Raw genomic sequence first — 277,401 nt, 5'->3', positions numbered from 1 at the left:
AGTTATATGATATAAAATAGATATTAGAAACTGAATGTTATAGTTGTATAATGTATAAATTAAATATTAAATGAGATTTGAATGGATAACAACTATAAGATATAAATGTGATACACTCTATTTGGTAATCACAGGGTAAACCTTGCTTTTTAATGCCTGGAAGGGGAGGGAATTGTATTTTTTCTTTTCCCTTTCGGGGCGATGATGGGAAAAGAATATATGAAATTGTAAGCAGGACAAACAAAAGTACAAATATAATGACTAGAAAGATATAGAAATTTAGAAAAAGATATGTAACTGAATTAGAAAGGAATGAGATAATCAGAAATAAGGTTAAGGAAAGTAAGGGAAGGGAAAAATTATTGATAAAATGATAAAATAGTGACAAGATATGAAATAGAATATAAAGATGAATATGTAATTGAGATTATGTCTGCGTGGAAATGTGATAACCTGGAATCATGCTGCTCTCAAAAAAGATACTTTATTTGTATTATGTTTTGTGAAAATCCAAATAAAACTTTTACAAAAACAAAAAACAAAATGGGCCACATGGGGACTCCTGGGAGGGGTGAGGTGAGGTGGGCAGGGCCAGCCAGGGGTGGAATTTACCAGTTCACCAAACCAGTAATTAAAAATGATAAAATTAGCTACTGGTTCACCTGCATCAGGGAGAACCAGTAGCAGCCCACCCCTGCTTGTTTGTACAAATAATTTTAAATCCAGAGGAAAAGGACTTTAACCTTAATATCAAAGAGTGTTTTACAATAATATTTCTTCATTTACAATATCTCTCTAAGACTATAATGCAGACTTAACAGCTACCAAACCTGTAGGTGCCTTTAGCTTCTGGTAGAACATTCCATTGTAATTAAGCAAAATGGCTGATTTATGCTGGTGACCTCTCAAGGCCCTATGGAGGAAGAAAAGGATTACACTTCTTCAAGATTAATTACCCTATTTGTTTTCTCAATGTTTAATATTTTAAAAAAATAGAAAAGTCCAATAGCAAAGGCAAATAATTGTATGAACTGAAGAGAAATTCAGATTGGGAAAATGCTTAAGATAACATAAGAATGCTTTAGGAATTTATATTTAAAAAGTCAGAAAGAAAAAAGATGTTGAGTGTGACACAGTCTGTAACAGGTGCTGAATTTGTTTTGGTTAGTTGGATGTGGGATATTGGTTTCTTGATGACTTGTATCCTGTTTGTCAATGGCATAATCTATAAAATGCATTAGGTAAACTGGATCAACCTGAATGATAATGAAGTTAAAACCAATAACATTTTTACTGATTACAGTTAAATACTGGTATTACTAAAAAGTCTGGATCCAATTAAAAGGCAACCGGTAGCATCTTTCCAATCCATCTGTTGGTATACTGTTGGCATAGCTGCTGTCACTGCATTTTGGAGAATGGCAAATTCATTTTCTCCTTATGTATTCTAGTAACCCGCTTCTGCTGTTATATTGCTAAAGAGATTTTTTTTTCTGGTATTTCACTGTAGAACCTGCACCAACATCAAACGGGGACCTTATTCCTGTATTCTGTTCTGAAAGGTGAATCTGTTTAGGCTTAAACAGTTCATTCTTTTTACAGTATAAGTCTGCCATCAGGATGATGATTTGAAGCACTCCAGGTTTTTGTTGATATACTTCCCTTTTAATATCAGACTTGCCTGTGACCTTCTAATATTATAAATAAAAAATACCATCATTTTAGAAGATTCTTAAAGTGAATGTAAAAATTGATCCATAGTTTTTTCTTTTAGGCTTAATGGATAAAGAATAAAAGGTTAAACTTTGCTGTTGTTGATAATAGTAAAAATGCTTTATGTACAAAAATATAAACTTACTCTAATTCATCTAATGTAAGAATGGCTAGAAAGACTGATGAAACTAGCAGAGATGGTTAATCAAGGAAAAGAATACATCCAACTTTGTTTCTACTTGGAAAGCACTTCTGGATTTTGGTGCGTGAGAATGGCTAGGAGACAAATTAAAATGTAAAGCTGAAAAGTTGAGGCTGCAATGTGATTTTATTCTATTATGCTAAAAGGAGTCAGAATTCAATATTTTTCTTTCTTTTTTCCTTCTTGTCCTAAACTTCTTTTCCCACCCTTTCTCTTCCCAATTTACACACACATTTTATACTTCGATAAAATATACTCATAATAAAATACTCTTAATAAAATTATTAAGAAACAACAGCTTTAGCCAGATTTGAAAGTACCAACATTTTAGAAGAATGAAATCCATTGAGTGGACTTGTATCAGCTCTAAATATAATTATATATTTCACTGCCTCAATAGGACCCAGTCTAAACCAATCTTCATATTTTTGGAATTGAAGGCTCTTTTAAATTAATATATATATATATATATATCCATTTTTTAAAAAACCAGAAGGACCTTTTCCCCCCAGGCTCACATGGAACCTTGAAAAGTCAGACTGTTTTAATGAACAACAGAGAGGTCCTCTGCTTTCTTGCCACGTCAGCTCTCAAAAACATATTTGAGGTCATTTTCGGAAGGAGCACAGCCATATCTTGTGTTGCTACAATTTTTGTGCTAATGTCTTTTCAGTCATATTCAAGATTATGGAGATTAAATGATGATCTAAATGGTACCATTTTAAACCTCAGTATATGCTGCTTCAATAACCTATTAAATAACTGGTGATAAAGAAAAGGAAGAACATTCAGTGTTATGTCCTTAATTATTTGTGTTTAGTAAGAGTATCAGTCTATTTTAAAAACCAAAATCAGTAACAGCAGCATGTCTGACTGATGGAAAAAATGAGGTTGTTATATAAGGAGGTGCTATCTCTTGTTTTCCCATAGCAGAGGTGTGCTTTAATTCCTGACATCCAGTAACAGCAGCATCTTAATATAAAATTATCTTGTACTTACTCCCCGCCCCCCAATAATAGGTCTTGTTGCGTTCAACAGACTGACCTGCAGTCTTCACTCCGGTCTGCGCTTCTGGTGGGAGCGCGGAGCGTGGAGCGCTCCCATTGGTCGATGCCGTTTGACAGCCGGCTATAAAAGGAGCTGTCAAATGGCATCAGCTGTTGCCACCAGCTGACTGCATGTTAGCCCAGCAGCTGCGGCAACCCTTTATTCTTTGAAATAAAGTTACTTGACATTCACTCCGTGTCTGCCTCAGCTCATTACCCACTGCTCCACAACACCGGCGACGAGGGCGGGATACAAATAAGAGGCAGCTGGACAAGAACCGCTGAGCTCAGTCACTTTCAAAAAGAGCCGAAGTCACTACGAGCTGACTGTCACAGCCACAGACGCTATTCACGAGCATGAAATTCAACTTCCCCGCTGAGGAGACAGGCACCGCCAATGCGAGATGACTTCGAACCCTGCCTTTCCGCCTTTTAGACCAATGGCTGAGACTTGGGAGTCCTACAGGAACCGCTTTGACTGCTTTCTGGACGCTATAGACCTCGCTGATGCTACAGCCCAAAGGAAAAAGTCCTATTTCTTAAGTTTTTGTGGAGCCACAGTATTTGACACCGCCACGGCGTTGGTAGCTCCACATTCTGTCAGGGCTATCCCATGGGAGGAATTACAGGAGATCCTTTCCAGTCACTATTCCCCTAAGCCATCCCAAATTGCCAGAAGGCATACATTCAAGAGACGAATTCAGGCTGAGGGAGAAACTATCAGTGAATACGTGGCTGCCTTACGGTCAGCTGCCTTGCATTGTGGATTTAGAGACTATCTGGAGGATATGCTTTTAAACCAAATAGTCTGTGGAGTCAGGGATCTAAGGCTACAAAGGCAACTATTAGCCAAACGGGACTTAACCCTGGCAGTAGCCATTGAAAAATCACAGGCTGCTGAGCTATCTGCTCTGTCAGCAGCAGAAATCCAGGGAAACCCAATTAGACAGAGTAGCTCAGCAATCCATTATGACGAGGTTTCTCTAGAAGAAGGCTCTGAGAAAGCTAATGATATAAATTGCCTCAGGCAGCAGAAACCCCTTCAAGAGAAAACGAGGCCAAAACCCAACCTACCCCCCCTCCCCGGCAGCAGGCCATCTGCCTAAGCTGTGGAGGAAACCACCTCAGGGCATCCTGCAAGTTCAGGAATGCCATTTGCTTGAATTGCCAAAGGAAGGGTCATTTAGCCAGGGTCTGCCAAGCAGGGGAAACTTTTGCACAGAGGCCTCAGACAACCCCCATCTTTCAAAGGCAAATTGAAGACTGTTATACCTGTTACCACTCCAACCAGACAAACAAAGGCTCTAACAAAATCAGTATTTTTGTTTCCTTAGAAGGTAAACCCTGCAAGATGGAAGTTGACACAGGCTCTGCACTATCCATCATTTCCTGGGAGACCCTAAAAAGGCTACTTCCAAGACTGACAAAGAAGAAGCTCCTCGACTGCCACCTGACTCTGTGCGACTACCAAGGCAGAACCATCCCAGTCCTCAGAAAAGGCAAGTTTTTTATTCAATTCAAAAACTTTAAAGGTTACTTGCCTTTAGTTGTAGTGGATGGTGCCCTCCCTAGCCTATTAGGATTAGACTGGTTCCCTGCTCTTGGCGTCCACATGACAGGCATCCACTCTATTTCAAATACTGAAGTGGATACCTTATTCAAGGACTATGCTGATGTATTCAGCGAGGGGCTGGGGTGTTACTCAGGAACCCCAATATCATTCAATTTAGATCCTCAGGCAGTACCAATCCACTTGAAGCCCCATAGGGTACCCTTTGCAATCCGCCCCAAGTTGGATATGGAACTGGACAAATTAATCAAACAAGGGGTATTGGAGCCTGTGGACTTTGCAAAATAGGAGACCCCCATAGTTACTCCACTAAAGAAAGACGGTAGCGTGAGAATCTGTGCTGATTACAAGACGTCCCTGCAAGACGTATCTGCAAATCAGCACATATCCAGTCCCTGTTATCCAGCACCTTGTGCGTTCTTTTGAGCCTGGAACCATTTTTGCTAAACTAGACATGTCACACGCCTATCAACAGTTCCCTGTAGATGACCAAGCTGCAGAACTGCAGACTATAGTAACCCACAGGGGCACTTTTAAATGCAGGCGCCTCCAGTTTGGCATAAGCGTAGCTCCTGGGATTTTCTAATCTTTAATGGAGAGGCTACTCCAAGGACTCCCAGGCATAGTCCCCTATTTTGATGATATTCTAATTTCAGCCATAGACAAACCCCAACTACTACAAAGAGTCAGAGCAGTCCTTGATTGTTTCAGACAGCATGGCTTCAAGTTAAAAAAAGACAAGTGCACCATTGCCACTAAACAAGTAGAATTTTTGGGTTATAGAATTGACGCCTCTGGTATACACCCAACTGAGTCCAAAGTCAGGGCTATCCACAAGGCACCCACACCTTCCAACAAGACTGAACTCCAGGCCTCAAGGCTTCTCAACTTCTATGCTGCATTCCTACCTCACAAAGCTTCCACTGCAGAGCCTCTACACAGACTTTTGGACAAACAATCCCCCTGGTATTGGGGACCTAGGGAAGCCCATGCCTTCCACGCAGTCAAATCGTTACTCACATCCAACGCGGTACTAATACACTTCAATCAATAGCTGCCTTTAGTTCTAGCTGCAGACGCTTCTCCTTTTGGCATAGGGTCTGTTTTGAGTCATAGACTGCCAAATGGTTCTGAGGCACCCATTGCCTTTTTCTCCAGAACCTTTTCTTCAGCCGAGCGCAATTACAGCCAGATTGACAAGGAGGCTTTGGCTGCAGTTGCTTCTGTCAAAAAATTTCATGAGTTCCTCTATGGACCATTTTGAATTGATCACGGATCACAAGCTTCTCTTAGGCCTTTTGTCTGGTGAAAAGCAAACCCCTCAGATTTTGTCTCCAAGAACGACCAGGTGGATTCTATTTCTGGCTGCCTATTCCTACACGCTGGTTCATCGTCCTGGAAAATACCTTTGCCACGCTGAAGCTCTCAGCCGTTGCCCTCTGCCTGTTCCTGTTGAAGATCCTGAACCAATTAATGCTGTTTTCGAGATCAACGATCTTGCATCGGATAACAGCCCCCAGTTCACCTCCTGTGAGTTTGAGGTTTATTTAGCCAACCTGGGGATCAGGCATGCCCTTACAGCTCCTTTTCATCCTGCTAGTAATGGCATGGCTGAAAGGGCAGTCAGGTCAGTTAAGGAGGCCCTGGAGAGGTTTGGCCCAATTGACTGGCACTCCAAGCTTTCTAGATACCTGTTAACCCAACACACAACCTCCTGTGCCACTACCAACAAATCCCCGGCCAAGCTCCTTATGAGCAGATGCCTGAGAACCATCCTGGATAGGCTCCATCCTCATTATGCCCCAGTCACCCCTCTGGGATCTGATAGCCGGACCAGGGAGTTTGCCCTGCATGACCAGGTCTATGCACGTAATTACACAGGCCACCCCTTATGGGTCCCAGGGCAAATCGTGGCAGTAACTGGGCCTAAGTCCTACAGGGTCTTGCTGCAAGATGGTCATACCTGGCACCGGCACATCAACCAGCTGAGAAGGCGCTGGAGCGTGGCTACCAATGACCCTCGTTGCCCACCGAGCGAAACGGACCCACCAACGCCTGCTGAGGTTTCCCCAGGGCACTTTGAGCGAGTAAACCTACCTGGACTGCTGCCTGTCCCTCTGCCAGAGTCATCCGATAATGAGGCTCCAGTTCCTTCGAGTTCCAAAGCAACCCAGGAAGCGGAGGACTTCTCCCCTATGACAGCTCCACCAGGTCTAAGGTGATCTGGCTGCCTGCGCAGGCGCCCGGCCTACTTGAGAGACTATGCATGCTCCTTGCTAGGGGAAAGGAGTGTTGCGTTCAACAGACTGACCCGCAGTCTTCACTCCGGTTCACGCTTCTGGTGGGAGCGCGGACCGCTCCCATTGGTCGACGCTGTTTGACAGCCGGCTATAAAAGGAGCTGTCAAACGGCATCAGCTGTTGCCACCAGCTGACTGCCTGTTAGCCCGGCAGCCGTGGCAACCCCTTATTCTTTGAAATAAAGTTACTTGATGTTCGCTCCGTGTCTGCCTCAGCTCATTACCCGCCGCTCCACAACAGGTCTCTTTGGAACTCCGAAGATTACCTGCGACAGAATTATAAATGAATTTGTACAGTATGTAAGAGGGGGGCGCAATTTGGTTGTAAATCTGCTTCTTAATAAGGACTCTGTTCAGGCGATATCCTACCTATAAGACTTCGCATGTGAGCAGTCCTTTTCTTCTCTAAGTCACACAGTGATGTCATTGACTTACTGGCTATTCATAGAGATAGTGTGATTGTATGAAACAGAGTGGACAATAATTAACCCAGTATGAGAATTAGTTTTTAACTAGTTTTAGAGCTTTACTGAATATTTGTAGGAAACTTATTGGATGATTTAAAAACTCATAAAGAATAATGAGACCTCCTTAGTCTGCTGCTTTCCAGATGATCTTTGGATACATTGGTTAGAAATTCTCATGATTACAGTTCAACAAATAACATTTTAGCTCTACCAACATCAAAGGCAACAAAAATAATCAGACATGATATTTATCTTGCTTAATTGGTGCTTTATCTTTTTGCATACAGTGTGTGTCTGCATTTTGATATAATTAACCGTTTAAACAGAAACAGAAAAGTCAGACTTTATAATGGTTTATTAGGTTAAGATCCTCAGTGCTTCTGTTCTTCATCCAGAAATAGAAACTGAAGTAAATTTACTACTTATGACCACAGAGCAGCATGATATCTCTTCATTCCAAACTTCAAACTGCTGATCCACCCAGCAGGAGAGAGATTCATTTTAAATTAAATTCCACATGCTGAGAACCAGACTTCAAAAGCAATGAAGCAAAATTGTTGCTTTGACACTGCAGGTTCTAGAAAAGTCTGCACTAAAGGTCTTTGGTTCCTTCTATTTTCTATGAAAATTATTTTTTCCTCTTAGAGAAATTTAAAAAAAGAGGTATTGGAGATCTTTGAAAAGGGATCTGTTGAAAACCAACAATGCTTGTCTTTCTACTATTCAACAGAAGACAAAATAAGGGATAGATAGAGCTTAGAGACATAAGGGATATATAAAGCTTAGCAAAACAACCCACTTTTAAAAAAGTAAGCAGCTGTTATGCAGGGTCCAACTACCTTAGTGTGTGGGGAACTGTGGATTATACTATGGAATGAAGGACATATGATCTGCCTCAACATGCCTCCATTAGCTGTAATTAATTTTGTTGCTATAGAACTGCCTACTCTTCCTGCTACCTCTATGCTTATAATTAGATGAGGAACACTCATTTTTCAAGAGTTTACTAGGAAAAGCTATTAGCTTCATGCGGGCAATTGGCTGGTACTGTCTATGCTTCTTAAGCTTTTTATAGAATCTGGAGGGGAAGGGCAGGGAGACCAAGGGCAAATTACTCCTGAAGCTATTATAGAAAAAAATGGAATCATATAAACAACAACAACAAAAATATGGGTCTTGCATTTGGACACATGTTTCTAAGAGTCAAAGTATTGTATGCTTTAGAGAAGGTTGCTATTTCCATTTGGTTATTTCAGATGTTTACAATGAAAACCAAACCAACGTGGGAAAATGTGGGATAATCATACCACATCTTTATACTATAAAATCATATAAGTACCATTCATATATTCATTCACTCATATCATATTGTTCTGTCAAGAGGACACTCAAAGCAGTGTACACTTAAAAAGAGCATAATTAAAATCTGATCAAGCTTGAGCTCCATTATATTCATTAATCTGTATTTTAGTGGTTTTAATCTGTATCTGAAATTCAATTTGCACTGCTTTTCACTTACTGTATATTTGTTTCTCCTGTAAACATCCTCAAAGAATATGATGAACATATGCACTCTGCTTTCTTGATGTGCACATATGCCTAATTATGTGCATGTCCTTCAGTTGTTGTTTGAAGTTAACAATTTCTTATTAATTTAGGATTACTATACCATTAATGTGAGCATACTGAAAATAAGAAATTCTGAGTTATATTTCTTAATTTTTAGCCCAGTAATAAATAACACAAAAATGTTTTGCTTGCAAGTATATTACATTTGAGAATACTAATATTATTACCAGCATAAGAAAATTTTATTTTTCTTAAATTGTTGTGAAGGAGTATAAAAAGAAAAATGAAGCTGCAATTCCATCATGGAAGATACTAAATGTAAATTATGCATAAATAATGATTCTTCCTCAATAATAGGAGATATGGATCTCAGAAGGCAGATTAAAGTAGCTATATAAAAGTTAGTGATGGAAGAAAGGGAGGATCTGAATATTCATTTGTGATCATATGGAAGATCATTAATTCCAATGTTGGATTAACCTTTACTAAGTGAACTGCAAAATATGTATAGCTTCCTAAATAGGAATATGAATAAGACAGAGAAGGAGAAACATATGTTAGATCTTCTTCTTAGAATAGAGAAGGTTATTTTCTTAATATGCCCTTTCAGTTTATTCTGTAACAGTTGCTGCAGCGTGAACCCAACCTCTTAGATGGGTTTGATATCATAAAGCCACATTTAGGAATTTTAGGCATTGATAGTAACACATTAATATTTTGTGCCAACATGTATCATCATTGAATACAGTCACCTTCCCATTAGCATTTTAAATTTACTACAACGCACTTCAAATATATATGCATTGATTTTTTAAAAATAACTTTTCTGATAACTTGCATTATGGCCATTGGGTGGTCAATGGAAATTGAACAAACAAGCAAACAAACAAATAATGCAAGGCTGTATTGTATTTGTGCAACTGTATACTGTAATAATACAATGTATAATATTTTATACTGTATCATAACTTTCCAAAAAATAATGAAATACACAAATTAGTCAGTGTATAAATATTCAGACTGACTTTCTTCAACCATTCTGCATGAATTTAAAATATACTTAAAAGTCTGATGTAATATAAAACTTTTATACTGAAAACTGTCCAAGTCACTGTTAATACTTGATTTTTGGTACAGGAAAAAGCATAGATTGATAACTTTGAGTCATTGTTTTATTCTTGTATATTATAAAATCTGCACAATTGACAACTGGTGGACATGATTATAGAGGAAATCAATAGGCACTTTATCATCTGTGAGTAATTCCTTCAACTTTAATCCTGTATATCCACAATCAAGTTACGTATACTTTATTCTGTGTAAATGTTTGCAAAAATGCTTTATCAACTATTTCTTCCTGGGTCTCTGGTTGCCTAGTTGTGATTTGATTACATTTAACATTGACAAATGCCAGTGATACATTCCTTCAGAAAAGAAATATGAAGCAGTTTGCCCATCTTTTAAATGAATGTGCTATAATCCTTCTGATTCAAAAAGCTCAAAATTTGTGTTACTCTACTTTCCTTTTTTTCATCTGGCCCACCGGGAGAAATGAAGGGATTTAATCTGATCTGCACTCTTAATTTAGTTCTCTATGCCTTTTTAAAAGGCAACAAGACTCCCTATTGGACAATGTTGGGCTTCAAACTTTCAGATTTCCTGGCACCTCCAGAGGCCAGGCAGCCTGCATTTTGATTGGTACAGATTGGTGGGGGCTGGTTCCTATCAATTGTAAATCACCAATTGTAAATCAACTCAGTTTAAGATCAATCAGTAATCAGACTATTTATTTGCCTATAAAGACAGGAGCCCAGAAATCCCTCTAAGTTGCTTGTTGTCCACATAGCAGACCATTTTACCTCTAAAGATGCCAGCCAGGATGGTCAATGACACATCAAAAATTGGTTATCAATGCAGCCCAACAGATCCCAGTTGTGAAAGCCTATACCAGCCTCTGTTACTTCCTTCAGTAAATTATATTGGCTTAATTGGTATGACCACCCTGATTTCTTCTTTGTTTAAACTACTTTTTTTTTTTTTGCCTTAAATGATAAATGCTCATTTTCAATTTGCAAAAACACTTCCCTGCAGTTTTTCTTAAATCTCTGTGCTGAAATTGCGAACTTTTGCTGCCATCATGCAGAAAAACACAATTCTTTTAAAAAAGGGAGTCAGGGTGTTTTTGCCTTTTCTTTTTATCGAACACATTGTTGAACTGTCTGAAACATTTAACACCAAGAGATGTGCTATTCCAAGAACCATTAATCTCTGCCAGGGATAAATGCTGTATTAACAGGAGGCTATAGAATGTGGTCTTGCACTGGGTTACCCATTAATTTGGAGAAATGTATCTGGTTTCTATATCTGTTCATATCAAAACACTTTCCACTGAATTCTAGTTTCCAAATTATAGGAAATAATTATATGGCCTTATTCCCACCTTGTGAAATGAATGCTTCTCGGGGCACTACGCTTTATGTAGTGATTCAGACAAATTGTGAAAAGTTCAGAGCAGGGCAGCAACCATGATCAAAGGAAAAGAAAAAGTCTTATGAAGAGAAACAGAAATAATAAGAAATATTTAGCTTTGAGAAGACAGAGATGAGATGATAATATAATAACACCCTTCAAACATTAAAAGATGTAACACTTGAAGAAGGTCAAATAAGACACGAAATAATGAGTTTAAGTTAGAGGAAGGCAGATTCCAGTTGAATGCTGAGAAAAATGTCAAATTATTATGAGCAATGAAGCTGATACTTCTTTATGGGCTGGTGTGAAGTTACTTGCAGACTACATCTCACTACTAGCGATAACCCAACGACTTCAGTCATGCCAGGGAAAGTTGTTGGTTGTCCCAATTTCTAGGAGGTTGGGGAAGCCAAAACCCAGAAGGTTTTTTTTTTGTTGGACAATGGAGTCAGTCCTCTAGAATGGCCTCCCATTGGATGTTTGTCTATCTCTAATATCGTCTGCTTGGAGGGTTTTTGGCTTTCTTCTCCTATTTGCACAGATGAAAAATGGAACATCTGAAAATAAATCTGTTATGTTTTATACTACTCTTTTCTAAAAGTTCAGTTAGTCGGACTGGTTAAGTAACAGGACTTAAGTAAATTGCCACCAAAGTTGGCCTACTTTAACTATAATAAATTCATAGTCAACAATTTGCTGCCTTTTCATGACACCCAAAGTCAACGGCCTGAGGCAGTGCCTCACTCTGTCTAATGGCAGGGTCGGCCTTGACATTTCCTCATTAATCCTCTTTTTATCTTCCTTCCCCAGCCATAGGGCCTCCTGGCCTTTCATGCTTCTGTTTTTTCTGTAAAAGGAAGCCTCTAAGCCACAATCCTCTCTCTCCTTTAAAACCTTCACTTTCCTAACAGTTGCACTTTCAGAACTTGCTGTTTCCCAGATGTTGCCTGTGTGCTGAAGGGAATAACTGTTCTCCTAATTCATTGCCAGCATATTTATGGCCTAGTGACGCCACTGCAGTTTGTGTCATTCTTGATCACAGTTAGCGCCTGACATTGCATTAGTTTTTGTGCAGGGAGTCAAGGTAATTTAATTGAATTGGGAAATAGGAGCAAGAAGAACATCACTCGACCCCATTCTCTCTCTCCTTTTTTCTCCTTGCTCACAGCCTCCTGAGGAAATGTTAGAGAATGCAAAGCTTTAAGCAGGAGCCTGCTTTACATATGTTACTAATTGGAAATTAGTAAACAATGAAATAAAAATTCGGTGATTGTGTTGTTTCTCTTCAGTAAACAATTTTGTCATCTTTCTGCGCTCTGCTGCTGTGTATGTATGCATATAAGAGATATAAGACCAGTGGGACTTGTGCCATTCTGCAGCTGTTGTATTATACCACAGTGATTTTCTTCAGCACAAGACATTATCCTAAACCAGGAATCACTAGTGGACCAGAAAGCTTTTCAGTTGGCATTTGAATAAATTAGTATTAGATCATTCATTCAATGTGATAAATTAGCATTCAAATTAGCAATGTTCCAAATTCATTGGATCAGCCACTCAGCCATCAGAAGAAAAGATAACTAAGAAGTATCTTCCATGAATCCATTTATGCGATCTTTGTTTCATATATATAGGATTTGCAACATCCAGGGTTTTTTGGCCAATCCAGCCAACGACTGCTAGTCTAGTTACAAAGAGAAACTTACTTGTCTTTATAAATTGTTCCTACTGCTAAGTATCACATCCTTCAACAATTTACATAAGCTCTATTCCCCCCCCCCCCCGGCATAATTGCAATTCTGCTTCAGGAGCTCTGTATCATTACCCGCTCAGCTAATCTGTACAAAATCTGAAATCAGATTGTAAATTCTTATCTGAATTCTGGCTTCCTGTTGGACCAAGAGATGGGGATCTAGAACCCTGATTATGCTTCAGAGTGCTGGGTGGAGCTGTGTTGTGCTAAGTTATATCTGAATACAAATGAGATGAGGACAAAGTATTGCACAGATTTTCTAGAACATTTGAAATCACCACTTAATCATATCCTTTGGATTCAGTTAGTGCTTTTTAATGGTCTGCTTATTTCAGGTCAGAGATGAAGTATAATAATGGCTGTCAAACCCAGCATACCTTACCACAATACAATATGTAACAATGCTTTCTATTGTGGACCATAAAAGGAAGTCATCAGTCGTTGTTCCACTTGATATTTCCGCAGGACTCTAATGAAATAGAGTCTCCGTTAAGCCTTCCTAACTACCTGGATTATGTTATTTTTCCAGCTGAAATCTTGGCTAAGGTGGACTCCCAGAAATTTTAAAAAGGAGACCCTCTCCACACAGCCCCCTTGATGTAGAACGGGGCAGGTTCTTCTCTCTGCTTCTGGAAGTCTAACACCCTCTTCTTGGTCTTGCTGGTGTTTAGATGCAAGTTGTTTTCTGAGCACCATGTGGATAACTCCTGGACTTCTTCCCTGTATGCTAATTCATCTCCTCCTGTAATAAGACCCAGTACGGAGGTATCATCTGCAAACTCTATTGTCACATTAGATGGATCAGAAGATATGCAGTCGTATGTGTGCAATGAGTACAGGTAGGGTCTGAGCACACAGCCCTGAGGAGAGCCAGTGCTGAGCTTCAGGGAGAAGAATGTGAAAGACCCAGCTCTCACTGTTTGTGGCCGGTCCATCATAAAGTCTTTAATCCAACCACAGGTGAGAAGGGAAATTCAAGTCAGTCAACTTTTTGGTGAGGATGTCTGGCTAAATGGTGTTAAAAGCTGAGCTGTAATCTATGAAAAGCATTCTGACATAGTTCCCAGGTTTCTCTCAAAACAGAATATAGGGCAATAGCAATGGCATCACCTGTCAACCTATTTTCTCTATAGGCGAACTGATATTGGTTGAAGTTTGATGGAAGTCATGACCTAAGGTGTTGAAGAACCAGTCTCTTGAAGTACTTCATCACTATAGATGTTAGTGCAATGTGTCTATAGTCATTCAGGCTGTTTATTGCTGTTTTCTTCAAGACTGGAATGATCGTGTTTGCTTTCAGACATGATGGCACACTGCTTGTTTGCAGGGAGATGTTAAAAATCCTTGTTAAGACCTCTGATAGTTGTTCAGCACAGGTTTTAACCACTATCCCCAGCACCCCATCTGGACTGCAGCTTTATTGGAATTCACGGCCTTCAATACAGTTCTCACTTGATGTTCATGTAAGGTGAGTAGCTGGGAGTTGGAGGACAGGCGGGCTGGGGCTATGGGGTCAGGTCTCTTGACCTCATAACAGGCAAAGAAGGTGTTCAACTCATCTGCCAATGAGGCATCAGAGTTGACTATCTTCATCATAGTGCCCTTATAGTTGGTTAGATGCTGCAGTCCCTGCCACTTTTGCCTCAGGTTGTTGTCTGCTAGATGGTTCTCCACCTTTTGTTTATATTTTTGTTTAGCTACCTTGATGCCTCTTCATTTGCCCTGGCCTCATTGTATTTATCTCTGTCACTTGCCTTAAAGGTGGAATTCCGGGCTCTCAGAAGTGTCCGTACTTCTGCTGACATCCAGGGTTTGCAATTCCCATAGACTCTGATGCATTGTCCACTGTTACATTATCTGTGCAAATTTTGATATATGAGAGCACGGTGTCAGTGAATTCCTGCAACTCCAAATGTTCAAACATACTCCATTCAGTAGTCTCAAAGCAGTCTTGCAACTGACAGAATACTCCCTCCAGACAGATTTTAACAGTTTTCCTGACTGGCCTCATCCTTTTCCTAAGGGGGATATACTGTGGGCACAAGAGCAGAGAGAGGTGGTCAGGCGTACCCAGATGGGAGAGGGGGATTGCTCTATATGCCTGTCTTAAGTTTGAATACATATGGGCTAAAATGTTCTTACCTCCGGTGGTACACTGCACATACTGTACAATCTTAGGAAGAACAGACTGTAGACAAACTTGATTAAAATACCCAGCCATGACAAAAGTGCTGCTTCCTTTAGATGGCATCATGTAACTTAGAGAGTGCTGTGCTAACATTTGCATCAGGTGGAATATAGACAGCAATGATAAATATAATGGAAATCTCTCTAGGTAAATAAAATGGCCGACAAATGAACTAAATAAAAATGAACTAGAGGCCAAAGAAAAATGGGGACAAGAACAGCTTTTATTTCAAATTTGCTTTTCACTTAAAAAGCTATTATTTGTCAGCAATTTAATCACTTTTTGTAAACTTATTTAGCTTTGTAATACCTGCAGATATCCGCATAGGCCTTAATTGCTAACACAGGTTTGTCGGCTTTTCTGTATGAAAGGGTTCAAGGGAAAGATCAGATGTATACAAGCATTGTGGCCACAGGTTTCTTCATGTTTTCCTTTGAATACAATTTCTTGATTCATTTTCTCAGTGTGTAAACTTTTTTTTAAAAAAATGCTTAATTTCCATTGTGAATTTAAAATAAAATTAAACATATTCCTTGGCTACGTGTATATATGCCTTTGAATAGTTCCTAGGAACTTTTACATTATTAATCAGTTAGTTAACATAATCAGTGCCAGTGAATGCTCCCTGTTTACTTTCAGCTTGCCCTCTCAGAGTTGGTAGGGTATAGTTTTCTCCTTAATAATTCCTTGATTAGAGTGTTGTTTTCTACTTGATTGTTTGTCTGGTATTAATTCCTGCTTATCTGGTGTAGGCTGCTGAACAGAATGTGCTCTATTAATAGTCTTTTTATTGTCTTTTTCATAGTTTTTAATTATCTTTTTTGAATGGTATACACATGTAGTTAATTTATAGTTGTCTACTGATGATTGATTTGTCTGAATGCCAACCTTACAGAAATTCCCTGCCATTTTTGGAAAGACCGCCCCACAAAGATCTAACACAACACTGAACACACGTATTTTTATTTTGGACTCTCAATTGTTTGTGACAGAAACAGCCTTAATGTATAATTTGGTGTCTTAGTCAATACTTGATTTAGGAGATCTTAAATCCTTGATTTCATTCATATATACGAGATCAATAGCTCATTAATGTGAGGAATTAAAATAATGATAAACCAAGAACATAGATTTTCTTCAGAGAAACAAAGATTTATGTCCCTACCACAAGCTGCGTGTGAGTAAACATTAATGGTGCCTGGCTCATATGAACCTTTCAGGTTGCCTTTATTTATCAGAGATAAATGACTGATGTCCATTTTTTTCTTTCTCTTTAGTTTTTTTAAAGAGTAAATTAGATTCCCAATTAATTTAGAATTTATTTAATAAAGAATTATTCTACTTTAGGGAAAACATACACCTGTATATAAAGCTTAAGCTTCTTATGGAAAAGCAAGGCAGGGTTTCTTCAGTCACAAGCTAAAATTATTGAATTTGGTTCATGTGAAGGAACAACGTACAATGTACTGTACATTCAGCTGATAATGTGTATCATCTTAAGATAGAATAGAATAGAATAGAATAGAATAGAATAGAATAGAATAGAATAGAATAGAATAGAATTCTTTATTGGCCAAGTGTGGTTGGATACACAAGGAATTTGTCTTGGTGTAAATACTCTCAGTATACATAAAAGAAAAGATACATTCTTCAAGAGTCGAAAAGTGAATCTACAGTATAGTTTGAGGTTTAGACAGTTATTTATATTTAGTTTTGAATAGATTCTTCACAAAATCTGCTGGTTTAATTTACACTTCATCTTTACTAATTACAGGTAGTCCTTGACATACAACGGTTTATTTCAGGATGTTCAAAGTTACAATGGCACTGAAAAAAGTGACTTATAACTGATCACGGAAAATGTCTTCGGACGACACTGGCTTCTGCAGCCAAGAAACAGAGATCAGTGCTGCACCGTAGAATGGGACTGTCTCAACAGGGAAATCTTTACCATTAATTTACTAAGTGTACATAGAGAACTTGAAAGTAAAGTATGTGTAGATTTAAGAATGTAAGAATGTTGAGATTCTACTGTTGACACTCAGTAGCTTCTCCATGTTTATTCTGGATATGATATGATAGAAGCTCCCAGCTACTATTTTGAAAATAGTGAACTGTGTTGTTATCCTCCCTAAAAAAAAATCTCCTCAGATCAGATTCTAGTTTACAAGCCAACTATACTGAAATATTATCCCCCTGTTCATTTTAAGCAGAAAATGAAAGCATTATTCATAATTAAGTCTCTTTCAATTAAAATTCCTTTAATCATTGCTTGATGTAGTGTGTAGATATATTTGTGCCAATAGACTATTTATTTAGAATAGTTTTCCATGGCACGGAGACTTATAATAAATTTCCATATTTTATGAAATTCATATGAACCCTTAGTCCATTTATAGCTTTTAAAAATCAAAACTCTAATCTAATCTCTGTGCTGATAATTCCAATAAATACATAAATAAATCCTGAAATGTACTTAAAACTTCTTTGTAATGGATTGAAGGCAACATAGCCAGTGAAATCCGTAACAATTTGCTGTTCTGAAAGTTCTCAATATTAAAAAGCAATTAAAAATTAATTCTAAAGTGATTAAGAAATGAGGATTGGCTGAACATCTGACTCACTTAACAACTGGGTTACTAACTTATCAACTGCAGTGATTCACTTAACAACTTGGCAAAAAAGGTCGTAAAATGGGGCAAAACTCACTTGACAAATATCTCTCTTAATGGAAATTTGGGGCTCAATTGTGGTCATAAGTCAAGGACTACCTCTAATTCCTTGATTTCCAGCTGCTCAATTCATTAGCTGACTGCAAACATTTTGCTCTTGCAGTTTACTCATGAGGAGCAGCTGTCCAAAGAGTGTCTCGTAATCCTTTTTCCTGAGAAATTTCATGGGTCTGAATACTGTATCCGACTGCTGATTTCAGCCCTAATGTCATCCCTCTGTTTTCAGGGACAACTTCATTTTGCCATGTCTTCATCAGAGATCTCTGAGCAGCTTGAAGTTATTGTTGTGCCATTGTTGAGAACAAGTATCCTGTAATCATTTTGATATATTTTGAAGTTATAGGACACATACTCCATATATGTAGCAAAGATGAATTATGGCCATCTTTTTAGGGCAAGATATACAGCAGCTGCTTTTAAAGTCAGCAGCAACCATGTTATAAATAGCAACTTCTCAGAATGCTTCACTTTCAATTTCTGAGTATTATTCAACTTTGACTAAAGCTGCAGATCTTTCTGGCATCTGGTCATTGTTTTTTCAGGTCTGATATTTTTGTCCTTGATGACTTGATAACTGATTGAGTTCCTATAGAACTAAATAATTTGTGAGATCAGTTTTAAGCCACAAATTATCTTTTTATGTGTATCCATGATTTTTTTCTTATACATGGGGGGGGGGATGCTAAAAGGTCATTAACCAATTGCTAATTTTCCAGCTGAATATAGAGTATCTGAGGAAATTAGTGAGAATTTTAGTTGCATGCTCTGGGTGATGATAAGGAATTGTCTATAATTGACAGAATCAGTTACAATGTTTACTATAATGCTGCCTCAGCCTAATTCAGTGTAATCCCTCTCTGTAGAATTATTCCTTTGATTCTTTTAGGTTTTGTTCAAGGCAGTTATATACATTTCCAAACAACAACAAACCATTATATTCTATTCACTAGTCATACTTGGTGGGACATCTTTGGAAGCCAGGTATGTTTTTATGGAAAGAAAGGTGATACTGCCATTTTGTTTTGTTGTATTGTTTCCCCTTATTCTTAATATTTTTAAAATTATCAGTGAAACTCAATAAGACTGGAATGTGCCGAGGGAGGTGTTTGTGGGTACATTGAGATTTTGTGTTGACCAGTTGGGGATCTTATAATTATAAAATACAAATTGATAACTTTGTACCAATCAGATTATTGAAAATTTATCCAAAAGAGACTAAGGCTTGAATGATTGCTCAAAGTTGCTGCAAGTTTCATAAAGTATAATATGGGGTTTAATCTTTTTATTTTTGAACAAATTTTATTGATTTTCCAAAACAATACACAGACAAACAAAACATAAAATATAATGACATAGGAATTTTTTTTTCTTAAAAAGCCAATACAACAACTTATTTAAAGACAGAATTATTCCAAGTTATCACATTTCCAAACAAGCACAATTTGATATATATATTTACCTTATCTGTTCATCTTCATATCTTATCCCAAACTTCTCTTTATTACTTCTTTTCCTTCTATTTATTCAAATTATATCTCTTTAACTTTAGATTGTATACATTTTTATATCCATCTGTCTTATACATTTTCATTATTCTCTTCCAATAAAAAAACAAAACAAACAAGACATAAAACATAAAAACATAAACATCTTTTCTGAAAGTTGCTTGATCCCAGGTTAAAACTCATCATACAGACACCTCTTCAAAAATCATGTTCCTTTTATAAATCATTCCATATCTTATTACCGTTTTCCATTTTCTATATAGCTTCTTGCTTTTTTTAACTCTCTTAATTTTATTCTACTCATCTCAGTTCAAGTCATAATACTTAACATTCTTTGTCTGTTCTCAACTATCCATTCATTTTTTCTCTTTAAACAAAACCTCTCCTGTACACTAATTAGAGTATGACGCCTTTAACTCTTTCCCCTAACCTGATAATACTTAATATCACACATAACTTGTATTGGGATTCTGTTTAGCACATCCTAAAGTCACACAATATATTATATAAAGAGAAAAAGAAAAATTTTAATCGTACCTATTAATACTTATTTATATATTTATATCTTGAACATTTTATTCTATAAATGCCTATAATAGCACAATCTTATGTACCTTACAGAATCCCTTTTTCAATTAAATTTACCCATTGTCTATAAATAAATTTTGTTTCTTCAAATCTTGCTTCCCATCATTGAGACTTCTCACTCCCTCCTTTCTCCCTTGCTTCTTCTTTTCCTTACCCTGTTCACCCCTTTGTCTTTCCACCTCCCTTTCCCTCTTGTGCTTTCCCCCTTCCTGTTGTTTCCTAATCTTATATCCACCCTTCAACTCATTTTTATCTTTTTTGGTTGTTTTTTTAAGTTTTAAAATCCCTTTTTCCTTTTCCTCTTCCTCCTTCTTCTCCCCCAATAGGGTCACATGTTCATCAAAAATGGTTCCTTCTTTGTCCCAATTATCCTGCTGCGCAATCGATTCTCCATAGGAATGCACCTTTTGAATTTCCTTGGAATATGTTCTTCACACATCTTACTTAGCCATACTTTTTTAACCAAATCCACAGTGACTGACTTTACACACTTTCAGCTAAAACCTAACAAACCACATCTGTAAATTAGTGTAATATGCAAACCTCTAAACATTTTTTCAGATACTTTTAATTAAAAAATAAATAAAAGGAAAGTTAGAATGTTGCAATTAAAACATTCCCCTCCTACCTAACCTAGCTTTCCAGCAATGTCACTGGGGTCCAATAGCAATTTCAGAGGCATTCTTATATGGTGAAGGAAGTGCAATCCATCGCTTTGTTTGCCTTATGTTGTGTGGATATTTTGTGATTGGTCACATTTACCATGGTAACCATTTGTGAGAGCCCATCATCTGCCTGCAAACTTCTGAATGTGCCCATTGGCCCAAGAAGCTTGGGAACTTGTCCTGGGAATTGTATCAGATGATTGCAGTCTTAATGAAACTCTGTCCTATATCATGGAACTCATGGATTCAAAGGAATATTTATATATCTTCTTTATAAATAAAGACAATGAAACACAGGATTTCCTGTAAGAAGTTACTTTGAATCTTTTCTGATGTAGTACCAAATATTTAGATAAATAGTAAAAAGGGTAACAATTCATTATTTAAGTTATTCATTCTAACTCACTCTGCCATAAGAGCTGAAAGCCAGTCATAATGACCAGGTAAAACTCAAACCAAAATCTCCTTTGTATGTTTATATTCCCACTATTAAAGCTCAGCTGAAGCAAAAAAAGAAAAGATGGTAGAAATGCAAGTAATAAATGAATTTAAAAAACCTTAATGAAAAGGAAAGTGCTGGGAAATGTTCTGAATTCATTAATTGACTTCTTCGGTTATTTCATCCACACCTTATAAAAGTTCTTATCTTATTACAAGTTGCTATGACAAGCATAAGTCACCCTTAAATGCTATCACATCATATACTTCTCCTTTTCTGAACCAGGAATTTCTTTTGAGTTTGTAGAAGATTGTCTTGAATTGGAAACATTTTTTGTAGCTTAAATTTGTCATATGTATTATAAATATAGTGGTAAATATCTTTTTCCTGTTTATTTATTACAGATACATCCTAACTGTCCTTCAAAAAATCAAGGTGAAATACATTACCTAAGATATAATAATTTTTGTTCTAAATTTGTTCAGAAAATATATGATCTAACTTATTTTTTTCTTTGAAGTTTGGTTCTTCACTATAACTATTACATCCTTATATGTGTCCTTATACAGTGTCCTTTGTCTTCTTTGCTTTCATGCTTGTTCACTTCTAATAGGTTAGGAAATGTTTTGTCAATTTTATTAAACCTTGAAAACAAAATATGGCGTCCTCAGCTAAACTGGAACTAGAACTCAAGTTTTGATTCAGGTTCTGTCACATTCTTTTTCTCCTTCTTTTCCATCATCTTTACTATTATATACGACATAATTATCATCACAAAAATAGAGAATCCATAAAGAATGTATTTTGATCACTTTGGAAATGAAGCAAGGTAGAAACGTAGGACAACTATGGATGACTGAGAATCTCCATAGACATGTCAAATACATCTCATAAGTGTAATGGCTATTAATTCCTGTCTTGTTTCACATGGCTGGTAATACATTTCTGGGCAATTTCTTAGCCTCTGGATATCAAAATAAAAATATGCTTATCCATGGGTTCTGCCTGAGCACCTGGACCCAATAAAACCAACGATTGCTACAACTGCTACTGTATAATTATTCACAATGAATCGAATGACATGCATCATCATGCTTTTCTTTTTGTTAAGGTAGATTTAGTGGATTGTCAGGATGAATTAAAAAATAACAGTGGCAACTCTTCAGGATGCAGGACTTATTTTGTGAGAAGAAACTAAGAAAATATAGGGAACTTCTGTAACATCCGCTATGTAAAATTCACATCTTTCTCTATTGTAATCTGCATTTTTAAATTGCTGTTTGATTGTTTTGGTTGACTCAATAAGAAAACAATAAACAAAACAAAATAACAAAAATATAAACCAGAAAAAGCAAACACTTCTTTTAGGTTTGAGCTTAAAGATAAGGAAGGAAAGGGAAGAAGGCTGCCCTGGAGGAGAGCTGATTTTGTAATATTATCATAACACAGGTAAAGGGAAATTCGGTATTTTTGTTCTCTGAAAAGTCTTGTGTTAATGGGAGAAGGAAAGTCATTAGTGATATTTGAGATTAGTTTTTATGGCGGTGGTCAATTTTATCATGATTGCAGTCATCCATTCCTTTATCCCATTCCTATCTTAGATAGTCTTCTGCCCAGTTCTATCCTGGCAATCTATTTGCCTATCTTTCCAAATTTGATTGCTGATTAAATGGGTTGTGATTATTTATTTATTTATTTATTTATCTATCTGGTATATCTGCCCCTGACTAATAAAGCAAAAAGAATGAACTTCATGTATATATAACTCCCAACTAATTTTTAGAATGCAGAAAGAAAGAGTTTTGATTTTAGTGAAGCTGGATTTCTAGAAGCAATTTTAAATTTTGTATTGTTTAGGTGATAGGAAATTAAAATTTTCAATTGGTTTATCTTATAAATATATATCTTTCTAAATTATATAGAAACTGGAAAGTTGATTTTTTTTGCAATATATTTAACTTAAACATTAGTAATTGTGTGATAGTGTTTTAATCAGAAACCTACAAGATTTTTGATACTTACTGGGGAATATCATTCCTCATTGTCTTGTATGAAAGAGGGAAAGAGAACAGAACGTTTTCTTTATTTTCCATGAGCTAAAAGTTATTCTTTATTTTATACAATGCCTTAAAAGTATAAAAGAAACCACAGACTTTCTTTTTTTTAAAAAAACAAGTTTTATTGATTTTACAAACAAACAAACAAACAAACAAAACAAAACATCATTAAACATTAAAAACATAAAACCTCTTTCCATTGTAGACCTTTACAAGGCAGGTAACCTATTGCTTTATATCACGTACTTATAATTTATCCCATTTCCATATAAACACGTAAATTCCCTTTACCAAATTCCACATTGTTTCTCTTTAATCATTATTCAATCATATTTCCTTTCTAATTTATCTGGTATTCAGTCATTACATTTATATTTTCCTCTGGCTTGTTTATAATTATTCTCATCTAGTCTTCCTCCGAGATTTTATTATTTAATTCTTAATTAAACACACACACATAAGACATAAACATAAAAACATAAAACTTTCTTCTAGAAAGTAACTTGGCCCCAGATTACCTCTTTTTGTATGGACTTCAATTGAATTCATGCTCTTCTTATATACCATTACCCTTCTTATTTACCATTCTATATCTATTATATAACTCCTCTCCACTTTTGCCCTATCTTAATTCTGTTTTATATATTTAATCTTGCTTTAAAGAAGAATATTTTTATATCTTTTGTCCATTTCTCCATTTACATCTGTCTCATTTCCAATTTAAAAAAGAATAGTTTCCCCTGGAATCACTAATTGGAGTATGATGCCTTTCTATCATTCCCCTGAATTAAAATTTAAAATAACACCTAAATCCCAATCAGATTCTGCTTAGTACATTCTACTATTTCAGAAACCAATACTACAGTAATAAATCCATAACAGTCAACACATTAGTCCATTAAACTCTATATTTAAACTAATATTTTAAACATTCCCTTTAGTATTTTATTAAAACTTAATATCATTCATTATTAAACCTTTTAAAGTTATACCTTGATATTTTAGTCTTTTATTAGATCTTAAAAAGTTCTGATTATCTACTTATAATACAAATACCACTATTACAATACTCATGTGTACTTTGCAGAATCCCCCTTTTTTTTTAAAAAAAAAAAATCCCTTATATTACCCATTATCCCTAAAAAAAATTTCCTTTTCTCTATCTTGTTTTATACCTTTGTAACTTTTTTCCCCCTTTTCCCTTTCCTTGTTAGCCCGCCTAAACTTTTTACCCCCTCCTCTCCAAACCTCTGCCTTCTTGATTTCCCCTTTCTGTTGCATTCCTCTTTCCTTTTGCTTTCTAGCATTCTGTTGTTTTTGCATCTTCTTTTTCTCTTTCATAAACATTTTTTTATTTCTTAAGTCCTTCCTTTTCGCTCCTCTCTTTCTCCTTTCTTTCTTAATCACACTGTTTAGTTCATTAAAAATGGCTTCTTCTTCCTCGGCTTCTTCCAGCTGTTGTTTAATTTGCTGACACATGACAAGCGCCATATCCAGGAAACAAAGGGCTTCTCCCATAACATCCCTGCCTTCTTTCTTTATTTTTAAATATTGTTTTTTTAGTTCATCAAGAGATAGAGCCATTTTAAACTGTTTCTTCTTCTCTTTCTGTATCCTCTTCTTATTATTAAACCAATCAGTGATTTCCAAACTTAAAACAGTTCCCAAAAGTCCCAAAGTCCCACAGTCATCAAACAGTCCAGGCAGAGTACAAGCTTCTTCTTTTTACAATTTCTCTTCTAGGGGTGAAGTCAAATTAGGGAAAGAAAAAAACGTCCAATCTGTGCTTTAAGTCTTTCTTAGAATTAATTTCTATTCTCTTTATCTTCAAGGCATCTCCTCCAGCAAAGTCTTAGAGTAAAAATTTGCTTTCCCAAGCCTCTCCCTTCCCACTTATAACAAAGGAGTTTAGGTTTTACCTTCTATCAAAAGGCTGGTTTCCCTTGTCCATTTGTTAATTCCATAAGGGAGGGAGAGTAACTTCGCCTTTTCGTCACTTTTCTTCGCAGCTGAGAACATCAATCGGGAACATTATAGCTTCCAAGCCAGTACTTTCCCAGGTGTTAAATATGTCATTAAGGTCCCAGTTCGACCAAGAAAAGACTTTCGTTTTAAAACTCCTTCTTCCTCCTGCGCATTCTTTATCCAGTTGCCGGCTTCTTTATGGCGGCCATAAAGACCGCCACTTCACTGTCTTGAGAGAAGGGGGTTATTGCCGGCTGGGGGGGGGGGTTGCGATAGCCCACACCCCCTGTCCGGATCCCCCCTTTCTTCAGCTGCCCCAACAGGGCAGCCTTAGCCTCCAAATCCGTCAGGATCGGAGGCACCAAGGCGGCTAGCACAGCAGGGATCGCAGAGAAGGCGAATCCCTGCTGTCACCGAAGCCGACCAGAAACCACAGACTTTCAAAACTCAAATATATAAATATATGATCCAGCCTTCTGAAATGTTTGACATATGACAGTTAGAAAGACAAAATGAAAGATGCAATGCAAGGTATGTATGTATATATGTATGTATGTACGTACGTACACACAAACACACACATGCATGCATACATACTTCTCCCTGGATCTTTAAAAGTAACTAAATTCTAGCTCCAGACATTACTGGGAAATGTTAACTATGTTGTTCTTCTATCTGTCATATCTCTCCCTCCCTCTCCCTCTCCCTTTCTCCCCTCTCCCTCCCTCCCTCTTTCTCCCTCCCTCTCTTCTATTTATAGTGGGAGAAGAATAAAGAAAATAGAAACTTCCAATTTTCTACCCAGCAAATATAACTACAGTTACAAAATTATCTCTTACTTTATTATTACAAAACCCTACCTGATCAGGAAAATCCAGACATGTGGAAACAATATTAAGCTGTGATCTTGCTCTTGGAATGAATTGTGATGGGGTGACATGGATTACAAAAGCTATAGGGAAAATATAATAATTGCATGGATTTTCTATTCCTCACTAATATACACCAAAATGAGATTCTTAAAGAATACTATAATTGGGAAACAAGAATTTATTAACTGTGCTCCTTTCTTTGGTAGTGACAGGATAAATTAAAACCACATTGGTTTTCATTAATATAACTTACGTGGATTGTAGAATTTTACTACAAGGTGTGCCCAATTTTGGTCATTTGCATATATTTATCATCACTAAGTACTATTTTTAAAGAATGCCTCCCTCAGTTTGGCTCAGAAAGATTCATTATGTTGAGAATGTTTTTTCATTTTGCTGCATTAGTTTTGGCATCTTTTATTACAAGGGAACCTTACTATATCTCTGTATAAATCCCAAATAAGCAGGTCTCCTACATTAAAGATATATGGGTAATAATTATTTTTTAAATAAAAATAGTGGTTCCAGAATTAAAAAAAAATATTTTTCCTGGAAGCCTACATTATTTTCATATTTTGGTTGGTTCCAGAAGAAAATGCATTTTCCTTTTTATGCAAAAAGTCTCTAAAGAGTTTCCAGTCATTGATATAAGTCAGTGGTTCTCAACCTTTTATTCAGCATGGACCCCTTTTAAATAACTTTTGTGGCCATAGCCCATGGCCATGGATCACTAAAATTTAACTCAAGATTTAAATCATAACATTTCTTCAAGTCTTCATGGACTTCCTGTGATGACATTGTGGCCCCCCCAGGGGTCTGTGAACCAAACATTAAGATATATTTTTTTTTTTTTTTTTTTGTCGGGGGGGGGGGGTGGGGGTGTTGTTGTTTGGGGGGGCGGTTGTTTTTGTGTGGGGGTGTTTGGGTGGGGGGGTTTTTGGTGTGGGGGTTTGGTTTTTTTTTTTTTTTTTTCTTTTTTTTTTTTTGTTTGGTTTTTTTTTTTTTTTTTTTTTTTTTTTTGTTTTGTTTTGTTTTTTCTTTTTTGGGGGGGTGTGTTTTTTTTGTGGGGGGGGGGTCGTTGGGGGGGGGTTGTTTTTTTTTTTTTTTTTTTTTATGTTTTTGGGGGGTTGTTTTGTTTGTGGCTTTTTTTTTTTGTGGGGGGGGGGGGGGGGGTTTTTTCCAAAAAGGGGGGATTACGGGTTTGTTTATTTTTGGGGGGGGGGAAAGAGGTTTTTTGTTTTTTTTTTTTTTTTCTTGATCAATAATGTCCCTTCCTATCCCAGAATGGTTAACCCATGAGTAATATATTGGATTCCTGTATCTTCTGGATAAGGAGACCTCTAGTTGAGATTTTATAGATTAGATATCGCTGCAAGCATCTCTGTACCATGGAAGATTGAAAATGAAAGACCAAGAAATTGCCTACTGACTTGCTCTGGATAGCTGCTCCTCACAAGAGCTCAGTCTTCTTATACTATACACACTGGTGCCAGTTCATGTTGTCTGTTCCCAAAAGATAGAATAGTTTAAAGGTGGGAAATCTGAAATTCCAAGGTTGAGCCCAAGAACAGCCCCACTATCTGTGGTGTGATATCCCCCCCCCATTTTAGGTGCAAATAATTGGAAGATGTAATGGATAATAAAAGATGTCACCTTTATACATTTGATGAGTATGTGCACTGGACTTTCAAACCCTGCTTAGCAAATAGGAGATGTACTTTGTCCGTGCTCCTACTATTGCCATCGCTGTATTAATCCTTGTAGGTTGAAATAATTTAACACCCCAAGTATGACTCTCACTCCTGAAATAGTTGGTGTCCCTGATCTAGCCTGTGGCATTGTAACCACTCTCCTGTTGTTTTTTTCTATAAAATGTTCTCTTATTGTTTTCCTGTCACTTTGGAAGCTTTTAAAGCCAATAAAAGATAAATCTGGAAAACATGCTTGTTTTCAACTCAAATTCATCCTGTTCATGCATGACATGAAGACTAAAATCCATTGTTTAAAGTAAAGGAGGCATACAGATGCATTTAGTGTACCTGGAATTCACAGAAATGTGTTCCACCCATGTATTCTCCTCGTATTGTTTCTTTGTTAAATTCCACCATCAGAAATTAAACTGACTGATCTAAGAATCCATAAAAGACATTCATGTGCACTAGTTTTTTCTAAAAATGGCTAGACCCAGATTTCAGCAAACATGTTTACTGTCATCTTATATCTAAAGTGGTTTGTTCAGTGGCGAGATGGTACATAAAATGAGAACAAGCATGAATTCCTCTATGTATTATCAAATGAGCCCTCCACTTTTTGTAGTAAGGGTATCGCTAACTTTAGATTATCATTGTTCCTTCTCCTTCCAAAATAAGCTTAGCCTGCTTCTTGAATTTGAACTCTTATTGTTTCCAGTCAGTCTGTCTGTCTTGCAAGAAAGTTTACCACACCAGGGATTTTGCTCCATTTGCTTCACTAGCTGATGGTCAAAGAGAATAGGTCAACAAGCACCACCAACAATGAAGAGAAATAATACAGGCCAGACGTTTCCAGAAATGTCATGGAAATATCTAAGCCTAAACAGCTATACAAGAATCCCTGCTGTTGTGGATTTTTTAGAGTCTTTTATCATGGGAGCACAGTAAGTTGCCTTATACCAGGACAAATCCTTTGCCCATGTAGCCCAATATTGATTATTGTGTTCAATGGCAAGTTTCCAGAATTGGCCAATGCTTGGATAGAACACATTTGAAAAGGTGAACAAAAAATAAAAATTAAGTCGAACAATGATATGGTGGATTGACAGCAAAAACAGGGTTTCTGAGTAAGAGGAATCATTTTTTGGCTCACAACTGAGATGGTATTTGGAGGACATCTTTTGTATTTGTATTTGCATTTGCATGTTTGGGCCTTCTACTGTTTTTTTTTTTTTCTCTAGTAACAGCTGGCTCTTGGCAAAAGTATCCAGAGGAATGAGAAATCTGGAGAGAGAAGGAAAAAGTAAAGAAAGGAGCTGTATTATCCAATGATAAAGGACTCAATGAAGCATATAAACAAATGTTGTAAATCCTTATAAAGAACCTATTGCCCAGGTGGGTAATCCTAAATTGCTATAACTTCTCCTTTCTGAAAGGAAGAAATTGGAACCCTAAGGTTCTTCTGGACTTTGGCCAGCCTGTGAATCATAACTCATAAGTGCACCATTTTAATTTTCTTTCTTTATTTGATTTCATGCCAAGGATACTTTAAAACCCAGGCCGTAAGGAAGAAGAATGGGAAAATACAGAGATGAACATCCACATTTTCGGCTTAAATATTATGCACCTTTGTTGGAGATTCTAAGCACTCCATATGCTTAAAAGTATTAAACCCTTGTTGTTCTCACATGAGATTCAAAATATTCACCTCTAATTTGTTTATAAAAATGGAAAAAGAATCAGCTAATGGCTGCAGAACATTTATGTTGAATTGAGGAAAGATAAATATTCAACTTGCGGGATCCATCCTTTAACTCTGAATGCTCCTGTTGCTTTTTTTTTTTTAACCCGTGATCTCCTGATCTTCTGTTTGATCAGGGAAGCCTGTTGCTTAACATTTGCTTTCTTTAGAAGACCATATTTTATTTTATTTTATTTTATGTTACAAAATACTAGGAAAAATAATTAAAAAAATAAGAACATAAAGTCTGTTTATGTAATTTCTTAGCTTTTTCTTAAATCTTATCTTCACTTGTTTGTTTCTCGTGGCATGGAAGAAAAGGAATTATGAAAAAAACAAAGTTTTTGTATCAGGCTGAGCACAATGAATACCTTTGTGTTTATTAAGAAAATGAATAAGCTCCTTTAAAAAACCCATTTCAGTGACCTAGTCGGTGATGGTGATGTTGTTGTTGTTGTTGTTAGGGAGGAAGGGAGGAAGGAAAGGAAGGGAGGAAGGACACAGTATAAAGACCCAACAAGAATAACTTCTTTGACTAGTGTCCTTTGGAAATTCTAATTCTAGCCATTTAGGAATTATCCAGATAATGTATGATTGTGATGATGATCATGATTGTGTTGTCTCTACTCCTTATCAACTTAGATTCCTTTAGAAATGGGGCTGGCTATCTGACTGTAAAGAAGGAAATCTCTTAATTTTTTTTTTGGAACTTGAATAAATTGCTATTTCAAAGTGTTCTGGCTCACTTGTTGACTGAAACTAGAGATACTCGAATTCTTCCAAGCACAACTGTGGCAGTTGGAAGCATCCTCCTCAGTTCTGCCAACACTCACTGTCTTGCCAATGCTATATCAAAACCATCCTCAGGCATAAGGTATGTTCATTATCACCCAGGATTTTGTGAGATTTCCCTCTGATAGACAGATGTTCTAAAAGTGAATTCTAAGACAATAGCATTGGGACATATCCTTCATTACATGTTGGGTTTCTTTTATGTTGTTTTTGATCCAAGTTATCTGGTCTTTTGTTTCTCATTCTGAAACAAACCAAGGAAAGTAAGGGAAAAAAATCTTTCTTTACTAAATGTGAAAGCTTTTCTTAGAGTAGATTTTATTTAATCATCTAAAGTTGTTGTTCTGCTAAGGATTTGGCATCAATCTGTGTGCTGCCTTAGAAGCTGTGAGGCTTTGTCCATTTTAGAAAAGTGTAATTATAATGTCCTATGGAAAGAAGGATAAGTGGAAAATACTCTGGAACAGTATATTTGTCGTAGCATATATATTCTCCTAATGTTTATGGCAAATAGCAATTTCAGTAGCATATATATTCAGTAGCATATATATTCTCCTAATGTTTATGGCAAATAGCAATTTCAATCTTCATGAAGTATGTGAAATTATATGTATTACAGTCTGCTTTGATTCTTCTATTGTATATTTAAAGAAAATAGGAATTAATTTTGTTTTCTTATGTGATACTACATGTACTTACATTTGAGTAAAATGGCAGTAGGAAATAATATTACAGATTCTCCAGCACTTCCAAAGCCATCCCAGCTTTCTATCCTGAGTAGGATGGGAAGAGTACAGACAAAAGCAACAAAAGCAAAATTTGCTATAGTAAGTAACAATAAGAGCATACATAAGTAAAACAGCTGCAGTAGTACTGTATTACATACATGTTGTTACACACATCCTAAAGCATTTTGTATTTGCTTTTGCAGTGTCCCCTGCAAACTGTCATAGGTCATTCTGTGATTCAAAATGTAGCAGGAATTTTTGAAAGAGAGAAATGTTTGTGTGAGTTAATTTGCTTTGTGGGATTGTGCATGAACTCATCTGATAATATCAGCTGATTACAATACTCCCCCCACCCCAGGAGTCTTATTTGGATCCATTCAGAAACTCCATGCCACTGTCATAGGTCATTCTGTGGGTATAACTAAGGCTTCTTGGTGACTTTTGCTCCCCAGAAGTAAAAAAAGAGTTCCTGCTGATTTTATTCCACTGGTTGTTGGTGACTATAGGTCGAGGTGCTCATTTCCATTTTAAGGACATTGAGCCAGGGCTGTTTGAAGACATTTCTGGGTCATTTGCCCTCATGACATCACAGAGTGCTGTTACTTTCCCACCAAAGTGGTACCTATTTATCTATTTGCATTTGCATGCTTTCGAACTGCTAGATTGGCAGGAGTTGCTTTTTAGATCCATCCATATTTCTTTGGTTTCAAAATTTCGAGCCAGGAGACACTTAAAATGATGCTGCAAGACATAAAATTAGGCTTAACACATTTTTGAAAATGGGGAAAACTTTTATTGCACCAGAGGGAAAATGTAAACCCCAGGTAGCCCACCTACACAATGAGGTTTGACTTTTTTGCCACATTAACCCTTCCCACATTATGCCAAACCTTAAAAGCAGCTCTTGGTCTCTAAAGTATTGCTCACTCATGATTGACAAGATGTTCCACATATATATTCTAAGCTATTACTGTCTCTTGTCTTCTTTTTCATTTATTTCGACCAAAGCAAGTTTTATAGTTGATATCACACCAAGACAAGCTTATATGTGCATTCCTGTGCCCACATCAGCACCAACAGTTTGAACTGAGCTTGGAAGAGAACAGAGAGCCAACAGAACAGATACAGAATTGAACTGAGCACTTTGTCCCTACCAGCAGCAAGATTGCAACATTTTACAGATGGAAGTTAAAGGCAGCCCCACATGAAAAGCACGACAATTTTCTTGTCTGGATTTGGCACAGTAATTACAGTAGTGATTGAAACAAGGTTTCTCATTGTCCTGAGAGGATAACAATCTGTATGTTAAAAAAGTGTACAGGCAGTTTCTGGATTAAGAATGAATTCCATCCCTAAATCTGTCTTTAAATCAATTTGTATGTAAGTCAGAATTCATACTTACAAATAGACTGTTGATTACTAAAATGGCGGATGGTGTTCTTTTTCAATAAACCACTGAAGCTGTATAGTTTTTATAAACTGCTGAAAACAGGCATATTAAAATTGTGCAGCTTCAATGGTTTATGACAAAATTGCATGGCTTCAGAGTTCATTGTCTCAAATAAGAACACTGTCCACCATTTTTAGTAATAGGCAGCTCATTTATAAGCATGAGCTGTCCATAAGTTGGGCTTCCTTAACTGGGGACTGCCTGTATTAATATTTAAATAAAACTATAAATATAACAGCAACTTGCCGGGAATTTAAATCTGTGAATGTTAAATTTTTTAAGGTTTTGTTGTACTATTAATGCTGCCTTTCAGCTTGCTTCTGGTAAAGCATAACAGAATACAATGTCGATATATAAATTTTAACCCACTTTATAGTTAAATGCAGCACTATTTCTAAAAAACTTAGACATAGATGAAGTTGACTGCAGCTATATTGGGAAGGAGAAGAAGAAGTTTTTTTGTTTTGTTTTGTTTTAACATTGTTCCTAATTCTTTCTATTTTTGAATATTACTATTCCTAGATCCATGTTTAACATTTGACAGAAGTTTTGCTTGAATTGCTCCAATGATAAAAGTCATCCTTTTTCTGGCTATTTCTTTTGTAGTACAAACATCCATGCATCCTCCTAAAGACTGGTTGTTTAAAAAGTTTGTAAACTACAATGGAAAATCATAGCTGATTTAAAGCAAAATCCCTGTCACATATTTACCTAAGCCAGGGTGTCAAACTGGATTTCTTCGAGGGCCGGATCAGCATTGTATTTCTCCTTTACGGGCTGGTCTGGGGGGGAAGATGCGACAGACACTTCCTGAAGCACTCTGCCAGCCAAAATGGGATACAGGAGGCTGTATGTGCCCCGCTGCCCTGTTTTGGCTGGCAGAGTAATTCAGGAGGCCGTCCAGGCCAAAAACAGGGCACAGGGGGGGGGGACACACATGCCCCCCCCCATGCCCCATTTTGGCTGCCAGAGGCACTGCTGGCCAGTCCTTTGTTATTTCCAGCCCCAGCCCCATGATCAGATTTAAGCACCCCATGGGCCTTGAGTTTGACCTAAGCTGTCGCTTGCAAATGCCTGTGCTTATAATTGCCATGTATGCCTTATGATGGGGATTAAACACTTTTTAAAGAGTCTTTGGCTTTGTAGAGATTTTAGAGCTTCAGTTCATAATGTGGCATACTCATCTTGCCATCTTAGGCTAGAGTTCTATATCAAGGAATTAATATATTTCCTGGTCAAATCTGCATATATTTGAATAAGTTCGACATATCAGTATGAACTCTTCCTACCTTATAGTCACAAATAATCATGAAAAAAGAAACTGTTAAACAATCGCTGTGAATTGTTAAGTCACCTTGTGTTTTGTGCTTCAAAGGTAATTTCATGCAGGAATCTTTTCTAGCATTTGCAAAAGCTTGGAAATGAAGCCTGCTTCTACAGCCCCCACATTCACTGACAAACACCTGTGTGTGTTTGTTGAAAGAAATATCCTTCTGGGTTCAGTTCCAAGTGGGGAAAAAGACACCGGAAACATGGAGGCTGCTTGGAAGGTTTAATGGTAGATAGGAGGACCACATGGCTTGAGGCTCCAGAGAAGGGTGACCACATGCTTCAAGGTGAGAAGAGATCAAGAAAAAAAGGATGAGAAGAGAAGGTCCAGAAGGCTGAGTTGCTGAGAGTGCCTGGGTTTTATAACCTTTGTTGGGCCCTACCTTAGTGTTTCCTGTTCCTGTGTAAGAAATGTATCCCATTGGTTGTCAGACTCTCAGGGGCAACTCTGTAGGCTGTCCTGAATTCCATGCTTGGTCTAGCCTTGCTGGATGATTTATGCCCTTAAAAGGGCTTTTGGCAATTGCTATAGCTTTACCTGGAGTTCCTTGTTATGTAAAGTATTCTGGCCCAGGCCTTAATGGCCCACCCATTAACAAAGGTGGGGGTGAGATCCTGCTTCTGAGGTGAGTTTCTGCTTCTTGAGTTTCTACTCTTTTTAGAGGAAATATTCTGCCTTTTTAATATTTCCTACGCTATTTCAATTTTCTAGGAGAGTGGTGGGTGCTAACTTCCTACTTGTGTGTAAAAACAAAGGCAGAAGTTGAAAGCCAGCTCTGAAAAGAAATATCGGATTCATACCAGTTTCTCAGCATTCTCAAAATTAACTGGGTGAATTTTCCAAAGATCTAGACAGCAAATCCAAACATAACTGAGACAAACAGAAAACTCTTTTAGAACTTTTATTTGGTCTTATATCTTTAAGCCTAATATTTTTTTTTCTATGGCATTTCTCTGCAAGCATAGTAACTATGTGTTTTATTCAACTTGGAATCTCTTTAAAAGACAGTTTCTTTTAAAGTCAAGAGCATGTCAGCATGTTATTATGGGTTGTCCAAAGCTCAGTATTTTGATTTTTAAATTGCTATTCATGACTTGAGCAGATAGATAAAGAGATAACATTTTTGCCATTTAATATTTTGTTTGGGACCACTTAAAGTCTGAAATGGATTTTTATATTCTGTCTCCCCCCTCCCTTTTTTTCAGATAAAGTTTGATTTTATTTAGTTTTTGTGAGAGATTGGTGTTATCTCCCAAATGGGAAAAGGAAGGAAAGGGCTTTTTATCCTAGCCTTGGGGCAGGAGGAGGTTATGTAAGTTATTTTATTTTTCTATTTTTTTTTTCAAAATTTTGCCAGAAAGTAACCCATTGTATATTAACCGTAACTGTATCACACAGTAAGGTTAGTGAGGAGGGTACGTGATAATGTCTTTCCTAGATGATACATAGTGGCAGGGAAAACTATCACACAAAGTAGAAGCTATTAGCTTCTGGGATAAGAAATTTGATATTTCCAACCATACAAATACAGATACTTAGCTTTCTAATTTAAAATCTTAAAACTCTGCAAACTAAAACTTGTTAAAAACAAACTAATTTAGTGTCTTATAGGAAATTGTAATGATTTCTCTAATGTTCTGTTTAACTGCTATCTGTTCTGTAAACAATTCTTTCCTGTTTTGTTTAAAGATGAAGCATGGTGATTTTAATAGGTACAGTGCATAATATTTAATGCATGTAGACTGAAATAGTGTCATTCCTCTGGGCTTTATTTTCCAGGTACAAGAAAAAGTGATGTAAGTAAGGATCAGAGAAAACATGTCCTTGATTGTCTTTAGAGAAAGTCTGTTGTACAAAATCCCACTTTGTCCATTACCTATTCTGAAATATCATTTTTAAACAAAAAAAAAAAATTGGACTTCAGATAAGGTGGTGATGCAAGAAGTTGTATGTATGTGAGCACTATCTGATACTTTTGAATTTTATATTATAAATATTAAGTAGGAGTTTTTAAATTGAAACACTCAGTATCAGCTCTGGTTTGACTGAGAAAAAACAGACTTCCACAAATATCATAATTGTGGAAGTATGATATGTCAAAACCAAAGAATATTATATAAACTAAAGATGGAACGCCAGTCATCTTATTTCACAAAAGCCTATTTTAGTTTTCCCAATCATAACACAGGCAGCCAGTTAGTAAAGCTGAGAGCACTTACTGAAAGAGGATGGAAGAATGATTGAGAAGGAGGGCTGTTATTATTTAAATACTGAAAATGGTCTTCAAAAGAGGTAACTATCATTAACTTGGATTAGAAAATCCAAAATCTGGAGTAGCAGAAGAATATAAAGAGGGAAGAAGCCAAACCAAAATCACATTACTTTTCTTCCAATACGTCTGTCACCTAACTCCCCTTTTGAAAATGACTCAATTGCTCCAGATGAAAGCCTTATAGAGAAGTCATCCCACAACTAATTGTAAGGGCCCTACCATATATTTTATAACAAAGCTGATTGGAACAAGTAAATCTAGCCAAAGAATTTGTTCTCATGGATCAACTATCTAACATATTGACAATAAATAATTCCCATACAGAGGAACTGGAGTGCACTGTGAAATGAAGATACTGAGAATAAAAATGACCTTCTGGCTCCAGGCTTAACAATTGGAAATTCTAATGAATTGTTAAGATTAGTTTCTTGATACCAGGATCTAAATAGCCTAGCCTAAAAGTAAGGTTAATATATTAATCTTAAAGCTGGAGGCCCACAAAATCAGAAACACAAGGCCTGAAATAGAACCCCATTTGAAAAGTAAACAAACAAAAATCAAAGAACCTAATTGCATTTTAAGAATTTTTTGAGAATTGAGTTTTGGGGATGCAGATGTTCATTACCCTAATAATACACATTGTCAACAATGCTACTTGGTAAGCTACATACCCATTATTATTTCAAAGTCAGACAATTTCCTGATCCAGTTTTGATTGATTGCTGTCTGTGACCTCAATAGGATTGAGCTTATTCAAATGATCTGCCCCAGATACCAAGGATTGCCTGTCAGAAGCTTTAGGATATTCCTGACAATGTGATGGGTGAATTTGCTTAGGACCTGGCTTGCCATTACCAAGGAGTGACTTCAGCCCTTCAAGAAACCATTCCTGACCAGCCTCTAGCTATATTTCAATTCTAGGCAGCTCTCTGCTTTCCCAAGGAACTCCAGGAGATGAAGTAGCAGACATAATGCCTATAGTATAGGCAGAGTGAAGCAAAAATATCCTGACACAACAAAAATGCCCTTATGGAACATATCCCTGTGGACAAAAAATAATCCCTCACTTTGCTGGTGTTTTGTAAGACCCTAACACCTGCTTCTGGGCGTGTGAAAGAAACCATCTCCTGACTGTTAATTATTTTTGTGCTTTTCCTTGGTTCCTATGTATTTTAATTGATGATAGAAATTATTTTTAAAAGTTCAAAAATTGCTACCCATACAAATTGAATGAACAAATGAATGAATTAATGAAAAGTGAAGATTATTGAGCATGGGTTATGCCTAAGTTTGGGGTTCTTCTCTCATATGACCTCAGTAGGCTGTCATGCAGCAGACATTTTCAGGATTACGAATTCATTTTTGAGAAGCAGCTAATTTTGAGAGCTCTCCCTGCTAACTTGGCATAGCAAGTTGTTAAGGTTTTGACTCTCCTTGGGCTGGATCTTGAATAGTGCTAATACCATTTCTTAGCTTCTGCCATTTGTGGTCTTTCTCCATATGGCTTCTTTGTATTGTCTGCAGGAGATCATCAATTATTTCTTGGAGCAAGAGATGTTATTGCTATCCTGAAACAAAACTTAGGTGTGCCTATTACTCAAGAGTCCTTCCCTAAAGCCAAACATGTTTAATCACGATTACTCCAAATTTCCCTTTTTAACAAAGGTTATTGAATGGTAGTGAAGGACAAAATATAGAATATTCTAGATAAAATGGATTACCTAGACCCTTGTCAGTCAGGATTCAGACTTGAGTATAGGACAGAAATAACCTTAGTTGCACTAATGAATGACTTCTGCTTGGATTTGAGTGATTGTAGTTTGTCTGATATTTTTAGATCTCTTAGCAGCTTTCAATAATAAGGATACTGTGGTGTTGTTCTGAACCAACTTTTCTGTTGGATATTGGAGGCAGTGTTTTACCATGGTTCTACTCCTTTCCCAGTAGGCAATTGTAGTTGATAGTGGTAAGAGAAGTTAGGTTGCCTAAGTATCTTCTCCCTAGTGGAGTGCACAGGATTAATCTTCTGCCTTGACTGTTTCATGTGAAATTGCTGGATGAGATAATTTGTTACGTAGGGTCTGGTATTATGAATATGCTGATGATACCCCACTTTATCCCTTAATTATGGTGAAACAATTGAGTTCCTGTCTGGGAATCTAGAGGCAATGAGATTCTGCATGGAAAAGAATAGGCTTGGACTGAACCCTAGAGTAACCCTGTTTCTTAAGTTGTATTTGAAAAGTTGTAAACTCTTGAGGGGAAAGCACTATCCTGAAGGAACAGGCCTGCAATTTGGGAGTGGTCTTGGACTTTTGGCTCCTGGTGGATTAGCAGATGGAAGCCATGGCCATGAGAGGCTTTGCCTAGCTTTGGTTAGTGCAACAGTTGTACCTTTCATAGTCAGACTGATAATATGCCATTAATGAGATCTTTTTCGTTGAAGAAAGAAGTACATTTCAACCAATCATTTCAACCATGGAAGAAGCTAGGTCCCTGGGGATAGAAACTAGTCTTATCATTTGTAATCCATACTTTTGTAGAGTTCTGTAGCAGTAGCAAATGCAATCATCTGTCTAATGACACAATCATACAACTGCCATAAAGTATGTACTTGCATCAGGCCTCCTGACACAGGAATATAATCACAGCGTTTGCATATTATGTCATCACACAAATGTTTTGGTTTGGCATCACTGCAATTTGTTACAGATGCTGTTGCTTATTCACTTTTTGATGAAGTGATAGACATTCAAGGTCAAGAAAATTTAATCAGTTGTTTGATTGGACTGTTAGATTATTATTTCTCTATAATTAGCTTATTTACTTTCCTAACGTAGACAATTGTCTCTTCTGTAGTGTTCCCAAGGGAAAACAATAAGGGTTTTTTTTCCTCTGGATTTATGATTGACTGCAGATGTGTTATGAAAGTTTTCTCCCATGTGGGCAAGTTTCAAATATGAACTGATCTCCATATGACTCCATCTAATTATATAAAAGCAAGATCACTTGGTAAACAATTATTTGTATTCAGTCTGTTTCTAGAACAGCCTTTGCTAATCTGTTTCCCTTCACATGTGTTAGACTGCAGTTCTCAAAATTCCCAAGCAAGTTGGTCTGGAGGACATCAGAAGTCTGATCCTGAATATTATCAAAGCCTTGTTAAAAAACAGTGTTTAAATATAGATGTTGAAATGGATTTTTTATATAGAGTCTTTTCCATTTGGACTTTTTAAAAAAGTACTATTTTATTCTGGTGTTACTTAAAATCAAAAAGTACAAAGCATTGCCTGTTGGACAATTTTGCATCATTATAATTCCTTACATTTCTAGATTTTTTATTTTGCCAGTTCCTGAATAGATGAAGATCCTTTTGAACTGGCTAACTGAGGGCTAGCATAGGACACTTGGAAATAAAGTGCTTTCCATTTTCTTTTCAGGGTATCCTCAAAATCCCTCTGCATGTTGGAATGGTAATTGACCAGCATATTACAAAATAAACAAGAATCAAGCATCACCAATAAATTGTACAATTGTTAAATTGTGCTCAATTGCAATTTAATGCAGAATGATTTATACCAAGCTGCAGGCTTGGCAGGTATAAATGAACGAAAGTTCGTTTTTTGGTCTCCATACTATGGTCAGGTCACAACCTTGACCAGTGAGAAAAGCACACTTACCTTCAATCTGCAGGCTTCATTGTCTTTGGCACAAGGAGACATGGGGCTGACAGTGCATTTAGGCTGAGTGCTGTACATGATAGCAATATAGGAGAAGAACATCAATTAGCTCAAGTGCTGGCAGAAAATGCTCACAGAATGATGTAACATTTTCATTTTGGCTTCAGTTTATGTAACAGTGTGAAATAATGCAAAACAAAAGGTTCTTTATGCCTGTGACCTTTTTTGAGTATTTTTTTCATCAGGTCCTTCCAGAGGTGAGATTTTACAGTAATACAAATCACTTTTATAATCACAACACGATTGTGAGAAACTTTTAGCTAAGAGACAGCTTGGTCATCTCAGTTTGAGTGCCTGAGAAAGCATTCTGGCCATGTACATCTACTCCAAATATTATTCCTGGTAATATTATCTCCTGTGGTTTGATAGTGTAAGCCTTCCAATAGAAGGCAATGGTGTTTACAGAAGGAGAAAGAGTAAAAAATAAAAAGTCATCTATGATGATGTGATTGAAGCTGCATCCCTTTTTATAAGCATCATTGGTGTGTTACATAAACAAGGGCTTCCAAAACATCACAATCACTTTCTTAGACTTTATTGACCTTCCCTGGTCATTCTGTTCAGACTAACATATTTTAAAACATGTAGCCCAGGCTTGTCCAACCTGCGGCCCGTGGGCCGCATGCGGTCCAGGTTGCCTCATAATGAGGCCCAGTGCCCACCCCAACCTTCGTATCAGAGCCAGCAAGGAGGAGGAGGAGAGGCAGGCACGAGGCGGGGCGAGGTGAGCGCCACGCCAAACAACAACAGAAAAGGCGGGCGCCGTCAGAGCACCACCTCCTGCTGTTGCCGCCGCCGCCGCTGCTTCTGCCGCCACTGCTGCTTCTGCCCCCACTGCCGCTTCTGCCCCCACCACCGCTGCTGCTTCTGCCCCCGCCACCGCTGCCCCCACCGCCGCTGCCCCCGCCGCTTCTGCCCCTGCCGCTTCTGCCCCTGCTGCTTCTGCCCCCACTGCCGCTTCTGCCCCCACTGCCGCCGCCGCTGCTACTTCTGCCCCCGCCGCTGCTGCTTCTGCCCCGCCACTGCTTCTGCCCCCGCCACCGCTGCTGCTTCTGCCCCCGCCGCTTCTGCCCCTGCTGCCGCCGCCGCAATCGCCGCTGCTGCTTCTGCTGCCACCGCCACTGCTTCTGCCGCCGCTGCCGCTGCTGCTTCTGCCTTCCAGTCCTGCTGCATCCAGCCAGGCCATTTGCAGGAGGAGAGGTAGGCACGAGGCAGGCGAGCTTTCTTCCCCCCCCTCCCCCCTGCAAAATTTGGCTGGAAAATAAACCGTGATAAACCGTGATAAAAAAACCGTGATAAAAAATAAATAATTTTTAATAAATAATAATAAATAATAAAAACATCTCACTAACTTCATTTCCAAATAAATTTAATACATTAACTATGTTTTCTATGGTTTTTTTGGATGATCAGGTATCATTACTGTTATTTTATTTTATGTGCGGCCCAAACCAAATTTTCATCTTCTAATGTGGCCCAGGGAAGGTGAAAGGTTGGACACCCCTGATGTAGCCCAATGAGGTATGATGGGAGTTGTAGTCTGGCAATATATGTATAGTTGACATTGCCAATAACTAGATGAAGAGATCCTCATATGTATAGATGTGTTAGTTTTTCTTACTAAAGAAATAGGCTGAAAGAATGCCATCTTTTTCTGCCAGTGAATGTGTAACTTTTATAATGACATTTGGCTGTATCTAACAGTGGTTAGAATGTGGTATTGTAGGCTAAATTCTGTTGACTGCCAGCAGTTCTGTCCTGACTGGTTCAAGGTTGATTCAGCCTTCTATCCTTCTGAGGTCGGTAAAATGTGGACTCAGATTGTTGGGGGAAATATGCTGACTCTGCAAACCACTTAGAGAGGGCTATAAAGCACTGTGAAGCATGATATAAGTCTTAGTGCAGTTTGGAGTTTGAATCATGGCAACTGGACTAAGCCTTGTTGGTTTGAAACATTTCACTGCTTATTCAAGTAGTTTCTTCAATCTGAGCAAATTTCTTAGGGGAACGCCATGTATGTCCTCCAGAGAGGTTTTATTTGTCACCTAATTTTGATAGGATTTGGTGGTTGGATGAGTAAGAGTAAATCTAAATGTTTCAACACAAATCTTTACCCAAGGTGCATCATTAAGTGTGGCCTCCCTAGTGAACCTGTGAAGTGGTCTCAATCTTCCGGGAGACTGATAAAAGAGCAGCATAAAAATGGGGGACAGGTTTCCTCCATTTAGGAAAGGACTTTCCACTTTGGCCAATATTTCTATATAATAACTGAAATTCTTTGAGGGAGACTGCCCTTCCCTCCCCACACCATTTCAAAGCCTTCTTACTTAACACTGCCCTTGTTTGTGACCTTGGTTCATCATGGCCAATGTGAGCCTCTTTGGCTCATTTATGGGCCCATACAAAAATGTTCAGTTCATGGGGAAGCTTTCACAACAGTATTAGGATTTTTGATGTGAAAGAGAAGAATTTGTCAATATTTGACAACTGTGAGTGAAAGAAAAACAGCCTCTCGTGACTTGCCATCCCCTGGAACACTGCTCTAATCTTTGATCTTCTTCGAGGCCAAGATCAAGGGATCTTTTTCTTTAAAAAAAATAAAAATCCAGTATTGTTTTTCTGGATTGCTTTATGATGCTATCTTAGACTTGGGTTCTAGAATTTACCAGAAATCACTGATTATAATAGACCAATTAATTTATCATTATGATTCTAGACTAAGGCATCATCTTTATGTATACTATATGTATTAATCATCTCATTAATCCCAAAAACGACTCTTTTGTCACCAGGAACTGTTTTGTGAATGGCTACTTGTTTGATGATGATTTGCACAATAAATCCTAAGGTATTTTTGGTAATAAGTTTATTAGCTTTTTAAACAAGATAACAATGAATAGAAAATAATAGTTAAGATAAAGAAGTGAATTCAAAGGACCAAGTACATCTCAATTCATAAAGCTCAGGACAATATTTTATAGCTGTGTGGAATGGTATAGAAGACATGGAAGCTTGTGACAAAATGTGATAAACTTCTTAAACTGTACAGCTATGATTGGTTGCTTGCTAACATAGCTATTTTAATTAGCTAATTTTATTAGACTTTTATGGTTTAATATAAGGTAATCTTAGTTCTGGTGGGCTTGAGAAACTGAAGGATTAAAATACTATACATTAAATACATCAGTGATTATTGATTACAATGATTAGCTCTAATTATTAATTGAATAGTGTATATGGTGCTTTCTCAGCTACCAACTCCACCCTAACTTAGCCTGGAAACTGACCAGTAGCCAATCTTTTGAAACAAGCATGATGTACTTCCATCTGCAAGGCTCAATGAAGATTTCCATATTCATGATTTATAACCTCATCCAGCCACTGCTGTGGTAATATATCCTTGATGCTGACAGCCTTCATACTACTGCAGCAACGCTGGGGAATGTTATAAATTGCTAGTATGGAAATTCTTGGTGTTTTAACTGCCAGATCAGAATAAATTGAAGTACCCATATTGCCTTTCTATGGCAACTCCCTACAAAATGTAGGCAATAATGAAGTACGTTGGCAAGCTATGAAGATCATTCTTTATTTCTTTTAAAGAAAACAAGTAAATCAGCTGAAAAAAGAAACTGAATTTGATAGTCAAATCTAAAAATCAAGCAACACATCCCAGGATGCCTGATCTTTTGTAGTGTTGGAAGAAATATCCATCTGGTTCAGTTCCAAGCCAGGAAGAAGGCACCGGAGATAAAATGGAGGGTGGAGGTTGATTGGAAAGAGAGTTCCTTTTCGATTTATTCTAATCTGGTAGTTAAAACGCCAAGAATCACCATATTAGCAATTGATAACATTCCCTGATCATTGCTGTAGCAGTATAAAGTAGGTTGCCTGAGCTAAGTTTGGTTGAAGTTTCTGAGGGTGATGCAACATCCTTAGGAGACTGTGCAGTGTAGTGAGCTCTGTGTCTTAGTGGCAGTGGCAGATTAAGGCTCATTGTTGCCCTAAGGCTTAGCACTGACAAATCTTGGTGCCCCTTCCTTTGTACATACTGTGGAAACGAAGCCACATTTTCAACTTTTGGGTGCCCTCTTTGGGCCTGGTGCCCTCAGCACGTGCTTAGTCTGCTTAATGGTTAATACACCACTGCTTAGTGAGTTAATCCTATTATGTCCTGTCTTAATCCCTTCACTCTGGACCTGAAGATCTTTTGTTTTGTAGATAGGCTGGCTCAGGCTTTCTTAATGGGCACACAATATCTCCTGGGGCCAGGGAGCTGGGAATCTGAGTTTCTGTCTCCCTTAAGTTTTTTATTTCTCTTTTAGGGGAAATATTTTATCCTGCTTTTTAAAAAAATTCCTCAAAATATTTCATTCTTCTAGAAAGGGGGAGGGTGGGGGTGGAAAGAATGAACAGGCAGTTTTCTTGACCACCAATAACTATGCTTTTGAGATGAAATTTTACTTCTTCATTTTCATCCAGCCTACTGCTAATTTCAAGCACCCATCATTTATATGTATTGATGCTGCTTTTAAACTTTAAAAGATGTTATTTATTTGTTATTTAATTTATATCCTGCCTTTTTATTTTTTTAAATAGGTCAAGACAGGAAAAACACATACTATTCCTTCCTTTTCCTACTTTTCCCACAACAACTCTATGAGGTGAGCTGAGCTGAGAGAGGATGATTGGTCCAAAGTCGCCCACCTAGTTTTCCTGCCTACAGCGGAACAAGAACTTACAGTCTGTTGGTTTTCAGTCAGGTGTTTTAGCTACCAATCAAACTGGCTAAACACAGAAAGCAGCTTTAATTTTCTTATCTTGAGTAAAACCAAGAGTATATAATATCCACCTTAAAACTACATTTCAATGATATTTACTTAAGTATATTCATGTGGTATTTTTCTTTTAAAAATATTTTTGTGCTAAGGTATTTTGAATACTCATTTTTAATCAAAACCCCAATCAAAATAATCTGTGATTTTTAAGATCCACATTGTGCAGAATCTGTGCAAGATACTGAGGAGCATAGTTCATGAAACACGATTCTGCCATTAATATTTCTGTCTCTGCCTCTTTTCCCCTTAGATACACCAAACTCTGTGAGCAAATAGTTACAAAATAGTTACAAAAGAGTAAATTGGAGCAAGGGGATGAAATGGATGGAGGATGCAGATCAGCTTAATATACTGATAAAGACTTATTAATTGGGCAGATGCAAGATGATGGGACACCCAAAATAGTATATTTATATTTACAATTATTAGCCAGTGAATAAAATACATCTAACATATTGTATCACTACAATGAATAATTGACCAAGGAAGGAAGACTGTGTAAAGTGATTGAGAAATGATTGTCTTTACAATCAAAAGTAGAACATTAAATTGTATAACGAAAGGACAAAAGGAAGGAACAGAAGAAGGAACGGAGAAAATGGATCAGAAAATTAGATTATTTCTAAACTAACTCAAAGACCTGAGTACCTGAGAATGGGAATAATAAATTGAAAAAAGAAAAGACAGATGGTTTGTCTATTAGCAGAGAGAATGCCATCAAACTCAGAAAGCCAATAACAATGAGTTGGGATTGCAATGACAGTGAATATATAGACATCTCTGAAATCTTCCTTATTGCAATCCTTTTGGGAGTCCATACTATCCTCAGTGGAGAGTAAAGCCAGACTGCTGATTGCCTCTGCTATTCTTTGTAATCTGTTTACTGGCAGATGGGCCTGCAGTGGAAAATCAGTTTTCCAATGACAAAACAAAGGGCAAGAGATTAACAGCTATCAGGGCATCTCTCCTGATGAAAAGGTGCACAGAAGGAAAAAAACTCATCTTAGATGTTTAGTCTCCTTCTAAAGTGCTTCAGTGGGTTTCAGGTGGGATGTGTGAGAACAGTGTTTCCAGTGGTTTCTCCTGACTGCACTTCAATGAGCAGCAAGGCAGACTTGCTGAAGTCTGAATATTAATCTTTCTTCTCTCTGCTTCTCCCCCCACAAAGATATTTGCAGACAATCCATCAAAAATACTGTTTCTAATTTAATCTCCCTTCTTTTCTTCCTTCTCCATCAGCATGTAGCACCACCCTTTTCAACACCCTGAGTTCACAAAATAAGTATAAAAGATTGATCTTGAGAGAGGATTTTTGAGTACGAGAGACAGGGCAATTTAGGAATCTCCACCTAACTCTGGATGCTGCTATTCAGGATGGGAAACAAGCTTTGCTCCTAACTGCAGCACAACTCTAAAGGAAACTATCTTAAATTGTTACATATTCTTGTTCATTAACTAATGTGAGCCTTTAAACAATTCAGTGTTGGAATGACATAAAAGAAAATCAGATCAAAAATCCAGTAATCATAATAGTGCTGGAAGGGGGCATTTAGGTAATCAAGTCCAGACCTCTGCCCTGTGCAGGAATCCAGATGTAAGCATTCCATATAAATGTTTCTCTAGCCTTTGCTCTAACATATTTAGTGGAAAGGGGATCTGTCTTCTCTGGGGAACTGGTTCCACTATCAAACTATTATGCTAAGAACTTTCTACTAATAATCATTTTGGAGTCTACCATTCTCTAATTCAAAGTCTTCTAGCTCCTGATCTCTTTGCTATCCTTGAACTTTGTCCAGATAGGTGGACTTCGTCCAGATTTTATTCTGCTACTCAATCCCCCTTTAAATATCTTAAGGGAAACCCAGATATTATTGAATATTTTGTAAAAGGATTACTCACAAGTCATAAATGAACCAAGATGAATGGGGTTCATTTTACATATCTAGAGCTTATTGATCAGGATAATTAACAGGAAGATTCCAATATTGCACATTGCATGCTGCTTTAGGCCATAAATTATTTCAGCTAATTTTCTTTGAAGGCAATGCCCAGTTCATCAGTTATTTTTACTGAAACTTTCTAAAACTTGGATAAATCATTTACCAATCTTTCACAAGAATCTAGTTGCCAGTTTAGGACCATATTTCCTAATGCATATAACACTGATGATTGATGATAATAATGTGCTATCAAACCAATTTTAATTATTAGTGATCACGATAGATTTTCTTCAAATGATCAAACTGGTCCTTCAGATCTTCCAGTGATGCACTATTATACTTGAGTCTATTTACCCTGATGGCGATATCTTCTTTTTCCTCTTTCTTTTCACCCATGCTCAGATTAAAGATTTTTTTATCATAATTTGACCCTGCCCATTTGTGTCTTGAGTCAAAAACCTGCACTGAATTGTTCTTACTTGTTCTCCTAGCAATCCATGATATTCCCAAGAATCTTCTCCAATACCAAAGATAAGCAACCAAGTAAGCAAGCTGAGAGAATACCACAGAATGCACATACTGAGAAAGCCCCCATTTGGTGACTCTTAATGATGGAGTAATTTCAATTACAGGTAGTCCTTGACTTACTAGCACAAGTTGGACCAGGTTTTCTGTGATAAATCTGTGTGGCCGTACATACATGATTCTACAATTATTTTTACTATGGTTTAAAGAGAATCACTATGTTAAGTGAATCATTTTAAGCAAATCACATAATGTTAAATGAATACAGCTTCCCCAATGGTCTTTTTTTTTGGTCATAAACAGGCAAAAAAAGATATCATGATCACAAGACTGCAGGGGCTGCAACCAGTCATACATGAGATCCAGTTGCCAACCACCCAAATTGTGATCCTGACTGCTGGGATGTTACAATATCCATAAGTGCAAGTGTAAGTTGTAAAGCACTATTTCTGAGGCTGTTGTATTCTCCATCAGTTACAACCTCCGTTTGGTGCATATTATACTTACAGTCTCCCCTTAAACTTGAAAGCTGACTGGGTGGTCATTTTCTCTCAATTCAAGTCATTCACATGGTTATTGTTGTGGGGAAAATAGGAGGAAGAAGGAGTATTATGTACATCCACTACTTTGAGTTATTTACAAAAGTAATAAAGCTAGGATAAAAAGAAATACATTAGAATCTATGAATTGATTTCAGAAATGTGAATTTCTATTTCTGGCATTTTGAGTCACCTTGGAAAATTGATCTGGTTGCCAGAGACAAACATATCATTTTGTTATTTAATAAAGTTGCCATGGAAAGAAATGAAGTGGTCTTTAGATATTTGAAATGAAAGATTAAGAAGACAAGAACTATCCAGGATGTTGACCATATAGGAGAATCCTACAATTCACTTTATGGATTGAGACTAGTAGTTTATATGTACCTTGAGGAAAAGGAGGGGAAAGACCAGAGTAAATGATATTTCCTTTTGGTAGTTAGAATTTGGAAATGAAGGGAAGGTCAAGGACAAAATATTACTGGTTGATTCCACAAGTAAATTACAGGAAGGATTGAATTAGATAGTTATTGAAGTCTATTTTATCCTATTTTGAAGTATGAAACAGTTTTCTTTGACATTTGAAAATTATTCCCAAAAATATAATATACTGAAGTGGATGCTTATATCTTTGTATGTGTCCAAGAATAAAACTGACAATGGTATCTGTAATGTGATAAAATTTGTTTTGTCCTTATGTGATATAAATAGGCAATTAGACAGAAATACGCTATATCACAAGACAGCTAGGGAGATCCTTGAACTCTTTCTAAAACATCTTGTTTTCTTCTTTTTTCTGTTGCCAAGGAAACCACTTTAATGTAAAAGGAATTCTTTGTCTCCTGCTCTTTGCAAAATTGTTTGAACCATCCCATCTTATAGAACCTGGCTTCCTAGCTGATTCTCAGCAACATAAAATGTGTGCTTCTTTCTGTTCTAGAGTAAAGGAAGAATGTAATCTCCAGTTTGATGCCTGAATAAATAAAAATTCCATTTATCAGACCCTTGAACATTTTAGATATATTTTTCTGAAAAATTGTAAGATTATATTCTAATTTCTGAGGCATATATGAAGTAAAGTTTCTTATATTCATTTTATTTTAAATGCACAAACTGATGTGGACAGAGTGGGAGAAAATCATTTAAATTTTCTCTAAAGAACTTTATCAAGATTTTTAATACCAGAAAAATGATTTCCTGTTTCGTTCTTCCTGTTTATCAAAACCAAACTGAACAAGTGAATAGAGGCAGTGAAGTTTATTCAATGTTTTACAAATATGTAAGCTATCCATGCAACTTCTCACCTGTGACAATAAATCTAGCAAGAGAAAATCAAATGGAATTGAAGCTATGAATGACTTTTTTCTTGATTTCCCAATGTTATCTGCTGGTAGAAAATGCTCAGTGAATCTATCAAGTCTATACGGTATACAGATAGTCCTCAACTTACAACAGTTCACTTAGTGACTATTGGAAGTTACAATGGCACTGAAAAAAGTGAGTTATGACCATTTTTCACACTTATGACCATTGCAGCAACCCCATGATCAGGTGATTTACTTTTAGATGCTTGATAATTGATTCACATTTACAATGGTTACAATGTCCCGGGGCTATGTCATCACATTTGTGACCTTCTGATAAGCAAAGTCAATGAGGAAATCAGATTCATTTAACAACTGTCTTACTAATTTAACAACTCCAGTGATTCACTGAACAAATATGGCTAGAAAAGTTGTACAATGGGACAAACTCACTCAACCAATGTTTCACTTGTCAACATAAATTTTGGGCTCAATTATGGTCATATGACTCATTACTTGTGGTTATTGGGTATAACCACAAGTATTTGAGTGGTGCAGTGGCCTATAGGTGAAGATGCTCGCTTCCCATTTGGAAGCTTGAGAGTTCGATCTTAGGCAGCAACAGATGTGTTTCTATTAGGGTGCAAAAAGAAAAAAAATCTGCTGCAAACTCCAAGTAGGCTTCAGAAGGACATTTGGCCAATAAAAGCTCATCTCCATTCAGTTGCTGCAACTCCACATTGATAAAAGGGACTATAGGATTGTAAAAGAAAAAAAAAGATATGATATCAACAGTACATCCCTAGTTACAGATACCTTCCCATAAGATGCACTTCTTAGGCCGATAGATAAAATATGCTAGAGAGGACTAACTCAAAGTTTGCATATCAGTGATGAACTTGCCTAATTAAGAAAGATGCAGATGGTAGTGCTACCTAGCAATTTTCACCTCACTTACTCCATTCCAATTATAGCCCTTCCCTGTAGACTTACACTGTATAAATTACAAAGTCAGAAGGTACATGACGATGCACCTATTTCTATTCATAAAGAAGTCTAACACATTCTTCTTCTTTGCAAAATGTGTGATTGTTGCTTCAATATTGCTCTGGAAAGAGCATAAATTCATTTTTAAAATCTAAGAAAAGAAAGAGATTATCAAAACTCAGCAACGAAACCCAGTAGCATAAGGTTTGGCGTTCACCCTCCTACAGTGCTCTTTTGACTACTGGAAATACTGGGATATTGTAATCATAAGTATACATTTTTCAATAACTCAAAAGAAATTGTGGCAACCCATATATATAGCAACTGTACTGTTTTAGTCAGGTAAAATCTACATCAGAACTGTCCAACCTTGGAAACGTAAAGTCTTGTGGACTTCAATTCCCAGAATACCTCAGCGAGCTATGGGGTAATCTGGGAGTTGAAGTCCACAAGTCTTTTTTTTTTCCTTTTAATGAAAAGAAGGACTAGGGATGATAAGATAGCAGTGTACCAGACAACCTACTTCCAAAGCACCTGAAGGCAGGGCCAGAAGCAATGGATGGAAAATAATCAAGGAGAGAAGCAATCTAGAACTATTTGTATTGAGCTCTCCTCCGTGATGTGATGACTTGTTTCTGCTGGATTCTATGGTGTATGGCATCTTTGGTATAATTAATCAAAATAATTATTTTGTGAATTTTTTATATGAACAATTGTATTTGCAGCACATTGACTTTCATGAATTACACCCTGCTATATTGATATAATGAAGCAGTATTCGGTCTTGGTTGATGCATACAGAGAAAATTGTGAGTAATGAAGTCCAAAAAAATATAAATATGAGAAGTTAATTATCTTAAGTCAAATTTGTAATATTCTTGTTAGGTTTATCTTGCAGGAATTTCATCCTAATACTACAAAAGAATAGAATCTCATTTGCTGATAATATTTTAATTCTAGAATTTCTCTTTGAAGTTCCTCAAATAATCGAGATATAACGTAGTTTGATGCTTCTGTTGAAACGGCCATGTGAGTTGAAAAAAAGTCTTAAGTAGCTCTGTTTTTTTACTTCAATAGCTTCAATATGGATTTCCTTTGAGAAAAAGTAGCTTTTCCTACTACAGTATTTTCTATTGTTTAATGGCTCTTCTCATGTGCTCCCTTCAAGAACAGTGAAGTCATCAGAAATAACTACTTGATCTATGTTGGAAATTCAACTGCAAATCCATCTTTGGTGGATTTGTGAGGAAGCAAAGACGTACTGGGGCCAGATTTTTATTTTAATTCAGAAGTTTCTTTAAAAAACAAACAAATTTAAACAGAAGTTTTTCCTTTAGATTTGATGGACAAAAAATTGAAAGAAGATTTGGAACTTCATAATTATATATGTTGATGGAGGTGAGAATCTTATATGCACAAAGACACACCAATTCCCATAATGGAGGAGTGGATGGTAAAGGTGATGGAATTGATGGAGATGATAAAATTGTTTTAATTAAAGAAAATATAATCTAGTTTTATTTCTATTTGAAAACTGTTTCTGCACTTTTTGTTTGAAACTGAAAATAATGAAACCTTGGTTTGACTTCATACTTAAATGTATATAAAAAAAACAACTTGTTGATGCTAGTATATGTTGATGTTCCTGGTGTTCTTCTAAATAAGAACCCATCCAGTACTGCAAAAGGAGCCTTTCTACTTCTGCTCAAAATCTCTTCCTTGTAAACCTCTGCAGATTCTCTCCCAATTTTATGGGCCGAATTTTTGGCAGAGTGGATAGGAAAAATAATCTGTTTTCACATATGGTGTCCCTTCCTCTAGCAGATGCACAGGAATGAACCCACTGAACTGTGATGACTTAATAGCAGTTTTAATGCATTAATACTATTATGCACAGACACAGGCTTACAATGAGCATCCATATTTTACAATGGCATTCTAAATGTGACTGTCTTCACGATGGCCATTAATACAATAAATATTTTGCTGTTGCATTGATTAAAAAACTGATAATCCCACTGCTTTTATCCTATCTGCTTTGCCCCAACTGATAAATTGATCCAATTTAGAACTGTTGAATAATTCATTCTTTCATCCCTTTAGTTTTCAATAAAGAAAATGGTTCATATTTTGTTTTCCTGTTTCTCAGTGATTTCCAGACTTGACTGGGTTTTCTTGTGATAATTTGCAGGTTAAATGAAGTTACTAAGGAAGTGGTAATATTTTCTGGTGTCCAATCACAGTGGAAGGCTGATTGTGAGGAAGCTGGAATTTTCTCTTAGCATGCAGCTTAAATTTGACTTTCAAATGTGCATGTCACATAATTTTTATTTCTACTCACAGGGCTATCGCCTACCCATGTGTGTCTTGAACAAATAGGTCTTTAATGGGGAACACTTGGAATGACCTCCCACCAGAAGTCCTCAAGTATGGTTAGAAGCTGATAATTCTTTCATAGTGTTTGTCAAAGAAGAGACAGTGACTAACATAGAAGAAAAAGAACTAATTACTTGATAAAAAAGAGCCAGGGCAAGACTCAGCTGGTGGCATTTCAATGGAACCACCGTGTTTGATCTATGGTGCCAGTTACTATGGTGCCAGTGGAGCTTGAAATGATGATGCAGGGAACTTTGTTGGTTTATCTCTTTCTGCACCAAATATTTTTGAGAAGCTTGCAGAGAAATAACCTTGGGATGGTAAGAGGGGCAATGACACAATCAAAACCAGAAATTAATTTGTGTCATCATCTATTGGCATAACTTTGAGACAAAATCATTTACTCACATTGGTTAGTTTTTTAAATTGTCTCCATCTGTACTTCTAGAACTTTGCCACTACCAACAGGTCAGGAAATAGGAAAGCCTTCTTTAATGTCTAAACTCACATATTTTAGGCGTTATATTTATTTCAAGTATTCAATGGATATCCACAATACAGTGTAAGGCAGTTGCATTTTTTGTTCATATGTGAACTCTACGCTTGATGTGTAACTTGACATTGTTGTGAAACAGTTCTTAGTATCATTACTCTGATAATACACTGATGGATTTTTCTACTATCAATATTAGTTTTTCATAATATCCTGAACAATGAGGGAAAATTTCCTTCCTTCCCTCCCTCCCTCCCTCCCTTTTGTTCCTCTTTCCCTCCCTCCCTCCTTTCTTGATTCTTTCCACAATAACTTTATCATTTGTTTCCAAGCAAAAGCTATCACCTTCACACTGAAAGAGCCCAGATATGTGTTGTGATAGCAAATATTTAGCTAACTTTTTCATCTAATCTAAAGTAGACAAAGTGTTTGGTAAACACGTAAGATTTGAAATTTGTGCTAGTTCTAAAATAGTATAAATTCCAAGTTTTTAAACCGACAACAGATGTTGAATTAAGAGTGTATGGCCAGGATAAAACAGCCAACATGAAATGGATAAAGTGATAATTAGAATATTTAATAATGAACAGAGGAAACCAAAACCACTCAAGTATGCAGTTCATTGGTTTCCCATTACCAAACCGAGTATCAAAATAACCTATCTTAAAATAACTTTTAGGATAATAAAGGAACAAGGATTTTATGATGGATTTTATAACATTTGGAGTTTCTTAGAGAAATGCAAAAGATAAGCCAAGACACAGAAGTATACAAAGATTGTGGTGTTGAGTTTGCCCTTAAAAAGACAGTCTGTAACAAAACAATGTCAGCTACTCTTACCTTAAGCATAATCACATAAGGATCACAATGATAGCTTCCCCTTGTTTAGGTAGTTGCTCATGGCTTTCACCACCATTAAATGGTCTTGTCAAAGAGATTGTTGAAGAACTTTCCAGCTGAGCATTTATGAACTATTGTTTTCCAGTAAATGATATACTCACAGATTGCTGGACAAAGTCTTCTAAAACAAATTAAAAATATTATGATACATGAAAGGTGTCATAGAAATAAATCACAGATACTATTTCTCCTGTATGTGCCTGCTCAGGCTCTTTCTACCTGATATTGTACAAATTTGGAAGATTTAAGAATAATTTCTATGCACAGATGTCAATGTGGTATTTTAGACTGTTATGAAATACACTTCTTTTTCTAAATTAACCAAATCCCCAATGTAAATAGTCAGGCACACTCTATTTTTTCCTTAGTTGGATAATTTGAAACACTGGAAATGTAAACTGGTGTTTATGTGGGATTTCAGCAAAAGAAGTATTTTGGGGAAAAAAACCTAGGTAGAGAGATTATTTTGGACTTTGTTGGTTTGGTGTTCAGTGCTTCAAAAAGTTGTATCATAGATCCCAGTAAGGGAATTTTATATGTGAAGCTATTATTCATTTCATTGACAGTTATCAATCATCTGTAGGTAATTTTGCATGTCACCAATCTAGCCAATGAAATAACTTTGTAGCTCCATATCAAGGTAACCACAAGAAGCTGCAATTTATGCTACTTCACTCATGCATTATTCATGCATTATGAACTTAATATATGAGGCATCAAGAGGAAAACTTTCATATACAGCTTTAGGGAAAAAGACTGAGCTGGGTACTTTGTGATTTTGCCCTTGAAAATGGAAATCTATCCTCTCATTTTCAGTTCTCCCTATTCTTATGAGATAAAGATTTATCAAGGAATGATGATGATTCTAATATTTCCTCAATGATATGCAGAGATGAGCACACTCACCTATATACACATCACTGAAGAAGTGTTTCTGGAGACAATAACATTAATAGGGCTAATCAATTAATTTTGTATTTGTACAGCATTTATGTTTGGGAACATTGTCAGTGAGCAAATATGTGGAGGCTTTGTAGGTCTCGTTAAGTATTACATTGATGCTGTGGACTGTGCAAACACCTACATTTTCTTCAAGACATGTGTCTAATAGTCTACAGGGGAAAAAAAACTAGGGAACAAGAAAGAGGAGTGTCTAACCCATGTCTGAGTGTTAAAGGAGTAAGCATGCAAAATGGGTCTTATCAGAAGTTATGATTTCCCCAAGAAATGTCACAGAGCTTCTATTGTTGAGAAGAAATAAGGAAGAAATTATTTTCTTCCAAAAGTTTGGAAGTTCAAAATACGCTGTTAAATCAACTTTTCTGGGAGATACAGCTTCCTTGGGGTGTGGGGATGGGTGGAGGAGAACAATTGATCAGACTTTATCTTAACAGAACTAGGAGATAATTTAGCATGTTGTACAAGGCAAATAAATAAGGCAACAGATAATAAGCCAGGTAAAATTACCCGGTTCCCCCTCCTTTATAGAGCCTTAGAGAGCCTGCTGAATGTGGTAATTAAACACCATCTGATGTTTGTTCCTATGGAGCTTTCTTTTGCAGTCTCCCTTCTGACATTTTTTTTTCAGGTGACTATGGACATCTATTTGAGAACCATGGTTTGGTGACTATGGATATCTATTTGAGAACCACTATGGTGGTTACAAATTCTTCCAGAAATATTTTCATCTTTTTGTGTTATAGTGGCCCAATTCACATTTTGCCCCAATTAGAGTTTGCTGAAGCACAATTTATTGAATAAATCACTATTTGCTAGGTTGACACATCATGCTAATTAGCAAACCATGACTGGGAATGCACAACTGACATATTAAACCAAGACCAACAAATCAAGTTATGTCTTAGTACTAAGTGAATCCATGCTGTAAACATTCTCCTTTGATGTTAGCCTGGGAACCCCTGTATTTGCATATTTTTTGCAGTACACTAAACATTACCCCAGCTAGGGGGTAATTACCCTGGCTAGGGAATTCTGGGAGCTGAAGTTCACAAATCTGAAAGTTGCTAAGGTTAAGAAATGCTGATTTAGTGTCATCATTTGTTATCCCTGCTAAACCTCCGTAGGGCACTGCTGCCCTCCATGACGGCAAATTATAAGCACTTAAAATAGGAGGCTTGCAATTTTATCTCCTTTTGACCAAGACATCCACTATAAACTTTCTCTGCTTTAAAAAAACCTATCAGTATTATTATTTAAACTAATTTTTTTTTTAATTCTGCAAGTAAATAAGAGCCAAGAGACCAAATATTTTTAATTTTTACAAGTAAATAAGAGCCAAGAGACCAAATATAAAGTAGAACAGTCTGGTTTTATTATTTTGTCACCAAGAGTCATTTTCTCCCTTCCCTTGCCATTTTCTTTCTTTTGTAAAACACTTCAACTCTTCCCCCCTTCTTTTTTCTTCTTCATTTTGTTTACAACATACATTAAACTGTGAATCTGATGATGTTAGGAATTTGTGGAGATGTAGGGAAACTGGTGACAACACAGTATTTTTTTTTTTTTTACAATTTTACAACAAAAGAGAGTGTCTGACTTGGCTGCATCTACTGGGGTATACCAAAGGTGGAAAGAAAAGGCACACGTAGGTCCAAGAACCTTTACACACAAAGGGGTAAAAATGGGGCAAGGAGCAGGAGGAAAGACATGGAAGAGTCTAAACAGAAAACAAAACGTAAGAGTTAAAAATGGACATCTCAAGGTGAACCCCATCACTGGTGTGATGTATATTATAAGGGGCAGATCCCTGAAAAAGACTGCAATATTTCTTCATTTCTCCATTATGACTTGGCTAAGATGTAGCGGGGGTACCATGCCCTTCAGAATTTAGAGGCTGAGCTTCAAGGAGGAAAAACAAAAGTCTGCTTAACTTTTCATATGAATCCCTCATAGCTTAAAAAAAGACTGTGTGTGTGTGTGTGTGTGTGTGTGTGTGTGTGTGTGTGTGTGACTGAGGTGAAAACAAAACAAAATTCCAGAAAGAAGCTTGCTTTGACTTTACTCGACCCAGCCCACCAAGAGAGAACAAGGAGGCAGAGACAAAAGGAGATCAGAGGCAGGTCCCTTTGGTTCCGATCCTCATTTTCTTAATGACCATCATTATGTTGCTCCCAGCCTGAAGATTTTCCTCTCCAGGGAAACCATTCGTGAACCCTCTCCCTTCAGAGGCAATGAAGCCAGCTCCACTGGAGTATAGAGACATCTTCTCTTCCAAAACCTTGTTCCTCCTTCCCAAATATTCCAACAATATCAACATGCACACCCATTTCTCTCTCTTTCTTTTTGCCACAGTAGGCTGACATAGATGTAATGACAGTTTAAAGGAAAACCTAAGCACAAGCAACTGAGACTTTCTCAAACTATACGTTCCTGCACACGCTCTGCCCATTTTCCCCACGCACCCATACAAACGAAAGCTGGATTTCTCTCTTATAACAAAAAGTAGGTTGTAAGAATTATCTGGGTTTGCTTTCCCACTGAGAACTAGCAGGAACCAGCCTGCTTTATATTTATTTCTATTTTATTCTATAGCCTATATATCCTTAGGCTTGGATTGTTTTGCACCAGAATGTCAACAGTACACAGTGCTTGACTTTGGTGATACATCACACTGCTTGCAGTGAGAAAGGATATAATTCCATATTGAAGTGATACCAAAATATCCAGGTAGATGGATATGCTGTCACAAAACAGTATCTAAACTGCAGGGACAGCACAAAAGTAATGCGAAGGCCAAAATGAACATGATTAGGATTCACATCCAAGCAACAGATATTGCTGCCCTTGCCTTCTTGTGATCGAGAGGGGCTGTTAATTCCGTAAACTGAAACATAAAATTGTGCATTTTCCAGTTCTTTAGGCTAGGGCTCTCCATACATGGCAACTTTAAGACTTATGGACTTCAACTTCCAGCATGGCTAGCTGAAGAATTCTGGGAATTGAAGTCCAAGTCTCAAAGTTGCCAAGTTTGGAGATCCCTATTCTAGGGGAATAAGAAAGGGGAGAGATAAATAAATATCTGATTTATTCTAAGGAAAGGGGAACGATTGTACATACTACAATTCACAAATATACACAACTGAGGGTGTAAGGCACAAATTTACATGTGGGAAAAAACCAGATGTATTCCCATCAAAACAAACTCTGTGGTAAAACTGAAAACTATGCTGGGAGAAACCAGTGTGTGGGTGAATTTGCACCATGTGTTTTTGTTTGTCAGTGTGCCATTTCACATGCAAAGATGAAATGAGATGGCAGAAATCGAGTGGGTGCCTTCACAGAAAGGATCAACTACTGACAAAAACTGTGTTCATGGCAATGGAAGTGGAGTGTTCAAAGAATTTATTTTGTAAGACATTAGTACTTTAGGAAAGGAAAAATGGGTGTAGTGGGAGGTTACTTCCTTGGTTTGCAACCTGACCTTAAAAGCTGAAAGCCAGCTGCAGAATAGACCGACACTGAAGTAAGCATTTCCCTCTAGTTTGTTTTCCAGAAAGAGATCAGAGAGTTCAAACACAAAAGTTCGGAATTCCATCTCCAACTTATTTAACTCAGTAAATTTATTGGAAAAATAAAACGAGTTTTAATTACTCTAGTTAATGGGGTTTCACGTTAAATAGGCATAATTTTCAATGTATTTTGTTTTTCCTTCTGGAAAGAGTTGCTCATATGATGGTAGGCATACGTCATTTCCTTAGGATTTTAAAAAAAGACAAAAAAGATGAACAATAAATAATCATAGTTACTTGCGTTAACAGTCACATGTTATTCATTAAGAGAGAAGAGTAGCAATAACCTATGACAGAGTTGTTCTTGCCCAACATGGCAAATCTGCTATAATCAAAAGGCTGTAACACTGATGGGCTTTCACAGTACCTGCATATAGTAAGAGTCTGTCATGGTTCAGTAAGAGTTAGTTTAAACAATAGGCTCCTTTTGTCTTTTTGTAAGTTGTTCCTTTCTCGGGGCATTTTTGCTTTCAAAGCACTCATTTCCCAGTTGTAGGATGCTCTGTGCAGTTAAAAGTGAAGGATCACAGTCATCTTTCGTGTGTGTGCTTTTGGCTCAATGTTTGCAGTTAGTCTTTTGAGAGAAGAGCTGTTGTATTGTGGGGGTGGGTCCTACAGTTGCAAACCATAGACTGTATCGCCCAATTCCTTAAAAAACATTCCACTTTTCCCCAGAGCAGAATGTCCTTCAGCCTTGCAGTTTCTTGGTCAGTTGAAACTAGCATTGCCATTCCTGAATCCTAGTTTTTAAGGATATTCCATGATCCACAGCTGTCCCCCCCACCCCACGGTTATTATGTACATGCATCATTAGGCTTCATGGATGCTGAAAGAGGGGAAAAGGAGGGCTTGGGGGGTACATCTGGTTTTAACGATGGTGTGCGTTTCAACCCTGATCTTGTCAACGAGTTGTATGTGGTGAGACTGGGCTGCCTAGACACAGTCACAGTCTGACCCTGAGCAGCATGGACTTGTATGGAGTCCACTCTTTGTGGGGCAGGAGGAGGATTGTCTCCCCTACCAAAACTCTGATTTCTTGAAAGGTGGGAGGAATTAGAAGAATTAGTGTTATTTCTTTTGAGTGTTGATGTCTGGTGGTTTCTCGTAAGCGAGTTCGTAGGATAGTTTCTCTTGTAGTCCACGTTATAAGCAGAAGAATGCATCTCCAATCGCTTCCCTAGACTGCTCTGAGCAAGAGAAGACCCAGGGGGACCAAGAGAAGCTTCCCTCTGGGGGACTTTTGGTGGCATGCTATCCAGGTTTTCCACAAGATTCACCCCATGATTTGGGCTTTTGCCACTCAGATGCTCTTTGATGGTTTTGTACTCAAGAGTAGCATTTTGGTCCTCCATGGCCATCTGTGCCACATCACTCATTTTAGGCTGATCAACATATTCATGCTGATAGCTTTGCTGAGAAATAGGCAGGACTACAACGCTTGGGATGTGACTGGGAGAAGCCCTGAGAGGAAGGTCTGTGGGAATCACAGGTGACGCCATAGGGGGAATATCTTTTGTGCAGGCATTGATGAGATTCTGGTTTCTCTCCCAGTCTCTGCTGCCACGGCTTGGCTTCCTCTTCTGCTGAAGTGTTGGGGTAGACTCTGGAGTAGGTAGGGCAGCCAAGTCCAGATGATGTTGGTCAGCTTTGATGAGCATCTTGGCTGTGCTTCCTGGAGTAGCAAGCTTACCATTGTGCATGAGGGGGGTGAGAATGGCTTCAGGCTTTGGGTCCTTGGACTGAGTGTCTCCAAAGAGACCACTGAGCTTGGTGACACTATTCATTGAGCCTCGACGAGATTGGACCAGCTCCTTCTCCTTCCTCTGTACAATGGTCACATCTCGACGCCGATGGTCACAGATGCAGTACACTATGATCCCCGAGAAGACAGCTCCCATGACAAAGGCAAGAATGACTGCTATAGCCAGGAGGGTGACAGGAACCAACTGATCATGCCCCTTGAGATAACTCTCGCGGATCACTCCTGCAACAAATATCACAAAATGGTAAGCAGAAAAATAAATGCTCACATACAATGATTCACTTTAACAACATATACTAGATGCCTCTCTGGTGTTCTGGCAGAATAATTGATTTGGATTATATTACATTTGGTAGAAAATTCCTCAAATGATGCTTTGATGTCTGTAGTGACTCTGGATTTTACCAGTATGGTGTTGTCCCTCTACTTTCTAGTAATTGGCCAGAAACCAACCATGAGCTCTTCTGGATATGATGGAAAGTCATGTATCTAAAATCTTTTCGTAGATCTGCACTGAACAGAAAGTTAAGACTAAATGATCTGTGAGGTAAATTTCATTCTCTGTGATACTAGAACTATATCATGATGAATATTTTCTTAAAATGTCATCATATTTTGCAGATCATTTTACTATACGTAGTAAAAATCTACACTGCTATAATTACAAGTAAAAAAATTGTAGCAGGGAAACAAGGAAGCTGATTATTTTGGATCACAAAGCTTTACAGAAAGCCCACATTTTTGCATAATCAGAACAATATTTTAATGAAGCTGGTGTCTTATCACTCACTATGCAATTGAACTGTTCCTTTATACAAGTATGCATGGTACATCTACATACATCATAAATTTTATGATTTTAGAAGCTGAATTTTTTTTAAAAGACCAATTTTAAAATTATTTCTCTGTGGAAATTATTATGCTGCAATTAGAAATTTGCTATTTCATATAAGGAGTAATCAGCTAAGAATAAACTTCTCTAACTTTCCCCCATTCAGATTCTCACCACTGAGTGCCCATTTTCTTTTTCTTAAATGTATGTCCTGTATTTTTACAAAACAAAATTAAAAACAAAACCAACAAACATACAAAATGGAAAACATAACAGTAAAATGAAAACATTTAAAATCTAATTCAGAATCAGTATCAGTGTAATAATTAAGTCAAAAGTTTAGTGAAAGTTTTCCTAAATATGAGGGCAATGACATCAAAGATGTCTCCTTGAGGAGAGCTCTTCCAAGACCATGAGTCATACCTACCAGACAGCTTTGACAGAGACAAATCACTTCTTATGGAGAAATAACAGATACCCCTGGGAGTTTTTAATGAATGGGTTTAATCTTTATTTTAATTCATCAACAATCCCAAATACTGCAATAAGTCCCATTATAGTAAGCATGCATGTGGTGAAAAAAGATCTTTGTCTTATTTCTTCTTGGTGGGGAAAGCATTTCTATCTACTTCCAATGCACAAAATAACATGTTTTAATATAACAACAACAACAATCTAATGTTAATGTATTGAGAGATCCAAGGAGGCAGTTCTGCAAAATTGTTTTAGATTTTTAATACACTGGGATTCTCTTTAGTATATTACTTTTACATCTACAAAACATGGCAAACTCATTTTTAATAGTCTGTTTATTCATTTTACTAAGTAGGTCCAAGGCTAGGGACTCTAATGTTATTACTAAAAGTGAATCTGAAAGAAAATGGAGTGGAGGATTGCATGTACTCCATTTGATTCCCTGTCCCTTCCCATTTTTTAAATGTTCCCAACTGCACTGGTTGCGTTCTCAAGTCAATTTTAGACAAACATATGTCTGCAAAGTCTTAATTTGGATTTCTGAACTGGACAAAGAGTCTGAATTGGTGACCCAATTGGACTCTGCAAATTCTACAGTTTTAAGTTGGAAATCTCTTCACCCCATATCCTAAATAAATCTCATGGGTAAAACAGCTGTATCCCAGAATCACTTTCTAAATATGACCCAATAAGAAAGTCTGGATCCAATAAAAAACAATGCTCCAAGATCCAATTCAACCAGGCAATTTTGAAGGGCTGCATAGCTGATGAAAAGTCACCAAGTAATCTCAAAGTGATGATCCCAAGGAAACATCATGTACAAATCAACTATATGATCTAACTGAATTTTATAGTATGACTTTTGTTCAGTTTGTAAAATATCACTAGCCTCACTATTTTCAAAAATATTAAATATGTCATAGTGCTCGACCTTTCTCACTACTGAAGTTATTAAGTTATTAAAGTAGTTGAAGCAAAAAGGGCTTTACAATGTCTACGAACTTTAAAAAAAGGATCTTTAAAAAACACAGCAATCAGAGGCAAGCACTGTTCAAACTCATTACAGACTTGTTTCTGAAATCACAAATAGAAATGGCAAGATGTCAATAAAATTCTTGATGTCTAGGTTTTCTAAAAACAGATTTTCGAGAAGGGTAGATGATAGTAGAAAAGCCAAGCCAAATGGCAGGTCAGTTTAGGGTCAGGGACCCGTGAATGGAAACAAACAAGGTTGTTTTGTCAAATTATAGGACAGCTGACTAATATAAATGGGGTCATTCTTATAGTGCCATTTTTGTGGTGCTAGCTGCCCTCCAAATGTATTCAACTTAAACTCCTATAATTCCCAGCCAAGGTAATCAAAACATATCTGGGTAAAGGCATAGGATTAGAAAAAGTTGCCATCTGCATCATGATGGTGAAACTCTATTATCTCCACAAACCTGGGCTACTGTTTTGCCAAAGAGTTTTCTTGTCTTTTTTTCTTTTGGCCTGTTCAAGTCAACTGTTGAATCTTGGTGACTATGTGGATTATTCCCTGCAATTTTCTTGGCAAAATTTTGGAAGTGGTTTTTTCTTGCCAGCATCCTAGGACTAAGACAGAGTGACTGTCTCAAGGTTATGCAGCTGGCTTTGATCCCAAGTCTTCTGTTTTCTAGCTTAATGCCTTAGAGCACTACAACAAATTATATCTCTTGCTATGGCTTATTGGGAGAAAAATAAAGTTATTTCTACAAAACGGGCACACCTGCAGCATAAATAACTATTTAGCACTATCAGTAATGTTCTGATTCTCTTTGCTTCAGTCTATACAAAATATTACCTTATATTCACTGTTACATATGTCAACAAAATGGCATTAGACATGCCTATTAGTTTTGTGAGGACAGCATTTAGCCTTTTTTCTTTACAGTTGCAGCAATACAACAACCACCACACTGACTAGATAAAGTAGCCATAGTGTGGTTTTCACAGCAGAGATCTGTTGTCTTTTCCTTGTGTTGAATTTAATATAGAGAAGATGACAAGACAGTCACCTTTCTTCAGTCTTTGCAAATGCTGGCATCCTTAGAAATGGGAGCAAGGTTCAGTAAGTGAAATACAATGGGATTTTTGGAAGGGTAATGAGGAAGCCACCAGTGGTGGGATTCAAATTTTTTTACTACTGGTTCTGTAGGCATGGCAGGGGAAGGATACTATAAAATCTCCAGTCAGAGGTGGTATTTGCCAGTTCTCTAAACTACTCAAAATTTCTGCTACTGGTTCTCCAGAACTGGTCAGAACCTGCTGAATACCACCTCTGGAAGCCACCAATTAAGTGTATAACATTTCAGTGATTACAAGTTCTGTGGTGAAGACGCTGACCATAAATTGTACATGAAAAGAGCATGGCAGCCATTTTTAGCTTCCCAATTTGGAAGGATGCCTGCTGTGGTTAGTTGGGAAGTGTCTCTCATCCACTTCCCTTACAACTCCAAACCTGGCAGGGAATTTCTGACTATATACTAGTTACATCGCTCCTTTTGTTTATAATGGAGAAAATAAAATTCATTCATAAAGTGACAGCTTTATTGTGTTAGAAACATATCCCTGTAGGTACTGTAATTACATTTCTGAAATACACTCAATGAAGGTTTTAGCATTCCACTGATAACAGGACTGTGCTTCGATCAAACTGTTTGCCTGCAATTATTTTGTGTCAGGGAAATGGCATATTAATAGGGAATTTTTCACACTTCCCTATCCAGGATTTTCTTCATTGTAAATTTCAAACAGATTTAAGTCTTGTTATGGACAAACAGGAAATGAAATTGAGTATTTTAGTTAAACTGAAAAATATGTTATATGATATGGCTGAGATGAAATAAAACACAGTCAGCTGTTTATTTTGGGACAACTCAAAGCAGCTGGTATTTATTAGATTTAGATTTGAATATGTGAGTATCGTTTATTGCAGATTACCAGATAATTGTAGTTCATCCCAGTTTCATTAGTACTTTTCAGAGTATAGCATTCCTACAAGGGTATAAATGTAAGACAATACCCTTGTAACTTTCCTGTGCAAGTCTTAGTGCTTTCAGATACAGCTAAAATCTGGATGACAGCTAGAAAACAATACATTTTTACAAATCTCTTTGTCATCTAGTGATCCACATGCTATTCAGCTCTGGTAGCTTTAGCAAATGTAAAAAATATAGTTTCTGAATGCTAGATTTCTGCATATGGTTCTAGGAAAAATTATTTATCTTCTTTCACTTTGAGGTTTTTTGCATATATTTGTGTATTTCCTTTGGGCCCTGCTAATTATAAAAAAATCTGAGTGAATAAATATTAAGGATAAAGGCCCTGTTATAAACAATGTAAACAAACCCAACATTGGATATACCTAAGTGAAAAAAAGATGTATGTTTTTAGATTCAGTAACTTGTAAGAGCAACCATTATAAGCAAGCTTTTCCCACAACTGTGATTAGTCTCTCATATAACTGCATAGGAATTCTCATCTGTTCCTCCATGGTGACGTGTTCAATAACTTTTGAGGCTTTCTAATATGATCCACTTGTTTCAGGTCCTGCCACAACATTAGTTGGGCTTTAGATCTATTGACTTGGCCATTCCAAAAACCTGTATTTGTCCTTATTCTCTTATGTTTGTCTGGGTTGAGAATTTTGCCTTGTTATACGATCCATTTTTGCTTTGGCTTCAGGTCAAGTTATATTTCCCTGTACAATTCTCTGATACAAAGCAGAATTCGTGCTTCTTTCAATGATTTCAGGTCATTCAAGTCCTGAGGCAGCAAAGCAACCTCAAGGCATGACATGCCACTTCTATGCTTGACAGCTGGTATGAGAACCTTGTTATACAGTGTCTGTTTTTCATTAAACATGACAGTCGTATGGCTGGAAGAAATCTTTGGTTTGTCCTAAATGCTCCTTCAAAAATCTAAAGTGTCATTCTGGTGCTTTTCTGACAAACTTAAGATGAACATTAGTGTTCTTTGGGAGAATAGATCTGTTTAGCTTCTATTCAATGTATCTCATTTTTACTCTCTCTCATGTACATAGACTTTAGCCAAAGTAAGGGAGTGCTACAAATTCCTGGAAGTTCTTCAGGAATCTTTTATTATTTCCTGGATTGTTTTGTACCAAGTTATGGTCTTTTATTATAATGCTTTTTACAGCACAGCTGCTCTTGAAAAGGTTCACATTGCCCAAATATTCTCTCTTTCTTTTCTTGGGAGCAGTGCATGAAACACCTCAAGAAATCTGTAGGGTGTGATTTTATTTGTTATGACAGGAGTTAAAGTTTGTGAGAATTATGTAAAACAGGTCTCACCCTAATCAGCTATACTGAATGATGTGTTAACATAACTGGCCTTGCGTTCCATTTAAATGAATTGTTTGAACTGGGATGAAGAATAAGTTTTTCACATGGACTCAGAATGTATCAAATGACCAGTGTTATTTGTCCACTCAGACTTCATGGATAGATCAGTAAGACCCAAGATTGCTGATAATGTTCAAGAAATGCAAACATTCAGAAAACTCCCAAAGGGTGAATATTATTTCACAGATCTGCTGTATTACAAAAATTGTGAAAAATTGTTGTGGAACCTATTAATTTTATTTTAAGAGGTACCAGGCTGAATAGGCAGGTGATAATTTCTTTTTTTCCTTGTCCCAGGTATGAAAAAAACAAAGAAAAAAAGGTTGATGTAGACTGCATTGGGATAGTACTAGCCAGTTCATTGTTTTTTCTCTGGTGGGACTAGTCTATCAGGGGAACCTGGTATGTCCGATTATGGGACGGAGCATACTGCTTCCATTTTCGTTTTTCAGCCCTAATCTAGAGGCCTTTTCAGGCAGTCACTACAGTGACAAAACATAAATTTAGCCACTTCATTGCAATACTCCAAACTTTTCACATACATAAACTTTTCACAACTCAGCAGTACTGGATTGAGGCCAGCAACTCCACGTCAGCCAAATAGACAGTGCAAGAACTGCCTGCCACTTTGACTCAACCAGCCCCATCTTTTTTCTCACTCTCTGTGCCACATTGGCATGTAACCAGAGCAGAGGGTACTCTTTCCACTTGAAGTTTCACGCCCGGAAGCAGTGTTGATTCTGAAAAAACCTTTACTGCTATTGCCCCTGTCTAAGGAACATCTTGCCTCCAGAGGGGAGGTTGGCTCCCATACTTCTGGCTTTCCAAAAGTGCATTAAGATCTGGCTTTGTCAACTAACACAGGGATCCAATAGTGGTATGCAGTCCTGGGGAGTGCTTGGTGGTTTGTGGATGCTTTCTCAGATTTTTTTTCTGTATCTCTAGACCATATATCTATCTCTACCCCCCTGCTCTCTCTCCTTCTTTCTATCTATTTAAGGATTTTTGTAATCTTTTTATTTATAAGATGCCCAGAGTCACACATATAGTGAGTTGGTGGCATATAAATTACAGGCGCTCCTGAGAAAACTTTCCAAAGCAAAACAACATAGTGCATTAAGCAATATTATGAACAAAAAAGCACACACTTAGAACTGACAATTTTAGGAACAAATAATAGATTTGAAACATACATTGTTTACAAAGTGTGCTTCAGGAACACACTCAGCTTTTTAAAAGAATGTTTATCATTGAGGTTTTTATTTAAAGGAAATACCACCCACATAGTTACTACTCTCAGAAGTCTAGAAGAAGCAACTAATAGTGGGGGTTGCACAGGGGTGGGATTCAAAAATTCCAGCAACCGGTTCACTTCCTGGTTGCTGGGTGGGCATGGCCATGGTGGGCGTAGCCTACCGGAACTTCCAAGAGGGCTGTTTTTTGCCTTCCCCAGGGTCCGGAGGCTTCCCTCAAGCTTCTGGGAGGGTGAAAACAGCTTTCCTCAGGGTCTGAAACCCCTCCGGAAGCCAGAAACATGCCTGTTTCTGGACTTCCAGAAGGCCCATTTTTCGCCATCCCAGAGCCTCCATTCAGATCCTGCACTTACCTGTATCCAAAACAGGCTGCGTGGAGACTCCTGGGAGGGACAGGGTGGGGGGGGGCAGGGCCATCCATTCAGTTCAACAACTGGTTTGGTGAATCAGATGTAAATTTAACATCCAGTTCACCTGAGCCGTTCCAAATCAGTAGAATCCCACCCCTGGAGTTGCATAGAAAAATACCTTCCATTCTTTTTCCTTGCAAGTGGTTGAATTATATCTGAGAAAACTCTTTCCTGCCAAACAGGAATGCTCCTGTTGTGCTTAATAATTTCCATGATGCACAACAAGGTTGGGATGACAGTGAGGTATTATATTGTCTATCTATAAGGCTAACATGATAAAGTACAAATTCTGACAAATTCATACATTTAATTATAACATATTGCATTACTACAATGAGGCATGTCTCTAAACAGTACTTAGTGCCTGTGGTTCTTGTTTACCAGGTGACACAAAAGCATAGGAACATGAATCCATGTTATCCATTGCCAAATATGTCCACAAAAAAAGAATCCTACCATAACTTCAAAATATCTTTATCTTCTCATCATCATCATACTGAGCCATACAGAATGAGAACAAATTGAACTAGATATCTAACTTTGTTTAAGTATCTCAAAATAGTTATTTAATCAATCTGGACACTTGATCTTTTTAGAAAAATATCAATATACTCTCAAGAAGAAAAACTGAAGGATAGATCTCAGTTTCAAAATATGCGATTCATCATAAATAATGAGTGATTTATGCTGTCTAAGAGTGACAGATCAAATGCATAAAACATGCTATAGAAGATATCTGTTGGCTATTTGCATACAGATAGTAAGCAGGGTTGCTGAGAAATTAATCTACTTTTCAGGCATCATTAGGATAAAAAGACAAGCTTTCTTATTGGATACGTAAGTAAATCTGTGGGGAAGTCAGAAATAAATCCAAAAGTTTGCATTACTGTGCAGAAGAATATGAAAGGGCTATCATTTGATTTTTTTAAAAATTAATTGTTCTCTAAAAGATTTCCATGACTTGCATTGATTGAATTCACAATAATTTAAGCTGAGACCAATACACATTAAAATGATAATTAAAAATGTAAGAAGCTATTTTGTAATGAAATAGCCTATGTGCTATTAACACTACCTAGTAGTGGTTCTCGGAGGCTTCAGAGAGAGATTTCTTTCAACTCTTTTGGGAACTGTTGGGATATGAACCCAGGGCTATCTATATCTATCTATCTATCTATCTATCTATCTATCTATCTATCTATCTATCTATCTATCTATCTATCTATCATCTATCTATCTATCTATCTCTACCTACCTACCTACCTACCTACCTACCTACCTACCTATCCATCTGTCCATCCCTGAGTCATGGCTTCTGAAGTGTGGAAGCAGTAGCAATATGCAGGGCATATTTATCCTGAGAGACTAAGTCTTGTACACAACAGACAACCACAGAATCAACATGCTGTTCAAATACAAACAGATGCAAAAGGGCTGGCTATTAGCTAAAATTACTACTCTATTTCTCTGGAAACCAGTGAAAAGCATATGCTTTGTACACAAAAGTCCTAGGTTCATTGTCTAGATCCATTCTCTTTTTGCTAAGATATTGGAACTCTGGCCAACTGCTATTATAACTGTAGACCAACTTAATACCCTCCAGAGACATTGACATTGCCAATCTGGCTTCTAATTTGGAATGTTAGTTGAAAGCATGTCAATTCAAGGCACATGGACATAAACATATTAAAGGTATATAATACTGAACCCTACAAGTTAAAGATAAGCTTATACCTCTCTTTTAAAGAACCTTTAAAAATGAGATAAGGTGGGGGCTGGAAGCCTGGAAAGTACTAAGGTAGTAAGTTTCCACAAGATATGAGGCTCCTCAAAGACAACACGTTGTCTAACTATTCTGAACTCAGATTAGTTCATATGAGAAGAGTTAAAGGTTAAAAGCCTGGAAGAGGATGGAACTGTTTCACGCTTCTCTGAAAGAAAGCCAGAAAACGGTGGGGTTCTATCTGGAAGATAAAGCCAGAAATTAAATTTCTGCTGCTTTGTTATTTCTGCTGCAGATCGCTCAAATGCCTTTCTTGCATCTAGTGTCATTCAATAACTGGGCTGTTGACTTGCTTAGAGAGTTGTTTGTGTTTGGCAAATAGTTTGAACGGAAGCCATCTTTTGAACAAAGGCCTATTGGTTTATATAAATGAGTGGGAGTAGGGCTGGAAGAACAACATTTGCCAAGGCTTTTGTTATCACTGCGTTTTTGGATTAGCCAATGACATTGATACTCTAAGCTATTTTATCTTAGGTATTTATTCCTTTTTTCTTTCTCTTTTTGAAAGCACTCTCCTGTGTTCAAAGAAAAAACAATAAACAAATGATACAATCCTGGAAACTATTCCAGACGTTGAGCTTTAAATAGCTCAGAGAAAAACATAAGCCAAAAATTCACTAGTGTGTTAGGTTCTGGATCACTTTTTCTGATGAACACCCTTAACGCTGTTTACAAAGTAAGACTGCATATGTGCTGAATATGTAAAGGGAAGATGGGACTAAAGGTCAACTCGTATTCCCCAATTCCTCAATCACCCAGATCTTACATTGTCAGACATTCTGCTATCATCAAGAAGTATAACTAGATGAGAGATGGATCCCCAAAGCTTCTAATCTATAGGCATTCTTGAAATGAACTTAAAAATATCCAGAAAATTGGGCAACATATACAAACTATCCTTGTTCCAGATGTTGAAATGAAAATATATTGATTGAAGGGAGAGCATGCTACTTAACATATCTATGCATGTGGATTCTGCATATTTAGAAGCTTTACAATCTCTGACCATATGTAACCTATGCATCAATAATTTGAATTTTAGGCAATATATACTTGCTACCAAGAACTAGTTAAAATAGCTCCCTGCCCTATGTATAGGTGTTCATTGGCATGCACCTCCTTGTCATTGAAAGAGGTTAGGCAAGCTTTTCTGAGACAAGCCCAAGGCTTTCTCCCAGTTACTGAAGGGAAAGAATCATTTCATTCTGCCCCGTGGACATGCATAAAAAAGCTAGACAATTCTGGATTCAAATACAGAGGATTTTAAAGATTAATATACAATTGAAACCCGAGGGGTTTTTTTTGGTATTGATGTGCGAACAACTGAGAAAATGTTATGGAATTCTTTTTGTACATAATAACTGCAGCGAGATTATTGTATGCACAAAAGGGGACAGATTCAGCATTACCTACAATGGAAGAATGGTTGGTGAAGATGATGGAACTTGCTGAGATGGCTAACTTGATTACTTTGATCAGATAAAGGATAGATTATAAAAAGAGGGGTAAATTTTATAACTGTTGTAAAGGAGATCAGAAGTAACATCCTTTGCATAGACGGAGTTAACTGGGACATGGTCCTCCTTGATTGCTCCAAAAGAATTTCAATCTGCTAGTACTGATAAAATGGGCAGTGTCCTTAGGAATGGCCACCTGTATTTTACATCCATGAAGAGAGATGTCTCTCTTGGCTGTGAAGGCCTCTCAGGAGACAACCCGTGGATGGATAGATGTGGTGGTGCTTTTTTGAGGGAGATGGTAATTCTGTCAGGTCTGAATGAGGCTATGGTCTCTCCCTCCAAGAAGCGGTTCCCACAGAGTCTATCCATTCTGCATTCTTCCCATATTTTTTTCTTTTTAACAGCATCTTCTATTATTTTCACATATGTAATACATGCCTTGCTCCAATTCATTCACTGTTTGGGCAAACCATTTCTTTTTCAAGTAAATAAGGATATTCAACAAATAGCTTTAGTGTTTATTTTCTTTTTATAAATAATTTAAAAATAAATAAATAAAAGAAATACTCTTGAATATAATCTTAACCAGATAAATTTTGGGCATTTTAAGTACTTTGAAACAATTACCAATTATTACATCATCTTTAGAATATGTAATATGATTTAAATTAATCAAATTAATCATAACATTATAAACCCATATTAATCACTGAGAAAAATATACTGCAAAAAAGGCTAATATAAAAATAAAAATGTATTTAAATATATTCATAAGTATAAATTGAATCTGGAAATAAGCATATTAAATCCTTTTTCCAAATAAATCTGGGAGCTATGGTTCAGAAGAACACACTGGATAGTCCAAATGGCCTAAGAAATAGATGTATTATTGTCTGTGTGAATATAGCTGGCATGCAAATCAGTTAACATTAAGCATATTTGGAACTGTTTTATTTATGCACTTTCAACTCCCTTTCCTAAGTGGAACTAAATTATTTGCTTTTAATTTTATTAATTGGAAATCCCATGTTTTGGAGAGTAGAAAGTTGGTCTGGCAGGATATGTTTAACTTTTATTTCTATATTCTTTCTGAGATATAAATTGCCTGGTTGAATCTGTTACTGTTTGTATGTATGGGGTGGGATGGGGGCTGAGGAGAGGAGGGGAGAGGCAAGTATAAAAACTGTTATATGTGCAGCGGAAATAATTGTTGCTTTGGAGGAAGGGAAATAAAAGATAGTTAAATTATTTTTTCTTCCTCAGTTCAACTTTGCCATTGCTTTTATAAAGAATTTTCATTCTTTAGTTCAAAATTATTTTTCCAATGGAACTGGAGGCACAAATATTTGGAAACAAGATCATGTCTTACAATTCCTTAATAATTTTAAGCACCTGAATGCTGTAGATAGTGCATTCTCTTGTGAAAAACCTTGACTCTGGATATCTAAAGGGCATCTTCTAGATTTTTTAAAAGGGCTTCTTTAGATCATCTGAATGTTGATGAGCATAGATTCGGTTTGGTCCAAGTGTTTGTTTTGTTTTGTTGAAATGAGATTGCTTTTTTAAAAATTGATTTTACATGTTTGCAAGCTGCTGGAAGTCTGTATGACATTGGTGGTGTATGTATGTATGTATGTATGTATGTATGTATGTATGTATGTATATGTTTGTGTGTGAGTGTGTGTGTGTGTGTGGTGTGTTTGGGTCTTTTCCCGTGTAAGATTGAGAGTATCTTGGCTGACGTTCTACGAAAACAAATATATGTATGTATGTAGGTATGTATGTATGTATGGTATTTAGGTTTCTTCAGGTTTTCCCACGTCTTAATATTTGTACTTTTATTATAGCGACATTTCAGCAGAATCTTATCTGTCATCCCCAGGCTTGTGTATTGGGTTCTTTGTAATCATGTGTGTCAGGCTTGGCAGCTGTTTTTTGTTTGAATTTGGTGCTGACTTTTTGCTTTATTTGAATGGTGTATATATGAATGCTATGAATGGAGATGAATGCTAGAGAGGAACATAGCTGCATACAAGACAGACATAACACCTGCAACACCGTTCCCTTTTCATATTAACACAATCAACATTGTAAAAGTTCAGATGAGAACCAGTACCAACCCTTTCTACAGATTAAGTCTGTTGGGTGGTTGAGAACATCTGCCACTATGGGTGAAGACTGGCTCTCTTGTCAGTGGTGGGATTCTACCAGTTTGGCCTGGTTCTATAGAACCAATAGCTCTGAAGAACAGCTGATACTGAACCGATTTGCTCTGAAGATCTTCTTTTCTTCGGTTGGGCCCACCTACCTGCCCGGGCTCTAGGCTGTCCTTTATTCCCTGCTAAATGCCGCACGTCAGCAGAAGTTATTCCTTGCAGAAGAAGTTGATTTACAAGTACTGCGTACGTGAGCACTCACTGAACTGGCTGTTATGCTGGTAGGATCCCACCCCTGCTTCTTGTGCTGACTGACTTCTCCAACCTCACTGGAGTTCCAGTGTATTCCACTGTGATATAGCAATGGGAAATAATAAAAGAGGCAATTCTGTATAGGGACTCACAATCCTAAGTTAGGAAAGTTTATGGCTCATTTCATCTCAAATAATAGATATAATATATCTATAGAGCAGGGGTCAGGACACCAGAGTTTATAGCTCTGCCTATATTCTTCACAAAGTTGAACTATTTTAGATTCAGAACGATATTATTCTATACTATTTGGCTGTCAAAATGTGAAGTATCTGCAACTGCAATAGCAAGTATTTGAGTTTTGCTAGACTACTGTGATATGCCTTCTAAAAATGAGTGGAAGATTAAAAAAGGCTATGTGAAACTAGTCTATGTAGACCTGGTTTTGTTTACTATAGTTCTGCATCCAGATGTCAATGTAAGTCTAATAACTAAGAAAAAATAAATATATGGGGATATAATATAATTCAGCCTTTAAGATGTACCACAGGCATCCATTCTTTATAACAATGATGCAAAATGACAAAATATGCATTATGATATCATGATGGTCTTTCATATTAAATTGCAATCACACAAGCAAATATCTAATAGATGGAGTTGGTGCACATTTTGTCACTTGCTTTTCTTCTGCTTTGTAGACTGTTATGTGTTGGGTCAGATCTGAGGAGATCCAAATTTTAGATATCAACCAAACAGCCAGTTGGATCCCACTTTCTGATGGAAATATAATTATGAGAGCCATATACACACATACATATTTACATATAATATATGCATGCATACGTTTATCTACTCAGCTTAAATAAGCTGACATATATATTAGTTTGTCCAATTTGAATATGGACCAGAGGTGGTATTCAGCAGGTTCTGACCAGTTCTGGAGAACCGGTAGCGGAAATTTTGAGTAATTCAGAGAACCAGCAAATACCACCTCTGACTAGTCCCGCCCCCATCTATTCTCTGCCTCCTGAGTCCCAGCTGATTGGCGGGGTCTTCTTTTATTGCCCTGCACAGGATAAGGAAGCTGGAAAGCAGCTTGGTGGGGTGGGGAGGGAATGGGATTTTGCAGTAACCTTTCCCCAGGAGTAGGGAGGGAATGGAGATTTTATAGAATCCTTCTCCTAGAGTGGAGTGGGAATGGAGATTTTACAGTATCCTTCCTCTGCCATGCCCACCAAGCCATGCGCACAGAACTGGTAGTAAAATTTTTAGAATCCCATCACTGATATGGACTGCTGGTTGATGGAATGCTCTATAATTGTGTAGCCTGTGGTAGTGTTATCTTATAGCCTTTGTATAGTTTTCCATCTTCACAATCAATTGGTATGGGTATATTTCTGTCCTTACAGTAAAACCATACTGTAGAATAGTGCTTTTAGGTAAGATTTATGTCAGTTTTCCATATTGTCAAATATAACTGTTTTTCTATTGTATCATATAAATGTTTTGTTTCAAAACTATTTTTCACTTTGGCTTAAATCTCCTACTTAAAAACAAACCTTTTATGACACACATGAAAGATATTTATAAAAATTGGACAGTTATTAATCAAAGGTTATACTGAGGAAAAATGACAATATAGGGTGTTATTTAATTTAAACAAACTTCTGCTTCACTATAAACAGTAGACATTTATGTCTTGATCTGAAAGAGGATGTAGTATGTTAAAATATAAGGCAGTTCATGCAATTCAATAAAAAGCAAATATGTGTAAGTTATTTCTTGGATTCTAATTACAGATCCCTGCCAGATGTTGAAGAAACGGTGGAAACAGAGTCAGATTAATTCTGTTCTGTTATGCTACTTGGAAACCCTAGCACTTCAAGTGTGAGAAACTTGCTGCTGTAAAATCCACACAACAAAGAAGAAAATCTGCCTTCTTTAATGTCACATACACAAGGGTTTGCTTTTGATGTTGATTGTCAAAATGGTTTACTAAAAATAAGAATGACTCCAACCGCATGCATCTTAAAAATTAGTCCTGGTTCCTTGGCCTTCAAAGATGGAATTGATTATTATAAAGTTGCCATTTGGCCTGACAGATTTTATTTGGTCCTTTTATCAATTTTAAAAATCCTAAATGGGCTGCAAAGTATTCAGCTGACCTTGGAAATGTTACTTCCCACACCCTTTTAACTGAAATCTATGTGACTTTAAAACTATAAAAATAAAGATATTAATACATGACTTGGCTAGCAGTCATTAACAGATATTATACAGACATTTAAAAATATCCTTAAATACAACAATGAAAGTGAAATTTATTAGTGCAAAAACCCAAGCACAAGAAACCCAAGAAAAGGAGTAAGAAATACCTGTTTCCTCTTTTCAGATATACAGCTGCTTGGAAGATTTGGCTATCATCTTTTTCTGTTCCTTCGTTAAAAACACTTTTGCTTTATTATTTCAGCTTCCTTGGCACTATAACATTTTCCATGCAGCTTTAAAAGAGGAAGTAGTGTACCACCAAATACGATACTCTGTGTGCAAATATGAGTATGAACACCTCATAGATATTTTTTTAAAGTTGTCCTGTTCTCATCGTACACACAAAACACACACATTAAGGAGATTGTGTTTCCTCTTGTAAGTTACAGGAGTTTGATTTTAAGTTGCTGTTTATGTCTACTTGGTTATTATTATGAGAGTCAGTTAGGTCTAGTGATTAAGGCACCAGGCTATAAAGCAGGAGACAGTGAATCTAGTTCCTTCTTAGCCTTGAAAGCCGCTGACCTTGGGCCTATCACTCTCTCTCAGCCCAACTCACCTCACAGGGTTGTTGTGGGAAAAATAAGAGGAAGAAAGTGTGTTGAATATGCTCACCACTTTGAGTTATTTGTAAAAATAATAAAGGCAGGATATAAACAAATATATAAATAAATTTACAATATTGAAAAAATGGGGGAAAGTTTGAACAAGCATTTTGTACGTGACACACATTTCATAGTATTTATTTCTTTTATGTTTATATTCCATTTCTCTTTAAATGTCCAAGGGACTTCAAAATGACTGTTAATAATTTTGAATAAGCTGTGAATTTACCTCAAATTGTACCAGCATTTGTAAAATAATGGATTTATTTTAATGGATTGCTTCTTATAAGGTCAAATAAGACTGGAGTCCCAAAACAATTCCACTCATGAATCTAAATTTCTTATTTGAGAAACACTATGACTAGATTATTTAACCTCATGCTTTGAAAGAAATTGTCAGGATTACTTTCACCAAAGATAAATTTTCTTTAATCAATTTCAGAATTGATTTTTCAAAAGCCTGCAGAAAAGCCCAAACTGTTTGTTTGCATGATGGGATCAGTACAACTTTAGAAAAAAACAACAAAGTTAGACCTGTATCTCTGCTTGAGTTTCTGGCTTAAAAAGAACAGCTTGAGAAATCTATACTGCAAACAACAACTGACAACACAATATATACCAGGAATTTCTAATGAAGAAAAAAGGATAACAGACAAGGGACAGTAGGCAACAAAATAGTAATGACTTGTTATTGCTAGAGAATATTATTCTATTTTCTTCTTTTACATTCTTTCAGTTAGTATGATATTTAAACACAGCAGTTAAATACTACTTCATACTAAATAGAGTTGAGCCTTGGAAATTCCACAGGAAGGATTTTCTGTTATGGAAGCAGGCGGGGGAAAGACTATGTACAATGGTAGCAGGGGGGAAGGTTAGTAGATTGCTATGTAAGAAATACAAGCTTTAATAAAAATGAGGACAGACAGAAATAAAAGACCACTGCAAAAAGCAAAAGAAAATAGAATCAGAACAATGAACAAAAAGCATACTCCGGAAAAGTATGTGATAGCAGAAGTTGTAAATTTTTGCCAATTCAAATGAGCAACATTGTTGCATAATGGGAGAGATTTTTCATTGGTCAAAATTCAAACCAGAAAGAAGAAAGGCAACACAGAGTTTATATGCTACATATTGCACTCTTTGTTTTTCATCTTGCCAAGAATTGTGAGGCCTTCTCCCAACAGCACTTTTGGAGTATATTTAGTGACTAAAGCTGCAGTGTGCACAAATGTCACATTCTCATGAGTAAAACCCATTTAATTAGCCCCCACTTCTCAAGATATTCCCATGAGATATTTGCGTAGAATTGAAAAGCTGAACATATGGATGTGACATCATCAAGGCATCAGTGGCATTGGAAACAAAGCAGCAAGTGACTGAAGAATTAGTACAATTAAAGGCAAGTCATTTTTGAAGTGTGTGAAACAAAATAAAGGAAAGCACCTTTCACAAGAATAACAAAACAAAACAAATCACCAAAAGCATTTTGCAAAACAAAAATTCAAGGCATGAAAAAAAGTATTTGCAAGAAAATAAATCCACAACCAAAGTGAACACACAGAAGATTAAGCACAACACTTCTTTAGAAAGTGTTTAATGTCTCTTTCCTTTGCCCTTGAACAAGGAATAAGCTACAAGTAGGTTTGGAGTATACAACATATTGTTGGTTTGTTTTGCGGCAAGTGGATCTGAGGTGGGCAAAGGAAGGAAGAAGAGCACAAAGATATGTGATAATGGTAAACAACCATGCAGACACCTCTGCCACCATTGTTTGCTTGCTTTAACGTGTACAGACTGCTTCCAGCTTTATTAATATTCCTAATTAGACCCAAAGATTCCATGGTATTTAAATAAGCTAGTTAAGTTCTGACAAATTCCCTCTGGTAATTTCATTCAGAGAATTTCAAGTGAAAATAATTATGATCCAATCAGCTTCCCACTTATGATAAATTCGCCAAAGACTTGAAATTTGGAATGAAAAGTAGATAGCCTGACCATTAAGACAACTGCTCTAAAATATTTTTACAAACCACATAGAACAAGATGCCTTTATCAATTTTGTAACTGTTATCTTTTAAATGTGGAGACTGATCAATTGGTTGAAGCTACCTGTTGAGAAGCGTTACTGAACTGGTTAGGCTGGACTGAATTATATTTACGATCACAATCATTCCATTTGAAAATTAGCAGATTCTTTTCAGTAAGAGTAAGGTTGGAGTTAGCAGTAATTGATGCATCCCAAAGTGCCTTTTCCCTATATATTAAATATGTGCTCTTTCATGGCTTGGTCCTAACCTATTCTAACTTTTAATGAAAAATATTAATCACATATAAAGATATACTGCTACCTTAGGATTACCTTCCTGAAAAGGAGTGTACTAACATAGCTGATAATTCTCTTAATGGAGAATTTAAAGAGCTTAAAAACTTAATACAACTCTGAAACCGAAATTTAAAAAGCCAACAGAGAAATGACTCCATTAAATTATTTCTTTTTTTAACCACAGATACAGAAAAGCCCAACCAAAGTGGTATTTTACTGTGGCTATTCATCAGCAACTCTGTTTAATTCCTTCAAGCACAATCTGCTCAGAAAATTTCTTTCAAAACGAACAGAGCTACTTCAAGCTGAATATCTTTTCAACTGAATTTGAATTGTGGAATCTCTTGTAGAGTACACCTTTAATATAAAATGATTATTTTTAATGTTACTTCATGGGTTGGACTTGCTGCTTAAATTAATTAAAAATCAAAAGTACTTTTACACACACTGCTCCACTGGAAGTGCAAGTGGGGATTAATGTAAAGCCAAGTCTGGCATTTTATTATCAACACTATTATCACTATTACCAACTGAGCTGAATTAAAACTTCCAATCTTGTATCAAATCATGCTCAAACTTATAGTCTTGCATTTGTTCTGTGTGGTTTCTTCATTGCCCACTGAATGGCTAAAATAAAATTTATTTATTTATTTTAAAAAGTTTCATGTGTATGTGTGTGATACACTTTTAATAGGAGAATAAGACCATGCAGTAGCTGGAAGCAGTAACACTGAAATCAGTCCCCCGCCCTTGCCCCCACAGGAAAAATGATTTCCAAGGCCTTACCCTTTTTCTCTTGGTGATTATGGGACGAGACAGCCACATATGGATTGGTATTCTCAGATGAGCCAATGTGATCCTTCCAATTTAGTATGTGCCCTCCGGCATCATAACCCTGTTGGGCTGGAGAGTCTGAAGTAGGCATGCTGGGAAGTAGCGAACTGGAGTGTCCTGTTTACACCATAAATACAGTTAAGGACAGTGAAAACAAGCAGTTTAGTAGCAAGTAGCATTCCTAAAGGTGTTTGTAGATCAAGGAAGGAATATCAGCTCTTGTAAATGAAAACTCTGCTCACATTTTATTTGGAACACGACAGAAAGATAGGATAATAGGTGAGTCACATGAATTAGCTGAAAGTTATGTAAAAATAAAACGTGTATGTGTAACTCCTGATTATTTGTGCAATAATCCTACAACTATGCAAAACAGAAAGGTGACTGAAGCCAGTGGAACATTCTGAAATGTAAGTACAGCTCATGGATATGAGCAGAATCAAATGAAACATAGTAACATGGACTCTTACAGACTTCAGTATAATTAAAGACTGACTTAAGGGTCTAGGGAGAAAATTTTTTTTCAAAGCTACAGGCCCACACCAATAGGTGGGGCCAAAAACCAAAATGAGAAGCAAACTTGTTCTCTCATCAATACTTCTTTGTCTTTCTGCCATCTCATATCCCAAGCCATACCTGGCAATAAGCTGGTCCATCATCTTTTGCAGAGGGATTTTCAACTTAAGCAAAGAACTACAAAGAATTAGCCCTTCTTGTAACCATATTTATATATTTGATTTATATCCTGTCTTTCCATGCTATCAGATGATTGCATGCTTTTGTGGTTATTTTACAAAGTAGAATTGGAAAGAATATTTATATATTTATAAATAATTTGTATTTATAAATATATAAATAATATGACTAAGAAAGTGACTGACTCCGAGCAATTCTGGATGGCGTAACATTTTAAAATCAGTAAAAATAAAACAAAGAATATAGGCCAAGGAAAGTGTACACAGCAGACAAAAAAATTTCACAGTGGCTCACTAATCATTGGGAGAACAGCCAAGGGAGGACCACATTCTGTTCTGTTGTATTGCAAAGATTTAAGTAAAAAAATAGCTTGACCTGTATCCTTAAAGTAAAAGAAGCCTTATATGGTTCTTTCTAAAAAATGGGTTCTAGAACTGTTGCAACCCATCAATGCTGTCAAATGAAATGTGGAGGAGGATTAAGCCAAACAATCTCATGAAATACAAGTTGAGAATAAAGACCCAATCAATGTTGCTCGACTCTAATTCAAAATCACTACCCTCAGAAAACAAAAAGTAGCCACCACAAGGTCTTATGCATGGGGAACACCTATGCGTTTTGCTACCTATCCACCACCCCTGGAAGCTAAATGCTGCAGCAGGTATCAAAATCAATACAGAACAAAAAATTCAGTTATGTTGAGAAGATTACATCAACTGGAATAAAGGAAGGTAGACAATGAGATTTTATTTTGCAGTTCAGAATAACATAGAACACAATACTGGATAAAAAGCAGGGGTCGCCAACCTTTTGGACCTCAGGGACCACCAAACTCATAATTTTAGATCCCAGGGACCACTATCTAGTTCTGTGGGCATGGCCTAATTTGTGGGTGTGGCTTGGTGGTCATGTGACTGGCTGGGCATGGCTTCTATGTAAGTATTATAAATATTTATATAAATATTGAATTTTTTATAAAAAAGAGCAATTTTTACCAAAATCAGGCAAAGGAGGCAGGCAGAATGAGTTGCTCACAGAACGACAGATTCATTCAGAAATCTATCTATGTGCCATTGGCTAGCTCAGTCTGTCACATAAAATTTGCTTGCAAGCAAACTCATAAAATTAACTCATAACACACCATGTACGTAAATATTGAATTTTTAATAAAAAAAGCAACTTTTATCCAAAATCAGGCAAAGCAGGCAGATTGAGTTGCTCACAGAATCATTCAGTGATCTTTCTATCTGCCATCAGCTAGCTCAGTCTCTCAAATTTGCTTGCTGTGAGTCTGCAACGAATTTGCTTGCAAGCAAACCTTCAGTCCTAAGGGAGGTTCGGCTGTGCTTAGCTAGAAAGCAAGAAATCCAACTATTTCCTGCTTCCTAGCTAATCTAAATCTTGGCACAGCAGATGGTTGGAAAAAGGAAAAATAGCAACTTAGCGGACAAGTTTGCCGGGTTCCCTTGGGCCATGTGGGCTGAGCAGCCTTGTGTTTCTGCGCAGCCTGGATTAATGGCTTTGGGGGCGTGCTCTGGGGGTGAGATTTCTCTGCGGCCCACCAAAATTTTCTCATGGCGCACCAGTGGGCTGCGACCCACCAGTTTGTGACCACTGATATAGAGACTACTGAAATTTCTGGACTGCATACAGATTCTTTTTCACATCCAGTGCAAAACCTTTCATTTAGCTACTGTGCATTTTTGGCCCTGCTTCAAAAGATACCATTAACCTCAGTAACACAAAGTGATGTGGCTTTCTTTTGGATGATCAGGCCCTACAGCAGTTTTGGAAAATCCAATGGACTAAATAATACAGAGTAGAGAGAGGAGCAAAGGAGGAAAGCTATAGGTTGTTAAAGGACAAAGGGGAAGGATGTAAGGCAAACCAGCAGGATTTGTAAAGTATCAGTCAGGTTCCCTGGGGTCTTTATTGTTTTCAGGCTAAAGCTTTTACTAACTGAAGCCCAAAACATCTGAAGAACCAGATTGCTTATGTCTGCTCAGCATCAGAATTTACAGAATTGATATTAATGCTTCTCATACAATTCATATAAGACTTTTTTCTACAATTAAGAAACTCTTGCTATTCCTAATGTATTAACTGCATACAGGAAATCAATTCAGATTCAAAGAATTTCATTTTGACTGGAATCACCAGGAACGAAACCTAATTCCTGATATAAAATGAGTTTATCATTGTTCATAACCCTGGAACTCACACTGACAAGAGCACTATATTATTTTTTATCATGAGTCTAATTTCATCAGTTCCATTAACACTAAAGTCTCAGACCTGATAAGCAGACCTTATAGACTATTAAACTATTGTATAACTATCAAAATTACAATTCCTTAAATATAAAAATGGGGAGATACAGAAAATAAACTTCCTATTATTTATCTACAAGTTATTTGGAACATAATTCAAAGATGATTGCAAAGGAGGAACTATATGGCTTCAGGCCTTAGTTACTATTAAAAAAAAATAGAAAACATGATTTCTAGGTAAGTGGGATTACTGCAACTAATATCCTTAAAATTGAACCTCACAGAGATCATTGGGGGAGAAGGGAGTGTAGGTTGCATGTGACCAAACATCTGTCAAGAGTGCATACAAATTGTTTTGATAGCTTACTGATTAGGGAACAGTCTTTAAGCTGAATACCAGTTTCATAATCATCTTTATCCATAGTTTCAAGAGCACTATTAGCCAGAAAAAAATGTGTTGTGAGTTTTTAGCCTTCTCTGAAGTAACTCTGTGCAGCCCTAACATTTGTTTACATCTTATTTATCTTTAAAAGGGATATGATTCTCAGCACAAGAAAGCAATTGTTTCCAAAAGAATTAGAAGTGCATGTGGCTATTGGCAAATAGTACTTATATTTTATATTTGGATTTGATATGCACTTTGCTCCACATTTAATACAGAAATCTTCAGTTAGCTGAGTTCTATAGATGATTTTATGTTTAATCTGTTCATATCAGTAAAGCCTTTTTTTCTTAATGTGATAATCTAGAGGAAATATTTTCCCAAGGGACAAACCATATGCTTCAGCTAAATGCAGAACTCAGTGTTAATGGAAAGGGAACACAAAAATAAGACATCCTAGATCTGAATGAATGAAATATTCTTATTAAATACTTTGTTCATTACATAGTTGAATGTGCTGACAACAAACTCACACAAAAATTATCAATGGAAATCAAATTTAGCAACCCATGGAGAAAAAAACACTACAGGCTGATCCAACTTTGATGTAACGTCCTTAAAACAAGTCAAAATGAGGCTCAGTAGTGTGTGTGGCCTCCACGTGCCTGTATGACCTCCCTACAACGCCTAGGAATGCTCTTGATGGCAGATGGTCTCCTGAGGGATCTCTTCCCACCCGTGGACTAAAGCATCCCTTAACTTCTGGACAGTCTGTGGTGCAATGTGGCATTGGTGGATGGAGCGAGACATGATGTCCCAGATGTGCTCAATTGGATTTAGGTCTGGGGAATGGACAGGCCAGTCCATAGCATCAATGCCTTCATCTTGCAGGAACTGCTGACACACTCCAGCCACATGAGGTCTAGTATTGTCTTGCATTAGAAGGAACCCAGGGCCAACCGCACCAGCATATGGTCTCACAAGGAGTCTGAGGATCTCATCTCAGTACCTAATGGCAGTCAGGCTACCTTTGGCAAGCACATGAAAGGCTGTGCGGCCCCCTAAAGAAATGCCACCCCACACCATTACTGATCCACTGCCAAAATGGTCATGATGGAGGATGTTGCAGGCAGCAGAACGTTCTCCATGGTGTCTCCAGACCCTGTCATGTCTGTCACATGTGCTCAGTGTGAACCTGCTTTCATCTGTGAAAAGCACAGGGTGCCCAGTGGTGAATTTGCCAATCTTGGTATTCTCTGGTAAATGCCAAACGTCCTGCACGGTGTTGGGCTCTAAGCCCAACCCCCACCTGTGGACATCGGGCCCTCATACCACCATCATGGAGTCTGTTTCTGACCATTTGAGCAGCCACATGCACATTTGTGGCCCGCTGGTGGTCATTTTGCAGGACTCTGGCAGTGCTCCTCCTGTCCCTCCTTGCACAAAGGCAGAGGTAGAGGTCCTGATGCTGGGTTGTTGCCCTCCTATGGGCTCCTCCATGTCTCCTGATGTAGTGGCCTGTCTCCTGTTAGCGCCTCCATTCTCTGGACACTATGCTGACAGACACAGCAAATCTTCTTGCCACAGCTCGCATTGATATGCTATCCTGGATGAGCTGCACTACCTGAGCCACTTGTGTGGGTTGTAGACTCCATCTCATGCTACCACTAGAGTGAAAGCACTGCCAGCATTCAAAAGTGACCAAACCATCAGCCAGAAAGCATAAGAACTGAGAAGTGGTCTGTGGTCACCACCTGCAGAACCACTCCTTTATTGGGGATGTCTTGCTAACTGCCTATGCTTTCCACCTGTTGTCTCTTCCATTTGCACAACAGCATGTGAAATTGATTGTCAATCAGTGTTGCTACCTAAGTGGACAGTTTGATTTCACAGAAGTGTGAGATTGACTTGGAGTTACATTGTGTTGTTTAAATGTTTCCTTTATTTTTTTTGAGCAGTGTATATGTATGTGTGTGTGTGTGTGTGTGTGTGTGTGTGTGTGTGTGTGTATAATCTCATCTGCCATCATCATGATTTCATCATGATTCATCAGATTCTGCTAAAACTTCGCTACAACTTTAAAAGCATAACTACAATGACGTGGGAAAATACCCGAACAAAGCTGAATGCCATACATGTAAGTACCTGCGAAAACTTAAGAAAACAAATATATATATATATTCTTCAGTTTTCGTGGGTACTTACATGTATGGTATTCAGCTTTGTTCAGGTATTGTCCCATGTCATTATAGTTGTGCTTTTAAAGTTGTAGCAACGTTTCGGCAGAATCTCATCTGCCATCATCAGGCTTCTGTATTGTGTTCGTAAAAGTCTGACTCACAGATGAACATGATGATGGCAGATGAGATTCTACCAAAACATCGCTACAACTTTAAAAGCACAACTACAATGACTTGGGAAAATACCCGAACAAAGCTGAATACCATACATATGTATGTATGTATGTATGTATGTATGTATGTATGTATGTATGTATGTATATGTGTATGTGTATGTGTATGTGTATGTGTATGTGTATGTGTATGTGTATGTGTATCTGTATCTGTATCTGTATGTGTATATATAAAGGGTACCAGGTGGTAGCAGAATTAGAAAGAGAGTCACACAAATGTTGAACTTTGGGATTTTCTCTCTGTTATTAATAATACATTAGGGCCTATTTGTATAACACCTCAGAACCTTGGCAAAAGTTAGGGTTGAAGTACACTAAATAAGGATCTTTCTTTCCAATCTGGGAAGCTGCCAGGAAGATTTGATTATTAATAGATATGTGATTATAGTTTGATCCTGAACCAAATAAGAAACATACAGTGTGAAATAATATTGGAAATAGTGTGGAATGTTTTACTGGAATGCTTGAGCTAGATAAAGGATAAACACTTTAGATCAGTTGATTTCTAATGGTTGCTTTAAACTTTGAGAGATTGCATGTTGAATATGACTTACCTAGAATATTCTCTTATCATATATGTGGGTATCTGCATAATTTTGTATTTATTTATGTATTTTTTCTGTTTATGTAGTGTATATTAGAGGTAGAGAACCTTTAGAGCTATTCTATTCTATTCTATTCTATTCTATTCTATTCTATTCTATTCTATTCTATTCTATTCTATTCTATTCCATTCCATTCCATTCCATTCCATTCCATTCCATTCACAATAGATGACATTGAAACATTGTAAACATTTCAATTAACTGATATGGCCTGGATAGTTTAAGAGATTTCAAACTACCTGCAGTTTTAGGATGCTTAAGACAAGCAGGGCTTGAATGGTAACTAACAATTTAATTTTATAAAAAAATAAAAAAGTAAAATGAAAGTTAATATTAGTTAAAAATCTCAGTTGTGGAATGAAAAATTGAATTTCCCTGTTTCATGGGTGCAGTGGGTGAAGAAATATGAGTTATGCTTCTTATGATTTAAAAATAAAAGTAATTTATCAGAAAATACTTCGTTTTTACTGGAGGTCCTCAAAGAATATTTGAAAGGGTATGGATATTAGATTTTGTAAATGTTCATTTTATAATAAATTCGAAGGTACTTTAATTCGTATGATCAGGTCTTGTTCAAGAACAGCCTTATTTTTGTTTCAAATATTGCATAGGTCAGTACAATTTTGGGAATACAAATTATAGTCAAAGATCTTTATGTGATGCATTTTTAAAATGTGGAATTTGTCATTTCATGAAGATCTTGGTTCTAATGGGTGTAGTGATATCTTTCCAATTGTACATATCCTCTCCTGATTTTAAACAATGAACCCAGCATATAAACTTATCTATTTCTGAAAATGTAACATGTGTCTATGTGGCCTAGATTTATTGATAAACATAAGGACTGAATCCAAAACTTCCCTGTGGGAGTTTTATAACTGGCCACTATTGATTTGGCTTTGCATTAGCAAGCTATTTCTTTTTGCTCATCCTTGGAATATTGGGTTAACACAAGATTGTGATATTCATCATTTCTATGCATTTCTAGGCAGCACATAAGAAATTACTTATTGCTAAGTCAGCTCACAGTTCATTGAGCAAAATGCTGATAACAGAAACAGCTTTTTAGGATTTCAAACAAAGATATTGACTAAAGTGCTACCTGAGTTCTTCTAAATGGTTAAACAGATGTTTCGCTAGTGATTTATACTTTTATATATTTTATGATGCAGTTACATTGCATATATTTCAGACTATAAAATATACAGGTAGTTCTCAAATTACAACCACAACTGAGCCCAAAATTTCTGTTACCAAGCGAAACATTTGTTAAGTGAGTTTTGCCCCACTTTAAAACTTTTCTTGCCACAGTTGTTAAAGGAATCACTGCAGTTGTTAAGTAGGTAACACAGTTGTTAATTGAATCTGACTTTCCCATTGACTTATAACCTGCTTGTCAGAAGATTACAAAAGACAATCACATGACCCTGGCAACTGTCATAAATATGAACCAATTGTCAAGCGTCTTGTTTTTGATCACGTGACCATGCAGATACTTCAATGGTCATAAGTCATTTTTTTTCAGTGCCATTGGAACCTAGGTCACTAAATGAACTGCTGTATGTTGAGGACTACCTGTAATCCCACTTTAGCATAGAATTATTACAACTTTCAAGATTATAGCTTGAAAAGTGTCAAGGAGTCCTCTTTATTGTTCTTTGGTTATCTGTGAAATACAACAACAGAAATGCACACACAATCCATATTTATATTAAGTAGCTGAAACTTCCCCCAATTTAATTCTTATATCATTTAAATGTAATTATCCTCAAATTATTTATATATATATGGTATTCAGCTTTGATCGGGTATTTTCCCACATCACTGTAGTTGTGCTTTTAAAGTTGTAGCAACGTTTCGGCAGAATCTCATCTGCCATCATCAGGCTTCTCTATTGTGTTCATCTGTGAGTCAGACTTTCACAGTCATTTCTGTTTTAAATTTGGGGCTAGCCTACTGCTGTGCCAGAATGGTTTTTTCTTCATGCTGATTGGCTGGGAGTCTTGGTCTGTGTTTACTGGTCTTGGAGTTTGCTGTGCTCTGCTTGATTGGTGTTTCTAATATCTTCTGTCTGTTTTGTAGCTTTTTTGTCTTGATTGGCTGGCAACATTGTGTTTCCTGTATTGGAGGCTGTTAGTGAGGCTTGGCTCCAAGTAAACAGATGGCTATCATTTATTAGGAAGCTAGGTTTCATCTGGGTGCCTGGTTGGAGTGTGTTTGAGCTGGAGGTATGGGGTGTGTGTGTCTGTTTGTGCCCAGGTGTTTGCTTGGCTTGTGGTGTGGAGATTTGTTTGTTTGAGAGTGCAGGCTTCCAGATAATTGACAGTCTGGTGGAGTCATCTCTTCTATTCATGCTTTCAGGTCTTTTTTCAATCTCTATGGCTTCTCTGATAATTCTGTGGCTGGGGTTTTCTATAGTGGCTAGGGTTTTGGTGCCATTGAAGTCGATGCTATGACCTGTTGCTTTCATGTGTTGGACTAGTGAGGAAGTGTGTTTCAGCTTTTTTACTGCATTTTTGTGTTCATCCAGGGGGGTACTTATTCTTCTTTTGGTCTGTCCAATGTATGTGGCAGGGCATGATGCACAGGGGACTTCATATATTACTTGGTTTTCCTGGTCAATTTTATCCTTGGGGTTTCTTAGGATGGCTGCTATTTTTCTGTCTGTTTTGAAGGCAGTTTTGATGCGATGCCTGTGTAGCATCTTACTGATTTTGTCTGTAGTACCTCTTATGTAGGGCAGGACAGGTAGATGACCTGCGTAGATGAACACAAAAATGCTTGCACTGGCACAAAGCAGAAAGCACCAGCCTGAGGATGGCAAGTGGGACCTCGCCGAAATGTCGCCAAAATACTTTTAATCTTACAGGGAAAAGACCCGAACACATCTAGACTTACATACCTGTACCCGTGAAAATCTACGAAAACAAATATATCTATATATATATGAATTGTTAGTAATGAGTAACAATATCATTTTTGAAACATGAATGTCAGTTTTTAAAAGCACACTCTTTAAGTGTTTTTTATCAGCCTGATTTAGAGGTTTGCATTATACATATAGTATGTATAGCAACAATACAATTTATACAGTTTAGTAGTATAGTTGTACACAAAAGAGAAATTAGATTTTGTTAGAGCACTGAAAGGTAAGGATTTGGGACATTTATCATCAATTAGGTAGTTATATGTTTAAAGATGGCAGGTATTCAGATGCCCAATGCATTATTTTGTTAAGGGACTACAGCAACTAAAGGAACTAAGAAAGTTAAATTATCAGTGCAGAGGGAAGGATGATGTAAATGTACTATGAAGGCTTTGTTCACTAAAACTGATGAAGATAAGAACAAAGTCTTACAGGAAGAAAGCCTGTTGTATCCTTCAGTTCATATGCACATGCCGTTGGCTTCTTGACCAAGCAGGTTGCTCAGCTAGCTTGGTTAGTTTGGAGGTGGGAAATCACTACGCAGAAAAGGTCAAAAGTGCAGCTTTTTTACTTGTAGCAGAGTTTTATAACAAGAAATAAACTACTGGAGTTTGATCTTCCAGTGGAGAGGCTAAAAATGAGACTGAATAAGCAGGGAAGTGACCACAGCGAACAAAAACATTTATTTGCCAGGCATTTGGAAATATGCTATGGCATGTCTCTCCCTCACTGTACTTGGTTTCCCAGGAAATAAGCCAAAAGACTTACATTAATATAAGAGACATAATTTATTATTAATTTGTTATTTAAATAATTTTCTACTTTTACATGATTGAAATAGAAAAAAGTATTTATAAACAAAACAGTTGCATGTTAGATATCATAAATTGATTTATCTTATGAAGGGTTATATCAACTGATGGGAAATAAGCTAACTGAATTTAGTGATATTTACTTCTTTCAGCTATAGGATTACACTACTATAAGATGACTGACAATATTGTGATATTTAGTTTTATTATTATACAGGAAAAATAAAGATTAATTTTATTTTTACTTTAAACATTTCTGAACGAATGTTGTAAGAGATGGAAAAAAGTTGTTTTAAGGATGGGGATCAGGTCAACTCATTAAAGCTCCCCATGCCTTTTTCAGGTTTATATTGAAACCTGAAAAAAAAATCCAGCTGTTTTGATTAAAGGTGCTGATCTTAAGTGACAAAGCAATTTTTCCAAATTGGTTTTGAAATGTTTACAACGGCAATCATTTTAACTTTGGCAAGTGATCAAAGCAGCGGTTGAAATTTCAATTTCTGCCAAGAGTTCAATGGCCAAAATTAAAAACTACATTGTCTTTCTTGATTGTTTTTCTCTTGTTTTGGAATCATAGTTACATTTTTGCCTTTTTGCAATCATCCACAAAGAATTATTTGATACCATATCTATTCAGCTAGCCTTGGGGGAGTTGCAACGCTATGTGAGAATAGCTCTGTTGCTTGCTTCCCCTTAAGATTAATCGTTTAAGTTATGTATTGTTTCAGAATTTGGAAAAAATTGACAAAATACCTTTTTTTTAGGATTTTGGGATTTTTTAAACAGGTTTCTGTTTTAAAAATCTCACACAGTATAGAAGTTGATGTTGGATTCAACTGGATGCATACTATCAATTTTGTGCTAATAAACTACAGACAGCAACGCCAAGAGATATGAATTTGTTATTTGGGAAAGAATATTTGCATAATGTTTACTAAAGTATCAATTATCATGCATAATATGTTATATAGGAAGTACACTACTTAAGGGAAAGTTGCAGATACAAAGACTATGATGATTAGAATCCAGGGTGAGCAGGTAAATATCTACTCAGATAAGAATTACTCTTATACCACCCCTTCACTTCTCATGTTTTTGTCCTAAATATCTGCTTTTACGGTCTGGGAGACACCCTGGATAAATACTGATTTTGTGAAGATTGTCCCCTTACAAAGCTGTAAGATTGTTTCCTTACAAAGCTGTTGAAAAAATGAATAATTTAATTGCATGTCTATGCCCTTTAAATAATAGTTTTGATTGAGTTACATGGAATTTAATTTGGTTCCATCCACCTAGTTCTATCATCTTTTCTGCTTGTCTGTGGGTTACCCAGATGTTTCCAACCTGGATGTTGAAGCATGCCTCCCCACTTTTTGATGACTTTGAGTCAGTGTTGACTACCTGGACTAGATCCTGCAATTTTCTTGCCAGCATTTTTGGAAGTGGTTTGTCATTACCTTCTTCCCAGAGCTGAGAGAAAGTGAATAGCCCAAGGTTACCCAGATGGCTTTGTTCCTAAGGACTAAAACTCAGTCTCCTGGTTTCTAGCCTGGTGCCTTAACTACTACACCAAACTGGCTGTCATTGTAGCCCTAGTACTACTCAAACAAATAGCTTTCATAAATGGATACCTTATTTGTGTATTTATGACAAGTGTATTTACAAGAATTATAAACCTTTGGGTACAAGAAGTTTAAAAGCAAAATGATATAGCTGAACTACTTTTTCACATTCAGTATTCTCATAATGCTGCTGTTTGTTTTGAGCAATGTAAAAAAAGATCTTTATGACCAACCAGTACTGAGGAACAATTATAACTCAAAATTCCTCAAGTCTTGGCTGTATTGTCAGACATGGGGATTCCATGTAACATGGGGACCTGCTCAGATGGCTCCATTGTTGAGGTGGCTACTTTTACCCTCTCTCTTCTATGGTTTATATTTTCACTTTTATGATATTTATTAATAAGGTTTTTAAAATATTTTTTTTATGTATTGTCCTTATTTATTCACCACCCCAAGACCCCTTTGTTAAGATAAGCAACTCTAGTGATTTGATTAACAAAATAAATAAATATATGTCATGTATTTTAACACCCCTCCCATATATACAAATCCTTTTTTTCCATCATGTACAAAGGATTCTGGACCAAAACCACAAAATGTTTTTATTTGGTCTCATAAATTGTAGTGCTCTTAATTGTAATGTATCAAATTATGAATTCTGACCACTGTTTGAACACTGAAATATACTTATTTATAGTCCCTAGACCTTGCTCTGGAGAATAATACTACCACTCTCTTACAGATAAAAAAAAAATATTTTTTTATACAAACATTTGAATTTTTAAGCTACATGTCTTGAACTTACAGTAAGTTCAGTGGAAGATTTTCCATGGGAAATGACTGAAGTAATTTTAATAATTCAGATGTTAATGGAATTTTCTATCAGTTTAGTGAACTAGGCCACAAAATGGAAATGACAATATCAGCTGTAGGATTGAAACTAACATTATGACAAGGAACTGAAGAAAGATTATTTAAAAAATCCATAAACTGACCATACACTGTAGTGTAAGACATTTCATGGTCTGATGAAGGAACTGAAATGTCTATGAAAAAAATTGCACAATATTAAAAACAATTAAAATATGGAAATATTTGACAAGTTTGTAAATATGGTTCATTTGAAACTGATCTGAACAAATAGGTATTCATACAATATTATTAGGGAATTTCCTTACCATTCAGTGCTACGAACGAATCTGAAAAAAAGAAAAAGGAGAGGGAAGAAGGAGAAGAAAAAGGAGGGAAAGGGAAATAATTATTTCTAATATCATTAAATTCTCTTTCCATAGGTGCTAATTTAAATACATCCTTGCTACTGTTTGATGATAATTTTGACAACATTGAGTTTTGAAATCAGCCTATCAGAATGGATTTTCTCATAAAATTTTTGGAATATTAAAAAAGGTGGAAGGGAGGTTGTTTTTAAAGAGAAGCATAAGAATCTTGAGTTAAGCATTTGAGGATGGATATGTATGTATGTATGTATATATGTTTGTTAGGATTCTGTACTGAGTATTGTCACTCTTAACATTATACATTTCTGTGTTAAAATATTTCATATTAAAATATTGAAATTATCAATCCTACTCATTTTACACAATTTCTGTAACCACAACATTCTCTTGGCATGATCAAAGTTCATTTTATGAGAAATAGCACTTGTGATTAGCAAATCATCTAAGTATAAAGGAATGCTGATACAAAGCAGCTTGGTAGCATTGGGTAAGCCACTTAGGTCGTAAAAACAAACATACTGCTTTTGCACGCATCTCATAGTTAGCCCTAATTACTGTAAATCATACAGTATAATTCTGTAGTACCTAGAACTGAGATATCCCTCACCCCCAGCAAAGAGAATTGTTCTCAGATACTCCTTTTGTCTTGTGAGCTTTCAAAGTGCTGAGGTTCCAATAATATATACTCTCCAGTCAAGGTAGAAATACATACCAAACTGAGTTCCAATAAAGGACAAATTGAAGAAAAAAAGGATAGGCAGGATAGAAAAAATAAAATATGATGTAGTGATCATTCTTCTCCAATGTATTACCACTCTGAGCCTATAAAGCTTTGTGTAATAAGGCCTTGAAAACCAGAACTAATTCTGAACCACAACTAGCATTTTTCATTGAGTAAGCTTTGTTAAAGTACCCTAATATCTGTAATAGGCTAACTTCTTCCAAGGAACATTAAAAATAGGAGCTTATAGTGTTACAGGAAAATATATCTCTTCAGGTTAGCTATGTTCCTTATATGGCTAAATATCAAGCACTTCAAACAATCATATTTACTTTGACAGAATGTATATGAGTAAGTTTGGAATTGAAAATCCATTTAAACTTCTATGCAAAGAAAGAGAGGTATGTAATGAAAATATCTTTGTTTCCAATTCCATTGTAAGCAACACTGAATCTAAGAAAAGACTAGGATTATACATTGTCCTTGATTTACACCTTTTGCTTAATGACAGTTCACATTAATGCTGTCCTTGGAAAGAGTGTTTTAATGTTTTTGCTTAACAACTGCTTTATTCCAGTCTCAACTGTGGTCTTACGTTGAGGACTAACTTATACAAAAATAGTCCAATTACAGCTATCAAATGGAATTATCCTAGAATATAGAACCTTATTTAATATTCATAAAACAATATTTTTCAAAATTCTAAATATTCAGAGTCCTTGTTCTGGAATAAATGAGAGAATAGAAGAGAGATAGGCTCACTCTTGAATATCAAATTGTAATAATTATTTATAAGATGCAATATAAAATATGAGTGCTAATGGTATTTGTAAAAAATATCATTGGCTGTGAATCACTGTCTATTAAGCATAAAACATAAATCCTGACAATATGTATTATAGTTCATATAATAATTTCAGAGCCTCTATGTGATTGTTTGAATAGGGAAGTACTTGAACAAACCAAGCAGTGCAGATATATTTAAAGATAACAAACCCAAGCATGTTCAGTGCAGCGGTATCTAAACCCTTTTTATGTGTGTTATGATGTAAATAAAAAAACCAATGAGGTTTGCATAGATATGGCCATTATTTTGATATTTTTTTGATGCAACCTGAAGTTATCATGGAACTCAAGCCATATGTAAAGACCTCTCATGGATTTCAGAATCAATTTAGTCAATTTGTGGATTAATATGCTTAGGATTTGAATGAAAGGTTTGAGTCTCTATGTAAATTTCTCCAAATCTTCATATATTGGATGCATATTTAGGGTCAGACTAGATATATGTCAAATATATCATGAATCATTTTTTTCCCTGTAAAATCACACATTGTGTATCTTTCTTTCCATTTTAATTAATTCAAATAATTAATGTTATGAAGAAAAATATTTAAAATGATATCACAGTGTAGCTTGAATGCTGTCAAATGAATTAAGAATTGGCTGGTTTGTGAGAAGTCTTGGCACTGAAGCCATAATTTAAAAGACTTTTGGCATATATACCTCTAAATGTTTCTTTTGAGGTTAATGCCAATAGGCCAATTTTAAGGTGGAGTTCAATGTCGTTAATGAATTTTGAATGTTAAATGTTATTCTTTTTTTAAAAAGTCTCAAGGATATAATCAGGTTATGTTATCTGCATTTTCTTATTCTGCAACAAGATTACTGTGATCTTTTAGATTAAAGATAACAGAATGAAGGAAAAAATCATATTTGGAATCCTGTAAAACTGGAATAGTGAAAAGCAGAAAGGGAAAGTGCCAAGTAACTACATAATCTCTGATCTCAGTCTACCTTCTAACATTGAACAGACTTTTTAACTTTGGTAGTGCCACCCAGATTGTTTGAATGACAACTTTGACAATTTACAACTAGCATAACATTGATCACAGTGACTTGGATTTCTGGATGGGATTTCTTGAATTCCTTCTATGGAAGACACTAAGGTGGAGAAGTGTATGGTATTTTTAAGCATTTAATTAATCTCAGAGAATGTTTATGATTAGTTACAATTGTGGGTTTTTTTGCAATAATTTAATTTAATTTTTTTATAAACAGGACATTTGACCTTCTCAGACATGCATGCTGCAAAACATCAAATATATATGCTCTAATCTTGCTATAACACCTACCTATGCGTAAATTAGAGAAGTGTAAATTTCAAACTTCAACTCAAGACATGTTCTGATCTAATCAGAAGCATTCTGATACTCTGCCAGTCTGAATGGAAATATTCCCACACTGAATTGTTCTTATCCCATTTTAAGGTAAAAGCAAGCAAGCAAACAAGAAACAAATAACTTTGGGTTATGTGTAGGTTGGTATATTTTCCTTAAAATTGAAACAGCGCTGTAATACTTCTAATAAAGTTTGACTAACTTGTTTAGAAGGACTGCATTTCAAATGCTTTATAAATGTCTAAATATTGAACTTTGAATTGTTTCAAAGATGTTCTTAAGAGAAATGAATCACATAAATTGAATTCACTTTGGAACCCAAATGTCAGTTTTTCATCCTTTGTACTCTAAATGTATTCCTTCAGATGAAGACCACTGTTTTACCATTAATATTATCTTAAGCAGTCAACAGACTATTACTTAATATCGTTGCTATTTTTGAGCCCATTTTCTTTTTACCCATATTTAACCCTATTCACTTAAAATAAGCCTTGGCTCACCCTCCAACTCATTCTTCCCATTTACCAAGCCTAACTGGTATGCTATTTTTCTGTTGCAGTGAATGCAAAAATCAGTGTAACCACAACACAGAAAAAGCATTGAAATTTCAAAATATTAAAATGACAATATAAGATAAATTGAGCTAATGTAAAACTGTAGCATAAAGAGAATGGCAAACTAAAATTTTCCAAGTACAAATATAATCCAAGTCAAAATAAATCACATATTTGTTTAAAGTAGCATTAAACAAATGTACATTTGCATTAAACTTTTGTAACTGGAATCTAACTCTGAATACATGTTTATTTCACCTTCACAGGGCTGAACCAGAATGATTAGAAGTGAACAATTCTGGCAGAAAAGGGGAGTTTTTAGAAGATTCAAAAAACCTCCTCCCCCCCAGACATTTCAATTTTTTTTTGTTCTACAGGAGATTGTAGCTCCAATTAGAGTCAGCTGTTCTTCTGCATGAAAAATTGTTGTAGTAACATATAGCCAAAAAGATTTTAGTCTAAGAGACCCAGGGACAAAGTGCCAACCTCTGCACTATTTCCTATTTTAGGGCCACTTTTAAAAATAACAATAAGGGAAATAAAAACTATTATTTTATATTAGTTTTCTTCTTTTGATGTATCAAGGTTGAATGACATATATATGTCCTTTGATTTCTCTCCAATAATCTGAAACGTTTGGGGTAGGAAAGCTAACAATTGCCAGAGAATGTTAACTTCAGGCTTCATTGCTTTCTCCTGCAAAACTATAGGATGGCATTCTTTTTCACCCACAGTAGTTGAGAATGATTTAATATCAATTCTAGAGAATTCTAGAGAGGACAAAATGATGAGCCAAAGAGAATGGCAATGATCATTTAAGATGATTATGATAATAATTAGAGCAACAACAGTGGTAACAACAGTAATATGGGATCAATAGCAAATGCCAATATCTCCTCCCATCTTCTTAGGCTCCAATAATTGCAATAAGTATGTCTGGTGAAGTCTTTAACTTAAGACAGAAAACCTCTGCACTACAAGTTTTTACACATCATTTTGCATGTCATAACCGCCTCTCCAAATAATAATTTTAAAAGTGGCCAAAATATCATGAGACTCCAAATAACAACAAAAATATCTTTATATATTTGATTTGTCATTGTTGTTGTGATCATCATCATCCAAATCTGAAGGTCAGCAGATGAAATTTAGGGTCATCATGCATGCCTATATTGCTGTTCCATTGTTTAAGCTAAATTTGAATTTTGTGATTGTATTACTGTTGCCAGAAAGATAACTATAGTTCAAAATAAATAGTATTGAGGTATATCTTCATCAAGTTTTGAAAGACTTCACTGTCGCCTGCATCATAAACTGCAAGTCAGGGATTCTGTTTTACTCATACACAAAACATAAAGATGAAAGAACTAGGTCTGTTTTGTTAAATATGTACTTTCTTTCCTTATGGCTTCACAACTCTACTTTCTTGTTCAAATTTAAAAAGCAATCACCATCATTAATTCATATTTGACACACAATTTAAAGTAAATTTCTAATTTTTCTTCAGAGCTAGATTGAACATATGGTATTTTTGTAAACGTTTCCTTAAAATGTTTCCTTTTTAAAAACAAAATCAATTGCTTTGCACTGTTTCCATTATTACTATGATTTTTTTCCATTATAATTTCTGCCACTGCTGATTCTGAGTTAACAGCGGTGAGTCATTTATACAGTTTCTCTCATGTAAAATAAAATAAATGAGTAAAATGCTTTTGCTTACTTTGGCAGTCACCTAAGCCATCAGTATTGCCATGCTCTATGTCCTGCTCAAAGGCCAATCTAAACAACAGAAAGCAGAAAGTAGGATGAATTAATGCACATATGTGTTCCACCATACACAAATCAGAGATAAGAAAACAAATAAGAAATAAATTTATGTTTTTAATAGTTGCACAATACAAGCACAAAATAATTCATTTTGCTTGACTTTTCAGTTATTCCTTTAGGAGAACATGTCTATATGAATAGTTTTCTTTAAAAATATAAGATTGCATTAAAAGCATTTTCCTGCCACCTTGAGTTTGCTCACAAACATATGAAGGAAAGGTGGATGAAATATTCATCAGTAATACTTTTCCATGCAACTCATTCCCAGGATGTTTCAAGGTTCTCCAAACTCAAAGATGAGCAGAGATACAGGAGATTTCAGGCTGAGAATTACTGAAGCTATTTTAAAAATGGAATGTGTGAGAGTGTGTGTGTTTGGGGAAAGACAGAGATGAAGGGGTAGATGAAAGTTAAGATATACAGATATCCTTTGATATCTAAAATCAGTAAGAAACCATCCTGATACTTTTCAACTGCTATTTGCAGATTATATTTGATAGGCTGTGAGGATCTTAATGGGGCAAAAGAGGCTCAGATATAAATCCTAACAAGATGGAGCTGCTATCAGTAAACATCTGAATGATTTGATAACACTGACTCTAGCAGTTTCTCCGAAAGGGTTTAAGTTGTCCAAAAAAGACATGGATTGTAATTTAAGAGTCCCGATGGACTTTCAATTTCTTCTCAAGGAACAGATAGAAGTTGCAGCTAAGAAGTCATTTACCATACTTTGGCTGATGCACCCATTGCAACTCCATATATGTACCACTCATGATTTGGTCACCAATCCATTAAACTATTGCAGGACACCCTGAAGTAATCTTTGAAAACAACTGGTGAAAATTTGGGGCAGATAGATTACTGGTAAAATAATTCACCCATCATAAATAACACCAATAATATTTTTTATCACTCCCCATATAAACCTCTCCAAATAGCATACAAATAACAAACATGGCAGAGTTAGAGTTAAGGTTAGACTTTATGCTGTTATAATTACTTGGCAAACTCGCTAAAACTTGAACACCGCAGAACTTATTTTCTACAATCAGAGGGCTTCCAAGAGTCATACTCCAAAAGAGAAGACAGAAAATGTTCAAGACTAGCAGGTCAGTATTAGTCTTGAGTTGGAAAAAATGAGAACAATCCGATCTGTCTCGAGAAGATCTTTTGAGCTAGGTGAAAAAACAAAGCACCAAGTCAGATCTAGGTCAATCCTGTGTTGGGCTAACACAGGTTAGTTTCTTTACAACAATGTTGTAATGATGAAAATGTAATAGGAGCTTTACAATTCTCATCTCGGTTTAGAATGCAGCTTGTTTTTTTGTTTTTTTTGGTATTTGATTAAAGGAGGCAGAACTTGTGGAATCCAAAGCATTGCACAGCCCTAATATTTAGGTATCTTCATCCTTAATCAGAAAGAAGTCCAACTTAAATACCACTTTGGAAGCAGGGACAATAAGAAGCATGCATGTCTGTAGATTTTCAGTGAAGCTTCTAACAAATGTTCAGAAGAATATTGCTCAGTATTATAATCAAAATAAATACATTCTCGCATGGCCAACTTAGACTTACGTTGCTCCAGGTAGAAGCTGCATGCATGCTCCACTTTCTTTCATCCATCCACAGTATGGGTCCCTAGAAGCTATGCAGGCCCTTAATAAAAGAAATATGTAGAAATCATTCTATAAATTCTTTGTTATTACTACTACTATCAGTATCAACATGTCACTGTATGTACTGCAGAGGAAGTGATACTGAGGAATACGTACTTTTTGCATTTGCCATGACGCTCACACCTTCCCAGAGGAACTCTTATCAAACAGTTTGAAAATGCTACATAGAGGGCACGGCTTTGCTTGTCCAGTTGCATACCCATAATTCTCTTGTCCTCCACCCCATCATAGCTGCACCTAATTTGGATGAATGGGTTGAATAGTCATTTCCATCTGTCTTGAAAACTTTGATTATAAAACAAATATAAATAGAATAAAATCAGGCACATTTACATATTTCAGTAAGAATAATATATTTGGATAATCTAATTTAACTCCTTTATTATACGAACTAAATGTTTGATTTGATGGAATGTGCCAAAGGTATGGGATGTCACTCGAAGAGGGTGCACATCCACACTCTGACACATAAACACATGCTGCCTGTCACGTGGGATATTCAACAAGAATATTTGATATATATTTAAAATAAAAAATAAAAGTATTTAATTAAATAGTTTTTAAAAATGGAAGTGGAGACAGGAAGTGATTGTTGAAAGATAATATTGACGTACAGTTACAACTGGAATGAAGTTCAAACAATATCCCAAATAATTTTCTCAGGGATGAGAGAGTCTCTTTGAATGCCTCACATTTAACTATTTGCGTTTTATTTACATATCTGTATATAATCCTGTCTGTAGTATAATTATTTACTGGGATGGTATTGGTATTGGTTTTAATCTTTTTTTCATCAATCTATAGCAATATAAAAGAGAATGCTATATTTAAAAATTAAAAATAAGTGCCCTAGGGATTTTCTCCCACCAGGAAGAAAGCAATAGATTCAGAACTAATTTGTTGCTAAATATTGTAATAAAAGAAAGGACCATTGATACACACTTTTCGGAGTTGTAAATGCTCATCTCCTCCAGGAAAAGGCTGTCATTTAGAAAACCACTGTTCCCTGTCCTGACCAAGAACTTCAAAATAATTCCTTTCTCTGATCCAAGAAAAACCACAGTATGGTTCTGATTTGGGCCAGCAGCATTATCTACAGCAATTTTCGTCAAGCGATATCTGGAATGACAGCATTATAGTTTTAATCACTACAATAGTCTCTTTTAAAAAACTTTTCAAATATAAGCACAATTCTGCATTTTCAGAGATAGAAATTCTTTTCCCAGCATAAAACCAGGTTTAGCCTGGGTCAAGATGAAGCTACCACCCAATGATTTATGTATCTATTCAGTGATTTTACAACACATCTGAACAGTTGACAAATTATAACTTTCTCTCCTTGTGACAAAGTTGTTTTGGATCAGGCACTTTCATTCTATCAGCAGTTTCTTGAAGAAGCAATGTGCAATACTTTTGTCTAACTTCAAATAAAATACTGCACAGCTGTGGTAATACAGAATGTAGGGCATGCATACGTGCAAAGCTTGTGCTTTGTAAAAATAATGATCAACATATTTTACTGTGTTGTTGGACTCTTAATCAGAAAACCAGTTTCTTCAAATTGTATAAACCCTTTCCCCACCCAGAGATATCTTAAAATAAATGAGCACTTGCATACATGTGAATTTGTATGAATACAGCAAGGTGTAAATCTACTTGTAAAAAATACCAACTAGTATATTTTCCAGAACTCCAGTTTACAAATTCTGAAGGCTGTTGGTTTATATAATCTTGAAGGAGAAAAGTATTATTTCTTTTCTTATGCTGACACATGACTGTTTGGATGTCAACATTACCCTCTGAACATTTGTATAAATATTGAACCTTCCTTAACATATCCTGACAGACATCCCATAGAAATTTATATCCGGCCAATGTTTCCTTCAGCTACCTGATTATTTTATTCAGAATTTTCTATTGGAGTCATTTAAAATCGTGACTCAAATGTAAATACAGAAGTCAGTATTTCCTTTAAAATATGGTTTGAGGGAAACCTGGTAAAAATTAGGAACATTTTTCTGGTCACTACAATTTATTGAAAAGTACTATGATTCATGCCTATTCTAGCTCAAAAACTTGAAACATGTCATAATTGATTACTTTAATAGTCTATTTATTTCAGCATCAGATTTCAAAATATAGTCAGTTCATTTTAGAGAGATTCTATTAAATCTCCTAAAAGGCTTTTAAATAATTTGATCGTTCTATATATTTACTTCTTTTCCTTCAATATTCTGATTTCAGATTATTTTAAACAATATTTTAATAATATTGTTTCCAGTATTGATTCTGGGGGCCCAGGACTGTCCTGTTTGCTTAATTATAATTTAATTATCATTATTGCTTAACTATAAATTATCCTTTAAAGCAGTGGCCCCCAACCTTTTTTGTGCCACGGCCCGGTACTGGCATCACAAAATGATCCGTGGCCTGGTACCGGCATCAGCACGCATGACAAGGCAAGGCGAGCCAAGCGACCGGCCAGCCAGTCAGCCGTCCCCCGCTTCTCCCCGCCACCTTCAACTCTTCCTTTGTACCTTTTTTGTGCTTTTTTGTGCTTTCTTAATCTCCTCCGCCATCGGGACAGCTCTTCGTTTGAAGCCGCCCCCCACTGATGAAACTAAGGTGAGAGGATTCCTTCAGGACCAAAACCCTCCCTGCATGGAAGCCTCAGCTGGTGCTTTCGGGCTCTTTCTCACTGCATGAGATCCTCCAAGCTGCGGGCTAAAGGCGCAGGCACCTCACAGCTGGGTGAGGGGGGGGGGAGAAGAGACCTGGGGCATGACGTGGGTCCACTTTCCTCCCCACGGAGAACTTTTTTGCGTCCGGCACGGGTAGTTCGGTGAGAGGTGGCAGCTCTATAACCCCAAAGGCAGCTCTCGCCTGGCATCAGCGTGCGCGCATGCCCACACACAGAACACCCACTCAAACACTCACTCACTATCCCCACAGCATGAGAATAACAGGAATAATAATCTTCTTCCCCCCCCCATTCCGCCCGCCACTAGCCTTGTGGTTGCGACTTGTGTCCCTGCTCCTTGGCTCGGTTTTTCCTGCAACTGACTCCCGCCTCACACTTTTGAAAGAGCGAGAGCAGCCTGAGGAGTCGTTGAAGCATGCCCCGTTGGGGGGTGGGGGGAGAGAGAGAAAGGCATATTATTACATGAGCCTTTTAAACTCATGAGAATGGGCTTCCCAGGCAAAACCCATTTATTTACATCTGGGCGGACAGGAATCGTTTGCAAAACTGCTTCGCCTTTGCCAGTTCTCTTTGCAAAGAGCTGCCATGGCTCTTCCTTTTTTGCCTTTCCCTTCCCAAGGCAACGCGGGACTGGAGCCACGTGGAGCTGCACCGGGCAGTAGCAACTCCTGACTCAGGGGCCTCCGAGGGGAGGGGAAGGAGGAGAAGAAAGGAGGGAAGGGGGGCGGGGCTGATTCCCCCCCAAAATCAGAATTCCAAAGAATATCATGTCTATTGAAACAAGATGGTGGCACCCAGCAAACCGGCGGCCCGGTAGAAAATGATCCACGGACCGCTACCGGTCTGGGGCCCAGTGGTTGGGGACCCCTGCTTTAAAGTCCTAGTTTATTGAGAATGAAGACAGACATGTGTTGAGTTTTAAATTACAGTGCAGTCATAAATTTGGGGGTAGAAGGGAAGCCCTAGTGAAAGAAACAGAAAGAAAAGTTATTTACCTAACCATAGTACGGAGAAACCATGGCTTGTTCACAACTGATGGTACTGCTTCATCCATGAGAGAATGTGTTTTGATGAAATTTAGTGTATCATCTGGAAATTCATTGGAGGATGTGTATTTTTCTAGTGAACTGGAGCCTGCACAGGAACCTGGCCTAAATCAAAAACAGGTTGGAAGGAAATATGATTATGTTGCTTCTTAGTGCAAATATTCTGGACAAACTGTTTTCATAAGCATCTACTATTAGTTGAGAATATGCTAGAGGCTTTGTAGAAGAAACCCAATGATATATAAGGTGGAAACTGAAGCTATTTTATATTTGTCTTTGGTCTAATCTTCCCATAATTCTAGCTCAGCATTCAGCAGTCATTTCCACGAATACTAAATTTAGGACTATTAGTAAATATAAACATATATAACAGAATGTTAAGTTTGTAAGTTTATAGTTTGTAAATATGCGCTCACCATTCAACCACCCACATGACACACCAACAAACACACAGTATGGCTATATTCTGTTTATTTTTAAGGTATATTTCAAATTTAAGACTCTTAGAATTAATATAATTATGTTGAATGCAGAAGAAATTTTTTACATTTTTGTTCCTGATAGTGTAATATCAAGCTGCTTGGAGGGTAAATGCAGTCAGCAGTAAAGAGCAAGAACCCTCTTTTCTACGTTTCCCAAGAATATTTTATGTTTGACAGCATAAAAACCTGAGCCTTTACAGCATTAATATGTAGGGCCTTTTAATAATAAGACACAGTATCATCTAACTTGGATTACAGTACAAATATGCTCAGTTTATTCCTGGAATCTCCCCATATTTTATGGCAAAAGGGCAAAATAATTATATGCTAGTTTCTTTTGCTGCCTATGCCCTCTGTTTGGTTCCTTTTTCTGTAGTTTTTTTCTTTGTTTGAGGTAATGCTGGTTGTCCAGGCTTTGAACTGAGCAGGTGGGGAAACTCCTGCAAATCAACATCAAGCTGAATAACTACAAGTACATTTGAATTAAATATAAAAATTCTATCTTTTTTTAAAATAAATTACAAAGTGTCATATATACAGTCGCAATTTACAAAGATTACAGTATTGGATTATAAAAGATCTCTATCATTACACAAATAATGTGTTCATGAGAAAACTGCAGAGGTTATCACTAGAATCAGTGAAGGGCAAAACCGAAGTGACTAAAACATTAAAAAAACCTAAGAAAAAAGAACATGAAACAAAAATGAGCAATTCCTCTCTATTAGTTAAGATCAAAAGCAATAAATCAATACATTCACTTCCATTTGTATTATTTTATTGCTTGGTTTTCTTTTTAATAATGAAAATTATTGTATCAATTATACAATACACACACACACACACACACAAAATCATTATAATGATTTGATTAAAAATTAGAAGAAAAAAAGAATCAATCTCATCTTAGCTGACATGTATCAAACATGTATCATGTTTGCAGATAATCCTTTCTATTGCTGGAGCAATTAACCTATTGCTTCTGCCTATTAATGAGGATGACTGAGAATAATCTACACTATGGCATTGCCATTGTATGCCAAATTTTTATTTGGATCTTTTGTTAGGGAAGGATTTTTTCCTTTTCTAGAAATAAATTATACAGAATGGTTGGTTGCTTACCCTAATTTTTTTCACTTGCTTCACCAAATCCTTTATCAAGGATGAGAGGTCCTAGCTTTTGCCTTTCTATCAATCACATGGATTACTTCTGCATTTTCCTCCAGTTCTCAACTCTTACATTTACACTATACATAAAGTGTCCCAAGAAATGAAAGCCAAAGGACTTCCAGCCCTGGCATTACTGTGCATGCAACAAAGAAATGTACCTGGGTTTCGGCACTCTTTCATCAGGAACTGGTGTCCATATTGAATCTGGAGACTTTTGTTCTTTGAATCTTCCAGTAAATACACTGGCAATGTCAAGAATATCATAAGCGCAGACAGCAGAGCCAGGGATGCTGCAATGTGACATTTCCAAAAATAGTTACTCATTCTGAAATTATGCATTTTTTCCCTCTCTTCTTCTTCTTTGTCTGAGAAACATACAGCACAGAAGCCTTCCTGTAACAGATCATTCATTTTTGAACCTTGCAACCTCTTAGCACTGACAGTAAAAGGTTGCCTTATGAGGACATTTCTACTGAAACATTCAGTGGGCAGCCAATTTCTATCAGTTTTCATTTTCAAAAGATTAAAAAAAAAGTAATGGCACAGCAATAACAGTAACTCCCAAGATGTTGAGATATATTTCTGTAACTTGAACTAAGAAATTACTGTATAACCTCTTTCTGGAAGAAACTGAAGTTGACAATTGAACACATGGTCAGTGTGATACTGTCTGAGCCCTTTTGGTGGTTATCTAGTTGCATTCTAGAAAGCGTTCATGTGTCAAAGCAGGTATATTTTGCAGAGGTGCACATTGCTCAGTCACAACTTATTTGGTTTCAGGTTGAATTCCTATGAACAGAGATTTGCTTAATTCAGTCAACTGTAAAGAAGCAAATGCAGTTTCATCTTACTCCCAAGTCCAATTTAAATTTTGATTATTTGCAATACAATAATAGTAATCATCAAATATAATTACAGTCTTATACAAACACTTCTGCAAAAGCTTTTTCTGTTGATGGTTTTCATGTATGAATTATTTATTGATCTGTTTTTATTGCTTACCCAGTCTGCTACATTACTTTTGTGTCTGACTTTAGCCACATGCTTCTGATCAGATAATAAGTACTATCTGGTTATATGTTAAACAATTTCTATTTATGAAGATGATATGATCAAGTATCCAAACATCTCCATAATGATGACTTGTACTTTCTAAAGTGTGACAAAACTCTAGAATCAAGAAGTATACAAATGTATTAGTGGTAAGAAGTCTACTTCAATAATAGGTGACAATATTTCCAGATGGAAAGCCAAATACTTTATTAATTAAATTAACTCTGCAGTAACATTAAATCTGAAGATTGATCAAAGATGAACAAGGAAACGTTTGAAGAATGTTGGACCAAATTCTACCATCCTTCTTTTCCCTTCTGCCCTCTTTTGGCTAAATACATTTAATTTTGAACAATGTTTGCCTTCTAAGCAAAATATGTCTTTTCCTTGTGTTTGGGTGATTTTCAATTAATGGCTTAAACATTCCCAAAGCAACTGCTTTAATTTGATTCTCAATAGGACCTATTATGCCATGTTGTCTGCATTTCATCCCAATGCAAAATGACAGATTTATTATTAACTTTTCTGATGTCAATCTCCTACTTCAAGTAGCCAACATAGTGATGTATGAATACACCAAAACATGCAGCGATACTTGAGTATACTAACTCCTTCCCTCTTTCCTTCAGATATCTTGTATAAAAGACAACATGGGAAGGAAATAGATTCTGCCAGAGTGCTAAATTTACTTTAATTAGCTAAAGTTTTCCAGAGATTGTAAGAATAAGATATTTTAATATTTTTCTATAAATGAAAAGTGTAAGATGGGATATCAGTGCTTACCCAAGCTTAAGTGATAAGGGAATGCTTTTAATGCCCTTTATTACCTGATATCAGAATTATTCCTATTATTTTGTCTTAATTTTTTGGGTTCTACATAGCAGAAATCAAAGGACATTGCCACATTCAAGCCATCTGTTGTGCTGGGCATTGTACAAGAAAGGGATATCCATTTGAAGGAAGGAAACTCATGTCCATGAGGAAGGAGAATGATTTTCCTTGGCATGATCTATTTCCCTGTGATTCACAAGCAGTACAATCTGCTAGAGCTTGTGCAGGAATGCATTGTTCTACCTACAAACTCCATTTGTTTTGAACAGTGCCTGAGTAGATGATGCTTACAATGAATTGTGTCAGACATACTTGAGAATTGGTTCATACATTACAAAATGCATAAACGCACAATCGTGCCTACCATCCCTGTCCTATTGTCCCCAATTATTAGTTCCTATTTTCTTGTACTCAAACTTATGATTATTCTTAGTTCTGTTGTGTTGTAAGCTTTTGACAAAATTAATAAAATAAAAATAAATAAAATGGTTAGAGTTGAAGCTTCAGTGACTCATGCCATATAATTCTTACATACCACAAACTAGCAGTTCTCCATTTGTGTATGATAGATGAACTCCAAATGTAGATATAATTTGCACAAGGAAAGTTCCCAAAAATTTCCTTTCATATTGAAGAAAAGAAAAAAAAATACACATATATGTTCTTGCCATTATTATCTATTATGAACCAAACTGTAATGAATGGAATATATTATTGATCCAATTTATTAAAGATGCTTTCTGAAATGTGTAACAAAATACTAGATTTTAATGTTACCATTTTTGATATATTTCTTTCATGAAGAACAAAACTGTTCTTCTGCAGTTTTGCAAGATTACAGCAGTTTTTCACCATTATTTTGCTTTTTAAAACTCTTGCTTTTTTCCAACAATATCATGATTAAATTCCTTGAGTTGTTCAAAGGTTGAAAGAAGGTTTTTTTGGCTCCCCAAAAGCCTGCCATCTCCAAAATAGCCTGCTAATATTGTTATAGTATATAGTCAGCTCATTGTAATATAATAATTGCTCAGTTTTACCCATAAGCATCACACAATACTTTATGTGGGAATGCAACAAACCGAAAACCTGTAAAGGATGAATAAAAATGGTTTATAGTTTGGAAGAAATGGTTACTGTGCAGATAGATTCAAAGATTATGAGTTTGAAGTGAGATCCTCAAAGAAAACCTGGCTTCTCATGACATTTCCCCATCCTCCTTTCAGCTTCTGCCAATGTTCAGGAAGTAGGTTAAAATTAACTGTAGTGTTTTAAAGGAAGATTTTACAAAGATAGGCTTCAGTAGTAGAATAGATCTCATCTTATGAAAAAGTGGAATGAAATATTTTTTTAGAAAGCATGTTGTTTTTATTCTGTACACATAAACTTCTCACTTTAAACCCTTGTCAAAGGCCCCATGCAGCCACTGACAAGCTCCACAAACTGAACATGTATCATGGTAAAAATGTTGTGTAGCCCTCCAGTATATGAATGAATTTTCAGTTTCCTGTCTTCTGTTTTATGCACTAGTAAATCAATGCTGAAGGTTTCCCAAGACAGGAATTTTTTTAAAAAAAATTGAAAAAGTGTTGTTTGTTTAAATTTTAAGTAGTGAAAACAACTTCAACAAACATATGATTATTATCTATTCAAATCAAAGCTTGGCAAACCATAGTTCCTAGAACCTAAATGTCATGTGAGATGGATTGTGATTAATTCAAATGTGGAAGGAGATGTTATCAGCTGACTTTTATGGTGCACAAATGATAATACATGAAACACGGAATAAGTGAGTTCAAAATTTATGCACTCTGAGTTTTAGCTACAGATTCCCTATTGACAAGTAGACAAACATGGATGTAAGCAATGCAGTGAAAGATTTTGACACATACTCTCAAAATATTTTAATTAAAAACAACAACAAAACAACCCCACTCCAAACTGCATTGCCAATACTTCTTCCTGGCCTTTTGGATCTTTCTAAAATTTTAGGAGAACAGGTAGAAAAACCCATTCTCAACAATGAGAAAAAAAACCCCTTTCGGTTTGAGTCTCTCTGGCGACACACCAAAATCCGCGATTGTGCACAGTTTCAATCTGTGCTCGCCACCAGACCGGCCCGAGCCGGCTGGAAATGGCCACCTCAAAGAAGAACTGAACCAGAAAGAATGGGCAGGAGGAAGATAAGAAGAGAAAATTTTGGTCGACCAGGTTAAACTGAAAAAGCAACAACGTAAGGTACCCTGGCTTCTACAGAAGCCTGATGATGGCAGATGAGATTCTGCCGAAACGTTGCTGCAACTTTAAAAGCACAACTACAATGACGTGGGAAAATACCCAAACAAAGCTGAATGCCATACATGTAAGTACCCGCGAAAACTTAAGAAAACACACACACACACACACACACACACACACACACACACACACACATATATATATATATATATATATATATATATATATATATATATGGATCTTTGGTTGTTCGGGTTTTCTCCCGCGTAAGATTTGAAGTATCTAGGCAACGTTTCGATGAAGTCTCATTCATCATCTTCAGGCTTCTGTCTCCGGCTCTGTGCTTCTCAGAGTAATGTGAGATTGCAGCTGCTTCCTCCTTTTAACTGCCAGTGGGGGTGGGACTTGATTGGGTGGGGGCTTGGCTGTGTTCTGATTGGTTGGGGGGTTAGCCGTGTTCTGATTGGTTGGAGGCGTGTTCTGTTCAGGTGGGGGCTTGGTTGTGCTCAGGTTAGTCTTAGTTGCTGGGGGATTTGAGCTGGTGAGTTGTGATCTTGCTGTTTGGCTTTGAGTTCGTGGTCGTGCTGCATCTTCATAGTGGGTGTCGGTTTGCTTCATGTATGGCTCGGAGGGGTTTGAAGTGGGTAGTGATGCAGCTGCAGTGCAGCTTCTGGTCCATGGTCGTGTCTCATCTTCTGAGTGGGTGTGAGTCTGTTTTCTACATGGAAGTGTGGTGGTGGCATCTTGTGTGGCTCTCATGGGTGTGGGTCTGGTGTCCTTCTTCCCACACCCATGAGAGCCACACGGTAATAAAATAAAACGGTAATAAGATATGGAATAGAATATAAAAATGAGCACGAAATTGAGTTTTGTGTCTGTATGAAGAAGTGATAACCGGGGACCATGCTATTTTCAAAAAAAGATGTTTTATTTGTATTTTGTTTTTGTGAAAACCCAAATAAAATTTTCAAAAAAACCCCAAAAACAATGAGAAGAAAAGGAGCTGTGCAAATTAGTAATAATAGATGGTTTTTTCTAATGGCTACAAGGAGAAATGGGAGAGAAGCAAAAAGCCTTATGTATTAGAAGGCTCCCATTTTGTGTATTCTTTTCAACTACTTATTGTGTAACCTGAAAGATCACAAAAAGGCTGAAAGATGACAAAATTCTTGACTGCAATATAAAGTTAAAGTTACTTAAATAATACTTAAATGGATATTTTATGCAAGTTAGTATTTAATAGTCTGTTTCTCTTTATTTAAAGCAATATTATCAAGTGGCTTGAAAACAGTCATTGTCTATTAAAACCATTACCTGTTATAAGGAGTAGAAAAAGTTGCTAAGACAATGTCCCGGCCATTAACATGGGTGACATCAGTAACTGCCTGCAGTATGTTGAAATAGAAATGAGAATCACCAGGTACTGAACAGTTCAATCGTGCCTTTAGGAAGGAAGTCCACTGCTTTTCTAGCACTCGTTGAGATCCACCCATGTCATTCTTGCAAACTCGAGCTACTCTGGGGAAAACTACCTGCAATAAGGAAAGGGGAGTAAATAATCTATAATATATTTTTACTAGAATTTTTCCTTTTCCTTCTTTAAAAAATGCAGAATTGGCAGAACTGGGTGCTTAATTGGATCTCTAGTTTCCTATAATCTGTGACAAATAACAAACAGAACAAAATTCAGCTTTGGAACTGTGTGCTATGAAAGATAAGCTTCTGACATTTCACATCCAGCCATAAATCCTTCAGGAGATTCATTCTCAGCTCATGTAAAACTCATTTCTATGCAGGCCACTCAGCTTTTTCTTCCCAGAAACAAAAGGACATTCTGTATTTGCAATCCATGTGGCCCATACTGGCAGCTGGAGTCCCATATTCCCAGCATATTTTATTTAAAAAAATATGGAAGACTCATCAAGCTTTTATTCATGCATTCTCCTTTTTAACCTTGTAAGCCTTTTATTGTGGAAATATTCCTTAAAAGGTCTTTTCAGTAAAGGCTTTCATTGTGCTTTATTACATGGCAAGACTGAAATTTCTCCTCATTTACTTCTGCTGTTCATAGGAAGGTCTTTCAAATGCAGCTGCTCCCTTGCTTTAAAGTCAGTCTTGTTGTGGATTATTTAGAGCCTTTGAGTTAAATCAACGTTCCACATGTTTTCCAGTTTAATGGCGTTACATTTTTTTAAAAACAAAGCTTTATCATCATTCCTAGCCAAAATATTTTATATTAAATATTGCCTAATTTGGTGCCCTTCAAATTCGTAGAACTCCCCCTAACCATAAGCCATCATAAGAAAGGTGTTTTATATCACTGTAACACCATGCCTCATCCCTACCAAAATTTGACATGAACAGCAGAATCTTTCTCACAACAGTGACCTTGTTATTGTGATTTATAGCTCTCATTTCAAGGTTATTCTCCTCACCTTCCCCATACTGTGATATTCCACTGCAATTTCCCGAAAGAAGAAGTAGATATAGTTACCATAATCTACCGCATGAACAAAATATGGTTCTGAAAGAAAAAAAAACATGTGCTCATAAATATAAACATTCCATATAAGAGTAAAATCAATCTAATCTGGGTTGAATATTTTTTATCTGCTTTTGTAGGACATATTTATTTTACCATACAGTGTGGTTATAAATCCACAGTGACCATAGGACACACAGACACACCCAGCAGCAAAAGCGAGAGTGACTTCTGACTTCCTGCCAACTTCTCCACTGACTTTCCTTGTAGAAAGCTAGCAGGGAGCACTGCAAATGACAACGACATGTCAGTGAAGTGGTGAAGTTGCATTGAAACAGACGCAACTTTGCCAAATTTCAATGCCGTGAAAGCCAGAGATCTCAAATTTTGGATGCATTCTGTAAATTAACCCATTTGAAGAACATAGTTTCTAAAATTGTTGCCCAATGGTGCACTGTTTCACCCAATTGAAAGTTGCTAACAATCAGATACAAGGGTTTTAGTTGCATACAGTTTCAAAAACTTCAAAATGCTACAATTGCTTAGGTATCCTTAAGAAGTATGCTGTCTGTAATGAAGCAATGGATATTGTATTCAAATGTAATTCTAATTTTGGCAGTGGATGGATGACCAAATTAGCCACCTATGTAGATGTATAAAGACGGGGAGAGGGAGAGACAGAGAGCGACAGAGATGTACATGGTGCTGAAATGCTTGTATGATCTGAGGCCAACAACTCATACACAGCCTCTTTCAAGTTAATAGAAATAACTACAGGGAGTTCTACTGATGAGATGAACAACTAGTGCCATACTCATGGGCAAGCATTTAGTTCAATAGAGTCTTTTCTGGGGTTGGAGTAAAGCAAGTGAATTGGAGGAAAGAGAGGACACTTATTATTGTCTAACCTTCAGAATAACTACACGGCCCAGAATGAAGACTACAAAAATCTCTAAATTAGATACACTGTCTTCACAAATTATTAACATAAATATGACTAAAATAAAATATGAATTTTTTGAGGTCTAATAGAGTATGGAGACACACAGACAGAAACTGGGATCTTGATGAGGCTTTTGAAAAGAATTCACAAGGTTATACATATTTTCAACTTTTATACATTTAAAAAGAGTAGAAATATGTGAATAATGTTTAATATCCCTAAATCATGCTAAAATAAACTGGAAACCCCCATCCATAATGTATCTGGGTGTCAAATATTTGCATTTCCAATGAAATCTTTTTCTTTATTCTTGTCCCCAGTGACCTGTCCTTCGATTATATATATTTTACCCTTTACCTATTTGTGAGAAAAATAATTCTTAACTCAGAGGGCAAAATAAATTATGTAAGCCCATAAATCAGAGATACAACTATTTCATGTACATATTTACTCCAAAAATGGAACTCCAATTCTCCTTATTTGCAGACATAGGATTATTCTTATCAAAGAGATTTAACATATTTACAAACTGAAGTAATAAAAAACATGCCTATAAAAATTCAATAATTTTGAAGAAAAACTGGAAATAACATCATTTACAAACTTTCTCTTTCTCTCTCTTTTTTGCATTTTTGACTATAAACAAAAGTCCCCCTTTCTCAGAACAACATAATGCTGTGTAGCATTCATTCATAATGCCATTGGAAAAGAATGAAGGACAACTTTTTAAAACAATGTGGCTATGGAGAACATACAAATTGCCTAATTCAGCAGCACTCATTCATTATTTCTTGACAAAAAAATGGAGATTCTGATATTTTACTTTTTAGTGGTGTATCTCAGCACTGTGGAACAAATCCTCCACACTTCACAAAGCCTAGATTTCCTAGTGTCCCATCAGAGGAAAAAGCTGATGGTGCCATCACTGTTCTAAAATAACTCTTTGCCCTCAATCTTTGATGAAAGATCTAGCCTTTAAAAAATTAATTGGCCACCTACTGGTTTTATATGTTTGTTATTGTTGTTATAAAAATAAACTTTTATAAAAAAAAAATAATAATTGGATGCTATCCAGGGGTGGGATGCTACTGGTTCAGCCTGATTCTATAGAACTGGTAGCTCCAAAGAGCATCTGACACCAAACCGATTCTCTTTGAAGATCTTCTTTTCTTCAGTTGGGCCCACCCACCTGGGCTCTCAGCTGTCCTTTATTCTTAGTTGCTTTGCACGGCACAGATGAGTGTCGCACGACAGCAGGAGATGGTGATTGCTTGTAGGAGAAGTTGTCTTGCAAGTACTGTGCACACGCACAGTGCACATTTAGCGTGCAAAGTGCACACTTGCCAAACCAGTTGCTATGCCGGTAGGATCCTACCCCTGATGCTATCTACTTTGGTGGCTCTTGTGATTATGTATGAATACCTAGCAACTAAAAAAAAATAGTGGAACAAATGTACTGAAAAAAAAAGGGCCATTTAGTACCTCTACCTGACAGAATGCATTGCTGAAACAAAGTATGATTTATTTGTGCTTTAAACATCTGTTCTTTGAACGATCACTTAAGGGCAAGATTTTGAAGAAGAACAGCAAAAGTAAGCAGAATAAGACAAGGTTTACAGAGAATCCAACAATGTAATCCAAAATGTCCCCCCTCTTCCTGTAGCTTTTTATTTACCTTTCAACCATTTTGAATCATGTTTGACTGTCCGCAGTGTCGGGCTGTCTCCAAGGCTCCGGTAAATGACAGCATCTATTGCAAGGAAGTCTGTCACAGTAGCAGAATACAGCTTTCCCTCTTTGAGGTGGAATTGGAAATTAGGGATAGGGAAGAAGAAAAAAACAACAACATAGTTGTATCTGCTAGGTAATCATGGAAACAGCCTATACAAGGGGTCTTAAGGCATGAAAACTATTGTGTTAGGGTAATGAGCCATTTGAATAAAAAGTCCTTCTCCCTCTCAGCACTCAGAAAGAAGGCAGACCCTGAAGAAGCATCTCCCTGGACAAAAGGACCTTCCTTGGACTATATCCCACATCAGACTGCACATATCACATGCCTGATCTAATCATAATAATACAATATATCAAGATCGTAGTAGTACAACTAGATAATTTTAAAAGACTTAACACTCTTGTATCCTTCCCCTTCACACCTATGTCTTAATTCAGTTATGGAGGAAGCAACTAATGTTAATAATTCTTACAGGAATAATTACGCATTTGAAAAGAAAATGGATATAATACAGTGAATCTATGTGTAACTATGTTCTTACCTCAATTATTATTTTTAATTAAGAAGAAGGAATGCTCCATGGTGAGTTATGAAGCCTGTAGGGTCCCAGCATATACATATGCCAGAGATGTTTGCTGCTTCTCTATCTCTGGTTATTTACCTAAATTTATTTTATTTATTTTATTAGTTTTGTTTTCTGCCCATCTTACCTCAAGGTAACTATGGGCAGCTTACAACATTAAAAGCCAATAAAAAAATAAATATTTCTAATAGCAGCAAAAATTATAAAGATGAGGAGGAAGGGAGTAGAATACACATGGGGGTGGGGTCTTCTCTTAATCTGGCAACTACCTCCAGCATGATACACCCCTGTTAGGGCTCCAAATCAACCGGCAGAACCAGGTCTTCAAATCCTTAAGAAATATCTAGAAGGGTAGGAGCGGGAAAGTGGGAAGGAAGGGTGGTTCCCCTCACCCCCTAAATCAAGCTATTCTTTTTGCTAATTCACCTATTTCACTTGGGAACTTTTAAAACCAAAACTAATTTTCAGAATCTGAACCTAGTACTTATAAGCAGATGATGAATGATTTGCTTTACTGTGCTCTAAAAGCTCGAATACTTAAACTTCTGTTCTGGAGTCCATCTCTATCTGCTCCATAGAGTGTCATCTTCTTCTCCTCGACTCTTTATGATATAGACAGCAATGGCTTTTTTATTTTGGTGACCTCCAGGGATGTTGAACCAAAATCTCATCATCTAAAACAGGATGATCACTGCTCCAATAGGTGGTCCAATACGTTTGTGCCAAATTGAAGAAGGCTTTATGAGCAATAAGTAAATCAAGTTATCAAGTTTGGGAGTATAATGGAAATAGATTCAAGTTTCCACTTTAACATTTTTGTGGCTTAATATATTTTTATAAGTCAAGTGCAGCAGCAATGGTATCTTTAGTGGTATGTGAGAAAGATCTTGGGAAACAGAGCAAAGAGATTCTGCTTAGGCAACAGTCAAATAAGAGAGAGTGCTGCTTTAATGGATGGAGAAAGAAACCCAGAAGAGACTGTTTCTCAGTTCTCAGGCTGTAAAAGAGATAGTGGGAGATCTGCACTTTTAAATTTACCAGATTCTGTTAATGGACTTTTATAATAATGTAGAATTCATTTATCTGTTTTCTGCCTGGTCTATTGGTCAATACTGAAAGACTGAAAGCCCTCTACAGCCCAAGAAACTAGGGAGGATCCCTTCTGAACTTCTTGCCCAGCCCACTATTCAACTGCAGGTTATCATTTCTCTTTGTCTGATTGCTTCCCCAGGCTGTATGTCTTCATTCCATCTCCCAAGGTCTTTCCCACATCCTGTTACACTACAATAGAGCAAGGCTTTGTAAAAAAAATAGTCTGAAGAATTATTCAAAGTAATTTCCATAATATTGCTGAATATTTTATAGATATTTTGACATGGGATTGTAAGGGTTAGTGCGAACAGAATTTCAGTAATGAAACAATTTAATCTAAAATCTATAAAGAACAAAATTCTAAAATACCATTCTATAATCAATGGCCCAAATTAACCCCACTAACACACACTCATATTTTTAAACCACTGCAAAAAGAATTAAGAGTTAATTGCATTTCTTTAAATGCATAATACATCATGATTAAATCCACAGTTGCCACTTCAGTCTCCTCTTTTGCCTCAGCTGGTAACAAAACATCAAGAAGCCTAATCTCACCACGTTTCTCCTTTTTTCTCCTTTCTATTTTTATCCAGGAAAGAGTAGAAGCCACATATAATTGCTTGTTATCGTAACAGCTGAGATAAAATATTGTACCTTATGAAATAATTTTCTGCCTACTCTAATTCAAAGTTACTTTACCACTGTAAGTATACAACAGAAAATGAATTTATTTTCCAAAGTGAGAATCCCATGTTTGTTTGACTATTAGCTAATTAGTTTAAGGCATGTGATACCCAATAAATGTATAATTCCACCCCTACTGCCCATAAATATATCTCAGGAAGGAGCGATAATTGTACTCTCTAAGCACCTCATTATAAAAGAGTATATTTTTATCCTTTTATGTTACCTGCAAATAATGCAACATTGGCATGCTTTGCATCATAAGGACATCTAGCCATTCCACTGAATTCATCTCCCAGAAATTCCAAAGTATCCATCTGAAAAACAAAATAGCATATTTCTTTACAAACTAATAGCACTGGCAGGGATCTTGCATGAGAATTGTTTGAAGAGTTCTTTGTATCAGAGAAGCCACCTAAATGGCTGTATCTAACTGACCTTGGCTATTTCAAGAAGTTAAGCAGGGTTACAGTTAGTTATTACTTGGATGTGAGATCAGGGAGTAATTTCAAGCCTGTCGGCTAGATTGGGAAGTTGAAAAAATGTGGCCAAGAAAATTACATGGATGTATCCATGAAGTTATAAACAAATCAGCATGAAGGAGACTTGCTCTTTACCTATGCTGTGTAAGACTATTTAAAGCTACAGCAATAAACTGTACAAACTTTGAGAAAATGTTCATAGATTAGAAGTTACAGCCTCAATTTCTTGGTCAAATAACCTAGGTCCTACCAAGATAATTGTGCTAAAGCAGCATTTGCCACTCTGAGTGCAGTCTTTGCCTAAGTCCAGGACCAAAAATATATCCAAATAATTAGAGGTACCCACTGTATCTTTTGCTAGACTATAGATTTTACCACCAAGGCTCATTTCAAAGGTTGTTTGGATTCCAGTAAATATAATACTAGAAGATTAGTTTGTTTCACCTCAGTGTGGTCAAGGGTATATTGGCTGTTTTGTCATCCTCTGTTCTTCTTTCTCTCATACACACTTTTCTAATTTGGAAAGGGAAGCTGTGTCCCATCTGAATTACTACTCATACTACTAGTAATATTAGAATTTGGGTTTCTGTCAGCAGTGTGTGTGTGAGTGTATGTGTTCCTCAAATCTAAGGGTGATTAAAACCGCCTCTATGCAAGGCTCACAAACATGAAACAGAACAAACTAACAAGACTCAGATAATCTATCCCATCAGACATACTTAAATTAATCAAGGAGAAACAAACCTAGGTATCATGCTGCCTCTGTTTCTATCTACTTTTCATTGCAATCGCACACATGTCTGGGAATAAATACCCTGTGGTGTCCTGAATTTAGAAGATTGATCAGCACCACTTTAGCATTTTCCTTGCATTAGCTTGTTGGAGTAAAGCTACAAGGCATAAAGAGACTGGGTGAACATTCTCCTAGGAATATTTTTCAAATTAATTTTGCTACTGAATTATAAGTAAGGCTGAGCAAATGTGATTATGACAAATGATCAAGTTCTCATATGATGGTAGGGGAGGCCTGTTCATCCCTAACATGCAGGACTTACGACCCAAAACAACAGCTCAACTTTTTATGGTTCTCAATCACTGACTGTCCAACTTTCTTCTTTTTATTCCCCCCATATAATTTATGTGTTTTTTAAATTCTCTCATAAAAACTTCAGAATTGGCTTGAACTAGTATCATGCGTAAATTGTTCTTCTGTCAATAATTAATCTGTGAAGTATTTAAAATCTCAGCTTTAAGTGCAACCCCTGGGAAAATAATATTCTACTGAGCTGCAATAATTATACAAATAAGCAGCTCAATGCAAAGCAGGTTTACGGTGGAAACCACAGGGAGAAGTGCAAAGCCTACAGGCTTTAAGATTCAAGTGTATTATGATTACTCAGTGGTGACTTTTGCTTTTTATCAGTTCAGATCTACCTAGCAAATTCAATTTACTTCAACAGAATAAAGTAAGATAAGGAATTTGAAAAAAACAACAACTAGTGGGGATAATAAGGCATCTAAGCATCATTAGTCTCATCCAATCAATTGTCAATCCCATGGGTTGAGAGACCTCTTGCAGGCATTGGATTATTTGTCATCATTTGTTTTCTGCCATGCATCTTTTCTCTCTAAACTTTCTAAATGGAATCATTTATGTCTTCCTTAGAAAGGAAACATATTGAAAGGAAAGGAGCTTTGTATAGCGCATAACATTCCAGGCCCATCTGTGTATTTACATAGGCTTTTGAGACATGATAGAATTGCCAAGGCTTGCAGAGCAAATGTTCTAATGTATTAGCTTAGGTATTTCATTGGCCTTCTAAAACCTAAATGTATTTACCGGGCAAAAACTGCCTGACAGCACAGCAGTAGGCAAAAAATTCAGCATAGTTCTATTTATAAGAAATGAAATATTTACAAAAATAATGAAAAGTCTGTTAATATCCTTCACATTATCTTACCATCTCCATCCTAAAAGAAAATAGAAAATAACAGTTTTTCCAATAGAAACATGGAATTTTTGCCAAATACTTGGGCTGACCACAATCCAATTAAACTAATTTGGAGAGGAAAGAAAAAGACAGGTAGATGGACCTTTAATAAGAGTATCCTGAGAGACAAAGAATATATTCAAATGATAAATAAGGAACTGAAAATATTTCTTGAAATTAATATGAATGAACACACAATGATTCAAAACTTATGGGACACAACAAAGGCATATGTGAGGGGTCTGACAATAGCATTTATAGAAAAAAAAGAATAGAGATAGGAAAAATCAACAGACTGCGAGACAAGAGAAACTGGAAAAATTGAAAATTAAATTGCAAAAAGATCCGGGTAATGAATCAATTAAAAAAGAATTAAATTTGACTAAACACAAAATAAACTTAAGCCTCCAAGAAGAAATGTTTAGAAAATTAAAATTAGTTAAACAACATTACTTTGAGAATGTGAACAAGCCTGGGAGATGGCTCTCCCACAAACTAAAAAAAGAGCTGGAGAAAAGAGCTATAATAGCCCTATAGGATGAGAATGACATATTGTGTTCACAATCAGATCAAAAGAAAACAATAGCTCGATTTGTTTTTGCTAATTTATACAAAAAAGAATAAATTTTAGAGGAAAACATCACACAATATTTTGAGGGCAAAGAATTACCCATCATATCGGAAACTGCTCGAGAGATACTAAATGATAAAATAACTTTTAAAGAGGTAAAAGAGGCAATTGGAAGACAGAAAACCAATAAAACCCCAGGACCAGATGGAATACCTGTGGAATTCTATAAAGAATTCCAAGATATACTAGGCGATCTGCTGGTGGAAATATGTGATGAGGCCCTGAATTGTGCCAAAATACCTCAAACATGCTCTGATATCCCTCATTCCCAAAGAAAAAACAGATCCTCACCAAATTAGAAATTACAGACCTATCTCACTCCTGAATGTAAATTATAAAATTTTAATGGTAATAATTGCAGATAAGTTTGAAAAAATATTGAATGATATTATCCATCCAGACCAGAATGGTTTTGTCCCAAATAGATATATTTAAAAAAATAAGTATAATAATGGATGTCCTAACCAAATCTAACAACCAGATAGCATTAATATTTTTGGATGCCCAAAAGGCATTCAACAATTTAAATTGGCAATTTTTGATCGAGCAATTATCTAGGATGAAATTTGGTGAAAAATTTATAGGACTAATCAAAACAATATATTCTATACAAAAAGCAAAACTAGTAATTAATCGAGAAACCACAAACAATATAAAAATAAGCAAAGGAGTGAAACAGGGATATCCGCTTGCCCCATTACTATATATCTTATCAGTGGAAGTGTTGTTAACTCAGATAAGGAAAAATTGAAATATTCAAGGTTGACTATTAAACAGGAAACATACAAATTGCAAGTGTTCGCTGGTGACATGGTCTTCATAATGGAGGACCCAAAAGAGTCAAGCAAAAATTTAATGCAAGAGATAGAGGCATTTGCTAAAGTAGCAGGACTCAAAATCAATAAAGAAAAAACTAAGATAATAACCAAAAATTGTACTAAAAAGCAAAATGAAAAACTGACAAAAAAATTAGGGATTCGGACAACGAAAAAAGTAAAATATTTAGGTATTTGGCTTACAGCGAAATGCTCCACAATAAAGGCTGATAATTATGACAAGTTGATAGACCAGATACAGACAGATCTAGATAGATGGGTAAATTTACAACTTTCTTGGATGGGAAGGATAGCCACCATTAAAAAAAATGTACTACCAAAATTGTTGCATCTCTTTCAAACCATGCCAGTAAAACTAGGGAAAAAATTATTTGAAGATCTGAACAAAAGAATTAGTAAATTTATTTGGCAAAAGAAAAAAGCCAGAGTAAAATATAAATTAATGCAAGATAGTAGAAGTAAGGGAGGACTGGCACTCCCAGACTTTGAGTTATACTATCAAGCCGCAGTGAGTACCTGGATCAAAGATTGGATTAACCTGGAGGACAAAAGAATATTGACAATAGAAGACTTCGATTTACAGATTAGCTGGCACGCGTTTCTCTGGGATGGAAAAAATAAAACTCATAGCTACTTTCAAAGACACTGGATAAGGGATGCTTTGTTTTATATATATGGGAAAGAATTAAAAGAAACTATTATGTGAAAATACTTCTCTGGCTATCTCCAATGGAGGCACTAGTATATCCCAATGTTATGGATTTGAACAAAACAATAAAATATAAAGAATTAATAACTGATGAAGGCGACTTGAAAACACAGATACAATTAAAAACACAGGGAACTGAAATTGGGTGGTGGCTGTATGTTCAAATTCAAACAAAACACAAAAAAGACAAGGAATAATTTGGATTTTATAACACACATCAGGAACTGGAAATCAACAATAATACGCAAAGACCTGGCAATAACTAATAAAATCCACCAATGCGCAGAAATGGTTAGACTAACCATGTTACTAAAAAACAAGGAAGAGGGGAAGATTTTTACAATTTGGAATATATGGTACAAATGGTTGTATAAAAAGGAAGTAAAGATGTCTAGTGAAATTGATTAAACAAACAAGGGAAAATGGAAATAAGGATAAATATATATATAGCTATGTATATATGTAAAATAATATAATTAAATAAATATTGCATTATAAATGTAATAATAACATAAATAAGTAAGGATTTAGGAAATGTTATAGATTTACTTGTACCAAATGACTTTAATTGACACTAATAGAAATGTACACTGCTATGAAAACATTGCAAAAATGTGAAAACACGTGTCTCTTTTTTAAAATATTTTTTTTGAAACTTTCAATAAACATTATTTTAAAAAAAAGAAAATAACATTTTTTTCCACTAGGAGCTGCTTGAAATTTGTCTGACAAATTTATTTCAGAAAGTACTAAAATGGTTTCCTGAACTAAATGTGCAGAATATTCTGAACTTGAAACATTTAGTTTTCAGGTTAACTGTTCAGAAGTTGAAAAAAAATAGAACAGTATTACATATTCAATACTCTTTATTTTCTTAACTTCAAAAAAATTAACCAAAGAAAGAATGAAAGGAAGGTATATCTATATCTGTATTGTACCTATATTTTTACATAGCAAACAGTGGAAATAAAATAAAACCAGTTAGGTTTTTGCCAATGTCTTTTTTAAAAAAAAATAATCTTTTGGACACATTTTTCTCGAGAATGAATGGTAAGTAGCATTCAGGATGGACTACCACTCACCTAAATTTCTAGCCTTAGGACAAAAAATAAATTTTCACTGTTTCCTATAGGCAAATAGTAAAAATATTTCAAACTTTGTATTATTGAAATATTACTAATTCAATATGTTCAAATATCTTGTTTTGAGTTAGGATCCAAGTACTTCCCTATCCATTCTCTTTAAGTTACTAATGTAAAAGCAAAGCAGAACCCCCTAAGCACCCACATACTCTCACATAGAAGAAAGAGACTTCAATATATACACTTAAGAGGAACCATTTGCTAAAAGAAAACAGAAGGGATAATTTTTATAGGTCCACAATATGCTAGACGGAGCCAGCTTTCTCCCCCTTGAAGTGAATGTGTAGTGGCTGATTATTATGGTATTCAGTTCTTTTGACAATCAGCTTAGATTCTAATTCCAAGTTTATCCAAGATACATTTTTGAGAGGACACAGGAGAAAATGGCAAATCACTTCTAGGAATACCCTGCATGTTTCCCCCAGGAGTTTAGTTCATATTGTTAAGAATTTGATTCTAGCATTAATTATATAAGCATTTATGTGATTTTAGAAAAGGCAGAGCCAATGATCAAGGGAAATAATAAACAAGAATCAAGAAATATGTTATGCCATATGAACAAATTATTCTGTCTTTTATCACTGTGCTTAGCTTCTACCCCACCGGGACAATCAGCATTATGTGGCCACTGAGTACTCAGTATGCACATTCCTTAGTAGATGAACTTGGGAGGGTTACCTCCTAAGATTCTTTTAGAATATTTTTTTACAAGCCATGGGGTCCTATGATTATTCCATTCTGGTTATAATTCTTTTCATATTCACCAGCTGAGCCCATTATTATGATATTCAAACTTCTTACTCAATGGAGACAGACTATAGTCTTTTCTTTAAAATGTGAAATGTTTTAAACAGTGGTTGTTTGTTTGTTTCTTATTTCTCAAATGCTGAACTGGCTGATCTCTGAGAAGTTGATGCTGGAAACCATCTTGATGAATCACTTGTTATAAGGGAAAAAAGAATTAATTCAAAATTTGAAAAGCCGACATTAAACAATAAATGGCAGCAACAGAAGAGAATTTTATTTGTATTCTGAGAAAGCACTATTCTCTGAAGAGGAAAGTGGCTGGCTTTATTATGAACAAATTTGGATAACTGACCAATAATGCTGATAAGTACTGACTTCTTCACTTTTGGAAGAGCCAATTTCCGGTTGCACTGTCCTCTCTGTTGGCCGTGTGCAAGACTGCTGGGCTGGGCATTAAGCCACAATTAGCCTCCTACTTCCATATGCTTGGGTTAACTGCCGATTCTTCACTTCAGGCATTTACTTTCAAGTCTCCGCATTTTAATTAGCATCAACCAAAGGGATACCGTGAGTGTACTAAATTGCAATATGATGTTTTATGAGACAACTAAATACGATCTAGTTATTCTGCATTAAATACAGATCCAAATTAATTGTGAAAAAAAAATCAATTCCTTCAGCAGCAACTTTCCCTTCAGTTCAGAATCAAGCATTTTATATATTAAGTTCCATGCAAATATACTGTTTCTGCTTCATTTCTCTATTGGAAGGTCCTTTCTGTGAGACAAGACTTCATGAACCCTGCCATAGCTCAAAGCTCTGCCTCATAATGAGAATGGTTACACTACAGTGACTTTACAAGAGATCTTGTGTTATTTTCTCTAGTTGAAAGACCAACTTTCTGAGGGAGAAGGAATTTCACTGAACACAGTTTTGTACTTTCTGGCTTTTGTGCCACTATAAATACTAATGGCAAAACCTCTCTAATTACTTATGCTGTCTTACAAATGCAATGCCTACCTTATAATTCCTGCAGGAAGGACTGAAGGCATTTGTCCCACAAATAAATAATGTATCATCATCTCGTTTAAGAAGAACCTTAATAAAGTTATGACATTCATCCTGCCAAAAGAATTTTAAAAAAGGAAAAGAATTGAACTACTGTTTCAGCAATTAACAGCAAAAATGTTTGATACAATTAAACAATTGTTTGTTCCAGAAAATTTTCCTGCCATTTGGAAAAGAAGGCAGCAATGGATTTCCTCAGAATGACATTAAAAGCAACATGGCTGGCAGGATTTTAAAGATTATACTTATCTTTTTCTGCTGCTGTTTATTGGAGAAAATGTACTTTAATGACAGTCATGAATCAAGAATAGGACCTCAGTATGTATGTACAGTATGTATTTATGCAATTTATACACTGGTGCATCCTAGGCAGTTTATAGGTATTAAAACAATAATAATGAATAACATATTACATTCAGTCATTAAAAGAGGAGAGGCTGATCCAGATGAGGGGAAATGCAGTAAGTGTAAGACACTGCAATGAGGTAGTCCTTGACAAAAGGACCCCCTAAAAAGTACTTATGACATAATTTAGAATTTTTGATAAACATGAACAGATTTGAGGTCATGTGATCACATTTTTGGCACCTAGTGACTGGCTCACATTTATGGCCATTTGCAGCAAGCTGTGGTCACATAAACATGATTTTTGACACTTTTTTTGCTGGTTTCTGATATTTACTTCCAGTTTCTTCCAAAAAACCCTCTCCATAGCATATAATGGATTTACTTCATTAGTGCTTAATGACTGCTGTAAAAAAGGCAGTAAAGTCAGTGGCCACGTGATCACAAAAAGGCATGTGATCATATGGTCATCTGCTTAATGACTTCAATTACTTAACAACAATAATTCCAGATTCAATTACAGTCACCTGTACTGGGATTAGACTATAAACATGCAGGTGGCTGCATTCTGCACCATGTGAAGTTTTGTGGACAGACCCGATGCAGGCTTAAATACAATAATCTAATTAGGAGCATGACTGATGACTCTTGTACATCTTGTCTCATGTCTTACCGAACAATGTCTGGGTAGAATGGGGAAAAATATAAAGCCCAGAAAATACATATGATCTAAAGTAATTTGTAGTTAATCAAACTTTAAATTGCTAAAACATTTTCCTAAGATTATTTATCTTCTATAAAGACTCTGAATTATATCAGTTATTGTAGAAAGTAGTAAGCTTTTTAACGCCTCTTCATTTCACAATATTTGACATTTGACATTTTTGACTATGTTTCTTTGCATCGTAAGTAAATCAATTTTTTTGAAATGTAAAACCTTCAATAAACTGTTGAGACAATGACTAGCTAGAAAATAAATGGCATAATCCAATCTGCAACACAGACACCAGTATAGGATAACAGTCAAGGAACTGAACAATGTGGCATCTGTCAGAGAAATGAAATTTGCCTACCTTATGTTTTCCCTTCATTCTGCATGTGTCTACATCAAGCTGTCTGGATTTCCATGTCAATTTCTTCAAGGATCAAGAAAGAAAATAATTAGAGTCTGGTGTGTTTGTATTTAATTTCAAAAGAAAAATTAGCTACTGAATATAAAATTATCAAAAACATTCCATACTTGTTCTATGCTTGACTTACTCTAGCACAGAAGTCTTATGAATGTAGCACATTTAGTTAGAATTGACTGCCATTTATACCATATATAATACTATAATTATATGATATTTTCTATACTTTTGAGGGTGTTTGTTAACAGACAAATATTACAAATCAACACTCTTTGTTTTTATCTCTTGAAATAGAATGTATGTATGTATGTATGTATGTATGTATGTATGTATGTATGTATATATATATATGTGTGTGTGTGTGTGTGTGTGTGTGTGTGTGTATCTTTGGTTATTTGGGTTTTCTCCCGCATAAAATTGGAAGTATCTAGGCGACATTTCGATGAAGTCTCATTCATCATCTTCAGGCTTGTGTCTTCGGCTTTGTGCTTCTCAGAGTAATGTGAGCTTACAGCTGCTTCTTCCTTTTAACTGCTAGTGGGGGTGTGACTTGATTGGGTGGGGGGCTTGGCTGTGTTCTGATTGAGTGGGGCTGTGTTCTGATTGGTTGGGGGTTTGGCTGTGTTCTGATTGGTTGGGGCTGTGTTCTGTTCAGGTGGGGGCTTAGTTGTGCTCAGGTTAGTCTTAGTTGCTGGGGGATTTGAGCTGGTGAGCTGTGATCCTGTTGTTTGGCTTCACGTTCGTGGTCGTGCCATATCTTCATGGTGGGCATCAGTTTGCTTCATGTATGGGTCAGAGGGGTTTGAAGTAGGTAGTGATGCAGCTGCAGTATGGTTTCTGGTCCATGGTCATGTCTCATCATCTGTGTGGGTGTGAGTCTGCTTTCTACGTGGAAGTGTGGTGGTAGCATCTTGTGTGGCCTTTGTGGGTGTGGGTCTGGCGTCATTCTTCATGTTAGGTACTCGTTTGTTAATGAGGGCGGGTTTCCAAATGGCTGGTAGGCGGGAGGCATCATCTAGTTTACTCATGCTGTGTGGAGGTTTTTCTATCTCTATGGCTTCTCTGATTATTCTGTTGTTGAAGTGTTCAATTTTGGCTATAGTTCTGGTATTTTTAAAATCAATCTCATGGACCAGGGAAGAGGTCAGTTCTTTTTTGATTGAGTTCTTGTGTTCTTCAATGCGTGCACTTATTCTTCTGTTAGTTTGTCTGATGTATGTGATGGGGCAGGCGGTGCAAGGGATTTCGTATACTCCTTGGTTTTCTAACTTGATTTTGTCTTTAGGGTTTCTTAGGATGGTGGATATTTTTCTGTTTGTGCAGAATGCTGTTTTAATGTTGTGTTTTTGGAGGATCTTGCTGATTTTGTCTGTAGTGCCTTTTATATATGGGAGGAGGGCTTTGCCGTTCTCTTGTTCTCTGTCTTGGATTTTGGTTAGGGTTTCTTTTTGGATTAGGTGGGTAATCTTCTTTCTTTGGAATCCATTGGCTGTTAGTATATTAGAGAGAGTGTGTAGTTCGGTTTTTAGGTGTTGTTCGTTGGCTAAGCATTTTGTTCTGGAGATGAGTGTCTCAGCTACGGAATTGATCTGTGCTGGGTGGTGGTGTGAGAGTGCATGTAGATAGCAGTTTGTATGTGTTTTCTTCTGGTAGATGGTGTGTCCTAGGGAGCCACTGGATTTTTTAAAAACACATGACCAAGCTTAGAAAGCACCAAGGACCCGCATATAATTTTGTTCTGTTTTCACAAAAATTAAACACACTCATATACGGTAGATGAAATATTCCCTGTTGTTGTTTGGAAGTAGAGTTTAGTCAAATAAAACGTTTAGGGAAATAAACTGAGTTAGAACTGGTTTCCACTGATTCAAAGTTGTCCAGAGCTTCTTATTTGAGCTCATTCTGAAGGAACAAAGAAATATGACCAGAGTTATGTCTTAATTCAATGTTGGAACACAGTTTGACAGCTTCTGAGATGAGTGCCAGAAAACAAGTTTGCATGTAAAAAAAATCTACATTCGCAGGTAGTTTTGGAAAGACCACAGAGCCATTGTTAATAATTCTAAATGATCTCAGCTAGAAGGCCAATGATTTTACCTGTCTAAGGCACTTTCAGCAGATTTTATCTATAAAAACTCTAACGAGCCAAAAAAATTAATATACCTAGCAAAATTGTGACAGATTGTTTGTCAATGGATCCTGAATGAGAAAAAACAATAAAGAATTGGGTTTAAAATTATCTACAGATGGCATTTTGCCATCTTAGTCAAGACATGTATACCCATGCCAATGATCAGTGAAAAAAACAAAGAAGTATCCAAATCTAGGTTAAACTGAACATTTCATATGCTGCTCTGATTTTCAGAAATGATATATTTCAAGGCAAAGGACCATCAAATATTTACAATAAAACTGGATATTTATTTTACATGGTTCTTTGCCTCAGTTCTCAAAAAAAATGGAAAACAGAAATAGGAGATACACAATCTTATGCAGATTTAGTTTTTCACAAAGACATGCATTCCTAGCCAAGCAAGCAGAACAACATTAGTTTTTTTCACTGTTTTACTCATGCATTTTTCATTCAGAATCCATTGGAAAACTTTTTTTTACATTTTTTGCTTAGATAGTCTTTAAAAATCACTTAGATTTTGTATACCATTCTACCTGAAAATAAATTTCAGCCCAATTTATTTATTGCTCTACTTGATTTTACTTCATGAGCACAACAGTTTTAAGATACTTGCTTTTAAATGAGAAATATTGAAAATAAATATTTGAACTATTTATAAATATACAGTCTGAGTAGCTTGATGTAATGCTACAAAGAAATGATATCTAAAATGCCATTAAAGCTAACAGTTATATTAAGATTCTGGATGGTATTTCTACCCATATCTATAATTCAGTAGTTAAGCATTTTTGCAATTTAATATTTTTGGTGATATTGCATCATCCTTCTTTTCCCCTCAGCTCTGTCATCTTACCCTTTAGCTGTATCATCTGCCTGGAATATGATGTAATAGATGACATCTGGGATATTAGAAGTGCTCAAGTGCTGAAATGAGTGGGTTTTTTTTTAGCCCTTCCTTAACTATGGCACATACACATATCCTATTAATTTTGGGATATTTAATCCAGTACTAACAGAACAAAATATTGTGGCTACTTCTAAGTTTTATTTTTAAACTTGAATATTTGTAGTCTTGAGAAAGAATTATAAAAATAATAAGATTTTTGTGTTTAGTATCTATATGTCCATGTATATGTCTATGTATTTAATTCCTTATAAAAGTGTGATCATTAACCTATTTAAGCAGAGTTTGTTGAGTAATTTATATTTACTATAATATCACAGAAGTCAGTCAAAATTGCATGTAAAAATATTGGAATGACCATGTGCTTCTATTGTAATATAAAAAAATATGCTTATAATCTCAGCTATTTATCCAAAATACATAATGAAAATAGTAAATATATGCACTTTGCTTTTATGATCACTACAATTTTAAAGGCAGGTCTGAAAATCTGAGGAGCAGGTATTTTTTTCTCATTTATTGTCTACTTTTTTTTCCCTATTGTCCTTGACTTGTGAATAGCAGAAACTACTTACTTTGTTAAAATAAATTTCTTCTGTGTGTGATGAATCCATATCAACAGTATAAATATGGTCCCTGTAAACAAAGGGGAAAAGAATGCCAGGATAAACTCAGATGTTCACATTTTACAGGAAGAATGCTTTGTGTTCAAATAAATAATTGTACCTTAGTCAGCAACTAAGGATAATATCAAAGAATACCATGCAACATATCTTATGTTTTCTTTGGGTAAGAGAAGATAAAAAATTAATACAATTCAGCATAAACAAAACTTTCATTCTATGCTCTATGAATGAACAAAAGGTGTAAAAAGGAATTAACTGAGAAGTTGGAAGTTCCCTAAAATCATTTTGGTGCAGATTATGTTTTCTGTATATCTGTAAGTACAGAACAAGTCAACCTTGTTCTGAGAATGGGATATATTGCAAGATATCTGTAAGGTTTGCATAATTTGGCAAAATATTTGACTCCTATAATCCTTCAACAACCTTATTGTTAAAAAAAAACCTGAGATAGATATTCCTATCAAGAATTGTGGCTTCTACTATGAAAATACATACCTGAACTGAACATGTATTCATAGACATTATGGTCTTTAATTTTGGGTACTCCATTCCTTGGCCTTTTATTTTACATTATAGCTTGTAAGATTTTAGCAGTTGGCAGATGTAAGTGATCTTTTCTAAGCCTAAAAGCTAAGCAAGTTCAGGACTGGTTAGAATTTGGATGGAGGAAGAATATCGAATTCTGGGCAGTCAGTTAAAATTGAAAGTAATAAAATAAATAAGATCATGGATAATTAAACTATAGTCAATCCTTGAAACCAATTACCAAGACTCTTTGGAGAAGTACCATCAGACAGTATGCTAAATGCTAAAATATACCAATAAAGCCTTCACAACAATCCTTTCCACCACAATACTTGTATATGTATTAGCTGCTATAATCCTAGAGATGTTTGGCTATATGATAGAAAAGAACAGCAGTACATATTGGTCCTCTCCCACTCCCCGGGTCCCAGATATTGAGGTTGGAGACTAAGATCAAGGCAACTTGGAAAGAAGTTAGTTAGTTGTGGAACTACAGAAGAGTGTGGAGTTTAAGAAAAAGAGCTGGCTACTGAAAAAAAAAGTAAGGGCCTGACTCCATCTGAAGCTCTAGAGACTTATAAACAAAGGCTCACAATTCCGGCTAGCAGGCTAAGAAGATGCACTATAGAGGCAGAGGCCAAGAAGATGACCTGTTCTCAAAGAATCAAAGAACAAAGTATATTCCCAATTGCAAGGCAACAATGGAATAGCAGGAGAGCCACCAACAGGAGAAACTGAACAATACTAGAAAAACATATGGGAGAAAGAGAAGATAAATAACACTATATGGTCACTAACTAGTGGGCTGCAGATCACTTGTGGTCTGTGAGAAAATTTTGGTGGTCCGCAGAGAAATATCCCCTCCAAAGCATCCCCCCAAAGCAATTAATCCAGGCTGTGCAGGAACACACCACCCACATGGCACACGGGAACACAAGGCTGCACCACCCATATGGCCCATCCACTCACCCACTGGCCCCCACCCTTCGTCCGAGCGCAAACCTTACTTTAAGTAGAGCCATGCGTTCTGGAATTGGAATGTAAGACCAACAGCGGGGGAGGGAAATCCACCCCAGGGTGCCTTGCTGGCTTGGTGGGAAAGTCAGTGCCATATTCCAGAGCTGCAGTAGTCACAGGACTGGCCCTTTGGTTGTCCCGGAGCAGCTCCTCCTCACCCGGGTGCCATGGACTGGAGGAGCTGTTCCAGGAGGACCAAAGGGCTAGTCTTGTGACTACTGCAGTTCTGGAATATGGGACCAACCTATGGTGGGATTGGAGGCCAAGGGGTATTGCCTGGTTAATAGGAGCCCGTCTTCCTCGGTGCTCTTTTGGTCTGGGCATCCGATCTTTGCTGCCAACTTGTTGCAGGACCGATGGGAACTCTGGGTTGAGTTGAGCTGAGCGCCTTGGAAGCCCCATAGTTTGCCTTGTCACTGTTTATGCAGGTGAGAGCGTGAGCTTTTCTGGCTCGACACCCCTCCTTTGGCCTCCACACAAGAGAACTCCCGAAGGCTAAGCTTCAGGTTTTTCCCTCTGCTTCCAAGCAGAGAAGGGTCCCTCCCTCCAGGCCTTGAAGCTCCCCAGACCACGTGTGTGCTGGGCTCTCCCTACGGGATGAGGGCATCTCCCGAGGAGGCCCCCACCAACCCACTTATCAACAGCAAGCCCAAGTTGGAGGAAGAGGAAGGGGCTCCAGGTGCCTGGCCATTGCACTGTGCCCCACCCTTAGAGCAGAGTGCCGAGAGGGACAAGAAAACTGACACCTCCACCACTGCCCCATTCTGGGCCTGTGAATTGATGGTGAGCCCAGACTTGTCCACTCTGCCACCTCCCTCCACTACCAGCTGGTATTTTTCCTGCCCCGGGCCATCCCTACAGTCTGCGGCCATCGAGGAAGAGCCCAGGCCAGTAGAGGTGAGCTGGAAGATGTGGAAGCACCATGCAAATGCAAGTAGCGTGGTGCTCCTGCACTTTCCAGCTATCTCCATCGATGCTTCAGCCCACCTGTGCTGCCAGCCCCCTCTTGCTGCAACAGTACCATTACTTCTTCCTTGCCAGCAAGGGCTGTGCTGCTTTTTGAATGTTGCACCACCTGCAAATTTGCACATTACACGTGCCAGCTCTTACAGCGGAGATTTTCAACCCCACCACAGGCCAGTCCCATATTCCAGAGCTGCAGTAGTCACAACACTGGCCATTTGATCATCCTGGAGTGGTTCATTCATGACAGGCTAGTGCACAGTCTAGTCCTGTGATTACTGCAGCTCTGGAATATGGGATCAACTTTCCCACCAATGTCAGTAAGCTACCATCAGTTAAAATTTATATTAGTGGTACCCGGAATTTGAAATTATGAGTTTGGTGGTCCCTGAGGTCCAAAAGGTTGATGGCCCCTGCTATAAATGATGTGGGTTGAAGGCCATCATATAGTAAAACATTTTGGTACATGTAGAACTTTGAATCGTGTATCATCTCCCTATCCCAATAAATCACATTGGTCACATAGGGCTTTACTTTTCTTCAAATGCTTGAAGATCTATTCTCAGGTCTTTTGGGTGGCATTCAGTGAGCTTGTGCCCATCAGTGTATGCAGTGATAATGTGGCTTTGTTTTTAAAAGTTGTTTCTCTAAATTCAATAGCAGTGTTGTTTGATTTATAATATAAACAAGGATCAAAGGTCACATCTTTCTTGTTTTGTTTCTTGTTTTGTCAAATGAATAGTTGAGTTATGTTTGAAAATTTACCCTGGGAAGGTAAGACTTCTTTTAATGTAACCTGTTTGTGTTGCCCTTTTTTCTTTACTACCTGTAAAGAAGTAGTTGCTATTTTAAAATAGTGCAATATATATAATGAAATCTCTTCTACTGATACTAGCTTTTAAAAATATATTTGGAAGAAGCAAGGTTAGCAGATCCAAAACATTTGCAGCAAGCCAAAATTTAAGCAACATTTTCCCCACATAGAGAAAAGGGTTTGTTTATTAACAAAATCAGCTTTTCATGAGTTTTTCATGAATTTCCTCCCCTTTGAAAGCAGCTTTCTTTATAAGATGCCATGCTGAAAAAGGTGTGTCTGTATTTATATTGCTTAATCTTCTGGGGAAACTGCCATTTACTTTTATAACAAGTTTAATGCTTATTATTTTCTTGACTCCATTGGCAGAACTTTGACCCAAAGTTAATACAGAGCTACTCTTTGGTTTTTATTTTATAGATGAAAACAGTATGTCCTCTTTCTGCAGATTTTCATTGTAAAGCTCTGGCAAAGTAAACCAGTGTTAAAAACAAAAACATGCATTAGAATGGCAAATTAATAAGTTATTATCCCTGGCAATATCTAAAAAATGTTCTGTTTACCGTCAGTTAGAAGTTTTGTATATTCTGAATGCCAGAAAAAAACCCTGTAGGATTCAGCCCAGCACTGTGTTTAACTCCCTTCTAACACTATAAAGGCTTATGGCAAATTTCCAGTCAATTTTCAGAAAAAGGCAAAACCAGAATTATGGACCTATGTGAACTCTGATTTTCAGTTAAGTTAAAAAAATGCTTCCATTGTTCCACAGTTGTTTCCATATAAGAACTGCCAAGTAATAAAAGGATCTGCTAAACTGAAGATATAAATATGTGCTGTTTTGTTTTATATTGATGCTCTCAGTCATTCTGATCTTGTTAATTCATTTTTTACACAAATAAACCAATTCCAGCACTTCTGTTTTTCCCACTTCCAGTTAACAGTGCCACAGATGTTATTATGCCACACTTGTGCAGGGAAAGAAAATGTAAATAATGCTGCATCCTTCGCCACAGCTATGGTTATTAAATGCATGTTATGATTCTGGTGTGCACCAGGGAGATATGATAAATTACCAAAAGATGCAGTGGGAGAGAGAAAGGCAAAAAGATCACTCAAAAATTAAGTGTTTTTGTGAAAATGGCAAGAAGAAAAACCAGTCTTCTCATGTAGCTATTATAGGAAACATTATTTAATTATTGAAATTCTGCTTGTCTTTCATGTACTTTTCTCTTCAACACTTGCCTCATACCAGCAAAATGATCTAACCTTCTTATGATAATTTTTTTTTTTTTGGCAACAAGAGTCTAAAGAATATAAAGAGATTGCTGCTTGGCTCTTGAGAGTTCAGATCGTAATATTTTAGTAAAGCTAACAATCCAGGGGCCTTTGCAGTTTATACTTAATGACATAAGAGCTCCAAGGATTCACTACCACTTTAGAGGATTTCATGTGGGAAATATTAGTATGTGTTATCAGCTTGGAGAAAGATATGTTTATTGGAATTTCTTTAAGCTACTTAGAGTTTCTTCAAATGTCATACTTACAGAATTAACAGTGTTCTTGCTTTAAATCAGATTGCAACCCTATCTAGCATCCTAGTATAAAGAACTGTAGGAGGTAAATGTGTCTGGGATATAGCTAGGGTTCTGTGGCAAACCCCAAAGCTGAAAAAAAATGCATTTGCTTTCAAAAATAATGAACAAGGAAATACATTTACACTTATCTTTGTTCAAAATAAATTGGGCATGCATTAGCAAAGGACTGAACAGGGAAAGCTGGAACTTTGTGGATTCTTGGTTCTCCAGAAGAGATGAAAACTCATCAGTTTCTCTGTCCAATTAAAATACAAAAGGGGAAAATTTATGCAAGATTCTGGGAACAGCTACAATCAGTGAAATATAGCTAGAGCTTGTATGGACAATAATTTAGTTATAAAAAGCACCTTATGTCTTGATGGTGAATCAGAGACTATTCTGATGCTGTTGAATTGCAACTTATATATCAATAGTTATCAGTATCAATAGTTCAGCAATGGGGGTTGCCATTCCTAACCTAATATAGGGTGAAAACAATGACTTTCAAACATTTTGTCCAAGAAATGCTTTCCATATTATGTAGTCTCAATTATCATCCATCTACTCCCGCATACTGCTGATGATTTTGTCATTTATACTAAGAACATTAAGTTCATTCATGAAACTGGCTGATCCTTTATGCATTTCCCCTCAAGTTGGAGTAGAGTGCTAATTAACAATGAGTACACAACTTTCTGCAATTGCACATGGTAAAAAATAACATTTAACATGATATTTATCCTCAATAGATGATCCTTCCATTCTGCAACTCCCAATAAGCAATTAAGCAGCCTCGGGGTTTGTTACCAAATGCAAACAAACAAAACCTACTGTGTTAGATTACTTCTTCCTTGGTCTATCAGGGAATGTTCAAATTTTTAAGTTAACACATTGTAATCAGGGCTTGGTGCATTTGTCATTACATTTTATGCAAAATGTACCTGGGAAATGCACAGGCAGTTATGTTCTACACAATATTCAAATACATGTGGAGGCACAAAGCCTGCATTTTCATGTAGATACATTAATCCTTTTAAGCAAGAAGAAACTGAATTTTTTGCAATGGGAGCAGTGCAGTAGAGGAAAGCATCTGAATCACTGGTCCAATAAATGGGTATATATTTATTACTTTACGAACTCCTATTTTAAAACATCTCCTTTTGCTATCAGAACACAAATTAGATTCTCAAAACATTAAAATAATCTGGAGCACAGAATTTGGCTTTCCTTAGGGTTTGTGCATTAACTGAAATGCTGACACCATCAGGCACAGCACCTAATGCAATTTGTGCCAAAAAGAAAAAGTGAAAAAAAAAACTTTTCTGGAACAATTAAAAGATAAGAAATGAGAGATATGGCTATTCACTACTTTTTAAAATAATGGCAGGATGATGGGTAGACAGCCAACAAGTAGTCAAGTAGTAAAGTAGTCATGCAAACCTGGAATGGAGATAACTTTTAATAATATAACTATATAATATTATACTGTTTATTTTGGATAAAAATGCATTATATACTATGCTGCTTATTAAATTCTTTTCATTGGAATTTCTATTTGTCACTGTGCTTATTATGCCAAACTGCCAAAGCAGAAGCAGTTATTAATTTTCATTCTTAATAGTTATTGAAATGTGATTCACTTTTTAAAGTTTGTTACCTAAAGATGAAAGGGGCTTTTGCTCCATTTTATCCTTGTTCTTAAAAAAAAAAAAAAGAATAATTTTTGGAATGAAGATGTATTTGTGTAATTTCAGCACAGAAAAATGTGGTTTTGTACTGATAAATATCAAATGGTCTAAAAACCTTCACTTTGACATCTTTCCAGGTGATAATTTTGATAATCCTGAACTAACCCAAGTCTCAGAAGTGCTGAGAGGAATAGAAGAGACGATATGCAGAAGGCTTCTCCAAAGCTAGCGGAGTAGTGTTCTTATACTCAGAAAGAGAACAGAAACAGTAATAATAGCAAAGAAGAGCAAGAACAGGGCCCTCCTGTGATCAACAGGACCTCTTTATAGAAAAGAAGGTATAGGAAATGATCAGTTAGGCCAAAATTGCCTTTCCTGTAAAACAAAGGATCAACAATTCTTCTCTGTCTTTTTAAAGTGCAAGACGTGGAATCTAAATCACAATAAGACAGATTCCAAACATAATGCCAGAAAAAAAAAATAAACCACAAAAGCAAGGGTTAGACAGCCATCTGTCAAGAATGTCCTTTGAGCAGCTGTTGGAATTTTGACCTAAAAGGACCTTTTCAATTCTATAAAAATACACTTAGCCTAGACACAATTTAGACATGGTCCAATGCGGACTTTTCAGTTAATATAATGTTTGCATTTTCAGCTTAATTAAATACTTGATGCATGATTGGTTTATCATTGTTGAAAATACTCCTTAGGCTTCTTTAAAAGAAAATTATTTTACTGAAGGATGTCCAAGTCCAGCATATGGCAAGAACTTTCAAACCACCAACTAACCTCTTCACATGTTCAAGTTATTGAGACCATCTTTTAGCAGTTTATTTATTTGAATACCTCTGGTTTTGAATAATACTGTTCTGTAATAATTTTTCCATTTTCTATTTTCCCTTGCCATTTCACATAACTATTTTAATTTGGCCTAACTAATTCTTAATGGAAAACTATGTTGAATCTTCTGCAATAGAATACAGATTAAGATATGCTCACATTCAGCTCTGGAAAAGATTGCTGCTAGAAATCCTTTTGAAATAATTCCCTTATCCACAATAACTGGTCACAGGAAGGCATCACTAAAGAAAAAGTATTTGCATGCAAGCTCCACTCCCTCTAAGTGAGTAATGAAATATGTGGTGAGATGTCTACTGCATATCCCATGGATAGAAAGTATATACACACTTATAGCTAATGCAAGTGACTACTGCTTGTCTTCATATGGTCACATAAAAAGGTCTTTTTACAGAAACTCTTAAAGGACTTTTTTTAGCAGAGCATACAACACATTTTGAATAAATTCAGAAAACTTGAGATTTCAAACTAGACAGTTAATAATGTCCCGCTAAGCCAGGGATGTCAAACTCACATTGTCATGGCAAGATCACATGACGTATCAGGACTTATTTCCCCTTCATTAAACTGGGCATAAGTGTGGTCAGTGCGGGACGTATCCAGCCGATGGGTCGGGAGTTTGACAGCCCTGGTTTTTAAAAATAAAATCCCTTAAAGTTATTAGCTAGACACTGGCCAAGATGCAACACTACGCAGCATAGGAGATTTTGAAGATAAAACAAAAAAGTGTGTTCATAATTTGCACAATGCAATACAGATAAGCTTCAAATGTGCCAAATATGAAAAAACCCATTATTTTCCATTCTTTTCTATCTAGCTCTTTCTTTGCTATAATTTTTTTTAAAATAAATGGTTGAATTACCATCATTAAAATTTAATTTTATAACTTTGTGGAATGCACAACATTGTTGCTTATTTTCCAAAACAGGCAGTTAGTTACTTTTATAAACACAGGCAAATGATGCCAATATTCCAAATGAATGAGTAACTACTATGCATATTTACTGCTACACCACATGGTATATACCAGCTGCAAGGGAGCAACAGTGACAGAGGGCTATTGCTTCATGTTCAAGTTGTTAAGCTTCCTGAATTACTATAATTGGCCATTGTCCAATACAGAATACTGGCCTAGATTAGTCCAGAGGGACTCTTTTTAAGTTCTTATATACTAGATAAATATATAAATAGGGTAAATAACAGCTGAAGCTATCAGCTAGTGCCTTCTGATGAGCAGTATTACTAAGGCAATACAAGTGAAGGCATATAAATGCATTCTGACTAGCATACCAAATGTGTAAGTTGATGGGGAGAGCTTGATTTTTCACAGTCGACAGAACAACTGCCAATTGTTCCTATTTTTCAGTTCTGAGGGAACATTCTTCCTGTGCAGGAACCTGGTAGTCTGCAGATTTTTTTGACCTCAATTTCCATTAATCTCAGCCAGCATCACTAATGTGAAGGAACTGTAGAAACTTTCATTAAAAACATCTGGAAGGGCAAAAGTAGCCTGCTTCTGGAATCATAAAATTGCTACTTTTTCCTAAGATTTCTAGCTAGAATCAGATCTGCTCACTTCAGATACCGATTAAGATAGAGATGGGCAGCCTACAACCTCCTTTTCATAGCCCACAAAAGACCCAAGACTATGCTATAGAAGCAATCTGTCAAATAATTATAATGCACTCTTCCATTCAAAGGAATAAAATTGATGCATTAAACCTTCAGTGGCCTTTTTGCAGCTACTTAAAACAACCTGGCCCCACTTTCAAAACAAAAGTTTTCCAATATGGTCCAGGAAGCATTCACTAGTTATCTTGATCTTACCAATCAGTACTAGAAATGATCAGCTGTTTCTATTTTGGTCAGCACACCTAAAGTTCTCCAGATGTGCTGAACTGCAATTCTCATCCCATCACCAGCTGAAAATGATGGAAGATGTAATCTAAGCCATCAGGGGAATGTCAGGTTAGGGAAGATTATCATAAATCAATGGCTTAGCTCCCAGCATCTAAATTCATGTGCCCTGTAGTGAATGGGCATGATGCACTGTCATGCAACTGTTTCACTGTGAAGAGTTGAGTCCCAATTTTCCATTGTAATATGCAGAATACTTCTCATATTACAAATCCCAGTTAACTTTCTTCAAAGAATATCAATGTTAAGAACTTGATATATGATATCAAAACTAACAAACAACAAAAAATAGCTGCAATGTCAGCCTAATACATAGATCAGGCTTGAATCTAGAAGTAAGCTTGAAAATACAGGGTGAGGTTGATTTATGTAGTCATTGAGTGAATTCACAGGGAACTTTAAGACTGTATAATGTCTGTCATGTGTACTAAAAAGCAATTTTAGGAAGCAAACAGCCTTTCAGTGGCCAGAACTTGCACCTTCTTGCTTCATAAAGAAACCAATTGCCACCCCACTTTCCACGTGAAAAACAAATGTAACAAAGGAAAGGAAGACCAAGAGTGAGACACCAACTGATCTGCCATTTTTGTATTCTCTTATTGGCCAGTTGAAGAGAACTTAGGCCAGCAATTTGGAAAAATTGAACGCAGGCAACTATGCCACTTGAGAGCATGTGAACAGCTTGAGGAAGAAATAAACAAAAAAAACCTCATTCAAATTTTGTTAAGATACCAAATATCACCCAAAGAAAACATCAGTGAAGCCAATCCCCACAATTCTGATTGTATGCATGCTAAAACGAAGGCATTTATTGAACAATACTGACCTAGCAGCAATGTAGAGTGTTCTGTCCATTATCATGAGCAACTGGATATCAAGTCTGTGCCTTTGTGGAGTGTTGTGTCCTGGTTTGTGACCCACAAACACTGGATACTGTTTTGTATCTACAAAAAGCAGAGAAGATTGAAAGAAAAACATAAAAATAAGGACAGCGAGAGACAGATCCCTAGTTGCTATAATTAACATGGTTCTGATTATAGTTAAATTGTACACAACAATCTAATTGACTACAATCTTCTGATTTGTGGCTGTTATATTCATTGTTATTATCAATCACCATCATCATTTTTTTTCCTTCAGAACATGGTTTTTTTTCTTTTCATGATCCTTTAATCAGGGTGGAATTGGGGCAACTGAATGGAACTGAGCATTTACTGGCCAGATGCCTTCTGATGCCTATGAAGAGTTTGCAGCAGATACTTTCTCTTTGCATCCTGATAGAGAAACATCTGCTGCTGCCTAGGATTGAACTTTTAACTTTCCAAGTGGGAGGCGAGTGTCACCTCTAGGCCACCGTGCTGCTCCTTTCTTTCAGAATGTGATGCCCTTCAGAAATGCTATATATATCTACCATCATTCTTGACAATTACCTGGTGGTGATATTTGTAGTTCAATATATTAGACATATCTCAACATATGTTAAGATAATTTCCTTTGGGGATTTCAATATTTAATACTTATAAGTAGCTTTCTTGTCAACCTTTTCAGCAATCTAAATAAAGTTAGCTTAATGAAGTTGATCTGTCAGGATAAAATGCTGTCCTGGAATCTATCAATTAGTCTAATAGCCACACTGTCTTGTGATTAGAAGAAATGGATAGGACTATAGGCTGCTTGTAAGGGTAACACACTAAACGTACTTCTGGGAAGGATGAGATAGACTCATTCAATGAACTTCCCAATAATTTCAGTTTTGAACTAGTGAAGAGAATTTATTTTTATTTCCTTTGCAGACTGTCTTGTAAGGATTTCATTGGAAGTAAATTAAATTCTGCTTTACTTTATTATGTTACAAAATGTCTCAAGTGCCCTCAAATGGAGGAAAACCTTATAAACTTTTAGAAGCAATAGATACTCTATCCAATTCAATAGGTTTGTATTCACATACTTCTTAAAGCTTAAGTACACTATGACAAAAATAGAGCATTTTGGCTACTAAAAAAAATACAAAAACAAAAAAAAGCAAAAACATTTGAGTGACTGTTAATAATCCAAAATGCAAAGAGATAAATAAATAATAATAGAAGCAAAAGGGAGACTGGTATACCTGATAAAATAAGGGAAGTAAGGAAAATCTCTTGCAATTCAGTACCTTATTGCTCAATGCCAGAGAAAAGAACCCTCAAACCCAGATATCATGTCAAAACTTACTAATCACGATTAATCATGACCACCCACTAAAACACTAGGCTCAGTTTTCCATATTTAGCAGCGACCAAGTAAAATGGTATGCAAGGTTTCCTTAGGTTTAACCCAGAAAACGCTTATGTGCCTATCCTCCCTCCACTCATAAAATCATCCTCCCTTTTCAATAATGTTACTTCTCTTTCTCCCTCCCTCCCTCCTTCCCTCCCTCCCTCTGTATGTATATGTATCTGAAGAATAATTTCCCAAATCTGATTTAATGGATTTATTTCTTGTCCGACTGCCTTAACACTGAAGTATAGAATCAATACAGCAGCAAACTGAAATCAACATTACTAGGATGCATCTCTTATAACAATGAAAAAGTTTAGGATTTGATTTGGTGTAATGCTGGTTAAAGTTCAATGAAATGTTTATGTCTGGAATTTGAATGAAATGTGGTTGTAGGTATTTTGAGAGAGTTGATTTCCTTAATTTAAAATACAAGAACTCAGACTTCCATGTGGACTGTCTATGTCAAATGAGACGAGTTTGCACCTGTCTCTCAAATAAAATTCAGTATTCACTTTTAAGGCTTGTACCAAATACATCATTTTGGGGACACTTCAATCTTTAAACTCAAGAAAGCTCAGTCTATTATTATGTGATATATAAGTTTTTGCGGGTATTTATATGTATGGTATTCAGCTTTGTTCAGGTATTTTCTCACATCATTATAGTTGTGCTTTTAAAGTTGTAGCAACGTTTCAGCAGAATCTCATCAGATGAACACAATACAGCCTGATGATGGCAGATGAGATTCTGCCAAAACGTTGCTACAACTTTAAAAGCACAACTATAATGACGTGGGAGAATACCTGAACAAAGCTGAATAATATACATATAAATACCCGCAAAAACTTAAGAAAACACACACACACACATATATATCACATAATAATGTTAAAAGTTTATGATCTTGTGGGTGACATAACTGGCTGTCCAGGATCACTTGCTGCCAGTGGGCCAGACACACCTGGTCTATTGTGTCTTTAAAGGTCAATTAAAGATTGTTTTTTCAAAAAGAGGTTTATATGTGTTTAACCACGATGAAACAGAATTTTGATTTCTTTGCTACCTAACTGCAACTTCTCCTGTATGTTTATCAAAGTAGAAAACATTTTGGATCCATCATTTATTAATTTGTTTAACTACAGTACACCCCCATTAAATACTATGAACTATGAAATAGTTAGAAACTCTTCAGTGCATTCTGGTGGGGTTCTCATACTTAATTTATATTATTTAAGGAGGAAGCTATCAATTTGTAAGCACTTGTGACAGTGAAGTTCTCCATTAAGCCTTTTATAACCCACCTTTTTAAAGCTAAACTTTGCAAATGCTCTCTTTCTGATGCATTTGCATCCCAATGGGGAACAGAGTGAGATACTAACCTTCTTCTTCCAGGCAAGCTGCCACGTTTACATTGGCTCAAATGGAAGCTATTTTGCTTTCTTTAGTTCTGTTTTACATTAGAATTGCAAAGGCTAAAGAAGTTGTACATTTATTGATACATATGTGTGAATAAGTAAATAGCTAGATAGCAAATTAGTTAAATGAATAATTTTTCAGTTCTGAACATTATGTTCAGAATTGTGCTGGTTTGGATCAATAGCAAAGCTTAATTCATCTTGTTTCAGGGAATGAAGTGCTTTTGTTTTGGCCGTCTCATTTTGATTATGAAAGAAATGCTGCTTAATATTTTTCAAGAAAAAGATGTGACTGGAAAGTTTAACATTAGAATCACATGAGTCTGGACAAGAACAAGATTTAGAGACAGAAATGATAACTAAAAGTTTTCTACATTCTTAGAGTGGCCCAGAATACAGTGGTTTTGTGAATTGTAGTGATAGGGAATATGAAAAAATCTAGATGCCCTGAGAGGGTGCAAAGGAAAGGATGTTTTTGCCCTGCTAATGCTTGTAGTCTTTAATTTTGTTTGGCAATAAGCTATGACCCGATGTTGGGAAGGGATGGGGAAAAAAATATTTCTGCCTTTCATACTTACAGTTGCCATGCGAAATACTGATTGGCTCAGGATCTTCTGGGAAATCAGCCCCAGCAAAGTGTAGCAGTGTGAAATATAGCAGCAAGGCTTCTGACCTCATAGTAGTTCAACTGGGAAACTAATCCTTCACTTCACCCTGTGAAAGACAAACAAGATAATAAAATCCTTTATGATCAACTGGTACTTAGACACTATAAACCAGTCAACATTGATAACTTTAACATTGGTAACTTTTACTAGCATTCGTAGCAATAGCAATAGCACTTAGACTTATGTACTGTTTCACAGTGCTTTACAGCCCTCTCTAAGCAATTTACAGAGTCAGGATATTGCTCCAACTATCTGGGTCCTCATCTTACCAACCTGGGAAAGATGGAGTCAACCCTGAGTTGCCAAATTGCTGGCAGTTGGCAGTCAGCAGAATTAGCCTACAATACTGCATTCTAAGCACTGCGCCACCACAGCTCTATGGTAACCCATACTGGCAGGGGAACTCTGTGAGTTGAGGTCCTCATATATAAAAGTTGCCAAAACCATTGAGTAATAATGGAGAGCTTCTCCTGCCTTTTGGTGATACACAAAAAAATGTTATATGTATTCAATTTAAAAGAAAAAGAGTGGTCGGTCAATAAGCCATTAACACAGAGCAGCAGTGGCATCTTCTTTGCCCCTAAAAGCTGCTATGAACTACTAGAGAATGTTTTCTAACCCCCATGGGTTACTTACTAACCATAAGAAATGAATAGCCCTCTGAGGGTTAGCTCCCGTAGCTTGCTTTAAAAGTCAAGTTAGGTCCAGTTATTGAATTAACCTAATTTTCTTTTATGTATTAATTTTAATTAATTTGCTTAATTAAAAACATATAAGAACAACTTTGTTACACAAATTCTCACATGTCAATTGATACCAACAGAGAGGTTCATGGGAATGTGGAATCCATAGGATAAATCAGCATAGGAGAGATTTTAATTCTATTCGGTTCAGTGCTTGTTATTTTACAAAATTTCAAAATTTGTTTTATGCAAAGGAAATGAACGTTTTGTAACTAAGACAGTTGCTCTATGCCAGGGATAGCTAATAGGGTAGAAAGAAAATCCTACCACCGCGCTGCCTGCTGTCTTGGTTTTTATTTTCTATCCTATCTTTATTAATTTTAATTGTTTTATGTTCCTTTTTATCAATTTGTAAGTTGCCCAGAGTCACTTGAACAGTGAATCGAACAGCACAATAATTTAATAAATAAACTGCTAGTATGTCCTTTTGAAACTCTATCTAATATTAATACTTTTTCTTATGTCAAAACATACATTAATAAGTTCTGCTTCATTTCAAAATGAAATTTCACAGTCAATACTGGCTAATTTGTCCAGTTAAAAACAGTGATTAATTCTGTGGTTCAGTTTATATGCTTTTAAATTAAAACACCTAATGCAGACAAGAAAGAGTATTATTACTCAATATACTATGAAGAATCACATTATTATAGTTTAAACTTTTTGAAGGTGACCATGCAAATACATTTAGGATAGCATTAGTTTTTAAAATAATGTCTCTCTTTGGACAATTATTGTGCTCTTCTGGAAATCGAATTGGAAAAAGGATATATATCCAAGGAAAATGATCAAGTCTATGTTTTAATTATAAACATTTTCATTCACAAGATTCATATATTAATGAATATTAATTCCTATAACAGGGAATATAAGAAGTCTCCAGACAGAAGGAAATCTCAATTCCTTTATGTTGATTCTAGCATTCTATGAGCTATATAACTATAAGGTTAGGAGAATTTGAAGATGAAATTTAATCTTTAAGTCTTAAAAAACAACCATTTGCCATGATGAAACATAACTTTGTGACCAATCCTCAATTACGACTTTCACTGCTCTGTAATGCAAAGGAAAGCTGAGCTAAGATAAGCCTATAAGCCCAGTCAAAATTTCACTTAGTGACTTCTTGGCTTATCAACCAAGTCTCCATCCCAAAAGTAGTCACTAAAAAAAGACCGTCTGTATTGTTATTATGTCAACCTTATTTACTTTCAATATTTATATGTACCTCTGCCTTTCCTTTTTATTAGTATTCATGCTTTAAAAAATCTGGGTGTAAAGCAATCCTTTCAAGACAGACAAATGCAAAAAAAAAAAAAAAAAAAAAGAGAGAGAGAGAGAACTTTATTGCTAGCTGAAAACCTGACAATCCTTTTTCCCAGCTTAACTTATACCTAGCAGAATCTCTTTCTCTGCTATTTCCTCCCTTGGGATGGGATCTATTTTTTTTACAATGGCCTTGTTTTCTCTCCTGCATTCTCAAGGCTTGCTAGACATTCTGCACAGCATATATATCATACCCCTTTCTAAAATATTAGTGGTGCAGGGGTTATAATGAAGTATTACAGGCTAACTCTGCACACATTGCCAGGAGTTTGATCCTGACCAGTTCAAGGTTGACTCAGACTTCTATCCCTCTGAGGTTGGTAAAAGGAGGATCCAGATTGTTGGGGGAAATACACTGATTCTGTAAACTAGTTAGAGAGTGCTCTAAAACACTGTGAAGTGGTATATAAGCACTTGGCTACTGCTATTGCTAATGGTGGACTTTTGGTTTAAAAATTAGTGCATTTGGAAAGAAAATCTGTGGCCCACAGAAGGCTGCAAGAATCTAGTTTGATTCTCCATATGTCTCTATTATATTATTTTCACAAATCCATAGCTGACACGGTTCCAGTCTATGAATCCTAAAACAACTTAGTCAGCAATTAGTTGGTTACTTTTCTGATTTTGGCCACATTAGAATATGTATATGTAGAATATACATATATAAATATTTTAGAAACCCTCCAGTGAATTCTTTTGGAAATAGCTTTGGTGGAAATTTTCAGTTCTTATAAGCACAAGTGTTTTCCCCAAAAGATTAACAAGACATTTTGTTATTATTCTAAAAGCCAGCACTAAAATCCAGCAGATAAGTGCTGAAGGCTTTGGACAAACTATTTGGTCTTTTAGTGCATTGTTTAAATATATTGTGTTTTGGACAATAAAGACAATTTGATGCTTCTACTACAAGTCAATCATTGTGACTCTCATTTTTAATATCATTATTAAGTACTTAAATAAAAAAAACTAGTGACAGAAATAATACAAATGCACAGAGAACTAATAGATGTTTCAGACTAAGCAACACACACACACACAGAGGGAGGGATAGAGGGAGGAAGGGAGTGAGTGAGAAAAGTAACATTAGATTTTGAAGATGCTGAGCAAGTCTTTTATTGACGTACACATTTTTATTTTTAAGGAAAAAAAGGTTTGTTTGAAAAAAATCCTCATCATAGTTGAACCTATGACAAAACTTGTTTTCAATTAATTGTTCTCTCATGCAAAGCACCTGGCAGAAAACTCAGCTAAGGTCAAACAGTAATTTTCAAGTGTTATTAAATAATTACTTTGCAAATATGTATTGATAAATTGTACAACTGTATATGTACATTTAAAACTTTTAATAAATGTGCATTACAATCTTATACACATTTATTTACAAAACATGTAGTGTTTTAAATGAATCTTATTTCTGAATCAGTATACATAGTCTTTTGGGGAAAATATAGCAGTCCTAAAAGTATATTCTCTTATAATAGCCTTCTTGAGATTTATTTTTGCCTAAGCATGTATGTTTAGGATGGCATTTTCTATTTTTTAATAGAAGGTTCAATTGGGATGAAACTTCTTGAAGTAGTTTCCAATGTATGTGTATGTACACACACACATACACACACACACACACACACACACACACGCTTGTTGGTTTTTGGACACCTGGCATAAATTAAAAAACTAAAACAAACACGAATAAAATATTTGTGAATAAATAAAATAAATATGAATTGCAGGTTCTAATCTGTATCTTCCTCTTGAAATGAACAAATACTGGATAAGTATGTTCATAAGAAATTGGTCTGTAAAGAACAATTCACTTTTTATCACAATTACTATCAATTGCTAGATATCTTCTTTTACTGTTATTATCTATAACAGTACTGTAAACTGTGCATGGTAATTTAAATGTTTCATGAAAAAAGAACTTGTTTGTTCTAAATCCATTTCTGAACAATTTCCCTGGATGTAGCCAAGTTCTAATGCTTTGAGAGAGTATAATTTGCTGTAGTGTAAACTATTCTAGATCTAACATTTAAAAACATAGGTCATTTTCTTCTATAAGTAATTTCATTAGACAGGTTGGGAAGAGAGATTGTTAAAAAAGATACCATATCCAGCTTTTGGAAATAGATCACAGACAACCATATCCTTCTGGATAAATTTGCAATTCAATAATAATCTTTGCAAAATGAATATTTATACAGGTGCAGGCATGACTTTCAGGATGTTCCTTTGCATGATGAGATAGAATGGTATACAGTAGATTCCAAAAGCCTAACCAGATCCACAACATTTATAGTCTTCTACTTATGACCACAATTGAGCCCAAAATTTCTGTTGCTAAACTAGAAAGTTGTTAAGTGAGTTTTGCCCCATTTTATGACCTGTCTTGCCACAGTTGTTAAGTGAATTATTGCTGCTGTTAAGTTACTAAAATAGTTGTTAAGTGACTCTGGTTTCCCCATTAGTCATAAGGTTACAAGAAGTGATCACAGGACCCCGAGAAATTGCAACTGGCTCAATAAATATGAGCCAGTTGCCAAGCAACCAAATGTTGAACTCATTATCATGGGGATGCTGCAGCAATTCTAAGTGTGAGAAATGGCCATAAGTCACTTTTTTTCAGTACCGCTGTAACTTCGAATGGTCACTAAATGAATAGTTGTAAGTTCAGGGCTACTTGCAATGGCTTCTTGGCATAATACAGGCCTGATTTGTTTAAATACTGCCAGTGAGTTTAGATAATGACAGTGCTCATCATTGTCTTTTCTAATTTCTTGATAAGAAACATTACAGCGTTATTTGAAAACTGGATGTTGGTAGTAGTGTTTACAGAGATGGTTTCATATTTTCACTGAATATGAACATGCATTTTCTTTAAAGCAAATCTTTTAAACAATGTTTTAGCACCTGAATAATCCATAATTTTTCTTCATATCTAAATGCTGGCACTGCTTTGTTTGGTTTGCAGTGTTTATTTAGCATGCTACATAAATTTAGTCAATGAGGTTTGTAAAACATGGTTTATGAGCACTAGCACTTAGATTTATACACCGCTTCATAGTGCTTTACAGCCCTCTCTAAGCACTTTACAGAGTCAGCATATTGCCCCCAACAATTTGGGCCCCCATTTTACCCACCTTGGAAGGATGGAACTCTGAGTCAACCTTGAGCCTAGTGGGATTTGAACTGCCAAATTGTAGGCAGACTGGCTGCAGAAGTAGCTTGCAGTACTGCACTCTAACCACTGCGCCACAGAGGCTCTTAGCACAAAGTATGGACTGCATCAGTTGTCAGGACTTGACAGCCTTCCATCCTTCTGAGGTCAATAAAATGAGGACCCAGATTGTTGGGGGCTGACTCTGTAAATTACTTGGAGAGTGTTGCAAAGCACTATGGAGCGGTATAAAGTCTAAGTGTGAAGAACACTGACATCCCCTAAATTCCGCTGAAGATGTTACCTAACCTGGTAATGAAACATTTGGAAACCAACCCAGAAACTCAGAGAATGAACCTCCACCCTCATCCTACACCCAAGCTACAGTTATTCACTACTATTGTTAAGTCTATTGCTACTGTAGACAACGAATTTAAAAGATAATAGATCTTACGGCTGTTAACAAAAGCATCTTAAACTGAAATTTAAGTTAGTAAAATATTGCAGAGCAGCTTATCCGATCAACACTACAACAAGAGAAATTCAGATAGATAAAAAAGCCTGCATATTATTTTATTTTAAAATAGCTAGTCCATAGCTCTTCTTCCGTGTCACTGATACCATTTCTCCATTAGCATTGATGATTCATTGGCATTATAGTGAGGAGCAGAGAAGGTCTTTTCTCTAAAGCCAGAATCAGGTCCTTCTCTGTAGAAAAATCAATAGTCCTAAGTCCTTAGTGACTTTTGTTCTATTTGGTAGATAGCTGTCAGCAATAAGCCATTTGATATTATAGAAATGACGTTATAGCTTTTAATGCTGTGTCATATTCTTATAGTGATTATTTGGAGTGCTATCTCTATTTTGAAAAGATGACATCTGTTCCAGTTTTGACAATTTCTTCTTAAAATGTATTAACCATGCAGTCACCACTAAGATTTAGTTTCTGAGTTAGAGGAATTAAATATCAGAAGCTGGAATATCTTTATAATTACTGAAGACACATTTATGCAGCTATAAACATATTGTATTACTAGTAAATCCCAGACTGTTTTGAGACTCCACTTTGTGAAGAACTTGAATTATTATTTTTTGAAAATAGAATAACTAATGTGTCCCTTATGCTGCTTCCAGGCTGAAAAGGTACATTTTCTAAATAAAGCAAAATCCATAGCACAATGGATTAATATTTTCTCTAAGGATCAACTGATATATTTAGGAGCAACTCATGGCAACAGTGAGAACAGTAAACAATGCTGCATCCAATGAAAATGATAGAAGCTTCTTAACTTAATTCAATGCTAAATTTCTCATTTTATTATCATTTATTGTATATACAGTATATGCATGTGTGTGTGTATGTGTATGTACTTATATATGTATATATAGCATATATAATTGCTGGATATACCTTGCCTATACAAGCATACAATGGAAACAGAATAAAGGCCAGAATCAGAAAGAAAAACAGCATTGTTATTCAATACTCTCACAATTCTTAAAAAACTGATGCCCCAATTAATCTAGCAAGTAATTTGCATATTAGCAATAGCAATAGCACTTAGACTTACATTCCACTTTATAGTGCTTTCCAGCCCTCTCTAAGAGGTTTACAGAGTCAGCATATTGCTCCCAACAATTTTGGGTCGTCATTTTACCCACCTCGGAAGAATCAAAGGCTGAGTCAACCTTGAGCCTCGTGAGATTTGAACTGCCAAATTGTAGGCAGCTGGCAGGCAGCAGAAGTAGCCTGCAGTACTGCATTCTATCCACTATGCCACCATGGCTCATCATTATTATCTAGAGATATGCAAGTTAATATTTTGATTGCATCTTCTATCATTCAAAAATGGATTACGTTAATAAAGGCCTATGAGAGTCTCAGTATAACACATATTGAGGGCTCCAAATTGTATACTTTTGTAAACCATATGCAAAATATTGCTTTATTTCAGGGTGGGCATTCACGTTGGGCTATAATTATTCTGTTTCATTGATGTCAATGACTTTACAGAATCATATGGTCTAAATTTATCCACTTAAAAAAAAAAGTTTAGTAGCTTACTAAGATTTGATATTTGTTAAGCTCAGCTTAACTTTATCCAGTTAATGTAAGACATGGACTATATGCACTCTGTTGTTGTACCACTGAAAAACAGCAGCAAAACAACAGGGATATAAATGAAAATGAGAAACTTCTGCAAAACAAAAGCAGTTCCATATTTTCCTTTAATTACCTATCTATTCTCACAAAATGTCCTGAAACTGGGTTGCCAAGTAGAAGTTTGCTGCTGTTCAGTTTCAATAGACTTCCAGCACTAGAGTTCCTGCTCTTGTTTGACCAAAACTGTCTATCTGTCTGTCTGTCTGTCTGTGTTATGTCTCACCTTCACAAGATAGATGAGAAGTCTGAACTTCAACCAAATACAAGCAGGCATGAAGATTCAGTATTTACTGAGTTAATTTCTTTGAGCCGGCTATGTTCTTGGCAGTATCACACATGCTGCCTGCCAAGTCCGACAAGATATCAGGAACATAAATCACTAGAGCTTTCCAGAAACAGGATACAACGAATCTCCACAGAAAAATTCACACATTGTCCCGTGCGGAGTTCTCAGAGCAAACACACCCACTTTTATTCCCTGTGGGGTGTGTCACCAACTCAGCTCAGTCTCTGATTCGTCCACATCTCCTGCGCTGCATCTCACACTTCCTCCTGCAAGTTGCCTACAATCAAGCCAGCATTCGTCTGTTTGATTCTCCGTCACAGGCTGCTCCGATATGCCCTCCTCCTCCTCCTGATTAGCCTCAGGCTGTCCCTCTCAGTTATCTGCCAAAAACCTGAGGCATAATCAGGGAGGAAGGCACTGCCGAAGAGGAAGGTCCTGGGGAGGAAGGCATTCCCAATTCCACCTCCTCCTCATCTTCCTCTTCCTCTAAGAATGCAGACTCAGGACTCGGAGCCACAACATGTATGTATGTATGTATGTATGTATGTATGTATGTATGTAGTATTATCAGTATACTGACTGTATCATACCCTATGCTGATGGATGACTTTCCCCATAGTTTCATGCAAATAAGAACAATGCTTTATGCTTGAACAAATTACAAGGAGACATCGAAAGCCTTCATCTGTTTGTCCTGGAACTGCTCCCTCAGAAACAAGAAAACCCACTGCAGGACACAGTGAACAATACACAATCTCCAATTCTAATCCTTGAGACAATCCAGAAGGACGCTGTGATAGATGGTACAGTAGGCTGCTGAGAGAGTTGGCAGAACAGTCCCATTTCCCTCTATCCATACCTCTACCCATACCCACCATAGGCTATTTATAAACAATGAGTCCTATATCCAGACTACCAAGAATTTAGATAATCCACTTTATCCACAGAAAATAACAGCAGCAACAAAACTTCAGATAACTACAGGAAATATAAAAAAAATTACAGTATCAACCAAAACAATGAAAGGTTTTATCTATTTAGTTTTGAGAAAAAGATGGCTGAAACAGAGTAGGAAAGCATTCTTCATGTACAAGCATTCTTCAAGTAGGAGAATGCCATGACCTGTTGCATCTTCACAACAATGTATCCATGATGGTAATGTTTTTTCCCGTGCTACCTCAAATTCCTAACTAGTGTCACAAAAGAAGTTTCTTTCTTTACAATAGAGCCTTGGTCTATTTTAGTAATTTTACTAGACTATGAATTTAGGATTCTTAGCTATATTTCTTCTGCCTTATTGGAGATAAACAGGCAGCTGAATTTAATATGTATGACCAATCACACCACTATTAGGATTTCATCTCCTAGTGGAGATTTTACTTTACCACAATAAGTGGAATTCCAGAGCTAAATTAAATGGATTAGAACGTAACTATACAATTATTGCCTGAAATTGTTCAACTGACATATCTTCTCTTACTGCCAGAAGTTGATATTAATCACAGTATAAGGCCTTACTCTTTATGAAATATATGGAAACAAAAAAGCAACTTTTTGAGTTTTATTATCCTGCTGTTTTTAGCCTTCATTATTCAGTATGCAGAAGTGCTGAATAAATAAATGACCATATGCCAACTATTTCCAAATGCTGCAGTCAGCTGCAGATCTGTGAACTGCATTTATTTTAATATTTCTGCTTCACTTCTCAAACAGTGACTATAATTCCTACCAAAAGGGAAAGATGATATCTGAAACAGGGATGGGATGCTACTGGTTCTGCCCGGTTCTATAGAGCCGGTAGCTCTGAAGAGCAGCAGACACAGAACCGGTTCTGTGTTTGCTGCTGTTTGGCCCACCCGCCCACCTGGGCTCTTACCTGTCCTTTATTTCCAGCTTTTTCAACCTCAGCTGCTTTGCGTGGCACAGCTGAGGTTGAAAAAGCAGGGAAAAAGAGGCTTTTCAAACACTGTGCACCTGCATGCAGAGCTTTTCAAGCTGTCCAGATGGCACAGCCTAAGGTTATTTTACACGTGTGCATAGCGCGCATTGGGCAAAATGTAATCACCAAACCGGTAATAACACCGGTAGAATCCCACCCCTGATCTGAAAGCTATTAATTTCTAACTTGTATCTTCTGCAGTATATACTTTATTCTACTCCTTATAAGACATTTCTATTGTCATTACTTTGGATCCAAATTTCTTAAATCACTTTCCAAACCTTTTATGCTGATGAGGAACAGTGTAAAATTTGTGGCTCCAAACCGATGACTTCTCAAAAATGATCCAGTGAATCATATCAGAGAGAATATAAAAAGCAGTGAAAATGTGTTTCAAAACATTGCTTAATGGACATACAGAAAACCCCACGAAATGCCTAAGGTTCACTTCATAAACCACGGTGGGGTTCAGACTTTATGTGGATGCACACAAAGTAAAAACGCTTTGGAAGGCAGAAACCAGGAACTAGAGGGGAGATAGTATGCCACACTCCATAGAATTATTATTAGTAGCACAGACACTGACTGAATATAAGATGCAGCAAAGAAAAACACAGCCAGGTTTGTGCTGGTACAAACCAAAGAACATTACTTTGAAGTGGAGCAGAAAACTACAATTCCAAGCTGCTTCTGGGCCAGAATAGGGCAATCTGAGATTGACAGGTTGACAGATTATGCTGAGTGTGTTCATCCATTGATCAAAGTATGACCAATTTCACTTGAGGAGTTCACACATTTACAATAAGCTCTAAACCAGTTTACAACAAAGCAAAAGAAAAAAAAACACAGATGGGTTCACAGAATATGTTAATCCAAAGCAAAACAAACCCTGGTGAGAATTTAGGCTTCCAACCCAAAGTTATTTGCAGTGTGTATTCACGTCTACTCTATTTCTCTGCCTTTTTTTACAACTCAATCTATCTATCCTTGGTTGTGTAGAAATCCAGCCAAGAGAATTCCTATCATTGCATCCCCTCACTCCCCATGATTTAGAGAGATTACTGCATTATCTCCAGCCTTCAGCCTATAATTCTCCATATGGGGATTCAATTTAAAGCTTTTAATGGGAAATATATTATTTCTTAAGTATGGATGTATTTTTCTAATAAAGTGAGTGTTAGATAGTTCTACCTTCTGCAATTCCAAAACTCTCAGGAATTCACAGTAAACTATCTATGGTACAAATTAAAATAACTAACCATAATGTCATTAAAAACAGAATTGTAATTACAATCAATTTAGATATAAATAATTGAAAGCTCTCTATAACAACTGTTTTTAATAATAAAGGCAATATTGTGAAGCCCAATCTTACTTCAGGCAACAGACGATTCAAAGAATAGAATAGATACTAAGATGCAACACCTATAAACCAAGAAAAAAAAACAGAGTTTGATCTAGAGCAGGTATGTCAAACTTGATTTCATTGAAGGCCGCATCAAGGTTGTGTTTGACCTCAGGGGGGGACATGCCAGCTCAACATCAGCCCCTGTCGTGGCCTGAGCGCTCTGCAGTGAAAATGCGCTCCTGAGTTCTGTTTTCAGCTATGACAGCTTCCTGCAACCTTCTGCCAGCAAAAACAGAACTTGGGAGGGGGCTTCGCCTGCAGGCGTCCTGAGCTCTGTTTTCACTGGCAGAGGCACCATGGCCAGGTCCTTTGATGTTTCCAGGATGGCCTCACGGGCCAAAATCTAAGCACCTCATGGGCCAGATGCAGGCCCTGGACCTTGAGTTTGACACCCCTGGCCATTGCCTCTAACAATCTGGATCATTTTCCATCCTCAGAAGGATGGAAGGCCAAGTCAACCTTGAGCCATTGGAGTGAGCAGTCAGTTAGTCTGCAGTACTGCAGTCTAACCACTGTGCCTTTCATGTCTCATGAAAGAAAGCTGGGTGATTTGGGACCAGTTATTCTTTCCCAGCCCAGCCCAGCCCACCTCACAGTGTTGTTATTGTGGAGAAAATAGAGGGAGGAAACTGCATTATGTATGTTTGTTGCCTCAACTTATTTATAAAAATAATAAAGGTAGGTTAAAAATATTAAATAAGAATAAAGTTCTGTGATATGTACATTGTGGAAATTGGAGGTTATCAATCTTCTAGGATTTCCTCACCAGTGGTTTGAACAAAACTGCAAAGCACATAAGGTTTTATAGATTGCAACCTACATGTTGGATGGCACTTGGAAGTTTAATTTTAATATAAGCCAAATGTCTGTCAGTTCTTAGATTCAGTTTTTCAAATTACACTAGAAAATATATGTTTACTGAAATGCCAACACTTACCCTATGTGTTTCACTGAAACATTATTTTAAACAGAATCTCAATCTTATGTTAAGAACATTACGTAAGACAGCTGATCATCACATTTACTTGTGTTGAGATCCAAGATAAACACAGTTTATAAAGATATCACAATAATTTATCCTAATTCAAAAACACTGGTGCATTTACACCTGGCTTCAGTACAAAACATTGCAAGGTGTCAAAAATAACTGCCAGGACATTGTTCTCCTGTAAAGATCTTTGGTCTAAGGATAGCATAAAGTACCTTGTATTTGGTATATTTTATGTCTAGAACTGGAAACTAAGATAAAACAACAAGAGTGTTGACCCATGGATCACTCCACCACCATGAAAAATGCTTGAGAAATAATAAAATGTTCCTATTATTTAGACCTTGATGAGTGCTGCTACTAGGAAGGATTTATTAGTTATTCTTTACATATAACAAAAGAGTATAAGGTTAGAAGAACTGGGTTAGGCCTTTGTTTTCTTTGAAGAGGTCCACTTAATGTATAAGTTATTTAATTGGATTCAATAGGATTGACCTGAAATTTGAACAATTGTAATTACTTCTCTGCTGAAAAGACTATTCACAAACGGGTGTAAGAAACAAAAGTTTAAGGCCATTGCTTTGTACTAGGTTTGTGGGTGTTTACCACAATGACTCCAGCAACAAACTACCACTCCATCACTTATGCCTACATATAGTTGCTAATCAACTATAACTAAGTGTAATTGAATTCTTTTCAGAATCAGTTACATGTTTTCCTGGAAAAGGAGTTGCAATCTCTGATGATAGAGCAAAAGCACCATTTCTTTTATTTAACAGCAGAGACACTTAAATGACAAAATCCAACTTTTGAAACCAGTTATACCATACTTCACCAACATTACCGGTGCGAGCTATTGTTTATAAACAGGGAGACAACCCTACAGCCACTAACACTGATGATGTTACCTAGCTGGATAATGAAATGTCTGCAAGTAAACAACCAAGCTCAGAATGCATCCAGGATTCAAAGTTCAATTGTGAACTACAGATATTGTTTTCTATTAGAGAATTACAAAGATGCTCCAATAATTTGAGAGATGGGAGAAATACAAGTTCGTTTAAGAAATAAAATAGGTCTATTAATAATTTGTGGAAGTTCCACATGTCTGTCAAGATTTTTAGTGGGATTAAGCACCAAATGTAGCACCATGTGCTGTTTTGACATGGGAAAAACTGTACTGTCAGCTGTTCCATTTCTGCATCTTTAATATGAAATAAATACACAACCGGTAAAAACAGTGGTATTTTTCAGTACTGTGGTTGCATGGGAAATATTTTTGCTACTCAAATGGCTTTCTACAATTTCTTTTAGCACATGTATTTTTAAAAAATACAAATATCTATACAAATATAGATACCTTTGTGCACCTATGTTAAAGATCAAGTGCAACATTTAGGAGGAGGGTTTTTTTAAAAAAATAAGAGAAAAGCAGGAGTAATGAAACTTGTTATGCCTTTCAGGACCACACTGTTCAATTCTACTAATTAAATTTCTGAAGCTAAATCAATATTTTTATATGCCCGCAGAAAACATGGTAACAGTTTCTAATTCTAATTTCTTTACAATGTCTTATGATTTAGGCCAACTTCTCCAAGATGCATAACATAAACCTTTTTTCTCTCTTCTTATGGTTCTATCAGAAAATTTGCATTTTTCTCCATAATTATGAAAGTTTGAGCTAGGGACCACTGTGCTTTAACAGATTCTCTTTTCATTGCCAGTAACCTATGACAAGCTAGCATTTTTCCTATAGAGGAAAAAAAGTTTTAAAACAAGGACCACATAATAACATATACATTTAGTTCTGTTTAATCAATGGTAAACCCTCTCTAATAAACCATTCCAAAGCTAAAATCTACACCAATTCAAGGTTCAAGAAGAAATGGTATGAGATTCTAATAATACCCATAGACAAGAGCTGATCTGTGCTTCTTTATATTTTTTCCCATACAGAATGTAATTTTAAATTAAATAAATATACAAGTAGTCCTCAATTTTGGACCGGTTGTTTAGTGACTGTTCAAAATTATGACAGACCTCCTGACAGCTACTTACAACATGGTTTCAAAGTTGTAAGTTGTAAACACTACCTACACCCATCTGCAATCATGTGACTGTATTTTGGGAGCTTAGCAACCATCCTGCATTTATGGCTGTTTGCAGCATCCCATGTCACATGACTACAATGCTGCTCATTTTTTGGTGAAACTGGTGCTTACTTCCAGCAAAAAATGCCCATTGGGATGAGTTTACTTTATCAGTCACTGCAAAAAAAGTCATAAAATCAGGAGCAGTTACATGTGATCTACTTAACAACTGCCATAACTTATGTCTGTAATTCTGGAATCAATTACTGTTGTAAGTTGAGGATGTTACCGCATGCTATTTTGAAGGTTTATCTGGTAGCTAATGTTTGTTTTTTAAGGAAGAAAATTTTAGAAGGTTAAGGGTGGAAGAGACTTTCTAGGAACCTAATCAATATGAAATGAAGAATTTGCATAGAACTCTGGCTCATAATATACCAGTAGATCCCAGCCAAACGTTTAACATGATTTGAACATTTTTAAAGATAGCACTTTTAAAGACAATTCGGCGATATCTCTTGATTTTTAAGCAATTTTTTTTCTAAAAGATTTCTGTATGCTTGTATTAAAGTGAATATAATAAATGTAAATTTTCACATTTAAGTCAATTATTGAAAAAAAGTGCTTAACATTTACAATTGTTGCAGCATCTTGTGGTCATGTGATCACCATTTGCATGCTTGCAACTGGCTTGGGACAAGTAGAGTTTATAGAAAAGGTGGAAATAAAGTCATCAGTCGCTATCACATGGTTTCATTTAATGACCACAGTGGTTTGCTCCATAAATGAAGGAGAAATGATATCATAATCCCACTGAGACATGGGATGTTTGGTTAGTGTAGGGATGTCAAACTTGTGGCATCACTGCAGCATCACGTGACAGATAAGGATTCCCCCCCTTTGCTAAACTGGGCATGAGCGTGGCCAGTATGTGATGCACCCGAGCCATGAGTTTGACAGCCCTGGGTTAATGACTGTGGTGCTTAGGTGGCTGCTCCCAATTGTGGTTGCTATGCAAGGACTACCTGCATTTGTCTAAAACCCTCCAAGTCTATGTCAGTTGTTCTATCGCCAGAACAAGATAGACTCGAGACCGGAGTTGAGTTCAGCTCTTTATTTAACTGTCAGTAACTTCAACTAAACTCGAGCCGTGGAAGCCTCTTTTATAGCAGCTGCTCGCGGCTCGCAACCAATGGCATCATTTTAAACCTCCCGCCGTTTAGGCGGCCAATCATAATCTGTTGTTAACCACCAATCGCTAGGGGTAGTGATTGTCCAATTGGAACGTAGTATTACGAGTATGCAAATGTCTATATACAACACTAGTCATACATTTCAAGAAATGAATAAGTCTACTGCTTATAGTTGAATTTATTCTCAAGTGCATTGCAGGTTATCATAAATTTAATTTGACTTAAATTTAACTCAAGTCAGCAGTAAAGAAGCAGTACATTGGCAGTTCATTAAGGCAGATTTTTCAACCCTTCTAGCTTAATAGTATTTTCCAATGTGGCCACTGACAAACTTCATTTTGCTATTAGAAGATTACGCCTTCTGTAAGGCTCTTTCATCCAGAGAGTTGACATTATAACAATCGATTCATGTTTTTGGATCCATCCCACAAGGTTCATGGAAGTTATGTTTGTATCCAAAGCCCATTTTTCTCTGAATTCTTTCATATCAGTTTTAAATAGTGTGTCTCTATGCTTACAAGAAAAATGCACCAAATAAATTAGGATCTAAAAAACGAGCACAGCTGTATTGCTATCTGCATGCTCTATTCTTTTTTTAAAATAAACTTCAGCTGGATGGCTTGCTGCAGGTGGGGAGATTGTAAATTTGCAGTATATGGATATATGAATTGGCAATGATGGATGAGCTACCTTTTGAGCAGGAGTAACTGCTAATCCACATGCTGAATCATTGGAGGAAGAAGTCAAAATAATTCTCTCCCTGTGCAGGAAATATTCCCTGCCCTTTCAAGTATAAGACCCAGGCTTTGCAAAGGAATAGTAAAAAAAGGTCACCCCAACAAATCAGTAGAATGTTCCTAGGCAACATAAAAGGAAAAAAAAACCTAACTATTTAGCTAATGTTCAAAATACTCATGGTTCTTTGTCATCTATTGCTATGTCAAATTTTTGAAACAAAAGTAGACTGTTCCAATATCCTCCAAATTCCCAAATAGAAAGAAAAAACATGCTTAAGGGTTTACATTTTTGCTTTTTATTGGGATGTGGAAGATACTATTAAATGCTCCAGGCACAACTGCTGGGAATTATAAGAGACATCAGAAGTGTCACTTTTTGTAAAAATAATGAAGATTGCCATACATTAGGAAAAAAGCACTGACAACTAGCAATCATGAGTACAGGGGTGTGCAGCTGCTTTTTCCCTGCCAGAGTTAACAACTGTAATCTGAGGTGAGCCATGAATCAGAAAGTAGAAATCTGTATAAACCTGAGAAAGATAGAGATCAAAGCTGGTCATTTAGACTGAAGAATTACTTACAAAGGAAATAAACCTGGAAAGCAGATGTCAAAATTAAAGAATAAACTAAATTTTATTTTAAATGTCAGACCAAAGATTAACCAGCTCCCAAAGCCATTTTTCAAATCCTTTTTTGTCCAGGAGAGTCCTATGGTCATTATGACTGTCATGAAAATAAAAGCTGGAGTTTTCAGTAGCCTCTTGCTGGCCATATTGAACTGGGCAAAAATACAGAGTGACCATTCAAAGTTACAAAGGCACTGAAAAAAGTGACTTATAACTGTTTTTCACATTTACAACTATTGCAGCATCTCTATGGTTATATAATCAAAATTCAGAAGCTTGGCAACTGATTCATATTTATGACAGTTGCAGGATCCTGGGGTCATGTGATCAGCTTTTACGACCTTCTGACCAGCAAACTCAATGTCAGGAAGCCAGATTCACTTAACAATCATGTTACTAACTTAACAAATGCAATGGTTCATTTATCAAATGTAGAAAGGAAAGTCGTAAAATGGGGAAAACTCACTTAACAAATATTTCACTTAGCAATAAAAATTTTGGGCTCAATTGTGGTCGTAACTCTGTAGTCTGTTTAAGGTACTAAACTTTAGAAATGCTTCTCCATAAACCTCAGTGTTATCCACATGAAAAAGAGATGTGCAATGTATGAATAAGAATGCTGTAGCGTCTGATATTTCCCATGCATTACTTGATTCCAATATTATTGGTCACACTTCATTTACTTTTTGCTTCCATCTTTGAATAGAATAGAATAGAATAGAATTCTTTATTGGCCAAGTGTGATTGGACACATCAGGAATTTGTCTTGGTGCAAATGCTCTCAGTGTACATAAAAGAAAAGATACATTTATCAAGAGTTAAGAATAATAAGGTGCAACATTAATAATAGTCACAGGTTTCTTCAAAACCTAAGCCAAACTTGTCACTCATTCCACTCTCTTTTTAAATTGAAATTGTGGAAAAGTGATCCTTCTTTACAACTAAGTTGCTCAGAAGAAATAATCTGTGGCCCATAGGAAGAAAGCATATTTCAATGCTACATTCTAGGTTATTTCATCCCTAACATTAGGTTATAAATTTAGAACTGTAATTGTAACAGATGACACAGAAAATGTCAGCTGAAATGTGATAGATTGCTCAAACAAAATGTAATTTTCCTGCAACACATCAAAAGATAACCAATCAGCACATTTCTTTCTTTTTTTTTGAAAATTTTATTTGGGTTTTCACAAAAACAAAATACAAATAAAACATCTTTTTTGAAAATAGCATGGTCCCAGGTTATCACTTCTTCATACAGACACAAAACTCAATTTCATGCTCATTTTTATATTCTATTCCATATCTTATTACCATTTTATATTTTCTACATAGTTTTTCCCCTCTTCTAATTTTCTCAAACTTTGTTTTAATTATCTCAATTCAAATCATTATATTTACACTTTTGTCTGTCCTGTTACAATTTCACATTATCTTTTCTTATTAAGCAAATTTTTCCCTGTAGTTACCAATTAGAGTATGACACCTTTATATCCTTTAAATTTTATCCATTCAATCTCTTATTTAAGCTTCAATGTATAGCTTTAAGATTATAGCATTCAATATAATACATAACTTCAAATCGAATTCTGCTTGGTACATTCTTAAAATAGACACTACATTCTTAAAAAGAAAAAATTATATATATATGTAAATAAAACACATTCCATTCCAATTCAATTCTATCATTAATATGCATTAAAATCTTAACATCTTTAACATTTCTTTTCAATTAAATATCATACTTCCTTGGGAACACTTATAAACTTTCCATAGTTAATTCTTTTTTTCCCCATATTTCTCTTATATTTTTATAAATCATTACTAATAATTAAAAATGTTCCCTTTTAATTCTCTCTCAATCATTTTAATTCATTTATTTATTAACAAACATCCCAATGCATTACAATAAATATTTTATTCATCATCATATTTTCTAAAGTTATTTCTATTTGTAATATAACAAAGCTATCTTATGTACCTTTGCAGAATCCCTTTTACAATTAAATTTTCACCCATTATCTCTAAACAAATTTATGGTTACAATCCTTATATCTTTTCCCTGTTTCTCCATTTCTTGTTTCTGTCTTTTACAACTTCTTTTCCTTGCCTTCTTCCCCCTCTTCTTCTCCCTCCCCTTTTTACCCCCTCGTCTCTCTACTTCTAACTCTCTCATCTGTAATCCCCTCTTCTGGTTCTTTCTAATATTATACTTATCTTTCAAATTGTTCTTCTTTTTGGTTGTTTTTTCTAATCTTAAACCCTTCACTCTCTTCCCCCCCTTAAAATTATTTGATCATTAAAGATGGCTTCTTCTTTGTTCCAATCTTCTTGTTCTGCAAGCATTTCTTGTTGCTTCTTATAGTTCCAGATCTCCATTTCTAAGAATTGAAATACGAAGCCAAAAGAACTTCTCCCTTCTTGTGCATCTTCTTTCCATTTTTAAAGTTCCATCTTCAGTTCTTCTAAGAGTGATACCATTTTAAAAACTTTTAATCAACCACCCAGTTAATTTTAGTCATTTAGATGCAAAAACCAAAAATCACCAAGTAATCCAAATAATCCAAGGCTGTTTCTGCTTGCTTCTTTTTTCCACTTTCTCTTCCTGGGGTTCTATTTTTTTTGTTACCAAGTTTCCATTAAAATGTATTTTTGAGGAATCTTGTTAAAATTTCACTGTAAGTTCCTTTTAATTACAGTTCCATTCCTTAATTCCAGGCAGTCTCCTCCATTTTTCCAGATCCTGCCCTTCTGTTCTTTTTTTTCTCCTTTCCAGCTTTTAAAAACTTTTAAATGTCCAGAAATCTTTATTATCCTTTTGACTTTTATTTTCAGCTTAGATGCCTATTAATGTCAAAGTGGATTTTTTTTTCAGTTTCTTGCTTAAGTCTCTTAGCTGTCAGTATAAGGAAGGGAAGAAAAAAAACCTAATCCTTCCCCTTTTCTCTCCCTCCTTCGCAGCTTCAAAATCTTCTTTGGGAAAATGTTGTTAAGTTTAAATTCCAGGGTACCTTATTTGTTGGTTTTGCTGTTTGACCCGCTCAACCAAAAATTTCTCTTCTTATCTTCCTCCTGCACATTCTTTTCCGGTCAAGTTCTTCTTTGTGGTGGCCATTTCTGACCACTGCTAGAACTGCCTTTGGGAAAGGGAGTAATGGCCAGCTGGGAGGAGAGATGAGGCTCTCCTCAACCCTGCAGGCAGTCTCCCCCCTCTTTACCACCTCTACGGGGTGGCTTAGCCCCGAAACCAGCTGGCTTGGGGCACTCCAGAGGCGAGCACAGATCAAAGCCTTGGATAGACGAGGTTTCGGTCTGTTGCCGAAGAAGCTCAAACCAGAAGTCCTCCTCCAATCAGCACATTTCAAGAGAGCACTAAGAAGTTTTGGAGAGGACTACATCAGTTAGCCAAAGCTGAAGCAAAGTAGACGTGGGTTGTTATGTATATGTAAATAACGTAGTTGGGTTGACAATATATACACTACAAATATATATGTTTGTAGCTTTAAGGAAAAATACTGAAACTGGTAAGAAGACTTTATAACTGGATATTTCTGGACTGTTAAAAATGTGTATGACATGGACTGTTTATTGGACAGTGCTATTTCTTCAAGTAAACATTAACGCAACTTGGTCAACTCTGTGCAGCTGTATATTTCTTCATAATTGTTCTCATAAACCGTTTCCGTGTTCATATCCTTTTTTCCCAAAGTTACTCTGTACATATCCTAACATTGGTCTTTCAGCCAAATGGACAGGGCCAAATTAATCTTTTCCCTGCTTTTTCTGAGAGCAAAGGAAATGACTTAAAAAAACATGTTAAATCTATTTTAAAACTTTCAATGAGCTCTCCACATGAAAATGATATTAAATACAACTTTTGGAATCTGTGATTGGTATGGGTTCTAAGAAAATGCATACAAGAGATTCATGGTTGCTTACCTGTAACTTATATTATCAAGTTGTGCTGCAAAAGTATCAATTACTAAACGTTATAGGTCATATGCCACAGATTCCATAGTTTACTTGTTAAATCTCATTTTTGTAAATATTGCTTATATAAATTTTATCAGGGTACTATTTACTGATTATGATAAGCATAAAAAACTAGATTACAGTATGTTCACTAACTTATGGTCCTAGTTTTGGAATGTGCCTTCAAAATTTAAGGATTGAAATGTAGCTAGCTTCAAAAACACACTTTCTATATACATGATGTCAAACCTATGGCACACGTGCCGGAAATGGCACACAGAGCCATTTCTACTGGCACACGAGCAATCATCCAGGATCAGGTCCACTGTGCATGCGCTCATGCCTCCCGCCAGCTAGCTGATTGTCAGGTATCTATAGCGCATGCGTGGGGCACATGTGGGAGATGCACACAAAGGCAGAGGCGCAGGGTGCATGCGGGGGTCATGCATGCGTGCATAGGCATGTAGTGCATGCGGGGATCATGCAAGCATTGCATTATGGGTGCAGGCACGCATACATGTACACACACACTTTCAGCATGCAACACCAAAAAGTTAGCCATCACTTTTCTATATCATGGGGGACTTGTTAAGTTTTTAATTTTGTATATTAAGACCCATATAAATGAGTGGTCTTGAAGGGTAAGAACAAACAATCTGCAGGAGCACCTACCCTACAGATTTTTGCAAGGTATGCTCCTGGTTCCTTGGGGAACCAAGATGATGTTTTAATAATAGATTTCTGGAAGCCTTTTTAAAATTAAAAATTTAGAAAACAACAAGTGTGCATATCCATGACTATGTTAAATTTCCAAACTGATTAGTTTGGAAATTTAACATAATCATGGATATGCACACTTGTCGTTTTTAAAATGTTTTAATTTGAAAAGCATTGCATATCTTTTTCCTGGCATCCCTCTACATATTTGAAACAAAGATAATGTTCCACTATGGAAATATCTGTCAAAGAAAGCATTTAATATGTGACTCAAAACTCAAAACTTCCTGAATGATTTAGGTTAAACTGTGATTCTCATAATTTAAATCTAATTTTATTTTATTATTTTATCAACTGAAAACAATAATAAAAATACTATATAAATTTATTAAGGAGTCCTTTTAAATGAAAATGCTATGCCATATTATCATGTTCCCGGATTATTTCATGATGTCAGATTCTTCTTCCCTCTCAACAGAGAAACTGTTTCATCAGACTTCCCTATGAATCTTTAATACTAAATTTCCAGCTGCTTAGTGGTATCCACTATGCAAATTTGAAGCATCCTTCTTGTGATTTTTTTTTAACAATCCTTATTAAAAAAAGCAGTTGGAATGAATCCTCCCAAATGCATACTGTTATGCTATTGAATCTTGATATCATAAATGCCCCAATTTTAGTGAACATGCAGTACATATGTTGAATATTTTGAATGTAATAGAAATTAAGATCATTTTCAATGTCATCAGGCTTTATAGAGTTTCTTGTCTGTTTTATGCTTCAGAGATCACCAGATGTTTTTGTTTCTCATTTTAGAACTCATCATGCTTCTCCACAGCATCTAAACATGGGTTGTTGCAGTTTAGTAGACAAAGTCATAACCTTAGGTTGGTCCTGTCTATTTTCACTGATCAGTTAATGAGAAAAAGGAACATGGATGTAATACATAATGATAGAAGCTTTTGATTGTCTACATGAAGTGGCTTATCACATAGTATGAAACCAGTTACCTTTTATATCTTTATGTTTGAACAGATGTCGTACTATCCCCCAACTACATTCTATACAAAAATGTGTCATCTAGCCCTGTGGCAACCTATTCATTGCATATACATTTTGTCACTTGGTTTCTGACATTATTGACCTTGTCTTTTTTCATGATTGTAGGAGCTCCATTGAACCTTCAATAAATTCACAGAAAGTTGTGGATGATATGGATGCTTCATTGCATTGCTGTTGTGACAAAATTCTAGAAAACTCTGCATTGTGCAACAGACACTAACAATTTACCTTGTTTTAGAGTTGAGAGTAAAGTAGACTTAGTAATATGTGGTCTCACTGAGGAAATTCTGCTGAGCTATTTTATACATCACCACTGTTGAATTTGTGATTTTCTGGACTTTCAAAGTGGGAACAAAAACCACCTGAAAAAGATAGAGTAGCTGATTGTCATTACAGTGATATAAAAGTGGTTAGGGGAAGTAGCCGCTTACAACTATTCTTTCAATGTAGCAGTAGAAAGTGGTGGCAAAGTTGTATTGATGTTTTGTAGTTGTTGAAAAAAATGAGATGCTTGCAATTTGGTAACAATTTAACTTCTCTTTTGAAAAATAATAGAGATCGCCTGCCTTGCAAAAGCTCCTTCCTATTAATGCTTTTGCAGATGACCAGTGCTGGTGCAAAATGATGGGAAGAGTGGGGGTGGCAAAGGGAAATTCAATTCGGCTGTAATTTGTACAGCAGCTTATTGACAAAATGCATGGCTTAGAAATTTTATATATATATTGGGTTATAAGTCAATGCATTATACATTGATGTAAGGTAAGATACACTAGAAGCCATTTGCATTTTTTTTGCAATGTAGTGAATCCCATTATCATTTGATAATTAGTTATCTGTAACTATCATGTATTAGAGCTCTTTGTAGCAGTTTCTTATCTTCAACACAGTATGGTTGGTGCTTTGGTTTATGGCTGCATGTTGAATGTGAAACCTAAATTTAAAACATGTCTAATTGTATTGGGTTAGCTGATTGACACATTTCCAAGATTCATAGCAGACGTCTTTGTTAGGTGATTGTGATGAGAAATTAAAGGAAATAAATGTCCAAGCCCTCTCTAATATACTGTAACAGTATAGCATTAGAAATAAGAGCTCCCATCTCCCTTCCTGCTTTATATACAGTATTCATTTTGTTCAAGCATGTCTGTATGAAATATTCATACATTTTTAAAAACTATAGTCCTGTGGGATTTGCTCTAGACAATACATATTCAGATTACGCTATCAAAAATGTCACAGTGAAGGTCAACGTTTGGCAATTTAAAACAGAAGGGAATGGATTTATGAAATAACTTTCCAATCCCCTCAGAATCACTCTCTAATCATCAAATGTATATTAATATGCTGCAACTACATTTGCTGGGTAAATCATTTTGGCATCACATCAGCAACTAAAATGCCACCTTTTCTTCTTTATATTCGATATATTCTGGAGAAGGACAGGATGTGAGAAACATAAGTAGCAGCAAAATATGGTTGTTTTTAAGCCCTGGATTGAAGTTTCCAGCAGAATAATTTCAGCTATATTGTAATATCCAGCTTCCAGATTTTGTATGAAAAAGTAAAAGTTTGCTGGAGTGAAGCTTCTCACTGCATTTTCTTCTGGTGAATGTTATTTGAGCCCAGGAAGCATCAGAATAGATGAGAAGGGAGTTCCTGCAAGTATGATGTGCATATTTTCCTAGGACTAAAGATCAACAGATGTTGAAAACTTTACACTAAAGAATGGTTCCACAAAGAAGTGAACATGCTCTTTCTTCATTCCTTTACCAAATTAAACTCCACACCTTCCTTTTTCTACTTCTTTTCTCTCCATAAAGCTCTAAGAGCAGCTCTTTACCACAGAAACTGATTATACATCCTCATCTCCCAGAAAGGAGGTGTGATGCAAATTTTATGCCTGACTGGAAATGAATGCAGTGACAAATACACTCTCTAAAGCTCTCATTTGTAACATCTGCCATTTCACTGTACCCCAGTTCACAACTTCCTTTTGACTGTAATGTGTGTATATCAAACTACAGAAATAAATCTAGAAACTCCTCAAGATGATGAGATCCGTACTGATCTTTAAAAAGAAATTAGAATTTATTTTTTATTGGTTTACAGACTTTGTTAGCAGTTTTCTTTTTTTGTTATGAGAAATGAGAAATTCTTATTTCTTAAGCAGACAATCACTTAAGAGTTTGTTGGGTGTAATTGGTACAAAAATCTCATAAGTACATATTTTTGATAAGGGTGTTTCCTTTGTTGCAACTGTGTGCAATTCATTACTGGCTAAGTCAAATATAACCTATGAGGATCTCATTTAAAGTACTACAGCTGCACATTGCAGAAAAGGAGGAACTACATAGAAAAAATACTATAATCTATGCTAAATTTGTATGTCTTAATTCATAGGAGCAGATGCACATTTAAAATAAGTATTACAATTTAAATAATATAATATAGCTTCTCAAAAAGTTTGTGGAAAGATTATCAGTTTGCTAGTTCAGTTTAATGTTGAGCATATTGGTTTTCTGTCCTTCAGTTTTTGGGTAACTCTTCAACTAGAATATTTAAATTTAGTTTTAATTAGACTAGAACCAGTGAAATAATGGGGCAAGTTAGTTACGATTAACTTATCTGTATTTGTTTCATTAAGTTTACTTTAGCTACTTTTGAATCTTGATCCAATCACTTATCTAAGAAGCTATAACAGTACTTCGAAGATTGTGAACAGGTCAACGTTATATACAAAACACATTTACAATAATGCTGTTAATGAAGTACAGGTAGGCCTTAACTTACAACTATTTGTTTAGTGACAGTCTGAAACTACAATAATATTGAAAAAAATGACTTATGACCATTTCTCACACTCATGAACTTTGCAGCATGTCATGGTTGTACAATCAAAATTCATGTATTTGGCAACTGGCAAGTATTTATGATAGTTGCATTGTCTTGGGATCACCATTTGTAACCTTCCTAACCAACTTCTTACAAGCAAAGACAATGGATTCACTTAATGACTACATGTTCCACTTTACAACTACAGTGATTCAATTAACATTTTACAAAAAGGTTGTAAAATGGGCCAAAACTCATTTAATATCTACTTTGTTTAGCTGCAGAAATGTTGGATTCCATTGAGGTCATAAATCGAGGACCATCTATGTACAGAAATAAGGTTGTTATCACACTCTGAATAGTTGTGACCTGAATAATATTTGAATAAGAAATTCAGGGAAAACTCCAGAAGCCAGAAACAGTGCAGTATTTGTACTCTTTGTATAGTAGGTGTATAGTAAGTATATTCTTGTACAGTATGGTGCAACTGGTACACATTAGGGCAATGCAGCAATTTGGATCTGATAAACAAAATCATTCTTGGGAACCAGGACCTGTTTACAATCCTAAAAGCAGTTTTATCTTTCCCATAGTTATTTAAAAGTGTTGCAAGACAGATGCTGCCCAACCAGTTATTTATATCCTCAGTGATAAATTAAAAGATGCTAATCTCATGTGACTTTTAGCTGCTCTACTAGTTTTCTTCTGTGGAACCAAATATGTTCGGCTACATTATTGCTGACTAAAGGTAAAAGAAAAAAAGAAAAAAAATCCATAAAGAGAGCTTAAATCAAATTTCAATTACATGAATGTCATTTACTACTTAATACCTGATCTAAAATTTTATTTGGAAATCTCCCAGTAATTTCAAATTGTTTTGTTTGCTCATAATATTTTAGAGTAAGAATAAGAGATAAAACGCAATGCCATTCTATAAGTAGAGTTGGGTAACAGCTATGGGTAGAGAAACACAGCATTTATGTGTGGAGATAAAGCTGATAAAGAAATCCAGTCTCCTCTTTAAGATGCTGTAAATGTGCAGATAATAAAAACAGTACCTGGCCTTCAAAAGATTAATGATATCCACATTTTGTACATATTGATAATATCTAATATGCAGCTCTGGCTTCCGCCAAGTACAAAGAAATAGTTATGCAAGAACTGCCAACATTCAGGAGATTATCAGTTGTTAGTTGAAATAAGTATAATCGTGTGTGTGTGTGTGTGTGTGTGTGTGTGTGTGTGTGTGAAGCTAGGATTTAAATAATTAATGTTCTCTTTCCAGTGGGAAAAAGAGTATAGGCATTCTTTGTTATAGTATCAGAAGAATCTTCTATTTTGTGTGTGTGTATGTGTGTGTGTGTGTGTATGTATCTGCAATGACTGTCCTAGGATTAACAGTTGTGCAAGACAATATACCAGCTTACATTCCAATTTCAGAGAAGAGCAATGCCAAAGAATGTTCAAACTACACCATTACACTCATTTCACACGCTAGAAGAATTATGCTCAAAATCCTACAAGCTAGGCTCCAGCAGTATGTGGACCAAGAACTACCAGAAGTACAGGCAGGATTTTGAAGAGACAGAGGAACTAGAGATGAAATTGCCAACATATGCTGGATCCTGGAGAGAGCTAGGGAGTTCAAGGAAAACATCTACTTCTGCTTCACTGACTATGCTAAAACCTTTGATTGTGTGGATAACAACAAATTGTGGCAAGTTCTTACAGAGATGGGAGTACCAGAGCATCTTATTTGTCTCTTGAGAAACCTATATGCGGAGAAGAAGAAGCAACAGTGAGAACTGGACATGGAACCACTGACTGGTTCAAATTGAGAAAGAAGTTCAGCAAGGCTGTATACTATTGCCCTGTCTATTTAACTTACATGCAGAGCACATCATGAGAAAGGTGGGGCTAGATGAATCACAAGTTAGAATTAAGACTGCCAGGAGAAATATCAACAACCTCAGATATGCAGATGGTACCACTCTAATGGCAGAAAGTGAAGAGGAATTAAAGAACCTCTTGATGCGGGTGAAGGAGGAGAGTGCAAAAGTTGGCTTGAAACTCAACATTAAGAAAACTAAGATCATGGCATCTGGCCCTCTCAATTCCTGGCAAATAGATGGGGAAGAAATGGAGATGGTGACAGATTTTATTTTCCTGGGCTCCCAGATCACTGTGGATGGGGACTACAACCAAGAAATTAAAAGACGTTTGCTCCTGGAGAGGAAAACTATGCCAAACCTAGACAGCATACTAAAAAGCAGACATCATCCTGCCAACAAAAGTGTGTATAGTCAAGGCTATGTTTTTCCCAGTTGTCAATGCTATGGTTTTCCCAGTTGCTCTGAAAGTTGGACCATATAGAAGGCTGAACGCCAAAGAATTGAGGCCTTTGAACTGTGGTGCTGGAGAAGATCTCCTACAGTCCCTTGGACAGCAAGGTAATCAAACCAGTCAGTCCTAGAAGAAATCAATCAAGCTCTTTAGAAGGCCAGATCCTGAAGATGAAACTCAAATACTTTGGCCACCTAATGAGAAGGAAGGACTGACTGGAGAAGAGCCTAATGCTGGGAACGACTAAGGGCGAAAGAAGAAGGGGACAGCAGATAATGAAGTGGCTGGATGGAGTCACTGAAGCAGTCGGTGTGAGCTTAAATGGACTCCATAAGATTGTAGAGGACAGGAAGGCCTGGAGGAACATGTTCATGGGATCGCGATACATCAGACATGACTTCGCAACTAACAACAACAAGACAATATACAAAACTTTGCTACTGTCTCTAGGAAGCCTTATGAGAACCAAAGGTTTACTTTAGTATAAGTGTTTTAGTCATTTCATGAAAAACACCACTATCTTCAAAAATTCAGATATACGAGAAACCTTAAAACTGGTTTTGGCTGTTTTTCTTTGTAATCTTTTGAATAGCAAGCAATGAAACCATGAATAATGGACCAAATTCATTTGTGTTCCCCTCAAATCTATGAGATGTATCTGAGAAGTATAAAGTCATTTTCATATAACCAATTTTGTATATGAATTTAGTCTTGAGATCTCAGAGAATGACTATCTGTTGTGTGTCAGGAAGCCACTTTGCGCTGTGTTTTGGGTGGGGGCTGGGCTTCATATGACACACCATGGCTTTGGGCTGCAAAAAACCCCTAGTTCTCCCAGCCTACTCTTAGCCACAGGTGGCCTTGGCACCCTGCACTTTGCACTCCCAGCTGACCATTGACATCTTCTTGCTCTCATTGCTGATGAGGCAGGCAGGCCTAGTCTGGCCCTTAGCAAGGCAGCTGCTTGTCATGTGGCATATTCCTCAGAATGAGACCTGGGGAAGAGGACAATATATGGTCAGCAGCTGCTTTGTGAAAGGACAGGACAGGTCAGGACAGGCCAGCCTCAGCAGGAGGAGGAATGAGGAGCAGGAACGTCAACTGGGGTGGCACAGGGCAGGAGGGGGTGCAAAAGGCAGAGATGAGGGAGACATGAGAGGGAAGAGTTCAAGCCTTCATAAGTACCTGAATTTTGATCACATGACTAGAGGGATCTTGCAACTGCTGTCAATTCAAGCATCGATTTAAATTCCTTTGACATAATTTAAAACTGTTAATAAATGAAGGCTCTTAAGACAAGGACTTCCTGTTCTGACTCACGCCCTTTTCTGACAAATCAACACAATCCAAAAGGAACAAAAACCTTGTAATGCTTTTATCAAATAATTAGCTGTGATAAGCACAAGCCTTGCCAAACTGTGAGAGGCTTGCCAAAAGATAACAGACAAGAAATAATTTGCAAGAAAAAATGTTCAAATATAAACTCGGGATACTGGAATGTCCACAAGGCTGGAGTTTCAAAATGTCTTTTCCTTCTGCAAAGTACGTTCGTTCACAGCTGGCTTTTATGTTCTTGAAGGAGGAGCAGCCTTACTCCCAGTCGCCCATGCTGTTGGAACTGCTTTTTCCTCTGAGCAATCCTGCGTGCACACGCACTTGGCATAGGCTCCTCAGGAACCTCCTCATCACTACTGCCAGTCTCCACAATCCCTGAAGGCAGCAGTCCACTCCCTAATGGTCCTGGCCCCTCATCTGAGTCCTCGCTCTCCTCAGCCGTCCGCACCTGCTGCCAGCTAACCACAACACTTCCTATACTTCTTATCATACAGACATTTATATTTCTTATAATTTATAGACTTCTGAAGCATTATAGCTTTATCACATTAGCATTATAAACGGACCAAGTTTTTCTTTCCCTAAATTTACTACTTGTTTTGTCCTATGCTTTCTCATGTATTTTTCTTGCGTTTCAGTTCATATGGATTCTTGTAATAGTAATAAGTAGGCTGTTTTCTCCAACCCCAACAGCCATTCTTACACAACCAAAAAAATTCCCAGAGCAATAGCAGTTATTATAGAATTTGTGGCACCAGCTAATTCATTTGCATATGTTCCATACAAACAGATTTTGACTTGGGGTAGTTATTAAAATGATAGTTCAGACTTCATGATTTTTGTTCAAAATATATTGGATTCAATTTCTTTCTTTTAGATCGGGGGTATCAAACTCAATTTCATTGAGGGGACACATCAGGGTTGTGTTTGGCACCCTGGGCATGGCCAGCTTGTCAATCATGTCGGGGGTACCTGCGGTGGCCTGAGTACTCTGCTAACAAAAATGGGCTCCCGAGTTCCATTTTTGGCTATGACAGCCTCCTGCCAGCAAAAATTGAACTGGGGGGGAGGGGCGTACTGCCCCCCCAGGCTCCATTTTCACTGGCAGAGGGCTGTAGGAGGCTGTTACAGACAAAAATGGAGCCTGGGAGGGTTGTGCATGGACCTCCCAAGCTCCATTTTTGCAGGCAGAAGCACAATGGGCTGGTGTTTCGCTGTTTCCAGGGTGGGCCTGCGGGCCACATCTAAGCATCCTTGAATTTGACACCCCTGCTTTAGATCAAGCTTTTCTACTGCATGGGCATTTGTGACCTGATCATTCAGAACTCATTTTTGAAGGTATCATATTATCTCTATACATCACAAAAGTTTCATTCTCCTTTTTTACACTTCTGTGTAATAAACCTTCCAGAACTGTCAAATGTGCATATTTTGGTACAGTACAGTCCTTTTCAATTAATATATCATCTTGACACCTATGTGACAGATCATTTGTCTGAAAACATTCTTACGTGGAGATTGTATTGTGCACATCAAATGTAAATTCTGCACTTGAAAACGACAGGAAATAACACTGATAAAGTAGAAATTCATTCTTTGTACTATGGGTCTTTTTTAAAAATAAGTAATCAAATTCACAAAATATTTTCTTTTTTACGAAGCTGTAGAAATTTTTACAAAACTATAGAAATTAATATTCAGCACCCTAATTCCAATATAAACTCTTGTTTCCGGGATGTTCTGAAATTGCATTTCAGCTGTTCCAAATCAAGTTGGACTGAGAAATTTTGGCAGCCAGAAAACTCAGTCTTATTCCCAAAAGTGAACAGATTTGCTAATTCTATTTAATAGAAAAAACAATAGCAAACAATGCTGGAAAGCGCTATAAAGTTTTTGGTTTCTCTGTATATAGCTTAAAAAATAGCAAGGAAGTTTTCTCTGAAGATATGAAAATATTCTTCTCCCTCTTTCAAAATTAGTACAACTGTTAATTACAAGAACTGAAAAAAAAGTTGTTCTTGAATTTCAAACTGCTGAAATATCTTCCTTCCAATTAGTTCTGGATTTCTTGTGGATTAAATCCCCACACTTTAAAATACAAAGAAGTTTCTTAATGCAGCAATTTAGAACAGCTAGATCTCTTGTATACAGTTGATATTAAAAGAGAAGTTTCACTAATTAAAAACTGTTAGCAGAAAGAAAAGAGGCACATCTGAATGAACTGGAGAAGAAAGAGGCATTGTGCTAAGATATCTTCATTCATAAGAACTCAAGTCAGCTCAGTGATTTATTTACAAAATATGAAAATCAAAATTCTATTCACAAACTCACAAAAACTGATCACTACATTCATCGTAAAGTTTTTCCAAAAATAAATATCTGAACAACTGTTGACAGGCAAACTGAGAAATGCAATTATTTACATGGACTTTTGGATATAATGAAGAGTTAGAAGCACATGCATATAAACATGCAAACACATAAAAATAATCTTCGGCAAAGGTCCAAAATTATTTCCACTGAAAAAACTCAGTCTGGTCGTGTTTCTTTCAGGTACACCACTGTCAAAGCAAGATGGTTCCAGCATATTTTAAAGTAACAGCATAATGCCTGCAGGCAGCTAATTAAATCTAAAGCCGTTTTCTACACACACACACACACATACAGGATTGTATGTCTGTGCGTGTATGAGTATCAGAAATCTCACTGCTATGAGAAGAAAGAAGAATATATATATAACAAGAAAGGAATGTGACATTTTGGAAGCGAAATATGGAGTTGGAGCAATGTTCTAGCTTTGGCAGCAAGCCAGGTGCAGCTTTTATGTCAATTGTAACAGGACATAGACAGCATGTAACAATATCTCTTGGTGTTGTGCATATTGATGTAAATGAGCTGCAAAGTGAAGGGATGGTGAGATTTTGGGATCTCTTTTCTTTGTCAGTTCCCAAGAACAAAATCTAACAGGTATAAAAAGCACTGGAGAAGAATTTTAGCTGACTTCTATCCCCATGCCACATTTAAATTTACAATGTAAATTGTAAATAAATTTTGTCCTAATAAAATCAACATCAAAAATAATAAACAGCTATTGCATTGGCTATTGAAAAGTGGACTACTAGAATAAGAGGGGTCCTGAGTTTGGTTGTTTTCTTACTCATACTAGCTAACACCATCAGAGCTAATAGATATTACCTACTTTGGATAATGAAATGCCTGCAAGGAAACAGCCAAGCTCAGAGAGCACCAAGGACCCCTCCTTTCAACCCTCAGCTACAAATATTCTCCTATATTGGGATCAGAATATGCCCATTTCTGAGTGATAATATTTTTAAAGCCAAAACTACACAATATATTTCCAAATAGCAAGAGATTAGGACATGGGACAGAACAATCTTGCTTAATTTTGCCTGTAAAATGTCAGGCCAAGAAAAAGTGTTTTTTATGGTAATTGTCCAGAAGATGGAATGTGGGGATGACCTTGTGTTATTTCCAGACATGAACATGCGCATTTTGGGTAAAAAAAGGTTGTAGAGGTTCTGCACAACTAAGTATTTTCTACTTGTCCTTCAATCAAGGACCACAGATTGAAAAGTGTTCTTGTTAAATATCAGCTAAGTAATTGAGGATGGAGAGAAACACTCCTGAAGTTCTTTGGCATGTCTTAAAAGAGTGTACAATTCAGTCAATGAAACACGGCTGTAATAAGATTAATTAGATTCAAGGCTGGATGCAATAACAAGTAACAGCACTTCATATTCAGCCCATGATTCTAGATATCCACATTCTTGGTGATATAAATCACGATTGCTGACAAGGGCTGAATCAAGAATATAAGACATTTTTAAATCTTAAAACTGAGAGTGGATTCAGGATGAGCCCCTGTAGAACATACTGAAGCTATTAAATGCAATAAATCAGTATAGGATAACTACACAATGTTGTCTCCAGGAAATAACCTGCTTTGATTACTTCAGGCTTTCCCTCTTCGATCTTAACTGTCACAATGTCACGAGAAACTATTCTTACCCATACGACTATCAATTATTCACATTAAAATTTCCCAACTTAGACCTCAGTAGAGACAAAATTCTCTTTCTCAGTAGAGACAAAATTCTCATTCTCATTCAGAATGATCAAATTTTTATTCCTCATTTACCTTATAATAGCTTAATTCTAAATCAAGTTCTCAGGGTGCCTGGATTGTGGCAAACTGCAAGTATCACCTCACTCACTCAAAATATTTTTTGAATAAACACCGACAGCATTACACAGCATGTAAGATATGACAAAATCTTGAAGGTGTTCTAGTATGGAAGAAACTTTCTATCACTGTTGTAATTTTTTCTTGCTAATAAAAGTAAAGCCACTTTGAGAGTACTCTCAGGAACACTTCACAATGGCTGAAACGACCAGCAAAATAAACAAGGTGGAATTTTCACCATTACTTTTGAGGCAGGAAGCATCTGCCAAAGCCACAAAGCAGGCATCACACCACTGCTAGGCAATAATCCAATTTTTTGGAAGAGACAGTCTCAGAAATACCTTACTGTGTTCACTTTGCCAGTTGATAAAGACACAATGTCTAAGGTTTTTGTGTACTTTTCTTAAATAAATATATTTTTTCGACACCAGTGTGTTACATAAATTAGACTCTCCAGATCAAGAGACCTGCAAACACTGATAAGGACTGGAGCTTTATTCCAAAGGTAACTAAAATTATCCTCAAAAGTCCTACTCTAACTTTACATTTACAACTTCTATACAACCTCTGAATGTCCCAAAGGTGCTCTTTCAGACGCAACTGGACTTTCTTGTTTTTTCTTTGAAGACATTTTGCATTCAAGAAGCTTCTTTAGCTCTGACAGGACAGTGGGGAATGGAAGGATTTATATTCCTTGCAGATAGAGCTGGTCATTTGCATCTTTTTAGAGGGTCGTTGAAGTGCTTGGAGATTTATCAGTATCCTCGGGGTCACCTGAGTAGTGCTCCTGGTTCCTGTAGTCTGCAATTTTTCTCTGGAAGTCCATTCCTACTCTCACACCATTCAAAAGGTGTTCATCCCGAGGACACAGATAAACCTCCAAATGCTTCAACAACTTTCTAAAAGGATACAAATGTCCAGCTGTCTGCAAGGAATATAAATCCTTCTCCCCACTGTCCTGTCAGAGCTAAAAAAGTTTATTGGATGAGAAGCAAAATGTCTTCAAAGAAAAAACAAATAAGTCCAGTTGCCTCCTGAAAAAGCACCTTTGAGACAACCATGACCTGGATGACTGAGAATTCTTACAGATGTATAACCCCTGAATGCAGCCAATGGACTTTGACCAAGGGCAAGAAGATGTGCTTCTTTCTTGCTTGCTTGCTTCATAGTCTTGGTGAAGGCTGCTTTGCACTCCTTGGACTTTCAAAAATCAACCACTGAATACTAGAGGAAATCAAGCCAGAATGCTCAGGAAGCAAGGTCAGGGAACAAGAAGTATCATTTTTGGGTAAACCATGATAAAAAGGTTATCTATGGGAAAAAATTATAATGCTAAGCAAGGTGACATGGGGTGGATAAACAGATTGTTGAAACAGGAAGACAGCTGCAATCATTGCATAATATGGTGAGGGACAGAATGGCTTGATGAGTTTTTATCCATAGAATCACCAGGAATCAGCTGTGACTCAATGGAGCACAACTAAAAAAACAACTGCAATCTTGTTTCTTGCAACTCTTTATGGTCCACACCAGTCTCAGTCTCTCCCTCCCTACCTCTCAAAATTTGTTATATTTTATTGGCCATTATATATAACATTTGATAATATACTATAAGGCCAGATATTGGTATTGAAATAGTATTATTTCTTAATAGGAATGTAATATTTCAATTTATCATCTGTGAATTCAGCCTGACAACTACTTACTACAGGTAATCTTGACTTACTACCACAAATTTTCATTGCTAAGTAAAACAGTTGCTAACTGAGTTTTGCCTCATTTTATGGCTTTTCTTGTCACACTTATTATTTGAATCACTTCATTAATATGGTTGTTAAGAGACTCTAACTTCCCCATTATCTTTGCTTGTCAGAAAGTCACAAAAGATGATCACACATGACCCTGGGATGTTGCAATCATCAAATACATGCCAGCTGCCAACCATCTAAATCTTGATCATGTGACCATATGATTATTTCAAAGAGGAAAGATATGTGAATGGATACTAGTCTATTTAATTGTAGCCATCAAGTATCAAAGATTCTGTGGATGCTGCCTAGGCCTGTCATTATAGTTTGTTATATTTTTATTTTTGTGTAATATATAGTAATACATCTATTTGGCTTGAAAAATATTGGGGTTCTGCTCATGCTGCAATATCCTCAAGCATATATGGGTGTGGTTTTGGTTGTACTCATCAAAGAATCAGTCTAACCTGTTTATAAATTATAATCATGAAGTTGGAACTCATAAAATAGTCCTACCAGAATATTTAAGTAATAGTATGAATCATAAGCAATCAGAAAAATGTTAGGGTGTAAGATGCAGCCAAGAACAGCATACACTGACCAGCACAACCAAATAGCTGGCATTGTGTCAGGAACTATTGCACAGTGCATGGATTAGATTCTCCCAAGTCCAGATGGGAGATTCCACAGAAGGTTGTGGAGAATAATATCCTATGAGATTTCCAGATCCAGACAGACAGGCAGGTGCTGGTCAATCAACCAGACAGCTGTGGTGTTAGATGTAACGTTTTCCAAGTGATAGCAATGTCAAGAAGAAGATGTAGGTCAATGGTTTACAACCTTTTGGGCACCAGGGAAGGGTTCCACCTCGTATACCCCCTGGTATAAGAGAAGCTGGAGAAGTATCAGGGCCTGAAGGAGGAACTAGAGAGGGTGTGAAAAGTAAAGGCCAAATTGGTGACTCCTAAGCAGGGAGAATAGTTTCAACAGATACCAGGAATAACACTGGAACTTTCTATCTAGAGGTGTCAAAGGTGTCAAACTAAAGGTCCATGGGCTGGATTGAGCCCATGGGGTGCTTCAATCTGGCTGATGGGCCAGCCTAGAAATAGCAAAGGAGTGGCCCGGAGTGTCTCTGCTAGTGAAGGGTGGCATGGGGGGGCTGTGCATGCCCCCTGTGCCCCATTTTTAGCCTGGATAGCCTCCTACAGCACCCTGCTGGCCAAAAAGGGGTTCTGGGGACTGCACATGCCCCCTCCCATACCCCGTTTTGGCCAGCAGGGTGCTGCAGGAGGCATCCATCATATCTCCTCCTTAGCTGGCCCACAGAGGACAACTATAATGTTGATCCAGCCCTCAAAGAAATCAAGTTTGACACCCCTGATCTAGACCTGGGCTGCACTTACATTAACAACTGGTTCACTGTTTGTGAGTGCTCTTAAGCGCCACTTTGAGTCTGAAATGGAGCTTCAAAGAGGCAGCTAATCTACTCAGGCAGCTCCGGTGAGTACAGCAGGCACTGCATGAAACACAGCTGGGCAGTGAGGGTGGGGGAAACTAGCTGGAAAGTTAGTTATATATGGAAATGATAGCGCACAGACAGGTGGGCAGGACCAGCCACTGATCACAGGATCACAGCTACCAGTTCGCCTGAACCGGCCCACCACTGCCCTGATCTAGAAAATAGAAAGTGTTAGGAACAGCTAAGATACTAAGCAGAACCCTAATATTCCCAGATCTCAGGTAGAGGACCCAAGATTAAGAATGATACATGACACCTAGAAGGGAAAATGTATGGACGTATGTATGTATGTTAGTAGGAGGGCAGGCATGAATATATAAGAAAATGAAATATATTACATTACACTGTATTTCTTCACAGTGGAGTGATTGGTATGCTTGCCTATGTACCTGTTTTGGGGGCGGGGGTAATTCAAGGTTTCTTTATTTTGAAAGGAGACTTGGACTGACAGATCTTCAGATAAAGGACACCTTGAAATATAAGATTATTTTTCTGACAACAGAGCACACAACTAAAATACTGTATATTTGTTCTACTGAGGCATTTATGAATTAGGCAAAATTATCTTCTGAACATTTCAGATGCTTCTAGAGCCAGAAATCTTATTGATTATTCTTCATCCCATGTAATCTAATTGGGCATATTATCTGTATTTAAGTTAACACCAATTAAATTAAAAGTAATGTACTTTTTAATTTCTCATCTTGCATACTTTTTGCCAAAAAACTAATAACTCAGGAGCCAAATATATAAACTGAAAAAGGCTGCCCTGATTTAAATAATGCCTCTTATATTACAGGAATATATCTTACTTAATAGTGCTAATGCTAAATAGAACTTAATGCATGTTCTTTGTTCTCAAGTAATCTCTTCTAAATTAATAACTCAACTAGTCACGTGACTATTTTCAAAATTGTAATCTAGCAGTCCTAGAAAGAAAGAAGTACAGTATTGAACAGAGATACTGGTAATTACAGAAAAAGCTAATAAATTCCTACAAATATATGTCTCATAAAAATACTTACTTCAATTTCTACTAATTTCCTATTTCTGCAGCACTCCTCAGTCATTAGAATGAAAAAATAAACCCAAACCCCTTTAATTCCACAATCTAAACACAGTAGTTTCCCCTGAACTATTAAATAGCAATGATGAAAGACTATCTCCTTTCTTATTTAAAAATAATAAATAAATAAAAAATAAGAGCGATTTTTATTGGTTTGTTTTTAATATTTAATACTAGCAGTTAAAGTTTTCAAGTTTAACCACAAATATGAGAGCTTCTTTTCATTTCTACCACTATTCCCACCACTGCCACACCCACTTTATAATTAATTATTGGCATGTTAGGACGAACTGGTAAAAATAATCTTTCATAAATGATGTTGCAGTACAAGGATATAAGTTTCAGAAAGAGAAAGCTGTTCACGTGGTTTAGGATCAAAAAGGGTCATGTAGAAAAAAACAAAAGGATCAAACATGTACGTTTAAAAGCAAAATGAACTGTAAATTATTACTTCAAAAGCAATAAGCATAATGTCAGGTTGACCAATTGCCTATAGTAACTGCAGCATGTTTAAGAAGTAAAACTCTTTCAAAACTGTTTTCAGATTTGTACCTTATTAATGAGATTAAAAACTCTATCTTTACCTATAATTTATGTATTATATAAAGATTATTTTTATTAATCTTCCCTTTGTTTTACTGCATAGTTTTTTCCTTTTTTTCTTTCATTATTTTTTTATTAAGGAGTTGCTCCAATGTTAACTTTGGTTTTAGTTAAAACCAATAGGGTGTTTCCAGCAATATACTTATTACAGGCAATAGTTAAGTGTTCTGAAGAATTAATGATCTTCTAGTAATGTCTATTCTTAAAAATCTCTTCATAAAATAATATTTTCAAATAAATCTTTGATGAAAACTCACTCATAGGGGAAAATGTTTCATTCATGTCAATGGGAAATTTGTCAAACAATTTTTACTTAAATCAGAATAATAACTCATCACAAGTCAAAAAGTCTCTCAAATATCTTGTTTTATAATATTAGTTACTATTAAGGTATAGGCAGTAATTAGATGGGGGAAAATCAGTGGTGGGATTCAGCCATTTCACACCAGTTCGGGAGAATGGGTTGTTAACTTTCTGAGCAGTTTGGTGAACTGGTTGTTGGAAGACATTAGGGCAGAGAACCAGTTGTTAAATTTTTTGAATCCCACCACTGGGGAAAATGAAAACATTAGGCAGATAAAGAAGTATTTGATAACCATCAAATACATTTCAGGTGGAGGTAGCACAGAAGGTTTTTTTTTTTAAGTAAAATGAATAAAGTTACTATTGAAGGCAAAATATACATCAAGTTTGCCCATTTTTTCAATCCAGATTAGGCAATGGTAAACCACTCCTCTATTTTAACAAGAAAGCCACTGAATAGACAAGACAAAATGTTAAACAGTATAGATGCCAGATGATGGATTCCTCAAATCAGATGGCACTTGCCTGATGATCTTTCAGTATACGAATGGCATTTATGATGTGGCTAAAACCTTCACTTGCTGATGCGATTATTTATTTGAAAGACATATAAAGATGCCCACTTTTTGCATCATATCCTTGGGTGGCTTATAATTAACACTTTAAACAGTAAAAACCTTAAAAACCATTGCAAAACTTCTGGCCCACCAAAAGCAACACACCTCCAGACATCCATAAAGAACATTATGGGACTCCAGATTCACAATACTTGAAAGCTTATATGAAAAGCCAGGCCTTCAAAACTTCACCAGAAGACTAGGACTGGTGAATCTCAGGGAAAGGGTGCTCCAAAGGGCAAGGGGCTACTATCAAGAAGGCCTGCTGCCTAGGTTCTGCTACTTGGCAACATTTAAAGGAAGAAACCTGAAGTGCAGTCACCCTATTTCACCCAGTTACTAAAATAGTTGCTGATCCTGTTATGCAGAAAAGGAAAATCCCAAACCAGAGGTGGTATTCATCAGGTTCTGACCAGTTCTGGAGAATCGGTAGAGGAAATTTTGAGTAGTTCGGAGAACCAGCAAATACCTCTTCTGACTGGCCCCGCCCCCATCTATTCTCTGCCTCCCGAGACCCAGCTGATTGGCTGGGTCTTCTTTTGTTGCCCGGCACAGGAGAACGGAGCTGGAAAGCAGGTTAGTGGGGTGGGAGGGAATAGGGTTTTGCAGTAACCTTCCCCAGGAGTGGGGAAGGAATGGAGATTTTACAGTATCCTTCCCCACCACACCCACCAAGCCATGCTCACCAAGCCACAAGATGCCTACCAAGCCACGCCCACAGAACCGGTAGTAAAAAATTTTTTGAATCCCACCACTGTTCCAAATGCATAACCAGAATTACAGTAGGAAAATGGAACATAAGAATGGAAGAACTCAACAGTAAAGACCCAGCCAGGGTTGTACTGTAGAAGATGCCATGAACTGCCCATGTGCAAATTCCAAGTCATCCTAAAGTAGAAGAACTATTCATCTAGTTGGGTGGTTCTTGAGAAGATAATCTTGAGCAGAAACTTCCCATTTTCAAGGAGAAATCGAGAATTGCCTCAAAGTCCTAAACTTCATTTAAAGTCCTCCATGACATTGGGCTGGATTATTTGAGGAACTACCTCTACCTTATATACCCCCATCCCATCAGACCCAACGGAACAAGCATGCTATGGGTCCTGTTTACTACATAGCTAATTGGCAAGTCTCATGAGTCATGACTTCTCTCCATGGCATCCATCTTAGGACACATCCTGGCTCTCAAAGTAAGGTTAGCTCCATCCCTATTGATTTTCCATAAGTTCTTCAAAATTTGGTTATGCCAGGCCTGGTGACCTAGGGACCAATCAAGTACTGAGGTGGCTCAATTGTTGTTAATATCTGTTATCTTTTCTTAGCTTTTTAAAAAATAATTGTTAATTGTTTTATAGTTTTGTATGCCACCAGAGTCACTTTTTCATGAGATGGCATATAAATTTGATTGATGGATAGATAAAAAGAATGGATGGATAGATAATGGATTGATGGATGGATAAAAAGAACCACAGGATGAATTCAAATAAGTTATTAAGCAATTGGTATGCTAAAGCAGCCCCCCGCAATCCCTGGACCACAGATAAGTATTGGTCCATGGCCTGTTAGAGGAACCAGGCTGTACAAGTGTGGGCGAGCAAGTGAAACTTTATCTGCACATGTGCAGGATCTAGATTGTGTGTATGAAACCATCCCCCCTGTCCCGATCCATGGAAACATTTCCATCCACGAACCTATCTCTGATTTTCAGAAAGTTTGAGGACCGCTATGCTAAAGGATGTCAAAGAATGGTAACTGATAAAAAATAACAAACAAAGGGGGAAGGTGTGCATTGAAATCCTGTGTATATCAACACCCAACATTTCTCATTTACAAGAACCTCTATTATTAGATGGCAACAAAAGAAGTCAGTTTATATAAACAGTAAACAGTGGAAGATTAAAATGGAGTGTAAACAAAACCAATATAATCACTAAAAGTATTACAACTAGTCTTAGAATTGATAGTAAAGGCATTGTTATGTTCTGAGAACCCTAGGAGTTCTCACTCAGGTCCATTCACTTTGCGGGGCCGTTCTTCCCCTTCGCTCATTGGTTGGTTCTCCCCAGCAGCCAGCTATAAAAGCAGGCTGCGGGGTCCAACCAGTTGCTGATCGCTGCGAGCCAGTTCCCGGCTTGGCAAGCACGGTCAGCCCTTTATTGTTATAATAAAGTATTGTTGCACTCATGCTCTGGTTCAGCCTCTCTTTTCCCAAACTTAACACTGGCGACGAGGATGGGATGGCTACCAGAAGCACCATGCAACCGCTGAGTCACTAGCCGCCGATCCGCAGCCAGAGAGAGAGCGATCGGCCGGCGATAAGAGCAACGCTGATCTGCAGCCAGATAGAGTGGTCAGCAAGCAAAAAGAGCGAACGCTGATCCGCTGACAGAGAAAGCGGTCAGCAAGCACTAAGAAGCGAACACTGATCCGCAGCCAGAGAGAGCGGTCAGAATCTAAAGTTAGAAGCGTCTGTAGCCGCTTGTTAGCCCAGCTACAGGGAAAGTGAAGCGCTGCGAGCCGCAGCCGCTCGTTTGTTTAGGCGCGAAATTCAAACGGCTGTCATTTGAATTTCAAACCTAAAAGGTACAGCGCGGTGTTGTAGTCAAGTCACTGACGCCCACACAGGCGCAAATTCAAACGCTGCCAACGGCTGATAGCCAAACCGTGTGCTAGCCCAGAGAGAGAGAGAGGATTGCGAAAAGCCTCTCCAGAGCTGAAATCACTTGCCTGCCACAGGCACTAGAACCTTTTGCCGCTGCCCCAGAGAGATTTTGTCCACAGGTTGTTCCACCGGTCCCATCACCATGAATTCCAATCCAGTCTTCCCAGCGTTCAAACCGGATGAGGAGAAGTGGGAATCATACAAGAACCGCTTCAACCATTATATCGATGCAATCGGGCTGGCGGATGCTGGGGAGCATCGGAAAAAATCGTATTTCCTAATCTACTGTGGAGCCATCGTTTTCGATACTGCCACAGCCCTCGTGGCTCCACGTGAGTTGAAAAACGTTCCTTGGTCTGAACTACTTGAAATCCTCACTAACCACTATTCTCCCAGGCCCTCACAGATTGCCAGGAGATTCACCTTCCGTATGAGGAAGCAATCGGACAAGGAGACCATCAATCAGTACATGGCCGCCCTCAGAACAGCAGCACTGCATTGTGGGTTTGGAACCTACCTGGAGGACATGCTCCTCGATCAACTAGTCTGCGGGGTCAAGGACCTCCACCTTCAGAGGCGCCTTCTCGCTAAAAAGGACCTCAACCTAGCGCAAGCCGTCGAGAAGGCCTTGGCAGCAGAACTGGCAGCGCACTCAGCCACCGAAATACATGGCCCGACTGCAAAGCTAACGACAGTTCCAGTCCACTCCGAGGAGGTGGTAGCAGAGGAAGCCCCTAGTGATGAAAACGACGTCCACCGCCTCTCCAACGCCAGACGGCCGCAGGTAGGAGCCAAACAAGAAAACATCGGTCCGCCCAAGCACATCACCCTGTGCCTAGCCTGTGGTGGATCTCATCTGAGGGCCACCTGCAAGTTCAAAGGAGCCACCTGCAATAACTGCCATAAAAGGGGGCACATCGCGAGAGTCTGCCAAGCCCCTCAAAACTCAGCACAAAGGCACCCCCCCTTCTCACACTCTGGACCGCAGAGGCAAGTATTGAACTGTCGCACTCACCACTATGCCAAGCACACTTGCCACTCTGTTAGTAAAATCTCTCTCTCCGTTTACTTAGAAGGCACCTGGACCAGCTGCGTAGACGTCTCAGCACCCTCGCTAGCAGGGACCCAGAACTACAAAACGAAGGGAGGCCTCAGCATCAGCCCCACATCCACATCCTTCCCGGCGACCAGTTGACACCGGCAGCCATTCCAGAAAGCCCGAACACGGACAGCGGCGCCCAGACGGCTGACCCCTCCGATCCGGTCTACGGGAGCACGTCCCCAGTGACCAACCCTACGAGTCCGGGACCTGCCCGAACCGAGAAGCACGTTGGTGACACTTTACCAGCTCTGCCTTCCCAGGCAGACTCTGAACGGACAGACAGCGTTCCAGAGCTGCGCCGTTCCGGGCGCCAGCATAAACCTCCTGCCTACCTCAAAGACTATGCGTGTTCGCATCTGGGGGGAAGGGGTGTTATGTTCTGAGAACCCTAGGAGTTCTCACTCAGGTCCATTCACTTTGCGGGGGCGTTCTTCCCCTTCGCTCATTGGTTGGTTCTCCCCAGCAGCCAGCTATAAAAGCAGGCTGTGGGGTCCAACCAGTTGCTGATCGCTGCGAGCCAGTTCCCGGCTTGGCAAGCACGGTCAGCCCTTTATTGTTATAATAAAGTATTGTTGCACTCATGCTCTGGTTCAGCCTCTCTCTTCCCAAACTTAACAGGCATTAAGTGATAGATTGCTTTTGTTTTTTTAGGATTAACTATCAACAGTAAAGGAACTTGCAGTCAGGATAAATGCTTCATTAGAACTTGATAATGTGGCAATGAAGGCCTTGGAAAAGATATTTGGATATTATGATGCAGCTATGCTTACAAAGACCAGAGCTGTTCTGAATGTGCAAGCATATAGAGTGCACCAAGGTTGTAGAAAGCTAAACAGAAATAGACAGAGCATAATGACTCTGAATTTAAAAGATTCAAATACTCTTGTAAAGGCCTAAATATCTAATAAAGGAACTAAATGAAGTCAGCCCCTTCTTTGAATTTTGCTTCTACCTTAAGGTCATTAGGTTTTCTTAAATATGGCATTCCATTTCTAGCAATATGAATAATAATAACAACTTATGGCACCACTGCTGCTATATACTACCCATGGAATGCTCTGAATGCATAAACTGGAAAACAAACTCAACATACAATTATAAAGCAGGTGACTGCTTCATGATCTTTTTTTGTAATTTCTTCCTGTCATTCAAAACACATTTCTATCTCAGGTAAGCAATGTCTGAATTGAAAAAAAAAATCTAGATGATCGCTACACGACAGAGTCCATTGGAATTGGGTGGCCAATTAATTCAAAGGACTGTTGCTTTGCAGCCCAGGTACATTCATAGTTTCTTTTTTTTTTTCTAGGCCAAGGGAGTAACAAGAGGACAAAAAGTACATTTGATTTTATTCCAGTTAATTTAATTAAGCACAGTTATTATGATTGCTCTCTAGTTATGTACTGAATATTTTTCCCTTCTTTCATTTTAAAAATGACAACTTGTGCAATTGCTACAGATCTGAATACCTGGTAGCCTTCATCACCTGCTCTGAATACATTCTGGAAACTACTTCCTCTTTCCCTTCCACAAGAATAGATACAGAAATATTGTGGCTAATTGTGACAAAAAATAACATTCGCATATCCTTCATATATACATAAAAGCAGATTTTTCAGGCAGTTAACCTCTTTGTCAAACGAGATCCACTGAAACTTCTTTCCTTGAATACATATCAAATGTTAAGAAATTATTTTATACGCTGGTCATCTTATAGAGAAAATACTAAGAAAATACAGGTATTTCTGCCTAAAAATACATGTTCCTTTGCATGAATGATAAACTTGTCTGGGATAATGAAGAAGTAGGAAATTCTGGTTATTAGACATCTCTTTGTGTGATTAGATTTCACTGTCTTCACACCTTTGATGATTATGGCACTCCATTTAAGTTGCTTTGTTCCTTTTATTCAGATTTGTTTTCAGAATGGCATGAAAGCATTTGCTGATAAACAGTCAAGATTCCTTTCAAGATTGCTTGCTGAATATTGTAATAAGAAAAAGCTAATCCAGGCAGAGTTTAATCCAGGGCAATTTTTCCTATCACATCCAGTCAGCAGTGCCACCAATCTCCTTTTATCTTTTTGTTTTCAGATGCAGTCCTATCATCTTAAAGTTCTGCTTTCCATTGCTCTGGCGATGTTTCACAAAGCATGTCAAATACTGAATTTTTGCTCAATCGCATTAAGGATTTGAAATGAAACATATCTAACAGAAACAGCTTTTTGCAAAATAGATGAAAGCAGTCCATGCTGAATGGGGAGCCTAGAAATGACAGCGCCAGACTGAAAGGAAGTACCAGATTGAGTAAGACTGGAATAAAAATATTTTTTTAAAAAAGAGCAGAAGCTAAGTTAAGCAATATTTTTTTCAGTTTTGCCTTGTTAAAATAATTCCAGGTGGTTTCCTGGAGTATTGTAGCTAAATTTCTTCACGTTTTGTAAATGTTTAATATTCAATGACTACTTTGCTATTTCATTCTCCTTGAGGAAAAGTTATAGTATAATGAAAACATTTAAAACAATTTAACTGGTAAAAAGATGAATTTTATCATTTAAATAGTAAATATCAGTGGTTTCAGAGACAAAGATAGTCCAGCCATATCCACCTGGACAGAAAATGGTTCTGTTTCATTGGCACTGATTTCATAAAGTTATCTATTGGTTTTTCCATTAGTCAGCTAAGTTCTACAATGGGTTGAACTGATACCCATGTTAAGCTATAATTGTGATTTACAAACCACAGTAGTTGCATTCATACAATACTCTTAAGATAAACCCAAGAAACCACATTTCTTCTTAATGTGTGAATTCAGCAATATTGTTTGGCCTCATAATCCAAATTTTATCCAAACTGAAAACAAAAAGACTCTTGATGAATCAGAAAATAATCATGTGGTTAGAAAAATTCAAAGAAAGGAGGGAAGAGAAGAAAAAAAAAGGATGAGTCAGGGTATGGCCTAAATAGATAAAACATGATTCAGGTGGCATATTGGTCTCAGGTCAAAATCATAAATATAATGCTTCTGAAACTGGGAGATAATCCAGAAATACCGTTATGAAGTTTCTCCCTCCCAACCCTTATGCCAGCCAAGTTCACATACCCAACACTTAACTTTTTATAAGGTGCTGTCTTTGTGATACAAACAAAAGCCAGCTTTCCTACAGCCTCCCTCTCCAAGAGAAAGCAGCTTTGTTCTATTGTGAGGTTGTAGGCAGACATATATAAGAGGTGGGGGAAGGACAATTATCCGCTTCTGCTGGGGAACTAGCATGAATAAAAGGATTTCCAGGTAACAATGAAATCAAAAGGGAATTTGATTTCAAGGGCAATCCCTTCTCTAGAGAAATAGGAAAAATTAAATAGAAATATTAAATATGATTTTTATTTTGCATGTCTAACATTTAATATTTTGCTTCTATATTTATTATGCAGCTGAATTATTTTATTTTATTTTTGCAACTAAGAAAAGATCCCACCTCTTTCTTGTGTGCATCTTTCTCCCCATCTTTGTCAATTTTAAACTAATTTTAGTGTTACCATTCTTTGTTTTAATGTTTTACATTGTTATTTTATTGATTGTAAGCCACCTAGAGTCAACTCTAGGCAAGATGGCAACATACAAGTTTAATAAACAAACACACCTAGAATTCTGTGCATCAGAAATGCATCTAAACTGGAACAGACCAACATTATCTTGTGCTTTGCCAGAACTTTATATTTCTCTTAATTTTTCCCCCTTTTGGAGGTTCTTTGCAGATGCTGTCTGTGATTTGATTAACTTTGTGTTTTAATCTCCTTTGCTTTGCTTCTGAATGTTTTGCTTGTGAAAAATTTAAAGCCAAAAAACGTGATTTATGTTTTTTTTCCCTTTTTAAAAAAGTTTCATTTTGTTTTTCTCTTGTGAAATTGATCTATTGCTAGACAAAAGAGAGGGAGAAATTTCTCAGGCCACATACATCAGCATTAAGTCAGGAATAATTATGGATTCATTTTTGTTCTTTTTCCCCCTTTTAAATTGTCATAAAAACACACAGAACTTGAGGGCACCTTCTTTCTCACATGCTGCTGAGGAAGACACCACTTGAGGGATCTCCTGGAAGACAGAAAATAACAATAGTAACTACCAAGCTACAATAACAGAGCAAGAAGCAAAGCCCTGTGGTGTAGACTTAAAAAGATTTGAGGGCTGGAAGTTTGAACACTCCACCTTATACCCTACAGATTCAGACATGCTACTGCAATAGTCCAAGATTTTCTGGTAGCTTTTTCATCTTGCTTTGGGAATTTATTTATTTTTTAAATATATTTATTTATTTATTAGAATTTGTCAAACAAAAATGAGAACAAGAATAAAAGAATAAAAATATGACAGGGATGATAGGCACATTAGTACACTTATGCATGCCTCTCTACTAACCACTTAAGTATAATGTAAAGTCCATAAAGGTCTGTTTGTGACTGAAACTGTGAAAATTTGTACCTGAAACAACTGAATCAGGTAGAGCATTCCAGACTTCGACAACTGTATTACTGAATTCATATTTTTACAGTCAAGTTTAGAATGATTTACACTGAGTTTAAAGCAGATGTTAGCATGCGTATTATGCGATTAAAACAAAATTAGTCATTTACAAGTAAAACATTACTAGGTATAATTTTGTAGGCAATACCTCGGTCTGATTGCAAGCAACACAGTTCTAAGTTATTCAAACTGAGAATTTCTAGCCTAGTAGCACAGGGAATTCTATTTTGTACAGAAGACTGCAAGACTTTTCTCGTGAAATACTTCTGTACCCGCTCAATTGTACTGATGTCAGATACATGATGGGGATTCCAAACAATTGAACAATACTCTAAGATTGGTCTAGCGTAAGTTTTATAAGCTCTAATTAGCAATACAATGTTTCCAGAAAAAAAACTCTGCAAATTTTTTTTTAATAAAGTTTTATTTGGGTTTTCACACATACAAAATACAAGTAAAACATCTTTTTTGAAAATAGCATGGTCCTGGATTGAACTTCTTTATACAGACACAAAACTCAATTTCATGCTCCTTTTTGTGTTCTATTCCATATCTTATACTATTCTACATTTTCTATATAGTTTTTCCCCTCTTTTAATTTTCTCAATTTTATTTTGATTATCTCATCTCAATTCAAATCATTATATTTATACTTTTGTCTGTTCTGTTTCAATTTCATATTATCTTTTCTCATAAAACAAGTTTTCTCCTGTAGTTACTAATTGGAGCATGACACCTTTATAGCTTTTAATTACATCCATTCAACTCTTATTTAAACTTCAATATATACCTTAAGGTTATGACCTTCAATATAATACATAATACATAACTTCCAATCGAATTCTGCTTGGTACATTCTTATAATACACACTATATTCTTTAAAAAAAGATTATAAATATATGTAATTATAAACCCCCATTCCATTCCAATTCAGTTCTATCATTACTAATCATTAAAATCTTAACATCTTTAACATTTCTCTTCAATTAAATATCATACTTCCTTAAAGACACGTATAATCTCCATACTTCCTTAAAGACACGTATAATCTCCATAATTATTTTTTTCCCTTATTTCTCTTCACAAATGTTTTGTAAATCATTAAATATTCATTTTGTTACATTTATTTATGGACAAGCATTCCACTGAATTACAATAGCTATTTTATCAAACATTTTAATCATACATTGTTGCATATTTTCTAAAATTATTTCTATTTCTAATATAAATGTACCTTTGCAGAATTCCCTTTTCCATTAAATTTTCAACCATTATCTCTAAATAGGCCCTGTTTCTCTATATTTTGTTTCTGTCCTTTATAACTTCTTTTCCTTTTTTTCTTCCCTCTCATCTTCTCCCTCCCCTTTTTACCCCCTTGTCTCTCTACTTCTAATTCTCTCTTCTGCATTTCCCTCTTCTGTTGCTTTCTGATTTTATACTTATTTTTCACTCTATTTGGGGGGGGGGTGTTTTTCCCAATCTTAAACTTTCCATTCTCTTTCCCCCCTTTCCTCCCCCCCCTAAGATTACTTGTTCATTAAAGATGGCTTCTTCTTTGTCGCAATTTGTTCTGCAGGCATTTCTTGTTGTTTCTCATAATTCCAAATCTCCATTTCTAAAAACTGAAATACAAAGCCAAAAGAACCGCTCCCTTCTTGTGCATCTTCTTTGTACTTTTTAAGTTCCATTTTCAGTTCTTCTAAAAGTGGAGCCATTTTAAACAGTTTTAAATAACTACCCAGCTGATTTTAGTCATCCAAATACAATAACCAAAAATCCAGACATCATCAAGTAATCCAAATAGTCCCAAGCTGTTTCTTCTTTTTTCTTTTTCCACTTTCTCTTCCTGGGGTTTTTGTTGTGATGTTTCAGTTAAAATGTATATTTTGGAAGTCTTGTTGAGATTTTGCTATAAGTTCTTTTTAATTCCAGGCAGTCTCTTCCCTTCCAGATCCTGTCCTTTTATTCTTTTTCTCTCCTTTCCTATTTTCAAAAGCTTTTAATTATCCAGAAATCTTTATTATCCCTTTGACTTTTTATTTTCAGCATTAAATGCCTATTGATGTCAAAGTGGATTTTTTTTTCCAATTTCTTGCTTAAGTCTCTTAGCTGTCAGTATAGGAAAAGGAGAAAAAATCTTTTCCCTTTTCTCTCTCCTTCGCAGCTTAAAAATCTTCTTAGGGAACAATGTTATTGTTTTTTAAATAGTTTCAATTCCATGGTACCTTATTTGTTGCTTTTGCTGTTTGACCCAGTCAACCAAAACTTTCTCTTCTTATCTTTCTCCTGCACATTCTTTTCCAGTCGAGTTCTTCTTTGTGGTGGCCATTTCTGACCACCGCTACAACCGCCTTCGAGAAAGGGAGTAATGGCCAGCAGGGGAGGACAGATGTGGCTCTCCTCAACTCTGCAGGCAGTCTCCCCCTTCTTCACCACCTCTACAGGGTGGCTTAGCCCCAAAACCAGCCAGGTCGGGGCACTCCAGCAGCGAGCATGGATCGAAACCTCACAGAGATGAGGCTTCAGTCTGTTGCCGAAGAAGCTCAAACCGGAAGTAAAAAACTCCACAATATTAAATGTACAACTCTTTATGCTTTTTTTGGCAATCCTGTTACAGTGAACTTTGGAGCATAGATCATCAGAGGGAAGTACGCTTAGGTCCTTAACAAAGTGAGGGTCATCAGCTTGTTCAATGCTTACATGTCATTCTGATTACATCTACCAAAATGTAAGACAGATTTATATTTTATTATGATTTAAATATATTTGAATCATGTATTTCCATGCACTTACAGCCTGCGAATAATTAAAAACTGTTTTACCAATTAATTTAAGACTGCAATAAATAAATAAATAAATGCAAGAGCATTAGCATGCCTATCCCTCTATATGTCCATTAGTTAGTTCTTGACAATTATTTTCAGCTATGTAAGAAATAGCATAAATGAACATTTGCTGAGGATGCACTCATCAAAGAAGGTACACACAGCCTTTAATATCCCCCAGGACAATACAGTAAGGGCCCAAATTACAAAATGTGTACCATGACACAAATCTACACAACATATATGTGCTTCTGACACCATGATCTATGTGAAAAATTTGGCACTTGTCATGATAGACCTTTTGTCATTTTAGCATCATTATGTCTAGTTGCAGATCTCTATGCAAAGACAAATTCAAAATATAAATCCCACTGTTTGAAAGTAGAAACTGAACATTGATCCACTGCCTGCCCCTTACTCTCTACATCATGAAATAGCTAATGGTGAGGATTTTCTATTTTTAAATGACTTAAATAATTCAAACATGGAATCATTTTTACCTTTATATTTTCTTAAGTCTGTTTTTATAGCCAAGAGCTACAAAAGAGAGCTCTTTTTTTCTGTCTTTGATGTATCCGATGATTTACTGAGTCATCTTATTCTTCTTTATCATTCTTATGAGATGCTGCACAAATTCTATATGATTGCTTTCATGTCAAATGACACGAGGGGGTGGTAGTATCCTTTTGATTATTTCCATAAAACACTTCCTTTGTTTGATTGAAGAAATTCACTGTAAGTGAAAGTTTTAGGAATATTCCTTCTACAGCAAGGAAAATGAAGTACATACAAAGGTTGGAGCTGTGCGATTGAGCTATTAAAAATAGTTTCCTTGTTGATATAGGAGATATTTTCAACAAATATATGGAACCCATTTCTTTTTAAAAAAGATTTAAATCCTAGAATATGCCTCAAAGAAAGCCTAAAAACTGTTTAAATAAAAATAAATGCCAATAAAAAACATTAACCCACCCATTAAGCAAATCCAGATGTAAACTGTTAATATAAAACAACTGAGTAGCAGCCATATCAGCAGATTAAAGGTTAGCACCTTGCTACAATCCCAACTCCTTATTGAATGGCTTTATAAAAGCCCATAATTTCCACAAAGATTTCATTGTACTTGGACCAACAGATTTCTCTACAGAGAAAAAAAATGCTATTATAGAGACATTTTACTTTGAAGATATTGGGTCTCATCCCCTACCATTTCAATCTCATTAGAATATGCAATTTGGAGATAGTCTCTCCTAAATTCTTACAGCATAGGCAGATTTGAATGTGAGACATTTAAAGGCTAAAAATCTAACCTTGCAGTTTAAAAGAAACTTACATTTCTACCTCTCTTTTCATTTAGGAGCTGAAGGTTGTATACCTTGAATTATAATATAGCATATATAGTATAATTCATAGTGAGAACAATCAAACTATGGAACAGCTTGCCTTCAGAGGTTGTGTCACTGGAAGCTTTCCGGAAGTGACTGGACTGCCATCTGTCAGAAATGATATAGGGTCTCCTGCATAAGCAGGGGGATAGACTAGATGACCTACAAGGTTCCTTTCAACTCTGTTATTGTATTCTATTCTATTTCCCTACATCTTCTTTCATTATTTCTCAACACCAACACAATGAAATTAATCTAACCTGAGAGACTGTAGCAGATCCAAACTGACCCAAGATGAATGGTAAAGTGCTTGCTAGCCAGGAACAAGAGCGAATCCAGGAGTACATTTTTCAGCTTTCCATTTATGTCATTAGGATACCTGAATGCCTCTTAAAATCTGGGCAGATGAGGATAACCACTTCTGATTTAAGGTTTCATCATCTTTTGATATGTTATTGGAAATATTGGTACAATCCTACGTGTCTAGAATATTACTTGCAACATAGAAATACATTTCAGTTTTACTTTTGAAATACATGTTTTAATACTTCAAAGTATTATAAGATACACTCTATTAGACTTCAGTTCTGATAATGAAAAAGGTTTTCACTAACTATGGTAGTGAGAACTTCACTGCTCAGTGAAGGTCAAGTATCTCTCTAGATATTTGTAAGATAACATGCAAAGCCATTATATGGTATACTTTTTCATTTTGTTGACTGTACTTCAAGAATCATTCACACTATATCTCTAAATTATTTTTGCAGTTGAGTATCTGGTAACATCTTGTATGCTTTTATCAAATCCTAGTGGTCCAATAAAATATCTTTTTGGTCTCATATAATAGAAACTTGCATTTTAATTAACTAAGTAGTGAGACTACAATGATAATTCAAAACAGATTGAGATATAAACACACCAATTTCTCTAGTTTAATGTATAACTTAACAGCACTCATTTGATGTTTTGTTAGAAACATTTCCTTCCACATTTACTAAGAAATAAGCCCCATTAAATTTAGCAGGTCTTACAATATTATAAAGAGGAGTATGCTAATCAGTTCTGAGTAGGAATTGTATATACTGTTTCCCCCCAAATAAGACCTATTCTAAATAAGCCTTACCCCCCCCCACCCAAATAAGCCCTACTTAAGCACCTACACAGCCACTTACCTTCCCATTTCATCTGGTTGCTCGCAATGCTGTCAACACAAGGCAAGGTGGGGGAGGGAGTGGAGCTGCCCCATGAGCCCTGCATTGGCTTACCTCAGGGCCCTCCCAGGCAGGCCATCCACACGCTGACAACTGCCCCATGGCTGCGGCACCAGTGCACTGCTCAGCCTCCTGTTCCGTTGAAGTCGCAAGCAAGCAGAAGTGGTGGGTTGGCAGCCATGAGGGGTTCTGCTGGACAGGGCTTCCTGTGCAGCCTCCTGAGCAAGCAGAAGTGTGCCTCCCAAACATGGGAAAAAAATGAGACACCCCCAAAAGAAAATAAGACTGGGTCTTATTTTCAGGGGAACATGGGTAGATACTGCTTGTAGAAAATATGATCTGATACAGGACTATTAATAAGGCCATTGTACTTTACATGCTTGCAAAATTATGTGGCACCAATTTTTTTTAACTATCTGACTCATGGAATAACATGTCTATCTGACCCATGCCTTTTTCATGCTGGCTATCATGCTGTATTCTGCATATGGAATAATTCTCCTTTTTTATTTGTCAATTCACTGTCAGCTCATTTCTCATTCCTGGAATCAAAGATTCAGTATAACAAATAGGTCAGTTTTTGAAGTAAGTATACACAGGACCCCCACATGTATTTTTTTCTATTCCTTCTTTTTCTATTCCTTTTTCTATTCCACTAATCAATATTCTTTTCTTGCTAATTCATCATTAGTCATCAGCTGGAGCAGAGTTGCCAACTTTTGTTTTTATGACTCACAAAAATATGATTTTTTTTTAACACTCAGTGCTGTGACTCTTGTGCCAGATTAAGGTTTTGTATCTTAATATCATTTAGCTTACTGAAAAATAACATAATAGCCCTTTTCTAGTGGCCATTAGTTGCATGTTTTTATATATTTCACATATTTGACATATAAAAGTCACTGACTTTACACACTAGTAAATTATGTTCAGATATCATCCCATAACTTGTATCAAACAGGCATTTCAGATCTGATCATGAAAAAATGCTTTGGAGTACACAGGGGCACTAATGTTAACTTTCTTTCCAACTCTCTACAGCACATTACTTTTTTTTTCTGGGATTGTTCAGATATCTTAGTAGCCATACAATCTGTTGTGGCCCCAGACTCGGACAGTGAGGAGGCTGGGGAGGAACATAGGCCAGTCCTGGAGTCTGGGGAAGGCTCTGATGAGTGCTCTGCATCAGAGGCAGAGATGAGGCCAGGGCCATCTGACAGTTATCAGCTGCCGTTATCAGTGGGGCAGAAGAACAGCTGGAGACTGTTCCCAGAGTGCGCATGCACAGAGCTGCCAGGACAAGGGATCAGTTAAGGAACCAGAGTTGACTCAGGAGTAAGGGCATAGTTGGATGAGGAATGGCCCTTCCCATACGGAAAAAAGAGGAGCAAAAGGGAAGTGGTTTTTTCAGGAGATAATTAGGTCAATTCATTAGGGTAAAGATCTGTTCCTGACTTCTTGTCAAGTAAATTCTGCTATAGCGTGGCGTTTGGAAGATATTGGCCTAGGAACTCTCCAAGCTTGATAAAGGTCTATAGTTGTGAAATCTCATGAAAGACTGTTTGCCAGGACTTTGCTGGAGAGGAATTCACTTTAACCTAAATAAAAGGGCTTTTATTGGGACGAAAAATCTGCTTCATGATCTTGGGAAACTTAGGTCAGCCTGGAAGAAACGTATTTGGTTTAAGTGCTACATATACATCTTCTGCATTTCAAAATATTTTATTCTCAATCCAAGGTTCTTAATAAAAATGATGAAAACAGTTTCACGGCACAAGCTCCAATCCTTTCATATCTGCACAGAACAGTAGGACACATGTACATTGGGGCAAATGCCAAATATTAAGGTTTACCAACTTCAGTATCATGTGCTGCATTCATATTAACTTCAGGAACCCTCTACAAAATAAATCAGATTTATTGTACCATGTGCAGCAATCCATTATTACTAAACAAATACACAGCAATAATATTAATTGTATTACTAACCAAGTAATTAGATTCAAATTAAGGTAGTTATACCTACATTGGGCTGAAATACAAAATTATTTATGGTATAACTTCAAATAGAAGTAATTAACAATTAATTATACACATGTATATTCACAAATACTTTCTAAGTAGACATTTATACATTGTTGTGGTTATCTAGATTCAACCCTCTTAGAAAGTCTGTTAAATCTGTTATATACAGTATATTCATGTGCCTTGGGGTAATTTTAATTTTTTTAAATTATGCTATTAAAATTGTATCTATTTAATACCATGTCTAAAAGATAACTTGGATAGTTTTTGCTCTGCTGTATATTAAGCAAGTGTCCAAAAAAAAAAAAAAAAGCTAATTTCAAAATGTTAAAGAGGATTTCTTCACAACAGCCTCTGATTTTGTTGGCAATAATAGTATCTGACAATTGATGAGTGATGAAGAAACAAAGGTATAATCTCCTAGCAAACACTGATTGCTCAAGGCTTGCTTTTAATAAGCTAGGTAAGTAAATATTCTTTATATGTTTTAGAAATCTTTGATGAAGGTGTTTATTAAAACTTCTGGTGTGGCATATTTTTAATCCTTGTCTGTTTTGTTTCCTGAGACTTAATGGAAGCTGCTCTACTGACACAGTTAAAGAAACATTTGAGGATTGCTGATATACGAATAACAACATTTAATTGGCAACAAGAAAAACTGTGATGTGATCTATGCTCAGTGCTTATTACAAATAATAATCACACTTTACCATTTTTGAAATTGCTAGAACATGGATTTTTTTGTCTTTTATATTTATACATTGGAATGTCATGTGAAAAAAAGGGAAAAGATTTAATATTAGCAATACTGAAAAGGACATGGCTTGCAGTTAAAGTTATGCTGTTCGGAATAGATTTGAAAAAAGAACTTTAAGAAAGGAATTACATCTTCAAACTGCATTCTGTGATAGGACCCAGAATGATCATATATATAAAAGAAAGAAGAAACAAAGGGAGTTCCTAGTTTAGATACCTAGAATTAAAAAGCATAGATTAAAAGATGCAAAAGCAAAACAGCAAGGAAAATAGTAATATTAAAGTAATGTAAATATAAAATGTATTGTAAATGAATTCAAGCATAAGTGGTAACTTTCATTATAAATAGCCCTATTCTCTATTCTTTCTTCAAGCAAGATCAAATGTCCATCAAAAACTTGCACAATAAATGATGTGACACAATATAACATTTTCAGAGCCACTCCACAGCTAGCATTATGGAGTTATAGTTTATTTAAAAAGCAAAGAAAAAAGACAGAGGATATTTATGCATGTTTCATAGGCATATATCCCTGACTAGAGACATCCATTGGATCTAGTGCTTTAATAAAAATGATGAAAGCAGTTTCATGGCATAAGCTACAATCCTTTCATATGTGCACACAACATTAGGACACATGTACAAAAGGGGCGGAGCTTCTGTCATGATCATGATGTTCTCATTTTCCCCCTTGGCCTCTCTGCAGATGCTTTTTATCCTACGCATTTGAGATATTTGTTTTCATTAAAGCTATAGCTGTACTTCTAACTGCAGATAGAAACTTGACATCTGTACTTCAAACAGTGAAAGACAAGAGTATGCAATGTTAGTTGTATGGCTAAATTGAATGTTTTCCTCCCCATGTGTTTGTTATACTTGTGAAATGAAAAGGGTGTGATTGCATTCCAAAGAATTTGTTTCTACTTGGGAAGAAAATATCTGTTTCTTTGTTTTACATCCCACATGAAAAAAACAAAGTGTGAAACATTGCAATATTTTAAATAACCTCTTAGTCGTATAAAGAGTTCAGATTTATATGTACGTGTTAAACTGTTTCTTGCATCAAATGAGTAGCTAACAAAATACAAAGCAGTCATAGATCTTCAGAAAGTTATACTATTTTATAAAAGGTGAGATATCATGTGAATAATTTAATTCTAACACCGTGGATTTTATATACCATTGCTTTCTTATGTCATATGCTGTAAACTGCTTGTGTATATTTAAGCTGCATATTTCTGTCTAATCCGCATAGAGACAGATTATCCACATTTCCATTTCACTTCACAGAGTTTGTATCAGTTTTTCACAGAGAGAATGCTAATGAGATGCTGAAAGGTAATCAGATGCTACAGGATAATATACATTTACCTTTTTGTTTCATAGCTATATTTTCATAGATGATCCCTATGGTGGAATATAGCTTCAAATATAGCTGTCACCACAATCAGCATCCATAAGTGAACAGAAATAACCCAGAGAGACAGAAGGCTGGCTATAATATTTGTACATTGTCAGCAATATTCTTCTCAATTGCAGAAAGGTCAGAGAAATAATTTTTATTTGAAGTATTACTTGATATTATTATATTTTATTGTTCCTAGGTTGGGAATTAAAATGAGTATAAGGACACAGTAACAGAATTGCCTCTGTAAAGAATGTTATGTTGAATATAGGTATAATAATAATAATAATAATAATAATAATAATAATAATAATAATAATAATAATAATAATAATAATAATAATAATAATATTGTTTTATAATTTTTAAATGTTCAGTTGACTCAGGTTCATGTTTAATGAATAAAAGAGAGATCATCATCATCATCATCATCATCATCATCATCATCTAATTTGGTTATCAATGTGGCTCCTGTGTCTCTAATCTTTCTCTATCAGATCCACTAACATACAAAGAACCGAAGTAGTATTATTCAACCAGTCCTTCTGTTGTTAATGTTTCTTTTGCAACATAAAATTAACCATTATATCATGCATGAATATTTCTACTGAAATGGGGAGCAAATTTCAACTCCCACTGATTTCATATTTTTTGTACTTTTGAATAGAGCTGACTTTAAACATAGTTTACATATGGAATATATGAGTATAACCCTGGAAAAACCACCTTCATGATCACAGTTTCTCCAGGTAAGTGATTCTGTCTGACCTGGAGCCTGACATATATTTCCAAGTTGCCTCATTTTGTGCCATCATTTGTTCCAGCTGTCCTACCTACAACTGAAATTTACCCAAACTTTTGGTGATTTATTTTATTAAAACTAATTCATATAGCTGCCCATCTTACAAACAAGCAACCTCATAAAATCTGTACTACAGTAACTATAATAATGTATTTTATGTAATACTATTGCATTTTATTAATAATCTCAGATTATGTATTTTCTTGTTCTGTCTTTTGGCACAAAGACTGTAGTAAAGTATTTTGTTTTATTTTTATCATATGAACACAGCCTGAAATATGAACACATTTCACACAAATCACTGACATAATACAATCCATAGTTGCCCCGATTCATATAACTATTATTATAAACTATTATTTGCTGTAAACCACTACCGGAATTTTCTATTTCTTTCCCTGAACAAATAGGAACAAGGAAGCATATGAAGAATCATGAAGGCATCCGGCTTCTTATATTTACTCTTTTATAACAGCAAATCAAATCTTGTCATAGCAATTTTTGGAATCCATTCTTACAGTCAATAAAATAGTGGATTTTTTTTTCAGCATATGAATTTGGAGTAACTTCAGTGTGCTTATATAATCTCTTATAAGAAATCTTATATACTTATTTACTGTATATGAATACATTTATGGATGCCAACTGTAATAAAAGGCTCTGATTTGGCAAAATCCCCTTTAATGCCAATATGAAAATGAAGGGGCATGTTTGAAGTGACAAGAATAAGGCTTGAAAAGTGTGTAAAGAATAAAATGACTATATGGATAAACAAAAACAAACCCAATGGACAAAAAATGACAGTCATGTCAAGAAATGCATTACTTATCAATCAAAATGCAATGTAAGACCAATACGAAATACTATGTTCCTTTAACTAGTTTTGCACAAGAAAATGGCACCAACTAGAATTAAAATGTTCTGCACTACTGCAGTATAAAACCAGTCAGAATCAGGAAGTTCTAGAAGGAAATAATAGGATGTATTTGCCAGTACATACCAACTTACAGTATAGAATGGGAAAATATCATAAATGAAAAGGGAAAGTAAAATAAAGTGTGTTTCAAATAAATCTGGGAAAAGGCTGGCAAAATGTCATCAGATGGTAAAGTATTAACGTGTCCTGGATAATTCAAACCATCAAAGAGAAACGAGCATGGTATCTTCTTAAGTGTGCACCAATCTAATTTAGAAACGTATCAGTGGATTGGCATGAAGTTAAAGCTTGCCCTAGCCAACTTATCACAGCCATTTTGCCATGGCCAACTTGCTGTAGAATAGCTTGCTGGACAATTCCACACTGGAAAACTCAACACAATAAATGTTTTATTCACCACTGTTTCTTCAACATTATTTCCATTGACAAAAATGGGAAAAAAAATGTAGATAACCAGTGGCGGATAACATTTAGTGCATTGAGTTATGGATTTTCTATGGCACACAAAATTGACCGCAGTGAGTTGGCTGCAGCAAGAAGGTAATGGTGAGTTGTCCTAGACAATTCCAACACTGAATAGGGTTAGGTACAATGGTCTAACTAGATCCTTCAAACTCTTTGATACTATGATTATAAAAAAAAAGAAAAATGTATTCCCAAGTAAGGTAGAATATAAAGAGATAGCTAATGTATGCATGTTTCATACTTTTGGGAATTGACAAGAAGAGAACATCAAATTAAAGCAGCAAAGATTCCCAATTCTAGATCCTGTGAAAGGGGATCATGGGTATTATAGAGAATCTTAAGGAGATCTCTCTTGTAGCACATGTATAAACCAACCACTTTGATACTATGTAAGAAGTGTTTCATATTAAGCCATTCTAATCTACCCTTTAAAAAGAAAACACTGCATTACATCTGGATATTCAGCTTGCCCAATACCCTTGTCAAATGATACTGGCAAGCACCTGTAATCACCTTATTTCAGACAGAGAAGAAGATCAGTTCAACAACATTGTGTTTCTCATAATAGCAAATACTGTACTAAAGCCAAATCCATTAAAAAGGCTTTTCTTGTAATTCAGAGGTAAGTAACCTGATATCCTCCTGATAATGTGGACCATAATGCCCACATTATTCAGCAATAGACTATACCTCTGGGATTTACTAGAAATGTAAAACTTAGAAAGCTGTATCTTTATCTGGTAGTGAATACATATATTATGCATATTTTAAATGTATAATATAAAAAGACATGTATCCTATTTCCATGGGCCAGCTTATAAATATCAAGCATATAGTCAACATCTGAGTTATAAGCCCTGTATGCACACTGTTTGGGATTTAGGCTAAAACATAGTAAAATAACACTAGCTACACTATGCCCCTATATTAATCACTGTGTTTGTGATTCACATATCACTGTTGCAATGTTTCCATTCTTCCTTTTATTTTCAACTGAGGTGGGTTAGAGTTATAAATCTAAAAAGAATAAGTACTGCTCAATGTTTGATGATATAAGCTCTCTGTGAGCTCCTTGCAAGTAACTAACTACCTATAAGCCATGGTTCATTGCGCAACCTGCACATAAATTTTAGTTTAGAAATTTTGTAGCTCCATATACTATCTTAAACAATTTTGATTTTTCTAGTTAGTAAGGGGAAAATGATATAGTATATAAAGTTGAAGATGACTTCATCCTTCTAGGTATGCTTTTCTCTTCATGTCTGGAATAACTTCATTTACAGAGAAATGCAAGAAATGGAACAGAAATATTCGGCATCATCACCATGATATATTTTACAAAAAGGCATATTATTTTTGAATTTCAAGAAAATGTCCAAGTGACATAATAATAATTAAATGTGGATTTTTTTTTTGTTTACGCCAGTGTTTTTTAAAGCATCTTCTCAGGACCCCTAGGGGTCCCTCAAGACTTTCTCAAGAGTCTTTAAAATCAAAATTATTTGCCAGCCTATGTTGAAAAATAGTACAGTGTTAAAATCTCACTAACCAATCACAAAAAATGGTGGCGGCAGCAAATGCATCAATACAATTCATCCAAACAAAAGATCTTTTAGAATACTTCATCATTTTAAAAGTGGGAAAAGATACTTAGAGGAAAAATTTTTTTAAGAAATGCTAGTTTATGTCTTTCTCAAAATTACCCTCAAAGAAACTCATGAAAATAACCACTTAGTCCTCTCAAGTGTTTTCTATTGTATTCCTCACTGTCTACAAGCCACACAATGGTGAGCTGGTTAAAAGGGAGAAAGGAAGACTTGCATTTATATTTATTTATTTATTTATATATTCATTCACTTACTCTTTTTCCTTTCTTTAAGGAGTCTACTACTAAAAGCAGATAACAGAATATGTATAGGAGATTAACAATTTAAACCTCTCTAACATGACACTCTAAATTTCCAGGATTCCAGACAAATGTGTCCCATTACATAGTATTTTAAATTCTAGGAGAGAGGCCATAAGATAATGGCCTTGGGCTGGCTGCTATGACAAATTAAAATGTCTAGATCTCCCTATTTGAAATTAATAATTCTACATTTATATAACCCATTACAGAACTCAAGATATGTAATCATCGATTAGGAGGATCACCTATAATATGAATTAAAATAACAGAAGTATCCAAAAAAAAGATGGATTAATGTGAAAAATATGACATTTAATGTGAGTACTAAGGGGATATACGCAATGGCTCAGTGGCTAAGATGCTGAGCTTGTCAATAAGAAAGGTAGCAGTTTGAATCCGTAACGCCGTGTAACCGAGTGATCTCCTGTTACTTGTCCCAGCTTCTGCCAACCTAGCAGTTTGAAAGCACATAAAAATGCAAGTAGAAAAATAGGGACCACTTTGGTGGAAAGGTAACAGTGTGCCATGCGTCTTTGGCCTTTAGTCATGCTGGCCACATGACCACAGAGACGTCTTTGGACAGCACTGGCTCTTTGGCTTTGAAATGGAGATGCTGCCTAGTAAACAATCAGACAAGAGAGGCAAGGGCTCCCAGTAGTTTCACAATAAAAGAAAGAAACTTAGAAAGGGCCCATCCTAAAGGATCAAGCAAATAAAAGTGGCAGTGAGAAGTTTTGTGCTTTCAGACTTACGAGATTTTGTTAATGTACCCTTACAAATAAAGTAGATTTTGCTCATCTAGTCAAGTGTTTTCTGTCTGGTTTTCTCAGGAGGACTGACAATCACAGACGTGATCTGAATGTATTGTTGAAAGTGTAATAATGCTTACAAAGAAGTTTATTGTTAGTTTAACAAATTAGTATCTTCTGTTCTTCCAGTTACCACACACATACCAAAAATATTTGTTAGCAGCTCTCTATTGAGGCCACCCTGAAACTCTAAACAAGATGACAAAGACAAATTATAAATCAGGAGGTGGAGAGTGAGATGTAGCTTCAATCTCATCTCTAGTTTAAATATATTTCATTGCCATTAATTTTAATAATATTTAAGCATATAATTACATGTAACATTGCACTTGTTGGATTAGTTCACTAGCATCCGTAGTCTTTATACAGAATATTAATATACAAATGGTATAGCAAAGACAGCAATGAATGGAAAAATAGAAAAACTAATAAAAATTCAACCACACATTGTGCCATAAAACCAGATTTGGCTTTGAACCAAGAAATCCATTGTTTAACTCTTCCCCTATAGTGCAGAATGTTCTTTTAATGAGGGCAGCTTTCTATAGTGCACAGAGAGGAAGTTGAAGGGAAGGTCTAAAGGGGAAAAACCAAGGAACTTACATTTTATACTATTTCATTCCTGCATGAATGAATATACCAATTCAGACATGAGTCACATCCCTTTAGAAACACACACACACACACACACACACACACAGAGGTGTGTTATTGTCTTGAGGTTTTCAATGTAGCAAAACAGTATGCAGTCAGATCAAAGTCGGACAAATAGAATATATCTTACAGCCAAACTAGATTTTAGCACTTGCTCTCCACATGGACAGCTGGTCAATCTTAAATAATATTCACAAAGATCTTTGGAAAATAAAACAAATGACAAACTGAAGACAACTTCAGGTTTTTTTTGCAAGTTGACAATCAAAGGAGAATTTATTTTTTATAAAACATTCAACTAAAAAGATAGTGGGGCATTCACTTGAAAATATATTTCCTAATCTGGAAGTTACATCAAAACTTAAGGTCAGAATAAGATTTGATCCACAAGGTCTAATTTTAGACACATTCCTTTTACCCAGGGAAATCAGGCAGGGGTGCATTCTAGTTCCCTCTCTATTCAACTTATATGCATCAACTCATTAGCAAAGAATTATCAGATCCAAACTTCCATCCACTTGTTCCTCTTCAGCTTTATGCAGAATGATGCAGCCACTATCTCAAGGACCCAGATAGCCTTAGATATGCCCTCGAAAGGTCTGTGTCTTACTTCAGTAAAAAGCACCTTGTCCAAACTTCTAGAAGACCAAAATAATGGTTTTGCTAGAACACAGGAAGTTCGAGTAACAAAAGATCAGAAAATTAAGCATGTTTTTTAAAAAATATTTAGGCATGCCTTTCAAGACTCATGGAATAAATATTTCAGCGGGTTGGTTGTACGGGCTCAAAAAAGCTTTTCAGTCATTCTAAGATTCTTCTGTATAAAAGGTAGAGAATTCATCCATGCACCTTTCAAATTATTTACAGCAAAATTCCTGACTTAGTTGCTTTATTGTTCCCAGATAGGCCCTTTCCAAACAATACACTGGTAGAAATTTTACAAACCAAGTTTAGGTAAGCTATATGCCAAGGTCCAAAATAAATTGAGCATTGTAATAGTGTGGATATTTAAACTTGGGTTTTCCAAATTGTCTATTAAATGTATCACATTGGTTCCAGTTTTTATGTATTGCTTTCCTAGGCAAAATATTTTATACTATATTAGAAGACTATATTAAGGTACTAGCCAAAAATAATAAAATTGTCATTAAATCTTTTTTCTGGAGCAAAACCTGTTCTTACAAATTTTGGGGACCCCTCTATTTTTTAAATGATCAAGTCTCATAATTGTAAAAGGGAATCTGGAAACCTGATGGCAAAAAAGAAAGGAAATTTAGCACATCTGCTTCTCTAATTGTAAAGTTCTAACAAGAATAATATTTAAAGATAAATTCAACTTTCACATACTGCTACATAATACAGTTGTGCAGAAATCTAGTGTTAAATGAGAATATCCGGAGGAGTCTCAAGTGAGAGGACAGGAGATCGGAGGTGAAGAAGTCTGGTGCAGGCTTCGAACACCTTTTCTGGCGTCAGGAGCGATCCCCCAGGGATACATGAACCCCGGAGAGGTTCGTGTCAACATGGAGATCCTCGAGCTGCAGAGGGGGGAAGGCAACTCCCCAACAGTGAAGAGGGAAGCTCCCGAGCTCGGCGCTAAAGAGTAAGCTGTCATTTTATGGCGGCTTCCAATCCGGTCTGCCACTTGAGTGAATAAGCAAAGCAGTGACAGCCTGCGAGATCCAGTAACAGGAACAGAGAAACGGTTTATATCTTGGATTCTTTGAAGTCTGAAGGGAGTAGAATGACAGAAGAATGATAGCATAAATTCTTCTCTCCTGGTTGTGATAAGCACCTCTTGGAAGTCGGGCGGAGAGCGGCCAGAAAAGCAATTGGGGAAGCTTTGGGGAAAGAGAGAGATTGCTAAAACCTGGAGATTGGAGATCCGGAACTGGTCTGAGCACAACATGACTATTACATCTATTTAATATTGGGGAGAAGATAAATTGAGCATTATATTGGACTTTGAAAGATTTGTATGGGATTTAAAAGTTGGAAAGCAAAGAAAGAAGCAGCAGCAAGAGGAAGAAGCCAGAGGCAAACAGAACGCTGGGAAAGACGGTTTTGAGACTGCAGATTAGTCAGCACTTTTCACCATTTGCTGATTGGAAGGATGAAAAGAAACCTCTAGCTGGAAGATGGAACTTTAGCTCACCCAATTTGCTCTCTTTATTACGTGGTACTACTTAAGTTTACTAAGTTGGCACTATTTTCTCTTTAAGATGACTTCCTTGTGGTTGTTTGTTTGTTGATTTTCTGAAGCTGTGGTAATCTCTCTTCTACCCCTTCTCTTATTATCTTGCCCCTTGCCTCCCTATTGTATCTCCTAAACACTTTACATAATTTTACTTACTGGGGGGGAAGAGGAGGATACACTATTATCAAAGAGTTAAGAGTTTACTGTTGTAAGTATTAATAGTAAAAAGGGATAAACTTTGTTGATATAATCTATTTATAAATTATTTAGACTACTTACGACATTTAAGATTAATTCCTTAAAGTGTTAATTGATGTACTATTGTTGACCAATTTTCTTATTACATTGACTAGAATATTGTTGCAGATCTCTATTTATGATATAGGGGAAAAGACTGTGGAGTGAGATATAAAATTGAAATACGTGAATAGTCTTTCAAGTACAGAACCCAAATACTGAATGGTGATTTGGGATAATATATTTAATATTGTGCATCAACAAAAACAAATACTTAGAGATGACATCCACAACAACTATGGCCTTAAAAACAGGAAAGAAGGCTATCCCGACCCTATCAACTACGTTGACAGCCACCCCACCAACATCTCAAAAACTATCGAGGAGTCTTTAATAGGGGAAAAGCAGCCCAATGTCCCCAATATTAATATACAATCTTCCATGTTAGCCTTGCAGGAAGCTATATCTAAAATGCAAGAAATGATGATTAATAATCACAAGGAAACTAGAGCAGATATAAGTGAATTGAAAGATGAGATGGGGAAAATGAAGGCTGAAATGAAAGCGGATATAAGCGAAGGTGGAGGGTAAGATAGGGTCTCTACAGCAGGCCATGGAGAGAAACGAAGTGAAAATAAAAGATATAGAGTAGAACAACACGCATGGAGTCTAACTTTGAAAGGATGGATGAGGAATTTAAAAATGTACTTAGAGAACGGAAGACTCTCTGATCCACCTCGAGATGGACAAAGCAATGGCGTATTTAAGATTCCAGAATGTGGCGGAAGCCAAAAATGAAGAATTGGAACATTTGATGGCAGAAATATTGGCTGAATGGCTAGGAAAGGAAAAAGATGATCTAATTAAAGAGTTTGATGAGGTATATAGGGTTAGCACAAGCTACGCCAGGCGTAACAACTGTCCAAGAGAAATTCATATCCGCTTCTCTAGGAGATGTCTGAGGGATTTAATTTTGAAAATGTCTAGGAGGAAACAATATCATATAAGGGCAGAGAAATTAGGATTTTAAAACAAATTCCAAAGAGAGTGAGGATGATAAGACAAGATTATAAATTTTTAGCTAATGATTTAAATAAAGAAGGAATCCATTTTAAATGGTTAATCCCGGAAGGGATGTTAATTACATGGAAAGAGAGGAAAATCAAAATAGAATCGATAGAACAGGCCCAAGTTTTTCATCAACAGCTCACAGATAAGAATAGTCAACCCACCAAAGAAGAACCTAAAACAAGACCACAGGAGGTCCGATATTATCACAGAACCCAAAAGGAACGACTTTCTCCAATTTCAAGAAGTGATAATCCACAACATGGGAGAGAAGAGCAAATCCCACAACAACAACAACAAGAGAACCGAATCATTACTAGGCAAAAATCTAAGCAGAAGTAGATAAATGGTGGAGGGAAGAAGTTGCTCTCCATCAATATAAACGGATTAAATTCATTATTAAAAAGAAAAAGGATATTCTCAAAACTTATTCAACATAACGCAGATATAATATGTCTTCAAGAGACACATATTTCGAAGAATGATGAAAGATATCTAATTTGTCCAAAATTAGGTAAACTTTTACAGCACCGGCCGACCAACACAAGAAAAAAAGGAATTGCAATTTATGTAAAACAAGATGTAAAGGCAGAACTAATCTGGTCGGATCCCGAAGGAAGAACTCTGGTTATACAAGTTTGGATAAACCACATCACATTTTTACTTGTAGCAATCTATACCCCAAATGATGACCAGGGAAATTTTTTAAACACCTTCACCAAAAATAGTAGGCTTTGAAAAAAGAAACATTTGCTTGATTGGCGATTTTAACTCCATTGCAGACTACCAGAAAGACCATAGTAATATGGGGAAAAACAAGAAGGGGAAAGGGAACTCTCTGCAGCATGTAAGGAAATGTTGAGAGAGTTAAATTTAAAAAGATCTATGGAGGGAACGGAATCTTGAAGGAAAACAATTTACATATTATTCTAACCCACATAAGATTTGGACCAGAATAGATATGGCTTGGATGGATTTGGACTTGGCTAATGAAATAAAAGAAATCAAAATTCTACCGAATGAATGGGCTGATCATAACCCAATACAGCTAATTTGGAGGGATAGGAGACGAATAAAAAAAAGATGGACACTAAATAACCAAATTGTAAACGAAGAAGAGTATATTAATAAACTGAAAGAGGAGCTAAATTATTTTCTAAAAGATAATAATAATGAAACAACTTCAAAACAGAACATTTGGGATACTATGAAAGCAATTATAAGAGGCACAACAATTTCCTATAATGCTATGAGAAACAAGAGAATTTATGCCCAACAAAACGCGTTACAACAACAAATCCAAGACTTAGAAACACAATTACAAAAAACCCCTAAGACCCAAGGACTACAAAATCAGTTAATACTAGCCAAACATAAGCTGAATTTAATTGAACAAGATAAATTAGAAGTTAGCTTGAGAAGGTCCAAACAAAATTATTTTGAACACGCCAATAAACCAGGAAGATGGCTATCTTATAAACTTAAAAAGAAAAAGAAAAGAGATTGATACACCAATTAATAGATGAGAAAGGCATCCCACAACATGAGATTGAGAAGAAAAAGGATATTATATTAAACTATTTCCAAAGATTATATAAAAAGAAGAAATCAATGAGGATAAAATAAGAACTTATCTGGAGAATACGAATGATAAAACAATAGGGGAAGGAGACAAAGAATTACTAAATAAGGATATTACATGGTCTGAGTTAAAATCTGCAATGGAAAATCAATGTAATAATAAATCCCCTGGTCCAGATGGGATTCCAGTAGAATTATATAAAGCCACATTAGATTTAGTAGGGCCTCTGATGCTGGAAGTGTTTAATGAAGTACTTTCGGCTGCCAAAATGCCAGACTCATGGAGGGAGGCGTTGATTGCGTTAATTCGAAGGAGGATGTGGATGCCAGATATATCAACAATTATAGACCAATCTCACTTTTAAATGCCGATTATAAATTATTTACCTCAATTATTGCGAATAGAGTAAAACAAGTTTTAAATTTATACATTCATGAAGACCAAAATGGTTTCCTTCCATTCCGCCAAATTAAAAACAATTTAAGAACCGTTATTGACGTCTTAGAATATTATGAAGCTCATCCAGAGAAACAATTTACACTCTTGTTTCTAGATGCGGAGAAAGCATTCGATAACTTACATTGGCACTTCTTAATACAAAAATCTATAACATGAATCTGGGCACTAAATTCGAGAATATTATCACAACAATTTACAATACCCAACAAGCCAATATACTAATTAATGGTGAACAAACAGGCCCACTAAGCATTGAAAAGGGCGTTAGACAGGGTTGCCCTCTCTCACCCCTCTTATTTATATTTGCTTTAGAATCATTGTTAACGGATAAGACAAAATCCTGAAATTCAAGGGGTTAGGGTCAAGGCAGAGGAATATAAATTACAGGCGTTTGCAGACGATATGGTTTTCTTCCTAGAGGATCCCATGGAGAAAGGACATAATCTAATAAAAGAACTAGAACAATATGGTTCAGTAGCAGGACTAAAGATCAACAGAAATAAGACGAAATTACTGACTAAAAATCTAACAGAGAACCAGAGGAAAGAATTAGAAAAAACCATGGGGATACAGGCAACAAAAAAGGTCAAATATTTAGGCATATGGTTAACACCACATAGTAAATCACTCAAAGAGAATAATTATGATAAACTGTTACAGCAAATTAAGAAAGATCTAGAATCCTGGAATAAGTTGCAGCTTTCTTTACTGGGCAGGATTGCCACAATCAAAATGAACATTTTACCAAAACTCCTTTACTTATTCCAGACAATCCCAATAAAATTACCAAAAATTTTTTTGATGATATAAATAAGGTAACTCTTAAATTTATTTGGCAAGGAAAAAGCTAGAATCAGTATTAAGGCCTTACAAGATGCAAAAAGTAGAGGTGGGCTAGCGCTTCCAAACTGGGAATTATATTATTGGGCAGCCAACTTACTATGGTTAAAAGACTGGGTCAATTTACGGAATAAAAGAACTCTAGCCTTGGAAGGGCACGACCTTCAGAGAGGATGGCACGCATTTCTATGGGATGTGGGGAAAACTAAACAGGCGTACTTTCATAGACATCTTATTAGAGATTCACTATTAACTAATTGGAAAAAATATGTAAAAACATTATTTAAAATTCGATTTGGCTTTCAACAATGGAGGCAATGGTTCATCCCAACAATTTGGATATAACAAAAATGACTAAATATAAAGATTTATTAGATCCTTTAGGGAAACTAAGAACTCGACAGGACTTACAGGAACAGGGATTTAAAATTGATCAGTGGTTATATATACAAATCCATAGTAGATACAAACAAGATATCAAAGAGTTTGGAATTTATAGCAAATTACAACACTTAGATAAAATCTTATTAGGATCAAATAAAAAGAATATTTCTAAATTTTATAAATATTTATTGGAGGTAGAATTAGAGCAAGAGATAGTGAAAGGAACATGATAATGTGGAGTAGGAATATTGGAAGAAGCATTACATTAACAGAATGGGAAAAGATCTGGAATAGAATCATTAAGATTACGAAATCTGCGGCGTACAAAGAAAATATGTATAAAATGTTATATAGATGGCACTTACCCCCTTCGAGGTTAGCGAAAATGAACCCAAACTCTAGTCCAAAATGTTGGAAATGTAAAAACATAGAGGGAACCTACTTTCATATGTGGTGGACCTGTAAAGAAGCCCAGAAATACTGGCAAAAAATTAGAAAATGGCTGGAGGAGATAACCAAAGATCAAATTGAATACAAACCAGAGTTCTTCCTACTAGGGATCTCTGATAAACATTTTCCTAAAAGACGAAATACATAATAATTCATATTCTAACTGCGGCCAGATTAGCATTTGCCCAGTGCTGGAAATCATCCCGTTTACCTACAGATCAATTGGTCATTCAGAAAATATGTGACTGCGCAGAAATGGACAATTTAACCATAGCTCTTAAAAATAAAGAGTCTTCAGCATTTGATAATAATTGGAATGCATGGTATAATTGGTTATATCAGAGATAAACTGTTTAATGAGCATAAATAAGCATAAATATCCATAAATAGCGATAAGATGTGTATATTTAAAGTAAGGTAGGAGAATTGGATCTTGTAGACTGTCAAAAAGAATATTTGTCTGGTTTTAACGCATTTTTTTTTTTCTTCCGTCTCTTTGTTTTTTTGTTTTTTTTTTCTCTCTTTATACTTCTTCTTCTTCTTTTTCGATCGCAAGACCGAGCGTTTTTTTTTTTCCTCTCTTTCTCTTCTTTCTTTCTTCTTTTTCTCTCTCTGTTTCTTATGTAATGTTGTTATGTTATTTTTTAATTGTAAATTCAATAAAATTTATATGAAAAAAAAAAAAAAGAAATCTAGTGTTAAATGAAACTTACATTAAATCTTGATTAACTGATTTATGACTATAATTTGCAAATTAATAAATTGCCACATTTGTTTGCATTTAGTTCATGATCTTTTGGGAATATGTTCTTTCCATTGTTTTTTGGTGACTTCAAGTCAGTGTTGACTCTTGGAGATTGCCTGGCCAAGTCCCTGCAGTGTTCTTGGCAAGATACCAGAAGTAGTTTGCAAGGAACCTGCATCCTAGGGGTATGAGAGAATGACTGGCCTGAAGTCACCCACTCATGGTCTCCCTGTTTCTTGCCTGGTGCCTTATAGGCTTCCAAAAATTACCCATAATATACCAGGAAGCAAATGGACCCAATGTAAATTGAATCTTTTACAAAATGAGAATCTCTAGAATTGAAAGATTTCTTCTAGCTGTCTCTTATGTCATTTTCCAAACAGCTACAGATCAGAACTCCAACAGCTTTTCAAAAAGCCTTCAGGCTCTAGAGAAATAAACTCAGCAAAAATTAAATCCTTTCCATTCCTTCAAAGGAAACCACCAAGTAAAGGAAATTTAATATGCTAACTGTAGTCTAATTTAAATAGTCCAAGAAAATAAGCATTTTCAATTCATTTTACCATGGTTATTGAAACCCATTAATTTTGACCAAACTGTGATCATAGTTTAAAGCAGGGGTCGCCAACCTTTTGGACCTCAGGGACCACCAAATTCATAATTTTAGTTCCCAGGGACCACCAATCAGTTCTGTGGGCTTAGCCTAATTTGTGGGTGTGGCTTGGTGGTCATGTGACTGGCTGGGCATGGCTTGTATGTAAATATTATAAATATTTATATAAATATTGTTTTTTTAATAAAAAAAGAGCAATGTTTACCCAAAATCAGGCAAAGCAGGCAGGCACATTGAGTTGCTCACAGAATCACAGATTCAATCAGAGATCTATCTATGTGCCATTGGCTAGCTCAATCTGTCACATACATTTTGCTTGCAAGCAAACTCATAAAATTTTCTAGCAAGCAAACCCACAAAATTAATTCACAACACACCATGCATGTAAATATTGATTTTTTTTATAAAAAAGAGCAACTTTTACCCAAAATCAGGCAAAGCAGGCAGACTGAGTTGCTCACAGAATCATTCAGTGATCTATCTATCTGCCATCAGCTAGTTCAGTCTCTCAAATTTGCTTGCTGTGAGTCTTCACTGAATTTGCTTGCAAGCAAACCTCCAGTCCGAAGGGAGGTTCGGCTGTGCTGAGCCAAAGATCTAAAGACGAGCTAGAAAGCGAGAAATCCAACCATTTCCTGCTTCCTCACTAATCTAAATCTCCCAGCTCAGCAGAACAGATGATGGTCAGAAAAAGGAAAAAATAGCAATTTAGCAGACAAGTTTACCGGGTAAGGAGTAGGTGGGAGAGTTCCCACGGGCCATGTGGGCGGCACAGCCTTGTGTTTCTGCACAGCCTGGATTAATTGCTTTGTGGGCATTCTCTGGGGATGAGATTTCTCTGCGGCCCACAAAAAATTTCTCACGGCCCACCAGTGGGCCACAGTCCACCAGTGGGCTGCGATCCACCAGTTTGTGACCACTGGTTTAAAGTATTATATTTCTAGTATCTAAATGAGAGGCATAATTAAAAAGTTAACAAAATTCCTAATAAAATTCAGAAACACTAGACACCTATCTATGCTATTCTCTCTTTTGAGTACTGGTTCTATGTACATTACCATAATATAAATAGCAATAGCACCTAGACTAATATATTGCCTCATAGTGCTTTCCAGCATTCTCTGCACAGTTTACAATGTCAGCATATTGTCCCCAACAATCTGGGTCTTCATTTTACTGAATTCAAAAGGATGGAAGGCTGAGTCAACCTAGAGCCTGTCCGGATTGAATTCCTTGCTGTGGGCAGAATTAGCCTGCAATACTGCATTCTAACCACTGCACCACCAGGATGAAGGGGTAATCAAAGTTGTGCAGCATTTTGGGTCTGAAGACAGAAAGTACTTCAAAGCATATGAGTAGGCAAATGGAACAATTCATTAAAGCATCCCTTGTGATCCAGAAAAAAGATCAGGACTGGTTGAGCACAGGAACAGAAATAGATATATTTCTGATCCTGTGCTCTACAAAGAATATTTTACTTTTAAGTACAAAGCACTTCACAAAACTGTTAATCATGACAACGTACCTAAGTCAGCTACAAGCCTATAGAATAATTCCAGTTCATAGATAAAACTTTCTTCATGCTGCCTTCAATATGTAAATATTACACCTGAGTTCACACAAACATTAAACTTAGGTTTACGAAACACAAATTCTATATTCTCATTATGTGCCATACACAAAGAAATAAACCCTGCTATTGCTAACTGTGAGGAGGTGTTCATACAAAATGCTAAAATGATGTTCAATAATAAACACTCCAAATTAATTGTAACCTACACTATTAGATAGTATTAACCTTTCCTATAGATTGGGTTAGAGATAGAATGTGCAGACAAATTTGCTAGGGTCACAGATCACTCAAAGCACTGAATGCAGCTCAGAAATAAAACTTCAGATTGACTATTTTGCACAGTAATGAGAAACATGAGCCAAATATGGTAAAACAAGGACATCAGCCTATTAACCAAATGCAAGTTAGTTGGCTCTATTGTATTCCCCGTAGCTACCCATTGTTGTGAAAGTTGGACCTTAAAAAAGCAAGACAAGGCAGGAAGAAAAAAGACTTGCTTTAGTTGTGGTCCTGGAGAAAGTTCCTGCATATTCCTTGGACAGCAAAAGTGATTAACAAGCAAGTACTGGAGTGCATAACACCAGACATGTCACTGGAAGGCAAAATCATAAAACTTATTTTGACCATGTCATGCAAGGGAATTCACTGGAGAAAGCAATTATGGTTGGAAGAATTAGCAGGAAAAGGAAAAGGAACCAGGCCACCAAAGAACAATGGCTGGACACCATTTAAGCCAGACATAGAACAACTCAAAGTAGTACAAAATTGGAAAATGTGGAAACTTGGCCCACAGAATTGCCAAGAGTCAGACATGACTGAATGGATAACATCATCATCATCATCATCATCATGATGTTACCTTCCCTCAAAACTGATAAGTATTGAAGGATTCCTCAGCTGGAAAGAAAACATCTAAAATATCAATAATGCAAAAGGTTTTTTTTGTTTATGAACATACATATGGTAAAACATTTTAATGGATTAACTAGAAGGTATCCATTACTATATTGTCCACTAAATCAGCATTATGCAAATGAAATAAATACCATGGATATTTGTCATTTGCATAATGCTGTCATTTATGGCTCCACCATCTTTTTAGAATGAACAGTGACAAACAGTCATTGATCTATAAAAAATAGGCACAAATTCCAGGACTACAGTAATAGAGATAGCTTTTGCCTCACTATTGTTTAAATACAACTTTCAAATTTAAAAATTAATATTGAAACAGAAAAATAGCAGGAAGTATAATGGAACAATGATGAAAGCTTTAAAATATTCTCAAAGCAAAGAAAAAAACTAATTACATTATATTGAAGCACCCTATTTTAAAACAATAGGCTTCTTAATAGTTTTTCGAAAATCATTAATGATGAAACAAAATCGGCAATTTTGGAAGGAGATTTGAGACCTTAGTTGGAAGCAGTTCCCCACTATCACTGACAAAAATATTTTTCATGTACTAGTACTTTCTACTTCTTTCTACTAAAAATACCATATACTGAACCTGGGATCTCTGTGGGCAAAGCAAATCTTTTTGTTACCACTGTTCCCAGCAATCATAAAGTTATATTAACAAGACTTTGGACTTGTAGTCCAGGAAGCTATCATAGTAATCCAAAGTGTTTATTTTAAATTTCCTATATTTCATGAAGCCTGTCTTCTGTCAACTCTAATCTAGATAAGATGTTGTTCACATCCTATTTCTAGTCTAGTGATGTTAACAACAGGGCAATAGCGGTGTTGCCCAGGGCTACAGAGTCAATGGTTATAAAGGCTTTTGTTGGCACTGGGACATGTTTCAGACTGCATAATTACTGTTCTTAAGCTTTCTCATGTGCCGAGATTATTAATTAACACATCTTTCAAATGTAAACAAATGAAATGCTTGACTTGAAAGTCTGGTTTCCAGGCAGGTAAAAGGACTGAATGAAGATTTTTCACAAACAGATGCAGACCTAGGTACTTGCTGTAGAACAGAATAACAGAACTTGTCGGGTTGATAGAATGTAAACTTCCAAATACATACAGAAAAATTAAAGGAAAATCTTCAAATAACCTTTTAGGTGTGAACAGAAAAAAAACTTTAATTTTTAATACTAATCATATATCACCGTGAGATTTTGAATGAATTGTTAGATGTTTATTAGAGCCTTTGACTAATATCAATAATTTGATATTGAAATAAATTTAAATTTTATAAAATTATCAATTTGCATAGATATTTAAATACATGCAGGTAGCTTTCAACTTATGAGTGCAAGTAAAAAGTTTCCGTTGCTAAGCAAGTCAGTTGCCAAGTCAGTTTTGTGCCATTTTATGATCTTTCTTGCCAGTGTTGTTAAGTGAAATCACTTAGTAATTGTTCAGTGAACCTGGTTTCCTTTGTTTGTTAGAAGGTCACAAAAGGTGATCACATGACTCTGAGTCACTGCAACCATCATATACACCAGTTGGCAAGTGGGAAATTTTGATCATGTGACCTACCGAGATCATAAGTGTGGAAACTGGTTATAAGTCACTTTTTTCAGTGCCATTGTAACTTTGAACAGTAAATGAGAACTACCTGTAAAATGTCCATAGTGTCCCTTTCATAACAAATTCTGGGAGTTTAGAATTATCCAATGTCATCAATGTGGTAGACCTAAGCAACGCTGGATGGACACGATCAAGGCCGATCTAGAGATCGCGAAGGCAGACCCGACATACGTGGTAGACAGAGAGGTGTGGAAGCAGTACTTAAGGACATTAGCGGACCTCGCCCGAGCGCGAGACAAATGCTGAAGAAAAAGAAGAAGAAGAAGAATTGCCAGCTTCATATATTCCAAAACCATTTGAAGTGTTTTAGTTTGACTTTGCTTATATACATAGATATCCACCATGTTATTTAATTTTGAGGTAAACAATGTCATGCAAAGCATAGGGAAGATGTAAAAGATATCAAGTCAAAAATTTAAGGCCTGAGATAAAGAAAAAAAAAGAAAACTTAGCTAAATCTACTTTTCACTAATATCATTAACATTAGCTAACCTTTATTCTTAAAACTTAACTTTGCTTCCATTAAGTCCATATGCTGTTTACTGTATTTTGTTCTTTACATTTGCATAACAAATGCAGTATTATGGACAGCATATTATGCAGTCCCATTCTATTTGGACAGTTCAGATTGAATGAATTATGTGAATCATAGTTAACAAATGAGCTATAAGAAAAGCTATATTGTGGGCCATCTTGTATCATAAGAAATAGTTATAACTCACTTTTTACTGGACAATTGTTTCACATACTTGAAAATGTTCCCACCTCTCTTAAACAAAGAGGATTTTTTTTCAACTCAAGAAAGCTATGCTTTGTTTCAGTGAGCAGGAGAATTGGGATTATTTCCAGGAACTGTTTAATATCTTAAGAGTAATTTTTATCTTCAAGTGTTCCAAGTAAATTGTTATTTAAGCTTTCCTGTGGTGTCATTCTTAAAAGCATTTGACTTTAGTTGAATTTAATTTTCTGATTTTAATGAGAATTTAAAAACCAGAGAATGAATTGTACAAGTTCTATATTAGTATTAATGTTATTGTTAAAAGGGAAAAGTGTACTTTACTTTGTGTACTCAAAATGCATAACCAAACATTCTGCACAAAAAGTTGTAAAAGGCTTTCTTCTTTAAATATAAACATCATAAATATGCATTTCAAAAATAATGAACTTTTAAAAATACTATATGCACAGGTTTTTTTATTTCAACTACATTCTTAAGCAGTTATTTGGCTTGTAAAAGAAGTTGTAATGGAACCAGTTATCACAAGAGGGCAGACAGGAGAAAGAAAAATAGACCCCACCCCACGTCTTAAATCCTGGGCTTTCAACAAGCAACACCATATAATTAGATAAACGTTATCCAGATGGTTGTTTCTTTGGCACTTTATATTACAACAGTCAACAAAATCCTAAGTTAAATTTCAGCAGATAAAGACATGCAATAAGATTGGACACTTGCATTTTAAATTTCTAAAGCAGAAAAAAACTACATTATAAATAAATTCTTGATTTTAAATTACTATTACCTCAAGCCATTTTAGAATAGTTATGAACTTAGGAAAATATTGCTGAAAGCATAATACGACTCCCTACTTCCTTCTTAAATTAATCTTAATTTAAGATTGTAATACAGCAAAACCCATTCAAGTCCATTCATGCCAAGAGGAGTTTCAAAGAGTACTAGGACTGCAACTTCTATTTCCCTGAGGAAGCAACTTAATTGACAGTTCAAATCTATATATATTTACTCAGAAGTAGATCTCACTGAATTTAATTAGGCCTACTGCAAAATAATTACTTCTATGAAAGTAAAGATAAAAGTTGTCCACCTGGGGTGATATAAAGCTCCATCTTTCTTTGACTGCTACTAAAAGGTGCCTTCATATCTGAGGGGACTTTACTTTCTGTTCAGGGATGAGGTCACTTTCTTATTTTGCATACTACTTAGCAGGTAAATGTCCTTGGTGAAACTAACACATATTGATTTATCACATTCTCTTTAAAGTTTTCAATCCTTTCCTTAATGCTATTTATCATAATCTATCAAAGTACCCAGGCTGAATCTCACATCAAAACATTAAAAAAAGCACAGTAGTTTTTTTTAAAAAAAAAAACAAATTTCAAAAGGGATATTTCAAAAATTCCAAATATAATACCTGGGGTTAAACTCCCTTCTTACCGAGCCACAATTTGCCACATTTCCCAAGCAGTCTATGCCAAAACCAAGCAAACCATATTATGACTTAGTGCAATTTGATATGGAACCTAATTAATATAAGCATATAAGTGACTAAATTAGGAAACCAGCAAAATACTGTGGACATAATATATTTAGATTTCAGCAAGGCATTTGACAAAGTGGACCACAACCTACTTCTTAGTAAGCTAGAAAAAAGTGGAATGGACAGCACCACCATTAGATGGACTCGCAACTGGCTGACAAACCATACTCAATGAGTAGTCCTTAATGGGTCTAAGTCTACATGGAGGGAAGTAGCAGTGGGGTGCCACAAGGTGTTCTGTCTTAGGCCCAGTACTCTTCAATATCTTCATTAATGACTTAGATGATGATACTAAGTTGGAAGGAATAGCTAACACCCAAGAAGACAGGCTCAAGATCCAGATGAATCTTGACAGACTAGAACACTGGGCCGGTATTTACCAAAATGAAATTCAATGTAGAGAAAAGTAAAGTCCCACACTTAGCAGGCATGATATTCCCCTCTGAAAAAAAGAATCTGAAAAGTAGCCAGGGGTGCAGGGGTTGCCTAAGCACCCGCCGCGGTCCGCCACAGGGCCCCGGTGGGAATTAAATTGGCAACGCCCCCTTGAAGCTTTAGCAGAGTATCAGGCAAAACTTTGCAATGAGGTTCCCTTCCTTCCCGCATTCGCTCCCGCGTCTCCACAGCCCGCCCCCCACGCGCTCTTTTGAGGCCGGCCAAAAGAGAGCCCGCACTGCGCGCCAAGAAATCGCACACACAACACCAACACTAGTGACAACACACATTCATACTAACCAATTAATGGCCTCCATCCTGCTCTGGGTTCCCCAGGCCCACTGGCAGAACCAAGTTTTCAGGGCCTTTCAGAAGAGTGTCAGAGTGACAGCCAGTCCAATTAGGGGGTGGGGGGGGTATGATGTTCCAGAAAGAGGGAGCCACCACAGAGATTTTCTCCCGAGCCCCTGCCAGCCCCCAGAAGCCCACCCCTACTCCTCCTGCTCTTTGTCCCAAGGAGACCCTAGGATCAGGCCAGGTGTGGACACTAGCAGCCCCACTTGCTTGGCTGAACTTGTGCTTCACACCCCCATCTTTGCTGCACTCACACAATGCCATCACCACCCCAACCCAGAAGTAACACTCACCCACCGAGCCTTCTGGCCAGATTGTGAACCACCCAAGGAAAAGTTTGCAAAGTGCAGAACTTGAAACGCCCTGCTGCCTTCCCCATCGACTTTGCTTGGCAAGTGGGCTTAATGACTCATCCTCCTCACTTAATGACTGCGATGGGCACTGCCAGGATTGCTGTCACTATGCAACGGGACCCTGAACTTTATAACCATGTTATTGATGATGAAAATCCTGGTCCCAAACACCTGATGTTTCCTTACCTCCCAGCTCTGGTGGGTCAGGTAGATGTGACCGGCAATAGATAACCTGGTCCCAAGCCACTTCCACATTGAGTTACTCCCTTCTTGTACGCGGCGGTCAGAAATGACCTTGCAGGCGAGCTTTTTCCAGTCAGGAATAGACTGCCCTGCCCCCCGAACCCCAGGCAGAGTAAACCTCACTGCTCCGCTCCCCCCTGCTCCTTCAGCTTGGCAGCCTCCGTAGTGAGGTCAGAAGGCAGATCGTGGGAAGCCTAAGGGCGCGCAGGACGCTTTTTAAAATTATTATTATTACTTTATTAGCCAGGACGAATAGTTTCCCCAAGGGCATTTTTGGTGCAGGGACAGAGCGCAGCGCCTGTGTTTTTCGGGGCTCCCCCCCTCCATCCTTTGACCTCGTGTTTCTGGTCTCTTCGGGGAATCTCCTCCATCGAACAGAGCGGGGGTGTTCCGCCAGCGCACTGAGCGACCTCTCCAGTCATTGCAGGGGAACGCGGTGGCGCTCCCACAATTACCCAGGGGACGGGGCTTCCATTCATTCCCTGAAGCCCCCAGCCAGCACGAGGTTAGCTAAACCACTCGAAGTGGCAAGAAAGGTGCCAATTCGCCTTCTCCCCGCGAACCGCCAGCCTTAGACTCACTTTCTTTGGAAAGGGGGCCTTACGGCTTCCTTCCCAGCTGGAGAAGATGGCAGGGTGGGGTAATTCAAGCTGCCGCCGCCGCCACCAATCCTCCATGGGAGGAGCCCCGTCAGAAGACTTGTGGCTCTGCCTCTCCTCAGGCCATTCCTTTTGGGGGGGCGTTTCCCCCAAAAAATTGGAATTCCGATTTTAGTCGGAAGAATATCATGTCTGGCTTAGGCAAGAAAAACCAAAAGTACACATATAGACTGGGTGAAACCAGGCTCAATAGCAGTAACTGTGAGAGGGATCTTAGAGTCTTAGTGGACAACCAGCTAAATATGAGCCAGCAGAGTGCAGCAGCAACCAAAAAAGCTAATGCAATCCTAAATTGTATTAACAGAGGGATACAATCAAGATCAAGGGAGGTACTAATACCACTCTATAAAGCCTTAGTAAGACCACATCTAGAGTACTGCATCCAGTTTTGTTCACCACAAGGAGAGATTTAACCTGGAAATAAGGAGAAATTTTCTGACAGTGAGAACAATCAACCAATGGAACACCTCGGTCTTGGAAGTTGTGGGAGCTCCATCACTTAAGACTTTCAAGAAGAGAGAAATAGTGTACGGTCTCCCATTTGGGCGGGGGTTGGACTAGATCACCTACAAGGTCCCTTCCAACTCTGATTATCTGTTATCTGTTAAGAAAGCTTCCTTATATTTGTATGTCCAATCCTAGTATAAATATTGTTAATATTACATCAATGGATGAATTTTATGCCCTGTCCCATATTTTCCTAAATTTATATTGCATCTCTTTTGCAAGTTACAGATCATATACCTTAATATAATAGTCATCACATACAATGATTTAAATCCTTGCAACTGATATCAAGATTTATAAACACTATAGTGTTCTCTCCCTATAAAAGGCACACTAATTTTCAGCACCATGACACATATAAAAGAGCTACCTTTAGGTAATTCTTTTTTTCAGCACCAACAATACTTGTATTGGGTGCTATTTATATTTTTTGCAAATGATGTCACTTTCAGCACTTCTCCCACAAGAACACATAAAAATAACTTTTTGTAAAATATTTGGCAAATACAGTTTTAAACCACTTGCTAAACATGAAGTAATATGGCTTGAGACTGGAAATGCAGTTTCATTTATAAAGTTTTACTACTTTAATAAACAAAATCTAAACAAATCTTTGAACAAATTTAATGAAGTATTTCCCACTGTTCTCTCATTTTTTTTGACAAATAGTATGTACATAAAAATATAGAAATAAACATTTTTCCTGGAATAAAGATAGAGGTTTATGACTTTATTCAAGGTATTTGTCTCTTTCTGGTTCACTAAATTTCCCTATCTCCTCTGCTAAATGAATTTATAATGTTTATGTTGGGAAATTATATACTCTTCTAAACTGGGTAGTATGAAAATGATATTTTGAGCAAGGCAAAGGAGAAACAGGAAGGGAACATTATTAGTCCTTCCTTTTCCTTCCCGGAGTTTAATATCCAAAGCAAGTAATCCAAAGGTTCTGTGAGTAATCTTATTCAACCTTCAGAATGCAGTTGAGTTACTTAATAATGGAATCTGGAAATGCACTTGTTTTTAAAAGAAAAGAACAACAACCTTTTCCAGTTAGAGAAGAAGGTAACTTGGCAGAATGTCTTGGTTTTATGTGCCAATCAAGGTGAAAGGTTGGGACGACAACATTCTTACTACATGTTTCTTCTAAGGAATTAAAAGCAGTGGAGTCAAATATGCTGAACTTCTATTCATTAAAATAAAAAGAAAATACCTTGAACACAATAAAATTATTGCAAAAGTTTACATAACAGCTTTTGACTATAGCTTGGTAGAATTCATCCTTCAACCCTTACAATGAAAAACACAGACCTGGTATCGTTTTAAACTTAGTTTTAGGCCAAAACAGTGATTATGACAGAAATACTGAATTTTCTGCTACAAATTTGCATGTTGATAAATGAAGATTATGGATTGTAGATTACCTTTCATGTGGTTTCTTTCCTTCTTGACTGAGTTACATCCAGAACTATCAAGAGGAACACTTTTTGGTTGATTCATAAAGTGCTTCCCGTAGTATTTCCATTAATACAATATCACCATGGCAAATTCGAGTTTAGGGACACATAATATATAAAGGTTCCCTATTTCTCTTTAAAAGGCATTATAATAGACAAAAAGGGGCTTAAATATTTTACATTACTACTTAGTTAAAATTAGAGATGTTTCTTCCCTTTGTTCAAATTTCATGAAGTAGGAAAAATATGATTGTATTTCTATTAAAAATCATCCTTGTTCAGACAATTCTTCTGGAATTATGTTCCAGTCATTTTCCTAGAAAAGTGAGCCATAAATATTAAATCAAATTTATTGAGGTTATCTCTCATTTACATGGTTGGATGGGTCTAAATGACAAAGGTTTATTACTTGTAAGTAGTAAATGTTTAATTTATTTTTTTCACTACTGTTAGGATGAATACAAGCAGTGTTTTGAATGGTTTTAACATAATGAACCACTTATTTTATTAGGAAAAGTTATTTCTCAAATTATAAATAAACTTCAAGATATTGTTGCTGTTACAATTACATATTATCCAACTTAAATGAAGAGATGATACAATCTTCATCAGGAATAATGAACCCATATTCTCAAAATAAGCCAATGGGCATTCCCCCCTTCTCAAACTTTAATGGCATTTTATTACTCATTTATCTAGTTTGCTCAGAGCTCCTTTCACTTCCCCCACAAAAAAACCTCCCACACAATTTTTATCGCAGAAAACAAGCACAGAATCAGAAATTGTTCAGTACATTTTAAAGAGATATTTGTCGTGTTTTTGATGCATAAGATCATATTTAAACTAAGTCAAAACAACTATTTTAGAATAATTGCCCTACAGAAAGCAATTTTCAGTGTGTGATAGGTAATTTCACTTATTACTTCTTGGTCTTTGAAGCAAACTATCCCCTGAGAATACTGTAAAGGTGTCACACATGCACTTTTTAGAACTGAGCATCAAAGGACTGCTTTTATTAACAAATGTGTGCTCAAGAACAATGGTTCTCTTAAAGCAAAAATATTTCTTCTATCTAAACCTCTTATGATGGTAAACAGTGCCAAAGTTCTGGAAACAGAAAAGTTTGATGAACTTCTTGTTGATGAACAAACAGTTAAAGTACTATATATGTAAGTATTGTACTAAAAGTGATGGGTAGTAATACACATAGTCCTTGACTTACAACCATTTGTGTGAAGTTACAGTAGCACAGAAAAAGTGATTTGAGACAGTTTTTCTCATGACTGTTGCAGCACCCCCATGGTCACATGATCAAAATTCAGATGATTGGCAACTGGTTTATATTCATGATGTTTGCAGTATTCTAGGATCATATGTACCTTTTGCAACCTTCTGACAAAGTCAATAAGGAAAGCCAGATTCACTTAACTTAACACTGCAGTTGTTACTAACTTAACAACTGCAGTGATTCACTTAACAACTGTGAAGAAAGGTCATAAAATAGGAGCAAAATTCACTTAACAACAAAAAGTTTGGCTCAATTATCACCATAAATCGAGCGCTACCTATATAACCTGAGATACTTATGTTTCAGAGAAAGTATCTTTTATATTGATCATTCTCTCATATGTTGCTTCAACTTTCAACTCTATATAAAATGAGAAGCAGGTTTTTAAATTTTCTTCTCTGAGATCAACAATTAATTTATAATTATATTTTTTGAGGAAAAACAAAAGTTTATATTGTATCTGATTTAGGATTGGAATGTTTTCCCAGGTACAGATTTGATTTGTTATTTTTAACTTGATGTGGGCCCTTTGGTTTTAGTAAACAAAGATGTTTAATCTTTTTCAGGCTTTCAATAATCATAAATGTGAATGGGAGTTTCCTACTCCTATAGCACAATCTGATTGTATTCATACAATGTTACAATATAACTACGGTAACCATTTGTAAGATTTTGGTCTTTTGGATAGCATATAGTTAGATGAAAACTTCATCTCAAGTGAGCAAATCCTTTACTTTACACCTGGAAACACTATATATAGTTTTAAACAATATTACAATCCACAAACAGTTCATACAGTTGTAAGATTCAATCTTACACGTAGTTGATAATACTTAATGTTATTGAATGAATTGGAGTAACTTCAGATTAGGCAAATTCAAATTAAAATGCAAAGATTTGTGTTGGAGCACATAGTGATGCATATATTAAGGAATTAGCTGAATTTCTTTAAAGTAGCTACATCTCTTTTTTGGCACTGTAAAGCTGCTATGTAATTCCAGGAAATATAGATTTAGTTTACTGAGTTGCTTATAGGTATTAAATACATGCTCCTGCGTGTCCTGAAGCAGCTTTCCACATTGTCATCTGAAATTCTGCACAAATTTAACACAGAGGAGTGCACTTTTAATATTTATTATGCAGAAAAAAGAAAATGAAGCCTACTTATAATAGCCAGACAAATTTCATTTGCAGAATTTCCAAGTGTTAAAACTTATAATGGCTCCAAGTACATAAAAAGGTAAAAGTCCAACTCTAACAATATTAGAAAAATGCAAGGGAACCTGTCCTGCTGTTTCTTTCTCCATGGCTAGTCTCTCCCATGTAATTTTCAACCAACCAAAATCACCTCTATTACTGAAATTCAGTGGGGAAAAATGAACTCTTGGGAAGAAGTGGTGGAAGGTAGTAGTAAGTATAGTTATGCATCCCTCAAGTATTCATCCTCTTTGCGTCAAACAGGATGCCATCAAATACTTTGTACTATATGGCGGATTATGGATGGCTCACCATGTATTGTTGGATGGCAGTCACTGCCATTGGCTATGTTGTCAAGGTGTGATAGGAATTGGAGTTCAGCAGGATCAGGAATGATAGCATATTTTGCCAACCCTCCTGAGCATGAATGATGTTCTATTCAGTAAAGTCACAATATCTATAGCACTAGCACTTAGCAACTAGACTTACAGGGTTCATAGGGTTTTACAGCTCTCTCAACTAGTTTACAGAATCAGCATACTGCCCCCAACAAATTGGATCTTCATTTTACTGACCTTGGAAGGATGGAAGGCTGAGTAAACCTTGAACTGGTTATGATTCGAACTGGCAGCCAGCAGAATTAGTCTGCAACACTGCATTCTAACCACCATGGCTCTATAATACCATTAATCAGCACTTCTTTCAAAATAAGTGAAATTTTAGAAAAAGCACTTAAGATAAATCAAATATTCTTAATTGTTTTAAAAGATGCAGGAATTACTATCTTGGACTTACCTTTCCAGGTTGATCTTCGTATATCTAAATCACTATTTGTTTTATAAGATGGTGTCTAAGTTTCCGGTATTGGAAATGAACATGCAGATGGCAACCAAATGTTATTTTCTGTGGAAAATAGTTAAAGCGAGCTTAAAATTTGCCATATCAAATAATGATGCCCTATCATGTGTAAATAATCATAAGACCTTCTGAAATCAATTATCAAGATCACCTGGTAAGCCCCAGTTTATCCAAATATTCATTAACACAGCTTATTTTTTTAAAAAATATCTTTCCTCTTCTTGGAGTCCATGAAAGCAACCATTACCCTCTGAACTGAAAGAAAGCAGATCCTGAGGTAAACATCTGCTGGCTGTGTATATAACAAGGTCCAGAGAGACTTATCCAGAAGTTGCCTCTTTTAATCCAATGCTGAATTATGTTAGAAGATGTTTTCTGTGCTTTCAGAGCCACAGAACTTCCAGAACTGCAAGGCTTCCAAGACTTAGTATCTCTTCAGCCTTTCCCAAGGCACCCAAATACTATCAGAGGCACTGAAACTATGGCAACTGAATAAGAAAAGAGCTTCCATGATTAATAGATGAAGAGGCTAAGGACAGTGTCAAGCCAAACTATAATTTTAGAATGACAGAGGAATTAGCATAGACTCCTGTCAAACTTGCATTAAGCAGATGATTTTAATAGCTATCAATAAAAATGGGCTATATGCAGATATATGATTAAGTTATAACAAATTATTTGCTTCCTTATTTCTCTTCCTTAGAAGATGCAAAATGTTTTGAAAGGCATAATCAAGACTGAAGCAGTGAAGGGATACCCAGTTTTGTGAAATGTGACATTGGAGAGGAAAATTTAGGTTCCTGGTGTCAAGGTATAACCTTTAATTATTTTATTACAAAGACAAAAACAATACTTTCCTTTACAGTAGCTGCAAAACAATGTTCATTTTAATTGCTGGAAAGTTTTGGATCATGCCTACCAGCAATCATGGATTATGCATAGAACAAATTCTATTTTTAAAGACATAACACAATAATCAAAATTTCACCCTATAAAATATTATATCTTTCACCTAGACTGGCTGAATCCCTGCAATAAAAATACCAGGATTTTTTTATCCTGTTCCCCCTGAAGTATTTGGTTTCTGCTGAAAGCAGCCAAAACCAAAATCTATAGCATACTTGTCCAATATTTTGGCTTGCCTGGACTGCATTGAGTGAAGAAGAATTGTCTTGGGTCACATATAAAATGCATAATATAGTTAATGTATATAAATTGCATAATAATGTTAAATATTTACAAATATTACAACCTGTCCAAAGCCGCAGGTTGCACACACTTAATCTGTAGGGTGATGGTTTCTATTGATACAAACATAAACTTTTTAAAAGAATGCTGGATGAGTCCTCAGACTGACATGCATATAGAAATTTCCTTGACAGTTAGAACAATTAATCAGTGGAACAATTTGCCTCCAGAAGTTGTGAATGCTCCAACTGGAAGTTTTTTAAAAGACGTTGGATAACCAAGTGGTGTAGGGTTTCCTGCCTAAGCAGGGGGGTTGGACTAGAAGACCTCCAAGGTCCCTTCCAACTTTGTTATTCTATTCTATTCTATTCTATTCTATTCTATTCTATTCTATTCTATTCTATTCTATTCTATTCTATTCTATTCTTCTAAATAAAACACCACATATTTCTACATGGTATGACAGATTCCTTCCTACACAAGTTTTGCTTCATAGCTACAAAACAAAATTGGAAAGACCAATGTATTCCACAAGAATTCCAAGTCCCTGCACTGAAACCCTGTATATAGCAATTGTTACTATTAAAAATACTCTTAAAAGGAAAGGTCAGTACTGAATTCAGTGAATTACCATATGTCTCTTCTCTTGAGACGCAGCAACTGTCAGTTCTGTTTATAGCTGGCTTATCATTTTCCATTTCTTTTTCAGTCTGCACACAGTTAGTTTTGGATTTTGTTTTAAATAGATCATGAACTGAGGGGTGCGGAACAAGAAATTATGTTATTTGGTACACTACTGGGCGTGATAACATTCCATGTGAAATTGTTTCAAGCTTTCAAGGAAATTAAATTGTGCCATTTCCCAGCAAAATAATAGGCTATGGGCCTGTCAAGCAGAATTCAACATGCCTAAGACATCGCTGCTTTTGCTTGAGTTAAATTTAAAATACAAAAACTGACTATTTGGAAATTTAATTTCTTATTATTTTTACATGTATTTGCTAATACGTAATGTATTCATGTTTATATATTTATCTATACGTGTATCTGTATTTTCTTGCTTCCAGTTCCTGCTCTGGTTTTTAATTAGTAGCTTTTATGCTCCATGCCAACATTTCTAGATTGTATAGATCGGGGTTGCCAACCTTTTGGACCTCAGGGACTACCAAACTCATAATTTTAAATCCCAGGAACCACTAACTGGTTCTGTGGGTGTGGCCTAATTTGTGGATGTGGCTTGGTGGTCATGTGACTGGCTGGGCATGGCTTGTATGTAAATATTATAAATATTATAAAAATTTTTTATAAAAAAGAGCAACTTTTACCCAAAATCAGACAAAGCAGGCAGGCAGATTGAGTTGCTCACATAACCATTCAATGATCTATCTATTTACCATCAGCTAGCTCAGTCTGTCACAGAAAATTTGCTAGCAAGCAAACTCATAAAATTAACTCACAACACACCATGCATGTAAATATTGATTTTTTTATATAAAAAAGAACAATTTTTACCCAAAATCAGGCAAAGCAGGCAGGCAGATTGAGTTGCTCACATAACCATTCAATAATCTGTCTATTTGCCATCGGCTAGCTCAGTCTGTCAAAGAAAATTTGCTTGCCATGAGTCTGCACTGAATAATAAAACCTTCAGTCCTAAGGGAGGTTTGGCTGTGCTTAAAAGCAGAGACAAAGATCCAAAGACTAGCTAGAAAGCAAGAAATCCAACCATTTCCTGCTTCCTAACTAATCTAAATCTCACAGCTGATGGTCGGAAAAATAGCAATCTAATGGGCAAGTTTGCTGGGTAAGGAGTGAGTGGGTGGGGAGGGTTCCCATGGGCCATGTGGGTGGCTCAGTTTTGTGTTTCTGTGCAGCCTGGATTAATTGCTTGGGGGGGGGGGTACTCTGGAGATGAGATTTCTCTGCAGCCCACCAAAATTTTCTCCTGGCCCACTAGTGGGCCGCGGCCCACCGGTTGGCGACCGCTGGTATAGATTATATATACATACAAGCATGTAACTATCTTCTGACAGTCTGAACAGCTCAAAGGTTTTATTTTCAGTTTTCCACAGCAAGTTTCAGAAACCCAGGATAATGTCAGATAGGATAACGCTGTCTGAGTTGTAACTGCCTCCTCTGTAAAAGAGTTTCCCAAATGCTTTTTCATTAAAAGGTTATGGAACTACTAGTAAAAAATTAGAGCAATGATTTAATATAGTGATAGATTGAAGCTGTGATAGATTGAAGCTGTTATATTTACAATGCTAGCCCAAAGGTTTAATAATTTAAATAATTATTAAGTAAAAATATTTTGCAATTATTTTGTATATAATTCAGTAGAGACATCTTAGTATAGTGATAACTATACTATATATTCTACTAAAGCTCTATTAATAACTACACTATACTGGTTCAATAACTCAATGGAAAATTATAGACATCTGGAATGAATAAATTAAAAGTCAGTAAATTTTTTAAACCGAGGATTACACAAATCTGCCTCTGTTTTTTCATACTGGGATTATTAGACTTCCAGTGGTAGAAGCCCACCAGAAAAATTGAGATATTAATTCAACATTTGAGACCAAAATCCTGATCGTATAATTAAGAACTGCTGACCTTTCTTCCAGCACAATTTGACAATGTTCTTGGATTTAAGCCAATTGAGCATCAGTGAATTAGACTGTATAATTCAGTTTAAATCCAGTTATTTTACTGGATTACTTCATGAAGAGTAAGATAATCAACCAATGATAAATTCAGTTATATATACAGCATTACTGGCAATCAAACCCTGATGTATTTATTCAAAGCCAATTTCTAAATAACAGAAACCAAACTTTTATCATGTCAAATTTTCAGACTGACAAAAGCAATGTATAGATGGCTTTTTGTCCTCATCGTTGACACTAAATCATCATTGATGCACTAAAATAATGTACTGTGAGGTCATGTTATCAAGCAAAAGAAATTTCACTCAGTTGAGGTTAATGCTAAAAAAGTCTGAAATAATCTATAGAGGTTAATGGCTGAACAGTCAGAAACTACACAATATCATACTTTGGACCCACAATCAAGCAGAAAGTTGATGCTAACATAATGAATGCATGGGTGCTCTAAAAACTCACCAAATTCATTTAAACTTGGAATTAATAAGTTAATGGCAAATTACTTAGGGAAATGACTCAAACCTATGAAATTATTCATTTTGCAAGGCATCATATAGATTACAAGTCATATAGATAATTAGTGAGGATTTGTTGAGTTTAGGATTCATGGGTAGAGGTGAAAAATTAGCTAAAGACTAGCCAAGTAAGTCTTGAACAGAAAATGTTGTAACTCTAGGATCAATGCAACAGGATTATAGGTTAGAGTCCAGAAGGCTACAAGTTCTAGTGTTACAAATCTGATTCCTGTTGTTAATAATTATGTTGCAACCATAGGTTAAAGCAGCAGCTGCAAACCCAAAGGCAGCTGTATCTTTGTCAGGTGAATTGATCGCAGCATATCTCTTACCTATCTTTGCTTTGAAATGTAATTAGTTAATTACTGAAAGCATTTCACGACCCACCAATTAAAGACATTGCAGAAGAAAGTCTACCTTCCAACTAGTTCTGCTGCAATAGAAAAAATGTTGGGAAAGATGAAATCAAGAAACAGATTAACAACTAAGGAGATGACCAATGTCCTACACTTTCTATTGTTAGTTTTTTTCTCTTAGACATTTAGCTACATGTTAAACATACTTTAGGTAGGAATTAAGTCTTTGCTTTGACATATGCTGCGTAGTGCCCTGAAACAGTTTGCAGTCACAGTGAGTAAAATATTCTATATTCTGAAAAGACTATCAATATTCTAAATTACATAAATTCAGGGGAGCTTAGTTTCTATAAAGTGGAAATAGATAACAAGGCAATAGTAACTACGTTCTGATCTATATGCTAAATTAGAGCCCAAAACAAACAAATGGCCTGCAGCTTTATTTAAGACAATTTTAATGCTTTCACGCTAAACACTAAACCATAATTTGTTGGACAAACCATAAGATGTAAATAAAAATGAATGATTTATACATCACACTAAACTGAAAATAAAACACATTATGGCTTACTGTAGTATGTAAAACAGGGATTCTAGCCATCTCTTTCAGGTTCACAGTAGCATATTTTTAAAATATTAATTCAAGGTCAGAGAATCCAGAGTTATCCTTGTGTTTCGTCCAAGACATGATTTCCTCATGGCCGTGTCAATGCTCTAAGCAGGTAGGAAATGCTGGGGAAAACCAGGGCTTCCTATTCCTACCCTAAATCCTGAGTTCTGTGAATTCTGTTTTATTTCAGGCAGATGATCCCACTGATTTCAATGCAACCATTCTCCTGTCCATAAGATTGTTCAATCTTACATGTTTTAGCCTTTGAAAGGTTAAACCCATCACTTATTATCTGTCTTGAAGATAATACTTTATTTTTCTTTCAAATGCATCTTCTCTTATTTCTGTCCATATATATTTTGTCTCAAGAATTTAGAATGTTAAAATAACACATTCAATATTGCAATATTATACTAAACTTATCCTTTATCTTTTCAGAATAGTAAGTACTTGTTTACACAGTTTGTATGTGGCATAACAAGGTATTTTTGTCAGTAGGCAGGATACAACATATGTACAAGGGGAGTTCAAATAAATTTCTTTTATATCCTCTATTTTAGGAAACCACGTGATTGTTTTCCTGTTGCATTTATGTAAGGTTCTTCCTACTCTTGCTGAAATAACACCTTTCCTCCCCCTTCTCCCAAAGACGCAAATAACTTTACAACTGCCCACTTCCTTTTAATGAACAGAGTTTTGTTTTGAATTTATCACAGGTCATTAATTTGCTCTTTTAAAAAAAATCAATCAAAGCAACTCTTTGCCTTTAACTCCTGCAGTCTTCTCTCTCTCTCTCAAGAATACAACAAGCATTACTTCAACCGTTCCAATTATATATCCTGTGTGAAGCATACCATCTATTTCTGTTAGTATTAAAACAGCTGGGGATTTTTGCTAGACCTGTTCTTTATTCCTCTCCTGCCAGTTATTTCCCATTCAGGAACAGTGGATTAGAACATGAAGTACATCTCTTTAATCATTAGGGAAAAAAATAAACATTTTTTATGATGGAAAGCATGAGCAACATATGTGGACATTAGGTTTTTACACATGGTTCAGATCTTCTTTGATTTGTTGCATAAAACAATGGAACCAACTATCTTCTATTATACCATTTCCTTCCCCGCCCTTCATGTTTTAGTTTTTACTGGCAGGATGTTCTCTCCTCAAGAGCCTATATATATTAAGCTATTTTGGAAGAGATTTTCATAAATAGAAAATATTAAGGGATAATGGTCTGTATGTTACTTCCTTAATCGTTACCCAGAAGGCCCTGACTTTTGATTTTAAGGTTTCCTAGGAGAAATCAATGGTCCAATTAAAAATATTCTATATTTCTTGTAGAGAAATATCCCTCATACATATGTTTGTATGCCTATATGAGTATTGTATGTGTTTATGTGTATAGACATCACATTTAGTTTTTTCAAAACATTGTAAAGATAAAGATCCATATTTTCTTGGTTTATTGTCAGACTGTGGTAACCAGTAGGATTCTTTTGCACGGAAAGGAAGTACAAAGACCACAGTGCTGGTTTTGTCAAGGACAAATAATAACATAAATGGATAATAGTTGGAGAGACAATGTTGCATTTTTATTTAATTTTAAGTCAATATTTAATCTTGGTTCTGAAATACTTGGCTTAGTTATTTCAATTTGACAGAAGTTACACAGTACTTGTGGTTAGTTTCAAGATATGTTTATAATTACCTAAAGTCCATTTTACTCTTAAAGTGTTGTGCATAACCAAATATTGGTCCCTGTTAACAATATTTAAACTGGTGATTAATTTGACATAGGTCTGGAGCTTTTCAAATACAATTATAAATATTCATTCATTTCCCCCAGCAAAAAAGATTGATTGATTTATAAAACCATGAGTACATATGAAAAACAATAATACCAAACCCACAACTTAATTACTTAATTCTACAGATTTTCACTTCTTTTTTGAACGAAACTTTTCCCAAACAATATTCTGTGCAACACAATGAACACTACAAACGTATTTTCCTATGTAAGAAAAAACCCCAAGCTTTTCAGTAAAACTTTCTGATAATATCCAAATGCATTTCTTAGATCTGAAATCCATACCCCCTCACCATATTTGGGTTACATGAGCACAGGAAGGGAATGATCCAGCAGCCTTTCATAAGCCCACTCAGCTCATCCCCCAAGGGGACCCCACCCCCAAATACCCAAGTTCCTTTCCGTTTCTCCAAAAGACCAGCAGGCGGGGAAAACAATTCATAGGAGATTGAAACCTCCCACCTTCACTCATGCAAAATCACAGCCGGACCATTTAACATAAAAAACCCTCTCAATTAAAAAAATATTCATACTGACATAATACACAAACACAACCTAAATTCTTCCCAACAGCACCATCTTCTGCCCTCAGAATCAATTTCATCTCCTACTGGCTTAAGATAGTTGTTGGTATAATGAACAGATTTCTTTGAAAGAATCTAGGTAGCTTTGGAAAAAAGTGACTGCAATTTTACTTTCCCCCCAGAATTGTACTTTCCCCCCAGTGCATTGGTAACTTGCTTCCATTAATCCTTTCTTCCTTTAGACTTTTAGTGCAGCCCAATCCTTTACTAAGGAAGGGGGAAAAAAAATCACAACTCTGCCCCCCAATTCCTTAGTATATTCTCTTCTCTGGTGGGAGAAGGAACCTAGGAGGTTCGCAGGTGCACAGGAAAGCTTTTTGTTTTGTTTTGTTTTGTTTTCTGTTCTGCTGTTTCCTGTCACTAATGTCCAATGAGGAGTTTGACAATTGTTCCAGGGGTCATGGAAAGTCATTCTGCCTATGCTTAAAGACACACCCTTTATTATTATCATTCCAAATGATTTAGCACCCGGTTCCCCACGAATCAATCCAGTGACTGAGTGATAGAGGTTGTTTCTTGTATCCCTGATAAACTTTGATTTCTGTTAAACCAATCTTAAACTGGCTAAATGCAAGGTGTATTTATAGATATACATACAGATATTCACACACAGAGAGACCCCTCCCTCTCTCCCTTTGCCTTCCCTGTCCACTGAATATTCACACAAATTAAACAAGGAAATTCCGTTTCCAGAAGCCCACTTTGTAATTGTTGTTTTCTCCGCCATCTCCTCCTTTCTCACTGTGTTCTTTCCCCAACCCCATTACCTGAGCACCGAATCTCTCTTCTGTGCTCCTCGTTTCCATTCTTTGTCCAATGGAAGGCTCTCTCCTAATCGCTTCCAACCACACCTCCTTCCACTGTTCACCTCTCCTTCTTCCCAAGTTACCCTTCCACACCACTCAGAGGGATCCGGGGGCCGCTGAGCCTCCCAGATAACTCTTCTGCCTCCAGACCCGGAGCTGCGAAGTCTTCCGCTATGGGACTTCGGAGAGCGAGGAGGGAAGGGGAGTGAAGGAGTGGCGGGGGGTGGGGTGGGGGGGACGGCGGCGGCGGCGGCGGTATGGAGATGCGAACGAAACGCGAGCCCCGCCTCACACCCAGTCTCCACTTCCCAAGGCAGGAAGTAAGCCAACATGTGGCCCAATAACCCAATTAACTCCCTTCAGCGGAGTTCGCGGAGCGTCTGCGTACGTGCGTGTGGCAACAGGGGCACAGCCGGGCGACACCCCCCCCCACACACACACTTTTGCCCCAGCAACAGCAGACGGGGGAAGGATGGCAGCAAGAGCCTTGCGCCGCCCGAGAGCTGGCAGGCGCTGAGCTGCCAGCCGTTCCCTTCCTTGACACATCCAGTAACACCCCACTTCCATTCCCTTTTGCTTCAGCTTAGCCTCTTAGGTCTCCCGGCAGAAGTAGAGTGACAGCCCCGCGCACGGACACACACTCCCCGCTCCTCTTAGGAAGGGGGCAGAGGAGCTCCGAGCTTGCGCCAACCCCAAGCTCCTGCCTTGCAAACAAAGCCAGAGGCGGGCGGCGGCGGCGGCGGCAGCGCCAATCGACACCAGTACCCCAGAGACCAGGGTGGGCACTAAACAGAGCGTCCAAGAAGGCGGAGAGGCGTTGGCTCAAGAGGAGAAGAGGGGGCGCCTGAGCCCCAAGTTCTCCGCCTTCAGAAAAAGCAAGCCAACCTGCCCCTCAGCCAACCTTCTCCTGCCCACATTGTCTCGGAAACAAAGACTCCACGCCCAGCTAAGCCCCCCAAGGAAACCTCGTGTCAAGGGATGGGCAGCGCCGAGCAGAAAGGCGACGGCGGCGCTCCCCATCGGAGCGCATTGTGCGCGCTTGCCGCTGCTTCGGCGGAGCAGCCGCCCCTTCCGCGGCGCCCGGGCAGCCAGCGGGGCAAAGTGGCCCAAGCTGCAAATAAATAAATAATAAAAATAGAGGGACTTCGGCGGGAGGGGGAAGGGAGAACGATCCCCGATCAATACCGCAGCGCTGGCGGTTCGGGCAAAGAAGAGCATGGCAACCGTTCTCTTCCACCATCCCACCGGCAAACATAATCTTTAAAAAGGGAGTCCAGCACGAGGGCCGGTAGGACAAGTGGCCTCGACATGCAACCTTCGCAAGCCTCGCCTTCTTGGATAAGCCGCCGCCGCCGCTGCCACTTGCCCCTCATTCTACTGCAGCCTCGCAGGACTTCGCAAAGCTCCGAAGCTCCTCGCCGCGCAACCTTTCCCGGCTTCCCGAACAATGCCCCGCGTGGATGCCTAAGACGCAGACAAACGGCGCGGAGGAAGAGTTCACTTACCTCGTCGGCGCATGTATTCGGAGCCTTAAAAAGACTAGCTGATGGAGCGTCCCATTTAGTAATCCAGTTAAGGGGATCGCTCAGCGAAACTCGATCCACGCTCGCCTTTGCAATCCTTTGTCATTATTACGGGGTGGGGGGGGAGAGCTTCTTGGAGAAACGGAGGGGGAGAGAGAAGCTTAGGACCCGAACTACTTTGGGGAAGGCGAACGCAATGTGTTCATCTCTACTGGAAGGGGGGGAGGGGGGAAGGGTAGGTGTGGGGAGAAGATGAAGCCTCTTCGATTACTCCTCGTCCAAATGCCACTCTGGTTTCCACTCCTGTAAGTCTCCTTCCGAAGGATCTGGGAAGTCCTTTCGTTGTCTTTTTCTGCCCTTCCCCAAAAGTGATGCCGGCTGGCGAGATCGCTTTGTGGAAACTCCTCCAAGGGAAGTAGCCTCGCTCGTGCGCCGGCAGGAAAGTACGCTTTTCCCAAGCTCTCTTGGTCATTGAAATGTGTTTGGGGATGACTTCGGAGCAGCGCCTCTCTCTTTCTCTCTCGATCTTCTCTGCCCTGCCTCTTCTCCCTTGCCAGACTCCGTCCCAACACTTTCTGTCACTGGAAAGCAGCTTGGCTGGAGGTGGAGTCAAATCCCGGGCTGGATTCCGTGGAAACGGACCGGCCCAATAATTATTTCCACCTACACCCACTTCTGCGCATGAATGAGTGTATGCCGATTGGGCGACAGGGTGGGTTAGTTGTGGTGTGTGGGTGGGAGGTATGTGTGAGCTTTGGACGCTGTCAGATCTCTTTCAAAATTAGTTCACCCTCCCCAACATCACCGCCGTGGCACATACGAAACAGATACGAAAGGGTGATAACTTGGTACCTTTCTATCCCACGCTCTTGGAATAAGTTTGTTTAATTGAAAATGTAAAGCTCTGGCTTTTTTTTTTTAATAGAACGGTTTTATTTTAAATTAAACAACTGTAAAGAAGAGTTCGAATGAAAAAAAAAATTGGACATATTTCCAAACAAGCATACTGTACCGTACTGAAGATTGAAGAAATCATCCGAAAGAACAAAACGCAAGAGGCACGTGTAGAATTAAAGCAATGACAATCGCACCGTAGTTATTTAAGTTTAATAGATGACTAACGCCTCTGCAATTTTATATACTTTAAGCATCCCACGCGTGCCCAAGAACTGGTATTTCCTTGCCTGCCATAGATAACTTACCAGTATGGGAGTGCAAGACTTCACGACAGCAGGATCTCCTCTGGAATTATAATACTTTGACCATTTCGCAGTCACTCGGACCAAAAGCTTTTGAGCTCAGAAGCATCCCTGGGACATCGGTGCGTACGTGTGCGTGCGCAATATTGAAACGCGTACAAGATAAATAAAATGCACAGCCATTGTTCTTTTAAAAAAATCTATTGACAAGGATGAAGCACTACTTGTCCCAAGATAATCTTAGAAAACTGGTCCATAGCCGTTAAAAATTAACTTCCTTTCCTTATCTGACCGTGAGATATTTACTCAACTTTTTCTTGCCTTTATCAAACTTTTAACTGCTCAACGCGATAGCGTGTCAACAACGGTGTAAAAAAAAAAATCAAAACAGAACGGAGGTTAACTCAATTGGGTCTAAGAAGGAGTTCGCCGAGGGAAAGGTGGTCGACAAAAAAAAAAAAAAAAAGGTCTACCCGATTCTGAAGAAATAAAACGGGCGGCGGAGGGTAGACAGAACTGCCGGACCCTGTTTTTGTCCAGCGAAGGAGCAGCGGACGACAAAACTCCAACTGAAGTCGCTGGAAAAACTCGAGGTTGCAGTAAGGAAGGCCAAAGCTTTCTGCCGCAACCTCTTCCCGTCCGGCCACGCGCAACTCCAAACTATCGGAGATCATCAGCGCGCGGCACACTCGTGTACTTTCATCCTACGTAACCAACGAAAAGTCCCATCGCCAAGGGAGAGAAATAGTAATTTTGCTTCTTGCAATTCGACGCTTTTGCCAGAAGGGGACGCTACGCCAGTGATGCTTTCAATAATCAATTCGACAAAAAGTTTGGCGCTTTACAATGAATGGTCCAACTCTTGAGCGAAGCCTTTGTGCGAATGCGAAAGCGTGCTGCTCTGCTCCCAGGACGTGTCTTTCTCTCCCGCCCTCCCACCCAAGGAACAGGATGGGCTCATCACGTAACGAGGAGCCGATGTGCCGGAGCGAGGACCGTCCTTTGGCTAAGTTCTCGGTCTCAGCCGACACTCCTGGCGATGCTGACCAGCGCGGGGTAAGCATTGCCCTCGCAGCAGGCAAGTGACAGCGTTGGTCGACGTGCCGGCCCTACGGGCTATACGCAGACAGTTGCGTGCGTGGCGAATGCTACTCAAATGCGTCCCGGAATGGCCATCACGTCGCAATCTTTGCATGGGAATCTCTGCCATTTCTGCCTGGACCACCCCGCGTCCCTCCCCACCATATACACCAAAGCGCAGCCAAAAAGCTACTGGCTGGGTTAATCCGTCTTTGCCTCGGAGCCAATCAGCCCAGCGAACAGCAGCAGCAGCAGCAGCAGTAGCAGCAGCAGCAATAAATTAATCTCTTCTGCAATCCCAGCCCCTCCCGCCGAAGAAACCGACTGGCTGCCGCTTATCTGAAGCTGCTTCTTCGGAGAGTCGTAACGTCTGCGCCCCTAACGGCCAAGGGGGCTCAACGCAAGAGGAAAGAAGCCACCTTGCCCCGCTTCCCACTCTTGTTTTTCTCGTTTCCTTCCAACGTGCCCCTCACTCCGCGGCTGATTTACATGTTAATTGGGTCTGAGAAAACTTATTTAATTGCCAGATTTAAGCAGAGCAAACGGATTGCTTCACGAGCGGAGCCAAATTAATGCTGGGTTTAGCTCCTTCCCTTAGAGAAACAAACAATTAAGCTGTCTTCTTTGCTTTCTAGGGCTACATTTGCATGTCAGACGCATTGACTTTTTCAGAGTTTAGACGGGTCGCTTCTTCTCTGTTCCTTCTTGTTCTAATTTGAATCTCACCTTTCTGTCATTGTTCGCAGAGGCTTTCGGTTGAACTGAAGAACCTGTCAACTTTAAATATACGGATCCATCAGCAGATTCCAACATCCGCTTTTGAAATTCAAGTTTTAAACTGAAGAAAAAAGAAAGAAAGAAAACCATTCAGGTGCAGTGGCATGCAACCATGACCATCAGACTCTAATCATGTGTTAAAGTATATGGCTAGTCTTTACAAGCGTTGAGAAAAACTGGAGAACCAATTTGGTGGGAGACTGAATTCTGATCCCTCTGAGGCTTGGATAACTGGATGACTTTGGACTGGTCATTTTCTTTATTTCTTGCAAGAGTGCCTAATGGTATCTATGGTTTGTTCACTCCATGCAGTACATTCAACCTTTCTGTCTGGCTGACATGTGTACAAATGCTGCCAGCAGCAAACCCTGAGGATACCAAAATGATATCTTCACAATGACCAGGAACTGGAAAGTTGTTTAGATCAGGGGTCACCAACCTTTTGGACCTCAGGGACCACCAAACTCATAATTTTAGATCCCAGGGACCAATAACTGGTTCTGTGGGCATGGCCTAATTTGTGGATGTGGCTTGGTGGTCATGTGACTGGCTGGGCATGGCTTGTATGTAAATGTTATAAATATTTATATAAATATTGAATTTTTTATAAAAAAAGAGAAACTTTTACCCAAAATCAGGCAAAGCAGGCAGGCAGATTGAGTTGCTCACAGAATCACAGATTCAGTTAGAGATCTATCTGCGATTGGCTAGCTCAGTCTGTCACATAAAATTTTCTAGCAAGTAAACTCACAAAATTAACTCAGAATACACCATGTACGTAAATATTGAATTTTTAATAAAAAAGCAACTTTTATCCAAAATCAGGCAAAGCAGGCAGATTGAGTTGCTCACAGAATCATTCAGTGATCTTTCTATCTGCCATCAGCTAGCTCAGTCTCTCAAATTTGCTTGCCGTGAGTCTGCACTGAATTTGCTTGCAAGCAAACCTTCAGTCCGAAGGGAGGTTTGGCTGTGCTGAGCTGAAGATCTAAAGACTAGCTAGAAAGCAAGAAATCCAACCATTTCCCGCTTCCTAGCTAATCTAAATCTCCCAGCACAGCAGAACAGATAATGGTCGGAAAAAGGAAAAAATAGCAATTTAGCAGACAAGTTTACTGGGTAAGGAGTGAGTGGGCAGTGAGGGTTCCCGCGGGCCATGTGGGTGGCACAGCCTTATGTTTCTGCACAGCCTGGATTAACTGCTTTGTGGGGGTGCTCTGGGGTTGAGATTTCTCTGCGGCCCACCAAAATTTTCTCACGGCCCACCAGTGGGCAACGGCCCACTGGTTGGTGACTGCTGATTTAGATGGCTCTGCTATTGAGCCTGGATATACTCATTGTCTCTCTGTTTGTGGCTTGTAAATATTTTACTTTTATTTTTATTTCAATGTTGCTTTTTATATTTTTAAATATTTCTTTTGCTTTAAATATAAGCATTGTATTATTGATTGCTGTATACTACCCAGAATAACTTCTTATGAGATGGTAGCTATATCAATTTGATTAATAAATAAAAGCTGCACTGACATCATCATGCCAATAGTATCATTATACACTTCCACATTTGATGCAGATACATGAGTCAGTCCATATAGTGGATGATGGCCTAAGGGAGGTGTGATTATTATCTCACCTCCCAGGGATGACCATGGCCACCACTCTTTTATATCTGGCCTTGACCAGCTTTTTCATTTCTAAGGTTAAGCCTGTTATCTGATTTTGGATCATCCCCATCGCACTGAGAAAGAGCACTAACTAAAATTTGACACTGACAAATGATCAGGCTTCAAATAGAGAAACAGATCATCCCTCAGTAGATTCCAACAAACACTTTTGAAATTTCAGTTCTAAATTAAAAGTAGAAAATCATTAACGTGTAGCAGCATGCAATGATGGCCACCAAACTCTAATCATGTGCTAAACACACTTAACTTTAAAGAAGTTTGGGGAGAGAAATTATGCATTCGTGTTAACCAGATGCAGTACAGTAGTTCAACATGGTATCATAAGACAAACACATTTCACCTTTCGCAATTTTATCTTCAATGTAATCCTGTGAAACAGGTTAGTCAAAAGGAGACAACTATCTGGGGGAAGATCTGGTGTCAGGACTGCATGCAAATTTGAAAAGTGTATTTATTGCTTTATGTACAGAATTTTTGTCTCACTATTGTTCTCGATGATGTATCATATTCTTATTAATAAAAGACTAGAATAATATATAGCATGACATATGTTGTAATATCAGCTAGTAAAATAATTCTGGAGCTCGTGAATCCAGGCTGATCAATATCAAAATCAGTGGTAATGTAAATAAGTCAGTAAATAATTATTTTAAATTTAAACAGAGCAAACCAGTAATAACCAATGTAGCTTAATTCATCTGAAGCTGTGCAAGAAAGTTACTTGGAGGTCTATTCCAAAAAGGAAGAACAGCACCAAATCTTCCCTTGAAGACATTTTGTGCAAAGCAGAAAAGTTTTACTTATGATTTATGTTTTTGCTGATTAGACAGGTTAGATTAGAGAAAGAAGAGAGCTGTGATGTAACCAGAGCAAGTGTAAGAGGTAAATTTATAACCATGTAACTGCTGTAAAGATTATAAGCTACTTCTCTGTATCTTTTTTCATCCTTTTCTACTTTTTCCCTTATTGTACTTTTAGCTTTCTCTTTGATTTCTTTTTCCCTTTTACTTTTCTTTTTCTTATATTGTGTTTATTTGTATTTGTTTTTAATCTTCCTTTAAAATAATCTTTAATAAAATTAAACAAAAACAATAAAACAAGAGAAGCACTGATTCTGAATCTGAAGCACCTTTTTGGGTCCCATGATGCTGTAGGGCTTTTGGCAGGCTTGACATATTGAGCCAATTAACTTTAATCAGTTCAGCTACTGTTCCATGAAAAAAAAATATCAGAGAGGACAGATTTGCTGCAAATCCTCTGACACTGAGATTCAGGGAGGTAGTTCGCCTTTGGCAGAAGCCCACAATCCTTCCTGACTCCTGAGGTTTCTTCTAAGATCCTGACACAAGATCATGGTGACGTCTTTCTGCCTTCCCTCTGCTACTTTCTGACAACCCAGAAGGGTGGCTTTGCTGTATAGGACCACTTAAAAAAAAAATTCTCAGTGGGAGGGGGGAACAAGTGGAGGGCGAAAACAAGGAAAGAGTCAGGGTGCCAACTTTTGAATCCCACGCAGCTGGGCAAGATCAAGGAAGCAACAATCACACCAAATTTAGAAAAGTCTTTTTAACATTGGTACAGCCTGGATATAGGAATTTTCAACCTTCATTTATAGTGAGTTAATTAAGACGGAGTCTAGCTAACCATCATTTTTGCGCATCATCTATTGGCCACTTAGGAATGCTAGTCAATTTGGGAGAGTGTAAAGAATCTCGATGCAGCAAAAAAATGCCTCTGGTACCATTTTCCTGCTTCTCCAGTCACAGTCTGTGTGCCATTGTTGTCTTTAAAGAGAGGGAAGGGAATAGAAATGCCATTTTGAGTTTCAAAACCATCCAGTGCATTCTAACTGGAGAATTAAAAAAAATCAGTGTTGGCATGAAATGTGAGTTGAGCACAAGGTATAGCCAGTTTGCCAGACCCTGATCTCTGTAAGTGGGTAGAGGGAGAAGTCAATCATTCTGCCTATATTCTAAAAATAAATCATGTCTACTAATAACAAACTCATAAGGCTCATTCTCTATGGATACTCTAGATTCCTCATATGGCTAAAATAACTTCATCCATGCACATAAGATAGAAATTAGTTGTTGGGGAAGTTCAGAGTTTTGCAGAACAGTTTTTAAAAAGGGAATAATAACCTGAATGGAGAAGAGGAAGAGAAAGGAAAGAGAATATGTTGTGTAGCTGTTAACCAGGGAAACTATTGGAGTAAAGTTTCTTTTTCCTGAAAAGCTAAATGGAGATTCCCAGTGAAAGAATTCTACATTGCAATATTTGTATTTATAGTATGTACCTATCTATTTAAAATTATAAAACCAGACACATACTAATCTACTTTCCCTCATTTTCCATTTCCTATTAATTATTTAATAACTAGTTGGGTTTTTCAAATTCTGGCTGCTGATTCAGATTCCCATATCAGTGGTGAGATTCAGATTTTTTTACTACCGGTTCTGTGGGCGTGGCTTGGTGGGCGTGGCAAGGGAAGGATACTGTAAAATCTCCAGTCAGAGTGGTATTTGCCAATTTGTCCAAACTACTCAAAATTTCTGCTACCGGTTCTCCAGAACTGATCAGAACCCGCTGAATACCATCTCTGCCCCATATTGAATCAAAGAGCATGTCTGAACACATCATTTCTGTGCTCTAAGGAGTAAGCTCTGCAGCTTTCTTTCTTATGATTTTCCCCATTTCACCTCCTCATAGTGCACATGTGGCATGATCCTCTCTAGTTTCTGTTATAGCCCCATGCCTCTGTCTTCATCTCATCCCAACCCATAAGTAAGACAAATTTAAGATAGCTTTTGTTTATAGGAATTAAAGTACCATTTTCCACTTATTCTGAAATGCCTCAAAGTACAGGTAATCCTCGACTTACTACTACAATTGAGCCCAAAATTTCTGTTGTTGAGAGATTTGTTTTTGTGAGCTTTGTCCCATTTTACGACCTTTCTTGACACCGTTGTTAAGTCCATCACTGCAGTTGATTAGTTAGTAGTCAGTTGTTAAATGAATCTGGCTTCCCCATTGACTTTGCTTGTCAGAAGGTCACAAAAGGTGATCCCATGACTCCAGGACACTGAAATCATGATAAATATATGCCAGTTGCCAAGCATGTGAATTTTTATCACATGATCATGGGGATGTTTGTGAAAAGTGGTCAGAAGTCACATTTTTCATTGCCATTGTAACTTTGAACAGTCATTAAATGAACCATTGTAAGTCAGGGACTATTTGTATAGAATTAGGCAACTTGCAGAAATTGGGAATAAAGACAATGTAGAGGAAAAACGGTAGATACCTGTATACTTTTCCAACAGCTCATGATGAATGGAGAATAATTTAACAAGGTATCAGGGGAAAGGCTTTATTGTGTAGCCTTAGAGACTCTAACGTTATGCATACTTACCAGGTGGAAGTAAAACTTGCTGAACAAAGTAGAACTTATGTCTGAGTAAGGAACTAGGATGGATTTATTACCCAGTAGGAATTTGGGAGCAAAGCTGTGATGGCAACTGTTTTGCCAGGGGATGCCTGAATCAAAGTCTTCCTGGCAGGGATGAAGCAATTCAATCCCCAGGGGAAAACACCTCAGTTCAGAACAACACGTGGGGACTTCTTAATAATTTTTAATGGGGATAGAAAACATAACTTCTGAAATCCTGGGAAGCAGCTCAGCTATAATCTGAATTCATGTGGGACAAAAAGAAGACCATCTCCCTTCTATTTCGCTTGCACTAATATGCCAGTGTTTCCAAACAGTGCCTCAGTGTATCACTGTTCCATGAATAGCTCCTCAGCTCTGTGTTATCCTTTGTAATCAACAATCATTCTACTGTACTTTGTTAGATCCTTTCATTTATTCCCTTTGGCTCTATTCACTTTTGATATGAAATTATCATTAGACAAATTCAAAATTATACTGGAAAAGAATAAGGCAATATAAATTCAAGAACCACAAAGAGGGAGGGGAAGCCATTAGATTTCTTTAAAAAGATCCTTCATTTTATTAAACTCCTCCAATGAGGAATATGGGCAAAGAATCATCCCACATCTCAAGCAGCATTCAATTCTCAGCTGACTTAGTTTTACAATGACATGCTCAACTCATTTCATCTTGGAAGGTACCTATTTTCCAGTGGATTCACTCACAAGACAATTGCTTTACAATGATTTATATTTTCAGATCCAGAGAAGTGTACAGATTGAAAACATTCAAGCAATTTACTATGTGGCTACAAGAAGCATGGCATTAAAATTAAAATAATTACATGGTGCTGTATGTCTGCCTTTTGCTTTTAGATAATGAAAGGATTGTTAGAATGTGGGGTTGCTTTGATTTCCCAATCTAAGTTATGCATACATTCATTTGCTTCCAACTATGTTGGACTTGTGAGGAAAAGCGTTCTTCTTGGATCAAGCAAATGTTTTCTTCTCAAGATACTTTAACCTCAATATGTATGCAGAGTAACTTTTCAAACCAAAAGAAGGGAACTAAAAATTCCTATATTGTTTACATTGCTCTTGACTGAAAACTCGAAACAGAATTTATTCAAAAGGACATTGCTGAGGATGGATGTATTTTGTTGGCAAGATTATATTCAAAAGGGGAAAAAACTCATGCAATGGCATAGTGAATAGATTTACTTTGTATTTTTCTTCATATCCAATATCTGAAAGCAATAAATATTGCATGTATCCTTTCTATGAGCTTTGAAAACTACTTCTTCATTGGAAATGACACCTATTCTAGCAATAGCTTGTCATCTACCACAAGAATTGTCACCATCACATTAAGGGTTTCATTTTTTTTCATTATTCTGATCTTAGCAGCTCCTTTTGAAGTTACAAAGAGTAGGCAGTTTAAAGAGTTATAAGGATGGTTCATTAACTAAGACATTAGCTTTGATTATATATTTGTATATACAAATTAATATAATGTGTCCCAAACATGAATAAACCAGAACTTAGTGAATACTTGAGTGAATCAACAGAAAAACTGATAATGGTCCTTATCAGTTCTGGCTAGACAGTATCATACTATGCAGCACAAAGTTTCAATGGGAATACTGAAAATTTAAAAAATTTCAGATTCTCTCCCAAACTATACAAATTTCAGATCAAGCTGTAATTGAAGGTTACTTTTATATTCAAATTAGACTGGGATGCAAAAATGCTGGATTGGAGCCAGGAATCACTGTTGCAAAAGAAACCACCGTTCAATTAGATGGGCCAGTTAAAGGCAGCTTCATTGTTCAGACAAACAATTTCCGTGAACATACCTGTTATAAATTAATTGGGTCTCAGAGCTTAGGAAGTGTTTTTAAAGAAAGAGTATCACTTAGTGGTAGAACATGCAGCTTGAACATGAATAGTTTCCAGACTCAAATTTAGACGTTCTCAGAAACAGTTGGAAAAACTCTTATCCAAATACCTTTGAATGGCTTTTGCCTGTAAAAGGAAATGGTAAAATGGATTGTTTTCGAAGAAGACAATTGACAGAAGTAAAATTGGTAACTTGCCTGTAGAACAGAAATAACTAATTATAGTGCCGAGAAGTTCAAGTCACATTTTTTCTCCTTGGAAGAGTTAATGATTCCTTATCTTAGGTAATCTTCCTTGTAATGAAGTGCAGAATCTTTTTAGTCTAATCTCATGTTTATGAGCCTATTCCAAAAGTGGGGAGCTCAAAGACAAAAGAAGCATAACTAAAAAATGTGAAACTTATTTTGATTAAGTAAACAGTAGTATTATCACAAGGTACTTCAAGTGCACTTATCATCCAATGTAATTATTCAAACAAACTTTAAAATTTACACAGCTGTAAAGCAACTATAATTCCAAATTGGAAGTCTCTATCCTTGCTTAACAAAAAACAGATGCAACACAAATGATCAAAGTAAAAGAAAAAGCATCCAAAAGCACCTTTATCATAGTAAAGATCAATAAAAACCAAAGTTCTTTGTAGCTACTTTCCCAACAGATTGTAGCCAGTAGTGAAACAGAGATCCAACATCAAACTGTCTAAAGAGAGATTTTCAAACTTAGCAACTTTAAGATATGTGGAGTTCTAATTCTAATGCTGGCTGAGAAATCCTGTAAGTTGAAGTCCACACATATCAAAGTTGCCAAGTTTGAAAAATACTGCATTAAACAAAGATTAAGTGACTTCACAGCTAAATTCCAAAGAAGACCAAGGAGTTGACATCAGCTTTAATAAAGAAGGAAGACCACCAAAGCTGAAGGAGGATTTAGATATGCTAAAATATATTGTTTCACATTCCAGACTTTTTAGACATGGTTTAGTTGAGAACTGTGGATATAATTGGCCACAAAAGAAGTAAAAATGTTGCATTTACTGTATGGATGACTTAAAATTCTTTGGAAAAATAAAGGTGAATTAGATTCCTTGTTAAAAGTCAAAAAAGAATCCAGCAATCATTAGAATGTTATTTGATATCAGCAAGTGTTCAACCATAGCCAAAAAGGTAGGCTACATTGTTGAAGATAACGAAATACAGCTTAACCATAAAGGCTCCAGAAGAAAATTGGGAATTTTGGAAGTTTTTGATTTATTACAGAATCAAATCAAAGAAAATACATCTTCCAAATACATCAAATGAGTTCAGAAAATGTTGAAATCAAGGCTAAATTGTGGAAATATTATTAAAGCAATAACTATCTGGGCATAGCGTATCATTTGATATAAAGTAGGATTAGTTGACTAGATCCAGATAGAATTTAATAGATTGGATTGGATGGCATGAAAACTTATGATACTGTACCATGGTTTGAATCCCCAAAGTGATTGAACAGCTATATTTGCCAAAAGCAGGGGTGGGATTCTACCAGTTCGCGCCTATTCTCTAGAACCGGTTGTTAACATTCTAAGCAGTTCGGAGAACTGGTTGTTAGAAAAAATTACTGGCCTAATCCATAAGAAAGGCAGGAAGGAAACATTCTGGTGTTGCTTACAGAAACTGCCTCTCTGTTAACCCTTATTACATTCTTAGCAGCACTAGACTTCCTGTCTCAGGAACGTCTCTGGAGTTTTCCCCTCCTTTGCTGGTACTTTGTTTGTGTGGAGTGACCATTCAAAGTTACAATGGCACTGAAAAAAGTGACTTATGACCATTTTTCACACTTACGACTGTTGCAGCATCCCCACAGTCATGAGAGGCCAGGCGAGGAGGTGCGTTCCTCGATGTGAGTAATATTGAGTTGGCCACGCTCAGCCAATAACATGACGACCAAGCCAAGGCATGCCCACCACCTAAGCCATGCCCACAAAACCAGTTGTTAAAAATTTGAATCCCACCCCTGGCCAAAAGCCTAAGCAGGTAGAGGACACGTGAAATAAATTGTGGAGGAACAAAAACATGGTCTGAATGACTACATTAAGAAAAGTCAAGAGCCCTTGCTGAAGGAAATCAATCAAGAAAAGGTCTTGAAAACAAATAAGGTGAAAGCTGAATATAGAAAAGAAACAAAAAAAAACCCCACCCCCAGTTTGTTAACTGGAAAAACACCCCAACACATTGAGTTGGGTAATATCAGAAGTATTATAGAAAGAAACAGAAGATTATGCTTTAGTGGATCAAGAACAAGTTTTGCCAAATAATCTCATGAAAGTGAAAACGCAAAATGTAACAAAAACAGCACATCACTTTTGTAGTGAAAAGGTTGAAATGACCAGTTGATTAGAGGCTGCGGCAAAATTTCATATACTGACTACAAGCATCATTATGACCAAGTTGCAAAAGTCATTCATTGGAAAAAAATGGAACAAAATCATAAAATACAAAGACTTAAAAGGGAAATAAATAACTGTAGCAAAAGAAAGCAAAGATAGTTCAGAGAGTGGTGTAATTCCAAAATAACTAGGATCATTTGACTTTGGCATTGACAAAGCCATCTCAGTCAATTGCAAAAAGCAGCATATGATATATTTAAAATCTTCAAACAACATATGCCTATCCCAGGTTCTTGGGAAGAACTCAATAGTTGGATAAAAATGCCAAATCCAGTCTAAACATCTAGCTAACCGTGTAACTAACCATTATATGCATCAAATAAAATAATAAAACTCCCCAAGTATTTTTTTCCTCCAAAAAGTCATTTTTGAATGTCCAGGGAATAATTACTATCTTGCAAAGATAAGTATCCTTTTGGAAGAATTTTCAGAAATTAGCCAGCAGCTTACTATTCAATCAGTGGATAATGAAGTCTGATAATTACCATTTCTAGCAGAAATAATTGGGCAAACATTTAACATTAAATTCAGTTCTAAAACCCTTGCTTGACAATAAAGGCAATGTGAACTCTTATTGAATACAAATGTGAACACTCATAGCTCAAGAAAAATATGTTTCTGAGTGATCTCTTTCAATGTGTACGTGGGTTTTTGAAATTTTATGTATCCAATACTTCTTGGACATTCTATTTTTCCTGGAAAGTTTGTTGGTGATACCCAACTGTATAATTCAGCTCTGGGACAACCAAATGATACTGTCCCATGGTCTGGAGCAGGTTTCCCCAAACTTGGCAACTTTAAGACTTGTTGACTTCAACTTCCAGAATTCTGGGAGTTGAAGTTCTCAAGTCTTAAAATTGCCAAATTTGGAGAGCTCTGGTCTGGAGGCTATGCAGATCTGGATGGGAAGAACAGATGCAGCCTAAATCCTGACAAATCTGAAGAGTTGTGGATATTTAGGTACCGTCAGACAAGGAGATTTCCATCTTGGATGTGGTTGTACTTCTCCATTCATAATTAGTGCATGATATGGAAATATTCTTAGACTAACAATTACTGCTCCAGGTGGAAGCTGTGACTAAGATGGCCTTGGATACGAGAAGGCCTTTGCACGTGCTAGTTGTGCTATTTCCTGAACAGGGCTCTTCAGATAGTTACTTATGCCTTAGTGCTTTACATGAGATTGTTTTTGAAGAACACTCAGAAGATACAACTCTTTCAGAATGCTAAGATGAGGGCAGTGCTAGGTAACCTTCATTATATTCATGTCACACCAGTGCTTCTTGACTTGTGCTGGTTACATGGAAGTAGACTTCCAAGTGCAATTAAAATTGCTGGCTACCACTCAATAAAGCACTTTGCAGCATAAGATCAAGGTAAAGACAGTTGAGGATGACCTATCTCAATCTGTTCCTGTCCATTTGTTCAGGCTAGGGAGAATGAATGCATTTCAATTAAGCAATGTCATTTAGCAGAACCCAGAAAATGTGTTATATCACTTATATTACCTGCCCTCTGGATTGATATATTCTCACCAGAGATCTGGATTACTTCTACCCTGATGATATTCAAAAAAACCACTGAAGACCTGGCTATTCTCCCAGACCTCATTAGATGGGTTCTTGTTTCATGCTTGTTTTTAGACTATTTATGACAGTTTTATGGTTTTTTGGAACTAATTTCCCCCTTTGCATTGTAAAACTACCCTTTGTCATCATGAGTCCAATGGCCTCCATATTATAAAATCAACCAACCAATCAAGCAACCAAGGTACAAACAGCCAAAAATAAGCAACAGTACAAATTTCATAGATATGCTTAATATTAATAATAACAATAACATAATCCACCACATTCCTTCCCAGTAAGATACATAATTTGTTGTAAGAAAATTTCTTAGTTTAGTTTAGTTATTTGCTCTGAATACTTCTTAATTTATGTTTCATAAGGTCCAGCCTTGAATGTAAAGCTTAACAACAACATCATTTGCATTTCAACTCTTCCCAGTTACATTTACTCAGGTCACCAAAGCAGAACGGCAGGCATATTGTTTTTATTAAGGAAATAAATCTGATGGGAGCAAGGAAAAGGACCTTTAGTGGCTCCCTTCTTCAGAGATAAGATTGGCCCTCACCTTGTTATTTTTCTGAAAGGCCCTGAAACATGGTTCTGTTAGTGGGCTTGGGGACCATGAGGTAATAAGGAGGCAATTAAGTGTTTTGTATGATTGTGTTTGTTGCCACTGATTGGAGAAGAAAGTGGGGTGTTTGAGGGTTTAAAATTGTGGCTTTTCATTACTATACACCACCCAGAACCACCATGTATGGGTTAGATGATCTTTGATCTTTGGCTACCAAAGGCTGACATGTCTTTTCTTAATAAAAGAGAATATTTGTAGCTGTGGATCTTTGGTGCTCTCTGACTCAGTTGTTTTTTTCAGGTATGATAATGTTACCTAGTTTGATAATGAAATGTCTGCAAGAAAACAACTAAGCTCAGAGAGCTTCAAGGCCCCCATGTCTTTTTTCTCCTACAATATCAGTTCTCATAAAAAGACTTCCAATCTCTGTGAGAGAAAACATGTCAAAAGAAACCATACCTGTTGTGTATTTCTCAAATAGATTATTCTATAGAGGTAAGTAAGACAATTGATCTATATGTGCATGATGGTGTCTGTATACTCAAATAACGCTCAATGCTGCATTGGAGCAGAATATTTTTTGGGAGGAGCAGTGAAGATTGACAATAGTGCCTGATGAAAAATTATGAGGCTTAACTCTTTCTTGTCCATATCAGCATTGGTTGAAGTGCAATTCCTCAAACCAAGCTCAATATGTCCTTGATTATGATTTTTTTTCTCTCTCTCTACAGCTGGAATGTGTAAGACATTAGCTATCTTTCACAATGTGTGACATAAGTGTGCCAATGCCATATTGAGAGGCATCACAAGCCAATTCCACTGTGTGAGCAGTGTGTTTATCTTCTTTTCATTGTTTTGTTCATGGCATATGCTCCCAGTTTTGGTACTGTACAGGGAATGCATAATGGAATTTAGCTAAAAAGAATAATAGCTGTGATATATTTTGTAGCCTTCGGGGATTCACAGCTGCTTGAATTTTCTCTGCGTACCTGTGATGTGATTCTAATATATAAGATCAAGCTAAATAACTTGCATTTGTTATATAGTCTACCAATCATTTCAATGCAGTCTTCAGATGCAGTTGCATTTTTTTTTTCTGGTGACAATGATGTCATTTAAATAGTACTGATCTGGACAGTCTTGTAGCGCATGGTCCAGGGGTCTCTGCCAAAGCACTGATGCAGATGCTACTCTGAAAACAAGAATAGTGTATACTTTAAAATGATTTATGTGTATTTGTGATGAGAAAAACCTTGGAATCATTGTGCATTTTGTAAATAAGCTTCTGCTAGGTTTATTCTGCTGAAAAGGTGAATCTCAGCAAGGTTAGCAAAAATGTTTTCATTATAAATAAAGATAATGGTAGGTTAATGGAAACTTTAAAAGTACAAATCTTGATAGCATTTTTTTTTTGCTATTGAAACAATAGCTATCACTCATGGACTCCAATGAACCTTTTAAAAAATTCCTTCAACTGTCGGACTTCCGGGTTGTAAGGCTTCGTCGACGGCAGGAATCCGCTTCTCTGCGGGTCCCTGCTGTGCTCGCGTCAAGGTACCCCGATCCAACTGGATTTGGGGGTTGTCGCTACCCTGAAGGGGCAGCGGAAGACAGAGGAGATCCGAGCAGGGGTCTGGGGACATCGCACCCCCTCCCCAGCCGGCTAGACTCCTTTTCCCGAGACGGATGAGCGGCTGTCTCGGCAGCCATGAAGGATTCTTCAACCGGACAAGTTTGTGCAGGAGGAAGACTTAGAAGGAGAAGTTTTCTTGGCTAAACCAGGACATGATGTTACTTTTAAAACACCCTGGAAACCTGACTTTGGATTGATACATTGTTTCCAAAAGAATTTGTAACATCGGCGAAAGTGCTGAAGGAAAGCTCACTACCCCTCCCTACGGAGAAAGCAAAGGAGCACAGAAAAACCTGCTCTCTAAAGGTAAAAATAAGCTCTTTGTTATAAGTGGGAAGGGGAGGACTAAAAAAAATAATTTTTTTCTAAACTTTGCTGGAGGAGACGCCTTGAAGATTACAAGACCATTAATTAATGGAAATACGGCTTTTAAAATATATCTGGGATTTTGCCTCTGGAGAAAAAACTGTAAAGAGAAGAAGAGGAAAAAAGTTTTGCTTGTTTGGATTGTTTGATAACTCTGACATTTGGAAATTACTTCAAGATTGAAAGCATCTGGGTTGTTGTTGTTGTTGTTGTTTTTTTTAAAAAAAAAACTTATAATGGTACCACCGGTTGATGAACTGAAAATGGAATATGAAAAATTAAAAGAAAGACAACAAAGTGGCAAGGATTCTTTGGGAGCTGCCTTCCATTTTTTAGAAATGGCGGTTTCTACGTACCAGCAAACACTGGAGGAAGGAGAAGGAGAAGAAGAAGAAGAAAAGGAAGAAGCCATCTTTAATGGACTAAAAAGTTTGATTAAGAAAGAAAATGGGAAGGAAGGAAGGGAAAAGGAGAATTTAAGATTTAATAAAACAACCAAGAAAAAGAAAAATAGGATGAAAAGAAGGTACAATGTTAGAAAGCAATTCAAAAAGAGAATTACAACAGAGAGGGAAACTTAAAAAGGGGAGAGGAGAGGAGGGGGCAAAAAGACCAGATTGGAGAAGAAAGGGAGGGAAAAAGAAAAAAAAAAGCCACGGGTTAGGACAAGATTTTTTAAAAAAGTTTTTCTTTAGAGATGAAGGATGATAGATAGCTTATAATTAAAGAAGATTCTGCAAGAGTGCATAAGATAGTATTGCAGTATTTGTATTTGGAACAGTTTATTGGAATATTTAATGAAATATTAATGTTTAATAATGATGGATGTTGATATTTGATTAAATATTAGGAGATCTGTTAAATGATTAATGCTTAGTTAAAGTTTAATTTGTTAGTGTTTTAATATTATTATAACTTTAGTATTTTATTTTTTCTATTCTAAAACAATGTACTTATTAGAACTAGAATTAGAATAGAAATTATATATTTAATTATACTATAAGTTTGTTATTCTTTCATTTTAAGATTTAATATGTAGAAGGTACTAAGCAGAATCAGAATGGAAATTATGTATTATTTTAAGTTTTATTTTAGGAGAAGGCGTCATACTTCAAAAGCGATTACAGGGAAATTTTTGGTTAAAGGGAAGAGATACATAGATGTTTACTAAAGAACGGACAAAAGACATAAGTATAATGACTTTGAAATAAGATGAAATAAATAAAATATATAAGAGAGTGAAAAGATGGGAGAAGTTATATAGAAAATACAAAATGGTTAATAAGATATGAAGGGTATATAAGGTGGGCATGAATTTGATTTAGGTCTGTCAAAAAGATGTAACCTGGGGCCAAGTCACTTTTCAAAGAAGTTTTATGTTTTATGTTTAGTGTGTGGATTATGTTTGATTCTAAATTAATAAAATCTTGGAGAAATGAAATTAAAGGGAGAGAAATTGGGAAAAGATATGTATAAATGATAACTAAGGAGGTTTTTTTTTTTTTTTTCTCCAATGTTTTGCTTCAAGTATGATAATGTGGAACCATGTTTTAAAGAATAATGCTTTGTTTGTCTTGTTGAAGTTTATGGGTAGTTCTTGGAAAGGAGGTTATATATGTTTTGTTTGTCTTGAAAAATCAATAAAACTTGTTAAAAAAAAAAAAATTCCTTCAACTGTCATTGGATTCAGTTCAGTTTTTGTCTTTTTCTGTAAAGCATATGCAATTGGACATGCCTTCTGAAACTTGGGCATGGCATCCTTCTATGTTACTATTTTACCTTTTTTGTATTTGAATGTGCCAATGCCATTTTGAAACATAAATACAGAATCATTCAATACTTTTTTTCAGTTTATTCTTGATGGCTTTCATGATAGTTAGTATAGCTTGTTGAGCAATTAGCAGCTTCCTCAACCAAGCATAACTCCAGAGTCTGGTCCCTATTTTCATAAATGCAAATTCCTTTGCTGGTATTAGATTTTACAGATATAATTGGGAATGAATATTTTCTTCAACATATGTTTTTAACCTTTTTTCTGATGGCTTTAGTTTAGCACTTGCTGAACTAATAATATTCTGCTGAAATTATATTGAACTATAACAACTAGGACAGAACTAGTGTCCAATTGCATTACTACACTTTGTGATTCACTTTTACTGTTAGCCGTGTGGTTAACCTGATCCTACTTTTATGTGATTTCCAAATTAACTGTGCCTGTTTCACTTTCTTTTTCTGAATCACAGTTCAACTCTCATCAGCTCAAGGTTGACTCAGCCTTCCATCTTTGCGAGGTCGGTAAAATGAGGACCCAGATTGTTGGTGCAATAGGCTGATTCTTTAAACCACTTAGAGAGGACTGTAAAGCACTCTGAACAAAGTATATAAATCTAAGTACTATTGGTAGTTATCAATACTTTATTGCATGGATGCCTGCAAATGGTTTGTGTTTTTGCCTTAGTGACAATCTCCCTGAATGTGTGTTAATGTAGTGCATATTTGGTTTATCCTTTAAATCTGCATCAAGCTGATATATAAACTTCTGCCAGAACAATAGCACAATTTATGTTGACCTCTTACACTTTATACAGTATTACAAACTTATTTACTCTTGCTTTTACTCCAAACAGTTTATAACATTTCAAGCAGCAATTTTTGTGGACATAGCAATTTCAATCTTAAATGTTAGATCTTTCTCTGTTAAGAGCTTTTTAAAAAATACATTTTCCTCCAGAATTCTACTGACCACCTGATTTCTCAGTGTATCATTTAGCCCTTTACCAAATCTACAATGTTTAGACATTTTTAAAAATTCAGCTTTATTTACTACAGTGGACTTTTTCTCTTAGTCTGAAATTCTGTAACCTAAAACACTCTACAGTCAATAACAATTCTAGCACTGATAGTTCCAACATTATTTTTATTATTTCTGCACAAATGAATTGTGAGGGTTTGCTGGGGCAGTTCAGCTCTTTGTTTTGCTTACCATATTGCTCAGTAATACTGGCATGATTTGTTCCTCCAAACTTTATTCAAGTCTCTCCATATATACTGTACATATCTAGTCATCTGTGATACTGTTGAACATATCCACGTTTCTACTGAAGCTAGCCATCCTGCTGTGCTCTACATCTCTGTTTCTTTACCCACTATAAACTCTTCTGTTTGATTGCTTCATGTTTTTGTTCTGCTGACCTTTGTCCCCTTCAGGAGATGAATCTCGGCAGCCTTTTAAAATTATCCCACTTTATTTCTATTGTTGTGCCTTTTCTATGATAAAACAAAAGACACTAGAGCCAGAGTCAGGTGTTATGCTGCTTGATTGAAACATTTTGAAAAAAGGCCTGCAAATCTGAAGAACTATGACATAGAGGCAGTAACAATACAAGACAACCTGCATGTCTCATTTCAATCAATTTACATTGCCACCCATCTTGCATACATGACTCCAGACAAGGGGTCTCCAACCTTGGCAACTTTAAGCCTGGAAGACATCAGTTCCCAGAATTCAACTTCTGGGAGTTGAAGTCCACCAGTCTTAAAGTTGCCAAGGTTGGAGACCCCTGCTCTGGACAGCTTACCAGTTAAAATCACAGAAGGTAAAACTCATATAAATATTTTTTTTAAAAAAACTAATTGTCCAAAGACATTAAAAAATAAACTGAGAGACAACCAGCTAACAGTTCACAAACAATATGGCTATCTCTCGGATTCCCAACCACTATGTGATCTCCATGCCTGATGGCACAATTGTGTTTCAGTGACTTCCTAAAGGCTAGCAAGGTTGGGTCCAATCTAACCTCAGAATGTTCTAGAGCAGGGGTGTCAAACTCGCATCATCATGGCATCATCATGTGATGTATCGGGACTTTGTTCCCCTTCACTAAACTGGGTGTGGGCATGGCCAGTGTGTGACGCATCTGGCCCACGGGCTGCGAGCCCTGTTCTAGAGAGAAAGTACCACAGCAGAAAAGACTCTCCTCTTGGGTCCTGCCAGATTAAACCTGCTTTGTAGATGGAACCTCTAATACAGCTCTTCTGTTGGATTTGTTGGGGCAAGTAGATTTAACAGGGGAGAGGCAGTCCCTGAAATAACCCATCTCATAATGATTGGGGAATTCAAATAACCCAACTCCATAATAATTGGGGAGTTCAAGACCATATATCTTAAAATTGCCAATATCATATTTTTTTTATATTTTCCTTGCTCTCCTAGATTGGCCTGTATTTCTGAGTAAGTATAGCCTGGCCTCAGCTTGCTGCTGTTCCTGGCTGTTAGATAGCTGCCTGTTTTTGCTGTTCCCTGAACAATGACAGAATTGGCTCAGAATTATTATAATTCCTTTAGGTTACATCCTACAATGTATTCTAAAGGCAAGAGAAGGGTGAAAGATAGGTAAAATACTATATTACCTTCTGATATATCTGAAGGTACAGGGCATCATGCCAAAACTTCATGTCAACATAGTATGATAGACTTGCAGGGCTAGTGTGTTGTGCAACAAGGTTACATAGTGTAATAAGATTGGGACTGGGTTAGGGACTTCTGTCCTCACTGTGAGTTGTGTTGGGGGGGTGCACGAAGGGAGGCTCAGCCAATCTCATTGTACACATGTTGTACTCTGACAGTAAAGGTAATAATAATAAAAATATGCCATTGCCTGATCTCTCATAGGACAGAATAGTTCAAGAGATTAGGAGCAAACACATTCAATTTTAAAATGTTGTTGGCTGGAGCAGATTTTACTAAACAACAACTCTTAGCAGGCTCAAGCAGGAAGAAGGGGGAGAAGGAAAAGAAGAAATGTTTCTGGCAGGTCAAAGAATGGAAGATTGTTTGTTTAACAGTTTCAACAAAAGAGAATATTTGTAATGCAGGGTTGAAATGAGATGGTTCTTTGTGCTCTCTGAGCTTGCTTGTTTTCTTGCAGACATGTCATTACCCAAACTAGGTAGCATCATCAGTACTACTAAGGAGTGCTATTTGCTGTCAATTTATATTTTGCAGCTATCAACACCCAGATCAGCATAGATTAACTCCAAAGTTAACATCGGTCCAACAATCAAGGAAACAATATTTAAATCAAGAAACTGCCAAAGAAGCCAACAGTCCAACCAAAATCTCTCTAAGACCACACCCATCAATACTAGCAGGGCAAGCCACTAGAATATAAACTGACAGCAAACTACACTCCTTACTAGCATTGATGATGTTACCTAGGACTAGGTAATGAGTAATAAAAGTCTGCAAAAAACAACAACAACAAGCAAGCTCAGGGACCACCAAGGAGCCTTCATTTTAGAAGTTTTCTTTTATGGCCACAAATATCATGCCACAATTTGTCTCCAGAAAAGATATCAAGTCCTGGTTATCATATTTAAAGACCTATATGACTTGGACTAGATTACCTGAAAGAATTCCTTTTTCTAAAGTTCCTTTGAGATGAAATCTGCACCTCACAGCAAATCTGGATTTAACTTTCTCTATTGCTCTAATACTTTTCAAAAAGCCTAAAGACACATTTTGGACAGGCATGTCTGATGATAATTTTACTTCATCGTTCATATTTTATTATAACCATTTAGATGATAGTTCTAATAAAAAAATCTTTTGGAGACATACTATATGAATTAAAATTACATCCAATTTTGGTTGGGCTTAAGGAAATAAAGGTATCTGGTTAAAAATATCATGTAATAAGGCACATTTTAGGACAGGATTGGCTGTAAAGAACTGAGTATATCATTTGAAAATCTACACCATAATGAACTGCTTCCACAACATGGTTCAGTGGTGCCAGCTCTGTTTACTTTGGCTGCAACAAGGAAGTGAAAAGGCGAGGGACAGAGCAGAACTCTCAGACAGAAGGCATCACTGTGTTGCCAGAGCAGAATTAACTGAGTGTTTATTAGCATATGAGCTTGTCAGATGCACTTAGAAAACCTGAAGTATACAGCAGAACTCAGAATTTCTTTATAAAGGGTCATTTCAAGATAAATGCAGGAACAGATAATAAAAGCAAAGTCAGGACCACTATATATACATAATGATAATCCTACTTACTTTTCTACTTATTGGAAATAAGGAAATGAGGAGAAGAGAGCGAAAGAAACATAAGGACAGAAGATACTTCCAAATAAAAAGCCTCTAATGCTGCCAAACAAAAGGAATTGTATAGCTATTCTGTTGACAAGTGGAAAAGGGATACATTATTAGTAGTATATAGTGGCTGGAATTTTGGTTTCAGATAGAGAAAATTCACTCAGAGAAATTCTGCATTGTACATTCAAACACATTCAGTTTTAAAATCATCTCCATGTAATCCAAAAAATCCAATCCAGATTGCAATGGGTGCTTGGCTGGTGTCAGTATGGATTTATTTTATTTGTATGGCTTCACATCTCAAGTTTATGACTCTGGGTGACTAATGCCAGTGAAAAACATCATAAAACACAGAACTATAAAAACAACATACAGAGAATCAGCAGCTAAGATGAAAAAACAACTGTATAGAACCACCAAGAAAAAAAATATCCATATAATTATTGCACAGGCTCTGCCACACATCAAGATCCAAGAATATAGTTTATAAAACCATGAAGTTAAGTCTTTTGCAAAAGACCAGCAGCATTGGAGCCAATCTAATGTCTGAGGACCTGATGTTCCAGTGGGTGGCTACCACATCAGGAAAGACTCTTTTCTTGGTCTTGCCAGATGACTTTCCCCCATAGACAGGACAAAAGCATGCCTGTCTTACTAGACCAGGGGAGATGGGCAGTTGTAACAGGAGACAGGTGGATTTGTCATGTCCCTTTTTGCTTTTCCCATCCTGCAAGGAAGGCAAGACTCGTTTACCAGAATGGCACTTTAGTTACTTAGTCCTTGTCCAACCCACTATTAATGGCAGGCAGTTGTTTGATGTCAAGATTAGATGCAGAAGAGTTGAACTGGTTTCAATGTACTTCACTTTAAATTTCCAAACAATCTTTGACTATAGTTTCATGTTGTTAGGACATCCAAGCTTAATTTCTCCTCTGCAATAAATCCTGAAATACTGTTAGTTAAGGTAAGTATAGATAACATCAGGTCAAAGAACTTGGGATTTTTAAAGAGCAAGGTATTTTAAAAACTCTGAATTAATACAATTCTGAAGAATAGTATAAGAAAGATATGTAGAATAGAAAATAAATACCTCATTGAAAGAGCTGTAATCTAAATCAAGGGTTTGGATTTTTTTGGCCTGAAGGTTATACATTAGGTATTTGTAAGAGCTTTTTAGTGCATTAGATTTTAATCTGAAGGGTGAGCTAGGGATATTTTTCTCTTTTACACTGAGATTTAATCAGTAGGGGGAAAACTTCCTTTGCAAATCATCTAGAAAACCTATGCACTTATAAACAGAATGTTATCGTAAATAATGTTAATTTTATGTTTCCACTAATGGAAAACATATTATGGAAGTTTCCTGTCATAATTTCCAAATCACTTAGAACCGGCATGGTGCTTGAGGTAGAGTGCTAAACCAGAATGCCAAGAAGGGGAAAAGAAAAACAACTATTAGACCCTGTGAGCTGTGAAACTCAACTGGGTGCCTTGGCAAATCATCACTTCACAGAAAAAAAGTAGTTCTTCAGGGAGCTAAGAAGCTAAATTATAACTCTGAGCAACTAGAAGTCAGGCAGAATATCAGTGTACATAAAAACGTAATAGTTAAAAATTCTATGTAGTTATATATTTGAATATGCATTTTTGTATGATCTAAAATTCTAAAATATGTACAGATGCTAACTGGACAGATGAGGATATAATTAGGTTAGAATCCTAGATAGACTACACATTCTTTAAGTAGAGCTTAATACAGTGTCAGCTTTTTGATATCTGCACCGGAGATTCTGATAAAGAAATTAAGAATCTCAGAAGCAAACCTTGTCTTTGGAATTTTAATAAAGTTTTCTCCAGTTCTAGGCCAGTTTGTCCTGAGTCTGATATCTTTGAGATGTATTGGCTTTCAGGACTCATAATTCCCAGTCTGCATGATTCATGATTCATTTTAGACATTTCACATTTTAGATTTTTTGCCCTTCAAATCTTGGAAAGTGTATAAGCTTTTTGGAAATATGTGGATCATCACAAAATCCTACTCTGAATTAGAGGCCCATACAAGGAGAATCTCACCAGAGAAAGGCCAAAATATTTGGAACAAATTAAAATTTCAACAAATTGGTTAAAATTTTTGGAAAAATAAACTTAAATATCAATGATTTGTTTTATGTAAATAATTATAATTTAGGAAATGCTTTCAAATAATATATACATTTACTGTTGTGCAACCCTGCTGAAAAACTGTATAAACAATACTGTTTGGGTGGTACTTTATATATATATATATATATAGTCGTGGCACTTAAAACAGTAAACTAGCAAACAATAAATTTGTTTGCTAGTTTACTGTTTTAAGTGCCACCACAAAAGTAAATTGAGAGCACATCCAATTTGAAAATACTATGAAAGAGAAGTTAGCTGTTCAAATTGGAATTAATGCCTTTAAACATTGTTGCAGTTGAAAAATTTGAGCCTGTAGCAGTTATTATTGTTCAGCACTGTTACACATTGCTGATTTTAAGACTTCGACTAGGGATGTAAATAAGTTTATGGGGTATTTTATAGGAAGAATGGAGAAAGAGAATGTTAGATATGTTTGTGTTAAAAAAAAAAGTCAAGATGGCATCTGTCAGAATATTATTGAAGTCCCACCCCTTTTATATACAGGCATTAGCAATAGCTATTAGACTTGTATACCACTTCACAGTACTTTACAGCCCTCTCTAAGTGGTTTACAGAGTTAGCACTTTGCCCCAAACAATCTGGGCCCTCATTTTACCAACCTCGGAAAGATGGAAGGCTGAGTCAACCTTGAGCTAATCAGGATCAAACTGTTGGCAGTTGGCCGAATTAGCCTGCAATACTGCATTCTAACCACTGTGCCAACCTGTCTCATTAAGTAGTTATTTGGTGGAATATTAAGCACAGGTATTATGCTTCTTCTTCATTTAATTAATTTTAATCAGAAGTGGTATTCAGCAGGTTCTGACCAGTTCTGGAGAACCGTTAGTGGAAATTTTGAATAGTTCAGAAAACCGGCAAATACCACCTCCGATTGGAGATTTTACAGTATCCTTTCCCTGCCACGCCCACAGAATCGGTAGTAAAAAAAATTGAATCCCACCACTGACTCCAATGTTAAGAGTAGTACTAAACGTGGTGTGGAAAAAGTGTATACATTAATATATGTAAACTGTTTTCAAGCTTCAGTATATATCAGTTTCTTGCTAGTATCCACTTATATTAAAGAAGGAGTCTCTTTGGTCTAATGATTAAAGCACCAGGCTACAAAACAGGAGACTGTGAAAGCTAGTTCCTCCTTAGGTATGGAAGCTGGCTAGGTATAATGGCCAATCACTCTTTCTTTCAGTCTACAATGTCAGGCTCAGGTGACAAGCTGAGCAGTCAGTTCCTGCCACAACCAACTCTTGATTTTTTTTTAAAAAAAAGGTGGACCCTGCTAGGAAGAAGAAAAAGACCTGTCATATTTTGTTTGGGAGTAAATAATTTCGTGGAAGAATTTTATATGTGCCAGACAGTATTATCTAGATATTGTCAGAAGTTTTTTGCCCAACCCTTTACTAAAATGGTAAATTTTCTCTTTATGAGTAGCATCTGGTAAAATGAACCTTCAAATTAATGAGATTGGCTACAATCCCTTAAGCAAACATCAGTGTACTAACTGGAGTTTATTCATGATTCAGCGGTGATGCTGGCAATAGCTTGTTCTTTTATGCTTTGATTTGAATATAATTGTGAATGTTAGAGTGCTTGTGTAGAGCCATCAGATACTAGGTGGGACTTGCATTCTTTGCCAGCCAATATATTTCAAACTGTTGATGGTAAACCTTACAAACAGTCATAGCTTGGGACCAACATATATTTCTAAGTAGAGACCAACTGCCTATTTCCAAGCAGCTAGCCAGCCAGGGACATAAGAAAACTTCAGAAAATATTCTTTAGGTATCTTGATTTCCTAAGAAATTGTGTTCCCAAATCTCAATAATGAGAAGGGGTTTTTGTTTGTTGGTTTGTTTCTTAGCTGTCTATTAGGAACTAAAACTTTTGGATAATTTTGGGGGTATGGGAATGGAGTTGCAACTGTTGTGTAATTTTTTTCTTCTTGTAAAATATACATAAAACAATTATATAGTTTCATTGCTGCAGATATTTGATTATATTATTACTATATGCCATTTTGTAAGGCTTCAAGCCTACATCCATATATTGATCAGCAAGCTACATTTTACTCAGTGGGAGTTACTACTAAGTAGATAGGTACAGAATTACATAGTTAATTTTGCTTCTTCAGTTCTGATTCAACTCTGTAGTCTTCCTTGTATTATTATTTGTTGAATTCTTTTAAAGGAGAAAAAGCATATAAAGTTCCAAACAGATAACAATTCATATGCATTGTACTCTGATCAAATCTACTTTGATCAAATCTATTTGCTCATTGTCCGTCTACGAGGAACTGGGATAGCTGCTAACACATCATTAGAGACAGGCACCAAGCATTCCTCCCAAAGAGGACAAAGGAGTGATTTTCACAAAGCTAGCCTATGCTAATTTATATGTATAAATGCAAATCTGGAAAGTTGATGAATACAGTTTAACTAGAATATAATATAGCTTACTGTCATAGAGATGTTAGTCTGGTCTCTATTTCCCAATTTCTGATAGAGCATTTCCTTTTCTGCCCTTTTCATTAATGATTTTAAAAACAGACTTGGATTGGATAGTTCTTGATAAACAGTATCTTTTCAAGTTAAAATCTGTCAATAAAATAGGAAGCAGGTCCCTCTCCTTATTGAAGAAATTATGATTCAAATCTTGGAAATTCCATTATTATTACACATAACTATATGTAATAGGATCTTTCAGTTCTTTAGCTGGCGATGAGTTTGATATGCATCAAGTTTATTTATTTGATTTCTTTGCTACCCAGCTCATCTCGAGGCAACTCTGGGTGGCTTACAAAGCTAATAAAATATTACAACAACAAATATTCATTTAACAGTAATAATTTCAAATTAAAATGGTGGGAAGGGAGCAGGATGGGTGGGGGGGAAGCGGTCTTGTCTTAATCCATCAGCCATCTCCAATGTGATGTACCCCCATTGAAACACTAAGTCAATTGGCAAAGCCAACTATTCAGGCCCTTATGGAGGATCAGAAGAGTGGGAGTGGATCTCACATTGGGAGCAAGATATTCCAAAGGGTAGAAGCCATGTCAGAAGGGGCTCTTCTCCTGGACCCTAGCAGATCAAATTCCTTGATGTATGGGGTCTGTATCGCGCCCCTTCTGCTGGCATGGGTGAGACAAGCCAAAGAGTTTTCTCAAGAACCTAGGATGTTCTAAAATATCAGCATAGTATAGTGGGGACCAGGCAGTGTGGCCTTTTGTAACTGACAGATGGAAATGTTGTCAATATGCAGATTTTCAAAGTGCTGTCCAAGTTTTTTAGTAGTATGCATATAACCACTGGGACAACCATGGCTGATTTATGCCCTAATCTTTCAACTTTGATTTTCAGATCTTGATACCTTGTGATCTTCTCCAATTCTTTGCCTTCTGTTCTATCATCCCCTGGTATAGTGCCACATCAATTATCACAGTTTCTTCTTTTCAACCATGGTTAAATCTGGTATGTAATGAGTCAAGACTTTACCAGTTTGTATTTGGAAAACATACAGTATTTCAATCTGCTCATTTTTGACTCTGTGTTTCCACCAGTTTTTCATTAGTGGCAGATGATAATGGATGGGACCTTGGTGCTGGCAAAAAAAACAAAAAAAAACAAAACAGCCAAGATCATAGAGCATCAAAGACACCTCATTTCAACCCTGAGATGATAATTCTTACAGATATTCCAGTGAAGTTATTGTCAATTAACCACTTCCCTACAATTCCAAGTACCTTTTCTCTCTTTTTGCTTTGCTGTGGTTGCAGTCACTCATTTATTTGTCTCTTTGTAAGCCTAATGTATACATAGGAAAAGAGATGAATAGACATGAATGACCGAGCCTTGGTGGTGTTCGTCTAGGTTGTTAGCCTCATTAGTTGCTCAATGATTCTTATGATTGTTTTGATATAAAACATTAAAAAGTAACTCTATAAACAGATTGTGAAACTTTATCCCTACATACCACAGGGACATCAAAACTGCTATTATCCAGTGGATAAAAGGGGTTTTTTGTAACCCTCCCAGTTTATGAGCAGATACAGCCATTCTCATAAAAAATCATGGTGGGAACACTAGACACAGAATCCCATATATGTCTTCCTGTAATTTTCTCCAGGCTCCAGGCTTACCTGCTATTTTCACCCATTTCTGACTTCTTCCTCTTTTTTTAACACATGCATATTTCTAAATATAGCACTGAATTACTGTGCATATATCTGTTGCTCAGGTATAGCATAAGGGTGAAGGTTTGTTCTTCGGGCTTGTGGGTTGGTTTCCAAATGTTTCATTACAAGCTAGCTGTAACACCTTCAGCAGAGTTTAGCGGATGTCAGTGTCGATATTCTTCTGTTTATAAGGGCTTCAGGTGAGTGTGTCAAGTGAGGATCTTGTGATGGGTCTTGTGATAAGGAAATTACATCAGATCAGGGTCCTTGTGAGGTGCTTGTGAGGGGGGTTGTGTGGGTTGGTTGAGGATCACTGCTGTCTCTGGTTGGCTGTGTGGTTGATTTGGATTTTGAGGGGTTCATAGATCATGTCTGATTATGGATCGTCATGACTGTAGATCATGTCTGTCGATGGAATTGCTTGTGGAATGACAGGCTTCAATGAACTCACATGTTACTGTTTCTTTACTTTTAAGACTCTCTCTGGGATATATACAAGGTCCAGAGCCATTTTTATTAATAAAGATTATGTTTAAGACTGGAAGTTGCAGTATTTTTTTTCAAAATTAAAACTTCTAAATAAAATAAAGATGGATGCTACATGGCATCTAATGGATTCAGAGGAAGTATTTTTGGACCTCTTAATACTCCCAGGCTACATATTGGGAACCCAGGCTATACAGAATCACAGAGGAAGTTAAAACATGAAGAATGGTTGCAGAAATTGGGAATGTCTAATTTAATGAAAAGAAGGTGTAAGGGTGACATGATAACAGTGTTCCAATATTTGAGGGGCTGTCATAAACAAGAAGGGATCAACCTATTCTCCAAAGCACTAGAAGGTAGGTCAAGAAGCAATGGATAGAAACTAATCAAGGAGAGAAGCAACTTTAGAACTAAGGAGAAATTTACTGCTTATAAAAACAATTAATCAGTGGAAAAGCTTACCTTCAGAACTTATAGGTGCTGCATTAGTTTTGAAGAAGAGATTGGACAACCATTTGTCTGAAATGGTATAGGGTCCCCTGCTTGGAAGACCCCTGGACTGGAAGACCTTCAAAGTTCCTTACAACTCTAGTATTCTGTTATTCTTTTCATCCAGTTCAGTTCAGCAGCAGCAGAAAACACAAGGCTCTTAAGGATGAAGAATGTGGAAGTAACTGTTTTCCTATATGGTATGCAGCTAAGATGGATTTTGGTAGCTTGTTTTCTATAGCTGTATTGAAGATTGACATGTTTTATTAATTCTGAAAATGCACTGTTTGGCATTATTTATATGACTGGTAATTGGCCTTTAAACATATGAATTATATATGAAAAGAATTGCTTTCTCTTTTATTTGTGTCCTTCCTTAGATACTGTTTTGTCATTGCATCTTGTTTCTGGCAGGTCAATATGGAAAAGTAAGAAATAACTCTTGGAGAAGGCCACAATAAAATTTTAAACCATGTCCAGAGGCTTGTGGGTTTGGAACTCTATCAACTCAATCTTGTATTCAGTATCTGGTGTGTATTGCTTATCTCTTAGCCCCAGTGATATTTCTTTTATGAAAGACATAATTTGTATGACCCACACTGCTTTAATAGCTGAGAGAGGTAAACAGAAACAAGTTAAAGCAAAAGTGTAATTTAAAACAAATATTATCAAACCAATAAGCAACTTCATAAAATAAATATTTAAATTTAAAGTGACAATTTTTGTTTTGGAAAAACATATTTTGAATGCCCTTCTGAATTGAATAAGAAGGGTACTTACTCATTTTCCTTTAGTAGGTTGCCCTTTGATGGTCTAAGAGTGCAGGGAGCATTGTGTGGGAGTAAATAGTCTTGGTTGGTTCTAATCTGTTTAAAGGCTTGAAAGATAAAAATCAGGTGCAAAGAAGCCCAAAGCCAGATAGATTAAAATTTCAATTCTGTAGATTCAACTGCCCACACTCTTCAGAGAAGAAACCAGCTCTTAGGATGCGGAGATGGAAAAAAAAGTTAAGATTTGAACCTGGGGAAAGGCATGGCTTGAGCAATAGAACTTAGACTTATGTGCTGATTTACAGTGCTTTACTGCCCTCTCTCTAAGCAGTTTACAGAGTCAGCATATTGTTCCCAGCAATTCAGGTCCTCATTTTACCCACCTTGAAAGGATGGAAGGCTGAATCAATCTTGAGTCTGGTGGAATTTGAACTGCCAAATTGCAGTCAGCCAAGTAGCCTGCAGTACTGCACTGTAACCTCTCTAAAGGAGAGGGAGAAAGGACACAAGAGAAAGGACCTCTCCTTTAGAGTAGCAGAAGTAGCCTGCAGTACTGCACTCTAACCACTGCACCATGGCGGGTTATAGTTAGCAAATTCTGGTTGTTTTCTGCTCTAATTAGATAGTGTCTAAAATGTATAGTATCAATAGATTATCAAAGACATGTGTTGTTGAATCATTCTCTATCAGCCTTAAACTTGAAGTAATGGTCTAATGAAATCCAACAATATTATGAATATTTTGCATTGATTCAGAAGGAAGTTGGCAAGGTGGTACCTCCAGACCTCAACTCCATCAAGTCCTCAAGAAGATAGCATGATTAATGGGGCTGAATTGGGCTATTGAGAGATGCAGGAGTAACACAGCTGCATTGTCTAATCTAGAGACTATTTGTCATTCTTGAATATTCAGGTAGTCCTCAACTTACAACAGTTCATTTAGTGACCAAAGTTATAACGGCACTGAAAGAAGTGCCTTATGACTTTTTTTCATACTTATGACCTTTGTAGCATCCCCATGACAATGTGATCAAAATCCAGATGTTTGGCAACTGGTTCATACTTATGACCGTTGCTGTGTCCCAAGGTTATGTGATCATTTATTGCCATCTTTTGACAAACAAAATCAATGAGAAAGCCAGATCCTCTTAACAACTATGTTGCGAACTTATCAACTACAGTGATTTACTTAATAACTGTGGCAGGAAAGGTCATAAAATGTGGCAAAACTCACTTAACAAATGTTTCACTTAATAACAGAAATGTTGGGCTCAATTGTGGCCATAAATTGAAGACTACTGTTAATCGGGTGTCTTTATAAAGTGAGATTAGAGAACAGCACAGTTGACCATGGATTGTTCCTTGTATAAACTGTGGAACCACTATTCAGAGTCAAATATTTGTTTAACAAGAATCAAACACATGAGCTCAGTTGGATTGATGTGTATTCAGTATTGTGAGTAAGAACACACTTCAAAATAGACTGATTTAATTTTTTTTCTTAAACTCTGAATGATAAAACTGATCAATTCTTTTGCTACTAGTGAGAATTACTTTTTTACATTTTTTGTTTTATGCTCACCCGTTGTTTTTGGAGAAGAATTGTAATTTCTCTGGAATGTAGGAGAAACAGGTAAGATTCACATCATATTTAAAATTTGTTGTTGGTAGATTGTTTGCACCCTAAAATATTACTGCTGAGACTTACACTTCTGGAAGGAAAATGGTTTCATTATGAAAACTCTACTTTACTTATTATGGGTGGCACATACTAATATGGAGATAAAAAAACTGGCTAACAACAATCAGGATAATGAAAATGTTACAGACACTTTTTAAAGTTTCTATGCCCATGATAGATTTATATTGCTAATTACAGCGACAGAGCAAAAATCCATGGACATTGCCTCTTTCACCCCCATCAAAAATCAGTACATTCTCCTTATTAATTAAATTAAATATAGAACAATCTCCATTGCTCAGTTTTTATTCCACTCATTTCATACTATAACAACTCATACATACTAATGAGGATGAGTCTCTGGAGCTCGTGGAGTTGAAATCATTTATTCAGTAGTAGGAATAAAAGATAACTCAGGTTTTACACACACACACACACACACACACAAACACACACCCCACTGACTTTACACACAGTTTGGAAAGATTTATACTGGGCTACACATAAGTAACAATATATTAAAGAACAGGCTTGTCACTGGAAAATTCACAAGCTTCTTCTTGTTTCTCTTCCATGAGGAGGCTTGGAAGGGGGATGAGGGAAAACTGGCTCTACTATTTAAATTTCTTCCTTTTGTGCTATATCCACTGATTCAAAAAGATTGTCTCCAGACAGAACCTAGGACAAAGTTCTCATCAATCATTAAAAGCGCTCAGCAGTTATCAACCAGCAGATGCACAATGTATCCTTACAATTTGCACTAAAGCACAATGCTCTATACTTAGGGGGCTTTCTAACAATGTGTGGCATGACATCGTCTGCATGCTAAGCAAAGACCCACACCTGTCTTCTTCCTGTTCCCCTCCAAATCCTATGAGAAAAAAAAAATCCCACACACATCTTGTGCGAACAGAGGCTCCATTGGCAAGTTCCCTTCAGTCCAGTGAATCTCATGTTGGGTTAATTACAAGGCAGAAGAGCTGAAGAATAATTCAGACAAAATCAAGCATACTTTAAAGCCCTGTGGTTTTAGGGGCAACATGAAGCCAATGTTTCAAAATCCTCTTTTACTGAGATCAGTGGGGCTTGAAACTTATAAATGTTGTGTCATTTTCTTGATCTTCAGAGATTACATATTTTATGTAATGCTACATATTTCATTGAGGCTTGACCTATAAAGTACAAAGCAGTTCAGGAGCAGATAACCCACAAGAGGTATGGATTACAGTTGGCACAGTGCCTTTTCCTCACCATCCTGGTTGAGACTAATCAGAGTTATAATACAAATATGCCATCACAGCAATATTAGTATAGACATCCAGTGACTATGGTCTATGGTATATAGTATAGACATCCATGTGAACATAGAATAAGATCATATGTATTCAATCTTATAGTTGGTCTAGCAGGCTAGCTGTAAGATGCTGAATTAGGAGCAAGGAATCTATGAGTTGCAGTCCTTAGGCACAAAGCAATCTTGGTGATTTTGGTCATTTTCTCTTAGCCCTAGGCAGAAAGCAAATCCCTTCCAAAAATGTTACCAAGAAACTGCATGGACTTGTTCTTGCAGCTGCTGGGAATCAAGAGTGACTTGAAAATAAAATAATTAGTTTACTAAATTGAGGAAATTGATGGCATTAAAAAAAAACCCTCTTTCTCAATTATGTTAAGAAAAAAGTGGTCTTTCTTTCTTCTCAAGATAATACCTTAAAGGCTTAACTTTTAATACTGCAAGGATTGTACATTTCCTAAATCATTCCTTTCATGATTAATAAATCTCACCAAGGAATAAAATGTGCAGATTCAACTCAGATTTTCCATCATGATTTATTGTACACATCAAGTTAAAATTCTGTTTCTGGAAATGGAGTAGCATTTAAGATAAAAAAAACAGGATCTAAATTTAATAAACGATTAAATAGCAAATGTTGAGATATGGCCAGTCATAGAAAACATTGGAAAATACTGCAATGTCTTCATTTCAAGTGTGTGAAACTTTCCTGGGCATATATCTTCAGGAGATCAATGGTCTTTAGAAACCCAATAGGTGTCTCTGTAAATATTGACTCAAGTTAGATCTCATGCTGAAGCTCAAGAAACGTGCCTGTAACTAGTTCAAATATCAGAATTGATAGGCTATGATTACTACTGACTACTAAGTCAGAAACAATGACTTGAGCTTCCAGTGTTAAATAGCCTTAACACTGATTATCAGAATAAACTGTTCCCCTTGAAAGCTGCCTATTGTTTCATCCCTTTGTATGAATGTTTAGCAACCTAAGAAGGGGAGAGTTTTGTATTTTATATAATAGCTAACCACATGAAACAAACTAATATTATAGGCCAGTATTAAATCTGGATTTGTTGGTAATATAAATCTTGGCTTGTATAACTTAGTCAAACAATTGTAGCCTCGCTTTTGGATGTCACATAAAGTTTTGTTTGTCCTGTTTAGCTGCTCATCCAAAGGAGGAATGATGAAGTTCTATTTCTTACACCCATACTTTCCCTTTCCTTCAAGAACTGATAACACTATATTTTCTTCACAACCAAGGATATGCTGTAGAAGTAATATCAGAATTTTCCTAATTTAACACTGGGACCATGAAGGTGACAAATAGTATGAGGAGAAATGCTGGGGAATGATTTGCTCCGAGTGATCTGGTCCATCAAGAAAGTAATGTGAGTACTAGAATAGCAGCAACACAGTCCACATAAAAGAATACCTGGTTAGAAGATCACGGAAAGACCTAAAACAAGGTAGGTTTGCAAGTGTTGGGTGTAGCCAAAGCATTCATTACTCTTATATCTCTTGGGTCCAAATGAACATCAGAAAAAAAATATGAACCAGATATCTTTGCTTGGATCACTATGTAAAGCCTTTCCTTTCCTTTCCTTTCCTCATTATCTGTGAAGGAAGAAACCTCTGTTAACAATAACAACCTGTTTATAATAACAGTCCTATGAAATAGGTTTGGCTGTAAGACAGTAGCCCACATCAGGCAATGAACTTTCTTTGCTGAGAATTTACTTGAACCTTGACTCTTCCTGAACTTAGTCCAGCATTCTAGTCACTGTAGCATGGATTTCATTATGTATCAAGTTCACTGACTTTCTCTATGGTTTTTTTTTTAATGTTAAGATTTCTGGACTGGCATGCTAATTATGACTTGACTTGAATCTGATAACTAGAATTCAAGCTTTAATTCTAGTTTTTGGAGGCCTCAATACTTAGGCTGGAGTGAAAAAGAAAACAAATTATCTTAAACCATAGCTTGCCAATGTATTATACAGATGCATTATACTCTTTTTAAAGGAGATATCCTTTCTTAAATCCTTTATGTAACACATATATACATAGTACTTCCTTTTAGGAGACTTGGTAGTTGCCTATATCAGACAATAAATGTTCAAACTCAGGACATGAGATATATATATCTTACGCGGGAATCTTACGCGGAGAAAACCCGAACAACCAAAGATCCACACATAAATACCATGAGAACCTCAGAAAACAAATATATATATATATATATATATATATATATATATATATATATATATATATATATATATGTATGTAGATCTTTGGTTGTTCGGGTTTTCTCCAGCGTAAGATTCAAAGTATCTAGGCAACGTTTCGATGAAGTCTCATTCATCATCTTCAGGCTTCTGTCTCCGGCTCTGTGCTTCTCAGAGTAATGGAGATTGCAGCTGCTTCCTCCTTTTAACTGCCAGTGGGGTGGGACTTGATTGGGTGGGGGCTTGGCTGTGTTCTGATTGGGTGGGGGTGTTCTCATTGGTAGGGGGTTTGGCTGTGTTCTGATTGGTTGGGGGTTAGCCGTGTTCTGATTGGTTGGGCGTGTTCTGTTCAGGTGGGGGCTTGGTTGTGCTCAGGTTAGTTTTAGTTGCTGGGGATTTGAGCTGGAGAGTTGTGATCTTGCTGTTTGGCTTCTAGTTCGTGGTCCTGCTGCATCTTCATAGTGGGTGTTGGTTTGCTTCATGTATGGCTCAGAGGGTTTGAAGTGGGTAGTGATGCAGCTGCAGTGCAGCTTCTGGTCCATGGTCGTTTCTCATTTTCTGAATGGGTGGGAGTCTGTTTTCTACATGGAAGTGTGGTGGTGGCATCTTGTGTGGCTCTCATGGGTGTGGGTCCGGTGTCCTTCTTCATGTTAGGTATTCGTCTGTTCATGAGGGCGGGTTTCCAAATGGCTGGAAGGCGGGAGGTGTCATCTCGTTTGTTCATGCTGTGTGGGCGTTTTTCTATCTCTATGGCTTCTCTGATTATTCTGCTGTTGAAGTGTTCGGTTTGGGCAATAGTTCTGGTATTTTTAAAATCAATTTCATGTCCTGTGGCTTTGAGGTGTTGGACCAGGGAAGAGGTTGTTTCTTCTTTTTTGATTGAGTTCTTATGTTCTTCAATGCGTGCACTTATTCTTCTGTTAGTTTGTCCAATGTATGTGGTAGGGCAGGCAGTGCACGGGATTTCGTATACTCCTTGGTTTTCTAATTCGATTTTGTCTTTGGGGTTTCTTAGGATGGTGGATATTTTCTGTTTGTGCAGAATGCTGTTTTGATGTTGTGTTTTTGGAGGATCTTGCTAATTTTGTCTGTAGTGCCTTTTATATATGGGAGGAGGGCTTTGCCGTTTTCTTGTTCTCTGTCTTGGATTTTGGTTGGGGTTTCTTTTTGGATTAGGTGGGTAATCTTCTTTCTTTGGAATCCATTGGCTGTAAATACGTTGGTGAGAGTGTGTAGTTCGGTTTTTGGTGTTGTTCATCGGCTAAGCATTTTGTTCTGGAGATGAGTGTCTTGGCTACGGAATTGATCTGTGCTGGGTGGTGGTGTGAGAGTGCATGTAGATAGCGGTTAGTATGTGTTTTCTTCTGGTAGATGGTGTGTCCTAGGGAGCCATTGGATCTTTTGTATACCAAGACATCTAGGAAGGGAAGTTGATTGTTGGCTTCTGTTTCCATGGTGAATTGTATTTTGGGGTGTAGGCTGTTGAGGTACGTGAGGAAGTTGTTCAGTTTTTCTTTCCCGTGTGGCCAGATTATGAAGGTGTCATCTACGTATCTGAGCCAGAGTTTGGGTTTGTGGTCGTATTTTTCTAGAGCTTGTGTTTCAAAGTGTTCCATGTAGAGGTTTGCGATGACAGGTGAGAGGGGTGATCCCATAGGTGCTCCTTCTATTTGTTTGTATTTTTGTCCATTGTAGGTGAAGTAAGTATTGGATAGGCAGTGGTTGGTTAGATCTAGGATGTGCTTGGGGGGGTTGTATTTGTTTTGGATGGCTGTCAAGGCTTCTTTTATTGGCACTTGGGTGAAGAGGGATATGACATCGAAGCTTACTAGTAGGTCGCTAGGTTGTAAGTTTTGTTTCTTTATGATCTCGATGAACTGGAATGAGTTTCTTACGTGTGAGTTGATGGATTCTGCATAGGGTTGTAGTTGTTTGGCAAGAAATTTGGCCAGGTTTTGTAGAGGTGAGCCTATGGAGCTGACTATTGGTCTGAGTGGGGTTCCTTCTTTGTGTATTTTGGGGAGACCATAAAGCTTGGGGCATCTGGATGATTTTTCTCTGGGTAGGGCAACGCAACAGTGGTAATGAACACATCTGACTACCAAACCAAGCTAACCAACCTACTCCAAGACCCCACATACAAACCCCTAAAGACAGACCCCACCACCTACCTAGAAAAAACTACCAAATCCAAAATAAAAGCCTCCCCCATCAGTGAAGAAATCCAGCAAGGAATCATACCCAGAGAAAAATCATCCAGATGCCCCAAGCTTTATGGTCTCCCCAAAATACACAAAGAAGGAACCCCACTCAGACCAATAGTCAGCTCCATAGGCTCACCTCTACAAAACCTGGCCAAATTTCTTGCCAAACAACTACAACCCTATGCAGAATCCATCAACTCACACGTAAGAAACTCATTCCAGTTCATCGAGATCATAAAGAAACAAAACTTACAACCTTGCGACCTACTAGTAAGCTTCGATGTCATATCCCTCTTCACCCAAGTGCCAATAAAAGAAGCCTTGACAGCCATCCAAAACAAATACAACCCCCAAGCACATCCTAGATCTAACCAACCACTGCCTATCCAATACTTACTTCACCTACAATGGACAAAAATACAAACAAATAGAAGGAGCACCTATGGGATCACCCCTCTCACCTGTCATCGCAAACCTCTACATGGAACACTTTGAAACACAAGCTCTAGAAAATACGACCACAAACCCAAACTCTGGCTCAGATACGTAGATGACACCTTCATAATCTGGCCACACGGGAAAGAAAAACTGAACAACTTCCTCACGTACCTCAACAGCCTACACCCCAAAATACAATTCACCATGGAAACAGAAGCCAACAATCAACTTCCCTTCCTAGATGTCTTGGTATACAAAAGATCCAATGGCTCCCTAGGACACACCATCTACCAGAAGAAAACACATACTAACCGCTATCTACATGCACTCTCACACCACCACCCAGCACAGATCAATTCCGTAGCCAAGACACTCATCTCCAGAACAAAATGCTTAGCCGATGAACAACACCAAAAACCGAACTACACACTCTCACCAACGTACTTACAGCCAATGGATTCCAAAGAAAGAAGATTACCCACCTAATCCAAAAAGAAACCCCAACCAAAATCCAAGACAGAGAACAAGAAAACGGCAAAGCCCTCCTCCCATATATAAAAGGCACTACAGACAAAATTAGCAAGATCCTCCAAAAACACAACATCAAAACAGCATTCTGCACAAACAGAAAAATATCCACCATCCTAAGAAACCCCAAAGACAAAATCGAATTAGAAAACCAAGGAGTATACGAAATCCCGTGCACTGCCTGCCCTACCACATACATTGGACAAACTAACAGAAGAATAAGTGCACGCATTGAAGAACATAAGAACTCAATCAAAAAGAAGAAACAACCTCTTCCCTGGTCCAACACCTCAAAGCCACAGGACATGAAATTGATTTTAAAAATACCAGAACTATTGCCCAAACCGAACACTTCAACAGCAGAATAATCAGAGAAGCCATAGAGATAGAAAAACGCCCACACAGCATGAACAAACGAGATGACACCTCCCGCCTTCCAGCCATTTGGAAACCCGCCCTCATGAACAGACGAATACCTAACATGAAGAAGGACACCGGACCCACACCCATGAGAGCCACACAAGATGCCACCACCACACTTCCATGTAGAAAACAGACTCCCACCCATTCAGAAAATGAGAAACGACCATGGACCAGAAGCTGCACTGCAGCTGCATCACTACCCACTTCAAACCCCTCTGAGCCATACATGAAGCAAACCAACACCCACTATGAAGATGCAGCAGGACCACGAACTAGAAGCCAAACAGCAAGATCACAACTCTCCAGCTCAAATCCCCAGCAACTAAAACTAACCTGAGCACAACCAAGCCCCCACCTGAACAGAACACGCCTCCAACCAATCAGAACACGGCTAACCCCCAACCAATCAGAACACAGCCAAACCCCCTACCAATGAGAACACCCCCCACCCAATCAGAACACAGCCAAGCCCCCACCCAATCAAGTCCCACCCCACTGGCAGTTAAAAGGAGGAAGCAGCT

The 277,401-nt window shown here is 36.7% G+C and overlaps 1 protein-coding gene and 1 long non-coding RNA gene across 17 annotated transcripts; both read right to left on the bottom strand.

Annotated features, from left to right (window-relative positions):
- Positions 1 to 27,441: 27,441 nt before the first annotated feature.
- Positions 27,442 to 47,721, bottom strand: LOC148127343 (uncharacterized). 2 transcript variants are annotated; one of them, XR_015742232.1, is made up of 4 exons: positions 47,657 to 47,721; positions 39,787 to 39,856; positions 31,026 to 31,099; positions 27,442 to 29,077 (listed from the first exon to the last, which is right to left on the bottom strand). It is a non-coding gene; the product is annotated as an uncharacterized LOC148127343 (long non-coding RNA). The 2 variants fall into 2 exon arrangements; XR_015742231.1 differs by lacking the exon at positions 47,657 to 47,721 and having other exon boundaries at positions 39,787 to 39,958.
- A 10,592-nt stretch (positions 47,722 to 58,313) lies between these two features.
- SEMA6A (semaphorin 6A) lies at positions 58,314 to 239,389 on the bottom strand. 15 transcript variants are annotated; one of them, XM_087926918.1, is made up of 22 exons: positions 235,692 to 235,920; positions 227,130 to 227,237; positions 189,214 to 189,259; positions 142,336 to 142,471; positions 138,910 to 139,027; positions 128,677 to 128,737; positions 125,007 to 125,069; positions 123,541 to 123,642; positions 116,209 to 116,299; positions 113,564 to 113,683; positions 110,899 to 110,987; positions 109,778 to 109,995; positions 104,503 to 104,634; positions 102,642 to 102,797; positions 99,888 to 100,064; positions 99,042 to 99,182; positions 98,845 to 98,925; positions 97,163 to 97,221; positions 91,928 to 91,948; positions 91,745 to 91,795; positions 79,033 to 79,197; positions 58,314 to 60,261 (listed from the first exon to the last, which is right to left on the bottom strand). In XM_087926918.1, exons 4-22 carry the CDS (start codon positions 142,433 to 142,435, stop codon positions 59,072 to 59,074), a joined length of 3,135 nt encoding a protein of 1,044 aa, XP_087783044.1. In that variant the 5' UTR covers positions 142,436 to 142,471; positions 189,214 to 189,259; positions 227,130 to 227,237; positions 235,692 to 235,920; the 3' UTR covers positions 58,314 to 59,071. The 15 variants fall into 15 exon arrangements, with proteins under 15 accessions (XP_087783044.1, XP_087783046.1, XP_087783043.1 ...); XM_087926920.1 differs by lacking the exons at positions 189,214 to 189,259; positions 227,130 to 227,237; positions 235,692 to 235,920 and adding an exon at positions 238,456 to 239,389; XM_087926917.1 differs by lacking the exons at positions 189,214 to 189,259; positions 227,130 to 227,237; positions 235,692 to 235,920 and adding an exon at positions 237,236 to 237,827.
- Between the last annotated feature and the right edge of the window lie 38,012 nt (positions 239,390 to 277,401).

Source organism: Pseudonaja textilis, chromosome 2, assembly GCF_049901715.1.
Source record: "Pseudonaja textilis isolate UNSWEBS1 chromosome 2, rPseTex1.2, whole genome shotgun sequence".
In the NCBI taxonomy this organism is placed as follows: Eukaryota; Metazoa; Chordata; class Lepidosauria; order Squamata; family Elapidae; genus Pseudonaja; species Pseudonaja textilis.
This window is presented reverse-complemented; position numbering and strand designations above follow the sequence as displayed.

Coding starts and splice junctions, on each gene's coding strand:
- SEMA6A (XM_087926920.1), bottom strand. CDS start 142,435: ATGAGGTCAGAAGCCTTGCTGCTATATTTCACACTGCTACACTTTGCT. Junction 128,738..138,909: donor ACACTCTACATTGCTGCTAG/GTCAGTATTGTT, acceptor CTTTGTTTACAG/GGACCATATTTATACTGTTG. Junction 104,635..109,777: donor TTTTCTACTCCTTATAACAG/GTAATGGTTTTA, acceptor GTCACATTGCAG/CATCCCTGGCTCTGCTGTCT.